The 288,358-nt window shown below is 41.6% G+C and overlaps 2 protein-coding genes, 1 long non-coding RNA gene and 1 pseudogene across 6 annotated transcripts; 2 read left to right on the forward strand and 2 right to left on the reverse strand.

Annotated features, from left to right (window-relative positions):
* Positions 1-28,617: 28,617 nt before the first annotated feature.
* On the reverse strand, positions 28,618-35,671 carry LOC308505160 (MICOS complex subunit MIC26-like; annotated as a pseudogene). Its single transcript has 2 exons — positions 35,249-35,671; positions 28,618-28,810 (listed from the first exon to the last, which is right to left on the reverse strand). The product of its transcript is annotated as an MICOS complex subunit MIC26-like (transcript).
* Positions 35,672-37,339: 1,668 nt separating this feature from the next.
* Positions 37,340-222,829, forward strand: SHC3 (SHC adaptor protein 3). Of its 2 annotated transcripts, XM_081067439.1 has the most exons (14): positions 37,340-37,472; positions 38,592-39,395; positions 80,871-80,941; positions 122,618-122,681; positions 124,939-125,058; positions 128,511-128,564; positions 133,879-133,930; positions 141,169-141,295; positions 157,506-157,656; positions 158,638-158,737; positions 161,763-161,921; positions 165,041-165,336; positions 165,686-165,706; positions 215,282-222,829. In XM_081067439.1, exons 2-14 carry the CDS (start codon positions 38,940-38,942, stop codon positions 215,408-215,410), a joined length of 1,800 nt encoding a protein of 599 aa, XP_080923565.1. In that variant the 5' UTR covers positions 37,340-37,472; positions 38,592-38,939; the 3' UTR covers positions 215,411-222,829. The 2 variants fall into 2 exon arrangements, with proteins under 2 accessions (XP_080923565.1, XP_080923566.1); XM_081067440.1 differs by lacking the exon at positions 165,686-165,706.
* LOC308505360 lies at positions 85,881-110,236 on the forward strand. Its single transcript, XR_013994528.1, has 3 exons — positions 85,881-86,158; positions 88,875-89,001; positions 109,985-110,236. It is a non-coding gene; the product is annotated as an uncharacterized lncRNA (long non-coding RNA).
* On the reverse strand, positions 221,928-235,420 carry S1PR3 (sphingosine-1-phosphate receptor 3). 2 transcript variants are annotated; one of them, XM_081067441.1, is made up of 2 exons: positions 235,211-235,420; positions 221,928-227,075 (listed from the first exon to the last, which is right to left on the reverse strand). In XM_081067441.1, exon 2 carries the CDS (start codon positions 226,933-226,935, stop codon positions 225,799-225,801), a length of 1,137 nt encoding a protein of 378 aa, XP_080923567.1. In that variant the 5' UTR covers positions 226,936-227,075; positions 235,211-235,420; the 3' UTR covers positions 221,928-225,798. The 2 variants fall into 2 exon arrangements, with proteins under 2 accessions (XP_080923567.1, XP_080923568.1); XM_081067442.1 differs by having other exon boundaries at positions 223,554-227,075; positions 234,977-235,420.
* Between the last annotated feature and the right edge of the window lie 52,938 nt (positions 235,421-288,358).

The following is a 288,358-nucleotide window of genomic DNA, read 5'->3' on the forward strand; positions in this document are numbered from 1 at the left end:
ACCCAGTGTGGTGGTTCCTGGACAGTGAGTATCGGGGCAACCAGCACATGCTCCCCATCTCTCCCATGTGGGCTGGGCCAGGATCTACATAAGGTTTTCAATCTCTGTTTTGACTTAGGACAACTACCGTGGTGCGATTGTAAAGGTCCTTCATCATGCAGAGCTCAGAAGCTGAAAAAAAATGAAGTCAGTAAACTTAGGCTACTTCAAGGAATTGTCACTTACAATAATACTCATCCTTAACAAATGAAATATTCAATAACAATTGGCTTGATGGAAGATTCTGGATCCCAATCAGGATTCTGATGAAATGTTACAATCTGTTTGCCAGAATATGATTTTGGAGACATTGAAAGAGGAACCTCAAAAATATTTTGATTTGCTTCATTTGGGGCTTTCTAAATATTTAACGTTTGAAACCTTTCAGATTATTGATGCAAAATGATGTTTGTTTCTGACAACTTATGTTTGATTGTATTTGCCATTTATAAACATTTAACAAAACCAGACCCATGTGCCATGTAGTAGTGTTGGTAATTACTATTATTGTTTTTTCTTATAATTGTAGCATTTAAGTCACAGGAGGATGGTGAGAAGATAATAAAAGGAAGGCTGCTGCAATCTGAAGGGCATAAGAGCTCAGAGGTTATCCTAGGAAGTAGCCACACTTCTCCCTCCCACAGGGAAGACCTCTGACAGTTTCTGCTGAATTCACTGTGAGGATATGGAGGAAAATGGCCCCAAATTAAATCTCCATATTCCAGCTAGCCTGGCAGTGCAGGCTAACAGCATCTCAGATACAGATAACACACTGATGCTCACAGGTCCCCCTTAGCAACAGGGTTGCCATGGGAACACATTGTAGCTCACTGAGAGGAAGCAAGCAAGAGCAGGAGTTTGCAGGAATTTCTCATTGAAATAATTACAGTAGTTCTCAGTGTGCTTAAGAAATGAATGCACCATGACTTTTTTACCCTTAATTTTCTTTTTCAAAGCATGTTTTTGTGGCAGTCTTGCATCCAAAGAGTTTAACTTAAATGCTTACTATTTTAAATCTAAATAATGTTGTATTTTTTTTTTTAATTAATTTTATCGGGGTGACAATTGTTAGTAAATTTACATAGATTTCAGGTGTACAATTCTGTATTACATCGTCTATAAATCCCATTGTGTGATCACCACCCAGAGTCAGTTCTCCTTCCATCACCATATATTTGATCCCCTTTACCCTCATCACCCTAATGTTGTATTTTTAAAAAGCCATCTTTGGGAAGCACTTGGTGATCAATTATTACATCTAGGATACAGAGTGCTATGTGCATTTAAATATTTGTCCAAACATGAAAGTCCCAAGTGCATGGTTATACAAGTGAGAGGCAGAAAGGATATGTGTGAAAGTCAATTTTATAACCGGTGCATTAAAGTTTGATATAATTTTATGTTAATTGAATGACTTTGTGCCATTCATGCTTTTAATATTATTAATAATGAATTTTGGGGGTTTGAATTATATCAGTATTGTAAGGAGCACTGATCTATCTGAGTATCTGATCATTTGGGAAATTCTAGGGCTGCTATGAGAGATTTTGTTTCTGTTTGGGAAACAGTAAGTGCTTCTCTGAATCAGAACTAAAAGAGTAATAAAATGGCATTTAGTAAATTGCCCCTAAAGATTCTTTGTAGTGAACCTGACTTTTATTTTTAAAAGTAGCCTTTTGTTATGGTATACGTGTTTTTGGTAGAACCTTTAGAAATTATATAAAAGCACAAAGACAAATATAAAGATTCCCCACAACTCTCTCTCTGAGAGATAACTCATCATTAAGACTTGGCACCCTTCCTTGAAGTCTTTATTTTTAGGCGTATGCGTTGCTTTTCATTTTAGTGATTGTGGTCAGGACAGTATTTAGGAGACATGCATTCAAAAGCAAAGCAAAAAAGGCTAAGTTCTTGAGGTAAGAAGAAAAAACAAACCACAAACCATGCAGGTTATTCGACATACAGAGAGGTTAACTCTTAACTCGAGAAAGATGGTACTCCGTGGGAAACTAATTAAAGTGCTCAGTACAGAAACACTAGTTTTGAATCAATGCTGGCTGTTAAGTTGACTTCTGGAGGGGATTTTCCAGGGACCCCCCACCACGGCAGGTGGTGGCAGGAATAGCTGCGCCCAGGTTGGCTGGGACAGGCTTCTCTGCTTCACAGCACCTGCTTCTGCACTGAGCTGGGAGCCCCACATGTCTCCGTTCTCCTTTACCGAGTCATCATTTTCATCTATTGCTATTTTCATCTATTTCATCTATTCATCTAAACTTGTTATGTAAACCTTTTTTTGTTTTCTGATAGAAAGTGTATTTAATGCTGAATTTGAACCCCCTGTTATCCATGTAGGTGTAATACAGACAGTTATGCACAATACACATGATCCTATACACATATAAGCAGATTTTAAAAATACTGAACAAAAGCCACAAATGATACAGAATTATCTCTAGATGGTAGATAACTTTTACTCTCTTTATACTGATTTTTTCTAAAAGAAAATTTATTATTTTTATAACAAAAATTTTTTTGTTTTTAAAGTTTATTGGGGTGACAATTGTTAGCAAAGTTACATAGATTTCAGGTGTGCAATTCTGTATTACATCATCTATAAATCACATTGTGTGTTCAGCACCCAGAGTCAGTTCTCCTTCCATCACCATTTCTTAATTATCTCACATTTTAAAACATTTCTTAATTATCTTACATTTATTTATTTACATATTTATTATTTTTTATTTTTCAGTTGCAGTTGACATTCAACATTATTTTATATTAGTTTCAGGTGTATAGCATGGTGGTTAGACATTTATATAATTTATATTGTGATCCCTCCAATAAATCTAGTACCCACCTAGCACCATACATAGTTATTACAATATTACTATCTGTGTTCCCTAGTCTGTACTTTACTTCCTTGTGACTGTTTTGTAACAACCAGTTTGTACTACTTAATCTGTTCACCTTTTTCACCCAGTCACCTAACCCCCACTCCCATCTGACAACCACCTGTTTGTTCTCTGTATCTATAAGTCTGTTTCTGTTTTGTTTGTTCATTTATTTTGTTCTTTAGATTCCACATACATTTTTAAGTATACAATTGAGTACATTCACAATATTATGTACCCATCCCCACCATCCATTTCTCAAATTTTTTTTTTATCATCGCAAACATAGCCTCCAACACATTAAACAAACTTCCCATTTCCCTCTCCCTCAGTGCCTAGCAACCACTATTTCTGTCTATGCATTTGACTACTCTAAAGACCTCTAAAGTGGAATCATACAGCATTTGTCCTTTTGTGACTGGTTTATTTCACTTAGCATAATTCCCTCAAATTAATCCATGTTGCAGCATGTGTCAGAATTTTCTTCTTTTTTAAGGCTAAATACTATTCCATTGTGTGTACATACACATTTTGTTTATTCATTCATGTTGGACGCTTGGGTTGTTTCCAAGTTTTGGTTATTGTGAATAATGCTGCTATGGCTATACAAATATCTTTACAAGTCCCTGCTTTTAATTATTTTGGGTATATCCAGAAGTGGAATTGCTAGATCATGTGGTAATTATATGTTTAATTTTTTGAGGACTCGCCATATTTCCACAGCAGCTATACCATTTTATATTCCCAGCAGCAATTGCGTGAGGGTTCTTTCTAATTTCTCTACATGCTCACCAACCCTTGTTAGTTTCCCTGTTTTTTTTTTTCCCCTTCTTCTTATTGTAGCCATCCTAATGGGTGTGAAGTGGGGGAGGAAATATTTTAAGAGAAGGTGGTAGGAGCTAGGGCAGAGAACCAATTGCCAACAGGACCACGAGATGAAAGTGCTTCCATGTAGGCTGTGGGATCTGCACAACATTGCTGTGGGGAAGGAGGGAATGATGTTGCAGCTGCCAACATTTGCAGAGATGGCCATGTGTGGGGACATCTGCCACAACACATGCTCTGGGTACACACAACACCTCTGTCCTGGAAAGCAAAAGACAGTCCATGTTTCAGAAAGGAGAGCAAGAGTTCAACATTTTTGAGGGACCACTCTTTGGTAGAAATCATCCAATGGGAATAACTTCGGACTTGTGAACAAATGGAGGTAAAGCATTCCCAGAGCAAGACGGGGGTGGCCATGTGGGGAAGACTGGTGACCTGAAGGCTGAGGGTACCACTTCCCAGAGTGGTCTCATTCCTGCCACGCTGCTCTAGCCTGAAGGCCCTGGGGCAGGCTTCTTCTAGTTTTGCCCAATTCACATTTGCAAGGAATTCTGGAAATGGAAGGAGTGCTTTAGCCAGTTCTGTGATTTTTAATATTACTCTCTGTGCCCTGACACTTTTCGTGAAGAAAAGAGCAGAAACTTTACAATCCTCAGTTTAAATTTAAAACTAGGACTATAAACATTAAAATAAATATAGAGAGGGAAATAAAGAGAAAGAAAGAGAGAGCGAGAGAGAGAGAGAGAGAGAGAGAGAGAGAGAGAGAGAGAGAGAGAGAGAGGAAAAATGGAAAAATAATGAAAGAAAGAAAGAAAAAGAGAAAGGAAGAAAGGAAGGAAGGAAGAAAGGAAGGAAGGAAGAGAAAAGAAAGAGGTTGAAATGAAATTTCTAGCATCTATGAGGCACAGGAAATAGGACTAGGGTATGAAGGTGAAAAAAATGCAGGTATTTGTCAGTTGTTTTGTCATTTACAAAGCACTTTGACATTCATCGTTCTCATTATTTTTTAAAAAAGAAGGTTTTGTAGGATTGGAATTATGATTTCTATTTTATGAATAGAGAAAAATAAAGTTTGGTGAAATAAAATGGTGAAGAAACTGTGACAAGCCCACCTGGGAAGTGGTGGGTAGGCCCTGGAATGCTGGTAATGTTTAACAACCAGCTTCTTGGAAAACAAACAAGCAAACAAACCCTGATCAACAGTGTTTGTGATTTCTGTGGTGTCAGTGCTCCACCACGGCCAATTTCAAGCTAGTGATGATTTCACATGAGGCTCACAAAATCCCTGACAATGTAACACTCAGTGCTTGCGAGCTGGTATCAGCTAACTCTAGCCTGACACCACTGTTGGGTAAAGAGCCCAAGTGCATATCCATGTTTCTTTTTGTCTGAATGCTTCCTCACTGCCAGGGGAAATTTATGAGGAATAATCTGCACCTAAGGAAGCAATGGGGAGGTACTTCAGTTGATGGGAAATGCTGCATTAAGTACCACATGGGTTACTGTGTCTTGAGCCTTTGGATGCTAATTCTTACTTACATTCTAAGGTCAGAATTGGTTCATTTCCTTGAGTATTGCTCATAACAGTTTGCCATGTCTACTGGCTTTTAGAGACTGTTGGTTTCTGTCTGCCCAGCTGTATTTCTCAAATTTCTGCAGCACTGGCAGGTGGAGGAGTGGCCTTGGTGAGGTCTTTGTGCAAATTTCCTGTCTGCATTGAGCTGCTGTCTGTCCTTAGTGTTTGGGGTTTAGATTGCGTGGGGAACATGTTGCCAGGGAGACAGGGCTGACGCGAAGGGAGGCAATGGGAGTCCTTCTGCAGAGTCGTGAGCTGGAGCTGGCTGCCAGTCCTGTGACTGCGAGGCCTTCTGCCACACGACACGCAGTGGGAGGTACTGGGGCTGGAGGGGCGAGTGACCACAGTGATTGCGGCAACCCTGTTGCACGATGAGATAGGGCTGCACTGGGTGCTTGACCAGGAAAGGCTCCAATCCCCACCCTTCTCCCCCCACGGAAATGTGTGTCAGTTCTTCAGGGCTTTGACCCTCCAACACCTATTTTGGTATTGTAAAGTCATTCTCAGTTCCACCTCTGCCATTGTAAGGAGAACAGATAGATGGTCAGTCACTACGCATGTACATTTCTAGTTAACCCGAACACAAGGTTTGGCTTCCTGACAGTAGGTTACACACCTGCATGTGTTTCTTTTGAAAAAGTAGTGTTTCAGTCCTCTTCTCTGACACAGCAGAACAGACTGCGTCCCAGAGGCAGGGTGCTGCGGGAACGCGGTGGTCCCTATAAGGCTTGCGGCGAGGTAGTGAAGCTAAGAGAGTCAGGTGGGTTGAGAAAGGTGAGTGCTTTATTCTGCGCTCTCCAGCGAGGTTCGCCGGTCCCCAGACGGGGCCTGTGAAGTCGCGCCCAGGGCTGAGTGAGGGAGGCATGTATGCGATTTTTGGGGTGGGGTTTGGCTGAGTGAGGTGGCAGATGGGCAGGCCCCCCCCCCAGCGCAGATCGGCGCAGCGGCTGCATGCAGAGTTTATCGCAGCAAAGGTCTGCTGCCTCTTTGGGAAACGCCAGGGGCCCCAGTTTCCATCATGAGAGGAGGGGTTTAATTTGGCAGAGGGGTATGACTTGGCTCCTGGCTGCTTTGACCATGCCAGTAGCTGACCTAACAATCCCGAGTTCCTGACCTCGGATTGTTGTTTCCAAGATGCCTAACTTCTCTCTTTTCATTTCCTCATCTGCAAAAGTGCAGACAATACTTCCAATTTTGTTGGGTTTTGTGGAAATTCATGGGCTGCTCCAAATAAAATGCTTCTGTCTCTCACTCCCTGTCACATGGTAAGCATTATAAATGCTGGTCCAAACTCTGACCAAATCACCAGTAGCAGTTGACTTGTGTACACGCTGTAAATATAGAATACCCATGTTTGTCCCCTCCTCATCTTTTGTCAACTTGATCTAGGCCACACATCTCTTTTTCCTCCACCCACCTCTCTAAAGTAGGGATTTCAGTTAATTAAAATCCATTGTTTTTACATCCTTCTACATGATATATGAGGTCTGACAATTAAGTTTGCAAACTCGTCCTAGAAAAAGTGCTACATACCTCATTGCTGAATATCACTATGGTCACCTTCAAAGTACTCCCCTTGGGAAGCTATGCACCGACACCAGCACCTAGTCCACCCTTCAAAGCAATTTGGAACTCTTTTCTGGAATGGACATCAGAGCTGTCGTTGCATTACAGTTGATGTCCTAAATGTCATCAAAATGTCTTCCTTTCAATATTTCCTTTATCTTTGGGTAAAGAAAGAAGTCATTGGGGCCACATCAGGTGAGCAGGGAGGGTGTTCCAATACAGTTATTTGTTTACTGGCCAAAAAACTCCCTCACAGACAGTGCTGTGTGAGCTGGTGCATTGTCGTGATGCAAGAGCCGTGACTTGTTGGTGAAAAGTTCAGGTTGTCTAACTTTTTCACGCAGCCTCTTCAGCACTTCCAAATAGTAAATGTGGTGAACTGTTTGTCCAGTTGGTACAAATTCATAATGAATAATCCTTCTGATATCAAAAAAGGTTAGCAACATCATTGCAACAAGTTCGCAAACTTAATTGCCAGACCTCGTATGCATTTTGAAAACTGAAGGGAAAACTTCCAGTTATAAGATAAACAAGTCCTGGGGATTTAATGTACAACATACTGACTGTTTTTAAACAATACTGTACTGTATATTTGAAACTTGCTAAAAGAGTAGATCTTCAAAGTTCTCATCACAAAAAAAATTTGTAACTGTGTGAGGTGATGGATGTTAACTAACTTATTGTGGTGATCATTTAGAAATATATACATATATTGAATCATGTTGTACCCCTGAAACTTATATAATGTTATATGTCAATTATATCTCAGTACAAAAAATTTAAAAAGGCAGTGATTTAAATTAATTTGGTATGAGAATTTGAGGCTTTCATCACATCACTGGAAATACTTAGAAGCACTCTTGGCTGTACAAATATAATTGTTGTCAATGCAATTGAAAGAAGAGTGTTGCTTTGGACAAAACATCAACTAAACACATCAGAGGTAATTATAATGCAGGCCAAAGCCAAACCCCGCTGTCATCTGAGAGATATGAGCACAAGGGCCCATTCCTGGGACATGAAAGGCCTCTCATTGGTCCGTGGACCTCTCTTAGAAAATGTGGCTTCCAATCAGTGCACAGCGCAGTGGCATTGTTTCAATAAGCCCACGAGGAAAGGTAGTATTCCAGGTTCTGGGGAGGACCGCCACTTGGAAGGGAAGGTATTTCTAGGACAAAATCTGCTTTGCAAGATCTTGGTTAGAAGCAACCAAGAGTTCTAAGAAGTAAAAACAAGTTTCCTGTGGGTCCCTGTTCTTGACCTGGGGCAGGGAGAGGGTGAGGTCACCTGGCACACTGAGCAGGCTGTCTGGAGCCCCCAACTGCATGGGAGGAGGATGGCATGCTTTGCTCTTTAGATATTCACAAAAGTGGGTCCCAGTTAGGGACCCAAGGACAAGCTGAGCAGCCAGCAGCCAGACCGCAGGGCATAGACCTCAGGGCAGATCTGAAGGTGTCTCAGCAGGTTTTGTGAAACTTCACTCCATGCTCTTCATTTAGTTGCTCATTCCCCTACTCTCTCAGTCACATTCTCCATGGTTCAAATTTTTGAGAGTGAGCATCTAATTGGCCGTTGGGCATGGGCACCAGGTGGATTGGTACCTTCTGGTCTAGTCAACTGATGCTGGGTTGAGTTGTGGGATCCCGACTGTCTTTCCAGAGTTGCTCACTGGAGACACCTCAGCTGCTTCTGTTGCCCTTGAGATGAGGTCAAGCTCCTTCACACTGTCCTCAAGGTCCTTCTGTCCCAGTTCACTCCCCACTCAGTGGCTTCATCACACACACCCTCCCTCCAGGGCTGGCTGGGAAATGTGCAAACTCAGAGCAAAGTGAAAATGTGGCAGGCAGGGTGTGACTTAAAGGTACTTTGAAGCTTTTCTCTTTCTTCTGAATTCTCTTTCTCCATTTCTAATAGTGTTTTTTTTTGTATTTTATTTTCTATTAAATGTTCTAAGGGAAAAATTAAAAATTAAATTGTTGTAAATTTTCTCGTTTATCTTTAGATGCAAACATTAGAGCATTTGACTTGTATGCAGAAACACTAAAATGACAGTTTGTGTTTCCTGGTTGGTTCCAGGAGGGTTCTTTGAGCTGGCTGACAGAGAGGGGCACAGAGACTCAGAGAGAGAAGGAAGAGGAGAGGAATCCAGGCTCAAAGCCAGCTCAGGGAGAGCCTCCCAGCTGGGGGCTGCCCACCATGACTTGGGGTGTCCCAGCACTGGCTTGGCCATAGGGCTGCTGGGTTCCTCCTTGCCAGCTTTGGAACAGATGTGCTGTGCTCCAGCCAAGGGGCAGATTTGGGGGAGTGAGCCTATCCCACTCAAATGGGAACACTGTGCCAACTGGTAGTGGATGGGTGGCCCCACCCAGAAGTCTACCTGGATAAGGAGAAGGTGAGAGACTCATCCAGCTAAGACGTGACCTGCTGGCAGCTTACCTGGTCTGCAGTGGTGCAGCCAACCAGAGCTCAGGGAGCTGACAGCCCATCTTGCCCTACCAGAGATGCTGCAGGAATGTTCACCTGTGTCTGGGCCTCTGCTGGGGGTGGAGGGTGGCAGAGGTCACAGTGTGGGGGAATTGGGGTCAGGTAAGACCCTGGCATAGGGGAGGGGAAACAAGCAGTGGAGAACCCTGGGGAGAGAGCAGGAGGTAGGACCATCTGAGCCATCTCCTGAAGTATACTCCACTGTCCCATGGACTTCACGTACAAAACACAGTGTCAAAGATAAAAGAATTTTGAGATAGTGACAGCAGACCAGATCATGAAACCCTAGGCATATGCTACAGATCTGGTCACCGCCCAGCAGACCAACCTGTGTCCTCCTTGTTCCTGCCGCAGGGCCATGATCTCGGCCAATTTGCAGACAGGGCTCTTCTCACCTTGCAGCTGCTGTACGAACGAGCCCACCCTTTACTTGAAGGAAGCTCATCTAGCGTCTCTGCCACCTTCAGGGCTCAGCTAAAATGTTGCTTCTTGTAGGGTCTCCCCTGTATTCTCACTGAACTTTCCTGCTTATCAACATTTTGCCAATCTTGTGTCTTGTATCCCCCCCAGCTTTTTTTTTCTGGAGTATTTTAAAGTAAATCTCACATATGGAGTCAGTTCACTCATAAATACCTCAAAATGAATCTTTACCTGATCAGAATATTTATTTAAAACAAAACCTCCCACACTATTACCACAGCTAGCAAAATTAACAAAAATTCCTTAATATCCCGTCCGTATTCGGATTTCCCCAATTGTCCCAAAGGTGTCTTTTCGGTTGGTTCCAATCAGAGTGACCATGGTGAATTTTGGTGGATGAGGATAATTCCCCCTCATGAGTTGTGTGGTGCCTTTGGGAGCTGAGCCTGTCCGTTTGAACACCCAGGGAATGGGGCTGTCACACGGCTCCACCAGCTTGGCCTGCATCTGAACCACTCTCCCTGCCTGAATGGCTCATTTGGATGCCAAGCCACGATTCACTCTTCCCTCTCTTTTTGGTTAGTGATTGATTAAACCCCCACTTGCTGAACAAGCTCTGTGAGATTATGCAAAACAGCATTCCACAGGTGGAGAATATGGATGTCACGCTTACATTCACATCACTAGTATTTCTGGATCTTATTCAGGACTAAAAAAAGCCTCAGGATGTTCCCATGTTTCCATTGCAGTGTGGGAATGAGGTATCAGAATTGGGTGGAGAGTCTGAATAAAAACCTTCAATGCCAATTAAGTTAGTCTATAGCCCTGAATAGCTTTGCTGTTTTTCAGGGAGATAATGAAATTTTTTCGCTATCTTTTTAAATTATAAAAGTAACACAAAATACAATTGGGAAACAAATTTAGATCACAGTGTTGCTGGCTTATTTCATTGTCTCTTCTTGCTCTGCCAGTGTCCTCAATCAAACACCTGTGAGACCAGCCCTCTCTGTCCCAGCAACTGGAATATTGAGTGCAATTCTAGTGGTGGCACTTCAGGAATGTCACATAGAACCAGGGAAAGTCACAGAAGCACAGGTGAAGCAGTTAGAAAGAGAGGAAGGTGGATTGCTAGCGACAAGCATCTGTTCAGTCTGAAAAGACAAAGGCAGGAGGGGTAGGATCTTGCATATTAAACCACAGAGTGGTGTTGTGGGGACAGAGCCAGGAGTGGAGTTTTCAGGCTCTTGCCCTCACGTGGAAAGGTACTCACTCGGGCAGTAAATGGCCATCAACTGTGATTGGATGGCCATCAGCTGTGGCTAGTTGGCTGTCAGCTGCAACCAGTGAGCCATTGGCCACTAACATAACTGCTGTGGCTACGCTAGCAGAAAGAAATGGGGGCTAGCAAAGCTGGAGTGCGGATTGTGGATTGCAGAGAAGTGGACAGCAGGTTGCAGATAGTGTGGCTCCTGCTTCCTGTGTCTCTAACCCAGCCGCCAGCGAGACTATAGTGGTGTGACTCCTATATCTATGGCTCTGTGGGTGTTCCTTTTTGGCCTCACCATGTCCTGTGTTCTTATGTGGGGAGTGGGAACTGAGACTCTGCATGACACCCTGCTTGACAGGTATGAAAAAGAACCATGGGCAGCTGCTGCTGCTTCTTGAACTGGAGAGACCACTAAAAACTTGACAGGTGTGGGTCCGAAAATAAAGTGAGGAATGTGCTTACCTGGGAGCACACTGAATGCACCGGTTTCTGGGGCAGTTTGAAACTTGTAGGTTCCATTACAGTTGGCATGCCTGTCAGAGATGTGGACGGAACCTGCTGCATTTCTGGGACCTGGTCTTCATCTTTGAGAGCAGGGCCCCCAGCACATATCTCACTGCTTGTCTCACAGGGGCTGTGGGCCTTAGACGGATTGAGGACCCATCATGCCTGAATGGGACCTGACCTTGCAGGGGACAGAACAAGCTTCTTTCACCTACGCTAGTCGTTCTCAATTGAGGGCAGGCAGGCCTGGGAGGTTTTTCAAGAAATCCTCCCTCCTGCTTGCTTCCCAGCCCCAGACAATTCTGCAAAGTCCCCAACCAACCTGCCAACACTTCTCTGAGGCAGACAAGTACTCACTTCTTTTGTACTCTATAATTTCTTGATTCTTAATGATGCCAGAGGCTCCTGGGGATGTCCCGAAGTGGACACAACGTGCAGCAGAAACCAAGTTTGTAGGGACAGAGTCCCAGAGAACAGTTTCCAGGCTCCCGGCCTCACGTGGAAAGGTGCTGGCTCAGGTAGTAGATGGCCATCAACGGTAATCAGATGGCCATCCATTGTAGTTGGTTAGCCATCAGCTGTTACTGATTAGCCATTAGCCACTAATACAACTGCTGTGGCTACGCTGGCAAGGCAGTTGGCAGAGAAGCAGACTGCGGATTGCAGCTAGCGAGTGTGGTTAGCAAGCGGATTGTGGATTGCAGATCATGTTGATCCTACTTCCTGTACCTCCACCGGCTGCCAATGAGACTGGGGTTCAGGAAGACCCCTTGTTGGGGTACTAGCGGATGTTTGCTTTTGTGTCTTGACCAGCTGCCAGCGAGAATATAGTGGTGTGACTCCCCTATCTATGGCTCTGTGGGTGTTCCTTTTTGGCCTCACCATGTCCTGGGTTCTTATGCAGGGAGCGGGAGCAGAGACCCTGCATTACAAAGTTCTTGTCTTTGGGTGAGAAAGAATTCAAGAGCGAGACAAATGTAGGAAAGTGCACACTTGAGAAGAAAGTGAGGGTGAACTCAGAGATCAAGTAGCCCCCAGAAGGTCGTGATTAGGGTTTTTATCTCTGTTCAGGGCAGGAATTTGAAGATGTCACTCTGTCTCCTCCTCTCTACAGAAATCTCCATTTCTCTCCTTTTTGTTCTTATTCTTCTGGAGCTGCCATGGTGGCAGGTGCATGATGGGAGTCACAGTAACTGCAATGTAAATGAGATTATAATGACATTAAAATTAGCTAAAGTTCAGGCCCGGGTCATGGATACTCTCCCTGCCAGATGAAGTTAGTTCTTGTTTATCTCTAGCGGCAGATGTCAGATGTCGGGTGCGAATCCTTGCTTTACTTACTTGAAGGGAGGTGCCTCATTTGGTATCCGGGAGGTGGGATCGATACCCTAGGCTATCTATCCTGCGACATTACCGTTTATTGAGGTACGTTGAGCTAGCAGATACACAGAATTTCCCCTGAGATTGTATGGAGGACCATTCTCTTCTCACTGTGTGTCATTTGCTAACATGCTGCACAGCACGTGATGGGAGCATTAAGAATATTTGTTCCATGAAATAAATGAAACTGTTTTTTAAGAAGACCCTTGGTGTCACAGTGGATAAAATGTACAACTTTGGTGCTTCCTGCCCTTTAAGGAAGCCAAGAATTAAGATGTTATGGAGCTGTAGGTCTCATCAACATTAGGCAAATTTAGCATATGAAATTAGCACTAAGCATGCTTCCAAAAAAGAATCGCATATTTCAAATAAGATTTCTTAAAAATGGAGAGTGTTGGAGAGAGATACCTTTATAATGGAGAAATCTGAGCATGTCTTTAACCTAATGCTTGAACTTAACTTAGAGATAAAAATTAAAGGACACAATGAGATATGGTGAGAAGAACATGAGGTCCATCATGCTGAGTGACGTCGGGGTGAAGGCCATGATATCTGCAATGAGCTTTCAAATGGTTCAAAAATATGTTCAGAGACAAAGGGAGCAATTACATACTTCAGAACGTAAACAATTGTGAATCCAGGTGAAGGCAAGTGGCTTCTTATTAACCTATTCTTTCAGCTCTTCTGCAGGTTTAAAAATGTTCAAAATAGAGACCTGAGGGAAGGGAGATAGAGAATGGTGCGGGAAGAAAGAGGCGCCTGCTACAATGGATGTCCCAGGAGACAGGGCCTCCACTTCCGGTAGAGGCTCCCCGGGGAGCTCTGACTCCCAGAACACACTGAATCTGCAGACCAGAAGTTCCACCTGTTGATGAGACACACCTGTTTTCTCCATCTTGTCACCAATCCCTCATCCCTCCCCAACTGGGTCTTTCTGCTCCCAGTCTCACTTGTCCAGTCTGTTCTCCATCCTACTTCTAAGCTGTGAACATAGTCCCGTGATGAGATGGTTTAATGCATTTTTAGAGGTTCCTGTTTGCTAACCAAAGACCTAGTGCAGACCCTTAGTCCTGCCAGAGGGCACTCCATCCACCAGCCCTGTGCAGCCATGCTGACCACTAGGACTCAAAGTCTAGCTCACATGGGTTGGTGAACCCCAAATCCCCTGACCTTCCTGTTATTCTCTTGAGGCCTCTGCTAGGACTTCCCTCGCCCCACCGGCCCAGCACCACTGCCTCCCTCCCTTCTGGGTCCCCTGTGCTCTATGAAATCCCTATGCATGCACCCAGTGCCCTGCAGCACCCTTACCCATCCTCCTGTCTGTGCCCCAGGGTCCCTGTGTGAGGGCGAGTTGTGTACACACAGCACAGTGCCAGACCTGGACTGCAGAAAGAGACATGGGCAGGGTTGGGATTGGGTCATTTACAGAGAGAACTTCAACTTGCATGTCCACCGGAGTGGGTCCCTAGGCTAGCATGTCCTCTTCCTGCAGAAAAACAGCATAAGTATCCAAGTGCCCGGTGAACTGGGCATTAGGGATAGGCACGTGGCCCATGGCGTCAGCTCAGAAAACATCTCTAGGGAAACAACTCAGGGTCCTGGTTAGGGGTCTCCTGTTGAGATTCACTTAACTAGAATTGCCAGATAAAATACAGAGCACCCGGGTACATTTTAAGTTCATATAAACAACGAATAATTTTTGTGTAATTATGACCCAAATATCGCATGGGATATACTTATACTGAAAAAGATATTCATTGTTTATCTGAGATTCAAATTTAACTGGATGTCCTGTATTTTTTTTCTTTTGAATATGGCAACTCTATATTTAGCCCCTTTCTATTGTTCGTCCACAAAGCTCCTTGTTCTGATGGACACATAGTTGTTTTCTTAAAAATTATTTCTTAAAAATTTAATAACATAAAATTTATAATTTTAACCATTTTAAGTGTACAGTTCAGTAGCATTAAGTACACTCACATTCTTTTATTTATTTTTATTAGTTTCAGGTGTACAAAACAACATAATAATTCGATATTTACACCCCTCACAAAGTGGTAGATCCAACAAGTGTACTACCCATCTTACACCGTACATAGCTATAACGATACTGCTTTCCCGATCCTGTACTTTATATTCTGTGAGTATAAGTATATTTCATTATAGTTGACATTCAATATTATTTTATATTACTTTTAGGTGCACACTGTAGTGATTAGGTATTTATATACATCTAGTACCCATCTGATACTATACATAGTTTTTACAATATTATTGACTATATTTCCCATTCTGTGTTTCACATCTCCATGACTATTTTGTAACTACCAATTTGTACGTGCCTGGCCTGAATCTCTTTCAGGGGCTGTTCCTAACAAGTGGCCATGATTAGCCTGTGCTGCAGACTTTCCTAAAATCTCTCAAAAGTCCACAAACCCCAGATAAGAGGTAGCTGGCATCAGCATGCCCTGTACCCCAAGCCTAGCACTAATGGCCGTCAGCCTCATGTCACAACATGATCACTCCTAGGTGCCTCCAAGCCCAGCACAGGAAGCTACCAACTGCACATCACTTTGTAGCTCCTATAAGGTGGCCCCAGGCTGGACACGGGAAGCAGTTGACCTCAGCCTGCACTGGAGCCCCTCCCAAGAGGCCCCAGAACCAACACACCAGGTGGCTACCCTCAGACCACACCAAAAAACAGCCAATTAGCACCACGATTGACACACCTAAAGGGTGGACTCAACAGGTACCAGAGCCTTGCTAAAGCAAGTCCCACTCCAAGGGGTCAGTCTGTGCACAACAGCTTATCTGCTGTAGTCACAACCAGTCCTCACAGCCAGTCAGCCTGAGGGTCAGTCCCATCCACTGATGTGCCAACAGCAATCAAGGCTCTACAACAAGAGGGCACACACAACCCACACAAGGGACACACCTGGAACACGCAGCTCAGGTGACCAGGGAGACTGTGCCACTGGGCCCTGCAGGACACCTACTACATAAGGCTACTCTGTGAAGACCAGGAGACATTAATACATAGAAACAAATACAGAGAGGCAGCCAAAATGAGGAGACAAAGAAACATGTCCCAAATGAAAGGACAGGTCAAAACTCCAGAATCTACCATATGCAGAATTCAAAACCTGGTTATGAGGATGCTCAATGAACTTAGAGGCAGAATAGATGATCTCAGTGAGAACTTCAACAAAGAGCTCGGAAACATAAAAATGGAGACAGAAAACATAAAAAAGAAGAACCAGTCAGAAATGAAGAATACAATAACTGAAATGAAGAATATATTTGATGGAATTAACATGAATTAAAAGAAATGGGATCAAATCAATGATTTGGAAGACAAAGTAACAGAAAACACCCAATCAGAACAGCAAAAAGAAAAAAGAATCTAAGAAAATGAGGATAGACTAAGGGACCTCTGGGATGACATCAAGCATAACAACATTCACATCATAGGGCAACCAGTAGAAGAATAGAGAGAACAAGGGACTGAGAACCTATTTGAAGAAACAATAACCGAAAACTTCTCTAACCTGGTGAATGGAATAGACATACAATTCCAGGAAGTGTAGAGAGTCCCAAACAAGATGAACCCAGAGAGGGCCACACCAAAACACATCATAATTAAAATGGAAACAGTTGAAGACAAAGAGAGAATTTTAAAAGTAGCAAGAGAAAAGTAGTTACCTACAAGGGAGCTCACACGAGACAGTCAGCTAAAATTCTCAACACAAACTTTGCAGCCCAGAAGGGATTGGCAGGAAATATTCAAAGTGATGAAAGGCAAGGGCCTACAACCAGGATTACTCTAAGGCTGCATAATACTCCATTGTATGTGCAGACCACATTTTGTTTGTCCATTCATCCATTGATGGACACATGGGTTGCTTCTCCCTTTATCCTATTGGAAATATTACTGCTGTGAATGTGGTGTACAAATGTCTTTTCAAGTCCCCGCTTTCAATCCTTTTGGGTATATACCCAGAATTGGAATTGCTGGATCACAGGGTAATTCTATGTTTAAGATTTTGTGGAATCACCGTACATGTACTTATTTCAATAGCAGTTGTACAATTTTATTTTCCTTTCAGCAATCCGTGAGAGGTCCAATTTCTCCACAGTCTCAGCAACACTTGTTGTTTTTTCTATTCCACCATCTTGGATCTTCTCTGTTAATTACTTTAGCATTATTTATTTTTGATAGTAGCCATCCTAATGGATATGAGGTAGTATCTCATTGTGGCTTTAATTTGCATTTCCTTAATGATTAGCGATGCTGAACATCTTTTCATGTGTTCATTGGCCATTTGTGTATCTTCTTTTGGTAAGTGTTTATTGAAGTCCTTTGCCTATTTTTACTTGAGTTTTTTTAAATTGTTGATTTATACACACACACACACACACACACACACACACACACATTATACATTCTAGATATTAACCCCTTAACAGATACATGATTTTCTCTCATTCTGTGGTGGCCCTTACACTTTTTTCGCTGTATCCTTTGATGCACAAAAGTTTTAAATTTAGATGTAGTTTAATTAATCCATTTTTTTCTTTTGTTACCTGTGCTTCTGGTGTTATATCCAAGAAATCATTGCTATATTAGTTTTAGCTTTTATATTTAGGTCTTCGATCAATATTGATTTAATTTTTGAAAATGTTGTAAGGTAAGTATCCAACTTCATTCTTTTTGCATTTCTTTTTCTGAGATTTCATTGCTAGAATATAGTAATGCAATGGACTTTTGTACATTGATTTTGTAGCTAGCAACTTTACTGTATTCGTTGATTGTTTCTAACAGCTTTTTGGTGGAGTCTTTAGGGTTTTCTATATACAGCATCATGTCATCTGCAAAGAGTGATAATTTAACTTCTTCATTCCCAATTTGGATGCCTTTTATTTCTTTCTCTTGCCTGATTCATCTGGCAAGGACTTCCAACACTATATTGAAAAGCAGAGGTGATAAGGGACAGCCCTGTCATGTTCCTGAACATAGAGCAAAGGGCTTCAGTTTTTCACCATTAATTACGAGATTAGCTGAGGGTTGTCATATATGGCCTTTATTATGTTAAGGTATTGTCCTTCTATACCTATTTTATTCAGTATTCATCAGAGATATTGGTCTGTAGTTTTCTTTTTTTATGTTGTCCTTACCAGGTTTTGATATCAGGGTAATGCTGGACTCATAAAATGAGTTAGGGAGTACTGTCTCTTCTTCAATTTTTTGGAAGAGTTTGAGCACGAGTGGTATTAGATCCTGTTTGAAGGTTTGGTAGAATTCACTAGTGAAGCCATCTGGTCCAGGACTTTTGATTTTGGGAAGGTTTTGGAATACTGATGAAAAAATCCTAAACAAAATTCTAGCAAATCGAATACAACAATGCATTAAAAAGATTATTCACCACGACCAAGTGGGGTTCATCTCTGGGGCACAACGATGGTTCAACATCCGCAAATCCATCAATGTGATACATCACATAAACAAAACAAAGGACAAAAATCATAGGATTATATCAATTGATGCAGAAAAAGCATTTGACAAGCTACAATATCCATTTATGATTAAAACACTTAATAAAATAGGTATAGAAGGACAATACCTTAACATAATAAAGGCCATATATGACAAGCCCTCAGCTAATCTCATAATTAATGGTGAAAAACTGAAGCCCTTTGCTCTACGTTCAGGAACACGACAGGGCTGTCCCCTATCACCTCTGCTTTTCAATGTAGTGTTGGAAGTCCTTGCCAGAGCCATCAGGAAAGAGAAAGAAAAAAAAGGTATCTAAATTGGGAATGAAGAAGTTAAATTATCACTCTTTGCAGATGTCATGATGCTATATATAGAAAACCCTAAAGACTCCACCAAAAAGCTATTAGAAACAATAAGCAAATACAGTAAAGTTGCTGGCTACAAAATCAACGTACAAAAGTTATTGCATTCCTGCATAATAACAATGAAATCTCAGAAAAAGAAATACAAAAACAATTCCCTTTGCAATTGCAGCAAAAATAATAAAATACCTAGGAATAAACTTAACCAAGGATGTGAAGGATCTATATGCTGAAAAGTATAAGACATTTTTGAAAGAAATTGAAGAAGACACAAAGAAATGGAAAGACATTCCGTGCTCATGGATTGGAAAAATCAACATAGTTAAAATGGCCATATTACCCAAAGCAATATACAGATTTAATGCAATCCCCATGAAAATCCCAATGGCATTTTTTAAAGAAATAGAACCAAAAATCATCAGATTTGTTTGGAACCACAAAAACACCCCGAATAGCCAAAGCAATCTTAAGAAAAGAGAACAATACTGGAGGTATCACACTGCCTGATTTTAGCTTGTACTACAGGGCTACAATAATCAAAACAGCATGGTATTGGCAGAAAAACAGACACATAGACCAATGGAATGGAATTCAGAACCCAGAAATAAAACCGCATAAATATGGACAGATAATTTTTGACAAAGAAGCTAAAAACATACAATGGAGGAAAGACAGCCTCTTCAATAAATGGTGCTGGGAGAATTGGATAGCCACGTGCAAAAGAATGAAACTGGACTGCTATCTGTCACCATGTACCAAAATTAATTCAAAATGGATCAAAGACTTAAGCATAAGTCCTGACACAATAAACTGCATAGAAGAAAACATAGGTACTAAACTTATGGACCTTGGGTTCAAAAAACATTTTATGAATTTGACTCCAAAGGCAATGGAAGTAAAAGCTAAAATAAATGAATGGGACTATATGAAACTTAAAAGCTTCTGCACAGCAAAAGAAACCATAAATAAAATAAAGAGGCAACCAACTGAATGGGAGAAGATTTTTGCAAACAGTGCCTCCGATAAGGGGCTAATATCGAAAATATACGAGGAACTCATGCAACTCAACAACAAAAAAACAAACAACCCAATTGAAAAATGGGCAGAGGACCTGAAGAGACATTTCTCCAAAGAGGACTTACAAATGGCAAATAGACATATGAAAAAAGGGTCAACATCACTAACCATCAGAGAAATGCAAATGAAACCACAATGAGATATCACCTCTCCCCAGTCAGAATGGCTATCGTGAACAAGACAAATATTAACAAGTGTTGGAGAGGCTGTGGAGAAAAAGGAACCCTTATACACTGTTGGTGGCAATGCAGACTGGTGCAACCATTATGGAAGGCAGTGTGGAGGTTCCTCAAAAAATTATGAATAGAATTACCATAGGACCCATCAATCCGTCTCCTGGGTAGCTACCCCCAAATTTGAAAACATTTATACATAAAGACACGTGTGCTCCAATGTTCATTGCAGCTTTGTTTACGGTGGCCAAGACATGGAAACAACCAAAATGTCCTTCGATAGATGAATGGATAAAGAAGTTGTGGTATATATACACAGTGGAATACTATTCGGCAGTAAGAAAAGATGATATAGGAACATTTGTGACAACATGGATGGATCTTGAGAGTATAATTCTCGGCGAAGTAAGTCAGATAGAAAAAGCCGAGAACCCTATGATTTGTGTGATATGTGGTATATAAACCAAGAACAACAAAAGAACAAGACAAACAAATGAGAAACAAGAACTTATAGACACAGACAATAGTTTAGTTGTTACCAGAGGGTAAGAAGGTTGGGGGGTGGGAGATGAGGGTAAAGGGGATCAAATATATGGTGATGGAAGGAGAACTGACTCTGGGTGGTGAACACACAATGGGATTTGTAGATGATGTTTTACAGAATTGTACACCTGAAATCTATGTAATTTCACTAACAATTGTCACCCCAATAAATTAAAAAAAAATAATTGTTGTCCTAAACTCTCATTTGGAAAATCTGGATTTGAAAAGTTGTTCCTCTGGGCCACACCTCTAAGTAAGTGTGTGATTCAGGGAGAGAAATATAGGCAAAGCTAACCTCTAATCACAACTAAAGAGGATTAAATGGCCACCTACAAGCTGAGGATAGGGAAATGTTCTCGTATAGTATTACAGATTATTACGTTGTTCATGTATTGTTATTCATATATATTATTATAGATTACTATAGTATTACAGATTATTATCAGTCAGTCCTCCATTATCCTCTATCCTTGAAAGGGAGGTCTCAGGCTAAGCTAGAGGCAGTCATACTCCCTCCCAATTCATTCTATTTAAACATAGTATGCTTTGAAGGTTTAATTAAACCTAGAAGGAAAGCCAAATGGACTCAGTAAAGCCTGCAATTCCGAGAAGTTCACACAAAAATGATTCAAGATTTTAAATAAAATTTTAAAAATGGCTTTTTACAGTAGGTCATAGTAGATTAATATTGGGTACTATTTTTCATTAATTGCTGAGGGAATTATTTCTCTCAATGAGTGACTATCATTACATTCGTAGACTCCAACACACTCTCTAGATGGGACTCAGTAACACCACCCTTGACTAAGCTTTAATGTTGAGATCACCCTTAACTTACCTTTAATGTTGAGATGTGCCCTAAGGGAAGTTCTTTTACTGCAAGACTTAATATCATAAGTACAACTCCTTTAGAGAAAACTCAACAGACATACCTCATTTTTAGAACTGGCAATAATTCTCTCTCGCTAAAATTGTAGATCCTTTATTTTGCTAAATATCTACCTCTATTTCACCCCATCCCACCCCAAACAGCTTTGCTGTTATCAAGGTGCAGTGCAGCTGACTTTGTGTAACATTTGTATGAGAAACAAATGATTTTAAGGCCTAGCCTGTAATATCACCTGGAGAATCAGAATGGAAATGGGTTTACACAAGATGATGCCTTCGTTTCTAGTTTGTATAAAAACGTATTTCCAAATATTTTTCTTAAAACAGATTTTTTTCTGGTATAATTTGCATACCATAAAATTCACCCATTTAATAGCTTTTAGTAAATAACTTTTACAATTCAAAAATTTTTAGTAAATTTACAGGATGGTGTCACCATCACCACAATCCAGCTCTGAAACATTCCCATCACCTCCGAAAGTTCCTTTGTGCCCAGTTACAGTCAGTCCTGATCTCCCTCACCCCTTCCCCCGTCCCAGCCCCAGGCATCCACAGATTTGCCTAAGGGAATTATGTTTTCTCCACTCCATGGAATATTATTCAGCTATGAAACATATTTGTGGAGATTATATTATAAAATGAAATATCTCTAAAAATAGATCCTTTAGAGGAAAAGTGAGGAGTATGAAATTGTTTCTATACAAAACTAGACATGCATATGGTCAAGGAATTGACAGCAATACAGAATTCACTACAATTTTTCTAAATGAATTAATTCTTCAGGAAAAGCTATATTTTACAAATGAAATAAAGTTCTTACCCATTTTAATTGAGCAACTATTTCAGCGTGCATAGTCTCCCAACTAAATCCTTAGAGTACAATTCGTTATGGTTCTCTCCCCTTTTCTGAGGTTATCCCCTGGGAATTCTTTTTTTGAAATGAGAACTGTTTTTCCTAGTACTGTTTCCTTCCTGTGTGTCTGTTGTCAGAGTGGATTAAAGCCTTTCCCTTTCTTCTTCATTCCCCACTGAGGCCAACATGCCCAATGGCTTAACCAGAGATAACTTTGTCCTCTTTCTCTGTGTACAACAGGTGATGTCCTGCTGGTCTTCCTCATGCTGAAACTCCCTCTGGTTGCCATGGCAACAGTATGACACGGTAGCAGTTGTGTTATCAATGGCAGGGCTGGAATCAGGACCCCACTTTGTGTGATTGTTTTTGTGGGGTGCTGGAGTCAGGCTGGCCATAGTGTGAATCCCTTCTCTGCTACCCACTAGCCAGCTCACTTTGGAAATTCACTAAGCCTCGGGCCCATTGTCCTGATCTCTAAAGTGGGATAATAGTAAGATCTGGAGGGTAGAGTCCTGAGGGTTGGAAGGGCCCACATGAAGGGCTCGGCACAGGGTCTGGCTCGGTGAGGAGCTGCAAAGAACACAGGACCAGTGGGTCCCATCCCATTGTTCAGGTGCTGAACTGAGTTGCTTGAAATGGAGAGACAATATTGCAGCCTTAGAAATGAAGAAACACTGCAATTGTGAACAGGTTCTGGGGTCTGGGCAGCTTTCCTTGGAGCTGGCCAATGCTCAAGGCCTGCATCTGAGGATGGGAGCCTGGTCTAAGCTCGCAGTCAAAAGGAGCTGTCCTCGGTGCTGAACCAGTGGGCGCATGCACATGAATTTTCAGTCCCCAGGTTTCCCACCGTCGGTGTCCTGTTACAGAGTATTCTTAGGCCACAGAGATTCCTATATCCAGGAGGTGGACACCTGAGGGTCTCTGCAGATAGAACACCTGCCACCGCAGTCTCGGGACCCTTCCCTAGGTCTGGCACTCACCCCTCCCTCCACTGTCAGCTCCACGTGTGGCTCACCTTTCTTCCCTTCCAAACATTGGGTGTTCTCATTCTCTTTTCCCCTACTGTCTGCCCATCCCACCCTTCCCACGTTGTCCTGTGGAAAGAACTCCCTTCCATTCCCAGCCTCCCACCACCCCTCTGGTGAGGCTGCTTCCTCTCCCCATCTATGTCTCAGGCACCATCAGGGACCTCTGCTCCCGTCCCCTTCACTCAGATGTGCGTCCCCGAGGATTCACGCTGCCACCTTGTAGTCACACAACAGCCTAGCCAACTGTCCCCCCGTGTCTTTCCTTAAAGAAAGAAGAGTCTGTGAGACTGTGCCTTTCTGGGACTCTGTTCTATCCTTGTGTTTACACTTTATATCTCTCTGTCTGGTCCCCAAAAGATGGTTTGTAGCCTAATGGGTAAGATATCTCACGGGAGATACAACCTAAGCCAGGCAGAACCGAGTGGGGACCCCCAGTGAGCTGCCTTAGAAAAATGTGGGAAAGGGCCTTGCCTCCCTTTCCCCCTGCCTGGGAAAAGCTGTTGCTGGCTCTGGCTTTTCCGTCGCACCTGTTTGTGAGAGAAGTCATGAGGAAAACAAAAATCAGTCCTTTCCACTTATCTCAATGGAGCTGTTACAATATGGGAGAGTTGACCCTGATAGGGTACATACCTTAATTAAGACATCATGGGACCTTGCGCTTCGGCTGTTTACAGACAAAGGGAGATTGGAATAAACACTTTTCTGCTATGATGTATGAGTCTCACAGACCTTGTAAGAAACAATGTTACTTTCTTGTATTTATATACCTATCAATAAAAACCTTCAGTCAGCCTTACTCTGGGCTCCAGTCTTCTGAGACTGAGAGACCCCTGGCCTCTGAGAGATTTAACTACATTGAGTCTCTGTTTGTTTCTTTCTTAAAAACTTAACCCAAGCCGCCCCTTCTCGCACCCTCACTGCCCCTGTTGTGCGGGATGCGACACCACCTCCCCATGACCTCTGTGCCTGCTTTTGATCCTCCTTCAGGGGCCACTTCCATCTCTGTCCTTCCTCTACCCACAGCCCATTAGCCTGCCTTCTGGCCCTCCCTCCCATGCCTGCATCTCTGAATGAACCCTCCACCTAACAATTCTCTCTCTTCTGGCTTGTATGTAGGCAGATGAAGACTGTTAGAGAGAATCACACCTCTGCCTTCAGGGACACCACAAAGTCATGGTAGGTTCATAATATTGTGCAATGATACTTTCACTCTTGCTCACTTGTCAGCAGTATCCTCTGTTTCTCTCAGCAGTAATTCTAAATGTTCACTCTCGACTCAAAAATCCTTACTTAAATGTACTTTTCAAATCCAGCCTTGCCTCTTCTGTTACAGGGAAAATCAGGAGTAACATCCAAATCAGGCATAAAAACCTTTTGGCTTCTTATCATGGCCACAAACAGATTTATCTGCAGACACATGCACTGTGCTAGCTCTGGCCCACCTCCTCTCACCCTGCTCTGTGCCTCAGAGTCTGCCCCCCCACCCCAGGCTTCCTGGATCTCTGGCCTCCTGTTAGTTTGGCCCATGGGAGGCACCAACAGGAGATCAGAGAGTGGGGAGACAGAGGCTGGGGTATTTCTTCCCCATTCCCTCCCCACCACGGCTTCTACTTCAGTATGTGACTTTATTCCCCCCAAACTACAGCTCCCCCTGGCAGCTCCCTCCCCAAAATTCTAGCTAGAATTCCACTGGCTCCAGAAATTCAATTTTCTTCCTGTTCCTTCTTCCCTAAAGGTGGAATGGTTATGGCTCTTAGGAATGTCTGGCATGTCACCATCCTTTGGACTCCCTTAACCCTGTCTCATTAAGGTCTCTTCCTTGGAACCACCTGTTTCCTACTCAACCACAAATGATCTGCTCCCCAATTTCTCCCTCTCCCCACCATCCGCTCAAGGGCACTAGCTCCACCAACACTTGCGCCTTGAGCCTCCCTTCTTCCTGCATCTCCATTTCTCCCATTCTGTTCTATTCTCTTACTCTAAACACACCCCTAACTCTTCCATCTCCCACTCTGCACTCTCTGCTGTACGTCCAGCTATTGCCCTCTACCTCCCCTTTTCTTTCATTCAGTCTTCTGGAAAGTATGATTGTTTTCCATTTATTTTCTCATTTCTTGTTCAGCACCATCCTGTGACCTAAGTGGTACCCCTCCATTCTCCCTGTGAAGTACCCAGTGATGGGTAATCACCACGTGCAACAGGGATTCTTAGCATGCACTTACTCAGGCTCTCCGAATCAGGTGAGGCTGTGAGTCAGACGGCCCGGTCAGCTCCTAACCCTGGGTGGCTCTGGCATGTTTTGTAATCCTTCTGATCCTCAGTGTCTTTCTTTGCAGAGGAGGATGTAAACTCTATCTCACACCTCATGGGATCCAAAGGAGATGACATTACTTGGCACATGGGGACTCTCAATCAAAGTAGTTACAATTGCCACTACTGCACTTAATAACCATCACTGACTTTCTCTTGAAACCAATGTTTGTGTTCCTCCAAAACTTGTATGCTGAAACCAAATCCTGTTTGGAGATGGGCCTTTGGGAGATGAGTAGGTCACGGAAGTGGAGCCCTCATGATTGGAATCAGTGCCTTATAAAACAGACCCAAGAGAGCGCCCTCTCGTTTTCCACCATGAGAACACAGAGAGAAGGTACCATCTATGAACTAGGAAGTGGGTTCACACCAGACACCAATCTGCTGGAGCCTTGAGCATGGGCTTCCAGCCTCTAGAACTGTGAAAAATAAATGTTTGTTGTTAAAGGTGCCCAGTCTATGGTGTTTTTGCTTTGGTGGCATAAATGGAATAGGACACATGGCATCCATCAAACAGATTTCCATGTGTATTCTCCCAATCCTGACCACTTTTTCTCATGTCCCATCTGGGAAGCCAGGTATTCTTCAGATCCCTTCTTGTTGGTCTTCCTTCCTAAGTTTATACCAGTCTCTGAAGAGTTTGACGTCACCTGCATGCCAATTGTTGCCATGTAGCAGCCTACCCATCTGTCTCCTTGTACCTGCTCCTAAAGAGAGTCTGTGAGACAGATGCTTTCAGGGACTTTGCTTCACATTTGTGCTTGCACCTCATGTCTCCTTGAAGTGGCTGGTCAGCCAGATGATGAGTAAGATTCCCCACGGGGAGCGGGGGGACAACTCAAGCCAGGAGCAGTTGAGTGGGGACAAACAGGAGAATCCACAGGGTTCATAGAGATGGGTACAGACGCCCAGCTAAGGAGAGCCTCTGCCTCTGTGGCTGTATTCCTTCCCACAACCTTCAGGGGAAGAGATTCAATGATGTGCTCTCCATCTATTCATATCCATATAGGTTTTGTCCCTTGGGGAAGTACATACATCCTGAGACTTATGGTTCAACTGCCTGCAGGCAAGGGTGATTGGCTTGAATCAGTTTCCTATTATGGTGTATAGGATTCACAGATCTTGAGATTGACAAGCTTTATCTTCTTTACTTCCTCCACCTAACAAATAAAAGGTAATGGTCGGCCTGATTAGGTGCCCAGCCCAGCCCTTGAGACTGCAGGTTCCTTGGCCCCGCTTAAACTCTATTCATGGCTACTGTCTTTTCTTAACCCTGCACCACCCTCCTCGCTCCCAACAACCCTCATCACGTGGGACACAAAACCAATGACCTTCCAGTTTCAGCCTCCAGCCCTGACTGCTCCTCAGCACTCCACGGAAGTGCCCAGCACGCATACACATTCAGAACCCAGCCCTCACTTTTCCTCCAGCCATCTTTGCTCTTAATTCTTGGGGAAGAGACTCACTCAGCCTCACCTTCCAAATCAGAAGCATAGTCTTTGCTCTGCATACCTCTCCCAGGAGATGCAGAGGACCCTTCCTAGACTCCACAGACCCAGACCACCTGCCCCACTGCTGGGATGTGGTGTGCAGGTGGTCTACACTGCCCATTCCTTTGGGGGTTCTCCACTTGGCTGCAGAACATGTTCCTGGGACCGCAGAGAGAGGGAGGAGTGAGGAGCAAGGGAGAAAGCAGGGGCCCTGCAGGCCCCAGGGGGCATACTCAGGGGCGATCCTTACCAGGCTGGGGCATGTGTAACTTTATACAGCTCCACTTCTTCCTTTGCCCCCATCCTGTGGCCCTCTACTGCCTTCATGGAGGTTGGTTTCTAACAAACATCTTGAACCCCAAACTGTATCTCAGCTCTGTCTCTAAACAAGCCAGCCTGCTCCACTTTCTCTCATCCATCTCTCATCCAGATCATTTTACTTTCTCACTGTATCTTAAACCCATCCCTCCCTTTCTGTCACTCTGCTTTTGCCTTCTTTCAAGATTTCGTCATTTTTCACTTGTACCGTTATCTACTACCCTCTCGAACTCCCCAGAGCTATCCAACATCACTGTCAAAGTGTCCACATAAAATGCAAAACTGACTGTGTCACCCTCTCAAGCCCCTGCAGGCCTGCCCGTGCATTTCAAGGGAGTTATACGTTATTCATGGACCCTCCTGGCCCAGCCCTTTCAGTGGCCTGGCTTCCAAACATTCCCACCAACCCAACAATCTACATGGGATTCCGGGAACCATTGAGTTGGCTCAGCCTTGATCTGTTCCCCACAAAACATCTCCTCCTGAGGATTCCCCTCCTCCACCTGGAAGATCCCAGCAATCCATCAAAACTCCACTGAAGTCACCCCTGACATCCTCAGGTCAAGCTCAGCACACTCCCCTCTGGATAGTTTTGTATCTCACACACATTAAAACATTCGCATAGCATTGTACTAGGTTATAATGTTAATTTTAGATTTTCTGTCTGTCTTGCTAGGAAGAAACCTTCTAGGAGCAAAGCCCTCCCCAGGACCCAGCTCATGGCCCAACCTTAGGAATGCACGGGTAGCCTCTAGAAGTGGGAAAATGACAGGAGGACTCTCCCCAAGGCCTCCAGATGAAATGCAGCCCTGCCCACCAGTGGACTTTTCCCCATGGGACTTTTTTTTTAACTTGGAATTTTAATTGTGTACAAAAATAGCAACATGAGAACAAGGAGTTCTAAGGCTTGTACATTATCTCTAGGTGAAAGGATTTCTGATTAGTCCCCTTGTGGTATAGCATCACCCAAGATAACCAAGAGGCCTAATACAGTTTTTCCTGAAGACGAAAGCCAGTTTATTACATTCAGTACTGACTTCTCTGCCCTTTTTCTGAGGAAATACTGGCTTACTGTATGGCGTTTCAAATGTTTACCTATGACTGATTAAAATGCAGAGCATGGAGTATTCTACTTATTTCCGGGTGAATTCTTCACATTTCCTGGCTTTTGAAAGTTCTTCCACAAAGCTTCTGTGACTATGTGTCCTCGTAGACCCCAGGCATATAATTTCTCCCCACTGACCTGGACAAATATGATGGATTGTTGTGGATAATAAAGAGAGGCAGCTAATTCCATGAAACCAGATGGATAGACCAGTTTTCTTTTTTTTAATTTATTGGGGTGACATTTGTTAGTAAAATTACATAGATTTCAGGTATACAATTCTGTATTACATCATCTATAAATCCCATTGTGTGTTCACCACCCAGAGTCAGTTCTCCTTCCATAACCATATATTTGATCCCCCTTACCCTCATCTCCCACCCCCCTACCCCCTTTACCCTCTGGTAACCACCAAACTACTTAGTGGTCTGTATCTATGAGTTTTTGTTTCTCATTTGTTTGTCTTGTTCTTTTGTTGTTTTTGGTTTATATACCACATATCAGTGAAATCATAGGGTTCTCTACTTTTTCTGTCTGACTTATTTCACTTAGCATAATACTCTCAAGATCCATCCATGTTGTCACAAATGTTCCTATATCATCTTTTCTTACCGCCAAACAGTATTCGATTGTGTATATATACCACAACTTCTTTATCCATTCATCTATCGAAGATTTCATTTGTTTGTTTCCATGTCTTGGCCACCGTAAACAAAGCTGCAATGAACATTGGAGCACACGTGTCTTTATGTATAAATGTTTTCAAATTTTTTGGGTAGATACCCAGGAGAGGGATTGCTGAGTCATATGGTAATTCTATTCATAATTTTTTGAGGAACCTCCACACTGCCTTCCATAACGGCTGCACCAGTCTGTATTCCCACCAACAGTGTATGAGGGTTCCTTTTTTTCCACAGCCTCTCCAACACTGTTTGCTATTTGTCTTATTGATGATAGCCATACTGATTGGGGTGAGGTGAATATCTCATTGTGGTTTTTATTTGTATTTCTCTGATGATTAGTGATTTATTTGCAATTCTCTGATGATTAGTTATGTTGAGCATTTTCTCATATGTCTATTTGCCATTTGTATGTCCTTTTTGGAGAAATGTCTCTTCAGGTCCGCTGCCCATTTTTCAATTGGGTTGTTTGTTTTTTTCTTGTTGTTGAGCTTCATGAGTTCCTCGTATATTTTCGATATTAGCCCCTTATTGGAGTCACTGTTTGCAAAAATATTCTCCCATTCAGTTGGTTGCCTCTTTATTTTATTGATGGTTTCTTTTGCTGTGCAGAAGCTTTTAAGTTTCATATAGTCCCATTTGTTTATTTTAGCTTTTACTTCTATTACCTTTGGAGTCAAATTCATAAAATGCTCTTTGAACCCAAGGTCCACAAGTTTAGTACCTATGTTTTCTTCCATGCAGTTTATTGTGTCAGGTCTTATGCTTAAGTCTTTGATCCATTTTGAATTAATTTTGGTACATGGTGTCTGATAGCAGTCCAGTTTCATTCTTTTGCACGTGGCTATCCAATTCTCCCAGCACCATTTATTGAAGAGGCTGTCTTTCCTCCATTGTATGTTTTTAGCTTCTTTCTCAAAAATTATCTGTCCATCTTTATGTGGTTTTATTTCTGGGTTCTGAATTCCATTCCATTGGTCTATATGTCTGTTTTCCTGCCAATACCATGTTGTTTTGATTATTGTAGCCCTGTAGTACAAGCTAAAATCAGGGAGGGCGATACCTCCAGCTTTGTTCTTTTTTCTTAAGATTGCTTTGGCTGTTTGGGGTCTTTTGTGGTTCCAAACAAATCTGATGATTTTTGGTTCTATTTCTTTAAAAAATGCCATTGGCATTTTCATGGGAATTGCATGAAATCTGTATATTGCTTTGGGTAATATGGCCATTTTAACTATGTTGATTCTTCCAATTCATGAGCACGGAATGTCTTTCCATTTCTTTGTGTCTTCTTCAATTTCTTTCAAAAATGTCTTATACTTTTCAGCATATAGGTGCTTCACATCCTTGGTTAAGTTTATTCCTAGGTATTTTATTCTTTTTGCTGCAATTAAAAAGGGAATTGTTTTTGTATTTCTTTTTCTGAGATTTCATTGTTATTATGTAGGAATGCAATGGACTTTTGTACGTTGATTTTGTAGCCAGCAACTTTACTGTATTCGTTGATTGTTTCTAACAGCTTTTTGGTGGAGTCTTTAGGGTTTTCTATATATAGCATCATGTCATCTTCAAAGAGTGATAATTTAACTTCTTCATTCCCAATTTAGATGCCTTTTATTTCTTTCTCTTGCCTGATTGCTCTGGCAAGGACTTCCAACACTATGTTGAAAGCAGAGGTGATAGGGGACAGTCCTGTAGTGTTCCTGACCGTAGAGCAAAGGGCTTCAGTTTTTCACCATTAATTATGAGATTAGCTGAGGGTTTGTCATATATGGCCTTTATTATGTTAAGGTATTGTACTTCTATACCTATTTTATTAAGTGTTTTAATCATAAATGGATGTTGTATCTTGTCAAATGCTTTTTCTGAATCAATTGATATAATCCTATGATTTTTGTCCTTTATTTTGTTTATGTGATGTATAACATTGACGGATTTGCGGATGTTGAACCATCGTTGTGCCCCGGGGATGAACCCTACTTGGTCGTGGTGAATAATCTTTTTAATGCATTGTTGTATTTGATTTGCTAGAATTTTGTTTAGGATTTTTGCATCAGTATTCATCAGAGATATTGGTCTGTAGTTTTCTTTTTTTGTGTTGTCCTTACCAGGTTTTGGTATCAGGGTAATGTTGGCCTCTAAAATGAGTTAGGGAGTACTGTCTCTTCTTCAATATTTTGGAAGAGTTTGAGCATGATTGGTATTAGATCCTGTTTGAAGGTTTGGTAGAATTCACTAGTGAAGCCATCTGGTCCAGGAGTTTTGCTTTTGGGAAGGTTTTGGATGACTGATCCAATTTCGTTACTGGTGATCGGTCTGTTTAGATTTTCCAGTTCTTCATGGTTCAGCCTTGGAAGTCTATATGTTTCTAAGAACTTGTCCATTTCTTCTAGGTTATTGAATTTGGTGGCATATAGTCCTTCATAGCATTCTTGGATGATTCTTTGTATTTCTGTGGTGTCCGTGATAACTTCTCCTTTTTCATTTCTGATTTTGTTAATTAGTGTCTTCTCTCTTTTTATCTTAGTGAGTCTAGCCAAGGGTTTGTCGATTTTGTAATCTTTTCAAAGAACCAGTTCTTTGTCAAATTAATTTTTTCCATTGTCTTTGTGTTCTCTATTTCATTTAGTTCTGCTCTGATTTTTGTTATTTCCTTTCTTCTGCTGACCTTGGGTTTCACTTGTTCTTCTTTTTCTAGTTCTTTAAGGTGTAACATGAGGTTATTTATTTGGGATTTTTCTTGTTTCTTGAGATAGGGTTGTAATGATATAAATTTCCCTCTTAAAACTGCTTTCGCTGCTTCCCAAAATTTTGGTAGGCTGTATTTTCATTGTCATTTGTTTCTACGTATCTTTTGATCTCTCCTCTAATTTCTTCTTTGACCCAGTCATTCTTTAAAAGTATATTGTGTAATCTCCATGTAGTGTTGTTTTTTCGTGCTTTCTTTTCGCACTTGATATCCAATTTCAAAGCCTTGTGATCAGAGAATATGCTTGGTATGATTTCAATCTTCTTATATTTGCTGAGGCTGATTTTATGTCCCAATAGATGGTCTATTTTTGAGAATGTTCCATGTACCCTTGAAAAGAATGTATAGTCTGATGTTTTAGGATGAAATGCTCTATATATGACAATGATGTCCATTTCATCTAATGTGTCATTTAGGGCTGCTATTTCGTTATTTATTTTCTGTTTGGGTGATCTATCCATAGCTGTCAATTATGTGTTTAAGTCTCCTAGTATAATTGTGTTTTGGTCAATTTCTCCCTTTAGTTCTGTTAGTAGTTGCTTGGTATATTTTGGTGCTCCCTGATTGGGGGCATAAATATTGATGACTGTTATGTCTTCTTGTTGTATAGTCCCCTTTACCATTATGAAATGTCCATCTTTGTCTCTTGTTACCTTTTTCACCCTGAAGTCTGTTTCATCTGATATCATTGTGGCTACACCTGATTTTCTCTTGGGTACCATTTGCTTGGAGTGTCAATTTCCACACTTTCACTTTGAGTCTATGGTTGTCCTTGTAGCTGAGATGTGTCACTTGGAGACAGCATATGGTTGGGGTTAGTTTTTTGATCCAACCTGCTACTCTGTGCCTTTTTATTGATGAGTTCAGTCCATTTTCATTCAGGGTGATTATTGATATGTGAGGATTTGCTGTCATTCTATCTTTAGTTTTCTGGTAAGGCTGTGTCTCCATTGTTTCTTTGCCTTTTTGTTGTTGTCTATTTTGTTGTGTGGTGGTATTCTATGATGTTTCCCTCTGTTTTTTCTTTTATTACAGTATATATTTCAGTCTGGATTTTTTTTGAGAGGTTACCCTTAAGTTTATGTTAAAGAAAGTTTGATATTTAGAGTATTCCATATTGTTCAGCACGCTTACTTTCTCCATTCCCAAATTCCGATTCAGGCCTTTACTCTATCCCTTTTTATGTTGCCACAAATTGTCCCTGTTGATGGTGGTCGAATAGCCTCCTTTAGTATTTCTTGTAGTGCAGATCATGTGTTAGAAAATTCCCTCAGCTTCTGTATGTCTGGAAAGGTCTTTATTCCTCCTTCATATCTAAAGGATATCTTTGCTGGATATATTAGTCTTAGGCTCATAATTTTTCTCTTTCAATAGTTTGAATATTTGGTTCCACTCCCTCTGGGTTTGTAGAGTTTCTGCTGGGAAATCTGATGATAATCTAATGGGCTTTCCTTTGTAGGTTACCGTCTTCTTTTCCCTGGCTGCCTTGAGGATTCTTTCTTTGTCGTTGATTTTAGACAGCTTCAATACAATGTGCCTTGGAGAAGGCCTGTTGGGATTGAGGTAATTAGGTGTTCTATTTGCTTCTTGGATTCGAGGATCCAGTTCTGTCCACAAGTTTGGGAAGTTCTGATCAACAATTTGTTTGAATATATTCTCTGATCCCTTCTCTCTTTCTTCTCCTTCTGGTATGCCCATTATTTTTATATTGCTTTTTCTGATGGAGTCAGAAAGTTCTAGTAGAGTTCTTTCATTTCTTTTAAGTCTCAAGTCTCTTTCTTCTTCCATCTGTGTAATTTCCAGGTTTCTATCTTCGATGTCAGTAATTCTTTCTTCCATCTGATCAACTCTACTACCTAAGCTGGTTATTTCATTCGTAATTTTTCTATTGAGTTTTTAATCTCCAGAAATTCCATTTGGTTCTATTTTAAAATTTCAGTCTCTTTCGTAAAATGCTGATGTTGGTCTTTGATTGCATTTCTGAGTTCATTAAAGTGCCTTTCTGTGTTTTCTTGCATCTCGTTGAGTTTTTTCAGAACTGCAATCTTGAATTCTCTGTCATTTAGTCACATATTTCCATATGTTTATGTTCCTTTTCTGGAGACTTTTCATTTTGTTTCTGAGCTGTCTTGTTGCTTTGGTTATTCATGGCAATTACTGATTTATTATTTCTCTTCCTAGACATCTACAGGAGTGGCGTCTGCAACAGGTTGATAAGAAGCGGTCTTTCTTTTGTTTTCCATTACTTATTGGTAGAATGTTTTATTTTCTCTCTGCCTGCAGCATTTTTTTTCCCTCTCTTACACAGTAGTGCTATGTTTTCTCTGCACTATTCCAGCTTCTCACACAATGGGGTATTCTCTGGGAGACAGGCTTCTCCTCTGGTAACAGTTCTCCTGGGTCATAGGGCGCCACATCCCTGTGGGGATGCGGGGATCTTTTGAAGTTCCAAAGCTCTTTCTGCACCAGATTCAGAGCCTGTATGTTTCAGCAGTTCTGTTTACTCCTGCAGGGATTTGCCCAGGTAGGTGCCGCCATGGGTGGGGTGAGTTGTGAGAGGTGCCCCAGAGCAATGGTGGGAACCACCACCACAGCCTGTCCTGCTTCCACAGCTCCCTCCCCTTTGCCGGAACTAGTTGGGCTGCGAATCTGTGTCTGTGGTCCACAGTTCCCAGAACAGCAAATATTCTGTTCTTTTGATCTGACACTGCTACCGTTCCACTTCTAGCCCGGGGGCAGGGCCAGCCCTTGGAGGGTAGGGAGGTGGGGGCTAGTCTCATTGCCTAAGGCTTCTGCTCTCTGCTCGGCAGTGAGGGCTTATACCACCGTTTTCGGCCCTCTTCCCTCAGTCTTTTATCTGAGGTCTCTGCCGTGAGCGTTGGATTCAGCCGTGTTATATGCTGCCCCGTCAGCCCTGTGGGCCATAAGCGGAGCCCTAGCAGTCCGAGTCCTTCCCTCTCCCGCAGCTGCGGTAGTTCCGGGATGCAGTGAGTTCGGAGCACTGAGCTAGGTCTGCGTCCTGCGCCCGCGCGGCTCCATCTCCGCACTTCTCCCTTCCCTCCTCCCCTGCTTGCGGGATTCTCCCACCTTTAGGTGAATTCAGTAGTGGGCCTCCTTGTCTTGCCTGTCTTCTGTGCAGGGAGTCCTTTGTGGAGTGTTTGTTGTTCGATTAGTTGTAGATTCCAGGGGTACTTTACAGAGGCTCACCTCACACTGCCATTTTGATGACCTTATTTTAGACCGTCGTTTTATGTTTGAACTTTTAGCCAAAAGAAGTCCAACAATGCCAGCAAACCCAATAACACCAAGTCTTGGTGGAAAAAAACAACTAGGAGCTGCATTTTGGAGATATTCATAGCTGTTTAAGCCCTACTAACAATCTTTCCATCTTGGACTCAGTTTGGGAGTGTGTATCCTGACACCAACTTGTACATGGCTGGCAATACTGTCGGAGATGTGAGATGCTTTCTTCAAGTTGAGTCCTTGGCTCCTCCACATATTTAGATTGACCCTCAGGAACAGAGTAGAGTGAAAGCTCATTAACCCACACAGAAGTTTTGTGAGGTGTGTCCTTTTTTCTGTGATGCGTAGACTTTGAAGGTGAGTAGACTCAGGCTGGCCGGCCCAAAGATCTCTGAATTACCTTGAACATGGCGCTGGCAACGGTGGCTCTATCCCATGTGATGTCTGACCTACAGCACGGGAGGCAATAAATTTATGTCATTTGAAACCACTGATTATGAGGTTACAGCAGCAATAGAAAACCAGAACATTTTTATTTTTATCTTTTTATTTATTATTTTTTTAATTTATTGGGGTGACAATTGTTAGTAAAATTACATAGATTTCAGGTGTACAATTCTGTGTTACATTATCTATAAATCCCATTGTGTGTTCACCACCCAGAGTCAGTTCTGCTTCCATCACCATGTATTTGATCCACCTTACGGCATTTTTAAATGAATAGATTTAAAAAGAAAAACCGCAAATCTGGAAAGGCTACCCGGCTGCCTAAATGACCCAGGCTGCCTGGTTTTTTTGAGTCTCAAGGCTGACTTTTAATGATTTCTTTTTCTCTGTTTTCTTCTATGCTGCCAAAGTATGAGATATGTATCTATCATCCATTTCTGGGTTGTCACAGAGATGATAGACACTGGGATAGTGTCTACAATAAGCAGAAACACCCCTCTGAGGCCCTCAGGGTGTTCCTGGGAGGGAGGGGCCATGAGCTCCTGGGCTGGGCTGGAGGCTTCTCTTTTGGTGCTGAGCTGCTTTTGGGGTTTCTGTCTGCCTTTCTTCTACATTCCAAAACGCTGATACCACCTTCTTGATAAGTGAGGTTTCACTGTACTATTGTGCTCTTGGACTATTAATCACCCTCTTTGATCTTTTACATGTAGTCAATTATGTTGCTATTTATATTTTAAAATGGCCAATTTCCCTCCATTTTCCCCAGCACAATGAAAAATAAATCTGTTGGCTAAAGGGTTAACGGTGTAGGTTTGGGTTTTTTTTTTTTTTTTTCTTGTTGTTTTTTCTTTTTGGAGACTTAGACATGCAGGTGCGTTTTTATATGCCTTTCGCAGAAAGAATCCAGGGCGAGGTAACTAGGTTTTGAATGTGCCTTCACTGTACATTCATAATAAATTCTGAACCGAATGGCACATTCATGGTTGTTCCCTGATGTAAATGAATGGCTGAATGAAAATTTGGGGGCACAGCTCACCTTCAAGAGGGCAATTCTGTTCGCAATCTTACCTGACTCACCATTTTTGATTTTTCTTGAAAAACTAGTTTTTCCTCTCTCCACAACAGCGGTCCCTTCCTCCCTGCATCTTTGTATTCAGGCAAGCTTCTCCCCCCCCACCCCCCCACTGCTGTTGGATGAAAGATCCCGCCTTTGATTGAAATGGAACCTTCCACTATTGAGCAGGCCTTTGCTGAATGAGTCATCGGGGAGGTTGCTCATTGGCTGAGGCCCCTGGAACCAGGGGATTGCCTGGCGCCCGCTGCAAAGACCTACTTCATTCACAGAAACGTTGGCTCGCTCGCTAGCCCTTTCATTCACACAAACAGCATTTCATTCACATTTTGCTGTTTTTGTCTGCTTCTAATAAAGATCACGGTTTGGGAATGATAGGTCATTTTCGCTTTAGATTTGCGGGGGTGGGGTGGGGGGTTGATTACCACCCCAATCATCTATGGGGTGTGCATTTGCTGTTGCTATGCAAGCAAGGGGAAGGGAAAAGATGAGAGCCGTGCGCCTGCCCTTTTAGGCCTGCGGCCTTGAGCCGGGAGCCGCTGCTCCCCTGTGTTCCTGTGTCCAGCAGCCGGCCCACCGTGACTGGCACTGGGTACCGTTGCTCCATAGAGCTCAAGGCTGGGTGCCTCATGTGTCACTTGTCTCGTCGTGGGTGTGAGAAGACGCAGGGTGACCTGATAACGTGCCAGAGGTAAATTCATTTGCTTGCCCAGAGGTAGCTGGAAACTTGGACAGGGAGCGTTTCACTGTGTCAGGCAGGCTATTTCAATGTCCAAGGAAGATGAGAAAGACAGCAGAGCCCACGGTGAGAGGGGTCATGGGTTTGAGCCCCGCAGACCTCCTGGGGGCTGCTCAAATGCCCTGCTCTCTGAGAGGGAGGCCTGTGAGGTTCTCTTGCAGCCTGAGTTTGATTCCTGAAAAAAAAAGGGGGCATTTTCCTGCGGATATGATGTGTAAGGACAGCAGCTGCATTTTTTCTTTCCCTTACTGCAGGGCTGCAAGCCACAACCGAAGGGACATTCACATGTATTTGTAGTGTTTCTTAGGCATTTTTCCAGAGCTTGAACACATTCAGTTAGAATAAAGCTTCAAGCACAGACCCTTTTTTGGAATGGATTTCTGGAGCCTGTTGCCATTCATCAAAGAAGCACTCTTCTTCTTCTTCCTCCTTTTTTTTTTTTTGAAAGTAGGTTTTCAACTTAACCCTGGCTGAGAAAGTCTGCTGTAAATTAGCAGGGGAGAGACCTTTACTGGCTCTGTGCAGGAGTTCATATGTAGATTTTTTATTTGTTTGTTTTGGAGGAAATGTATTGCCACAAAGACAATTGTCATGGGCGCTCTGTTAATTTGAAAAGAAATATCCAGGAAAATGGTAATTTATGTTCACCTGGGATTGAATATCCCCTCTCCCTCCATTTTTTTTTTTTTTGCTATGTAACAGTTCCTGCTTGTTTTCCAAATCAGAATTCATGAGGATCTGCTGAAGATCTTATTCTTAAAAAGACTTCGTCACATTTTAACTCTTCGCTGTCAGATACTTACAGGCACACACATGGGCTGATGGGGAAGAGAAAACCCTAGCGTAGAATAATGGGTTTCAGAAAGTTCATCAGATCATCTGAAAAAAAAACTGGATTTACTTCTGGCACAAATGCTGAGGGGGGATGGGAAAGTGCAAAATCAAAGGTTGGAAGGAAATATCTGGGAAGGTAGAAAAAGGAAATTTGAGAATTGATTGGCTCTAGTGTGCCGTTAGTGGGTGTATGTGGTTTTTTTTCTTTTCTTTCTTTTTTTTTTTTTTTTGCTACAGGAAGTGATTTGCAGTGTTCACCGAGCCTTTGTTGAGAAGGGTCTCCTCTCGGAGTGAGTCATGCTTTTGCTGTGAGCAGCTCCAAGCAGCTGGGCGCTCATCAGAGGAAACTATGACTTTTGAAAAGCGAGCGTGCCGCCCTCAGCAGCGGCGTCCGGGGCCGGGGCTACGCGGCCACGGCGGCGCGGGGTGTTAGCGGTGGGCAGCCTGCGCTCCCTGCAGCGCCCCGACCCCGCCGCGGTCCCGGCCGCTGCGTCCACCCCGGGAACAGCTGCTCGCCTGCTATGCGTGGCAGCCCGCGCCCGCACCTGCAGCGCCCGGGCGGATGCGGCGAGCCCACGGAGGGGCATGCTTCCACGCACCAAGTACAACCGTTTCAGGAATGACTCGGTGACATCGGTCGATGACCTTCTGCACAACCTGTCGGTGAGCAGCGGCGACAAGGTCTCGGCGGCGCGCGCGGCCCCGGCGGCGGCCCCCTACCTAGTGTCTGGAGACGCGTTGCGCAAGGCGCCCGACGATGGCCCGGGCAGCTTGGGCCACCTGCTCCACAAGGTGTCCCACCTGAAACTCTCCAGCTCGGGCCTCCGCGGCCTGTCGGCGGCCCGGGAGCGGGCGGGCGCGAGGCTCTCGGGCAGCTGCAGCGCGCCCAGCCTGGCCGCCCCGGACGGCAGCTCGTCCCCCGGCCCCCGCGCCCCGGCCATGCGCGCCGCCAGGAAGGGCCGGCCCGGCGACGAGCCGCCGCCCCGCGCGCCCCCAGCCAGTGAGCAGGTGCTGGGGGCCGGAGTCACCTACGTCGTTAAGGTGGGTGCGGGCCCGGGCAGCCGGGTGGGGAAGCTTGGGTCCGCCACGGGGGGTAGCCTTGGAGGCCAGGAGGTGCGCACTCCTTCGCAGCTAGCTTGCCTGGCACCGCAAACGCTCCGGTTGCGCATCCATTGCGAGAAGGTTTAAAAACGGTGACCTCATTCTGTCTTGGCTTGCCTTGGCTCCACTCCTTTGGCATGCCTTCGCCACTTCGCTTTGCCATGTGTCCGGCCTGTGCTCCTTAGGCTTGGGCCCCTGTCCCTGAGAACTGTACCTCAGGCCTACCTAGGACACACTTGAAAGAACTGGGCAGCCCCTGAGATGAGAAATGCAGGTGGTGCCACTACTTCTGCTGTGTTTGTCCCAGGCAAGGTGGATGGTTTCCTTCTCCCCACAGCAAGAATTTCCAGCTCCTGGTCATGCCGGCCAAATGCTGTCTTGTTTTATGTAAGACAAGCTGTACTTTCTTACCCATCAAGGTTTTCCTTCGTGTCTGCCTTTCACTCCTACCTAAAGGTTTTGGTTTACAGCAGCAGGAGGAGAATTTGGAACTGTTTTTCCTAAGGGACTGTAGTCTTTCATTTAAACATATTGAAGGGGACTGAGCTTGTGTTATCTGGAGCCACAGCCTGGAAAGCAGATTTTTTTCCTCCAATACAAAAAATTATAAAATCACGCCTGATATGGTCAATAAAATTCCTCCCTTAGGCAAGTATTTCGTGATATTTAAGGAACAAATATCGCTTCTCGGCCTTTTGGCTAAGATCATGGGTTGGAACAAATGCCCAGCACTGACCACTGGCCTGCCCCACACTTCTGTTCTGCCTTTAGAGAGCAGGGAGCTATCACAGTGCTGGCTCCACAGCTGGGCAGACGTCCCAGACCAGGAGACGGGGTCAGAGGTGCATTGTTTCAGTCTGGTCACCCCAAGGCATGGCATTTTATTTAAGAAAAACAAGACAAATCTACCCATGGTGTTGTCAATTGAGAAACCTGCAGGATACCGGGTCTGTACATACTGGCTGCAGATTCAGTTTAAAAATTCAACAGATGACATTCTCAGGTAAAATGTTGTATCTGAGTAATTTTGGAATCAGAATATTAAAGGAAACAGTTAACTTTGTGGATTATCTGTATCTAAAAAGTACTGTCAAAGGAATGTAATCATCAGTGGTAAACACTGAGCCGCAAAGGCTGCTTCGTCTTAGCCTCTGAAAATTGACTAATGTATTTCACAAAAGAGATGTAAGTCAGCATAAAATATACACATCTGGTTGAGTTTATTATAAAAGAAAGTGAATATTCTTTTTGTATTCTTTCTTTAATATATATAACTAGGAACCAAAACCAAAAAGACAAAAACCAAACAAAACCACCTGACAACTTTGAGGTTAAACAGTGACATCAGAATATATCACGTCCAGCGTGTTAGTATAATTGCTATAAATATATAAATAAATAAATAAATAAATAAATAAATAAATAAACAAATAAATAAATACCTATGTTTAAAAGAGACAAATCAACCTTGGCACAGCTTTCTATACCTGCCATGTTGAATATAGAGGGTAGTTTTCAAATGGAGGGGGAATTGTCAAACTTTTGCCTTCATTTATTTATTTTTAGTCTCAGGTGTACAAAACCACATAATGAGTAGACATTTACACCCCTCACAAGGTGATAACCCTGCTCCCAGTCTATTATTCCTCAGACATCGTGTATAGCTGTTATAATACCACTGACTATATTCCCTATGCTGTATTTTACATTCATGAATATATATATGTATGTATATTATATATCTATATATAATATATATATATATTATATGTATACGTATATATATAATTATAGTTTACATTCAATATTATTTTACATCAGGTTTAGGTGTACAGTGCCGTGGTCAGGCATCTACTTTTGCCTTTAAAGATTTCCTTAGAAAAAAAAAATCATTCACTTGGCTTAGTGCTTTGCTCTTGCTTTTTGAAGAATGAAGGCAGACATCCAGCCCTCCAGGTCGGTCGTGGCTGAGTAATGATGAACCACTAAAACAAGTCTGCCCTGTTGGGCCATTCTGTTGGTGTAAGATTGTGACACCCAGAAGCATCTACTCATACAGGCATAGCTCTGAGTCGGGTCTTTCCAGGGCCTTCTGGGGCTTGGGGTCACTTTTTCATGCCTCACCTAAAGGGTCGCAGTGAGCTGGGGTGCATAGCATGGCTAGTTAGTGCCTGGTGCCATCGCCTGCTCCATCCTCAGGGGTGAACAATGGAATCATGTGAGCAAAAGCTCAGGCTGTCCCGGAGAAGTTTGGAATCCCACAGAAGACCAGATGCTAAAGGACAATTTCTTGTATGCACACGTTTTATTCACATGATCACATGGCCCTCTGTTGGTGTACATTCACACATCACGCATATTGAGTTTAAAACCATGAACATATTTTCTTGAAAAATCTCAAAACTGAAAAAAACTCTTAATTTAGTCTTTTTGCTGATTTATGGGTAGTTTTATTGGTATTGTTGTTTTTAAAGATCTCTGGTAGATAGAAAGGGGCACTCTTTTAACATCACTGTACATCACTTGTAAAATCTAAAGGCTTAGGGTTTGGGAAAGAACTTACTATTCTTCTATTTGACTTAAATTTATTTCTAAATGAAGGAAAACCCTAAAATGTTTTCCACTCTCCTGGAAAATCATATGCTCTATAATTAGAGGTTTCCCTCCTCATAGAAATATGTACCTATAGACAATATTAGGATACTGCACACAGATTTATTATCCAAAAATATTTCAACTTAATCCAATTACATGAAAGTGGAAACCTTAAAATATAGAAGTCTGGTGGGTTTTGATTATCTAGAAAACATCTAGCTATTTGAACAGAAGGTTGTAATATTAATTAATGATGGATATGAAATTTAAAAATGGACAAATTCCTGAGCAGCTGTAGATTTCAAAGCACAGAGCATGTTTGTTGTCCTTCATGCCATCACTTGAGTCTGTGGCTGATGACAGCTGGAGGTTATGCAAATGAGGAAGGCTGGACCCAGGCAGACTCTAGGTTTGCACTGATGTCCGGAGGCCGCATTGCAACACCTTTGTACCCCTCCAAGTATGCTTGACACTTGGCTTTTTCCTTTGGCGACATGAAAAGAAATGAACAAGAAAATATTTCCTTGATAGACAGAAAAGGAAAATCCAGCAACAACGAACAATGAATATTTTTATTACAATTCCATTTTGAAACATTTTAAATTTGGACCTGAAAAACTGATAGAAATACAAAGATCACGCTGTTGCCCACCTTCAAATTCTACTGCCCAAGAGTCCAAGCTGGTTAGGACACCAAGTGCCCATGGGGGCTGCTGCTGGTCTTTAGCAGGTTCCAAAGGTAATATTCAGGTACACCACACACCACACACAGGCTCACACACACGCACACACACACAGACAACTTGTGATGATTTGAACAGTGGCTATTTTGTTTTCTTGTTAGAAAAGAGTAAATGTCATATTTCCAGAAATACCTGATTATGCCATCCATTTCGTTTATATTCATGTTTAAGAGAAAATAATTCTGAAAGATAAGCTACTTATGAAACTTTAGTCCTATAAAGAGTAACTTCTTGTTCCTCTCCTTCCCCACTGTGTTATCTTTGAGCATATATCATATTTTGGAGGAAGACATGATAAGTATTACTTAAGCAAAGTCCTGGTAATGGAAAACCTGGACACCAGGTACCTGGAAGGAGAGGACCAGTGGCTGCTTTTCTTGGTGAGCTGGCTTTTCTCACGTCTTATTTCTGCATGGCCGGCACGGCACCTCTGGCTGGGATCAGATCAGCCTCTGCTCTTGCTCAGGCAGGTAGTGGCAGCTTAGTGTGTCTGTCTGGCCCTGGAGTCTTTGGCCTTTGGATTCTGGGCTCAGCCTGGCCTTCCTGTTGCATAACTGGTCTGGCAAGTTCCACCACCTTCTAGCGGTGTCCTGTGTTTCTAGCAATGATTCCAGTCTCCTGCGGGGGAAGTGTAGGAAAGAACAATGGAGAAGGAAGAGCTGAGGGGTGGAGCAGGCTCTCACCTTGCTGTTCTGTCACTGATGCCCCAGCAGTGTCGGGATATCTGAAACCTTCAAAGCCAAGGCTTTCTGAGAAAAATGTCAGAGCTCTTTATTATAACACTGCCCACTTTAGTCTTGAAGCTATCCTGGTGTGCCATCTGAATGTGCTGTTTCCTGAAAGTGAAAGCCCCTCAAATGAGACTTTTCTCACTTTCGTCTATTGAATAGGCAGAAAAAGAAGCAAAGATTTCATTCAAACTTTACTTTATCAAATTCCATTCAATCTGATTGTTTGGCAGTCTAGACTACGAACGATGTGTTTAATACTGTTGCTTTTTGCTTTGCAAATATTAAACATTGCTAATGCCACTTGCCCAAATAGAAACCTTCTGTTTAAAAAAATGTAAAAATTACAACATGGTTCTCACTTTGTTGAGGAAGAACTGGCTGTTGAGTTGGTGTTCAGCAGAAATACTACATAACTGGGGCCCCCTGATGTGTTCCCCCAAAGCAGGAGTAAGAGAAAGCTGTCACCTCTTGGGCTAAAGCAATGAAAACATGACTGTTTTTAGTGTTTTTTGTGTAGAAGAGCCAGCCTCCCTCAATGACTGGTCGTCCGTCCTGGGATGGACACAGTATGCACACTTCTGGGATCGCTGGCCATGTCACGTTGGGCCCCGACGAGCCTTTACCTCCTGGGATTTGGCATGTCCGCTCTCACTTCCTTTCCCTCCGGCCTCCATGTGGACGCTCTGAGCTTCCCCAGCAGAGCTGCTGCTGAATCTATGTCCTTGCAGCCCATCCAGCAGGAGGAGAGCTTGCCCCCAGGTGTCCTGGGACGAGGGTGTGTGGGTGAACAGGTATTTGTCCCCAACACTGAATTATTTCTGTAAAGCAGGAATGATGAGAGGAGCAACCTCGGGAGGCTGAGGCCCACGTCAGATGGGCCCTGAGACCCCCAGAAAAACATCCCTTGACTAATTCTGGAAACTGACTGTCCACCTTCTCTTGCTCGCAGCCCTGCATGCTTGCGATGTCACTCACCTGGTTCTTTTGTAAACCTTTCTATATAAAATTTAAACATTTGTTATGGAGAGTTTTCAAACATCCATACAACGTACAAAACATATCAACATAAAACTTGTGAGAATGGTCTAATGAGCCCACAGGCATCAAGCACCCAGCTTCAACAGGTGTCAGCTCATGGGCATTAGTACCACCTTCCCCACCCCTACCTCCTCAAATCGTGCAGGGCTGGCTGGGGCCTTCACCTCAGTGCTTGGACAGAACTCAAGTTTTTGAGGAATAGGGTGAAGATTGGGCCTAATAGTGGTTCCAAATGTGGCAGAGCACATTCAGTGTCATGTGCACTCGAACGTCCCTGCCTTGGATTCTGCGATCCCCAGCAGTGCTATGAGGAGGCTGGTAACCTCTGTGATTCCTCCTTCGGAGGTGATGACACCAGACACCAGGAGCCCAAGATAGGAGCCCAGGTGATGAGTGTGGGAGCCTCCCCTGCTCCAGCTCCACTGGACCACCCCACCTCATGGCCCACGTGTAGCCTCTTGTAGCAACGAGACAACCCTTTTAGAAGTGGGGATTCCCCAAAATTGTTTTTAACATTAGTGTATTAGTCCAGGTTCTCTAGAGAAACAGAACAAATAGGATGTACGTCTATATAGAAATAAATTTGTTATAAGGGATTGACTCAGACGATTCTGGAGGCTGGCAAGTCTCAGGGTCTGCAGCGTGAGTCTGCAGGCTCAAGACCCAGGAACACCCAACGTTTCAGTTTGAATATGAAGGCAGGGAAAAGCATTATCCTAGTTGAAAGGTCATCAATCAGGAAGAATTCTCTTACTTGGGGGAGGATCAGCGTTTTTTTGTTCTATTCAGGCCATCGACTGATTATATGAGGCCCACCCACATTGGGGAGAGCATCTGTTTTACTCAGTGTATTGATTTAACTTACCTAAAACATTCTCATAGAAACACGCAGAATCATGTATGACCACCCATCTGGGCACTCTGTGGTCCAGCCAAGTTGACACATAAAATGAACCATCACAAGTGATGGTTTAACTTTTTAACAAAAGTTAAAAAAACTTTTGAAGTCTTATCTTGAGTGACCACTAGTTGACCCCAAACACTTGTGGAGATTCAGAATCCCTGGAAGAATGGAGATGAGGGATAAGAAGTGAAGAAGTAGCTGGCTTGGAAGAGTCTCAGATTTCCTTAACATTTCTCTGGGCACCAGATGGAGACACATTTAAAAATTCCTCAGACATTCCCTTAGGGTTTGTTTTGGGTGGACAATGAATTAGGGTATGAGACAGATGAACTATGACCCCTGCTCACAAGGAGAGCGGTGAAACAGGTCTTGATGAGACAAGTGTTTGTGACTGCAGTGCGTACTTGCTCGGAGTGGAGGCTCAAATGGCCTCCTGTGTCACACCAAATGTTATCACTGAGGTAGGAGCAAGGTCACTGGTGGGAAATTTAGCCATCGTATGTGTCCATGCTGCAGAATCCCAGCCAGGGACAGAGGACCCAGGAGTGAAACAGATTTTCTAGACCAAGGTGTGTCACCCCTAAAAATGGAAACACCATGCATTTTTTTCCTAATGTAAATAATAATAATAATTTGTAGGTGCAGTTTTCTCAATTTAAGATTTACTCTTATGGATTTTTAAAGAAGTCTTTTTTTCTTTTTTTTAAAGAAATTTTTTGATGTGTGCTTCTATTTGTCAGCCTTGAGCAAATTAGAGAGCAAAGAGCAAGCAAATATCACTAGAAAATGCAAGTAGCCAAGTCTGGGCCCTTTTCAGGAAGCTGGGCTTTGAATGGAAGGTCTTTGGCCACGTGCATAAGTGGACCTGGGCACTGGCCCAGAGGGGCTGCGATGGGGCACCTGAGTCCATCCTGAGCTCACACTCTGAGAAGCTTCTATCTTTTGTCCACGTCCATGTGACTGCCAGCAGCGGGGCGAGTCCCAGGAATGTCAGTCCTCACATGTCTGACCGTTAGCCTTGGTTGCCCCTGGCTCATTCTGCCTACCTCACTCCTCAGGCCCCCTCTAGACCCTCCTTCTGGCCTCTGGGTTGGAGACATGGCTTTTTAAAGAACTGTTGTTTGTGAGGCCGTGGTGGCTGCACTATCTAAAGAACTGAGCTGTGATTTTTTCTTATTACTAATTCTTGTTTCTAATTCTAGATTGTTTGTGAACAGTCTTACCTCTTCATTCATCTACTCATCAATTTATTCCTCCATTTTCTATGCTAATCAGTTATTTCGATGAGTGATTGTTGAGTTTATTGAGTAGGCCTGTGCTAAGAGATGGGGCTATCGAGGTGAATTTAACAGTCATGCGTTCTGCTTTTGTGGTGCCAAGGGGGAGACAGATGAGAGAAAATACTGGAAAACCACATGGTAGGGAGATGCAGAAGTCAAGAATGGTTTCTCTGAGGAAATGATACCAAAATGGAACCCCAAATGATGAGTGGAAATTATCCAGGAAGATAGGTGACTATGTGTGCAAATGTGCTAATGCATTAGTGTGTTGGGGGCCCATTGTAGGAGGAGGATATAGAAACTGAGAGTACCCAGTGTGGCTGGAGTGCACTGAGTCGGGAGGGTGGTGGGCAGGGGGTCCTATGACAAAGGCCAGCACCAGGCAAATGCAGTGGGAAGCCACTGGAGAGTTTCTGAAAAGTAATTCTATCTTCTGTGTAGAAAACAGACTGGAAAAGCAGGAATTAAAGTAGAAACAATTAGGAGAAATTAGGAGGGATGATGCTGGCTTGGACCAGTGTCATGGGCCAAAGGCCAGCGGCTTACGTTGAGCCCAGATTTGTATCTCTTAGTCTCCATGCAACATGGCCACCCACTGTTTCATGGGTCCCTTAAGTGAAGTGTGTCTCCAAGTGAATTCACGACCTTCCCCACCTGCATTCTGTTCCTTAGTGCATGGTGTTACTGTTCACCAACTCCCCAAATTCGAGGCTGCAGAGCCATCCTTGAGTACCTTCTTTCCCTAACCCCATTACATCTGTTCAATCACAAAACTCCCATTTTTACTCAACAGGGTTTCAGATCTTTCTTATTTTGTTTTCCCTTTGTCCTAATTCATGCTTACATCATTTCCTGCTGTGATTATTACGAAAAAACTAACTTCAGATGAATGCTTTGGGAAAGACTCTTTTTAAATTTGATAAAAAGTATGATATAGTTTCGCTGAAATGTCTTAAAGTTTCCCCTCAACTCCCCTTCCAATACATTTAATTTTCTTCCTCTCAGAGACAATCACCATCAACTGTTTGCTATTTATATTTACACACACACACACACACACACACACACACACACACTATTCTTTTTATTCCTTTCTTTTATCTTTTTTTTCTTTCTGTTACACAAAGCAAAGCATTCTACATATATTGCTCTTTCACTTAGTATGGCTTGGAAATCTTTCAAATTAGCACCTATAATTCTGCTCCATTCTTGTTGGTATTTGCTTAATATTCAAATATAAGAATGTGCTAATAGTTGTTTAAACAGTCCCCTATTGTTAGAGATGTAGATAGTTTCCAGTTTCTCACAGTTAAAAAGTAATGAACATTCTTCTACCTGCACCTTTGCACTTGGGCAAATAGTTTTGCCTGTGTGTGCAATAAGTTGTAGCTAATATTAATCCTTTTCTCATTGCTTTGGCAGGACCTAGAGTACAGTGATAATTCTATTGGTGAAGGTCCCTTTCACTCATGGCTGCAGAGTGAGGCCTTCCGTTCTCAACCATGGAGGAGGACCTTCACTGTGATGGACACTTTCACACGTTAAGGAAAACTTCCCACAACCCTAGTTTTCAAAAAAACAAAAAAAACCAAAAACAACAACAAAATATCTGGATTGGTTTTTGAATTTTTTCAAGTTTTTTTCAGCATTGAGTGAAATAAACTTGTATTTTTCACCCTTTTCTTGTTAATGTGGTGAGTCATTTGTCTTTGTAAAATACATGTCTCATCTCCCTAATTCAAAGCTCTCTGTTGCTTGCTTTGCTTGTGGAATTCAATCCAAACTCCTCCTTATGCTATGCAGACTTTTATGGTTTGCCCTTCATCACTTGCACCTCAGCCCCCAATATTCCACTGCAAGAAATAACTTGTTTTTCCCCAAACGAGTTGCCCTTCTGGCCTTAGCTCAAATCTCCCCTTCTGGGCCCCTCTCTTCACCTCATCTTCGCCTAGAATAAAGCTTTGTCAGCTCTCAAGACCCAGCAGCTATCCCCTCCTGTCTCTCTCATGAGGGCAGAGTTAGAGTTCACTCCTCAGGGTCTCCCAGCTCTGTGCATTTGCCTTTCTTTTCATCAGTTCAATCCACACGAAGTGGGAACCTACCAGATGCCTACCACTGGGGCCCCTGAGAACCCGAGATGAATTCAGTTTCCTTGCTTTCAAGAAAATCATTCTGTGGGCTGGGTTACATGTGTGTGATATAGGCCATGAACTATAGGAACGAGGGTCGGCTGTCCTTTCTAAGACTTCCCTGGGCAAAGAGCCTATGACAAACACTTAAGATGTGAAGATGGAGAGATAGAGGAGGCTGTAGGACACTGGTCAGGAGGGTGACCTGTAGGCCGACTTATATATTATTGGTGTTTAAGAACTTAACTCCAAAGAGGCACATTTTGAATTCTGTTCTATTTAAAAGCTCCTTGATAATTGTTCTTTCTGTGAACTGGTGTGCATGAGACTGCCCACCCAAAGTCTTTACAGGCTATTCCATAGAGCAGAAGCATCGTTAGCAGACTCATGAATTCTGGTTTTGTCTGCCCTTTCCCTTTAAAGCTAATTACAGGAGGGTTTTAGTAAGAGAATCAACTTTAGTGAGAGCCATCAATGATCATTATTAAGTTAAAATATTGTGCAGCCGAATTCCACCAGGATGTTTCCAAACAGAAAGCTAAACTCCTGGACACATCCCTATGCCCCCAGCTCTAATTAAAGCACATGGGACTTATGAAAAAGAACTGGGGGAAATGATATATCAGCAAGTATTTTTTTGAGGGCTCTGTTATGTACCTTGTCCTGGCGAAGGTATTGTAGATTGTGAGAGGTGCAGGGTGATTTTCCAAAAGGAACTTGCGATGCAGTTGAGTGGGAAACGTTATTTCATTTTAAAAAGAAAGAAAAACAAGAATATGTTCAACAAGGTGCTAATGACCAGGTGAGAGATCCATAGTGGGCTGGAGTTACCAGGAAAGGCTTCATTGAGGGGTGGGCTTTTTTGGGGGAGGATCCTGAAAGACTGTCTGGATCTGGGTAGGTGGAGAGAGAATGTTCAAGGTAGGAGAATCAGAGTGAGAATTGCTTTGGAGGTGGGCACGGGCATGGCATTTACCCAGTGGCTGGCAAAGACATCCCATCACAGGCCAGCCACAGTTAGAAGGCAGCACAATCAGCTGCTAGTGATCAGTAACATAGGCTGTAGGCTCATAGTGTAAGAACACTCCCTGTTTAATAGAGGGACCAGTCCAGTGCTGGCTCTTGTTATATCGTTCATGATGACCTCTCTCCATCTGGCTGTCTTTTGCAGGACTGATCTCCTTTCTTACCAGGTGACAGTCCCTGAAGGAGCTATGCTTTCCTTAGGCTTCTCCATTCCAAGCTAAACACTTACCACTCTGTCAACAGTCTTGATCTCGTTATTTTCTGGATTCTCTTATTTGTTGCATCTCAGTTTGTAAATTACATGTAAGAGACTGCTCATGTAAAGAATTTGGTGGAATTGCAGTTCTGGCTTCAGTTGGTGTATGTTCTATTTTTAGAGCTTTGTCCTGTCCTAAGAATAATATGGGCCTTAATTCATGGGCTTACACTGCTGTGGCATAAATTCATGTTTGTCTAAAATACAGCTGTTCTTTTTGCCAAGAAAGGATGATGGGGCTTTCTTCATGGCTTGTTCATTATGATCTACATGCAGTGTTACTGATGATTTTTAGAATCACACCTCATTTTATCAAAACGCTCAGTATAGACTCGCCTCTACCGCCCACGGCCTAATGGCCTAGTGTAGGCCTCTCAGCTACTGGGAGTTTCCAACCATCAGCCTCTGTCATCAAAATTCAGAATTGCAATTGAGAAGGCCAGTGGAATTATCCCTGAGAATAATGCTACCCATCAAATGGAGTGAATGTCCCACAGTGGAATTGTGGAATGTGTTCTGGTACATTCACGCCATGCAGTAATATTGAAGCCATTTAAAGCAGTGAATTAGAGTCTTCTTACTATGACTAGAAAAGATTGTCTTTCTTTTTTTTTTTTTACTACAAAGAAAATTTTATTTTATATATCACTAGCCATGAATTTTTGTCATTAGTTATTACATAAATTCTGCCTAGTGCCATTACCAGTGGCATGACCAGTTTATGTCCACAAGTCACTTCCATATTTACAGAATTTTTATGATTTACATAAGTACATCTATCCATGAAGGTTTAGCATTGAACTGATGTTTTGCAGATAGCAAAGGAGGAGAGATATATTTTAAATCACCTTTTCATTTGAGTCACTTTATGTAAAAAACAACAACAAAGCAATAATTTAGACATTCTGAGTCTCTAAAGTAGATTATCCAGTGCACTATAGAAATGGTTACAGAGAGTAAGATTTTCAGAAACAACTTCCATGTCCACATCCTGTTGTAATTTCTGTACCACTTTGTTTTCCATTGCTTTCCTTTGCCTGCAAAAGGGGTCTGGATGAGATAATGTTTTGCTTAACTTTGATGTCCTGAACTTTCTGTAGTTCTTTATTTTTCTTCAACGTGTTTATTATAAATTTAGCTCGGCGTTTCCGTTTGATCTCTTTGATTGTCTTCATTGCATCAATAGTTTTATTCCATAGCTCTCGCTGGTATTTGACAGGTTCATTTTTACTGTTTTCAGATTCAAATAAATCATCCACTGTAGGCTCTTTACCAGCTGCTTTACAGATGCTTTAGCCTACCTGACTTTGTGAGGATTACGTTTCTTTTTAAAGTTTTTATGATACTAGGATTTACGGAATCTGAACAAACATCATGCTGTGCTTGGGGTGTGTGGGCCTCAAACAGAAATGACACTTTTCCATACACATGTTGAAGCTGCGTGGGGACCCACCACTCAAAAGCTGAGCTCGAACAGAAATGACATAGCCCTGGAGAAGATTTTCACATGGTGAGAAGAGCGTGATGCAACATGTGTGTAGTATGAGCCCATCTTTGTAACAGAAACAAGTACAGAAATGCTAGTACATATCCACAATTATAGTCGGAGACATCAACAGTCCACTCTGGGCACTTGATAAGCTATCATGCAGAAAATCAGCAAGGATATCTAAAACTAAGAACATAATCAACCAATAGAATCTAGTAGAAATACGGAGTGCTCCGTGAAACCACAACAGAATAAACATTCTTATCAAGTGCCCATGGAATATCCATTATGATAGACCATATCTTGAGCCATAAAACAAATCTAAACAAATTTAAAACATAATTGACCCTTAAACAACACAAGTTTGAACTGCATGGGTCAATAAATACTATAAATGTATTTCCTTCTCTAGCTTATTTGATTGTAGGAATACAGTATATAATACATAGAACATGCAAAATATGTATAACTGAGTGTTTATGTTATCCATAAATCTTCTGGTCAACACTAGGGTATTAGTTAAATTTTTGGGGAGTCAAAAGGTATACATAAAAAAATTAGAAATCAATAAGGAAAGACAACAGAAAAATCTCCAAACACTTGGAAATTAAACGACATGCCTATAAATATTCCATGGGACAAAAGAGACATTTCAAAGGAATATAATTGAGTGCAAATGAAGCTACAACATACCAAATATATGGGACGCAGCTAGAACCGTGCTGAGAGGGAGATTTATAGCCCCTAATGCTTATACTGGAAGAGACAAAAGTTCTCTGACCAGTAATCTAAGTGTTTATCTCAAGACATTAAAAAACAAAAACAAAAACCAAAAAAACCAACAACAAAACAACCCCAAAATAAACCCAAAGCAAGCAGCAGGAAGGAAATAACAAATATAAAAGCAAACTCAATGACATGAAAAAGAGAAAATCAATAGAAAAAAATGAATAAGATGGAGAAACCCAGCAAGACTGACAAATATAAAAAGAGAGAAGATACAAATCACCAATGGCTAGAATGGAACAGGGGTGATCTTAACAGATCCTGTAGTCGTGACAAGGCTCCTGAGAGAGCCTGGCCCTGTTTTCAGTTGTTTTACTCTAGACCACAGCTGATGGCTGCGTCCTAAGCGCAAGGAGAGTAAGGCAGGGTCTGGACAAAGGTGCTGTGGCACTGAATAGAACGCAAAGCCAGATATCCAGATAGTGTCTGGTCCAATCAATGGAAGCCCAGCATTGAGACTGGGGCCCAAAACCTAGTGGGTCTGCAGGAAAGAAGGCAGCTGGACTGGGAACTTGGCTGTTGGCAGTAAGCCTGGGGTTCAGCTGCAGAAAGGAGCTTAGCTGACCATCAAGGTCCATCTTGTCCAATAATTTATTTATTTATTTTTTTTGGAAGGTGAAGAAAAACCAGTGCCCAAGGGGAGAAAATGCATTTCCTAAGACCAAACAGTTAGCTTAGTGTCAGAGTGGGGACAAGAGTGTAAATGGTGACACATTAGAATAAAAGGGGCAGGTCAGCTTGGCCTTCTTCTCACATTAGCTACAACATGGCGTCAACTGTAATACCAATATGTATCTTTAGAATATTTTTTCCCTCTTTTCCTTTGACTTTGAGTAGTGGTTGTGGCCTATTGCATTGCTGTGATTTTCAGATTAAACGAAACATAGTAGTGTACTTTTAACCAAACCCTAATCCTCCTTCCTCTCTCTGACTCAGCTTCCTCACCGTCATAAATGAGGCAGATGACACATGCCACTGGCTAACATTTACAAAGGCAGCTTAGCTCTTTTGATGAAAGCCTATATGGTATTTATATTAATACAAATTTCTCTGTGGCATAAAAGATTAAGGGAGAATTGTTGCACTCGCTGAGGAAACTTAGACATAGGGTTTGAATGTAATCAAATGGCTGATTTCTTCCCTGCATGGGAGTTGAAAAAAATCTGACAAAGGAAGTAGGACACTGAAAGTGAGTAGTCATCTCTTTCAATGCCCAACCCATTTATTTCCCACAAGTCCATCTTGCAGCATCCTCGCCTCACATCCCTTTGTGTCCCCTGCACTGAACACACATTTCTGGCTTCACTCTCTACAATAGGTACCCTGGGTTTTCTGGACACGGGGACAAATTGACTTAACTCTTAGTCTTCCGCTTCCCAGGGGTGATGCCTGCTGTGTGGAGGTGCATCTGAGCCTCAAGCCCCCTGTCTAAAGTGGGGGTGACTGCAACCGGAAGTGAAGTGAATGAACGTTTGTAGGGAAATTGACATAGCGCCTGGCAGGCGGCAGACACTTACTGAAGTTTCGCTCTTTGCGTCATCCATGGCCCTATTGTTGAATGTAGAGCTCACCTCTCCAAAGTCCCATGAGTCAGGGCCGACCTCCACCTTCCAAGCGGTTGATTAGTCATTTTCTTTATTGGAGAGAAAGTGCATATCACAAGATTGTGACTCCGACTCTGTGTCATAACTCATGTGAGTCCGTTCCACGAGACATGACGGTGCAGTGCCATTCTTGGTGCCACTGAGGTGGACATGACTTTGAGACTGGATGGGATGAATGTCGGAAGTGACTGAGTGCTCTTCTTGTCCCTATTTTTGGTTCTTAGCTTCACAGGTTCTGCAAATTATCTTTGGTGCTGCAGCAGAAACAGCACAGGTGTGTTATGGAGGGTGAGTGACAAAGTAAATACCAGCAACTGGATTTGAAGCTTTTTGGGAAGGAGAAACATAGATGCTGCTAATAGACCTTCTTGGGGGTGTATGGTGTCTATGTGGCAGCAGCTTCCAGTGTCAGTGTCAAAGTTGACAGATATTGATGAAGAGTTTGCCAGAGATGCCCCACAAGCCAATGAAGAGAAGCTGAGATGTCGTAGGGCTTCAAACAACATTTATCGTAAGGCCAATTTCTTCCCTGCATGGGGGTTGAAAAAAATCTGACAAAGGAAGTAGGTGGGTAGATTATAAATTATTTTAATTTTTTTGATGTTTGTATTTTTCAAAGTTTTGTACAACGAGTATGCATTATTTACCAGAAAAAGATGAACATTAAAAATGAAATCACTTCAAGGGCTCTCTTAGAAACAATGACCTTTTATTCTTTTTGTTGAGTACATAGTAGACCATGCAACCGTAAGTGTTCAGCTCAGTGAGCACATACACACATATCACACCCACAAAAACACCTGACCAAGATCTAAAGCATATTCCCAGGCCCTGCTAAGCTTCCTGTGCCCCCACCAGTCAGCACCCTCCCAAGGGTATACACTATTCTGACCTCTGCAACCGTTCATTGATTAGTTTATATCCATGAACTTTCAATGAAAAAGTATTGGCCAAATTAGTGCCATCAAGTATGGCTCCTTCCTCTAATGTGGATGGTAACTTTTCAATAAATTTAAGCCCATTTTTAGAGGAAATTTTATAAATCTATGACTTCAATGACAACATCCTATATAAAGTAGAGTAAGCTAATTAATTGATGAAATCTAGAGTTTTTTCCCCAAGTATATAGAAACACTCATGGCAAACAATGTTAACTTTAGCATCACTAAATCAAGTCCTTTTGAAACTTCAAGTTATTTACTAGCAATACCAGACAGAATTACATATGCCACATTACATATGCTGAAGAATGGATGTGGCCAACTTGAAAATTTTGTGAGAAGGTGCCCTTAAACACAAGCATTTGTGGCGGACTTGCTAAGACTGTTGGGTCACAGCTAACTTTACCAATTCTAAAGGATTGTTCAAACCTAAAAATTCTAGGGCAGAATTTTGCTTGAATTTGAAGTTGCCACAAATTTCCTAAGTTGATGACATTCGAACTCTGTTTGGTAGCATAGTTAGCAGCCTTACATGTGCTCAGGTGCACTGGTCACCATTAGGGATTTGGGTGAAAGAGGTGAAGTTCACAGCTCGCCCTGAGCCTTGCGTTCTCACATGTGGCTGAGTGATGATTCACCAAGTCAGAGATGAGAATGAGGCAGGAATTTGTTTATAGTGTACTTTCAACCCTACATCTTTAACCCTGATTTCCTCAAAAACCATTCATCACATGTGGCCACCTCCCGTGGTAGAAAATGAAGCCATTCAAGTCACTAGGGCTTGGCTCCACTAACAAAATCCTAGAAAGGGAATCATCAACTATTATTGCATATCCAGAGTCTGTGCACAACTTAATGAATATGGAAACTTTCAGTTCATAATGTTTAGCGTTCTTTTATGAAAGCAAAACATGCTAATTGTAGAAAATGTAGAAAATAGAGAAAAGCATAAAGAAGACAATTAAAATCACTTGTAATCACAAACTTCCATGATAACTTCTATTAAAATTTCCATGACTTTTTTCATCTCTTATTTTCATATATGCAAAATTGAGATCAGGCTCAGTGATTCTCCACATCATTAAATAATTTTGGAAGACATGGTTTTTTAATGGTTACATAATATTCTGTCCCATTAGTGTGTTGTAATTTACTTAAACATTTTCCTATTTTGAATATTTAGTCTGTTTCCAATATTTATCATTATAAAAAGTTGAGAATTCATCCATTCATTCATTTATTTATTCAATACATTGCACTGAGTTTATGTGATGTGTCAGGTCCTGTACAATTATGGATACAATTGGGGATAAAAAAGACACAATTGAGGATTAAAAAACAGATATGGTCTCTGCCTTCCTGGAGTTTGCATTCTGGTGAGGAAGTCAGAAACTAAGTGAATAATTAAACAAACTGATTAAATAATTAAAAAATACAACCGTGCCCAGAATAGCCAAAACAATCTTGATAAAGAAGAATAAAGTTAGAGGACTCACACTTTCCAATTTCAAGACAATATGATACCAGCCTAAATATAGACATACTGTGAATGAAAACGGGGCTACTTGGCAGGATTGACTAACTCAATAACTGAAAGCAAGCACACTGGATGTTCTGATCATAAAAATTCCTAACTGAGCAGGTTATAATGGGAAATCATGTCCTAGGTCTATATCACAGATTAATCTTTACCTTGAGCAAGCCCTGTCCACTGCGTTTGTGCATCTAAGATAATATACTTAAGATGTCAGATGATCTCTTCTCCAGACCTCCAGAGATAAGCACCCCAGTATTGGGACAAAATGACCCAAACACTCCTCATTGTTATCTTTTATCCACATACCCCTATAACCTGTGTTATGTTAAATATTAACTGTCCTGTACCCACCAATGTAAAAGAAATATGTGTCTCTCCATTTTGCTTTTTACCCAATCCCAGAGATTTCCCTGCTTTGCTTTCTCCCACCCCCTTAATCTATCACCAATGGATTTCATGCAACCTTCTTTACATCTTCTCCTTTGAGTCTAATGTATAAAATGAGCTGCAAAACTGCCATTCTCTGAAGCACTTTTCTCAGTCTTTTGAGATTTTGCTTTGGGTCTGACACTCAACTCTTGGCTCAGATAAACTCTTTAAACCTTTCTGTACGTTTGGAATTTCTTTCTTTGACAATATAGATGGAATGGAACTGAGATACCAGAAAGAAACCCATGCATTTATGTTCAATTGATTTTTGACAAGAGTGCCAAGACATTCGATGGAGTATTATCTTTCCAACAGATAGTGCTGGGACAACTGAATATCCACATAGAAAAGAATGAAGTTGCACTCCACATTATATATAAAAATTAAGTCAAAATGGATCAAAGACCTAAATGTAAGAGATAAAACCATAAAACTCATAGAAATCACGTAAGGGTAAGTCTTCACTAACTTAGATTAGACAATGGTTTCTTAGAGATGATATCAGAAGAACACACAACCAAAGAAAAATAGATAAGTTGAACTTCACCAAAATGAAAAACTTTGTGTTTCAAAAGACAATCAAGAAAGTGAGAGGACAACTGCACAAAGGGATAAAATATTTGCAAATCATGTGTCTGATAAAAGACTGGCATTCAGAATATAAAGAACTATTACAACTCAACAATAACAAGAAAAATCACTTAATTAAAAAATGAGCAAAGGATTTATTTGAATAGACATTTCTTCAAAAAAAGACATACAGTTGGCCAGTAAAAACACGAATAGATGCTCACATTTTTAGTCACTAGGGTAATGCAAATCAAAACCACGATGAAATATCACATCACACCCATCAGCATAACTACAATAAAAAGACAGATAATAACAAGTGTTGTTGGTGAGGATGTAGCAGAATTGGATCTCATAGGTTGCTGGTAGTGATGTAAAATGCTGCATCTGCTTTGGCAAACTGGTGGTTTTTCAAAATGTTAAACACAGAGTTACCACAAGACCCAGCAATTCCACTCCTATGTGTACACTCAAGAGAACTAGAAATGTATGTTCACACAAAAACTTGTGCGTGAACATTCACAGTAGCATTCTTCATAATAGCCCCCAAATGGAAACAACTCAACTATTCATCAACTGCTGGATGGATAGACAGATGTGATCTATCCACACAATTGAACAATATTCAGCTATAAAAAGGAGTGAAATATTGACACATGCTCCAACATGGACAAACCTGGGAAAACACTGTGCTGAGTGAAAGAAGCCAGACACAAAAGGGCCCATACGATTCCATTTATATAGAATGTCCAGAATTGGCAAGTATGTTGAGACAGGAATCAGGTTGCCAGGAGCTATCTAGGTTTATTTTTCGTGGCGATGAAAATGCTCTGGAATTAAATAGAGGTGATGGTTGCCCAGTATTGTGAATGTACCAAAAAAGTCTGACTCGTACACTTCGAAAGGATGCATTTTTATGGCATGTGAATTATGTCTCAATAAAAAAAAATAATTACAAAAAAGGCAGCCATGTTAACATGAACTAGAGGTAAGTGGGGATTGACTTCTTCAAGGCTGAATGTAAGCAGCACTTGTGCACAGGGAGGAAGAATTTCTAGGTGTTAGGAGCACAGAGTGAAAGGTCTGAGGGAGGGGTGTGTGGAGGGAGCATGCATATTCTTACAACAAAGTAAAAGTAAATGGTATCCTGCAGAGTTGGCAAAGAGGGAGAGGAAAGGCGCTCTCACACATAGTGAATGGGTGTGTAACTTGATACAAGTTTTATCAACAGCCAATTGGAAATAACGGTGCTTATTACAGAACTGTGCTGTGGATGAATAGTGCACGTCCAGAATACAGTATGTGTATTTGCATTAATTATGCACCACATGATGCTGCTTGTTTGAAATCCATGCCGTTTCCTGTATTCCTCACAGTAATCCCATTCTACAGACGGGCAAACAAAGACTCAAAAGGTCCAGTGATTAGCTGACGTTCACACAGGTGGTCAACCATGACACGGGTCTGTAACCTAGGGCTGTGTGAAGTGCAAAGCCTGCTCTTGTCTGATTATCAAGCAGGATGCAGAAACATCTGCAAGTTTTAGAGGGCTTTACCATTTGCCAGCCAGGGAAAGGGACATGTGTTTTTCATGCTTTGAAAAGAACAGAAGACAAAAAAGCGAAATTTGAAGTCAGTTTTTCTCGTTCACTTTTATATCTGAGTGCTTGGCTCATAGAAGCACTAAATAGATGTTGGATTGTGTAATTATGGTCTATTCGGCTTAACAGTGCACATGCCAGTTAACATTTAGCTTTGGAAATTAGGTAGTTCACTCATAGAATAGACATTCATCTTAAAATTATAATTAATCATTGGGATTAATTCACGATGATGTGATTCACTTTGGAGAATGTCGACTTATTGCTCATTTAGGAAATGTACATGTAGCCCCAACTGAAAGTTCCTGTATCCATTTCTGGGTTACTGTTCTAGATGGGGGAAAAATTGGCACCTAGCTAAACTGAGAGAAAATGCTGAAATTTATAGTCTATTTTTTCTTTCTTAAAATTTAAAAACTTTTTATTTTGAAATAATTGCAGACATATTTGCTGTACATATAATGCGCTCTCTCTCTCTCTCTCTCTCTCTTTCTCTCTCTCTCGTTAGCTTCTCTTCCTTTGCTGGAATCAGCCTTTTTTTTTCTTACTGCCCTTTAACTGCAAATACACGTTCTTAGATATTCACTTAGATTAATATAACTAAGAGGAAAGGCCTATTTAACAGCAAAATATCTAATTTACAGAATAATTTCAAGAAAACAGTCAGAGAATGTTCAAGCACACCATATATCACAAACCAGTACAGATTGGTGCTAATAAGTAAAATAAAATGTTAATGAAAAAATTGTGATTCGTGAGATTCCTGCATTATCAGGTGAAATGTTATAAGCTTTCTAGTTCTGATGACTGGAGGCATACGGAAGCATCTTAGCGTTCCTAGCCCTTGGTAAATGCATTCTACAAACATTTCTTTTGTATCCATTACACACGAGGCTTTCGGAATGTGAGGAAGAATAAAGACACAGTTCTGCAGATTCCTCTGGGTGACAAAATGTGTCAACGGGAGCTGGAGGTTGTGCTGGCACAGGGCACTAACTCAACATTTTGGAGAAGAGCTGGGGTGTTAGGGAGTTGACAGCGAGAGAGAGGATGACAATGACAGAGAGCCTTAAAGGCTGACATTTTCTCTATTTTGGCAACATGGGTTTCTTACATTCTCTGTGTCAAGCATTGTGACATGATAAATTGGTGAAAAAAGCATCATGCAAACAGGCTAAGAGGGGACAGAACACAGAAAGTGCTCTCACAAAACGGAGTATTATTACTGGGGCTGAAGGGGCACTTTCTTGCACAGATTTTCCTCCTATCTGAAAGTGGAGTTTTCCTATGCAACCTTGCATAAGTAGTATGTATGTATGTATTTTAAATTGTGGTAAAATGCGCATACCTTAAAATTTACCATTTTCAACCTTTTAAGCGTACAGTTCAGAGGCATTAAGGACATTCACATTGTTGTGTCTAATTTTTTCTTAAGTAATCAAATACTCCTTTCCTACCTCCAGACCTTCTAGAATTTTCTCTTTTGTTTTTCTGACATTCCACCAAGACGTGGGAGATATTTTTGTTCATTCGTTCTTTTGCTCTTGTTTAGCATTTGGTGGACTATCTCAAAGGAGAACTTGGGTCTTCACTTCTGGGAAAGTTTTCTCGATTACCTTTTCTTTGTATTCTTACGTCTGTGTCTTATATCTGATGGGTATTGACATGTTTGGATCCATCTTCCAGTCTCTTACGTTTTCTTTTACTCATCCCACCTGTTTGTACTTTTTGCTGTTACTGTTTAGTGTGGTCAGTTTACCAGTGTCCAGGGATCCGTAAGGTGGCTGATCTACCCATATGACCCTTCTTCTGTTTTCCACTGGAGTTAGGGATTCACTCTTCTGCCACTACTAGGGATCTGAGGGGAAGGGGGAGCCTGCTGGGGCCCTGGAGACAGCTAACATCATCCAGAACTTTTATTATGAGCTGAGTGCTGTTCACAGCTCAGCTCAGATTCAGGCCAGGAAGTCCCAGTCTCAGGCAGACACTTCATTGAGACAAAGGGAGCTTGTTATGTAATTTTAAAACAATTATCAAAGCAAGGAATGCTTACGAACTTTGGAAAATATACAAAGTACAGTTTTAGGCTTTTCAGTATAAGTTGTTATTATGTTTAAAAATTATACAGATGTGTGTGTGTGTGTCAAAAAACAAATCCCCCTTAATTTCACTACACAGAGATAGTCCTGGGCAGCGGTTGATCAAGGTCAATGGGTCTCATGTGAAGCGGTCTGTGTTCAAATAATCCTGGCTCCTCCGGTGACACTGTAAGCTTGCATTCCACCTCTCTAAGGCACTGACTCCCCAGCTGTGGACTCTAACCAGATATCAGCAACAGACCCCACCCAGACCTACTAAGTCAGAAACTCTGGGCAGAGGTGGGGGGAAGAGATGGGATTGTGGGGCATGGAGTGTTGGGGGGCAGCGTTCTGGATTTAACAAGCTCTCCAGGTGCTTCTTGTTTGAGAACCATCACTCTAAGCAGGGTTTGTTTTATTTGCCCTTTAGCTATGCAATTATTTGTAATTTGCAATTTGTAATTTGTATAGGGATACATTCCTATTGTAAAAAATTAACATCATTAGACGTATATAGAGTGACAAAGCAAAAGTCCCTCTTCACCACCATCTGGTATCAGATTCCTTCCCAGTGGTAAGTGCAGTTACCAGCATGGTACCTGTTTTTAACAGACTCCCTCCCCTTTTTTCTGTGCATATACCTGCATATACCTCATATGTATGAGGGTTCCTTTTTCTCCACAGCCAATCCAACACTTGTTACTATTTGTCTTGTTGATGATAGCCATTCTGACTGGGGTGAGGTGATATCTCATTGTGGTTTTCATTTGCATTTCTCTGATGATTAGTGATGTTGAGCATTATTTCATATTTCTATTTGCCATTTGTATGTCCTCTTTGGAGAAATGTCTCTTCAGGTCCTCTGCCCATTTTTCAATTGGGTTGTTTGTTTTTTTGTTGTTGAATTGCATGAGTTCCTTGTATATTTTGGATATTAGCCCCTAATCGGAGGCACTGTTTGCAAAAATCTCCCATTCAGTTGGTTGCCTCTTTATTTTGTCGATGGTTTCTTTTGTTGTGCAGAAGCTTTTAAGTTTCATATAGTCCCATTTATTTATTTTAGCTTTTACTTTCATTGACTTTGGAGTCAAATTCATAAAATGCTCTTTGAACCCAAGGTCCATAAGTTTAGTACCTATATTTTCTTCTATGCATTTTATTGTGTCAGGTCTTATGCTTAAGTCTTTGATCCATTTTGAATTAATTTTTGTACCTGGTGACAGATAGCTGTCCAGTTTCATTCTTTTGCACGTGGCTATCCAATTCTCCCAGCACCATTTATTGAAGAGGCCGTCTTTCCTCTATTGTATGTTTTTAGCTTCTTTGTCAAAAATTATCTGTCAATATTTATGTGGTTTTATTTCTGGGTGCTCAATTCTATTCCATTGGTCTGTGTGTCTGTTTTCCTGCCAATATCATGCTGTTTTGATTATTGTAGCCCTGTAGTACAAGCTAAAATCAGGCAGTGTGATACCTCCAGCTTTGTTCTCTTTTCTTAAGATTGCTTTGGCTATTCGGGGTGTTTTTGTAGTTCCAAACAAATCTGATGATTTTTTGTTCTATTTCTTTAAAAAATGCCATTGGGATTTTAATGGGGATTGCATTAAATCTGTATATTGCTTTGGGTAATATGGCCATTTTAACTATGTTGATTCTTCCAATCCATGAGCACGGAATGTCTTTCCATTTCTTTGTGTCTTCTTCAATTTCTTTCAAAAATGTCTTATACTTTTCAGCATATAGGTCCTTCACACCCTTGGTTAAGTTTATTCCTAGGTATTTTATTCTTTTTGCTACAAATGCAAAGGGAATTGTTTTTTGTATTTCTTTTTCTGAGATTTCATTGTTAGTATATAGGAATGCAATAACTTTTGTACGTTGACTTTGTAGCCAGCAACTTTACTGTATTCGTTGATTGTTTCTAATAGCTTTTTGGTGGAGTCTTTAGGGTTTACTATATATAGCATCATGCCATCTGCAAAGAGTGATAATTTAACTTCTTCATTCCTAATTTGGATGCCTTTTATTTCTTTCTCTTGCCTGATTGCTCTGGCAAGGACTTCCAACACTACCTTGAAAAGCAGAGGTGATAGGGGACAACCCTGTCGTGTTCCTGAATGTAGAGCAAAGAGCCTCAGTTTTTCACCATTAATTATGAGATTAGCTGAGGGCTTGTCATATATGGCCTTTATTATGTTAAGGTATTGTCCTTCTATACCTATTTTATTAAGTGTTTTAATCATAAATGGATGTTGTATCTTGTCAAATGCTTTTTCTGCATCAATTGATATAATCCTATGATTTTTGTCCTTTATTTTGTTTATGTGATGTATCACATTGATGGATTTCCTGAAGTTGAACCATCGTTGTGCTCCAGGGATGAACTCCACTTGGTCGTGATGAATAATCTTTTTAATGCATTGTTGTATTCGATTTGCTAGAATTTTGTTTAGGATTTTTGCCTCAGTATTCATCAGAGATATTGGTCTGTAGTTTCCTTTTTTTTGTGATGTCCTTACCAGGTTTTGGTATCAGGGTAATGCTGGACTCATAAAATGAGTTAGGGAGTACTGTCTCTTCTTCAATTTTTTGGAAGAGTTTGAGCACGAGTGGTATTAGATCCTGTTTGAAGGTTTGGTAGAATTCACTAGTGAAGCCATCTGGTCCAGGACTTTTGCTTTTGGGAAGGTTTTGGATGACTGATTCAATTTCGTTACTGGTGATCGGTCTGTTTAGATTTTCCAGTTCTTCATGGTTCAGCCTTGGAGGGCTATATGTTTCTAAGAACTTGTGCATTTCTTCTAGGTTATTGAATTTGGTGGCATATAGTCCTTCATAGTATTCTTGGATGATTCTTTGTATTTCTGTGGTGTCCGTGATAACTTCCCCTTTTTCATTTCTGATTTTGTTAATTAGTGTCTTCTCTCTTTTTATCTTAGTGAGTCTAGCCAAGGGTTTGTCGATTTTGTTAATCTTTTCAAAGAACCAGCTCTTTGTCACATTAATTATTTCAATTGTCTTTTTGTTCTCTATTTCATTTGGTTCTACTCTGATTTTTGTTATTTCCTTTCTTCTGCTGACCTTGGGTTTCACTTGTTCTTCTTTTTCTAGTTCTTTAAGGTGTAACATGAGCTTATTTATTTGAGATTTTTCTTGTTTCATGGGATAGGCCTGTAATGATATAAATTTCCCTCTTAAAACTGCTTTCGCTGCATCCCAAAAATTTTGGTAGGATGTATTTTCATTGTCATTTGTTTCTACGTATCTTTTGATCTCTCCTCCAATTTGTTTTTTGACCCAGTCGTTCTTTAAAAGTATGTTGTTTAAACTCCATGTAGTTGTGTTTTTTCTTGCTTTCTTTTCACAGTTGATATCTAATTTCAAAGCCTTGTGATCAGAGAATATGTTTGGTATGATTTCAATCTTCTTAAATTTGCTGAGGCTGATTTTATGTCCCAATATATGGTCTATCCTTGAAATTGTTCCATGTACACTCAAAAAGAATGTATAGTCTGATGTTTTAGGATGAAGTGCTTTATATATGATAATTATGTCCATTTTATCTAATGTGTCATTTAGGGCTGCGATTTCGCTATTTATTTTCTGTTTGGATGATCTATCCATAGCTGTCAATGATGTATTTAAGTCCCCCAGTATAATTGAGTTTTGGTCAATTTCTCCCTTTAGGTCTGTTAGTAATTGCTTGGTATATTTTGGTGCTCCCTGATTGGGAGCATAAATATTGATGACTGTTATGTCTTCTTGTTGTATAGTCCCCTTTACCATTATGAAATGTCCATCTTTGTCTCTTGTTATCTTTTTCACCCTGAAGTCTGTTTCATCTGATATCATTGTGGCTACACCTGATTTTCTCTGGGTACCATTTGCTTGGAGTGTCAATTTCCACCCTTTCACTTTGAGTCTATGCTTATCCTTGTAGCTGAGATGTGTCTCTTGGAGACAGCATATAGTTGGGTTTAGTTTTTTGATCCAATCTGCTACTCTGTGCCTTTTTATTGGTGAGTTCAGTCCATTTACATTCTAGGGTTATTATTGATATGTGAGGATTTCCTGTCATTCTATCTTTAGTTTTCTGATAAGGCTGTGTCTCCGTTGTTTCTTTGCCTTTTTGTTGCTGTCTATTATTTCTGTGGTGGTATTCTATGACATTTCCCTCTGTTTCTTCTTTTATTACAATACATATTTCAGTTCTGGATTTTTTTTACGTGGTTACCCTTAAGTTTATGAAAAAGAAAGTTTGATATTTAGAGTATTCCATTTTGTTCAGCACGCTTACTTTCTCCATTCCCAAATTCCGGTTCAGGCCTTTACTCTATCCCTTTTTATGTTGCCACAAACTGTCCCTGTTGATGGTGGTCGAATAGCCTCCTTTAGTGTTCCTTGTAGTGCATGCGTGTATTAGAAAATTCCCTCAACTTCTGTATGTCTGGAAAAGTCTTTATTTCTCCTTCACATCTAAAGGATATCTTTTCTTGATATATTATTCTTGGCTCATAATTTCTCTCTTTCAATAGTTTGAATATTTGGTTCCACTCCCTCCTGGCTTGTAGAGTTTCTGCTGGAAAATCTGGTGATAATCTAATGGGCTTTCCTTTGTAGGTTACCGTCTTCTTTTCCCTGGCTGCCTTGAGGATTCTTTCTTTGTTGTTGATTTTAGACAACTTCAATACAATGTGCCTTGGAAAAGGCCTGTTTGGATTGAGGTAATTAGGTGTTTTATTTGCTTCTTGGATTCGAGGATCCAGTTCTGTCCACAAGTTTGGGAAGTTCTCATCAACAATTTGTTTGAATATATTCTCTGATCCCTTCTCTCTTTCTTCTCCTTCTGGTATGCCATTATTCTTATATTGCTCTTTCTGATAGAGTCAGAAAGTTCTTGTAGAGTTTTTTCCGGTTCTTTTAAGTCTCAAGTCTCTTTCTTCTTCCATCTGTGTAATTTCCAGGTTTGTATCTTGATGTCACTGATTCTTTCTTCCATCTGGTCAACTTTACTACCTAAGCTGGTTATTTCATTCTTAATTTCTTCTATTGAGTTCTTAATCTCCAGAAATTCCATTTGGTTCTTTTTTAAAATTTCAATCTCTTTCATAAAATGCTCATGTTGTTCTTTGATTGCGTTTCTGAGTTCATCAAATTGCTTTTCTGTGTTTTCTTGCATCTCGTTGAGTTTTTTCAGAACTGCAATCTTGAATTCTCTGTCATTTAAGTCACATATTTCCATATCTTTAAGTTCCTTTTCTGGAGACTTTTCACTTTCTTTCTGAGCTGTCTTGTTGCCTTGGTTATTCATGGCAATTACTGATTTACTGTTTCTCTTCCTAGACATCTACAGGAGTGCCTTCTGCAACAGGTTGATAGGAAGAGGTCTTTCTTTTGTTTGCCAATACTTGTTGGTAGAATGTTGTATTTTCTCTCCGACTGCAGCCGTTTTTGTCTTCTCTCACACTGCAGTGCTATGTTTTCTCTGCACTATTCCAGCTTCTCACACAATGGGGATATTCCCTGGGAAACGGTCTTCTCCTCTGTTAACAGTTCGCCTGTGTCATAGGGCGCCACGTCCCTGTGGTGATTTGGACAGCTTTTGAAGTTCCAAAGCTCTTTCTGCACCAGATGCAGAGCCCGTGTGTTTCAGCAGTTCTGTTTACTTTTTCAGGGATCTGCCCAGATAGGTGGGGCCAGGGGCTGGGTGAGTTGTGAGAGGTGGCCCAGTGCAATGGCGGTGACCACCACAGCCGGTCCTGCTTCCACAGCTTTGTCCCCTTTACTGGAACTAGTTTGGCTGCGAATCTGTGTCTTCGGTCCACAGTTCTCAGAACAGCAAATATTCTGTTCTTTTTATATGACACTGCTACTGTTCCGCTTCTAGCACGGGTCAGGTGGGGGTGGGGCGAGCTCTGGGAGGGTAGGGAGGGTGCGGCTAGTCTCAGTGCCTAAGGCTTCCGTTCTCTGCTCAGCAGTGAGGGCTTAAACCACCGTTTTCTGCCTTCTTTCCTCAGTCTTTTCTCCGAGGTTTCTGCTGTGAGCTTTGGGTTCAGCCATGTTATATGCTACCCCCTCAGCCCTGTGGGCCGTAAGCGGAGCCCTAGCAGGCCGAGCTCTTCCCTCTCCCGCAGCTGCGGTAATTCCGGGATGCAGGGAACTCAGAGCACTGAGCTAGGTCTGCGTCCTGTGCCCGCGCTGCTCCGTCTCCGCACTTCTCCCTTCCCTCCTCACCACCTCGAGCGATTCTCCCACCTTTAGGTGAATTCAGTAGTGGACCTCTTCATTTTGTCTGTCTGCTGTGCAGGGAGTCCTTTGTGGAGTTATTGTTGTTCGATTAGTTGTAAATTCCAGGGGAACTTTACAGAGGCTCACCTCAAGCCGCTGTTTTGATGACGTCTCTGAGTGTTGCAATTTAAATAGATTTTTTCTCTCTTCATATATGTATACCTTTTTTGACGCCCACTGTATATAATTTTTTTTCTCATTGGTAATATTACATCCTGTTCTCCAATAATTACATTGTCTTCATAAATATATAATGGTGACATAGTCTATTCAGTGGTTTGATCACACTGATCATATTAAATCACCCAAGGGGCATTTAGTTTGTTTCTTTGTTGTTATAAATACTGTGTTTTCCTGAAAATAAGACCTAGCCAGTCTTGTTTTAGTATAATATAAGACCTGGTCTTGGTCTTATATTAATTTTTGCTCCAAAAGACGCATTAGAGCTGATTGTCTGTCTAGGTCTTTTTTTTCGGGGAAACATGGTAAAAGTTTACTGAGCATTTTTATTCATGACGCTTTTTTAGGAGTGTGGATAATTAGGATCCATGCCTGTGTTGTAATTTCAGAAGTGAAGTTTGTGGAGCAAAAGAACTGTTTTGAACCTCTTTGTATGTTAGCTAAGTTATTTTCTGTGTAGTTATGTACATTTTAAAATGACATTTTATTATAAGAGTAATGCACTTGCTCTTATTGTACTTAATACACAAAAAAGAATTTTAACACTCCTGAAAAGTGTGAAATAAATGTACAAGGCCACTCTCTCCCTCAGGATAGTCCCTGTGGCACCCCCGGTGGTTATTTTGTTCCATTCTTTATTTAATCAGACACACACAAGTGTGAATGTGTTATTGATTCGGCTGAGAAAACATGAGGACAAAGAGGAATTTGTCCAAATTATTATTATTTTAAATGAAAGCTCATATTGTCCTGCCTTTTTTTAAAGCATTCGTACACATAGTTTAATGTAATTTACCCTACTATTTCTCAGGTTCGTGGGATTTCAAGCTATACCCTGTTATTCTTTAAATAAGACCTTTTATGATGGATCCTCATTGTGAAAACTTAGATCTGGCCATGATCCTGAAGAACAAATGCTATCCCCTCAGTGCCCCCAAAGCCCCAAGATGGGGCACCCTTAGACTGTCAGTACTTTGTCAAAGGCACCCTTAGACTGTCAGTACTTTGTCAATGGCCTGAGGGCACAGGGGTACATCTCGCTCCCTGAGAGTGAGGAATGTATTTGGGTATTATTTTTCATTTTACAAAGCCCAGTGACACACTAAGTTACCCAGCAAAGGTTCTGCCCTCGGTCTGGAAGGTCCCCAGCAGCCAGCAAGAGTGGGTTCATTTTGAGGCCTGTAGGTCAGTTCAGGGGTTGGTGAGTGCTCAAGCCTCCTCTAGACTCCTGGCTGCCCCGCATGTGAGTCCTGAATACTGGAAAATTTCCTGTTGTTCTTGGACCAGGGCCCCTCTGTCCCTAATTTCCTGGATGCCATGGTGACCTTCTCCAGTTCTGGCTCCAACAGTGTCCCTCTTCCCCAAGCCCTTTCTTCCTCTGAGACTCCTGGTAGAAGGAAAGATGCGCTGCCTGAGCTGCAAGGACAGTTCTGGTGTCACCCTCAAGGCCACTCTTGCCATGGTCCCCCATGACTCCAGGTCTCCTTGACCTCTGAGATGGCAGCTTGCTGCTCTGCAGGGTGAGGAAGAGCAACAGAGGCTGTGGAGGTTGACACACCTGTGACTAATCTTCCCCCACTAGTTTTTTGGCTTCCTGCCCTTTCCTCTCACTTGCAGCCAGCTCAGACCCAGTTGCAGATAGACATCTTTATCAAGACTCTCTTTACAAAATAATGGCTTTTGTCTTAGTACTATGGCGGATATCACTCTTTTCTTATGCATTGAAGGCACAACATTTTCCCTTTATTTTCTTCTTGCTCTGGATGAATTGAGTTTTCTTTCAAGGTCTTTGTAAGTTGCAGCACTTTTTCTGATGGCTCTGATTTCTTGCCCACACACCCTTATTATTTCTTTGAATTCTTGAACAAGCTAGCTCAGTTTATTCTATCAGTGACATTCTCACTTCTGTTACAGGAACTCTGTCTCCACCTCTAGATGTTTTTGCTTTGAACATTCATCATTCAGGAAGCTAATTTTATTCTGTGCTCTTCAGTTATTATTTTTACAAACAGTGCTGTTTGCCCATATTCTCTGTTTCTCAAAGAAAGCCTTCAGAAACTTGATTGGAATGATTTTATTTTAATATCATGAACTTGGGTTTTCACAAAGTCCATTTGCCAATGTTATGCCATTATTTCCTAAGATTTGGGATGTTTTGATGCCCTAACCAGGGCGTGTGTGTCCAGGACTTATCGCAGGAAACAGGAGGAACCAAAAGCCATAATGTTCTGGGACCCTCAAGGTAATCTAGAACTTGAAGAAACAAAACACAATGAACCATATGCTGTTTTTAGCTAAGTGTGAGCTGTAACTGAGCTCTCAGCATGTGTATGAAAGTGCCCCTAGGGACCTGGAATAAAGTGTGCAAATATTAATAATAATATTACTGGTATCTCAAGCCACATTTCTGCCAGGAGCTGTGTGAGATCCTTTACCGGTGGGTTTTATACTCACTACAAATCCAGGAAGTATATTTTGGGAAAGTAAGGCTCTGGGAGATATGTTATAAAAAATATTAAAAACTAAGGTTATGACTATTAGATGAGGAACCAAGATTTGCTCTTACGTAGCCTGCATACAACACTGATCAGATAAAGAAACTTGGAAAGTAAGGTCAGTCTATAGAGACAAATCTAAGACTTAAGTGGACATCAGAGCCCCTGGAGAACTTGCAGAAGATGTGGGACTTGAATCCCTAACAAACACTTTGAGATCCGCTGCCCCAGATTTACAGATCATGTGGGATGTGCTACATGGTCCCTTCTTCAATTTCCCAGCAATTTGTCTTTCACTCTGGTTTTGGCACATTTCTTTTGCTGCCCTGTGTTATAGCTTTCATAGGCACGACTAGCAACCTGAAAGCACAACAGGAGACCTGTTCGATTTCTCTCTACCTGAGCATCCTAACAGGTGCAGATAGGTGTTTATTATTTGTGACACATATGATGTAGGAGAATTTTACATAGTTAGCAAGCAAGTGCTTGTATTACTAATAACTTACAATTTAAAATACTTAGGTATTTTAAAGTCATTTAAGAGATACTTTTTTTTCCTTTTTCTTTTTTTCCCATTACCAGAATCCTAAAAGGCAAATCACTCAGTATGTTAACAATAAAATATTCACGCTTCAGGTCTAGCATGGATGACCTTTGCGTCTATGGGCCATGCCTGCAAATAGCAAGCCTGGGCACACCATAATTCCAATTGAACTTTAGAAGGTACCTCTAATAGTCACTGAGGGTAAAAATCATCAGGGTTAACTATTCATAAATTTGCCTAACTTCCTCTGGCCAGGAAGGTTTGGGGCCTGGGGAGCATTTATTGTTAAGTGTGCAGCATTAATTGCATTGCATTGCACCTGGCACGTCTGAACAGTATTTCCAGGCAGTTCCAGCAAAATCCTTAGGACTGTGACTCATCGGCCTGGCTAGGATCACACACTCCTCCTTGACTGGTCGCTGAGGTGGGGGGATAGAATTCAATGATGCCCATCGTAGAAGTCGCCTACCTGAGAGGTGTGACTGCTCTCCCTGACCACTGCACTCTCCATTGCATCATCAGAACAAGGTAGCTCTCCAGGGGACCTAGGAGAGTAGTTACAGATGCCTTGTAATTAGAGACATCGGACATCCTTGGTTACTTTGGATCAATACTGCGTTATAGCTTGGAGGTCCAATTTTATTAACCATGTTTTTTTTTAATTTTTTAATTTTTCATTATTTTGTAGTTGTACAAGAAAAAAATGAACACATTCTTGTTATGTAATGTTTAGACAATGCAGTATTCAGTTGAGAGCTAATACCCCTTCCTTATCATTCCTCCTTCCCACTTCTCCTCCCAGCAGCACTTGTTCTATCTTCGTTTCCTCTCTGTTTCCTCATGTCTCCAGGGGGGGACCCAATGAACCATGAATCATGAATCCACACCCGTGGATGGTCCCCATCCCTTGAATCTGAACTGACACTGTGACTTGCTTTAACCAATAAAATATGGAGGAAGGAACAGTGTTTTTGGAGACTTCAAGCTTAAATTATTTAAAAAATGGCTGCGCAGGTGGTTAGAGCTCCATGCTCCTAACTCCGAAGGCTGCCGGTTCGATTCCCACATGGGCCAGTGGGCTCTCAACAACCAAAAAAAAAAAAAAAAAAAAAAATGGCTGCAATTGGAATCATAGTTTGGATGTTTCTTAAGTGTGTAACTATACATGTATTGATAAACATTTGAGGACAGGGTTCAAATTTTCCCTCTATATAGGCAATGAAGTAATGAATATTTTGCACATACAATTTCATACACTTATGCATGGATAAAGCCCTACAAATAACATTACTGGGTCAAAGGGCAAGCATATTTTCTATATCCATAGATATTTCCAAGTAGTCTTATGAAAAGGTTTCACCAAATTATACTACCTGTGAGAACATGTGTCAAGGCCCATTTTCCTGCTTCCTCATCCAGTCTGACCATTCTGGTGGGTGAAAAACTGTGTCTCTTTCTAGTGTTTATTTTAATTTCTCTGATCACTGGTCTCTACAGATGCGTGCTGGCCAATTGTCTTTCTTCCTCTGCGATCTCCTGTTTGTTTCCTTTGCCCATTTTTTTCTACTGAGTTGATGATCTTGCTTACTCTATTGCATTTTTCTTAGTCTTTCACTTGCTTTTTCATGGTATATATGACATTTGTCTTTTCCTACAAAAATTATTAATTTTCATGAGCTCACTATGGACTTTGAATTTTAGGTTTTATCACGGAAATATTATTCTCTATTTTCTTGTAATGCATGTATAATTTTGTTTCTTACCTTTAGCTCCTTAATCCTTTTGGGATTTAATTTAGTGCATGGTGGCATATTGGAGAGGACGTACTGTTCATACAGCCCAGTGTGTATAGCACACACATTACATATCCACACACAAAAGCCATGGGCAGGGCTGTCCTGATACATTCTTTTTCTAATGTATAGCTACTCATACCCTCACATTTATTGACTGGCTCATTGTTTCTTCAGTGATTTCCCCAGATACACATCCTTTTCTTTTGGACCCCACTCCAGTCCCTTGTATCATTTGTCTATTTCTATGTCACTATCACATAACTTTCACTAGCTCCCTTTCATTTTTGGATTCTTCATGAATTTATATTTGTTCTCAAGGATTTTCCTTTATGACATAAACTTTGGAATTAATTTTTTAAATTTTGAGGGGAAAATCCTGTTGGGATTTTCATTGGCATCACAGTGAAATTGTAGATTAATTTGGAGGACAATTGGCATGTTTTTAGTATTAAATCTTTCAATCCAGAAATTGTGGTATGTCTTCCCATATATTCATATTTTCTTTTATTTATTCACCTTTCATTAAAGTTTTCCTTTAGTTTGGTCATGCATATTTCTTGTTAAGTTTATTTAATATTTTTCCTTACTTGTGATTTTAAATGAGATCTTTCCCCCCATTATATCCCAGCGTTCTTTTGCCAGCATTTGTCTGATTAGAATCTGTTTTATCTTCCTGGTTTTGTCTTTGTCAAGTTATTTAACAGACACACACACATGTTTTTAACCAGTATGAAAGACTTTGATCTTTCATTGGCATTTTGACCTACTCATGATTACTTTGATGCCTGACTTGTTTTGACCTATTACTGATATTTTGTTTATATTTTTTTTTGGCTTTCTTTTGTGCATTTTCTGTTTTCCCCTTTCTTTTGCTGCCTGGGCTATTTAGTGTGGAAGTCGATCATTGTATTATTTTTACAGTGGTTCAGTTTTTCTAGACATTTTTTTAATTAAATTTATTGGGGTGACATTGGTTAGTAAAATTATATAGGTTTCAAGTGTACAATTCTATAATACATCATCTATATATTGCATTGTGTGTTCACCACCCAAAATCAATTCTCCTTCGATCACCATATATTTGACCCCCTTTACATTCCTCTACCACCCTCCCACCCCCCTTTCTCTCTGGTACCATTAAACTGTTTTCTTTGTTTGTCTTGTTCCTTTGTCTTGTTCCTTTGCTGCTTTCAGTTTTATATCCTATGTATCAGTGAAGTCATATGGTTCTTGACTTTTTCACTTAGAATGATAATCTCAAGATCCATTTATGTTTTTGCAAATGGCAGTATTTCATCTTTTCTTGTGGCTGCGTAATATTCCATTGTATACATATACCATATCTTCTTTATCCAATCATCTACTGGAGGACACTTCAGTTGTTTCCCTGTCTTGGCCACGGTGAATAATGCTGCATTAAACATAGGAGTACGTATATCTCTACAGATAAATGTTTTCAGATTTTTTGGGTAGAAACCCGGAAGAGGAATTGCTGGGTCATACAGTAATTGTATTCTTAATTTTTTGAGGAACCTCCATACTGTTTTAGATAGTAGCTGTACCAATTTACATTCCTATCAGCAGTGTATGAGAGTTCCTTTTCCCCCACGACTTCTGCAACTCTTGTTATTACTTGTCTTGTTAGCCATTCTAACAGGTGTGAGGTAGTATCTCATTGTGGTTTTGATTTGCATTTCCCTCATAGCTAGTGAAATTGAACATTTTAAAAATATATCTGTTGACTGTACGTCTTCTTGAGAGAAGTGTCTATTCAGGTCCTCTGCCCATTTTTTAATTGAATTGTGTGTTTTTTTGTTCTTGAGTTGTATGAGTTCTTTACACATTTATGAGCTTAGCAATTGTTTGCAATTATCCTCTTCCATTTGGCTGGTTGCCTTTTTGTTTTGTTGATGGTTTCTCTTGCTGTGCAGAAGTTTTTAATTTGCTATAGTCCCATTCATTTATTTTTGCTTTTACTCCCTTTTCTTTTGAGGTCAAATTCATAAATTCCTCTCTGAACACAAGGTCCATAGTACCAAGTTTAGTGCCTGTGCTTTCTTCTGTGCAGTTTGTTGTTTCAGGTCTTATATTTAGGTCTTTGATCCATTTTGAGTTAATTTTGGTGTATGATGACAGCAGTCTAGTTTCATTCTTTTGCTCTTGGCTTTCCAATTTTCCCAGCATCATTTACTGAAGAGGCTTTCTTTTCTCCTTTATGTGTTTTTGGCTCCTTTGTCAGTTTACAACTTTTTACACACATATGTAAACTTACATTGTTTTACTACTCCCTAGCAGTAATCAGCCCTAGACTTACCTCCACAAAATACAATAGCTGTTAGCATACTTCCCTTCTTCTCTCCAGCCTCTGTTTTATATCTGTCCCCTACCATCCATGTTGAGATCTTCTGAGTTTTAATTCTCCATCATTGCAAAAAACAAAACAAAACAAAACAAAAAACATTTATTTTTAGAGTTACACATATTAAGAGCTATCAATAATTCTTAAGGCATAAGGTGTGCTTGTAACACTTGTTAATTCTTTTCTTATCCTTGTTTCTCATAGCTCACACCCTCCCTTTTTTTTTGTATTTATTGTTTTTCTGATATGATTCTTTCAGAAAGTGCCTGTGGGTGGTTAACTTTCTGAGTTCTTGCTTTGCCCTCCCACTAGAAAGATAGTTTGGGTGGAAATAAGATTCTTGGCTCAACACTTATCTTCCTGAGACTTTCAATGATGTTGTCTTTATGTATTTGGTGCTGAAAGAGAACTTCCTTTGTAAGTAATCTGTTTTCTCTTCCAATCTCTCTTGATCCTTTTGTGCTGAAATTAAGCTGCCATGTGTCCAAAAGAATATCTTTTCTCATATTTCTTCTGGGATCCTTGAAAAGATAAACATTTCTGTCTCCCTTTAACACTAAACATTTTATTCTTTTCATTTTTGAATATTTTTTTCCTTTATGTTTTTTCTTTTTCTGGAATTCCTATGAGGCAGATGGAGGAATTTCTGCATCTAAACTCCAAGACTTTGCACTTTCTTATATATTTCAGTCTCTTTGGTGCTGGAAGGTTTTCTGGGCTCCATTGTCTAAGCTTTCATAATTATTCAGTTTTGTATATATCTGGAGCTTATTGATTGAGTTTTCTGTTTGCATCTTAAATCAATTCATTTCCTCTCTGCTAGCAAAAAACAGGTAGACATAGGACGGAAAAATCAAGCTCTTATTCCCAGTGGTTACCATAACTTTAAAAAAATGCCTTGGAATGCATTGAAAAAGAAAAGTATACAATATTCATAATAAATACCACAAAGTCTTATTAAACACAAAAAGTAATATCTGAAATGGAGACAACAAATGTAAGTTCATCTCAAGGTAATTTGAAATTTCAATTGGAATCCAGTTTTTGAGAGGTGGGGGAATTTCACAAAATGATTGTAAAGTTCTTAAGGAAAAATACATACATGAGACACAGGAACTGACAAATGAATTGTGACAGCATAGGGTTCAGGTAATGGTCCCTACAGAAATAGGAATTTATTAATAATACCCCACAAAGTTGCAGAAGACTTGGATGACTCATGAAATCAGTGCTATTGATATAAGTGGTATTCCTTTGGATGCTAAATGATAATTTAAGCCATATCCTATAGACAAATAAATTCCAAATAGATTAAAAAACAATGAAAAACATTAAATAAAACCCTTAAATAAGTTAATACATAGATAAGTAAATAATAAATAAACATTGTTAAAATGCAATTTGGGAGAATATTGTAAGAATCTGGGGATAGGAAGACCTTCTCAAACAAGACAGGCACTCCAAAGCCATGCAGAAAATGATAGATATGTGATCACAGTAATTGCTACAGTATTACTCCAGTAACAATTTGTGTTAGGTAAAATATAGAAACATCAAAAGAAAAATGATTGAATGGGAGGTTAACATCCCTTTAATCTATAAGAAAAAGATGAAAACCTAATAAAAAAGTGGGCCCAAGTTATCTGTCACTTAACAGAAATAGAAGTGAAAATGGCCAATAAACAAGTGAGACAAATTATGTAACTCTATTATATATCAGGAAAATGCCAATTAAAACAAAAAAGAAATACTTTTGCCCCTGATAGCCAAAGATTAAAAAAAATTGATGCTATATAGTATTATGAACAATAGGGAAATAAATTTGCTTAGGCATTGGAGGTGAGAGGACAAATTGCTAGACCCTTGGGAGTGTAATTTAACTCTACAACCTTGGTGGTGGTATTCACATAGCACTGCGAATGTGGTGATGGTTGTGATCGTATACCTCATTGAAGTTGGTCGTGGCCTTCCTGTGACTCCATGACAGCTGTGGTGGTTGTATTCACACAACTCAGTGACAGTAGTGGAGGTGTTGACATAGTTGTGATGGTGGTGGTGGTGGTGGCTACAGAACTCTGAGAAGTTAGTCTCCACATAACTCTGCTCTATTAATCATGGGATTCACATAGTGTTGCATTAATGTTGTTGGTGGTGTTCACATAATTCTGTGATGTTGTCTGTGGTGATATTCACAGGAATCTGTGGCATTGTTTATGGTCATATAACTGCAAAATTGGCTGTGTTATTCAAGTAATTCTGTAAAGTTGTGGTGGTAGTATTCACATGACTATGCAATGAGCATTCATCCAACTCTGCAATGCTGGTCATGTTATTTGTTATTCTGTGAAGTGGGTGCAGATGGTCTTCACATAACCCTGCTGCAGTGGTTGTGGTATTCACATAACTGTGATGACGTGGTGACGATGGTATTCAAATGGTGCTGTGATGATACCGGTTGTGCTATTTACATAACCCTGTGGTGTCAGTTGTGGTAGTCACATAACTGTGGTCATGTTGGTGGTAGTATTTCCATAACCGCATCATTGACTGTCTATCCACTTATTTCTGTGACGTTGGTCACAGGATCACATAGCCCTGTGTTGGTGGTGGTGTTAGCGTGTACATAATCTGTAACTGTGGTAGTTGCATTCACGTGACTTTTTGACATTGTTGCTGGTGTTATTCTCATGAATCTGTGAGGCTGATCATGGAATACACATACCATCATGCTGATGGTATAGGTGGTATTCAAATAACTATGTGGTAAAGGTCATATATTCATATGACCCTGCAATGTTGGAGGTTGTGTTTATAGATGCTGTGAAATTCATCATGGTATAATATTTCTATAACACTGAGATGATTGTTTTTTATGGTATTGGCATAATTGTGCATCACTGGTAGTGCTATTCACATATCTTGACAGTGGTGGTGGTGTAATTCAGATAATGCTATAACTTGGTCATGGCACTGGCACACCTGATATTATGAGTCCAGTGCCAGAACACCAAAATAAAGCAAATATTGCAGTCAAGTGACTCACATGAATTTTTTGGTTTCCCAGTGCATATAAATGTTATGTTTACACTACTTTAGTCTGTTAAGTGTGCAATAGCATATGTTTAAAAAAACATGTAAATACCTTAATTAAAAGGTACATTTTTGGTAAAAAAATACTATCATCTGAGGCTTCAGCAAGTCTTAATCATTTTGCTGGTGGAGGGTCTTGCCTGGATGTTGATGAAAAAGCAATATCTTCTAGACATAATAAAGTGAAGCACAGTAAATCAAGGTATGGCTGTATTTACACAATTCTATGATGAAGGTGGTGTTGGCACTGTGAGGGAGTGGTGGTGGTATTCATGTGAATCTGCAACATTAGTCAGGATGTTATGTAACTTGGCCTTGTTGGGGGTCATGGTATTCACAAAAGTGCAATGGAGATGGAAGTATTTGCATAACTACTATGGTGATCGTGGTATCAACATTTCTTTGTGATGTTGGTGGGGGTATTTTCTTAGATCTGTCGGAATGGTTGTGGTATTCAGATAACTCCATGCAGTGGTTGTGGTATTCTACATAACTGATGGTGTTGGATATACTAATCCTATAACTCTGCAAAGTTGGTGATGTTCTTCATAAAACTCAACGATGGCGGCAGTGGCATTCACGCAACGGGTGTGGTCCCCACATAGCCCTGCAAGGGTGGTCATGGTGTTCGCACAACTGTGAGGTTGTTGGTTTTAGTCACATAGCTCTATAATGTTGGTGGTGATATTCACATGTCTCTTCAGTAGCCCTGATCATACTCCCATAAATATGAGATGGTATTGGTAGTGTATTCAAATGACTCTGCAATGGTGGTTGTGAAGGTATTCACATAATTCTACGATGGTCGTGTGCTTATACTTATATAACTCTTCAACGTGGTGTTGGGATACATAAAATGATGCAACCCTCGTCATGTTATTCACATAACTCTATGGTGATAATTGTGGTATTCACAGAACTCTGTGATGTTGGTGGATTTGGTGTTCACACAGCTCTGCAGCTCTGGTCATGATAGTCACAAAACTATAAGCCTGAATGTGGCATTCAGGTAATTCTGTGATGGTCATGGTGGTATTAATATAACTCCTCTATGATGTTGGTGATCATGGTACTCAAATATCACTGCAGAGTTGCTAGTGGTACTCACACAACTGTGACAGTGTTCACAGTGTGCACATTACTCTGTGCCGGTGGGATTCACATAACTACAACTTTGGTCTTCAATAGCTCCGTGATGGTGGACACAGTATTCAGATAATCTGCAGTGGTTGTTGTCACATTCACATACTGTGATGGTGGTCATGAAGTATTCCCCTAAGTTCATGACGGTGGATGTGAAATTTGCATAACTCTGTAATGGTGGTGGTGATGGTATTCACATATCTCTTAGAGGTAGTGACATTGCTGTGACACAACTCTGCCACTTTGGTCATAGTAATGACTTCACTTTGTAATGTGGCTGATGATGGTATTCACATAACTCTGGGATGTTGTTGTAATGTTCACATAAGGTGTGGGAATCTCATAACTGAAAAGTGGGCTGTGCTCTTCATATATCTTAGAGACAGTGGCAGTAGTGCTCACATAGCCCTGCCATAGTGGTGTGACATTCACACAACTCTGTAATAGCAGTGGTCGGATTTGCGTAACCTGCACTACTGTTCATAGTTTTCATATGACCTGTGACATCATCAAGATATTTACATAATTCTGAAATATCGGTCGTGGTATTCATATAATTCTGCAATGGTAGATGTGGTATTTGCATAAGTCTATGACTTTGGTTGTGGTGGTAGTCACATAGCCCTGCATTGGTCCTGGCATTCACGAGTCTGTGATGTTGGTCGCTGGAATCACATGACTCTGCAGTGTTGGTGGTCATCGAATTCATATATCTCCACAATGCTGGTCATGGTATCTACATAACTGTGATGGTGGTGGTGGCATTTAAATTACTCTGTGATGTGATGCTGGTGGTTTCATGTGACGTGCCAGGCTTGGAGTAAAATTCACATTTTATGGGTTGAGGGACTTAGGCTCAGAGACGTTTAATGTTTTGCTTAAAGGTACATGACAAGCTATGACACAGCCAGTCTCAAATTCAGGTTTTCTGAATAATGCAAATGCAGTCTTTTTTGTACTATACCTTGAAGTCTCTTCCTGCTAAGTCTAAATTTAAAGGCATTGGCATAAAGCATTTGTGCCCTCAAACTCCCCGAGGGCTTTGGAACACAAATATTGTATCACTACTCTTCTAGTTGTTTATTCATAACTTTAGTTATGTCCACACACACATATATACATTTTCATGTGTGAAACTGATAAAAAATTGAACTACAAATGTAGATGTGTAAATTGAACTTCTGAAAATTTGTGTTAAATAATGCAGAAGAGGGCTTTCTGGTAAACCAAAATAAAGCATTGAGGATAATCTGTAGTTTATTCATAGAATCCAAAATATATTTATTAAACATTGAAATTTAATATTGGCAAAAATGTTGGTATTGTAGCATTTTCATTCTTTTTTTATTTTATTTTTTTAAATTCTAAACCGCTAGAAGTCTTGTCGAGGACTAGAAATATGTCGTTGAGATGTTAAGGTCTGGGAAGTGATTACATGGTAGGTACATGTTTAAAGAATCATTGAATTATACATTTACGATTTCAGCATTTTATGGCATATAAGTTACACCTCAACAAGAGTTTTAAATAATGTACTTCTACATAAAATGAAAATACTATAGTTTCACAAAAGTCGAGTGTAGTGCTAATTTAAGCACTCAGGATATTTTATTATGGGTATGAGTTATTGCTTTTATAGAATAGGACAAAGCATCACCATGAGGAGAAAGTTAAATATGATTTAAGAAATGTGTATTGCTTCTAAAAATGCCCTTGATGTTGTTAGGAAGTGTCTCTTCATCTCAGCTCTCAGGGCTCATGATTTACTTTTTTCCCGTTGCAGTACTTGGGGTGCATTGAAGTTCTACGCTCAATGAGGTCTCTTGACTTCAGTACAAGAACGCAGATTACCAGGTAAGCCTTTTAGCAAAATGGACTCCTGTGGTTTCACGTAAGAAAGAAATGATTTTGGACGTTATCAGTCTAGAACCTTTCCAGAGAAAAAGGCTGCCCTTGAGTGCTGGTGACTGGGGACAGGGAATCAGGACCCACTGAGGTTCAAGACTTCCACGTGTTCATCCATATTTGTGACATGTGTCCCTTGACACAGCACCTTGAAGGACACTTCCCCACTTCCACGGGACTTTGTAATTAAGTCGCAGACAGATGGAGTATTTATGTTTTCTCTTTAATAAATGAAACTGTAATACCAGATTGATATTTAATATTTGCTGAACTGTGTTCTTTTTAAAAAGAAAATCAAGACGTCAGCAGAGAACTTCCAATAGTATAAACAGAAAATAAAATGCATAGAATTGGAAGTAGAAATAGTAATGGGAGTAGAAATTTAAAAAGCAGACCAATTCTTTTAAAGTGTCAGTTACTTTGAACAGGTTTATGTCAACTAAATTCATCATCAACTAAATTCTAAATTTCTTGAGGGCTAGTTCTGTATTTAAGAATTGTTTTTATAAAACTCATAGCCTAATACAATTTATACATTTAGAAAAAATGCCAATTTCAAGTCAGCTTGAAGAGGAGAACTGAAAAACTAGGACTGAGTCTGTTAAAAAGCTACATTTCCAACTTACATTGCTTTGGCAGTTGTGGAATAATCTAAATTTTGACCTCAGAAAAATGCCTCATATTTATTTCATTCAAATCACTCTATTGTATATCTTTGGGTTAGTAAGCCAGTCTAAAGATTGAGCTTTAGAAAGCAATTATTGATAGCAATTAACTGCTAAATAATGTACACACCTTAATTCTATGTTTTAAGCACCACAAGATATGTCTTCTTCCTCACTGGAGAAATTCATGTTCAGGAGAGTTGATATTTCTCTTTTCTCTGAAGCTACTCAAAACACACATACATGGTGGGAATGCACCAACATTTGTAATCTACACTAAGGGAATAATCCATCTCCACATGTTCATAGAAAATGGTTTATGAAAATTGTCAAGATCAAAGAATGGTATTTTGCAGTGATAATATTTAAAAGATAAATTCGAAGGTTTACTTAGTCAATCATTCATTCGTCCGGCCCATGAAAAAGCCATGTGCCATGCAGCATCTGTGAAAAGAGCTCTCTGCACGTGCCTGGGAGAATACTGGAACCCATGACACTGTTCACCTTCTCCTGTGTGGTAGTCGTCATTTTTAAAGAGAATCGTCAGCCATTTCTACTGAATTCCCTTTAGAGATATGAGAACTTTTGAGATGATCAAATCGTTTTAACTCTCTTGATACACTGAGCACTTAGTGCTGGTTGAGCATGTGCAGTGTGCTGCCCAACGCGGGCTGTCCTGCTTTGCTGGGTCTTGCAGGTTTGGATAGAAGGATGACTGAGGGGCACGGGAGGGGCACGGACCTCGTCCTGCTCTTGGGGAGAGGTCGTGGGGCGGGGGAGCAAATGAACAATCCCAGTGCTCCATTAGATAAGGACCTTAGCACTCTTTGGGGCAGAACCCAAATGCGTAGATGTGGTAATAACATTGTATGAGAAAGTTGTGGATCAGACATCCAGTCCCATCCCATCTAGATTTCAGCAAAGACACACTATGTAATGCGCAAGGTGGAGTGCCATTTCTGGACACAGGAAACTTGGTGTTGAATTCTGGCTGTATCATAATTGCCTTGGTTTTATTAAGCTTTTGGAAAATTAGGTTTTGTTGTCTCTAGCCTCATTTTTGCCACATGACATGTTTCTTATTTTAGTTAGTAGTTGGAGACCACTCATAGGAAAAAAATTGACAAATCAATGTCAGAAATAAGCCTTTGCATTCAGGAGAAGAATACCCAGCAATGTCTTCTAGATGTGGCATATGGTGGAGCTCTTGAGGCCTCTGTGGTAACTGAGTGTTAAATATGTCTAGGATTAAACTCTACCATGTGGTTTACTTTATATCCTAAAGGCATTCTTGAAGGCTTATAGGGAAATATAATGTTGTGATTAAGTTATATTATACAGGTTCTAGGAAAACCTGTTTCCAAATTTTCTTAGCCATGCCTCTCATAAAAAACAAAACAAAACAAAACAAAACAAAAAAAGCATTTTTATAAACACATAACCAGTCTCTACTCATTTGTTCCACTATTTCAAGTTTTGGATATAAGTGGTTTTTGAATGTTCTGACAGCTGAAACAAGTGTTCTTTTATCGAGCTCATTTTAGTTTTATGCTGGTACTGTGTCAGGTAGACTGTGGTGCTGACAACACCACCACCCATGGATTGCTGATGTTTTACTAGTAGGTAACTTTAAAAATTACCTGGGAGTTTCCATTGTTGTGTGCTTCCTTTCGGTGGTGGGTGTTAAATGCCCTAACACTTTGGGCAGAAGAGCTTGGTGACTTGCTCACACTAATGGGAGCCCACTGGGTGGAGGAGTTGGCCTTTATATGGAGCCCAGCTCTGTCAATTTCTGCCTCAAGTGTTGTTGTGAGAAACAGGACCATTTCTACATCTGATGTCCATAGGACAGGGCCTGGCAAAGAGGAAGACTTGTTAGTGTTTGCTCTGTCTCATTGCCAGAGCTCATATTCAGCACAGTGGGTGCAAGACCCAAGTTTCGAAGAAAAAAGGAGTATCTGTGAGCATGAGAGCAATTGAGGTCATACAGATGGTGGTCTTGGGGTCGCTGTGAAAATCTTCCCAGGGGACAGAAATGCCCTGCAGAAGAAGAAATAGCTTCTGAAGAAAGACATTGCTTTCCAATGTGCCCTTGGTCGCCAAACCAAGCATAGCCTTACCATCGAATGTGTCCCCTGTCCAGTATGGTGTTGGAATGTAGCATAGAATGCCCCCCCACACCCCGTAGATTTGCAATGACATTGCATATTGCAGACTGTCAGAAACCCCACTGCTGAAAACCATGAAACTCTGCTATCCTAGTGTTTCCCAAACTTGCTCCACTGGCTGACAGAATCTGCCATCCTCCCTCCGTACCACCAGCACCACTTCATAGTTCATAAAAATCCCTTGGAAACCACCATTCTCTTGCATAGATTTTATATTATACTGTATAGCCCCTGGGGGGTGTGAGGGAGGGTCTCTGGTTGGTGTTGCCCTAGGTAGATGGGGGCTCCAAGGAGGGAGGACCCAGCTCCCCAGCAGGGAACAGTCAGAGCTCTGCTTTCATCTTAGTTAGGCCATTGGCTTTCCACACAAGGTTACGGTGTTCAACAACGCTGGATACCACTGTCCAGAGACTGGCGTGCCCTGGTCTGAGCCTGACCACCAGACAATCACACCATGCATCTCCCTGAGAAGTGCTGTCACGTGACTCATCTTAACTCGCATGGGCAATGAGTTGAACTGTGTTTCTGATGAAAGGATCCAAGGAAAATCATGCTTTCTGGTCTGACACCTGGACAGCAGCCTGTCAGGATAGGCAACCCCCAATGTGCTTTTGGGCACTGGACCAGTGCAGCCTTACCTTCTGTCCTCTTTCCTTTGATTTCATCATCTGCTCGTTTTTATTTTATTTATTGTGTTAATTTTATCTATTATTGGAAGTAATCTTAAGCTATTTTTAGGACATGGAAGACTATAGTACATACATAATTAAGCCCAGAGCACTCAGTGTGGTTCTCCTTCTCCAAAAGTAAATGCAAACATCTGATGTGTATTTTCAGTTCTAAATGACCCCAGCTGACTTTCTGCACCGCTTGGGTTCATCAGATGACGACCAAGTTTGCTTTCCACTTAGAGTTGTGTAGACAGGTATGCCTCGCCAGGCTGAGTCTTTCCATTTCACTGGCTATACTTCAAGGGTGAGCTCAGCTCTATGTACGAGTATAATACATTGTCCAGGGCCCAACACAAACCCGCTTTTTCCAAACTGCAGAAGAACAATTGAATCTAATTTAGGTATTTTTGGTTTTCTTGTTTTAAAAGTTGTCATAGTTTCAGTGGGCCCTGAAGACCACGGTTTGGCCCAGACCTTTGCCACATGGAAGTGGCCCACCCCCTAGAGTGCTAATTGGCCTGTACATGCCCAAGGGTTCTGCTTCAGAATTGGGATGTTTGGGACATTCTCCAGGAATATGCATAAAATCCCTTTACTTTGAAAACCAAAAATCAAAACCTGTAAAAAGAAAACATTTTTCTTTTGGGAAGGTGTTTCCCTTTACTTCCTCTTCAGCGTTCTGATGGGGTCTCTGGAAACATAGCTGGTGTCACATGTGTGGAAGCTCAGAGCCAATTGGCCGTGTTGTCTCACATGACTACAGCACGTGACAGAATATGAGGGAACACGGGATCAGCCATCAGCCAGTGAGTGGGACTGAGTGTTTTCATGCTGGAATCTTTTCTGTTTGATGTTTCATGCAGGGGACTTTGGTTAGAAGGTAGATGCGTGACCACGTAGTATTGGTTTGACAGTGCTGGGCAGTGCTTGGGTTTGAACAAAATAGCAAGCTTGCCTTTGGTGACGAAGGAGAAAGAGCAGAGGCCAGAGATGTGGCATTCTGAATTGTGGTGCTCGTGATGCCATGAGCACGGTGCTTGGCTCGCAGAGGTGGCCTCCAGCCAACCTGTGAATGGAGGGCTCCCTCTTCAGCCCTAAGGAGGACCAGCCAGATGACCTCAGCATGCATCCCCACACTGCCCACCCTCTCCTCGCCAAGTCGACCTGGAAGTCTTGGTAACTCTTCTCCAGTCTCTTCTGGCTTCCAGCGTTCTATAAATGCTCTCAGAAAAAGTCCAAGGTAAAAATTTTCACCGCACAATCCTTTCGCTCCATCACATCCTGGGCACCCTCATCTGCGTCCATCCGTCCAGCTTTGGTACGTTTCCTCTTGTGTGCATGAAGGTCCTCCCGAGACCACACGCCCTGGTTGGACTTCCTGCAAGAGAGGGGCCGAGCAGGCTGCGTGTGGGCACCCTCCCTCCTCCACCCATGCCACAGCCACCCAGACCTTTTCACCACCTGCCACCAACATGTCCCTGTTACATGGCCATGTCATCACAAGTTCATGGGGGATTGGAGCAGTGCATATGGTATGGTGTGGGGAAGGACCACATTTACTAACACGATATTTGTGTTGTTTATAGAGGCCTTCCCATCCGCAGGATGGCACTCAGGCCGTAAGGTGCTGTGGTGGCAGAAGATGGATGCGCAGAAGGCCAGGTAAGGTGCTGGGCTCCTCAGCCTTGGGGAGAACTGCAAACAGGGCAGGGAATACCATCCTGCCTGGTGGAATGACAGAAACAGCCAGGAAGTGGGGGTCTGGACATCTTCTGTTCAGGTGTGGTGTCACTGTTTCCTTAGAGAACATGGACTCATGGTGCTGCACCCAATGGACAGGACTTTGGTTCTGTCGCTTTCTCCCTTTGAAAGCCCAGAGGAAGTCATTCAGAAGGGCCCTTATTTAAAAATCATCACATCGGTGGTGTTAAGACGTGGGCTTCATACCTGGCATGTGACATAGAGCCCAGGCTGACTTTGTTTGTATGCCTCGGTGCTCCACAGATCTGATCTTTCCAGCTCGACTGCTCCATTATGATATTCCAGAGTTCCTTTTTCACTACAAAACAAACACCTCTAATGTCAATTAAAGTTCAGTGTGCCAGGAAAAAGAGCGAATCTGAAAAAGTCTTCCCTGAGGCTGGTTGACTCTCAGAATTAGAAAGGAGAACAGTGGTATGAACAGTCTGCCTCCCCACCCCACCCCCACGCTTTTGAGCAGTACAGAATGGCTAATCTGTGATCTTAGCCTTACTGGTTCCTTCTAAATTTACTTGTTCTGAACAGTTTCGCAGCCTGAGCCTGCTGCAGCCTTGCACCCCGAGAGGGGTGAGGCCTGGCAGGGAAAGAGTTAGTGTTTTCTCAGTTTAGAATTCTTTTTGAAAACACCAGCTTGCCTACGTGCAAACGCATCTGAGCTTTGGATAAAGTAAGCTGAGCCCTTCCGCTTCACTTTTACATTGTTACTTGGGTTTTAACACCAACCAGAATAGTTTTGCGCCCCTGTGGTGTCTCCTTCATTGTTGTTTACATGCAAGAATGTACTAGATTCAGGGAAGTGTGGATTACAAGTGCCCAGGGGGCCACTGCCTGGGAGAGGGGCCCAGAGTCACAAGGCAGAGGAAAAGGCATTCATTGCAGATGAATAGTACCACAGAAACATTGGAGAGGGTCCCTGGGGCCTGGGTGAGCCTGGGAGGACTTCCTGGGGGAGGGGGCATTTCTCCTAGTGTGGATTTCTCCCCCAACCACACGGCAGACTGAAAGAAACATAAGATTGAGGTAATTATTTCCACTCGAGCTCCACAGGGGCATCTAGAATGTGGGCAGAGTCACTCCTAAAACTCCTTTAGCTGGTGCCACACAAGTTCTTTCTGTCAGACTCTGTGCAGTAATTCCAATGCCTGCTGAAGGGTGGAAGCCTGAGCCAGACATGGCAAAGGAACATATGTGCAGTCTGCACACATTCAAGGTCTGACTCCAGCCAGCTGCCTTCAGGACACAGGGAGGGCTGTGGGGCCTGGAGTCTGCTTTCCCACAGGCCTCACTTCGTGCTCAGACTGCATCTGGAGCCAAGACAAGCAGCAGGGGAGGGGATCACCAGCAGAGGGCCTGGCAGGAGCGGGATCCGCCCTTACGCTGGCTCAGTCCTTGTAGGATGTGCCTAGAGTTCTCCCTTGGAAGGCTGGGGACACTGGTGCGTTTCCCCACTAACTACCTCCCGCTAAGTTAAATTAAATTAAGGATTGTCCCAAGCAGGGACAGAGCTCCACGCTTTTGGGTGCCCTGAGGGGGACTGTGGATGCTGGAGAAGCCTCCATCACAGCAGTGCAAGCCAGACTTGGACCCTGAAAGCAGCATGACCATGTTTTTGGGCACCACCATGAAGTTCAGAGTGGGCTCGGGGCTGCGAGATGACAGCGGGCTGAAGGCACAAAGTACCAAAGTCCTCAGCTCCTGGGCCTGTGTGTCTGAATGAGTTTTCAGTTGAGGCTCCTTTGAACAGCTGACCTGGTCTGGTCTTTGAACAGGGGCTCCTGACCCTCACAGCAGAGCCCCAGCTACATGCGGTGGGACTCCTGACCTCTCAGGCCAGTAAAGGGATCTTTAGGTGCCCGCCCAGCACTACCTCTTACCAGAGAAGGGTGTCCTATTCGCTCTTTCCCTTTCTGGGGTGGGGTTCCTCACCCACAGAATTCAGATGGAGTGCTCTCTTGAGGGCTGCTGAGAGTCTGAAAAAAGACGACCTGTCCTGTCTCATTTGTCCAGGCTGCACCTGGCACATAGTAGGTGTTCAACAAATCTGGATAGGGTTATTGTCATGAATTTAATTTTGCAGTGCACTCTTTACAAATTTTTGTATAGGATAATAGTAATTACTGATTGACATCATTACTAATTATCAATAACAACCAATTTGATCCAGGGTATTCTAGCTGAAAAGAAAAATTGGTTTGATGCAACCAATGGAAGATACTGAAGAGTATAACATATTTGGTAATGTGACATTAATTTTCACTTGAGCCAATAATGTCTTGTAATTCATTGTATGTTCCTGCTTTGCCAAATACATAACATTAGTATTGAATAGTTACTATGTTCCAGGCATTCATTAAGCATGCCATTCACTCATTCAGCAAATATTTGTTGATCGTATACCGTGTCCGGTTGCTGGTTAGACATTAGGGATAAGGTACTAAATAAGAGCTTGCCTTCTATAAACATATAAACACAAACATATACAAAATAAACACAAACATATACAAAAGAAGGACAATAAGGTGAATCATATAAACTCATTTTTGTAGAAAATGATCAAATGTTGGCAATTGCATAGTAATTTCAGTTGGTGATAAGAGCGTATGGGGTCTCTTCTCAGGACCTCTGGGAAACAGGTTGTGTGTGTTTTGGACATGAAGAAACTGAGGACCAGAACGTTTATGCAAACTGTCTGAGACGACAGCAAGGAAGTGGCAAAACTGAGAACTGATCCACAGTCTGTGATCGTAAGTAGCGCTGTGCTGCTGCCTGAGGAAGGGAGTGCGTCCTTCAGGAAGCTGCGGGCACTGGCAAACCCCATGCACACAGGGCAGATGGGCACCACTGGGAGGTGTGACACCCCTGTTCATGACCGAATGCCCCTTCTAACCACAGTGGACTGATGGCCTTGAGCAGGACACAAAGGGCATGAATGCAAATGCAGGGTCTGTATGAGGTGCTTGCTGGCCGGCTGGTGGGGATGAGAAGGGCAGATACGCTGCAGGAAAGTGGTCAGTTGTGGGCAGCATGGGCTCTGCGAGGACTGTGCTGCTCCCATTCTGCTTATTCTGTCCGTCCTGGGAATGCTCACCTGCACTTCAGCAGCTCTTCAGTGAATGTCATCAAAGAGTAGAGGAAAAGTAATAAAAGTGTTCTTAACAACAGTTTTCTTATGAATAGTTTATAGAGAGGACAAGGCCCTCGTACCTCAACCAGCTTGAAGTTAGCAGGGTGGAATAGAATGGGGAGGCAAGGGATGTGATTGGCAAGTGAGAGGATAAACAAGACGAGGAAGGATGGGCCGAGCGGGAGCGGGACGAGATAGGTTGGGCTGGGGTGAGGTGGAGGGGGCTGTGTGGAAAGAACGAGATGCCATCTTTCTCTCCAAGAGGTCCTGGGTAGATCTGTCTTCTTTTTTCTCACCTTAAATATCTGAATAAAGCAGTCTGATTGTCCTTCCCCCCAACCCCACTTGGTAAATACAGACATCGTTCTACCTCCTTGTTTCCCTTTCACTTCAAGCACTGGTTAGCACTATGCCAGGATGGCCCCATCATCATAGTTTTCTGACCAGCTTGTTATGGAGATCAAGTGCAAGCGAAGTGGCTGTCTCTACCATGAACGGTTTATTGACCAAGGACACGAAAACTTCCAACCACGGGGCCTGTTCCTGGGAACCCGAGTGTGGAGATCTTCCTAGTGACAGTCTCCTGGGTACGAGTGGCAGGGTCAACTGGGCGTGAATGGCTGGACGGCACGCCCGTGGCCTGGCATGGGCTTAGGCAGCCTGTTGCCTGCCCAGGTGAGCCTGGATCTGGCAAGACGTGTGGTGAGGAAGGGCAAATGAGTAGGATAAGTTCCGCTGTCACTGAAATGTAGAGAAAGGCGTTACACACAGCACCTAAATCTAGGCAGAGTAAGTCAAGGACTTTGCAGAGTCTTACATGTAAAGCCTCAAGACTGGTTTGCTTGTATATTTGTTTCTTTGGAAACCGTTTAAGCTGGCTCTGTCCCCTGGTGGAACTTTCTGTTTGTTAAAGCAACCTCACTCTTTGAAAGCCAAAGAAGTAGGAAACATGTCGTCCCATGGAGATTCTGCTGCAGTGGGTTGGGGATGGCCTGGGCTGTCCCCAAGGTGACCTTGGTAATATCTCTGGATGATGGTAACAGGAACAGAAGTTCTTGGTCTTTACCATATCACAGCAGAAAGAAAGGACTTCTCACCTAGCCTGGGCTCCACTCTAGCATGAATTCCTTTAAGAACCCAGCAGGCTGGGCAGAAGGGACCACAGAGATGGTTTGTGTTCTATCAGTGCTCTGACCTGGGGCAGGTCCCCAAAGATGTAATGCACACACAGAGATCATCTCCTTCTCTGGAGCAGTGGATCTCAAACTTGGACATACATCAAAATCACTTGGAAAGCTTGTTACAACAGATGGCTAGGCCCCACCCCCGCAATTTGATTCAGTGGGTCTGGGGTGGGGGTGAGAATTTGCATCTCTAACAAGTTTTCAGGGGCTACTAATGCTGCCTGTCCAGGTACCACACTTTGAAAAGCAGAGTTCCAGAGTTCTATTTTTAACTTCAGAACCATTTGCAGCTACCATCTATGAACCACAGCTTTGAAAATGAGTCCATTTATTTTTTTTCAAATGATCCTACTCATCCAAAAATTTTAAAAATCAAGAGCATAGATGACTTGGTGGCTTAGAATGGTTTAAATAGAACCCATAAATGAATATGTGACGTTTATTGCATACTCTTCTTAAGGACCATCTGTCATAGTGTATATTTATAATCCTCCTGCCAGAAGCACATTTGTGTAAAACGTACCTCTCTGATTGCTCCTTTTCTGTCTCATTCTCTGAGTTCACTTACCCCTCAAATATATCATTTCATAAGGATCTCTTTGCCCTTCCAGAGGGCAATCTAGCGTTGCAGGTTCTGGAGTCAGATTATCCGGGCTTCTGCTAGGCTGAATACTTTCCAGTTATGTGACCTTGTGTCAGTAACTTAAGTTCTCCTCGTCTCAGTTGACCCATCTTTAAAATGGGAATCATAATGGTACTTCATTCATAGGGTTGAGAAGTAATAGAGTTAATATTTGAAAAGCACTTAACATGCAGCCTACCACATGAGAGGGCTCAAGACATAGTAGCTAATATCGATACTTCCATTTTTATCATAGCCTCTTCGTGTTGGTAATCTCATTGCTTTCAATAACACTTCCAGGTGTGTGAGTCACAAACCTCTATCTGTATCTTTGTGTCTTCTCTGAAGTCCAGCCCTGTGTTCACAGCAGTTGACTGGACCTGTGTCCTCTTGCAGATGTTCAGCCAGCTGTGAAGTCCTGAGCGACCTATCTCTGCCTTTCTGTTCTGTTTACCGCCCACCATTCTCACCCCATTACCATACTTGGGTCCAACTCACATCTCCTTGTATGTTTGTCGTAATGCGCACATCTTCCAAAGTAGAAACTGCGGAGTCGGTAATATCTCATTCTTCTCCCTTGTCCAATTACCAATGCTTGTTGATTTTCCCTTGGAAACCTCCCGTATAATTTCCCTCCTTTCTTCCAGTCTCTCTTTCCTTCAATTCCCTTTGTATCTCCTAATCGGTTAATATGCCTGAAACATATTACACCCCATTAAGCTTCATTATTTATCTTTTATTTGCAGAATACAATAAAAAATTTTAAATTTATTATCAATAATCTGCTTGACCTGCTTCAGCATACCTTTCCAAATATATTTCTCATATCTCGCCACGATGCTTCCTTTGCACAGTCACATTGGCCTACATAGTACCCCATTCTCAGGGTCTGCTGTCCATGCCTCAAGGCCAAATATGCAGTCACAGAAGTATTTGCTTTTGCCCTAAGCTATAAAACTACTTTGTCTGGATTTCTGGATTGCTTTGCAAGCTTTTACCTCATTGCCCATTGTATTGGACTTTGAAAGACACAGACATTATTTTACCTACTTTAAAATACATGTACTATAAAAAATACTTCATTACTTTATAACCACTAAAAAAACACTGCCTGTTAAAAGATGACACAGTGCTTTCAGATCACTTAGAATCAATTTGTATATATTGGAAAAGCTATTTTGGATTTTTGTAGACACAGATTTATATCATATAACACTTGTACATAGGTTAAAAGGAAAATATAAGCAATATGAAAAAGTCCTAAAATTTCTTCTAATTGAGAGTGAATATAATGAATTATTTCTTGACTCAGAATCATTGCTATGTATGTTTTTCTCTCTCTAAGTTTTGTTGTCCTTTAGGCCATTTCAAGAGCATTGGAAGTCAAAGAAATTGGAATTAAGAAAAGAATAGAAAATATTTGAAACCATTGCTTCTCGGCCTTTTGGCTAAGACCAAGTGAAAATATTTGAAACCAAAATGTGGTTTTTAAAAAGATCACTAAAATTGATAAACTGCTAGTTACACTAATCAAGAAAAGAGAAAGAAAATTCAAATCACCAATAACAAGAACGGAGGAGGGCATATTACTACAGATACTACAGGCTCTGAAAAGATAATTAGGGAATATTTTGAACAATTTTATGGTAACAAATTAGATAAATAAATGGACAAATTCCTTGAAAGATACAACTACCAAAGTGGCTTAAAATAAAAATAGATAATCTGAATAGGCCTATACCTATTAAAGAAATTAAATTCATAATAAAAACAAAAGCAAAACCTTCACATAGAGAAACCTCTAGAGCCACATGGTTCCACTGATGAATTCCACCAAACGTTTAAGAAAGAAATAACACAAATTATCCATAATCTCATCCAGATAATAGGAGGGAACACTTCCTGGTTCATTTTATGAGGCCAGCAGTATCCTGATACCAAAACCAGACAAAGGAATTACAAGAAGAAGAAAAAAAAACACAAACAAACAAAAAACTAAAAACCTTATGAACTTAGACACAAAAACCTAACAATATAGTAGCAAACTGCATCCAACAATATATTAAAAAAGATAATATTATCATATACTGGAGGGGTTATCCAAGGATTGTAAGGTTGGTTCAACATTAAGAAAACCAATCGATGTAATTTCCTATATCAGCAGAATACAAAAGAAGTTATATGAAAATTTCAATAGATCCAGAAAAGCAAAATTTGGCGTATATTCATGATAAAAACTTTCAGCACACTAGTAATAAAAGGAAACTTCCTCAATCCGGTAACAGGACAGCCACAAAAAACCTAACTTGAACATTATAGTTAATGGTGAACAACTGAATACCTTCTCTAATATTAGAAACCAGGCAAGGATGTCCACTTTCACAAGTCTTATTTACCACTGAACTAGCAATCCTAGTGCAGTAAGACAAGAAAAAAATTAAAAATCATATCAATTGGACAGGCAGAAATAGCACTTTATTTGCAGATTACATAATCATCTACATAGAAAATCTTGAAGAATCTAAATAAAAGCTACTAGAACTAATAAGTGAGTTCAGCATGTTTGCAGATTATAATTGATACAAATATCAAGTGTATTTTTATATAATAAAGATCAATTGGAAAATGAAATTTTAAAAGAATTATTTACAATAGCATAAAGACACGAAATACTTAATATTCAATTTAACAAAATATGTGTAAGATTTATATGTGAAAAACTACTAAACTCTGATGAGAGAAATTAAAGATCTAAATAAATGGAGGAACATATTGTGTACATGGATTAAAAAACTCAGTATTGTTAAAATGTCAAATCTTTCCAAATTGATATTTAATACATTTTCAAAGTCCCAGTAGGATTTTTGTGGAAATTGACAAGCTGATTTTTCAATGTATATGGAATAATCAAAGACCTAGAATAGCCAAAACAATTTTGAAAAGCAATACAAAAAGAACTCACACTATAAAGTTATAGTAATCAATATAGTGTGGTGTCAGCATAAGGACATAAGGACAGATGTGTAGAGTCCAGAAACATATCCATACATAATAGTCAATTTATTTTTGACAAAGGTGCCAAGATATCTTAATGGAAAATGGATAGTCTTTTCAATTAATGCTGCTGAGACCATTGAATATCTATATGCAATAAGCAAGAACAACAAGAAATTTCTATCATCTTATACAAAAGTTAGCTTGAAATGGCTCATAGACCTAAATCCAAATGCTAAAACTACATAACTTCTGGAATAAAATGTATGATATAGCCTTTTAATCCTGGGTTAGTGGAAGATTTCTTAGGACACAAAAAACACAAATCACAAAAGAATAAAAAGGACATATTGGCTTCATCAAAATTAAAAAGTTTCTCTTTGAAAGACGTTAAAAGAATGAAAGACAACCACTGACCGGGCAAAAATATTTACAAAACATCTATCTGGTAAAGGACTTGTATCTGGAACATAGAAAGAAATCTATGCAACAAACAAATTTAACAGCAAGTCTTTTCAACAAACCAATTTAAAACATGCAAAAATGATGTGAACGGCACTTCACCAAAGAAGAGATGTGAATGGAAAATAAGCTGAGGAAAAGAAGCTCAGCATCATCAGTTGTTAGGGAAATTCAAATTAAAAGCATGTTGAGATACCACTACACATCGACTAGAATGACAAAAACCTTGACAATCCCAAGGGTTGGCCATAATGTGGAAGAGCAGCTGAAACTCTTAGACGTGGCTGTGAGTATGCAAAATAGTATAGTCACTGTGGAAAACAGTTTGACAATCTCTCATATAAAGTTAGTCACTTACCATATGACCCAGCAATCCCACTTCTTTTATTCAAGAGAAATGAAAACATCACACAACATACGAAACCTTATATATAAATGTTTATAGCAACTTGATTCATAATTGCCTCAAATTGCAAACAACCCAAATACCCATCTCCAAGAGAATGAACAAACCAATTGTGGAACACTACTCATCAATAAAGAGGAACAAAATCTTTGAAAATAAATTTTTTTGTAGTCATCACGCTGTACGTTATTACACTCACATATCTTATTTATCTTGTAACTGGAACTTTGTACTTTTTGACCACCTTCACCCATTGCCCCCACTCTCTAGCAATCACCAATCTATTCTCTGTTTCTATGAGTTTGATATATTTTTTTTTTTTAGATTCCACATATAAGTGATATCACACAGTAGTTGTCTTTCTCTGTCTGACTTATCTCACTTAGCATTATGGCCTCAAGGTCCATTCATGTTATTACAAATAGCAGAATTTCCCTCATTTTTATAATGCTGCAGTGAACTTGGGGATGCAGCTATCTCTTCAACATAGTGATTTAATTTTCTTTGGAAATATACCCAGAAGTGGAATTGCTGGATCATACGATAGTCCTACTTTTAATTTTTTTGATGACTCTCCATCCTGTTTTCCATAGTGGCTCTCCCAGTTTACATTCCCACCAACAGCTCAGGAGGGCTCCCTCTTTTCTCCACATCATCTCCAATACTCATGTCTTATGTTTTTGATGATAGCCATTCTAACAGGTGTGAGGTGATATTCCACTGTGGTTTTGATTTGTATTTCCCTAAAGATCAGTGATGATGAGCACATTTTTATGTACCTGTTGGCCATTTCTATGTCTTTGGGAAAATGTCTATTCAGATCCTCTGACCACTTTTATATTGGATTTGGGTGTTTTTGTTGAGTTGTGTAAGTTCTTTATATATTTTGGAAATTAACCCCTTATCGGATATACTTGTAAGATTTGCAAATGTTTTTTCCCATTCCAGAGGTTGCCTTTTCGTTTTGTTAATGATTTCCTTTGCTGTGCAGAAGGTGTTTAGTTTAGTGTAGTCCCACTTGTTTGCTTTCGATTTTGTTGCCTTTGCTTTTGGTGTCAAACCAAAAAAATCATTGCCAAAACAAATTATCACGGAGTTTAACCTCCCTATTTTTCCTTCTAGGAGTTTGCTGGTCAGGTCATTGTTCCAATCTTGTGCCCATTTTGACTTGATTTTTTGTGCATGGTATGAGATAGGGTCCAGTTTCATTCTTTTACATGTGGCTATCCAGTTATCCTGACGCTATTTATTAAAGAGACTATACTTTTCCTGTTGTATATTCTTGGCTTCCTTGTAATAAATTAATCAAACGTTTTCGGGTGGGTTTATTTCTGTGCTTTATAGTCTGTTCCATTGAATTATGTGTCTATTTTTATGCCTATACCATACTGTGTGGATGACTATAACTTTGTAATATACTCATAGTTTGAAATCAGGAAGTGTTGTGTCTTCAGCTTTGTTCTTCTTTTTCAAGATTGGCTATTTGAGATATTTTCTGGTTCCATACAAATTTTAGGATTTTTTTTTTCTATTTCTGTAAAAAATGCCATTGGAATTTTGAGAGAGACTGCACTGACTCTGCAGATTATTTTGGGTAGTACCCACATTTTAGCAATATTAATTCCTCCAATCCATGAGCATGGAATATATTTCCATTTATTTGTTCCTTTTTCAATTTCTTTCATCAATATCTTGTAATTTTCAATGTACATACCTTTCACCTCCTTGGTTAAATTTATTCCCAGGTATTTTATTGTTTTTTATGAAATTGTAAATGAGATTATTTTTCTTAATTTCTCTTTCTGATAATTCATTCTTAGTGTATAAACACACAACTGATTTTTGTATATTGATTTTGTATCCTGCTATTTTACTGAATTTGTTTATTAGCTCTAACAATTTTTTGGTGGAGTCTTTAGGATTTTCTATATAGAATATATCATCTGCAAATAGATACAGTTTCATTTCTTCTGCCTGATTTGGATGCCTTTTATTTCTTCTTCTTACCTACTCGTTCTGACGAGGACTTCCAGTACTATGGTGAATAACAGTGGTAAGTGTGAGCATTGTTGTCTTTTTCCTGATCTTAGAGGAAAGGTTTTCAGCTTTCACCATTGGATATGATGTTAGCTGTGGGCTTGTCATCTACGTCCTTTATTATGTTGAAGTATGTTCCCTCTATACCCAGTTTGTTGAGAGTTCTTACCATGAATGGATGTTGAATTTTGTCATATGCTTTTTCTGCATCTATTGAGATGATCATATGATTTTTTATCCTTCATTTTGTTAATGTGGTGTATCACACTGATTGATTTGTAGATGTTGAACCATCCTTGCATCCCTGGAATAAATCTCACCTGATTGTGTTGTATGATTCTTTTAATGTATTGTTGAATTCAGTTAGCTAATACCTTCTTGAAGGATTTCTGCATCTATGTTCATCAAAGATATTGACCTGTAATTTTTTTTCATGTCGTGTCCTTGTCAGGTTTTGGTATGAGGGTAATGCTGGCTTCACAGAATGAATTTGGAAGTGTTTCTCTCTCTTCTTTTTTTTGAAAGAATTTGAGAAGTTTTTTTGTTAATTATTCTTTAAATGTTTTGGTAAAATTCATCAGTGAAACCCTCTGGTCCTGGGTTTTTTTTGTGTTGGGAAGTTTTTGATTACTGATTCAATCGCTTTACTAATAATTTGTCTGTTAGACAAAATCTTGGTACATGCGACAGTATGAATGAATCTCAAAAGCACTGTGCTGCGTGAAAGAAACCAGATACAAAAGGCTGCATACTGTATGATTCCATTTATATGACATTCTTGGAAAGGTAAAACTAGAGACAGAGATCAGATCACTGATTGCCAAGTTCTGGAGGCGAGGAGGAGGGGATTGATCACAAAAGGCTTATAGGGAAAACTTTTGGAGACAATAGAGATATTCTATCTCTTGATTTAGTAGTAGTTACATGACTATACATGCTTTTCAAAACTCATAGAATGGAACATCTAAAAAGAGTGTATTTTATGCTATGTGAATTATATCTCAATAATTCTATCCTTTAAAAATGTACTCCACTATTTACTCTGGAATTTTCTTTCAAACTAATGATATTTATTCTGCAAGTTGTGATGCATATTTGCAGGGAATGGCGAGTACATCATGACTGCTGTGTGGCCCACAGCAAATTCAGAAATTTTAAAATCTGAAAAAAATGCGTCTTAGAATCAATTCAAAGTGGTCCCCTCTCTTCTCTAAGGATCTAAGTCTCTAAGATCCTTGATGGCATCATCTGAGACTGGCTTTTCCTAATGCCACAGAAACTTTGATTAATATTTATTGGGTCAGTTAATGCATTTTACCCTAGAGAATTTTCTTAGACCTGAACTACTAGGTGGAAAATTTTGTGCCTTGGAAAACATAGGGAATTTAGAGATAAAAATCAGCAAAATAACTATATTCTGTGGATGAAGATGTATTCTTTTTTTCTGATTATAAAAGCAACATCAAGTAATTAAAAAAAATTTTTAAATGTTTTTCAATTACAGTTGACATTCAATATGATATTAGTTTCAGATGTACAGCATAGTGGTTAGACATTTATCTAACTTTCAAAGTGATCTACCCAATAAGTCTAGTACACCCCTGACACCATTCATCATTATTACAGTATTATTGACTATATTCCATATGCTGTACTTTACATCCCTGTGACTATTTTGTAACTGCCAATTTGTATTTCTTAATCCCTTCAGCTTCTTCACCCAGCCTCCCCACCCCCGTCCTACCTGGCAACCATTAGTTGGTTCTCTTTATCTATAAGACTGTTTTTATTTAGTTTGTTCATTTATTTTGGTTTTTGGATTCCACATATAAGTGAAATGATATGGTATTTGTCTTTCTCTGTCTGACTTATTTCACTTAACATAATACCCTGTAGGTCCATTCATGTTGTCACAAATGGTAAAAATCATTCTTTTTTATGGCTGAGTAATATTCCATTGTGTATATGTACCACATCTTCTTTATCTAATTATCTGTCAATGGACACGTAGGTTGCTTCCATATATTGGTTATTGTAAATAATGCTGCAATGAACATAGGGGTGCACATATCTTTTTGAATTAATGCTTTGGATTTCCTCAGATACGCTGAAGTGGGATTGCTGGGACAAATGGTAGTTGTATTTTGAATGTTTTGAGGAACCTCCATGTTGTTTTCCATAGTGGATGCACTAATTTGCGATCCCACCAATAGTACATAAGGGTTCTATTTTCTCCACATTCTTGCCAGCATTTGTTGTCTGTTGATTTACTGATGGTGGCCATTCTAAGATGTGTGAGGTGATATCTCATTGTGGTTTTAATTTGTATTTCTTTGATGATAAGTGATGTTGAGCATCTTTTTGGATATCTACTGGTGAATTTGAGTGTCCTCTTTGATGAAATGGCTATTCAGGTTTGGCCACCCTCTGTCTTTTGATTAGCTCATTTAATCCATTTACATTTAAAGTAATTATTGATACGTATGCAGTTACTGTCATTTTATTATTCATATTTTGATCTTTTATTTTTTCTTTCTTTTTCTTAAACATGTCCCTTTAACATTTCTTGTAACACTGGTTTGGTGGTGATGAACTCCTTTAGCTTTTTCTTGTCCGGGAAACCAAGTAATTAATGTGTGCTTATTGGTTCTATACTGGAGTGTACAGAAGTGGTATAACCTCCCACCCAAAAACCCAACACCGTTAAATATTTTTAAATACCACATTTAAACTCTCAGATGCACTCTCCTCACATTTGAACATTGCCGAAATATGGATGCATCTTGTATTCAGTCATGTCTTAACCTCTTCCTACCAGGCAGGCAGTAGCTGTCTCTTTGCTGTCATGGCTAATCACATGAATACCTGGTTGTTGTTCATGTCAGCTCAACTAAATGACTTTGATCTGCAATGATCAGTCCACCAACCATTTAAGGTAATATGAGTCCTCATTGTTGGCCAAATCCTCTCCCAACACCTTTTGGAAAGGCCAAGCACTGAAGCTTGCAGAATGGGCTTTGATGGTTTAGAAGAAAATACTGAAATAATAATGGAGCATTCTTTTGAAAAACTGCTGTGTCACCTACATTCTTTTTTTTTTCTTTTTCACCTACATTCTTGATGGCTCAGAGGATGATATTGCATAGAAATACTTAGACACAAACCACTGAATCAAATAGTGATTCGGAAAAAGTGTTGAAACCAGAATGCAAAGAACTGGGAGGAATATTTTAACCTATTTATTTTACTTGCCTATTTCTTTTTATGTATGCAGAAGAGTGATATATAATAAAATTCTATACATTAATAAGTCTAAAAGAGTTCTTTAAAAGTATGAAAGAAAAATTACGTGATAAAGTATTGTTATATTTTAATTGGCTGCATTTTTTCTTTTTTCTGACTTTTCAGTTTATTCTTTCTTTCTTTATTTTTATACGTGTTTTTTCTTTTGTTTTTTAAGTTTCAGGTACACAAAACAATGTAATAGTTAGTCATTTATCATTTATATCCCTCACACAGGGACAACTCCTCTCCCCGCATTCACTATCCCTCTGATATCGCACACAGCTGTTACATTTCCATGTGTTTTTTCTTTAGTTGTCTGACATACAATATGATCTATTTTACAATCAGTTATATCTTAATTTTGACTAAATATAACATTTCCTTCATTTTTTCTATGCATTTTAAAACATTTTAGATGATTCTAAATTAATAGAAAAGGTGTAAGAATAGGACAAATGGTTCCTGCAAGTCTCTAATTTTTTTTTTTTATGAGCCATTTAAGAATACATTGGAGATATTTTGCCTCTTTAACCCTAACTATGTAAGTGTGTATTTCCTAAGGACAATGACATTTCCTTATATATCCACAGCACAGTGAACTTCAACACTGATAGAACACTACTACCTAATTTAGTGAAATCCACGTTTATCAATTGTCCCAATAATGTCCTCCATTGCTATTTTTGCCCAGTCCAGGGCAAAAATCACACATTGAATTTAGTTGTCATGTGTCTTTGGGCTCCTTTAATCTAGAACAGTTCCCTGGCCTTTCTTTGTCTTTCTTGATATTGACATTTATTAAGAGTACACGTGCCAGTTTTTTTTTTGGTGTTTTTTTTTTGTGCAATTTTCCTCAATTCTAATTTGTCTGTTGCTTTCCCGTGATTCTTTCAGGTGATGCATTTCTGGCAGTAAGACATGGAAATCGTTGTGGCCTTCTCAGTGCATGACATCAGGAGATACATGATGTCACTTTGTCTCAATACCGATGATGTCAACTTTGATGACTTAGTTAATGTGCTGTATTTTTCACATACATTGTTGATATAAGTGTTCACTGTACATAAAAGGTTATATTCATCTTTCGTCTCATAGTTTCATAAGCATTTTCTCATCATTAAAAGCTCTTAATATTTATAATTTATTATTGAAAAAGAATGAAGTCTAAAGTCTCTAAATATGAGGGGGATTGAACCAAGCTGTCATGTAAACTTGGGTTTGAATGTCCTTGAGGCTCTTCGTGAGGCATCATGGCCGATGAAGGTGACAAGCCGTCCTCCGATGAGTGCTGTGTGGAGCTTGTGGCTCTGCATACGCACTCAATCAATGTTTGTTGAAATCTTAAGTTTTCAGGAATCCAGGGAAATGACTAAAAATGAAGCATCAGAAGAAGCAAATTGCTGGTAGTGACAGCCCAGAAGGTGTGATTAATGAGACAACCTCCATGCAGAAAAGTGGTATTAAGTACTTTTTCCTTCCTTTCTATCCCGACGGCCTTTTCTAAGAAAATTAGTGCAGCTGTATCTGCTGAGCAGCATGGAAATCACTCACTTTGGAAGACAGGGCTTCCTTTATTTGAGGGATAATTGGTATAATGTCCTTTCTCTTCACATTTTCATTTACTACTTACAACCTGGAAAAATACAAACTTATTGGATAAATTCAAGATTAGCAGCTTATAACTCCTTTTGAAACAAAGGCTTCAAACACTGGGAAGTAAATTCAATGAATCCATTTGTAAGTTTCTGTAATTTAGTTCAATGTACTTTAATACCTAACATACCAGATAATGGTCCGTGCTGAACAGTGAGTCTGACCCTGCCTCATCCCCTGGGGGATATGGTTTGTGGCTGGTGTCCTTCTAAGAGAATGAGCTCTTTTTCACCTGTTGCCTGTTGGTACTCAGGGCCAGTAATGTCTTTGCTCTGGGGCATTCCCTCAGGACCCAGGGTCCCTGCAGTGCCTCTTCTGGTAGACCTTCTAACTCCGCCTTTCCCACTGAGCTGGGAGCACCTGTGCCAGAAGTCTGCTCCATTCTACCTGGTGCAATTTCCTCGGCACTCCTGTGAGGCCCTGCTCACTCTTCCTCATGTTCTGTTCTGTTTCAGCTAGCAACCTTCACTTCCTCAGGCGTGAGTCTAGCAGAACACTCTCACATAGGTGACTGCTGAACACTTTGTCCCACCTCCACGCTCCCCGGGGAGGACAGCTGGCTGTCGGCTCCTGGGGGTCTGGTTTTCAGGCCCTGTGAGGAGGTATCTGTAGTACCAGCAAACCCTCCTTGCTGCCTATGGCCACCAGAGGCCCTGGCTGTCCTTACCTACATTCCTTCTCAACCCCCTGGGGACAGCCAGGTGACATGGAAAATGGGATGGGGCTGTTATCCCTGCAGCGTGCACACCAGGGACTCCCTGAGTGTACACTGAGGGTGGGAGGGGCAGGCACTTCAGCAATTTTCAATTGAGCCCACCTTCCTTGGACATCTTTCTCTTGTGTAAATAGCACATTCATGGATTGTTCCTGGGAGAACACATACAACTGTCACTGCGAGTTGGGTCCCATTTGGGAGACAAAAGTAATCTCTACACGAGGGTTTCTCAGCCTCTCCATTGTTGACATTTGGGGTCAGGTCATGTTTGTTGTGGGGGGCTGTTCTGTTTATGTTAGGATGTTTAGCATCCCCCTTAACTTCTACTCAGTAGATGTTCCCCCCCCCCAACATTGTGACAACCAAAGCTGTCTTCAGACTTTGCCTAATGTCCCATGGGTTAGCACCACTGTTCTACATGCCTTAAAACTGAATCCCATTTCATTATAAAAGGGAAGCCCACTAGAGAAATTCTAGAAAACAAAGTACAAAAACGGGAAGGGGAGGTTTGCCTTAATTTTTCATTTATTTGCAATCACATGTTATGCAAAGTTTTGTGTCCTTCATTTGTTCTTAAATGTAATATTACGTGATCAGGTTCATATATCAACTTAAGTTTATGTTATGTGTGATTATTATCTCGAGCCTCTCCCCTCCAATTTATTCAGTTAGTCTTAAAAGAAATGAACTCAGCCCTTCACACATGGTGAGAGCTAAGTCAGAGCACGGACCTCACTTGGGGTGGGTGGGGTAGGGTTTCTGAGCTTCTTGAACTGAGGACACAAGACCAATGTACTGGTTCTCGGGGAATCGAGAATCATCACCTGCCCACTTATCAGCAGGTACCACTTTTTATGTTTGGCCCAATTCTTGTTTTCATCTCAATATGACTCTGATCTGTATTCAATATCAATGCGTGTAGTAGAATAGAACCTGGTCCTCTGATGTGTATGTGCCTAAATGTATGTTATTTATGACTTCTTAGCTGTGGTTTGTTTACATCGGAGGTGGTATTTTCTGACATGTGGCCACAAAGCCTTTTAATAGCTGCAGAGCACAAGATGTGCTGGAGGACGTCCCACGAGAAGGATATTATCATTAGGTTTAAAGGGCCTTAGCTCAATTATTTATAGCCTCAGACAGGAATTCTATCACGATAGGCATAAATATGCATCAAAAAAATGATGATACATTTGACAGGAAATACTGAAGGTTTAATTATGCCCAGAATAAAGGAAGAGATTGAACTCCTTATGAAGCTCAGTTGGTCGGTCTGTGGTCCCGTGGTTTAGCCTGCAGGTGGGAGACACGCTGTTTTCCTCCAGGCTGCTGTGAAGGCCCTGCGACAGCACACAGCCCTCAGTGTCTGGCCCTGACAGCAGTGGATGGTTCTTCTAAAATTTCTTTTGGCTTCTACCTAATTGATACTTTTTTGTGTAGTAAAACATACATAAACATACATAATTTGCCATTTTGACCATTTTTAAGTGTACAGTTCATTGGGCATTAAGGACATTCACACTATTGTGCAGCCATCACCACCATTCATTTCCAGAACTTTTTCATGTTCCCAAACCGACACTCTGTCCCCATTAAACACTAGCTCCCCATCCCAGCCACTGGCACCCACCATCTACTTTCTGTCTCTATGAATTTGACGACTCCACGTCCCTCATATATGAGGAAACACACAGTATTTGTCCTTGTGTGACTGACTTATTTCACTGAGCGCAATGCCCTCAAGGTTCATCCATATTGTAGCCCATGTCAGAAGTTCCTTCCTTTTTAAGCTGAGTCATATTCTATTGTATGTACACACCACGTTTCATTTATGCATGTATCTGGCCAAAGGACACTGGGTTGTTTCACCTTTTGGCTATTGTAAATAACGCTGCTATGAACATGGGTAAACACATATCTCTTCGAGACCCTGTATTCAATTATTTTGGGTAGTTATGGAATTGCTGGATCACATTGACAATTCTATCTTTAATTTTCTGAGGAACCATCATACCATTTCCCATAGCATCTGTACCACTTTACGTTCCCACCAACAAGGGTTCTAATTTCTCCACATCCTTGCCAACATTTCCTGTTTTTTCATATTAACCATCCTATAATAGCCATGAGTATGATGTGGTATCTCGTAACTTTAACAGTTACGATCATTTGCAGTGACATTATGCCTTCACATGTGAGTTCACATTCGTTCTCCTTGAGGGTGATGGGTATTTGCCTGTGATTCTAATGCCTGGTGGTCCAGTCTGAACTTGTCATCTTTCTTCCAGCACGCAAGACTTGTGCTGCAAACTAGATCTACTCCCAGCTGTGTGACCTCAGACAGGCTACTTAACATCTTTGGTCTTAAGTTCTAACACATAAAATGGGGATCAAAATGATTCCTACTGTATTAGAAGATTAATACCCTTGAAGTCAGAGAACAAGGCCAGACATTCAGCAAACACTCCATAAACATCAACTATGGCTCTTATTATTACTTTTACAGTATTCCTACCTTGGCAGTCATATGGCCAGGTCACCAGTGATTGCTCTTCTGGGAAATGCCTTTTAGGTTCCTTCCTTCCTCCCATCCTACCTCAGTCCTTCCCAGACTTCCTTACCACAGGACTCACACTCACATTAGACCCCTAAGAATTTGTCCAGCAACGCTTCCTCCATCAGTTTGTCCTTTAAAAACACCATATTTCTGTTCCCAAATCACATTCATCATGTTTCTCTCTCACTTCAAATGCTATGATGGTTCCTAATGACATAGTAGATTACATCCCCAGCCTGCTGGCTAGTTTTCTCATTTTAATTGTTATTCTTGTTTCTGTGTTTACAATGAATTTGCTGAGGTGTAACACACCTCTGATGGAGTACACAAGTCTCAAGTATGTAGCTTGCTGGGATTTTACACATGCATATGCTGAGAAGCTATCACCAGAGCAATATCTCCAAACCCCAGAACACCCCTGTGCCCCCCTGAACCAGTGAACCCCCACCCCGTTCTCCAACTTCTCATAAATGTGATGATACAGTGTATCTTGTATCTGCCTTTTTATTTCCCTCATCATTTCATCTGGACCTCCCTTCATGCTGCTGCCTGCCCCACGAGTTTGTTCTTTTTTACTGCTGAGTGGTGCCCAGTGAGTGGAATACTATAAAGCTGCTCCGTACGTTCTTGTGTGTGTCTTTGGGAACGTGCACACACATTCTCCTGGAACGTGTACATGCATTCTTGTGTGTGTCCCTCTCATGTGCATTGATTAGTCAAAGGGTAGGCTATTTTTCTTGTTTGACTAAAAAGTTTTTGTGTGTGACTATCCGTTTTCCCCTAGCTCCACTGAGGTTGGAGTTACATAAATGAAACACACCCATTTTAGGTGTATGGTTTAATAAGTTTTGGCAATTGTATACAGTCACTTAATTGCCACCACAAAGAAGACACAGAACATTTCTATGTCCCCCACCCCCTAATTCCCTTGTCCCTCTTGCAGTCAACAGCCATCCCCAGATCTGCTCTAGGCAACAGCAGTACTTCCTGGAAATAAAAGTTTGCCTTTTCTAGAATTTCACATGAATGGAATCATACGGAACAAGGCCTCGTGTGACTGGCTGCTTTCATTCAGCACATGCTTTGAGGATCACCCATGTTGTTGTGTGTCATCGCTGGTAGGGATGCAAAATGGCACAGCACTTTGGAAAACAGCTGGACAGCTTTTTAAAATAAAGTGAAATGTAAATTTACCAACGCAGAAATAAAAACATGTGCCCACAGTAGGTCAAAATTCATAACAGCATTATTCGTAATAGACCCAAGAAACAATCCAATCATCAACCAATGAGTGAGCAGAGAACAAATTCTGGCATGTATATGCTATAAATGTCACTGAGCAATAAAATGGGATGAATTACTGATGTGTGTGACCACATGGAGTAATTTCTTGTTCTGTTTTTTCTTTTTAAAAATTTAATTAAAACAACAGATGCTTAATAACACAAGGCAAACAATATAGAAGTATAGACAGAAAATATAAAGAAAAAAGTTTCTCCCTGTTCCAATCACACCTACATGGGGAGACGTAACAGGTAACAACATATTTTTTGTATTTGTACACACACACGCACACACACACACACCCCACACTCACCACACACCACACACCACACACACACCACCACACACATGAACTGCGCCACTTTTTGTTAAAAACGGGGATGCTACCACACTCATTACTCCACAATTTGCCTTCTTCATGAACAGATCAGGAGATTTGTTCTGACTGATTTTTTATAGCTGCAAATCTTTACCGCTATATAATTTAGTCAAATATTCCCATTTTTGTTCCGTTTTGCTGGGTAAAGCTATGCTGCAGGAACACAGGGCCTCTGTCCTTGTGTGTGGAGTGATGGAGGGATGAAGGACCGCACTCAGCCCCACACTGAGTGATGTGGCAGAAAGGCAGGCCTCCGGCCTTCTATTGGAGGGTGGGGGAGGGGATTACCGCTTCTGAGCACAAGCTTAGCCCTGGTCGTTTTGATGGCTTTTTGTGGAGAAGTATGCTGCTGGCCTCCTCATTATGGGGCTGCTGCAAGCATGTTTCTGCGGCTCATACTGTTACGAGCAGCTTATGGAAGTGGCCCTTTCTTCCCAACCTTGCAGCAATGGGTCTTAATGTCATTAATTTTTACCAGTTTTACGGTCAAAACAATGTCGTTTTTTTCTCTGAGGTTTTTTCTATACCAGGAAGGTGGCACCTTGTCACATACAAGTATATTTGCTGGCTGGTTTCATTTTTTAATGAATTATCTGTTTATATCACTTGCTCGTTTTTCTACTGGGTTTTTCTTTATTTTTTTTATCAATTTGTGGGAGCTTTTTGCATATTTGATATGTGCTAGAATATTTTGCAATACAATTAACTTTGTTATTAGAGTACTTCTATCCATGGTTTATTTTATGACTTGTCTTGACTATCTCCCTCACTGTAAGATTATACTAATGATTTTCTAATATTTTTATTTACTTTACTTTTAATATGATAACCAACTGTGCCCAAACTGGAATCCTCCGCTGAGTTGGAATGCCACCTCATCATCTATTGAACTCCCTTACATTCTTGGCTCTGTTTCGGGATACTGTTGCAGCCCACTGATATACCTGTTTTCTGTGAGCAGTAACTTACGGTTCTGATCGTGGTGGTGTGGTAGTCATGTTTCTGATCTGGTAGGAGGCATCTCCCTTTGCTGTTCTTTCTTGTTTAAAACATTTTCTTAACAATTTTTGAACTTTCTTTGCTTTCTAACAACATACCACTGAGTGTAAAAAGATCTCATTAGGATTATAATTATAATCAAATTAATGTATTCCTTTAGGGAGAATTTACATTTATAATATTATGTCTTTATATCCGGCGCATGGCGTGAGTTTCCATTCATTCACATCTTGTTTGTGTCCTTCCATATCATTTTACTCTGTCTTCATGCAGGCCGTGTCACTCTTGCCATACTCCGTCCATGGCTTGTACCATTTTGGCCTCGATGTGCATGAGGCTCCCACCATTACTCCCACGGTCTCCCTTCTACGTGCTCACTGTTGTTAGAGGGAAAAGACTCTGGTTTCTCTCTCTATCACCAAACTGTCATGTTAGCTCCCAGTAGTTTTTTTTTTTTTATGTAGCTTCAACAACATATTTTTTCCCAGCGCTCACGGCCCCACCCACGTGAGGTTGGTTCTTGCCTGTTTTCTTGGTTCCCTGCTCTGGGTCACCCCTCCGTCCTCAGTAGCCCTCTGGGCACTTCCTGGACCACACAGGAGGGAGCCTGAGTGGAGCTGCCAAAACTCAGCAGGGAGCTTCCCAAAGGAACAGAGCTCCCCTGTGCTCAGGTGCAGTGATTTCCCCCTCTGACCCAGCACGTCACACAATGTGGGGCTGGATGTGCAGCTTGGTCTTCCTTCTCATGTCATTGCTGAGCCCACTGGCAGCCCTGGCTCTTCTCCTTATCGGTCCTGTTGCCCACAGAGTCTGGGCTGCTGGGCACACGCTCAGCTCCCAGAGAGGGAAGGGCCAGTCCAGGCCGATCCCAGTGCAAGTGCTGGCTTTGTGGTTTGGCAACACGCGGGGCCTTCCCATGCCTCTGGAATGGACAGGGATATGATGTTGCTCACCTGCCTCGTGTCATCTAAGTGACATGCTATGTCTGATGGCCTGCTCCTAACCTCATCAGCACATGTGAGGATCCAACGATGGGCTGGAGCATCTTTTAAAGGCAGAGCAGGGGTGTTGAACATTCTTAGGGGGGTGAAGGCATGGGCTCTGGGGCAGTGCCGGCTGGCTAGCCCCCAGGACCACGTTGCCCCTGTGGTGACGGGACAAGATCTCACAGCTGAGGCTGGCCACCCCTCATTCTTGTGTAACTGTGGCGGTGCCCGTTTCCTTGCTCAGGGGGGACTGATGTCAGTGCGGCCCCTGAGTCACCATGTGCACTGCATGGGTAAGGTCTGGCTTTGGAGCCCAAGGGTCTAATTCAAATATGACTTCATTAACATGGTGTGATTCCGGGAAGAATTAAGTACTTTCTCTGAGCTTAATTTCTTTTCTCTTAGTTTATTTTTTCCCAAACGGAAAAATTATATCTCAGGGGGTTGCTCAGGGAGGTGAGGGAGGTGAAGACGCACAGCAGGGAGCAGCATGACTCCCTCTCAGGGGCTGGGTCACCATGGTGGTGTGTGTGTGTGTATTGTGTGTGAGAGTGTGCATGTGAGTGTGTAAGAGTATGTGTGTGCATGTGAGAGAATATGAGTGTGTGTGTGATAGAACTCCCCTCCTAGAGCTTAGAGTCTTTGTTCTTCGGGAGCCCAGAGACCGGTCTCCTCCTGCACTGCTCCTTAACTCAAGAGTCAGCTTTACACACCGCAACCCCCAGAGAAACTTCTCTGCAGTGACTATAAATGTTTCACTCAGGACATCTCTTGTTCCCACTGGCCCTTTCTCCTCCCTATGTAACCCAGTCAGAGGGACTCTGCTTTCACATTACAGAGAAACAGATAAACATGGACAGAAAGTTGGATGTGAGGACTGAGAAGGGGGCTGTGTGCAAATCAAACAGGTTATCATGAACAGACAAGGGAACTAAGTCCTGCCTAAATAAACACAAGAGCGGCACGTCCCACATGAGGGGCTGTGTTCACAGCACTGACAAACGAGGAAGAATCACCGAGTTTTCTCTCTTGCTTTGCAGATGTCGGCGCACTGAATGGCACTTTCTGCAGGACCTGCGGCCTGCCCCCCTCTGCCCTCCCCCCTTTGGCCTGCTGTCCCCAAATCTGGACTGTCCAGCTCTTCGCCTGGCCCCACACCTCAGTGGGGTCCTCCGCCTGCTCTGCTCCCTCCCACGTCTCCTCCTCCGCACATGTCAGGGTGTCTCCCCGTCTGCCTATTTCCATGGGGCCTGACCATTGTCCCTTTGACCAATGGTATTGTAGCCTTTTGCCTGACGTTAAACATATTTTTGGAAAAACAACCCATTGTGTTCATGTAGTATTTATTTCTAGGAGTTTGTACTTTGGTGTCTTGTAGTCCACATCGCTCATCTTCTAAAGTTAGTTTGTATAATAATCTATGGTTATCTTATTATTAATAAAATGGTGACAGGAAGGACATTTTTTGGACCAGTTAAGTGCAGACCTGGCTCTCTCTCCCCTCTTCTGAATGCCAGGCTCCCAGGTTCCTCCTTGCTGACCCTGGCAGCTGCTCTAAGAGGGGAGCTTGCTGAGGTGGCCCCAGAAGAGGCTGCAAGACCGGCCTCAGCTCTTCCACTTCAGGGTCCCCTAGTGCAGCTCCATGTAAGAGCATATTTGTTCTGATTCGTCTGGCTTTTTGCACTAGGTTCCTCCAATGGGAGGGGCCAGTGCTGGAGAAAATCCCACTGAGGGAAGGTAGTCTTTTACCTCAGGAATCAGGGAAATATGATTGAGCTGCCTTTGGGAAAAGAGCCTCTTGCATTTGCTGTGCTAACTGATGACCATTTAACTGTCCTGTGCTTGACTTTGTCAAATTCTCCTTGATTGGAAAACAGGAAAATTAGTTTTAATTCCAGTTCCACCATTGACTTCCTCAGGGTCTGTGCAACACTTAGCATGTCGGGAGCCACTCAAAACATGTGTCTGTGTGCATGGCTGGCTGCGTGTGTGCAGCACATGAGATCACCCTGGTAGTCTCTTACTGTAATCTCTGGCACATAAGACTAAAAATAAAACTGTTAATACAAATCCAAAAATGGACTCTTCAGTAGCTTCTGCTCACACACGGATCTACTTATTTTCCTATAATTTTCCAGAGACCATATGTTCCTTGGGACCATATGTCTGTAAACGAATGAGATTACGGTCGGTGTGAACGTACTTCATGTCTGGAGCCAGAATTAGCCACCAGGACTTCAGAGTTCTCTCTGTCTCTGACTCTGTCTCTCTCTTTATGTATATAGGTACATATATGCATATGTATATAATCAATTTTAGGATCAGTTCATATGTCTCTGTCAGTTAAAGCTCTTTTTTCAGTTCGGAAGGAAGATGTGTACTTGTCACTTTGATTTGAGTGCTGAGGATGAAACCACGGAGAGTTGTTTTGCGTTTGCCCCTGTGCCAGGCACTATTGTGTCAAGAGGCTTTGTGGATTCATAGGTGATCTCAGTGGAACCTCACAGGCAGCCTCTGCGATGGGTGTGATTGTTAAGCGCCCCCGGCTGAGCTCAGGGGCAGCAGAAGTCACCAGCACCCTCACCACCGCCCTGTGAATGAATCCCCGTGGGCAGGCAGCCAGAGGCTCTCATTAGGGAAGTAAGCGCATGTCTGCTTATTGCCTAGGCTGTGGGTGGAGGCACTCGGCAGCCATTTCTATACCTCTAATGCCCTGGGGGCGGATCAAGCCCCACGTCCTTATTTTAGAAAGTCAACGTGTGTCTTTGGGAGACAGGTTCAGTGCTACCCTCTGTGGGTCTGTGTCCCCAAGGAAGTCTTATGCAAAGTAGGTTTAAACAGCCTGAAGCCCTGCCTCACCTGCTGGTGGGTACTTGACCCTCTCTCCACCCTCATCCTGGCCCAGTGTGAGCTGGGGCTACAGAGCAGTGTCTTGACTGAACAGCATTTTACATCATCATATTCCTTAAATATATGTTTTTAATAGAAGTAGGAAGGTGGGAGGTATTTGGTGTGGTTGGTGATCAAGACCCTCTCAGTTTCGGATTTAGGAAGAAACTGTTGACCAAAATAAGGAGTCCATAATAAGGACATTTTGTAGGACTTTTGTAGCCTGCCATTCCTAAACTGGTGCCAAATTCCTGAGTGGACACTGAATGTTTGATACTCAAATGTCGTTATTTAAAAGGCAGATAGTGGCCTAAGTTTTAGGTTTACATTTTTCGGCTTGGGTTTGTGTAGAGCAAGTCTAAAGTGCTGGGGCACCAGTTAATCTGACTACATAGGAATTTAATCTATGAGTTATGCAAAGAAACAAACACAGATCCAACCCATTTTAATTTTCCCAGTGACACTTTATGTGGTGTGGTTCAGAATCTCTGCTATGCCCACATTGGTGACATAGATGGTAGTTTACCTTTTTTGACCTTATTTATTTAGAAGTCTAGACATGAGTGATTTGGGTGGAGAGAGAAGAGAGCCTGTGCAGTGACCCCTCTCCCTCCACCCACCTCCTTGTGAGTCTTGCTTGTCTGGAAGACACTGCTTTTCCTGGTCAGGAAATAGAGCCCCTAGAAATGGACCATGTTGGAAGTAGAAGAAAACAAGAAGTGACACATATTCATCTCCCTTCCACCCCAGCTCACAAGAGTGTTTCTGTTTAAGAGGATGCTGGCCGAGGGGTCGGCTGAAAGCCTGGTTCTCTTTTTGTTGATTATGGACAAGCTCTGTTTACCTCCACTGTTCCTTTTCTCCTCAGACGTAGCAAACTTAGAATGTGAAGTGTAAGGACAGCGGAGAAATTGAGGAACTTTTCTTTTCCCTAAAGATTTTTAATTAAAACATTTCAGGAATGTTCCCCAACACATTTAATCAGGGAAAGATCATACTCTGTTTTTTCTTTTTTTCCTTTCCCTCTCTTTCCTTAAAACTTAATGGAAACCCATTAGGCCTCCTTTTTTGTATTCTTTAGAGAGGGTCAGTTAGGTTTGGCCATAAGAGGAAACATAGAAGAAGCTCAAGAAGAAACAAGGCATATTATATTCCCAGGTCCTAGAGGCTGGAGGCACAGCACACAGACCACGTGGGGAAGCACCAGGGTGGGCAGGAAGCAGAGCAGAGGAGTAGCGGAAGGTTAGGCCAGAGCCTTTATTGGGATTAGGGCAGGGGAAGGGAGGGCAGGGTGAGCAGTTTAGGACTGGCTAGTTTGAATGATCCCAGGGACTCTGAGCATCAAGGGTGGCCCCCAGTTGCCTGGCACCTGGTCTTGGGATGACGAAGGCAGAGGGATGTTGCCTCCTGGGAAGCACAGGTCAGATAGGGGAGTCCTGGCTCTGCACTGGTTGGTCTGCATACCACATGCATGCTCGCCTGGGCCCTTTGCTATCTCTAAGAATGGGCTAACCCCAGAGAGGTGGTCTCTCCCCAGCTACAAAGGTTTTCTAAGATGTCAAAACATCATGACATACTAAAATAATTACAGCGGCCATGTCTTTGTGCGGCAGAGGGCTATAACAGAGCTGCACTTGACATCCTGCTGCTGCCTGAACCTATTTTTAGCTGCTGCCTTTGAGACCTGCATCTATCCACCCCCAGGATCCTGAAGGGAAAGACTCCACTGGGAAACGTGCCCTCAGTCTCCAGTGCATGAGACAGCACAGGGCAAGGGTAGGCGCGGCCTAGTTTTCTGAGCGCCTGGCTAACCAGGCACCCACATTGGATTAGCTGCCACTTTACAAAGACAAGTGACCATAGAAGACTGAGGGGAGACCAGGTGTTTGGTTCAGGCTTATGTGATTCTGTCAAGACTAGAGCAAAAGGAAGGCTTTGTGCGGAAGACTGCCCTGAGCTTTACAGGCCCTATGGGAAATCCTGTACCCAGTGTTCTTCGCAGGGAGCTTTGCAACGGCCCTTCCCGCCTCCTGCCGCCCAGTCCACATGTCTTATAGTTTATAAATAAATGGAATCAAGTGGCACATACTCTCTAGGGCCTTGTAATTACGATTCGTTCACGCAGTGCATGCTCACAGTCCACTGCTTTTCACTGCTGAGCACCAGTTAACACACTTTGTCCACTCAAGGCAGATTTTGGACATTGTGGCCACTGCTTTCTGGTCCCCACAACCCCCTTCTTGCACAGCTCTCCAGCTCCTGGTGGATTTGCATTAGTGTTGAGGATTTCAAAAGCCTTACATGGTTCTGTAACCGTAAAGACTAAGAGCTCAAGTCCTGTTGTGTGTGACCTTGCTGGGAAACATGTGATGGGCTCCCCAGAGGTCCATAGCTGGAGTTCAGAAAAGAGCACCATCTCTGTGGACCTTCCACTGGGCTTGGCTTTACAGCTGTGGGTTCTGGCATTAGTATCCCATGATCCGGGCTCAGCAGGCTCAGGCACTTGCTGGCTGTGTGATCTTGGGCATGTTGCTTAACTCCTGTGTCTCCATTTCCTTGACTATAAAGCCACCATAAGTAGTCCCACCTTTTAGGGTGTGTGAAGATTAAATAACTTGTGAGCCCATAGAACAAGGCCTGGCACGCTGTCAGCTCTGCGGGGTCCCCTTTTGTTTTGGGGTCAGATTGGCTTACTTCTCCTGTATTCCTGCTTTGCTATGAGGGAGCAGATTTCAGTGGAATTAGGTGGGTTTTTTTTAAAGCCTGTGGTAGTTGATGTTAGAAGATGCATCTCTCCAAAAAGATAAGTGATTTTTAAAATCTGGCAGTGAAGACAGATACACTCAAGGTCTCCCAGGGCCTGTGGATTCCACATTGCTTTGGGGGGCCCTGTTCAGCCCCTCAGTGGCACCGTTTGGCTGGGGGACCCATCCTGATAGCCTGAGAACTTGGCTCATTTATAAAATTGCACCTGCCTGAATTACGGGTGTGCATTTATCTCTTTGATGGGCTAATCAGCATCGTGAAGCAGTCAAGTTGGGAGCAGAAGACTTTGTCTCACCCAATGGCCAGAATTTTAAAGGGGAAAAGAAAATTCAGTGAAAACATTTGTAAGAATAAACTAAGTCCCTGATCTTTTAAAGATGTTTGTGACACCCCCTGTGACCTTGAGCAAACTTTAAAATAAGTTATTTTAACCGTAAGGACTATTAGCTTCAATATTGTCTCAGTTGGCTTTTACTCTTTGGTCTATACATTCTTAGCAATCCCAAGAGTTTACCTTTCATTTTGTGAGAAATTTCTGCATGGTTAAGGATCTCTTTTCTAGTTTCCAACTGGGTTTGTTTATGCGAACTTATAAGATACTATTTTTTTGCATCTGTTTTATAATTATCAACCAATATTTATTTACACCAACTGCGTCTGTATGTCTGGGACATGCTGCAAACTGTTGCCATAATAATGGCATAGGTGACTCTAAAGCCAAACACTTGGGGAACTTTTTGGCATCTCATTGATTTCTCAAGTGGTACACAGACTTCAAAACTCCTGGCTCTGTTTGTGCTTGCAGCATACGTATTGTTAGAAGATATAAGTGGTTTCAACCCATTCTGGTGAAATTATATATTAGAAATCAAGTTTAAAGTATTTTTGATGCCTGAAATTAATATTGAACCCTACATTTGCTGCATGGCTGATTGTACTCGGACACTTTATATTGCTGGTGCCGGAGGAGTGTCATCTATTAGCCTGTGGACAAAACTGGGAAGAAGCCTTTCGCTGTAATGTCCCTCTCTGGATGCTCTGGGCTCCTGCATGTCTTCTCACCCAGGCTGGCAGACTCGTAGCTCCATCCTGCTGGGTGTCAGACATTGGTTTTAGGATGGAGATAATGACCCATTTTTGTGTGTCCTTGGGAAGGGAGAGAAGCTATCCCCGTGACGAGAGTGAGCATCTATGATGCCGCTCAGCGTCACCTGCCACAATGTTAGGCAGGCCTGCAGGTTTTCTTCCCCAAATGGTTCTCTTTTTATTGTCACTTTCATCACCAAAGTCTGGGTTCATCTTCCTGCCTGCTGTTTCTCAGCAATCCAGCACATGGCTGCTAAATTAATGTCCATTCACTTCTATTTCTATCGTATCACCCTACTTAAAAGGCCTCTATGGTTTATCCCTCCTCAACACATCTCTGAATGCTTTTCGGTCCCAAGTCTGAATTCCTAACTCCTCCTCTTTACACATTTGGGCCCAGTCTGTCATTTCCCGGCACATCCATGTTTCCAGAAGGCCACTCCTCACACTCCCTCTGTCGTGTTGCGCTCCCTTCTGGCCCCATATCCAGTTTGCATTTTCTTGTGATAACTCCTTGGTCTCCAGTTCCTTTTGCACTGACGGTGTGTATCTGCCTTCTCATTTCTCTGAACGACAGAATTGCACTCTGAGTAATGATTAATAGCACATGGCGTTCTCTGGCGATGGTCTCCTCCGGACTATTCCACGCATTGCTGGTCTCCTCTGCTACTCTGCAGTTTTCTGGAGAACACAGACTGTCTTGTCTTCTCCATGGTGGTCAGGGCTGAGATGGATTTGGTGTGGGGATGGCACGGGAGCATCAAGGACAGCTCCGAGGTGTGGGGCAGGGGAAATCCTATTTTCTGCCATGGGAAGATGGTGGGGGGAGATGCTTTTGGTGGGGACAATCAAGGCTTGTTTGAAAAGCTCAGTTTGAGAAGACTTTACAACAGTGAAGTGGAGACGCTAATTGGGTGTAGGAATTGTTCATAAAATCCTGGTACTTTCGGAGATGTTAAGCTAGAAACAAAGACAAGTGAGGCAGTTGGAGACAGTGAGACACCTTAGGATGGGAATGGATGGAGATCACCACAGCGTAAGATGAGACTGAGGTCCAGCAAGGCCATGGTTCCAGCAGTCCTGAGGCCTGTGGTGTGAGACCACCCAAGCAGGGCTTGGGAAAACAAGATAGGAGCGGGAATCTATTTTCTTCCTACTTACCCAGTACCCACCTGGAAAGGTACAACAGGATGAGGTTGGGAGTTACGCACAGGATTTCTTTGACGAGGGTCCTGTTCTCTGTGATCCCTAACCCCCAACCCAACTTCAGACATAACGTGCGGTTTCAGGAGATCACGCAGACTTTGACATGTGTCACGGAGTCTGGGAGGCCCAGTAGACCAATGGACTCACACTAGTGAAATCTGAAACAGGAGTGGGTTTGGTCTGGGAGAAATTGCCTCCTGCTGATAGCCAGAAAAAGGTGCTGGGAGTATGGGGCACCCTACGTGAGCCATGAGCCCACTGGACCCACCCCAGAGGGCTTTCTGTTAAAGATTGGGGCCACGTCAGCAGCAAGAGGCTGGAGCTACCCAACAAGTATGGATGCCTGGAAGGGGAAGAGGTGTGAGTAGATAAAGAACAGACACTGTCCATTTTGTAGCACAGGCACCCAGATCTTCCCCAGGGAGGGGTCTTCAAAGAAACCAGGAGAGTGCCTGTGAGAGAAGGAGTCACTGCAAACACCAGCCCTGGCCAGAACACCCAGCGCCAGGGCTAGCCGTACCCCTGCATGAGCCCTGGCTTCTCCCTAGGCACCCACATTCCCAAGAAGGGGTCAGAAGCTACAGCCAGAGCTTGGGAGGCACCTTCCTTTCTTGGCCACCTGGATGTTTTTGTATCAGGCAGGAGGGAGGGAGGAGGCTTTCACCATTATGCTGGACTAGGGCATTTTTGTACTGGAAATGGGAAAATGGATGAGGTTATAAGAGATTGAGGATGTTTTCTTATCTGAAACTGAAAGAACTAGATATGGGACATGCATGCTGCTGTATCCAGGTCATGCAGAGAACAAAGAGGAGGTGGGTGGGACGGAACCCTGTGGCTCCCCACAATTTAGAGACTGAGTCACACAGGAGGCAAGAAACTGACCAAGAACCCAGGAGGTCATAGGATGTCAGAGGAGCATGGGGTCAAGAAACCAAGAAAAGGAAGTATGTCAAGGGAGTGAGGAAAACAGTGGCCCATCGATTTGGTGTCATGGTGCCTATTGGTGATTTTGCAGGAGTAGCTAGTGGGAATAAGAGTCGGATTGAAGGGCATTGAGGGGGAAAGAGAAGGTGAGGGTGCAGAGGGCACCATCAGCTTCACCGTGTTGGTGGTCCATTTTACGGAGGTGCCATAATTTATTGAACTGGCCTCTGTGAGAGACAGTGATTGTTTCTCATCAGTCTATTGGAAACCTTGCTGTAACCCCTGGCAGTCCACACAGCCTTCTGGCCTGTCTGTGAGTGTATCTAGAGGTTGCATGCCAGAAGGTGAACTGCTGCACCAAAGGGACGGTGTGTCTTTCCTTTTGCTGGGATCTGACCAATCTGCCTTCATGGAGGCTGTGCCGAGCTACCTCCTCACCGATGTGGAGTATTTCCCCACAAAGTCCTATCAAGCATAAGTCTTTGGCTGTAAAAATGGAGTTTTAGTATAGGCTTTAATTTGTATACCTAGTATGAGTAAAGCTGAGAATCGTTTCATATTTTTAAGAGTCATTTGTATGTCCCATGGACACTTTTTTCATGCCTTTTGCTCATTTTCCATTGCGTTTTTGACGTTTTCCTTATTGACTTATATTAAGACAATTACCTCTTTGACTGAAATGTTACCTCTTTTTCCAGTGCATACATTTTTGTTTTTATGCTGTTGAATGTGTCAGTATTTTCTTTGATGGTTTCTCGATTTTGTGTAATCCTTCCACTCAAAGATAAAAAACGTCTTCTGAGTTTTCTTTTAGCACTTTTATGGTTTCATTACAAACAAAATAAATCTGTGATCCATCTAGAATTCATTTGCATAAAGCACAAGATAGGAACCCCACTTAATTTTTTCTGGATAGTTGCCCAGGTACTGAAATGCCACTCACTGGGTAAATCCCCCTACTGATATTCGGAACCACATTTATTACTGTAAGGGAGGAAGAACTTTCTTGCTCTGCCACCCTATATCATGTGACTGAAGCCCTGCAAATTAGACAAAAGACAGATTAACAACAGAAAAACAGTTGATTAATATATGCAGCGCGCATATAGCATATAGACAGGAAACTAAATGAAGTGTTTAGAACTTACACTTATATAGGCCATCTTAACCAAAGAGCAATATATCTGTACAGAAGTGACAAGATACAGGAAAAAGACTTTGAGTTTCTAGGTGCAGCACATTCTGGCAAGGCAAATGCACTGGGGAGCAAACGGAAGATGAGGGCTAGTGGCACTATTGGTCCTGCAGATTCCTCTGCTGTGTCTCAGGGCTGATCAGGGTCTAGAGTTGTCTCCAGTGATTAACTTCTGTCCTTCATGGTAGAGAGAGGAGGAGGGACACCTTTATAAATTTATGTCCTGTTTTTAGGCAAACAGAGGAGAGCAGAGAACATTTCTTGTATCTGCTTCGTCTCAATTGCCTTTAACTCAAAATAACCCTTATGCCAAAGTGTCCTATTTGGGGTGACATATTCTGCTACCCTTCACCACCTATCTCTCTTTTTTGTTTGTTCATGAAGTTGATCACAAGTTGCTGTTATATATATTTGCTTGTTGCCCCTCCCCCTACCAGAATACAATCCCATGAGTGCAGAAATCACCTGGATGTCCTTTTTAAAAAGATTGTTTAACCCTGTAAAGTGTGTGTGTGTGTGTGTGTGTGTGTGTGTGTGTGTGTGTGTGTAGACAGCAGGGTGGGCTGCAATGAGATAGATGAATAGGGAGAAAGATGGTGCTGCATGATTTCAAAGGATCCCATTCAAAACTCCTACTCTCCAAAGAAAAGGTTATGAAATATGAAGGATACTGGCTCTAATGATAAAAATTTTAGACAGAATAGGAGAAGATGGTGAACTCATGAAAAAGTGGGGGTTGGCATTTGAGGTTACTTTCAGATAACTGTAGAGGTGCCAAAGATTCCATTTTCCTTTTCACTGAGCTCTGAGGTCATGGGTTGGCTTACCGGAATGAGGTTGCACTGAACAGAATGTTAAGAAACAATCTCTATTATTAAAAACACAGCAAACCTGCTACCTGAGACTCACATTGGGATTAAATGGAATTACATGAAGCTAAATAATTATTGCTAAATAAACAAACTGAAACAGTACTGCTCACCAAAATTCAGGGTGCTAAACAGTAAGGAGGGACAATGAGAACTGTTACATTTAAAATTTGACTTTGATATTCAAGTTACTAATTTCATTCATCTAAACATTGCAGTTGTTAATAGTTATGTCACATTTTTATTTCGAACAGAAACACTGTCAACCTGGTTGAAATGAGAATTCACACACACATGCTATCATATGTGCGTTAGAAACAAATTTATGCCAGTGAGGAAGGGAGAGCATTTTCCCAGAAGTGACAGAGAACTAACAAGCCTGCTGCCCAAGCTGTGTGTGGCCTGACTAGATTAGACCTTTGATGGCGTCTAGCCTATATTGTAGGTTAGACATTTGACATTTTCTTTTTAAAAACTGTCATTCAAGACTGATTTTTCCCCCCTAATCTTCTATGTCAGTGGAAGGGAAAATAAATCTGAGGCTTATTAGGGGTAGCTAAGTAATGACTTACGGGAGACTTTCCACCATAAAATGCTTTCCTAGCCTGCTGAGACCATCATAGATTTAGCTGCTTTGTTCAGGTAAATATATCACTTAATATAACAAACACAGTGCAGAGAGGCATTACACTTTTAAAAAATTAAACATAAAATTTAGATACAGGGGCTCATATAGCTGTTTAAAGAGACAACTTGACCTTCTTCAATAGGGAATTTACTTTTAGAAAGTACTTTGGGTGATAATTTTGATAGAACCACAGTGAGGCTATTATTATAAAATAAATGACTAAGCACAAACATCAAAAACATTTATTTCTTTTAAATAAACTTTTTCTGAGTCATGGTGATTCATAGTCTACAGTTTTCACGGCGTCTGAACTTTTAGAATAGTATTTTTTTCTCTACTCTCTATAATGAATTTAATGGCAGACATAAAGCTTCTCTTAATAGTCTCTTACCTAATTTGACAAGGTCATATTTTTCTTAAAAGCATTGTATTGGGATGATAATTATTTTTCTAGATGATAGAAAATAATTTCAAGAAGTATTCAGCTAAGAAAGCTTGTGGAATATTTCGAAGACCCATTATCTTCTTTATCATTTAGCATGTCTCCAAACCCCTGTTTATTTTTTTCCATGTTCTCTTTCTCCTTGTGGGAGTTGAGAGGTACACCCAGCTCTTTTCTGAGCTCCTGACTTTGGAGCCACATTCAGTGGATCTGCCATCATTTCTCACTGAGGCTGACTCACAAAATTGAGCTTTGTTTGCTCTCAAGTGACTGTCTTAGCCACATCCTCCCCACCTCAGGCCCCAGCCTCCAGCATCTGGACCACATCTGGTCTCACTTTTGCACATTGTCCCCTCTGTTCTGTGCTCTCCTGCCCTGTGCAGACCTGAAGGTCAGACCCTTTGCAACTGGTCTTCCTGTCAGGCCCCCTCAGTACCTAGGACACGCGTTGCCTCCCTCAGAACGGTGCCTGGTACACAGTAGCTGCTCAATGAATGCCAGATCCATGGAACTTCCCTGCACAGGCCCTCATTTCTGTCTCATTTGCAAACCCCTGGAGTTCTTCCCCTTTAACATCCGCTTGATTTTAAGATATTTACTAACTACAGAAGCTGGTGTTAGACAAAAACATTTGAGGATGGAAGTTTTTCTGAAAGGAAAGGTTTATTGGGCCATATTCTAGCCATGAAAAGTACCAAGTCCTGGGGTCTGCAGTCTGAACCAGCAGCAGCATGATAGATGGAGAAAACAAACATGTCCGCAGTCCTGACGATGACAGGCTCTTTTATACGTTATGTTTTGGGGAAAAAAGATGTAAGTTATTTTGAAAGAATTTATATTGGCTACAGATAAAGAGGATGGGAAAAGTCAGGGCGGGAAAATTCTGGGAGAGGTGCAGAGTCTGTCAGGAAGTGGTATTTGTAGCTTCTGGATGGGTTGTGGGCAACAGGCTGGAAATTTCATGTGTAAGCAGGATGAGGTGGCATCTGGTGGTGGGCTGATCTTTCTAGACAAGAGCTGAAATAATTACCAAAGTTGATCCAACGTTTCAACACACAGTCAGGAACGTGAGCAGTCTTTTGCTGAGTTTGGCTCAAGTCCGTTAACTGACTAGCCTCCTACCTGTTTCTCCCATCCTCCTGTCCGCTGAATTTAATTTAGGACATCTGAGAATTTTTCTCTTGTCAGTGGGAATAACACTCAGAGAGATTAACTTCTTTTAATCACATTCTGACTCACTTCAGAAGGATCTTGATCTATAGCAGTACTTATTAAGAGTGGGCCTTGTGCCATGTCCACCACCATGACAGAATATCCAGGGGAGTACATTTCAGGGTACCAAGTCTCTAAAACGGAATTTTAACCAAACATAAAAACAAAACAAGAACAAAAACAATGTGTGGCATTGATACATAGCACACCGTTAGGATACGAGCACGCCCAGAAAGAACCAGGATACTGCCAGTCAGAGTCAAGATGACTTGTTTGTGTTTTGCTTAGTTTTGTATTTAAAGGAGAAATCAGATGACTCCCGAACTGGCAGGTCTAGTTTCTATGCTGGAATACACAGGCAGATATTTTCGCTGGGGACGTGAATCTGTAGAATCTCTGGGTTATGGAATCTTGACTGACATGATAAAATGGCTCTCTTCCTGTCCTCTTAAGGGAGGCCATCAGCCGCGTTTGTGAAGCTGTTCCTGGAGCCAAGGGAGCCTTCAGGAAGAGAAAGGTACTGTCCTCTCAACTCTGCACGTATCTCCCCCTCTACTTCCTCCCTCTTCTGTGGTGACATCTTTAATCTTTAATCTCAGCATCTTTAATCACATACAATTGTTCAATCCCTCCTCCCATGGCCTGGCTCTTGTCACTTTTTTTTTTATTAGGGATGGGGGAACAAAAAGGCATCCCTTAGTTTAAAGGGGGTAACTTGCAGTGGCTCTTGTCACTTTTAAAAACAGAAAGTTTATTACCAGAGGGTAAGTGGGGAGGGGGTGGTAGATGAGGGTAAGGGGGATTAAATATATGGTGATGGAAGGAGAACTGACTCTGGGTGGTGAACACACAACGGGATTTACGGATGATGTAATACAGCATTGTTCACCTGAAATCTATGTAACTTTACTAACATTTGTCACCCCAATAAACTTTAATTTTTTAAAAAAAGAAACAGAAAGTTTAGATTCCCTCGCTCTGTCATGTGGTTGATGAGGACAGTTAGCTGTCACTGCCAACTCAAAGCAGACCTGGTTACTCACCATGGGCCTAAACCTAAAGTTGATGATGACAATAGACATGTAAAAATAGGGCCAGGCATTCTGTTAAGCCTTTAGAATCATTAATTCGCTGCATTCGAACGATTCTCTCAGGTAGACGCACAGCCCCAGTTGTGCGCCTGTAAAAGTTTAACAACTGTCCTTTGGGGGGATCACTGAGAAGCACTAAATGTGTAGTGTGTGTGCTTCCATAGTGTAAGTACTTCCAGCATGGACAATTTCAGGCTCTAACATGATATCTCTAAAATGGATTGTGGAGCTGAGCTCCAGCCCTGACCGCTTGGCTCCAGTGTTGTGTGTTCAATGCCTGACTTGACCTTTTCACCCTGAGGTATTTGAACCAGAAGACAAAAACAAAACTGGATTAAGAGAAAGCTCAGAAAAACTCTTTACTTAATGTCTAGTAAATACAGAATTAAATACCCACCATCAGGACTTTTGTGTGCCTGGACTGAATGTGGGAGAGTATCTCTGAGTCTGTCCTGTGGCTGAGGTTTCAGGGCAGGCTCTGTGCTCGCCTCTGCTGGTCCCAGGGCTCTGGGTCAGTTCTGTCTTCATAGCTTGGGGACATTCATGACCCACAAGGCAACTGACTTTCCGGCAGACAACTTTGGATGAAGGCTTAGATGTGCCAGTCTATGTTCTAGTCAGCCCACAGGGGATATAAAAAGCCAAGCAAACCTCCAGCATCTTGAATACGGGAACTAGGAATGTGTCTGAGAACAGAGACAGGGAACATCCTCTTTCAGAGCCAAGTGGCGCCCAACCAGCAAGTCTTGGGTTACCCTCCTGCTGCTCTGGGTGAGAAGGTAAAAATGATGCTGACTTCTGGGCTCCCCCCAGGTATACTTACTCAGGGCCCAAGCAACTCTATCCTTAATTAGTTCTGACAGGAACTCACAAGCAGTGCCTGCCTGGTTAAGAACTAGTGTTAAATGGCATATTAAAAAGGGTGTGCTCTAATCTGAAGAGAAGTTTGGATGTTTAGCAATGGACAGAGACAAGTGTTGGCAGTGCCCATGCACAGTCCCAGGGAGAACGTGCCTGCTGTAGAACACAGCTTATAAGGTCCCTCTCCTCCATTCCACAGAAATGTGCCAAGGACATTTCTGATGGGCTGATGGATGCCTCAGTTAGAGCCGAACTGAGTCTGTCCATCCTTGTGCTATCTCCAGACCCGCTGAATTCTAACTGGACCACCCATGTGAGCTCTGAACTGGAGGATGTGTTGCCCAAAGCATGTGTGTTCTATTCCTTCAGCAATGAGTGTGCTCATGACCAGCTGGGATTGCCCATAACCCCTGAGCTGGATGGTGTAGTCTGGCCCTGCTAGTATGACTGGGTGTGATGAAACTGGTGTGTGTGTCTGCAAAGCTGCACGCCCTGGCCTGTGGTGCTTTCCCCAGGCCTACAAGTCACCCATGAGATGTATCCCAACATGAGCTGCCTGGGATACTGATGTTTCTGCCTTTCCCTCATCTCAGTGTGTGCGTAGTAGCTGTTTTACAATTCGCATATTGCACATTCTAGAATCGTTGTGTTGGTGTTGGATCCCAACCCTCCTAGCTCATTTCTGGAACAATTTTCTTCATGTGCCTAATGAGAGTGGGAAGGTGGAGGTCTGGGGATGTGGCAAATAGGAACAACATAGAGGCTTCAACAATATGGTCTCCCGTGAATCAAAAGCTAAAATACTGCTGCTTGATTTCACAGCCTCCAAGCAAGATGCTGTCCAGCATCTTGGGCAAGAGCAACCTCCAGTTTGCGGGCATGAGCATCTCCCTGACCATATCCACTGCCAGCCTGAACCTGCGGACGCCGGACTCGAAACAGGTCTGTGGGCTCTCGGGCTGCTGCCCTGTCCAAGGCCCCCCCACAGTGGGTGTGTCATAGGGCTTCCCACTTCCAACTTTGCCAGGTCTGTGTGGAGCACATTTCTGTAAAACTTTCACGAGTGTGCAAACTTTGGCCACTTCTGAGGGTCGCCAACTGGATGATAGATGGACGTGGCTCTCTTTAATTCTGCAACAAATTGCCGTTTTTTGAGGATAATGCATGAAGTCATTGGTTTACTTATGTATGTGCATGTGCAAAAGTCTCCTCTTACTGTCCTTGCTCTTATTTTTTTTATACCATATTCCATTCGTTCTACAGCCCACATTTTATTTTCACATTTTGTCATCTTTCAAATGAATTGCATGTCATGGTTTAATTGACAGTATTTTTTCTTTCTTAGTGGGCCATTATTTTGGATCCTCTCACAGTTGACAGTGTGACAGGGTTGATGTGATGTGGTGTATCTGTGGCATTCCCAGTGAGGAAAGTGTTGGTTGCTGACCATGGCAGCACTGCAATGATGTTCATTGAGGCAAATTCTCGTTAGGATGGTTGGGCTCCTCTACAGTGTCTATTTTTTAGGTTTCCCTGGTGGTTAGTTCCTTCTGCTGGAAAAATGGTTATCTGATATCATTATATGACCTGTGTGGTCATTCCCTAGAAGACCTTATTCCCAAGGCTGTCTTTATTTGACCTGATTCAGAGCTTGCCCAGGGAAAAATGCCTCTTCCCAAGGGATGTTTGTCAAGAACAATTAGAGGTAATTGTTTAACATAATGGTTCAAGTGTGTATTTGAGCAGCTGCCCTGTGTACCAATAGGTAAAAATGCTTGTAACCATAATGTGCCTTCACCTGCTCTGCTCAGCCTGGGCCTTCACTGCTGGCAGAGTGAGTTGGAAATCATATGTACCCATGCTACACAATGGGCAACCCACACACCTTTGGATGACACACTTCCTGACTCTGGCAGTATGTCACCAGGGATGCCCAGGGATACATGTATGTTGCTATACATATTCATAGTTATTGATTTCCAAATTCCCCACGTAAGCAAGCAGCATCCCCACCTGTATTTAGTTCTCTGCCCCACCCTCCACATCTGAGATGTTGAAATAAATTCTAGATCCAGAATTTCTAGAAACAAGAGGGAATGTCTGGGCTTTGTTTTGACATACTGGATGCCACTTGTCATTCCATTCCTTTGTTCTGACTCAAGTGATGGGTGATCCCTTGTCTTTTCTCATTGGCCCTTCTAAGGGATGGGTTAACTTGTCATTTAGGTGGTAGATTAAGAAACTTCAATAGGCTCAACCACTCTCTGGAGCTGCCTCAAGTCTGCAGCTGACTCAAGTTACCCGTAATGGCTAACAGAGGTTGGTCCCCTCAGCTCTGCACTCATATGCCCACACTTATTCTATGTGTCCATTGCACCTTTTATTTCTAGGAATCCTCAAACTGTGGTCCTCAATTCTGTGGGAACTTATCTCTTAATTCCCCTTTTACCTAATTCCCCACTTCAGAAACAGTAGAAAGGATGAGACCACCATGACTGGCCCTCTCCATCCTGGGATTGAAGCTGGTTGGGTGTGTTCAGTTCTCATTGTCCTGCCCTTGGTTTAGGTGGATGGGCATGAGTCAGGGTAGATGCTAGCTTGGACATCATGATCACAGTCTGAGGAAGGTTTGATGGGAGCCAAAGCTCACATCTCTCTGGCTCTCCTGTCTGGCTGAGTTTAGTAAGGCCTTGACTGTAGCAAACTGAGAAGAAGCCAAGTGGACACTCCATTCTCAATACAGAGAGACAGCAGCAACGAAATGCCTGCTCCCATCTGTAAAGCTCTCAAGTAGTAGAAAAAGATGAAACACCCTCAGATAAAAAAAACACATGTTTTCAGTTAATTAGCTTTAATTTCCTTACTGTCCTTTCAATTTCTCTTAGCCAAAGGGATAACACTCAATCACACAATAATGGTTGTACATTGCGTTGAACAAATATAATTTCCATTTTTTTTCTTAAATCTTAGTGTCCACGTTGATTTCCAAACCCCAGTTTTAGAACTGTTTTATAAGTAAAAATTAAAGAAGCAAAAAATTAAATAAGCAAAACTTAATTTTAGATGTCATAGTTTATCATCATTTGGGGGCTGCTCTGTCCTCATTGCTCTCCCAGGAGCCCATTACCCCTGGACAAGGAAGGCAGGATTCCAGAGAACTTCAAATGGCAACTATTTGTTTGGTCTATCTGGGCTTGGGCATAGGCCATGGAGCTGGACTCATGGCTTTTATTTATTTACGGTTGACCCTTGAACAATGCTGGAGCCAGAGGTTCTGACCTCTGCAGTTAAAAATCCATGTATAACTTGATTTCCCAAAAACCTAACTACTATATGCTCAGGTTTTTCTAGATCCTGAGTAGTTTTACAAGTCCTAACAACCGAAGTAGACATTTAAAAGTACCTCCCCCCCCTTTTCTTTTAATCTTACAATTCACTTATAGTTTTGCTTTGAGTTTTATAGGAGCATGGTTGGAAAAATCCCTTGGATGTTAGGATTATGGCTCTGTAAATTCTGACTGTCCATCAGTGAGGGCCTGAGGGGGCTGAGCAAAAATAAACCTGGTTATGTTGGGAAGGAGACAAGAGTGCTGTTTCCACCCCCGGAAATTTACTTCAATGTCGTTTCAGCGTTTTAAAAAAGATAAAAGTAGCATGGAAGACTTATGTCTCTTTTTAAATTTAGGGCAGCTTCTAATTTACTCAGTGTCTACTAAATTCCACTGTACCCTGAAGTTTATAATGCATATGGAAATTTCCCCTTTTAAAATGAACTTGGAATGTCCTTGCTGGTTTTTAAATTGATAAATTACAAGAATGCCAGAGATGGCATTGATTTTGATCTTGGATGCAGGCTTTCCAATTTATGTGCACATGACACAAATGGGATAAAGTGGGGGACAGCCACACTTCCCTCCACTACAGTTATGGGGTCTGTGTGGAAGATCCCAAATGTCTTTGGGAACAGACACTGCACAGTTGAAATGTTTTAATGTGGGGGTGAGACATTTTCCTTCTCAAAGAGGCATGGCTGTTAAGACCTTCTGTGTTCAGTCACAGCTCTGCTGTAGTACTTTGAGCATGCCACTGGGCCCCTCTGGGCCTCAGGCTCCCCATCTGTGAAATGTGGTTACAATAGCCCCTACATCACAAGGCTTCTGTAAAACTTATTAAATAAACTAACTCTGGCAAAGCTGCTAGATGAGCAGCTAACATGTTGTGAAAGTTCATTAAAGGTTATCTATTGTTATTACTTTCATAATTGTTATTTTCATTGAGTACCAATCTTACCATTTGGGGAAACCTTGTTGATGTGTATTGCTTGCCAACAGTTGGTTTTCCAAGACAGGAAGGGTAATAACAATACATCTTGTTTCTTGTTTTGGATTTTGCAGATTATAGCGAATCACCACATGCAGTCCATCTCCTTTGCCTCAGGGGGCGACCCGGTAAGTGCCCTGGACTTTGTTTTCTCTTGCATTTGTGGGGAATTGTTGAGAAGGGGCCCTGCTTCCAATGTGTGCCTCTTGACATAATCAAGAAAGTTTACTATGACACCAACTATTTCTCCCTCTTGATTACATAAGCTCTGCTTGACTATCATTAATTTTCATTTCATTAGCCAAGAGCTGTTAACAATCCTTGAAGCACTGACATTCTTAAAAGGTACGAAACAGCTCACCAGCGTTTCAGAGTTGCCCAGTGTTCTCGTCTCCTGACTGCCTGCCCTGTTTTCTTCTGTTTTTTTTTTTTATTGGACCTCCACTGGGGCCCTCCATTTTTGTATTTTAAGTCTACTCGAAGACTATGGAATTACTTAGTTTGGCTTATTCATAAATATTTGTACTTGACATTTTCCCCTCCAAATTTACACTGTAGTCTTTTAATGGTGTGTTTAACCAACAGGGAAGGAGTTGTGGAGAGAAAGAGATACAGAATAGAGAATAGAATGAGAATATTCTGTTTTTGCATTGCCTCTTTTATGAAGGAGATACAATAACAATGGGATTTGCTCCCACGTTTGGTCAGGAATGCAACAGTTCAATGTCAGGGTTCAGTTTCAGTGTGGTGAGGCAGGACTCAGGGCCACACTCACACATGCTGCTGTTTAATGGCTGTGGACAGTCCAGCCCTTTGAAGAAACCCAGGCAGGAAATCAGTCATGAGGGAAGGAGGTTCAGGGAGAAAATACAAACAGCCCTTTCTAGCAGTGAAGGGGAGAAAAGGCTCCCCCTCAAGCACGTTACCATGTTATTTTTTATTGGTCTGAGTAAAGTTCTTGCCAGTCCAGGGAAACATCTAAAAATTAGGACAACGGAATGAGTTTTCTTTGGAGCCAAATTTACTCAAAAAAATTGTTCTATATCTTGGCAAGATGTCCTTTTGCTGTTAAGTGGTCTTTTTATAATAAAAGAATGGTAGCTTATTGTGGTGTTTTTATTACTGTTGTTGTTTTGTATTATTCAGTCGGTGTAAAAGTAATTGCAGTTTTTGCAATTATTTTTAACCTTTTATACTGCAATTACTTTTGCGCCGACCTAATATTTTGCCAAATTATTAGTAGGTAATGCTCAGATTTTAAGTAAAAGTTTACCAATCCAACGTAGCCTGAGTAATCGGTGCATATATCACTCCTTATCCCGAGGCCTTGTCTATTTCTAGGCCTGGAAGGTAATCTTCTCCATGCCCCATGTTTACCTCACACATCTTTCCTCTCAGCCTCCTTTTACCTGGGTAACCTGATTGTAGAACTGCTGTTGGCACACTGAAAGCCATGTCAAGAGAGTGATTTCCTCTACTGGGCCCAATATATACATTTGCAAAAAGCAGTGCAATCATGGCTGAGTGTCTCAGCTGCAGGAGAGCTGGTAGCCCGCCCTCCCCTCGTCCAGCTGCTGCAGCCCACACACGCATCACCCCAGCATCACTCCTACCAGGAGAGCTCAGCTGCAAGGAGAGGCATGGGCGTCTTCCTGGCTCAGACCCTTGAGCCAAGTGCACCTGCAGGAGAAGATTTGTCCATTCTGAAGATGGTTCTTTGCTCTTAAACTTCTGCTTAATTGTCGAAGGATGGCCAGAGAACCATTTAACCATCTCATTCAGTGGGTTTAACTGGCTTTGGCCCTTTTTCATACTCAGGGTCTTGTTTCCAAGTCTTCTGTGATGGTTTCCTCTTTTTTCTCCCTTCCCTTCCCTTTTTTTCCTTTCCTTTCTTTCTAATCCTTTAATTTTTCTGTGTTTCATTATAAAATGAATGACCTCATTGAGATGTATATTTAGAAAGTGGAAGTCTTACATAATCAAACCCATCATAGGTGCATTTCTGAGTATTATATCTACACATGAATGTACACCTATTCTCTGCCTCTGCTACACCTACACACATATCTACTTATGCCTCTACCTATATCTGTATCTGGCTCTAATTAACTTGCAGTGGCTGTCAACTTGTTTGCCCAGTGTGATGCTTGGAGCCATTATTTCTTAAATTTGAAAGGTGTCCTAGTTTGAAAAATAAAAGGCAGAAATATTGCATACTTGCATTAACAGCTCCTTTCAAGAAGTTGTCTCAAACCTCATCTTCATGATAATATCATGAGTGGAGATGCAGACATCTATAAAATGGGAAGCCAAATACATTGTCCTGTGTTAAAATTATTTGGTTCTCCAGGATGCACACAGGTCTGTGAAGTATTTTCAATTTCCCTACCACCTCTTTAAAAACAAAAAAAGGGAAGCACTCAGTGACCCTTAAAGTAATTCATAACTTTTTATATTCTTTCTGATTTTTTTTGATATAGGAAATGTCACCATACCATGGGATAGGAAGCCTGGTTACTTTCCATTTCTACTTTAACTAATCCAAGTGCATATCACATTGTGCATGAATTCCCTTATCTAATTGGTTTGTAATCATTACAATTGGTAGGTGTTTTAAATAAAACCAACAGTTATAGGTTCTATTCATTGTTCTGCTGCTAAATGTGTATCATTTACTGCTCTGTACCTCAGTTTACCAGGTAAGAAAATGGTATTTTGAAAGTCAAATAAGACAGACTGGAAAACACTGTTAACCCCTACAAAAAAAGGCACACTATAATTATAATCTACTACTACGAGCCATGTTAAAAGACCACCAAAAGAATGCCAGAATAATGGTCAGGCTCAGAACGTCCTGGGAACTAAGAACAACGATGGATAAACACAGAATAGGCACTTGGCAGCCTGATCTTTGAACTTCCTGTGCTCATTATGTGATGTCAAGAACATTGTTTTAAACAGCAATACATTCCCCCACTGTGCCAGAAGAAAACCCAACACTGGCGTCAGAAAATCTATATCCTGGCTTCCATACTGAGTGACAGGGACACCTCACATCTTCCTGGCCCTCCTTCCCTAGCTTTCTCAGACTAGAGTAAGAATTTAAAAAGAAGAGTTTCCTTGTGTATGCCACTAGTATTGACTCAAATTAATTTTGTTACCCAAATATGTACCAAAACAATAAGTGTAGACTCCTTATGTTATACTTTTTATTGAACTGTAAACCCCAATCAAACTTGGAAGTTAAATAAATAGTTAAACCGATAACCTTCAAAGTAACATTAATTAACTGAAATTGATAAAGTTTTGCTGAAACTAAATCTCTGCTCCCAGAGTGACTCTACAGCTGGCCACCATGGTGCATTCAGAATCTTTTGAGGTCAGCACCTCTCTACTGCCGTGGGTACCAGGTGACGCAGTCGTGCCACTAATTTCTTCTATTCAAGCAAACACTTCAGTTGTACATCACGGTGTACAAATGTGACATTAATTTGCTTCTAGTGGGGCAAAGGCATCTAGCCTGGCAGTTCTTTCCTGTCTTTTAAAAACCGGGTACCCATAATGTTGGAAACCCAACTAAAAATCTTGGTACTGAAGTAGCATGCAGAACATGAAGACATCGTGGTCATTCAGGTGGTCCTGAATATGCTATTTTTAAGATTTTCAAGATTATCATGGAAGTGAAAACACAAAATTAAAAGGAAATTCTGGTGACATCTCAAATGTTAGGGAGTACACCTGCCCAACCCTAGGTTCTGTGGATCTCAGTTTAAGAAACAATAGTGCTCCCTAAGGACACTTCTGACAGTAACATCTCCTGAATCCAGGAAGAGGGTCTATGATTACAAGCCACATTCCTTATTTTTGCCAATAGCTTCAGAGTCTGACCAGATCTTCCTTGATGGAAATGACCGGAGGACAGGTAGACTCGTTTGATTGTCGCCCACTCCCTTTGTGAGGTCAGTGTGTGAGTATACCAACAGGCAGTGAACTGAGTGGGAAGAGGAAAGAGGTGGCCAGGCTGCACGCTGGAGAATGATCCTGATAACAGCCTGTTATGTGAAGAGGTGCTGGAAGAGCTCTTCTCCCCCTGCTTGGTCTTACTGTGTCATTGTGAGTTCCAGGGATGACGACCTATGGCATGTGTCTTCACCACTCACCACCCTGCAATGGGTGCTCAATAACCATTGCACTCTCACCCACACGCATGCTCCCCCTTGCCCTCCCCCATTGGAGGGCTTTCCAGGAGCACTATACAGAGAGAAGTCGTTGGCTCCTCTACCCACAGAACATGATAAGGAAGGAACTCACGCACGCCAGAGAATCTTTCAGATGCCGAAAACAGCGAGGCTAATCAATAACCTTGCAGCCCTTTGAAGCAGTAACATTTGGGAAATATCTGAAACAGTGGGATAGATGTTTATGAGTTGCCCTCCACCCCTGAGACTTTTTGAATGTCGAAAATGTTAGCTTTTCAGAGCAGTCTTTTCTGCTTTCAAGAATTAAGAGAATTATTATTCCCTCAGACTGTTTGGAAACTAAAATCCACGTGATTACCTGGTCCACTTCTGAGGCCATAGCACCAATTAGCAGAGCAGACAAGCAAGGCGGCTCATGTTTCACGTGTAAGGATAAAACTTCTAAATCGACCTCAGTTTTCAAACATCTTAAAAGAATTAAAATCACTACTTATGTCCAAGAAGGAAAGAACCATCCTATCTCACCCACCCATGAGGGAAATTTGCTCCCATCCGTTGAACACCCACTGCTGAATTTCTTCTAGACCAGTCATTCTCAACGCGTGGCCCCCAGACCGGCAGCAGCAGCAGTACCTGGAAACTTGTCAAAAATGCATGTTTGGGGGCCTCATGCCAGCCGTGCGGATTGGGCAACCCTGAGGCGGGACTCAGCGATCTGTGTCTTAACAAGCCCTGTGGGGAATGCCGACCCCAGCTCGAGGCTGAGGCCCACTGCTGCGGACAGAGTTCATAGAAGTGATGCTCAGCCTTGGTTCATATTGGAATCATCTGGGAGAGCTTTAACCATTCCTCATGCCCAGGCCTTACACCCAATTCTGTTAAATCAGGTTATCTGGGAGTTGGGACTCTGGTATCTGTTTCTGAAGCCCCTCGGGTGACCGTCATGCTGAGAACAGATGCCCTTCCCATCCCTGCTGCTCAGAGTGTGGCCTGGAGAAGCAGCTTGCCATGTGTGAGCTGGCTGGTGTGGACACAGCACTCAGGCCCTGCCCAGGACCATGAGTCAGAATCAGCATTTCCCAAGATCCCCGGAGATCCCGCCCACGGCTCAGTTTGAGAAATGTCCCCTTGCTGGGCTGTTATCGGTGGCCTTTTGTTCCTGAGCTGGTCTGTGCACTGTGCATCTGACAGTGTTGTCGCTGTGTGTGATTGGTGATGTGGACATCTTATGTTTCTTTCACAGGACACAACAGACTACGTTGCCTATGTAGCCAAGGACCCTGTTAATCGCAGAGGTAAGCAACTCCTGACCCTTGTAGTCTCTCGTTCGAACACAGCCAAGCTTGGCACTAGATGCTGACACAGGTGTTCCTCTCAGCTCAGCCCCCTTTACCCAAATGAGCATGTGTCATGTAGCATTGTTCGCCATAACTGAGACTTGTAGGCAGTTTGGCAGTGCAGCTGATTGGGTTAGGAGACACTGGACATCTGTGAGCTCCAAACACACACCTGTTTCCAGCCGGCTACTGCCTGGTGCGCCTGCGCTGCTCAGGGCAGCTCCCACGCATACTCTGAAATGGCTTCATTACACACGGAAGATGGCAAACCACCGGCCTCCTGCCGGGCTCCAGCTCCCTGTGTGTCCACTGCTCACCAAGTCTCTCCTAGAAGCCGCATGCTACTGCACAGCCCCGAAGGCCCATGTGGAAGTTTAGGTGCTGTCTCCTTCTGCCCCTCAAATTTACACCAGCGGGGAGAGGGGCTCTGAGGCATTTAAGGTCTTTCCATCCTCATGGACCCTTTACTCAGAGACTCTCCCTCCACGGCCACCACCCCATCTCTTGTATCACTTACAAAATCAAAGCCCCACTCACTAGACACTAAGGAGCATGGGTGGGTGGGCTGATTAAGAGTGATCCTGAATACCCTTGTATACCAGGCAGCTACTGGTGCACCACACAACTCCAATTCAGAACTCATTGACAAAGATCACAGTGGGGTTTATAACAATACAAAACAGCACTTCCCTCCACGACCCACTGGTTTCCCTACTCTTCTCACCCTTCGCACCAGGTACCAACTGTTAAATTTTTCTACTTTGCTTTGCAGAACTTTTTCATCCATATACATACACATATGTTTTCTTCTTCTTTTAAAATCTCAATACAAATGAGATCTTAGCATTCTATTTTGTTCCCCCTGCCCAGCACTATATCTTAGACATAGTTTCAAGACAGCCCAGAGAGATCAGGTTACCCAATCCATGATGTAGCTTTACTGAGATCTGTCCGTGGATGTCCAGGGGCCCCCATGTGCAGATTCCTTTGTTCTTCCCCACAGTGTCACATGGCCCAACCTAAAGAGCCGTTTGCATAGGAACAGTGTTAGATGGGTTGTTACATCAGTGGACCTTGCCAATTCCTGTGCAGATTGGCTGTAAAAATTTACATTCCCATGTAGGTGTGTGAGGGTGATTTTCCGTCTGGACCTTTTCCAGCCCTGGGTTAGTAAGCAGTGATTTTCAGGGGCTGCCTTTTCTTTCTTCAAACTGAAGATAACAAGATCTTACAGAGAACGTTAGCTGTTATTCTCCTCCAGCTGCTCTGGAGGTCCCCTACAAGCCATCACCGGGGTGTCTGGGGGGAGGGGGTTCTGTAATACAGATAACATCCTATATTATAATTGTGACATTGTCACTCCTGAACCAGAGGTGGGGTCATTACAAAGTTTTGAAGGTAGATGGGAAGGGGACAGGGATGGTCTTGATGAGTCGAGGACCGTGCCTAAGACCCCTTGCTAACATGCTCTATCTAGCCCACTACTCCTTAAACTTGAAGCAGCTTTTACATCAGCAATATCTACAAATAGCAGTACTTGTCTTGGGTGAGAGGGCAGGCCATGACAACTGAACACAAGCCCATTCTTCCAGTTAGAGGCTGTATTATTGGTTTGCTAGGGCTACTGTACAAATACCACAGGCCAGATGCTTTAAAACAACAGGAATCACTGTTGTTTTCCTGGAAATCTGAGGTCAATGTGCTGGCAGGGCCACACTCATTCTGAAGCCCATAGGGAAGAATCCCTCCTGCCTCTCCCAGCTTCTGATGGTAGACCAGTAATCCTTGGTGTCCTGGGCTTGTGGCTGCCTCACTCCAGTCTTCGGTCTTCACATGGCCTTGTGCCCTGAGTGTGTCTCTGTCTTCGTGTGGACATCTTCTTATAAGGACAGCAGTGATACTGGAGTAGACCCACCATAATCCAGCCTGATCTCATCTTAACTAGTTACATATGCAACAAACCTATTTCCAAGTAAGGTCACATTCTGAGGTAAGAGTCAATACATTTTTTATTGGGGACATAATTCAACCCATAAGAGAGGCTAACCCCTTCAACCATCCTAAGGTCCCACCAAGTTGGGGGGCGGCTGCAGGGGAGGTAGCAGACTGCTCCTCCCCAGGCACAGAATTCCCAGTTTCAGCCCAGGGTTAACAGTTGCTGAAGTTCATTATTTTTGTTCTTTCCAAATTAACTTCAAGCAATTCTAGACTTTTTAATTTTTTTGGATGCATTTAATGACTCCTAAGTCAGTGATTTTCAAAATGAACTGTGCTGTAGAATCACCTGGCTGAACTTTCAAGAATCTCCATGCTCAGGCCTCAGAGAGTATGGCCCAGACAACTGTATTTTTGAAAAGCTCTCCTGGTGATCCTAAGTACAGCCAAGTCTAGGCAATAAAACACCAGACCCTGAAGGAGTTTAGCCCCACGCAAGCTGACTCGGGGCCATGGAAATATACAGGCTACTGTCTTGTTTCAGAGCCACAAACCAGGAGTACCTTCCACTCACAGTGCCTTTCGAAGCCATGGAGGTCAGGGTCCATAGGTCCGGCGGTTGCTGTGCCAGGCTCCCTCTGGGATCTGTTTGTGGTGCCGCATGAGACAAATGCTGACCTGCTCTCTGCTGCTGCTGCTTTGGGGCACCACCAGCACAGGGGCCCCTTGACATACTTGGTCAGCGATGTTCATCCCTTCGCTCCAAAGATCTATCGCCTGCAACAAACTACTGTACATTTAGTGGCTTAATGACCATCATTCTACAGTATCTTTTGATATGATTGTCAGGAATCCAGGCAGGCCTGGGCTGGCCAATTCTCCTGCTTCATGTGGCATCAAAACGGGTCACTGGGTGTCTTTGGATGGTGCCTGACCTGTTCTAGGATGTCCAAGTTGACGTCACTTCCATGCCTCACATCTTGGCAGGGTTAGCTAGAAGGCTAAGCTAGCAGGGTCCTTCTCCCTCTCCATGGAGACTAAGGGTCCCTCCAAGGGGCCCCTCTGTCAGGGTTGTAGAACTTCTTACATGGTAGCTCTGGGCTCCACGATACCTAAGTGGAAGATTCCAGAGCTCTGAAAGGCCAGGTACAACTTCACTTTGGCCATAGTTTACTATCCAAGCAGACACAGCCTGCTCAGCTTCAAGGGGTAGGGAACCAAACTCACCCTATGGCAGGAACTTGCAGGCCTCTTATGCATTACAGCTCCGTGCCCCTCACACAGGCAGGTCCAGCCTCCTGGGATGAAGTGTGTATAGGGAAGGCAGCTCCAGTCATGAACATGACCTTGGAGCATGCTTTGCCTACATCCCATGTGTGTCTACCCCATGATTACCCCTTTCCAATAAGGATCTGGTGGAAGGACTTCTCCCAGTTGCTTCTGTTCTCCTTCTTCCTTCCCTGGGACAGGCAGCAAGTTTAACCTAGTGAGAATGGCCTCTGCCATTCAGGAGTCAGATTAGCAGGAAATTCTGAGAGTGAATGTTCTTATTTGGGCACTTACATGTCTAACTCTCTGTCCAGAAGCCCTGGCTGATGTGCAGGAGTAATTCCTTGGCTGCAGTCACAGCTCCTGAAGATGGACAGGTGTCACATCTGGGTCCCAGAAAATCTTCTGTCTAAATCCTACAGACATGGGTCAAAGCTCCTCACTGTTATCATTTGTCTTTTCCATGATGATTGATGCCTATACATTTTTTGCATGTTTTTTTTTAATTTATCTAGAACTATTTAGAGAGAGAATCTATATTTGTCAGTCTGGTATCAAGAATCTATGGCTTACATAGTAAATCTGGTGAAAGGGCCTCTGACCCAACTCATTAGGTTGTATGGAAACCTCTACCACTGTCTCCAGCAGACAAGGGACACAAATGAGTGAAGTTTTGTGTGGCTGGTGCATTATAGTTGAAAGGCAGGGCCAATAGCCCTGGAAGGTGACTGTTGATGTGTGGAGAGATAAAACTCCCAACAAATCAGGCTTTGCTGGATCCTAACACACCATTTTGTTTTTACTAATTTTCAGTAGTTGGAACTTCCTCTGCTACCCAATGACTCTCATTCCCTACAGTGTTTTGCAGCTGTATATATTAGTTCAGATTGCCCTGTTTGAGTCACAAAAGGAGCTAAAATATGATGCTTTCATTGGGCATACGGCTGCCAGCAGGAGGCATGGACTTTATATGATTTATAATCACAATCTCATCCCTGTTCGGGCACCATCTGGGGCTCCCCAACCTGGCTGTGGAAAATCATACCCTATATGTAGGTGGTGCGGACCCAACAGGAGAGAAGCCTGTGTGTTCAGCCTGAATAGCTCCGAATACATTCTGCTGCTCTTTCCCGGAGATTTCCTGAGTAATGGGAACCTTGGTGAATGTGCTTGCAGGGAAGCCTGCATGTGGGAATGCTGTCTCACACGGGCTTCTCTGATAGCAGATGGTCTTCTCAGCAAGGAATTTAGGGGTCCTATGGTCTTGAGCAGTTGTAGCCCCAGGCGGTGGCTTTCTGTGAGAGGCCTTAACTAATATGAACTCACTGGTGGCAAAGAACACAGCATCTCCTCGGACTTTACATAGTTGGCGAAAGCAATGGTTTACTTGTTTTTTCTTTTTAAACTGGAAGGTTAAATCCATCTATTAACACTGGGTGGGAGATTAGTTTTCGTATGGGTGGACATTTAAGTGGCTCCATACTTGGCCATTGTCAACAGTGATTATACACACGAGCCAGGCCCTGCACTTGAAACGTCCTGTGCCAGACTCTGAATGCCTCCATCTCACCCAGGCCTCTGGCTGAAAGCTGGACTCATGCTCTTACGAGCCTGCCACACATCTGCACTCAGAAGCCTCACGGGCCCCTCACACTTTTCAAGCTACAGATCGATGTCTTTCCTCCCTCCACAAAGCATCTGCCAGTCTCATCACCACACCCACAGGATCTGATGTGAGTTCAGTCCTGCTCTAATCTGTTTCATTCCCCCACTATTCCCTCCCCACTCCAACTCCACAGACCTCTGGCTCTTCCTTGAACATCATACCAGCACCTGCCTCAGGGCCTTTGCCCCTGCTGGGCCCGTACCTACAACATTCTCGCATCAGACCTTCACATGGTTCATTCAGCGACTTCTTTCAGGCTTCCTCTCCGATGTAACTTCTACTACTGCAAAAGGGCCACTTTCTCAGCGAAGGGGTCAATGGGGAACAACCCCATTTTGCAGCTCCTGTGTTTGCTTTGGGCCACATTTTAGGTTTTATAACGTCGTTCTGAGTGTTGATTCTGTACGTGTCTTTCATCTAGTCCCCTTCCTGCTCATGAATGATGCCTCTGGCTCTGTCCTTTCTTTGTGCAGGTAAAACAAGCAACTCTGATGGCCACCTAGCTGAGGGCCTCCTCATTTCTCTCACACACCAAGTCATGCAGGTCAGGGTAGAAAAAGGTGGCTTTGGGCTAAAGGCCATTGCAATACTCTCAGAGAAAATACCAGGCCCGGAGAGACTGGCAGCCCAGGGGCAATTTTGGATTTGGAGTGAATTCCCAGAACACATGAAGAGCGTTTTACGGAAAGGGCCTCACACCAAGCCAGCAGATGCCGTTTTCTCAGTCTATTGAGGACGAGCCAGGTAGCAGAGCCTGGAGTCATCTTAGGCCCACAGGACTCAGCCCTCACCTCCACCCAAAGCTCTGCAGCTTCCAAACGTCCTGGGAACGGACTTAAAGAGGCCCCTTTCCAGGCCTGATGCTCTCTGGCGTGTGGGAGATAAGTGGGCTGTGTGGACCCATCCTACAGCCCCCTCTGCCAAAACCTAATTCTTTCTCCACTACGTTAAAGGTTAGGACACTGCCTTTCTCCTTAGAAGAAAAATAAGATGCGCTTTCTCGACTCATCCATCCCCAGTCTTTATGCTGGTTTTCCAAAGTCCTGGCCTGCCAACTCCCATGGCTAGTGCTGATGCTGGCGGTGAGTGGCTGAAAACACGGGGTAGGTGGGGGAGCCAAGTGTCTATCCCTCACACCAGCCTAGAGGCCTACTTCCTTATTGGCTGGGAAGACACCTCCACTCCTGACTCTTGTCAGTTAACCAGCAGCCCTGCAACTCTAATAGCTGCTCCATATGGGCTTGCTTTGTGCCTACCCAGGTTGATACTTAATAAAACCTAATATCAATAACAAAATATCATTAGTCAATACTAAAAATACAGCTAGGACATAGGTCTCCCTGGACCCAATCTCCTGGCGATACCTCGTGTATCCAAGGATGGTACTACGGTCCAAAGAGCAGTCAAGTCCCACTTGTGTTTCTCCAGCAGAGCTTTTCCCTGTGTCCTCAGCAGTATGCTCCCATCCAGCCTTGGGAAAAAGAAGCTGAGGTCGCCAGACTTGGCATCTGTAGTTGGGTGAGCTCCACTGGCTTTGTGCATAGAGAAGGCAGCAAGCATCGTGATGCAAGAGTCACAAACTGCAGAAGCAGTGATGTCTCTGTCCTTCCTGGGCAGCTTCTCCTCTGAGGAGTCCTCTTTCGGGTGTGTACTGGATTCTCCTGCAGTCAGAGGATAATTTCGTGTCTCTGGTGCCCGAGAACAGCTACTCTTGTAGAAATAAATGCCTCCTCCACACTCCTGGAGGAACCCTTCCTGAAATACAATTACTTCCTAATTGTTGGCAAAAGAAAGGTGGAGTGAGATACATGCATCTGTCATTTTCTCCAGGGAGAATGCCTCTATCCCACTAGTAAAAAGACCATGTCACACTCGTCATGGTAATGTGTGGAGGGGCTGGAGCTCCTCTGCGGGACACCGTAGATGGTCACTTTTATGTAGAGCAGAGGAGGGGACTTTGTTTGTACCCTGTCCCACTTGGCTCTCTTTTCTCTGGAGGTTTCACATGGATCATGTTGCAGCCCCACCACAGGACAGTGTGCCATCCAAGAATGGTGGGTGCCTGCCGCAAAGTGATTAATTTTTAATTTTGGAGAGAATAGGCTATTAAGAAATTCATCCGATGGTGACATTGTACAGCTGGGGGTCCCCAGGGATTAAGCTGCAGGTAGAGCCTCCAAAACATATCATGAAGGACAGATACACCTCCTTGTCCCTCTCTTCTCACCACGGCTGACATGGTTTCACCCTCAAGAAGGTCTATATGGAGGAGCCTGCATAGCTGTAGTGTTTGTCTCTAATGGGCCCATGTCTCTGGCTCCCACAGCTTGTCACATTCTGGAATGCTGTGATGGGCTGGCCCAGGATGTCATTGGCTCCATCGGACAAGCCTTTGAACTCCGGTTTAAGCAATATTTGCAGTGTCCTTCCAAAATCCCCGCTCTCCACGACCGGTGAGTAGCACTACCGTTGGCAGTGGCCTTTCTGCATTTTATCACCTTTCCTCTTACAAACACTTAAAAGGAGAAAAACCACAAACTGCCTCCCCGAGGCATGCCCTGCACAGACACCATTCATCACAGGGTTTCCTAGGCTCAGAAACACCTGATAGTGCTGGGTTGTGGCTGAGGAAACCGGCAGATGGAAGCTGACATACAGTCAATGCTCCGAATATTTAGAAAAACGTTTTCTTGAAACTATAGTGACAGTAGCCAAGCCTACAGAAAAAAGCATTGTAATATGTTTTCATTCTGTTTCCTGTGCAACCATGTGATGTTTCCATATGTCACCTATGTCACATATGTCACATATGTTTATATCATCACAAGTTCTGCACGTCACATTGTCCTCGTCATCCTGATTGGTCCAAGTCCAGAGTCGGAGGCTCCCCTGTAAGGCCCTGTGTCTGGGATACCGGTGTCAGTCCTGTGTTATTGGCCTTTGTAGCTTGGACACTGGATGGCCCACGTGGCCTTGGTCAAGTTCTTCAACAAATCTTGGTCTCAGCAGCTTTCTCTGTAAAATAAGATAAATAATGGCTTCACCTTGACAATCGCTGGGGTTTTTTTTAAAGTCCTAAAATTTATTATTTTTTAAAATTTTTTATCTTTGTTAAGTAGACATTTTGGTTGGAAATTATATACTGAATTGTTAGTGGTACCATATAAAGTACTATACAAAAAAATCCTTTTTTTAAAGTTGACATTCAATATTATATTAGTTTCAGGTGTACATCATAGAGGTTAAACATTTATACAACTTATGAAGTTATCCTGCTGATAAGTCCAGCACCTACTTGTCACCATACATAGCTATTGCAATATTATTAACTATATTCCCCTCCCATTGACTATTTTCTAACTGCCAATTTGTACTTTTTAATCCCTTCATCTTTTTCACCCAGGCCCCCAAAACCTCCTTCCATTTGGCAACCATCAACTTGTTCTCTGTATCTCTGAGTCTGTTTTGTTTGTTTGTTTGTTTTGTTCTTTAGATTCCACATGTAAGTTAGATCATATGGGATTTATCTTTCTCTGTCTGATTTATTTCACTTAGTATAATAATCGTTAGGTCCATCCATGTTGTTGAACATGGCAAGATTTCATTCTTTTTTATGGCAGAGTAACATTCCATTGTATATAATATCACTTCTTCTTTATCCAGTTGTCTATTGATGGGCACTTATGTTGCTTTCATATCTTGGCTATTGTGAATAGTGCTGTAGTAAACATAGGGGTGCATATATTTTTTGGAATTAGTGTTTCAAATTTCTTTGGATAAATACCCAGAAGTGGAATTACTGGATCATATGGTACTATTTTTAATTTTTTAAGGAACCTCCGTACTGTTTCCATAGTGGCTGTACAAATTTGCAATCCCACCAATAGTGCATGAGGGTCCCGTTTTCCCCACATCCTCACCAACGTTTGTTGTTTGTTGATTTATTGATGATAGTCATTCTCACAAATGTGAGGTGATATCTCATTGTGGTTTTAATTTGCATTTCTCTAATAATTAGTGACGTTGAGCATCTTTTCATATGTCTATTGGCCATCTGTATGTCTTCTTTGGAGAAACGTCCATTCAAGTCCTCTGCCAATTTTTTAATTGGATTGTTTCTTTTTTGATGTTAAATTGTATGAATTTTTTATATATTTTGGATATTAACATCTTATTTGACATATCATTGGTGACTATCTTCTCCCATTTAGTAGGTTGTCTTTTCGTTTTATTGATGATTTCCTTTGCTGTGCAAACACTTTTTAGTTTGATGTAGTCCCATTTGTTTGTTTTTTTCCTTTTGTTTCTGTTGCCCAAGAAAACATGTCCAAAAAAATATTACTAAGAGCAATGTCAGAGAGTTTACTATGTTTCCTTCTAGAAGTTTTATGGTTTCAGGTTTTACATTTAAGTCTTTAATACACTTTGAGCTTATTCTTGTATATGGTATCAGAAAGTTGTCTAGGTTCATTTTTGCATATATTTGTCCAGTTTTCCAAACACCATTTATTGAATAGATTGTCTTTATCCCATTGTATATTCTTGCCTCCTTTGTCATAGAATAATTGACCATGTTAATTATTTCTGGATACTCCGTTATTTTCCATTGATCTATATGTGTGTTTTTATGCCAGTACCATGCTGTTTTGATTACTATAGCCCTATATTAGAGTTCAGTATCAGGTAGTGTGATAACTGTAACTTTGTTCTTCTTTCTCAAGATTACTATGACTGGTAGGGGTCTTTTGTGTTTCCATATAAATTTTAGGATTATTTGTTCGAGTTCTGTGAAAAATGCCATTACTATTTTGATAGGGATTGCATTGAATCTATAGATTGCTTTAGGTAGTGTGCACATTTTAACGATGTTAATTCTTCCTATCCATGAACATGGTATATACTTCCATTTATTTGCATATTCTTCAATCTCTTTTACCAATGTTACAACTTTTCAACTATAGGTATTTTACCTCCTTGGTTAAATTTATTTCTAGGTATTTTTTAATGATGCAATTGTAAGTGGGATTGTTTTGTTAATTTCTTTCTGATATTTTGCTTTAGGTGTATAAAAATGCAAACAATTTCTGAATATGAATTTTGTATCCTGCTACTTTACTGAATTCATTTATCAGTTTTAGTAGTTTTTTGGTGGAATCTTTAGAGTTCCTGCTATGTAGTAATACGTCATCTGCAAATAATGACAGTTTTACTTCTTTCTTTCCAATTTGGATGACTTTTATTTTTTTCTTATCTGATTTCCATGGCTAAGACTTCTAATACTATGTTGAATAACAGTGATGAAAGTGGATATCCTTGTTTTTTTCCTGATCTGAAGGAAAACATTTTTAACCTTTCCCCATTAAGTATGACATTACCTGTGGGTTTGTCATATATGGTCTTTTTTATATTGAAGTATGTTCCCTTTATTCCCACTCTTTGCTGAGAGTTTTTATCATAAATGGACGCTGGATTTTGTCAAAAGCTTTTTCTGCATCTGTTAATATGACCACATGATTTTCATCTTTCATTTTATTTATGTGATGTATCATTAATTGATTTGCAGATATTGAACCAATCTTGCATCCCAAGAGTAAATCCCACTTGATCATGATGTATGATCTTCGTAATATATTGCTGAATTCAATTTGCTAATGTTTTGTTGAGAATTTTTGCATCTATGTTTATCAGGGATACCAGACTATAATATTCTTTTTTTGTAATGTCTTTGTCTGGTTTTGGAATCAAGGTAATGACGGCCTCATAAAATGAGCTTGGGAGCCTTCCACCCTCTTCAATTTTTTGGAATAGTGTGACTAGGATAGATGTGAATTCTTTGAATGTTTGGTAAAATTCTCCTGTAAAGCCATTCAGTCCAGGACTTTTGTTTGTTGGAAGTGTCCTGATTACTGATTTGATTTTGATAGTAGTAATCAGTCTTTCCAGATTTTCTGTTTCTCTTGACTCAGTCTTGGAAGATTGTATATTTCTAGGAGTTTATCCATTTCTTCCACATTGTTTAATTTGCTGGTATATAATTGTTCATAGTATTTTCTCATAATCCTTTGTATTTCTGTGGTGTCTGTTGTCAGCTCTCCTCTTTCATTTCTGATTTTATTTTATTTGGCCCTCCCTGATTTTTTCTTGATAAGTGTGGTTAAAGTTGTATCAATTTTGTTTATCTTTTCAAAGAACACGCTCTTAGTTTCATTGATCATTTGTATTGCTTTTTTTTACACTCTATTTTTTTGTTTTTTTTTCAACTCGGATCTTTATTACTTACTTCTTTCTACTCACTTTGGGTCTTGCTTGTTTCTTTCTTTTTCTAGTTTCTTTAGGTGTAAGTTTAAATGATTTATTTGAGTTTTGTTGTTGTTTCTTTTTTTTAATTTCTTTATTTTTATTTTTTTAATATATTGGGGTGACAATTGTTAGTGAAATTACATAGATTTCAGATGTACAATTCTGTATTACATCATCTATAAATCCCACTGTGTGTTCACCACCCAGAGTCAGTTCTCCTTCCATCACCATATATTTGATCCCCCTTACCCTCATCTTCCAACCCCCAACCCCCTTATCCTCTGGTAACTACTAAACCATTGTCTGTGTCTATGAGTTTTTGTTTCTCATTAGTTTGTCTTGTTCTTTTGTTGTTTTTGGTTTATATACCACATATCAGTGAAATCATAGGGTTCTCTGCTTTTTCTTTCTGACGTATTTCGCTTAGCATTATACTCTAAAGATTCATCCATATTGTCACAAATGTTCCTATATCATCTTTTCTTACCGCCAAATAGTATTCCATTGTGTATATATACCACAACTTCTTTATCCATTCATCTATCAAAGGACATTTTGGTTGTTTCCATGTCTTGGCCACCGTAAACAAAGCTGCAATGAACATTGGAGCACACGTGTCTTTATGTATAAATATTTTCAGATTTTTTTGGATAGATACCCAGGAGAGGGATTGCTGGGTCATATGGTAATACTATTTGTAATTTTTTGAGGAACCTCCACACTGCCTTCCATAATGGCTGCACCAGTCTGCATTCCCACCAACAGTGTATGAGGGTTCCTTTTTCTCCACAGCCTCTCCAACACTTGTTGCTATTTGTCTTGTTGATGATAGCCATTCTGACTGGGGTGAGGTGATATCTCATTGTGCTTTTTATTTCCATTTCTCTGATGATTTGTGATGTTGAGCATTTTTCCATATATCTATTTGCCATTTTGTATGTCCTCTTTAGAGAAATGTCTCTTCAGGTCCTCTGCCCATTTTTCAACTGGGTTGTTTGTTTTCTTGTTGTTGAGTTTCATGAGTTCCTTGTAAATTTTGTATGTTAGCCCCTTATCGAAGGCACAGTTTGTAAAAATCTTTTCCCATTCAGTTGGTTGCCTCTTTATTTTGTTGATGGTTTCTTTTGCTGTGCAGAAGCTTTTAAGTTTCATATAGTCCCATTTGTTTATTTTAGCTTTTACTTCCATTGCTTTTGGAGTCAAATTCATAAAATGTTCTTTGAACCCAAGGTCCATAAGTTTAGTACCTATGTTTTCTTCTATGCAGTTTATTGTGTCATGTCTTATGCCTACGTCTTTGATCCATTTTGAATTAATTTTGGTACATGGTGACAGATAGCAGTTCAGTTTCATTATTTTGCACGTGGCTATCCACTTCTGCCAGCACCATTAATTCAAGAGGCTGTCTTTCCTACATTGTATATTTTTAGCTTCTTTGTCAAGAATTATCTGTCCATATTGATGTGATTTTATTTCTGGGTTCTCAATTCTATTCCATTGGTCTATGTGTCTGTTTTTCTGCCAATACCATGCTTTTTTGATTATTGTAGCCCTGTAGTACAAGCTAAAGTCAGGGAGTGTCATACCTCCAGTATTATTCTTTTTTCTTAAGATTGCTTTGGCTATTCGGGGTGTTTTGTGGTTCCAAACAAATCTGATGATTTTTTGTTCTATTTCTTTAAAAAATGCCATTGGGATTTTGATGGGGATTGCATTAAATCTGTATATTATTTTGGGCCATTTTAACTATGTTGATTCTTCCAATCCATGAGCACAGAATGTCTTTCCTTTTCTTTGCGTCTTCTTCAATTTCTTTTAAAAATGTCTTATAGTTTTCAGCATATATGTCTTTCACATCTTTGGTTAAGTTTATTCCTAGATATTTTAATGTTTTTGCTGCAATTGCAAAAGGAATTGTTTTTTGTGTTTCTATTTGTGAGATTTCATTGTTAGTATATAGGAATGCAATGGACTTTTGTACGTTGATTTTGTAGCCAGCAACTTTACTGTATTCGTTGATTGTTTCTAATAGCTTTTAGGTGGAGTCTTTAGGGTTTTCTTTTTTTTTTCTTTTTTATTTATTTATCGGGGTGAAAATTGTTAATGAAATTACATAATATCAGGTGTACAATTCTCTATTAAATCATCTATAAATCCCATTGTGGGGTTTTCTACATATAGCATCATGTCATCTGCAAAGAGTGACAATTTAACTTCTTCATTCCAAATTTGGATGTCTTTTATTTCTTTCTCTTGCCTGATGGCTCTGGCAAGGACTTCCAACACTATGTTGAAAAGCAGTAGTGATAAAGGACAAACCTGTCATGTTCCTGAACATAGAGGAAACGGCTTCAGTTTTTCGCCATTAATTATGAGATTAACAGAAGGCTTGTCAAATATGGCTTTTATCATGTTAAGGTATTTTCCTTCTATACCTATTTTATTAAGTGTTTTAATCATAAATGGATATTGTATCTTGTCAAATGGTTTTTCTGCATCAATTGATATAATCATATGATTTTTGTCTTTTATTTTGTTTATGTGATGTATCACATTGATGGATTTGCGGATGTTGAACCATCGTTGTGCCCCGGGGATGAACTCCACTTGGTCGTGATGAATAATCTTTTTAATGCATTGTTGTATTGGATTTGCTAGAATTTTGTTTAGGATTTTTGCATCTGTATTCATCAAAGATAATGGTCTGTAGTTCTCTTTTTTTGTGTTGTCTCTGCCAGGTTATGGTATCAGGGTAAAGTTGACCTCATAAAAGAGTTAAGGAGTACTGTCTCTTCTTCAATTTTTTGGAATAGTTTAAGCAGGATTGGTATTAGATCCTCTTTGAAGTTTTGGTAGAATGCACTAGTGAAGCCATCTGGTCCTGGACTTTAGCTTTTGGGAAGGTTTTGGATGACTGATTCAGTTTCGTTACTGGTGATCTGTGTATTTAGAATTTCAAATTCTTCATGGTTCAGCCGAGGAAGGCTATATGTTTCTAAGAACTTCTCATTTCTTCTAGGTTATTGAATTTGGTGGCATATAGTCCTTCATAGTATTCTTGCATGATCTTTTGTATTTCTGTGGTGTCCCTGATAACTTCCACTTTTTCATTTCTGATATTGTTAATTAGTGTCTTGTCTCTTTTTGTCTTGGAGAGTCTAGCCAAGGGTTTGTCAATTTTGTAAAGCTTTTCAAAAAACCAGCTCTTTGTCACATTAATATTTTCTATTGTTTTTTTCTTCTGTATTTTATTTAGTTCTGCTCTGATTTTTGTTATTTCATTTCTTCTGCTGACCTTGGGTTTCACTTGTTCTTCTTTTTCTAGTTCTTTGAGTTGTAACATGAGGTTATTTATTTGGGATTTTTCCTGTTTCTTGAGATAGGCCTGTAATGATATAAATTTCCCTCTTAAAACTGCTTTCGCTGAATCCCAAAAATATTGGTAGGGTGTATTTTCATTGTCATTTGTTTCTATGTATCTCTTGATCTCTCCTCTAATTCTTCTTTGACCCAGTCATTCTTTATGTTGTTTAATCTCCATGTATTTCTGTTATTTCCTGCTTTCTTTTTGCAGTGGATATCCAATTTCAAAGCCTTGTGATCAGAGAATATGCTTGGAATGATTTCAATCTTCTTAAATTTGCTGAGGCTGATTTTATGTCCCAATATATGGTTTATCCTTGAGAATGTTCCATGTACACTCGAAAAGAATGTATAGTCTGATGTTTTAAGATGAAGTGCTCTATATATGACAATTATGTCCATTTCATCTAATGTGTCATTTAGGGCTGCTATTTCTTTATTTATTTTCTGTTTTGATGATTTATCCATTGCTGTCAATGATGTATTTAAGTCCCCTAGTATAATTGTGTTTTGGTCAATTTCTCCCTTTAGTTCTGTTAGTAGTTGCTTGGTATTTTTCGGTGATCCCTGATTGGGAGCGTAAATATTGATGACTGTTATGTCTTCTTGTAGTATAGTCCCCTTTACCATTATGAAATGTCCATCTTTGTCTCTTGTTATCTTTTTCACCCTGAAGTCTGTTTCATCTGATATCATGATGGCTACACCTGATTTTCTCTGGGTACCATATGCTTGGAGTGTCATTTTCCATCCTTTTACTTTGAGTCTATGCTTGTCTTTGTAGCTGAGATGTGTCTCTTGGAGACAGCATATGGTTGGGTTTAGTTTTTTGATGTAATCTACTACTCTGTGCCTCTTTATTGGTGAGTCAGTCCATTTACATTTAGGGTGATTATTGATACGTGAGGATATTCTGTCATTCTGTCTTTAGTTTTCTGGTAAGACTGTGTCTCCATTGGTTCTTTGCCATTTTGTTGTTGTCTATTATTTCTGTGTGGTGGTTTTCTATGATGTTTCCCTCTGTTTCTTATTTTATTACAGTACATATTTCAGTTCTGGAATTTTTTTGAGTGGTTACCCTTAAGTTTATGTAAAAGAAAGTTTGATATTTAGAGTATTCCATTTTCTTCAGCACGCTTACTTTCTCCATTCCCATATTCCGATTCAGGCCTTTACTCTCCTCCTTTTTATGTTCTGGTTGCCACAAATTGTCCTTGTTGATGGTGGTCGAATAGCCTCCTTTAGTATTTCTGTAGTTCAGGTCATGCATTAGAAAATTCCCTCAGCTTCTGTATCTCTGGAAAGGTCTTTATCCCTCCTTCATATCTAAAGGATATCTTTGCTGGATATATTATTCTTGCCTCATAATTTCTCTCTTTCAATAGTTTGAATATTTAGTTCCACTCCCTCCTTGCTTGTAAAGTTTCTGCTGAAAAATCTGATGATAATCTAATGGGCTTTTCTTTGTAGGTTACCATCTTCTTTTTCCTGGCTGCATTGAGAATTCTTTCTTTGTCATTGATTTTAGACAGCTTCAATCCAATGTGCCTTGAAGAAGGTCTGTTGGGATTGAGATAATTAGTTGTTCTTTTTGTTTCTTGGATTTGAGGTTCCAGTTCTGTCCACAAATTTGGGAAGTTCTCATCAACAATTTGTTTGAATATATTCTCTGTTCCTGTCTCTCTTATCCTTCTGGTATGCCCATTATTCTTATATTGCTCCTTCTGATAGAGTCAGAAAGTTCTTGTAGAGTTCTTTCATTTCTTTTAAGTCTCAAGTCTCTTTCTTCTTCCATCTGTGTCATTTCCATGTTTCTGTCTTCCATGTCACTGATTCTTTCCTCCATCTGGGCAACTCTACTGCTTAAGCTGGTTATTTCATTCTTAATTTCTTCTATTGAGTTCTTAAAATTCTATTTGGTTCTTTTTTTCACATTTCAATCTCTTTCGTAAAATGCTCATGTTCTTTTATTGAGTTTCTGAGTTCATTAAAGTGCCTTTCTGTGTTTTCTTGCATCTCGTTGAGTTTTTTTCACAACTGCAACCTTGAATTCTCTGTCATTTAAGTGACATATTTCCATATCTTTAAGTTCCTTTTCTGGAGACTTTTCACTTTCTTTCTGAGTTGTCTTGTTGCCTTGGTTATTCATGGCAATTACTGATTTATTATTTCTTTTCCTAGACATCTACAGGAGTGACTTCTGCAACAGGTTGATAGGAAGAGGTCTTTCTTTTGTTTTCCAGTACTTGTTGGTAGAATGTTTTATTTTCTCTCCGACTGCATCCTCTGTTTTCTCTCTAACCCCATAGTGCTATGTTTTCTCTGCAGTATCCCAGCTTCTCATACAATGGGGGGATTCCCTGGGAGATGGTTTTCTCCTCTGTTAACAGTTCGCCTGAGTCATAGGGCGCCACGTCCCTGTGGGGATGCAGAGAGCTTTTGAAGTTCCAAAGCTCTTTCTGCACCAGATTCAGAGCCCGTGTTTTTCAGCAGTTCTGTTTACTCCTGCAGGGATTTTCCCAGATAGGTGGGGCCAGGGGTGGGGTGAGTTGTGAGAGGTGGCCCAGAGCAATGGCAGCGACCACCACCATAGCCGGTCCTGCTTCCACAGTTCCCTCCCCTTTGCCAGAACTAGTTGGCTGCGAATCTGTGTCTGCGGTCCACAGTTCCCAGAGCAGGAAATATTCTGTTCTTTTGATCTGACACTGCTACCTTTCCGCCTCCAGCACCAGGCAGGTGGGGGCAGGATGAGCTCTAGGAGGGTAGGGAGGGTGCGGCTAGTCTCAGTGCCCAAGGCTTCCGCTCTCTGCTGGCAGTGAGGGCTTAAACCACCGTTTTCAGCCTTCTTCCCTCAGTCTTTTCTCCTAGGTCTCTGACGTGAGCATTGGTTTCAGCAGTTTTATATGCTGCCCCCTCAGCCTTGTGTGCCAGAAGTGGAGCCCTAGCAGTAGGAGTTCTTCCCTCTTCTTCAGCTGCGGTAGTTCCGGGATGCAGCAAGCTCGAAGCACTGGCCTAGGTCTGTGTCCTGCTCCCGCAGGGCTCCATCTCCTCACTTCTCCCTTCCCTCCTCCCCTGCCTGCAGGATTCGCCCACCTTTAGGTGAATTCAGCAGTGGGCCTCTTTGTCTTGCCTGTTCGTTGTGCAGGGAGTCCTTTGTGGAGTCATTGTTGTTCGATTAGTTGTAAATTCCAGGGGAGTTTTATAGAGGCTCACCTCACGCCACCATTTTGATGATGTCTCCTGTTGTTGTTTCTTGAATTAGGCTTTTATTGCTGTGAATTTCCTTCGTAGTGCTACTTTTGTTGTGTTCCTTAGATTTTCGGTGATTGTGTTTTCATTTTTATTTGTCTCAAGTTATCTTTTTTATTTCTTCCTTGATCTCATTGTTGAGCCATTCATGATTTAGTAGCATGTTATTTAGACTACATGTGTTTGTGTGTTTTTCAATTTCTTTTTTGTTTTTTTTTGGTAATTAATTCCTAGTTTCAAGCCATTGTGGTCAGAGAAGATGCCTGATATTATTTCTTAAATTTATTGATACTTGTCTAATGGCCTATGATGTCCACATTGGAAAAATGTTCCACATGGACTTGTAAAGAATGTATATACTGTTGCTTGGGTGTTAAATGTTTTAAAAATATCAATTAAATCCAGCTGGTCTAATGTGTCATATAAGGCTGCTGTTTCCTTTTTGGTTTTCTGTGCGGAAGGTTTATTCATTGAAGTCAGTTGGGTGTTAAAGTCCCCTACTGTGACTGTATTACTGTAGATCTCTCCCTTTATGTCATCAATATTTCCTTTTTATATGTAGGTGCTCCTATTTTGGGAACATAAATGTTAACAACTGTTATATTCTCTGGTTGGATTGATTCTTTTATCATTATGAAATGTCCTTTTTTGTCTCTTACTATAATGTTTTTTTTTAAGTCTATTTTGTTTGATACAAGTATTGCTAACCGAGATTTTTTCTTTTTTCATTTCCATTTGCATGAAATATCATTTTCCACCCCTTTACTTTCAGTCTGTGTGTGTTTTTCGATCTGAAATGGGTCTCTTGTAGACATCATATGTATGGGTCTTGTTTACTTATCCATTCAGCTACCCTGTGTCTTTAATTGGAGCATTTACATTTAAAGTAATTTTTGATAGGTATATAGTTACTGTTATTTTATTATTATTCTTTTTCTTTTTTCTTCTTAAAGAAGTCTTCTTAACATTTCTTGTAATAGTGATCTGGTGGTGATGAATTCCTTTAGCTTTTTCTTGTCTGGGAAGGTCTTTATCTGTCCTTTGATTCTAAATAATTTTGCCGGGTTGAGTAATTATAGGTTCTTGCTTTTCATCACTTTGAATATTTTGTGCCAATCCCTTCTGGCCTGCAAAGTTTCTGTTGAGAAATCAATTGACAGTTTTATGGTAGCTCCCTTGTAGGTAACTAAATGTCTTTCTCTTGTTGCTTTTAGCAGACTTTCTTTGTCTTTAATCTTTGGCATTTTAATTGCGATGTGTCTTGGTGTGGTCCTCTTTGGGTTCATCTTGCTTGGGACTCTCTGCACTTCCTGGGCTTGTATATCTCTTTCCTTCCCCAAGTTAGGGAATTTTTCAGTTATTATTTTTTTTAACAGGTTCTCAATCCCTTGCTTTCTCTCTTCTCCTTCTGGTTCCCCTATGATACGAATGTTGTTACATTTAATGTTGTCCCAGATGTCCCTTAATTTATTCTGATTTTTCTATTTTTTTTTCTTTTTGCTGTTCTAGTTGGGTGAACAGCATGGGTGAACATATGGGTGAACCATATCCTTCAAATTGATAATTTGATCCTCCACTTCATCTAATCTGCTGCTGAGCCCTTCTAGTGTATTCTTCATTTCAGTTATTGTGTTCAACTGGTTCTTTTTTATGGTTTCTATGTCTTTTTCTTTTTTAATGCTTACTATCTCTGTGTGAAAATTCTCACTGAGTTCATCTATTCTTACTCAAAGTCCATTGATCATTCTTATAACCAGTGTTTTGAACTCTGTATCTGGTCGATTGCTTGCCTCCATTTTCTTTAATTGTTTTGCTGGATTTTTTTCCTGTTCTTTATTTGGGACGTGTTTCTTTGTCTCCTAATTTTGGCTGTCTCTCTATGTTTGTTTCTATGTATTAGCTATATCTGCTGCATCTTCCAGTCTTGGCAGGGTGGCCTTATGTAGTGGGTGTCTTATGTGGCCCAATGGCACAGTCTCCCTGGTCACCTGAGCTGGGTGTTGCAGGAGTATCCCTTGTGTAGATTGTGTGTACCCTCCTGTTGTAGTTGAGCCTTTATTGCTGTTGACACATCAGTGGGTGAGGTTTACCTTTAGGCTGACTGGCTGTGAGACTGGCCATGACTATAGCCAGCAAGTTGTTGTGTGGTGGCTGAACTCATAGAGTGAGACTTGCTTTATTTTGGCTCTTGTGCCTGCTTAAATTACCCTTTGATTGTGCTACTTGTGGAAGTAATAGGTGGTGCTCTGTTGTCTGAACCCGCCACAAGGTGTGTTGGATTTTGGAGGGACTCCAGGGCAGGCCAAGGTCAACCACTGCCTGTAACCAGCCCAGGGTCACGTGGTAAGAACTACGAAACAGTCTGTGTTTGGTGGCTGCCTGTATTAAACCAGGAGGTGTGTGGGAGAGGCCACACTGCGAACTGAGGCTGGCTGCCACCAATACTGGGGCCATTCAGCAAAAGGCACAGGGCACCTCCAGGCCAGCTGCCATCTGCAGGTTGCCCCTAAGACACACCTTCTGAAAGAGCTTTGTGTAGTATGTGAATTGGGTGGGGTGGCATCTCAGGGAGTCACCAGAATGGAGCAAGTAGTGTTCATCAGGTAAATGCAGGTTCAGATTTAGCACCATTGCCAAGCCTGGGGTCATTCAGCAAGAGGCACAGGGCACACTCAGGCCAGATGCCACCTTCTTGGAGGCTGCAGACCTTTGAGAGTTTTAAAGAGAAAGTGCAGCACATACCAAGGCTGTCCACTTACACCTGAAAGAGCCTCTGGCAGTGTGCAAGTGGGTGGGATGGGTGTCTCAGGGAGTCATCAGGATGTAGTGAGCGGTGTTCAATAAGTTAATGCACATTTATATTTGGCACCAACCTACACTTGCAGGCTCATTGAGGGGAGGGCTCAGTACAGAAAAGATGGGAGAAGGGCTCAACACAGGGACAATGGCAGCTATCCCTCCAGCCTTTGCTCTGACGCCACACATTTCAGTTTCTCCCTGTATATCTCTCGCACCTTTCAAACTGCTGTCCCTTCACTGGGTGTCTGGGGCAAGAGAGTCTGTGCACAGGCTTTTTAAGAGGACGCCTGGGTTTCCAGTAGTCTTCCATCTCACCCAGTCAGACGAAATCCTTGCTGATTTTCACAGCCAGATGTTGTGGGGGTTCCTTTTCCCAGCACTAGTGTTCCTGGCTGGGGAGCCGGGTCTGGGGCTGGGACCCCTTGTTCCACAGTAGGGATCTGTACAATTAATACATCCTCCTGATTCTTAAATACCACATGTGGATGTGGCTCCAGCCCAATTTGTGTCTTCACCCCTCCTACCAGTCTCAACATGGCTTCCTCTTTATATCATTAGTTATAGGATTTCTGTTCAACTAGCCTTCAGATGGTTCTATAAGTTGCTTGTTCTATAATTTGGTTATAATTTTGATGTGGTCATGGGAGGGGGGAGCACAGTATTTACCTACTGTGTCATCTTGATCAGAAACCCAGTTGCTGTTGTTGTTGAGTTAAATAAAATAATAAATGTAAATAGTAATTGTGAGATATTTAGTTCATTATAAAAAAGTATTCAGGGTCTACCCCTGATTTAGCACATAAGAATATTCCACACAGCAAAAAACATTTAAAAGAAATACAAAGCACAGTGATCATTCAATAGTCTGTCCTTGATTGAACTTACATAATGAAAGCCTAATACCATGGTGTTTTCACCATAAATAAAACTTTATTATTTCTCCTAAATTTACTTTCCACAGTTTTTTAAAATAACTTCTGCAGCCACATGCTTTGACTTAGTCATGGAGGCAGTGTCTACCTTTGTCTTCATTATTATGAAGGTTTCTGTCATTCTTCTAACATCTTCACCTTTCTTAAAAGAGACTTTTATTTATTTGTTTTCCTCATTCATTGGAAAAATTTTTTAAAGACATTCATTTTGGAGGTGACTGTGAAGGCCTCACTTTTTCCTAGTTGACAGAAGATACCACAAGCTCATGCAAGCTGTGTGCAATGAGAGTTAGAGTTATAAGTGACAAGGACCCAGATGGTCCTTGGCAGGAGAATGAGTGGACAAACTTTTAAATTTCACATGTAATGGGATCTAGTCATTAAAAAGAATACATTGGTATATATGTATTACCAGAACAAGTCCCAGAATTTTTAAATGGAGTGAAAACAGATATGAAACATTTATGCAATTAGAAAAAACACAAACAATTGTATGTATAGTTTATGGATAAATGCATGTTTATAAAAACATACAGGAATATTATATACCAACTCTAGGATATCAAAGGGCAAGGTGGGTTTTAACTATATTTGTCAAGTGTATTTCCACCCTAACATTTTATGAGGAAATGATTCCAATAAACAAAAAGAATTTTACACTGAAATCTTTATACCCATCATCTAGATTCTACTATTAACATTTTACTGTCAATATCATGTACTATCCAGACAAAATAAATTTGACAAATTTTATTTCTTTAAAAACAGAAAGGAAGCAAATATAGCAAAATGTTCACAATTATTTAATTTTAGTGGCAGATTTGTAGGCATCTTTTATATTAATTATTATGATTTTCTGTACTTTGGAAATGTTATCTAAAAGCCAAATAAATACTATTAAAATAATATGTAAAAAAATCAGTGAGAGAGTTAATTAAACTACCATGCATCTCTTGGAATATACTTAGTAGACAGTCTTTTTATTTCAGTACTTGAATATGTTATCCCACTGCATTCTGGCTTCCATTGTTTCTGATAAGCAACCAGGTGTTAATATTATTGAGGACCCTTGTATATGATGAGTTGCCTCTCTCTTACTGCTTTCAAGATTCTGTCTTTCTCTTTGGCTTTAAATAGTTTGATTATGATGTATCTAGGTGTGAATCCTTTTGAGTTTATCCTACTTGGAGATTGTATTTTTGAGCCTCTTGAATGTGTAAATCAATGATTTTCATCAAATTTGGGGAGTTTGGGGCCACTATTTTTTCAAATGCTGTTTCTGCCCCTTTTAGACTCTCTTCTCCTTCTGGGACTCTATTACGTGTATATTGGTATGCATAATGGGGCCCCAGAGGTCTCTGAGGTTCTATTCATTTTTCTTAATTGGTTTTTTCTTTCTGTTCTTCTGATCAGATAATCTTAATTGGCCTATATTTAAATTCTGTCATTCTTTTTTCTGCCAGCTTAAACCTCCTCTTGAGCCCCTCTAGTGAATAATTTGTTACAAGTATTAGGCTTTTCTAGAATTTCTATTTGGATATTTTGAAATTTCTGTCCCTATATTGATATTTCCTATTTAGAGAGACAAGATTCTTATGTTTAGATTTTTGTACATGTTTTCCTTAAGTTCTTCGAACATATTTAAATTAGCTAATTTAAAGTCTTTGTCTAGTTTGTCCAAAATCTGAATTTCCACAGGGACAATTTCTGTTGATTACTTTTTTCTTGTGTATGAGTCATACATGTTTTCTTTGCACGTCTCATAATTTTTTGCTGAAATTTTAAATAATATAATATGACAATTCTGGAAATCAGGTCTCCCTCCTCAGGATTTATTATTGTTGCTGTTTGTTATGGTTGTTTGTTTTAATAATTTTTCTAAGCTAAATCCATAAACTCTGTATTGTTTGTCACATGGCCATTGACAACTCTGTTTACATCAATTACTAACAGTAGATTTGTTGTTTTTAACTACAAGCTCAACTTTTGGCTAAAGCCCTTGAAAATTCTCTTTTAACAGAATGCAGAGTGTGGATGAGCCATGGACTGAAGAAGAGGGCGATGGGTCCGACCACCCATACTACAACAGCATTCCGGGCAAGAAACCCCCTCCAGGGGGTTTTGTTGATGCTCGACTGAAAGCCAGACCCCCAGCCCCTGACACAGCCCAAGTAAGTTGTATACTTTTTCCTTGCATGGTGGCTAACTAAACTTGATTTCTTCTTTATTTTCTTCAACATTATTTTCAGGTTGGTGTTCTTTCCAGTCTTTGACAGAATAACTCACAAACTTTTCCCTTTGGAATTTCACAAAGCAGACAAATAGAGGAGGCTTTTGTTTTAACATCACGAGGTGTTAGTCAAATACCTTGGAACTATATTGTGATTCCTGAGATATGAGTCTGGGGATTCCCTCTCCATTCTAGGACAGATATCATGATACTACATTTTAACAAGGAAAAGAGAGAGTTCAAGATTTTTTTAAAAACTTGTGTGCTTTGGATTCTTGGAAGAGACAGTGGAAGTAGACCTGCAAATAGTGAGAATTTTATGAGTTTTTCTATTTTAGTCATTTTCCTGATTTTCCCTTCCACTCAAAATTCTAGTGAAGCAATTGCTTTCCAGGGTTAGGGTATCTCTGTTTTGTTATAGGGAGTTTTTTTTTTTTATGTCACCTACCTTATGTGAATGATAATGACACTAATAAAAGTGTCAAAAATAGCACTGAAATCAAGTATCAGTAGCTTTGACCCTGAGAGGGCACTGACTGGGTGGGCTTGCCCAGGTCTGTTAGGTGAGCAGTATGTTCTGACACACAGACACTCTAACTGAAATTTACTTTAAGGCATACTGAGTGACGCACATGCATGCAGAAGAGCTCAATTCACACTCACACTTGAGCGGGGGAGTTGTAGGCGAATGAAACAAGAGGGGAATGTGTAGTTTTGATGAGATGCAGCCTCTTCCTCATACCCACACAAACTTATTTCCCAAATCTTAATGCCAACTGTGAGGCATGAAGGGAAATTGGGGTGTAATTGGGGATGCAAACGACTGGCTGCTGCAGACCCTTCTACTGTACTTTGGCTTTTGGAGATGGAAAAATAAGAAGAGTATAATTGTTTCTCTTTGTACATTTACATGTGTCTATAGTTTGCAGGAAAAGAGCAAACTTATTACCAGGGGAGACACTTAGGAGACCCATTTGGTGAAGACTGGCAGCAAACATCTGTCAGGCAATGTGAAAGGCAAGGTAAGGAGGGCGAGAAATATAAAAATACAAAAGTCATGTGTTACTTTCTGGTCCCCTTTGCCCCTCCCCCATCCTTAAGAAACCACTGATTTGCTTTGTATTTCTATATAGATTAGTTTGCATTTTCTAGAATTTTGTATATGTGTATGCATTCTTTTTTTATCTGACTTCTTCTCATTCAGCAAAATTATTTTCAGATTCACTCCTGTTGCTTGTTCCTTTTTATTGCTGACTAGTATTCCCTTGTATGAATATCCTACCCTGTGTTTACCTGTTGATTGATATTAGTTTCCCATTTGTGGCCATTATAGATAAAGTTGGTATGAACATTTGTGTTAAAACAAAGCAAAAGTAACATCTCCCCAGTGGGTAGTTTGTCTTCTGTGGAGTGGCAGAATAACCCACTGGAAAATTGTGCTGAGAAGGCTGCGGATTTCTGACCAGATCACTGATATAAAAGAAGGGTTTGGGGGAATGCCCACTACCACACATCAGCTGTTTCCTCCCCTGACACCAGGACCAGTTCACGAACCTCAGCACCTACTGTTCTCAAACACCCTGGAGACTTTCTTTTGGCAGGAGGGCTGAGGAATTGACCTCTCTCCAAGGGCAAGTGGGAGTTGGTTGGGAGATTCACACTGTCCCAAAGCTCCCAGAGGAGCTGAGCTCCAGTGGTTCCTAACAAGAACTAGTAGCTTTCCCTTCCTGGGCTCCCCCACCAACTCCCATCTAGGGTCAACTTCAGGAGGAGCAAAGTGACACCTACCCTAGCAGAGATAGTGCCAGGGACACACCCCTCATGGGCCCTGGGTACATTTAGAGGACCTTCCACATCTTATCAAGTCAATGAGCATGCAGCTACATCCCACATTAAAAATAATTCAGGCATGACTAAGAACTACTTGTTAACATAAGTCTCTATTCTCTAGACAGTTATTTCTATATACACACATATGTGTATATATGTACACACACAAGTGTCTGTCTCTGTGTGTGTGTATTTTAAAAGTTTCTTTCAGTTTTAAACTTCTCCCCTCCCCCAAACATTTCCATAACTCTTTCAATAGCTACAGGGCCATGGCTACTAACTCTACAGGGTCTGAAGGAGATAGAGTGACAAATCAATTAAAATCCAATTTATGATTCTATGTATATAAAAATTTAGCCACTTATTGACTTCACGTTAAGGCTTTTCCCTTCATTGTAGCCATTTGTGCTGGGAGTAAGTGGCAGTCATTTTTTAAAATTCCCCCCTTGTGAGAGAATTTCATGTGCTGCCTGCCCCAGCTGAAAAGTGACCTATCTGTGATGGCCTGGTCAGTGGAACACAAGGCCTGGCAGAAGCCACACCTTGCTCTAGAGTAGGATGGAAATAACAAATCAGTCATAACTTTGTCAGACGCACATTTTTACTATTTTCATCTTTTCTCCATAGACATTTAAAATGTAATTATATAACATATGTGTACCTAGGCATATAATAACTGCTAATGACTGAAAAAACACATTATTTACATTAGATATTTACTTCATTGAAAAGTAGGTTAGGCTTATTTTAAAATGAGGTTTTTCTTTTGTATAGTAAAGTTACACTGGCCAGATCAAGAGCAGACAATGTAAGAGATTTATCAGGGCAAAAATGAACTTTATGTAATCTCTGGGCCTGGACCTTGAGACTCATAACTTGCAATGAATTTTAGGTTCTCATTTGGAAGCAATAAATATTTTTTTCCAGTGAACAAATAAGAATGTCCCTTTAATTTGCTAGCAGCTATTCCCCTTAAATGAAAATGAACTCTCAGTGCCACCAGGGAGAGTGTGTGCACCTGTCCCCAGCTCCACACCAGCCATTGTGTGAGTGGCAAAGGACCATCGGCAGGAAAGTTATTCATTGGGCTTTTCATTATCTCCTTTTTAAAATTAGTTTGTAAAATTCTCAGACTGACTTGTTTGTAACACACACACATGTGTACTGCAGATAGCTGCTGCTCAACTGGGACGTGTAACCCAGGAACAGCCTGTGAAACATGGAAGTCAAGTGCAGGAATAGGAGTAGAGACGGCATGACTTTACCAGAGATGCTCCCCCGGGAGGAATTTTAGCGGGACACTTGCATTCTCATGCAAGTGAGAATAGCGCACACAGGCAGACAGTGGTGTGCTGCCCAAAGTCCAACAACGGGCTCTGGGGAAAGTTTTTTAAAAAGCCCTGAGCCAATTCTTGCCTGCTGGATTGAGCTGGCTTCAACACCTCACCTCCCTTCAACTCCTCTGCAGAGACGTGAACGCCGAAAGGCCGTCTTGAGAACATGTCTGTGTAAGTGTGTTAGAGACAGGGATCATAGGAAGAATGGGGTCGTAGTGACACAAGCAGGCCTGATCAGGCAACACCCTTTCCTCTTGTGCCAGCTAGAAAGTGCCATAGAGGCACTGCCTGGGGTGGGGGGCAGCACCTCAATCACACATCCACCCTAGGCATCCTGCACGGAGCCAGGGGCTTCAAGGCCAACTCTGTTTTATAAGGAAAGTGTCTCAGTTCATTAGGTAGTAACCTTCTAAAACAGTGTTCATAGCACAAGCATTACATTGATAGAATAGAGTTAATTTACAAAGCATTTACTTACATTTAAAAGAAAAGCATGCAATTATAATAAGGCTTGTCACTCTTCTACTTGGTTGTTTGATCTTATGACCTTTGTAAGGGGATCAGCAAACCAAGGCATGTTCTGCTCCACTCACGCGGCTGGGGCAGGGCCAGAGTCTTGGTAAGGCCCTAACTGTCATGAGTGTCCACTGTCGTGGACTGGCAGCTCTCATTTTGACATGAAGAAGTGGAACACATTTTAGCCAAAACACAAGAGTGTTGTGACAGGGTCGTAAGAGGAGATTTAACCGATGGGGATCTGCAAGAGTTTTCTTATGGATAGCCGGAAGGACCTTCTATGTGAATGTTGGGTAGCTTAATTATAAATGCATGAACAGCATTACCATGAGGAGAGGAAAGAAGGTTCATTTTCTTCTTGCAGGATCCGAGGACATCTATAGCATGCCGGAAGGGAAAGCTCATGTGGCCCCTATGGGCGAAGCCCCCACCTACGTGAACACCCAACACCTCCCGCCACAGGCCCGGACACCTGTGGGCAGCAGTGCAGAGAACAGCCCAAGGAAGGACCTCTTTGACATGAGTGGGTTTTCATTCGCCTCTGGTTTTCTTCTCTTTTGAGGTTGCTTTCTATACTGCCCTTTATTGGAAATCTGCAATCACCAAATTTTCTTCCGGCTGGGTTTTAATTAATGGTGATGAGTAGCTGCACTTTTCTGGGTTATAATTGGGCTTTTCAAGGCTTTGAATTTGGCCAATGTCTACTTTGGGATTACAACTCTCTCTGTAATCCAGAGACATAGCAATTTCCCTCTCTTTTCAGCATTGACTTTCCTCTTGAAGATCTGCTCATGTATTGAGGCAAACGAAGAAACTGCAGCACACCCCTCTCAGATGCATGCACATGCGTGCCCTTCCTTTCGTTTTTCTCTTATTCTGTCTCTCTCCCCTACTCCTCTCCACTGAGCACCCCGCATGTGTCAAATACCATTCTACTCACTGGGGTCATACAGGAAGAGCAAATAGGCAAAGTCCCGATTCGAGGAGCTTAAATAACCACTATGTATTACCAGGGAGTGACAAGTGCCCTAATAAAAGAAGAGAAGATAAGACAAGAGACAGGAAACTACTTAGCAAACTAGTGGGATGTGTACCATGGACCTTCTATTTGTTGTAAACAATATGAAAATTAAATCATTCATACTGATTCAATGAAAACTGTTGTTAAGGAATTTTGAAAGAGCTTCCCAAGCTCATAAAGAGCTGTATAGCCCAAAATTTCTTTTTCAAATCCCTTGAGAATTTTACAGGCTCAAGAGAGGAGGAAACTAGCATTTAACAAGTTTCTACAAAGTGTTCTACACTTGTTATTTTATTTATTTTTTTGTAACGATCCTATAGGTAAATATTATTATTATAATCATGTGCCACATAACGACAATTCGATTAACTACGGACCACCTATACAATGGTGGTCACATAAAATTATAATGGAGCTGAAAATTCTTGTTGCCTAGTGACATCATTGCCGTCTTAATGTTATACTGGTAGTATAATGCATTACTCATATGTCTGTGGTGATACTGATATAAATAGACTTATGTGTTGCCAGTCATAAGAAAGAACCATCTCCATTTGTATAAGTGCACTCTATGGTGTTCGCACGATGATGAAATCGTTTAACTACTCATTTCTAAGAACATCCCCATCGTTAAGGGACACATGACCGTATTATTATTATTATTATTATTATTATTATCATTATCATTATTATTATTATCACAGAGGAGAAAACAGAGCATCCTAGAGGTTAAGGTACGTTACCACTGGTAAAAGGCAACCTTGCTGGTTCAACATTTGCTGTTCATTGTGTTGTATGTGAGTGAGGACAGGATTGAGTGCTTTTATGACTCAGCGGCAGCACAACAACAAAAGTCTACTTCTCCTCAGCCACTTGGGTTTTCCAGACAATGACCTCCCATTCAGTCAGAAAAATCACTAGAGCCAGAACTGTGGACTCTGGGAGTTTGGAGGCACCTTAAAAAGCATCTAATCCAATCCTTTCACTTAAAATAATGTGGAAACAGCCTAGGAGGTATGAAGTGACTTTCCCAGGATGCAGAGTGAAGGCGTGGCTCTCCAAGCCTCTGCTGCAGTTGTAACGATGTCTTGCAACTGCAGCTTAGCAGTCGTATTTGTGGTCAGACAGTTTTACTGTTTAATTTAGTCAGTTTTCCCATGATTCCTGGATCCAGGGCCTGAGGAGAGTTAGAGTGGCTGATGTTTAAGATGGGAAAAATGAGAATCAGAGCCAGCATTTTCTCATCTATCAATTTCTACTCCTACTTCCTAAACCAGAGAACAGGATACAAAGAGAAGAAAGGCCCCTGGGAGGCTAGTATCTACTGAAAAGTATGGAAAAATAAAGGCAGCACTCTATGTTGTTTGTTTTGAACTACCAGAGATAAATAATGACAATGCTGATGGTGAGGGTAATGGTGGTGGTGATGATGATGATAATGGTATAGAAACAGTATAATACAAATTTTCAAGTATTCCGGGTCATCGGGAAAAAGATAGGATAAAAAAAATCAAATTTTAATCAACAGTTTTAATGTTTTTTTCTCTCCAAATATATAAATGATTTAACAAGTGTCCAACTGACCTTATGTTGGTTTCATTTATTGACCTCACTTCTGCACATCTTCTACTTAGTTTTATTTTACAACATGCGTTGACTATTTATAGGGTAGGAATGATGTCCCAGGAACAATGTTGGGCTTTGGGGATATAGTTGTGTCCTGGAGGAAACTGTACTTGTTCTTGTGGGGCTTGCATTGTAGTGGATTAGCAGTGAGGTCCAAAATAATCATTACAACAACGTACACTTGTGTGGCAATACACCCATTTTCAGCGTGTTTTGTACAATTGCCTTATTTGAAAACTGGACACTGAGGTTTAATTGGATGTGCCTGGGGACTTCTTTGCTGCTGCTATTTGTTGTTGGAGCAGCAGTCTTACCATTCACTGAGGCCCTGTGGCGAGAAGCATGTTCTGAAGGGCCTGTAGTCAATCTCAGTCTCAGACACTCACATAAGAGCCTTTTCCCACAGGGAAACAAGTGAAGGTCAAGGGGATGTACGCTCCTAGCGGGGGCAAGTCACACAACAGGCACTCAATAAATGTCAGTGTTATTCTCTTTTAAAAACTCAGCCAGTACAAAGATTTTGAAATAAACATTTGATGGGTCGGTTTAGATTTTGCACAAAATCAAAACCTGACAACTTGTCTTTTGTGTATTTCCTTTGGTACTGGAAGATTTTTATTCAGAAGAGAACATATTTGTTAAAGAGGCTAGTCAATGTTCTAGAGAAAGTAGATGGTGTGTAACATGCGTGCCTCCTACAGCATGCAAAATTGAAGTCACTCTAACCAGTTAGACAAAGGGTGTGCTTGAATCCTTGGCATACGGCACAACGCCTAGCTGCCTTGGGAAGGCAGACTCATCAGAAGGAGTCACGCCAAGATTTGGGCTTTGCTTCCAAATGCTTGTTACGATGAGCCTTGTTATATTACCAGTCTGTCGTTTATCTCTAGTTCTCCATTCTGATTGAGTTGTCTTTGCATTCCCGTCCCTCACGTTGTACTGTTTATCATTTCTTCTCCCTGGGCTGACCTGTTGCTCGTAAATGCTGTTGGCAGAACCTTTTGAAGATGCTCTCAAGAACCAGTCCATGGGACTTGTGCTGAGCAAGGCAGCCTCCGTGGAGTGCATCAGCCCCATCTCACCCAGAGCCCCGGATGCCAAGATGCTGGAAGAGCTGAAAGCGGAGCCTTGGTACCAAGGCAAGATGAGCAGGAAGGAGGCAGAGGGGCTGCTGAAGAGAGACGGAGACTTTCTGGTCAGGAAGAGCACCACCAACCCAGGCTCCTTTGTTCTCACGGGCATGCACGACGGCCAGGCCAAACACCTGCTGCTCGTGGACCCAGAAGGCACGGTGAGCACAGAGCGACTGCTTTTCCTCCTTTACCCACGTGTGCCTGCTGAAGTCATGGCTGTCATTCCTCCAGAACCCTGAGCCCATGCACAGGGGACTGATGCTTTCAGGCCAGAGCTGGGCTATAGGAATCCACGGTCAGGGCCCTCTGCAAGTTATAAAACTTGGAAAATCACCAGGGCCCAAGCTGAAAGCCTTAATTCTTGTGTCATTTAAAATAAATACAAAAACTGAGAAAGTTTTCCTCCCAAATACGTTCATATTGAACAAAGAAGTGCAGGGCTTCTGGGCTTTTGCTTTTTCTCTCAAATATCTCTAAAAGTTGAATCACAGGGGTTTTTTTTTGCAGGTTACAGAATGGAATGAAACAGTAAGTAAACCCCTATTCATCAGTTTTGTTTTCCCACCCAGAGAAGTAATGCCTCATGACAACTGAGTTTGACAACATAATTGTGTCTGAATAATTCTGTGCATTTGACTGAATATCACGTCTTCCAGTCAACAACTAGATTTCACTTTCCCCTGGCACAGTCCAAGAATTTCCAAGTTTAATAATTGCAGTTATGCAGTTATGTTAACCTAACCATTGAGTAAATTCCAGGATTGTTGTATAAAATCTTTTCTCCCGTGAAAAGAAAGAAGCAGGTGGACTTATCTAAATAGTGATTGAGAACATTGAGGTTTTCAATTGATAAGTAGGGATGAAGGAATAGTCTTCAGCTGCACGTGGGGAACACAATTTAACGTTGTGTGTTTGGGGAGGGGGAAGTGTTACCTGAGATGGGTGTCTAAACAGAGTTAGTGGCCCACACACTTCAGCTCTCTAGACACTGTCTCTGCACCTCCTCTCCCCCTCTCCACCTGGGCAACCACTTCTGTGAATATGATGTACATTCTTCCAAAATACCTCCTTTTGTTGTGTGGATTTTTAAAAATATATTATGTGTTTGTCCATTTGAGAAATTTGCAAACATGATCTTGTTCCACAGATCCCATTTTATTAGGTTGTTGCAAAAGTAATTGTGATTTAAAAGGTTAAAAATAACTGCAAAAACTACAATTACCTTTGCACCAACCTAACATTTCTGTCTTTTCCCCCTCGGTACATATTTGAGGTCTATCAGTGGTGACTTCTGTATACTGAAGAGTTACTTGGGTGGGCTGCCTGGGGACCCCTGCATAAATACACATCACTCTCTGAGCAGTCTCATGAATAAATGATGTGCTGAAGGCACTACAAACCCTTGTGTGTGTTTACCCCTGCACCCAGGGCAGTTTCTCTGCGCATATTCCAGGACTGGAGAGTTTTGGTCAAAGGATAACCTGCACTTCATTTCACTAGGAGTTGCATTTGCTTCCAGAATAGCAGGACTACCTACGTGCACAGCAACAGAGTGTGAGGGCCCCACATCTTCCTCTTCCTTGATATTATCCCTCTAGTTTTGTTCGTCTGGTGGGAATGAGGGGTGCTGTCTCATGGTTTGCTGCTCAGCTCTTTGATTGCACTTCATCCACAGGTTCTTCTTGCACATTTTATGTTCCTGTCTTTCCCCCGTTTTTCTCTTTTGATCTTCTTATTGGGCTTTCTTTTTGATTTTTTAAGCCATAGAATTTCCATATGTACTCTCCCACTTTTTCACCTATCGGATAATTTTATCTCAGGCGTTGTTTATCACATAGAAGCATTTCTTTGGAATGTAGCCGAATCCATCAATTTTTCCCATTACATTTTATGTTTTGAGTTTTAAAAGATTTCCTCACCTACAAATCACATATATAATGTAGTCTTCTATATTTTCTCCTGTTAGCTTTATAGTTTTATCTTTCACATTTGCATTTCAATTCCGACCTAAGTTACATTTAAATATGATTTAAGATAGGGACCCAATATTTTTTACATCTCCATGTAGCGATCCAGTTTTTTGTCACATTTGCCAAATAATTCATTTTTTCTCTGTGGTACTGATGCTTCTATGACTCACCCTGGGTCTGTTTCTGGACAGTCAGTTCTATTTTATTGATCTGGCTGTTTATTCCTTATGTGGGTACCATATTGTGTTAGTCATTATAGTTTTGAAACTGTTTTAATCTCTGATAGTGTGAGTTATTTCTCTTGATTCTTCTTTTTATAAGTTGCCTTAGTTATTCTCAGACCTTCATTCTTCTTTGTTATTTTAGATTCAGTTTACCAAGTCACCAAAAAAGAAAAGGAAAGAAAATGAACATGCTGGGGTTTTGATAGGACTTGCATTGAATTTATAGATTAATTTGGGAAGAGCTGACATTTTTCAATATTAAATCATATTCATAAACATGGCACACAGCTTCACTTATTTAGTTTTTAAGATGTGCTTTGCTAGTATTTTAAAATTCTCTCTAGGAAGCTCTTCTGGTTCTTTTGTTACGTTATTCCCTAAAGTGTCTAGTTTTAGTTCATGTTGTAAGTGGTATGTTATTTTTGGTTACCTTTTCTCAACAGTTGTTGCAGCAGGGATAGGAGTGTGGTGTGATCTCATGCCCATAAATTTTGCTGATTGCAGTATTTTTACTAGAACGGTCATGCCAATGCAAATACTGACAGTTTTGTTCCCTGCCTTCCAATCACTGTCTGTAGTGTTCTTACCCCAGCATGCCTTTGAGCATTGGCCAGGAGAGGGCTCCCATTTCTTGTTACCAGCCTAAAAGGAAATGTTTGAGGCTTTGTTCTATTAAGGTAATATAATATAAACATTTATGCACCCAACATAGGAACACCTAAACATGTAAAGCAAATATTGATGAACATAAAGGGAGAGATCGACAGTAATATAGTTACAGTATGGGACTTTAACACCCTACTGACACCAATAAGCAGATCTTCCAGACAGAAAATCAACAAAGAAACAGTTGCCCTAAATGACACATTAGACCAGCTGGATTTAATTGATATTTATAGAGCATTTCACCCCAAAGCAGGAGAATATACGTTCTTTTCAAGAGCACATGGAATGCTTTCCAAGAGAGACCACTTGTTAGGCCATAAAACAAGTCTCAATAAATTTAGGACCATTGAAATCATATCAAGCGTCTTCTCCAAACACAATGGTATAAAACTAGAAATTAATGATAAGAAAATAACTGAAAAACACATAAACACATATAGGCTAAATAACAGCTACTAAACAACAAGATGAAGGAAGAAATCAAAAGATACCTTAGATGAATGAAAATGAAAACATAATGACCCAAAACCTATACAACATAGTGAAAGCAGTTCCAAAAGGGAAATTCATGGCAATACAAGACCACCTCAAGAAATTAGAAAAAGAATAGCAAACAAAGCTCAAAGTGAGTAAAAAGAAGGAAGTAATAAAAATCAGAGTGAAAATAAACAAAATAAAGTAAAAAAGAAAAAAACTTAAATGAAACCAAGAGTTGGTTCTTTGAAAAGATAAAAAAAAAAATTGATATAACCTTAACCAACTCATCAAGAAAAAAGAGGAACCAAATAAATAAAATCAGAAGTGAAAGAGGAGAACTGACAACTGACACCACAGAAATACAAAAGATCATAGCAAAAACTACTAACAATTGTATGCCAATGAATTGGACAATCTGGAAGAAATGAATAAATTCCTAAAAACATATAATCTTCCAAGACTGAGTCAATAAGAGACAGACTGATTACTGCTAACAAAATTGAATCAGTAATAAAAAAAAAGCAAAAAAAAAAAACTCCTTACAAACGAAAGTCCTGGACTGGATGGTTTAACAGATGAATTTTGCCAAACATTTGAAGAATTAACATCTCTGCTTCTCAGACTGTTCCAAAAAATTGAAGAGGACAGAAGTCTCCCAATCTCATTTTATGAGGTCATCATTACCCTGATTCCAAAAGCAGACAAAGACATTCCAAAAAAAGAAAATTATAGGCTGATATCCCTGATGAACGTACATGCAAAAAACTTCAAAAACTATTAGCAAACTGAATTCAGCAATACATTACAAAGATCATACACCACAATCAAGTGGAATTGATTTATGGGATGCAAGATTGGTTCAACATCTGCAAATCAATTAATGTGAAACACCACATAAACAAAATGAAGGATAAAAACAATACAATCATACCAATAGATGCAGAAAAGGCATTTGACAAAATCCATCATCCGTTTACTATAAAAACCCTCAGCAAAGTGGGACTAAAAGGAACATACTTCAACATAATAAAGGCCATATATGACAAGCACACAGCTCACATTATACTCAATGGTGAAAAGCTAAAAGCATTCTCCTTAAGATCAGGTACAAGACAAGGATGTCCACTTTCATCACTTTTATTCAACATAGTACTGGAAGTTCTAGCCACAGCAATCAGGCAAGAAAAAAATATATATTATAAAAGGTATCCAAATTGGAAAACAAGAAACAAAACTGTCATTATTTGCAGATGACATGGTACTATATATAGTGAACTCTAAAGATTCCACCAAAAAACTACTAGAACTCATAAATGAGCTCAGTAAAGTAGCAGGATACAAAATTGATATTCAGAAATTTGTTGCATTTTTATACACCAATAAAGAACTTTCAGAAAGAGAAATCAATGAAACAATCCATTTACAATTGCATTAAAAATAAATAATTAAAATGCCTAGGAATAAATTTCATAGAGGAGATAAAAGGTCTGTTCTTGGGAAATTATAAGACACTGAAGAAATTAAAGAAGATACAAATGAATGGAAGCATAAACCGTGCTCATGGATAGGAAGAGTTAACATCATTAAAATGTGCATACCCAAAACAATCTATAGGTTCAAGGTCATCCCTATCAAAATACCAATGGCATTTTCCACAGAACTAGAACAAATAATCCTAAAATGTATAAGACCCTAAATAGCAACAGCAATCTTGAAAAGGAAGAACAAAGTTGGAGATATCATGACATCAAATTATACTACAAGGCTAAGTAATCAAAACAGCACAGTACTGCCATAAAAACAGACACATAGATCAATGGAAGAGAGCAGAGAGCCCAGAAATAAACCCATGTCTATATGGTCAATTGATCTATGACAAAGGAGACAACAGGGCAAAGACATGGATTCAATAAATGGTGTTAGGAAAACTGGACAAATACATGCGGAAAAAAAAAAGAACCTAGACCACCTTCTGTTACCATAGACAAGAATAAGCTCAAAATGGATTAAAGACTTAAATACACTACTCGAAACCATAAAACTCCTAGAAAAAAACATAGGCAGTAAACTCGCTGACATTGCTCTTAGTAATATTATTTTTTTGGGATATATCTCCTCAGCAAGAGAAACAAAGAAAAAATAAATGGGACTACATCAAGCTAGAAAGTTTTGCACAGCAAATGAAACCATCAACAAAATGAAAAGATAATCAACCTACTGAATGGAAGAAGACAGTTGCCAATAATCATCAGATAAGGGGATAATACCCAAAATTTATAAAGAACTCATGCAACTTAACACCACAAAAAGCAACAATCCAATTAAAAAAAGGGCAGAGGACCTGAATAGACATTTCTCCAAAGAAGACATATGGATGGGCAATAATCATATGAAAAGATGCTCACTGTCACTAATTATCAGAGAAATGCAAATTAAAACCACGGTGAGATATCACCTCATACCTGCCAGAATGGCCATCATCAATAAATCAACAAGCAACAAGCAATCTGGAAAAGAAAAAAACAAAGTTGGAGGTATCACACTACCTGATATCAAACTACACTACAAAGCTATAGTAATCAAAACAGCATGGTCGTAGCATAAAAAGGGACCCATAGATCTATGGAACAGAACAAAGAGCCCAGAAATAAGTGTTGGTACAAGGATGTGGAGAAAGGGGAACTCTTGTGCACTGTTGGTGGTATTCCAAAATGGTGCGGCCACTATGGAAAACCACATGGAAGTTCCTCCAAAAATTAAAAATAGATCTACTTTATGTCCCAGCAATTCTATTTCTGGATATTTAGCTGAAGAAATCCAAAACACTAATTTGAAAAGATATATGGATTCCTATGTTTATTGCAGCATTATTTATAATAGCCAAGATATGGAAGCAATTGGTACATACATACAATGGAATATTAGTTGGCCATAAGAAAATAATGAAATGTTACCATTTGCAACAACATGGATGGAACTAGAGGGTATTATGCTAAGTGCAATAAGTCAGACTGAGAAAGATAAATACCATATGATCTCATTTATGTATGGAATCTAAAGAACAGAGTAAATGAATAAACAAAGCAGACACAGACTCGTAGATACGAAGAACAAACTGACGGTACCAGGTAGGTGGTGTTTGGAGAGCTGGGTAAAAAGGTGAAGGGATTAAGTAGTTAAAATTGGTAGTTACGAAATAGTCACAGGATATAAAGTACAGCATAGGAATATAGTCAACAATATTGTAATGACTGTGTAGTGCCAGGTGGGTACTATACTAATCGAGGGGACAACTTTGTAAATTATATAAATTTCTAATCATTATGCTGTATACCTGAAACTAATATAAAATAATATAGAATGTCCATGGTAATTGAAAAAAATAAAAGTAATAAAAAAAAAAGGATGATGTAAGCTTTTGGTAGACTGCCCTTATCAGCCTGAGGAATTTATTCATTTGTTCATTCATTTATTCATTCATTCGTTCACTCAACAAATGTGTACTGAATGACTACTAAATCCAGGCATTTTTTTTTTCTGTCACCTGGGATATGTTCTTGAATCAGTTAAAAGGACAATTTCTGCTCTTGTGGAATTTGGAATTCATGCATATTAATTGCCTAATTACTTTTAACATGTGTTGGTATTGAACTTTATCAAATGCTTCTTCCCCATCTTTTGTGATAATACTGTGATTTTTTTCTTAAGTCATTAATGTGGGGAATTACACAGGCAGATGTTTCTGATGCTGTGTCCTGATATGAACCCTGCTAGGTTTTGACATAGGAATCATGAAATGCATCATTGGATTTGGGCATCCAATGTTTTATTTAGTTTTATTTCAATTGCTGTTCATAAGTGAAATCTGTCTTTATTGACTTTTCTTCCGTCACTTGCGTGTGCTTACCTGGTTTGGGTATCCAGATTATAGGGTCATACTCATCTCTTACAATGAGCTAGATTTACTCCAAATCAGAGAAGCCTTCCCTCACCATTTTATCTCAAATTGAATCTCCTGAATAAGCCCTATTTCTTTATACTGATTTATTTTTATCCTAGGGAACTTATCACACACAAGCACTAGTTTTATTTGCTAATTTGTTTATTATTTACTCCACCCACCCCCAGATTATAATCTCCATGAAAGTAGCAGCCTTGTTCATTGTAGTGTCCCCCAACACCTACAATAGTGTCTGGCACATAGTAGGTGTTCAACAAGCATTAGACAAGTGAATGCATAGATCAACCTCAGACTTTTTCAGAAATGGAGAGACCAAGAAGGTGATATGGGGTGCTAATGGTCACGTATTATTGGCAGATACAAACTCACAAATTAGGCTTTCCAGATAGAATCAGTCCAGAGTTCTTTCCATTTGCATAGGCTGTCTGTTAATTTAACTGTTTTTATCTAAAACAGAACAGGAGAGAAAATACCTAAGCAATTCTATGAGAATACAAATATTTCAGTTAAAAATTTTAGGTATTTTAAAAAAATGAAAACGTAAAATTTAGCTATATTCTACCATCTTATAGACCGAAAATTACTAAGTTTTTCACTCAGTACTTATAGAAAAAATGATAATTAAAACAGATTTGTACCACTACTAATATACAGAGGCTACCAAAAAATGTATACACATTTTAAGAAAGGAAAAAACTATTAAAATTGTAACACTCAATGTATACCGATAACAAAAGCTGAATACAAGTCATGTTTGACTTCTACAATTATAAGAGGTGCTCAAAGTGGTTACCATCAGCGTCCAGACACTTCTATGACCGAGAACTACTGCTTGAGCAATGCTGACCAAAGTGTCCACTTGTATACATTTCTTTGGCACCCCGGTATACATTCACAAATTGGTATCAAGATAATGTAGAAGATGGAGAGTGAACGAAGTTATGGTGATATGCTTAAACCAGGTGTCCAAGCCGGCCCAATTCCACATTATGCTCTCTACACAATTTTAATTTTGGAGAAGAATTTTGTAGCACCATTGAGAAAATTTGTGTCACACCTACTAATAACTGTTCTTTTGGGGGGCTTTTTGCTGGACCTGATTATCTAGTTTAATTGATCTTATGGAGGACAGCTTTAGCTAGAAAAGAAAATGGAAACGAAAAACTTAATTAAAAGTGTAATGTTGCTTCCTTGCTGTGAGGACACCAAAATAGACGATGAACACATTCTCTTCAATATTTATTCATCTGATTTTCATGGTAATTGGTTGGTCCCTGACTATAAAGGGGTAAACTTGGCAGAAGAGATAACTCAGAGAAATGATGCAAAACAGCTCTGCGTCTAAATTTATTCCAGAGTAGAACCTATGTGCCTTCCCACTGTGCACTGATTGCTCAAGATGGGGGTGTCCCGGGTCGCTAGAGATGTGGGCAAGGAGAGTGATTGGGGCCGGTTCTGGTCTCCTAGGGAGGTGCTGTAGCCGCTGCCTCTGAGGTGGCAGCTGGAAAGAGGCCGGGCCTGGGTCTGGAGGAGGCACCTCAGAGAGGGAGTGTGGAGCACTTCTTTTTCTTTTCAACATCTTCAGAATCATTTAGTCAGCCCTCTTGGGTCTAAAATTAGTCCCTGAGTCACTTATCATTGATTCATCCCTTTGGCCTTCAAGGGCCAGCAAAGTGGGGTGGGCACTGTGCTTGCATTTAAATAAGCTGCTGCCACACAGTGGTTGGGTGTTGCATGGGCTTCATTATGTGGCCTCAAGTACTGGAGCAGTTGAGAGCACACACTGGGGCTCTGCATTCATAAAACCACAAAACAGCGTCGGTCACCCCACATGCAGCATTTATCAGGTTTTTATTTAATTCTGAAAGTAATTAAGAAAACAAAGTCTCCTGATCCCTCCACTTAACAAAGCCCCAGTGTGTGTGTTTTTTAAGATTTTATTGCGGAAGGGGAACAGTGTGTATTTCCCGGACTTTATTGGGGAACAGCTCTAAGTCAAGTTGTTATCCTTCAATCTTAGTTGTGGAGGGCGCAGCTCAGCTCCAAGTCCAGTAGCTGTTTTCAGTCTTAGTTGCAGAGGGTGCAGTCCACCATCCCATGCGGGAATTGAACTGGCAGCCTTGTTGTTGAGAGATCGTGCGGCTCTAACCAACTGAGCCATCTGCCCCTCTGGCAGCTCAGAGGCAGCGGCAGCTCAGCTCAAGTTTGTTTTCAATCTAGTTACAGAGGGCGCAGCTCACTGGCCCATGTGGGAATTGAACCAGCAACTCTGTTGCTCAGAGCTCGTGCTCTAACCAACTGAGCCATCTGGCCACCCCACCCCACCCCAGTGTTATTTTTAAATTCCCTATGTATCATTCAGTGTAGATTCTGCTGCCATAACAAAGAAGATGGGCATACTCACTGGTTTAACCCAGCAAGCTTCAGTCCCCACTCATCCCAGGATCACATGTGTCAGGCCCCTCTGGTCATTGTGTCACTGAGATGCCAGGCAGTGCCCACCTGCCAGGTCTGCCTTGTCAAAACAGAGGCTCAAGGGAGAGAAAGGGGTGGAAAAGCACACTGGCTCTCGTGGCCTGGCGGGAAGTGCCACAGGGCCCTCCCTGCATGGTCTGTTAGTGCCGCCTGACTGTAAGAGCGGCCGCGACATGGACGGAGGCCCACAGCATGCTCGATGGCTAAGGCTGTCGCAGCAACATGCTTTTAACCTTTATCAGTGCAACACCCGAAAAATGTAAACGAGATATTACAGAAAGGCTTTTAATAAAAAATAATAGCCCCACTCCCGCCCCCGACTCCTGCTCTCTACATTTCAGTTCTGAGAGAAAAGCAAAACCAACAGCTCCTCTCCCAAGTTCTCGCCATAGTGCTTAAATTGCTACTCAATGATTTAATGTTTTAAAGTATCATTTCTTGATGTTCCTTCTGAAAACAAGATTTAGCTCATTTTTGCTACTTCTTTCAATTTTCGACAGTTTTTTGTTTTAGTTTTTCTAGTGGTTGTTTTTGTGCCTTTACATACGTAAAACCTCTCTTGTCCCATCAGTGTTAGCAACAGCTGCTGTCTTGCTCTCCGGCACCCAGCCCCGTGCGGAATGGCTGGCCCTGCTGGTCCTTTGTCTTCTCTCCCTTCTTCCTCCATTCATCTTCCATCAGGAGCACCTTTACTTTTTTTTTTTTAAATACACAAAAATAGAGAAAAAAAATCTAATGAACTCCCACGTACCTATTATTGGCAGCAAAACTTACTGATACCGTTCCAATCCTGATTCATCTGTATCCCATCCCATTAATTTTTTGGAGGATTCCTTGAAAGGATAGCATAAAGAACTTTTTTCTTTGGAATCATGTGCAAGTAACATGCTCAAATGTCACACCAACGCTGAATGCTGCACTATGAGCTTCCTGCAACGGCCTTCTTCTGCACGACCACAGGAGAGGTGTCAGACTCACCACCACCTCACCCTCCCTGGCATTCTCATGTCCCACCAGGTCCCCAAGAATGTCCTTAATCACCAAAGTTCCCAATTCAGGATCGCATGCTGCATTTACTTGTCATGTCACTTTAGTCTCTTCCAACCTGGAACAACAGTTATCATGGGTTTATCTGATGTTTCCTCTTTATTGGGTTTAGGTCAGGCATCCTGGCTGCGCTGTCACAGAAATACTGCTGCATGTGTCACCCACCCTGCTTTGTGGAACTGCTGACTGTTTGTGAGTGTTCGCTTGGATCACTTGGTTCAATAGGTGTCCACTGCAGATGTTCTCCTTTCTCTGCTAATTAATAAATATTTGGGGTGAAGTACTTTCAAACTACCTAAATACCCTCTTCCCAGTCCAACTTTCAATCTATTCACATATTCATTTTTATCAGTGTGGATTCATGATTTCCTGTTTCACTCTGGGTTATAATCAGTTGCTATATTTATTTTGATGCTCCTTCAAGCTGCTTCTGTGACCTTTTGACATCTTATCGTTATTCTTTCAGCACCTCTTCTTTCGGATACAAAACAGTATAATAGGCTTCTTGTCCCCTGGCTTGCTCCTGCAATCAGCCACTTTTCCAAAGGAACCCTGGTCAGGGATTTTTTTACCGGGAAGCCAAGATCTGGGCACCACATGTGCTCATTGCAAGTGGGGTGTTGCCACTCCCAGGCCCTCAAAAAGGACAGAAGTAGTCACACACAGACATATATACATGCATGCACATACATTCACATGCAGACACAGGCACACAGACATTTATTTCTATATCTATTTCTTTATCTATTTGTCTATATTATATGCCATGGGTTCATGACGATTCTTATAGTTCCACTCTGATATCACAGGGTTCATTTTACTTTTCCCCTTTCTCACATTTATCACTCCCTTCTCCAACAATGAGAAACCCAACTTTCGTATCCTTAATATTTTTACCTATTTGACTAACTCTCCTCTATGTAACTCCCCATCACTGCTGCTGCCCTTCCCTCTGTAGAAACCTTTGTCACCCAGGCTGGGATGCAACCATCCCCTGTACGGGCTCTTCCTGGCCCCATCCATGTCTGACCTCCACACTGCCCTCCCCTCTAACACACATGTTCCCCCCTCCTCAGCTCTCACTTCCCAGGCTGGGCTGCCAAGCCTGCTCTCTGGCCTGGATGCCTCTGACACCCTGTGCCAGTGGGCACTGCCCTCACTCTGCCTGCACTCCAGGATCCTATTTTGGGCCATGGTGGCTGCCCAACCCCGCATAGCACAGACATCTATCTTTCTTGGCTGATTGTTCATTCAGGAAGGAAAAGGAATGCAAAAGAAGGGAGTGGAGGAGCTATTCAAAGGACAGCAGGCCCTTGAATAACATTTTGTTATGTTGTTTCATTCTAACGTTGATGAGATGCTGTAGGAATTCATAACTCTTATTTATATCAATCAGCCTATGCTTAAACTGGTTCTGTTATATGTCGTTTCACTTTAAGTCACAGCACCTATCGACGACATTGAGAACTAAGTGCATTTTATAGCATGTCCTGGGCCTCCTGTCATTTCTCCTCTAAGTAATTTAGCATGCATCTCTACCAATAAGGATATTTCAAGAACAACATAATACATTGTTATATCCAACAAAACTAAAAATAATTACTTAACATGCTCAAATTATTCTGATTATCTCAAAGATGTCCTTTTTATAGTACATTTGTTGGAATTGGAATCCAAGCATAGCCCACATTGTGTAGTTTGTTATGTTTCTTAAGACTTATTCTTCTCCAGCTGTCCTGCCATTTCTCCCACATCATCAATTGGTTGGAGGAACTAGATATTCATCTGTAGAATATCCTACATTATGATTTGGATTGTTGCTTCCCTGTGGCATTGTTTAACTTGTTCCCTGCCCCCAATATTTTCTATACACTGGTAGTAATAGAGATTTCAAAGACAGCTTTATTGCGATATAATTTATATATGTATCCATTTGAAGTGTACACTTCAGTGTTTTTTAGTATATTCAGAGATATGTGCACCCATCACCACAGTCAGTTTGGAGTATTTTTATCACCTCGAAAGGAAATTCTGTACCATTTAATTATCACCTCCTTCCCCTCCCATAACTCAGTCCTTAGGAATCATTAATCTATTTTCTGTCTCTATACAGTCTTTTCCTTTCTGGACTTTCATACGAATAGAATCATATAACATGTAGGCTTTTATGACGAACTTGTTTCACTTAGCATAAGGTTTTCAAGGTTCATCCACATTGTGCTGTGTATCAGTACTTCCTTTTTATGGCTAACTAATATTGCACTTATGGACATACCACATTTTATTTATGATTAGTCTATGGATAGATATTTGGCTATTATGAATAATGCTGCTCTAAACATTATGTACAAGTTTCTGTGTGGACATATGTTTTCATTTCTCTTGGATATATACCTGGGAGTGGAATTGTTGCATCATATGGTAACTATATAATTAGTCACTTGAGAAACTGTCAGATGGGGTTTTCTTTCTTTTTTCTTTTAAATTTTATTATTGTGGGAAAATACAGTTCAGTATTATTAAGTATGTTCATATAGTAATGCAATCATCCATCCCCACCATCCATCTCCAGAACTCTTTTCATCTTGCAAAACTGATACTCTATCCCCATCAAACAATAACTCCTGCCTCCCCCCATCCTAATGGAATCCACCGCTTTACTTTCTCACTCTAAATTGGACTACTGTAAGCACCTCATTAGAGTAAAATCATGCAGTGTTTGCCCTTTTGTGACTGGCTTATTTCACTTAGCATAATGTCCTCAAGGTCCATCCATGTTGTAGCATACGAGGTCTGATGATTAAGTTTGCGAACTTGCCACCCTGCACTTACATTAGCAGCACTGTACAAACAGCTCAACAAGGTTTCATAACCTCAGTCTATTAGTGTCTCACAGCTGTGTTCGTGTCAACATGTGGTGGTGTCTTGCTGAGTGGTGTTCATTATTGTTGTGTGTTTTTGTGTGCCGTTGTGCGAATGTGTGAGCTTGTATTAGAGTAATGAACAAACATTAAATTTCTTGTTAAACTTGGCAAGAATGGAAGTGAAATCAGGAACATGTTAGTCCAAGTTTATGGGGTAATGCCATGAAGAAAACGGCAGTGTACAAATGGATTAAACTTTTTTTGAGGGGAGAGAATGTGTCACTGATGAAGAGAGGTCACGGTGGCCTGTAACGAGCAGAACTGATGAAAACATTGCAAAATTTCATCGAATTGTGTGTCAAAATCATTGGCTGACTGTGAGAAGCATAGCAGACCAAGTAAACATAGAGAAACAGTTAGGGAAATCTTAACTGAAAAATCTTGGAATAAGAAAGGTGTCTGAAAAAATGGTCCCAAAGGAGCTCACCGATGAACAAAAGCAAAGGAGAGTAGAAGTTTGCCAAAATTTTTTGGAGAGACAAGACAATGTTTTGGGCCATATTATCACTGGTGATAAAACATGGGTGTACCAATACAACCCTGAAACAAAGTGTCAAAGTGCACCATGGAAGTCAGCCAATTCTCCATGACCAAAAACGTTCCATCAGTCCAAATCAAGGGTCAAAACAATATAGGTAAACTTTTTTGATATTAGAGGGAGTATTCATTATGAATTTGCACCAACTGGACAAACAGTTAACCAAAGTGTTGTAAGGCTGTGATAAAAAGTTAGACAAAAATGACCTGAACTTTTCGCCAACAATTCATGGCTCTTGCATCACGACAATGTACCAGCTCACAGGGCACTGTCTGTGAGGGAGTTTTTAGCCAGTAAACAAGTAACTGTATTGGAACACCCACCCTACTCATCTGATTTGGGCCCCAGTGACTTCTTTCTTTACCTGAAGATAAAGGAAATATTGAAAGGAAGACATTTTGATGGCATTCAGGATATCAAGGGTAATACTACGACAGGTCTGATGGCCATTCCAGGAAAAGAGTTCCAAAATTGCTTTAAGGGTGGACTAGGAGCTGACATCAGTGCATAGCCTCCCAAGGGGAGTACTTCAAAGGGGACCATAGCAGTATTCAGCAATGAGGTCTGTAGAACTTTTTCTAGGATGAATTCACAAACTTAATTTTCATACCTTGTGTGTTAGACTTTCCTTCCTTTTTAAGGCTGAATAATATTCCATATGTATATACCACATTTTGTTTATCCATTCATCAATCAGTGGACACTTGCATCACTTCCACATTTTAGCTATTGTGAAAAATGCAACTGTAAACATGATTGTACAAATAATTCTGAGAGCCTGCTTTCAATTATTCAGGTATAAATTCAGAAGTTGAATTGCTGGATTATATGGTAATTCATTATTAATTTTTTTTTGAGAAACCATAATACAGTTTTCTACAGTGAATGGACCATTTTGCATTCCCACCAACAGTATAAAAGTGTTCCAATTTTTACACATCTTCAACAATGCTTGTTATTTTCTGTTTTTTTTTTTTAAGTAGCCATCCTAATGGGGGTAAGGTAGTATCTCATTATAGTTTTGGTTTGCGTTTCCCTAATGACCCATGATATTGAGCATCTTTCATGTGCTTATTGGCCATCTGTGTCTCCTAAGGAGAAATGTCAGTTAAAAGTTCTTTGCCCATTTTTGAATTGGGTTATTTGTTTTTTATTGTTGAATTTTAGGAGTGCTATAAATATTCTAGATATTAATTCCTTATTAGATACATGATTTACAGATATTTTCCTCCATTTTTTGAGTTGCCTTTTTACTTTGTTGAGAGTGTCTTTTGATGCAGAAAATTTTACAATTTTCATGAAGTTCATTTTGTCTATTTTTTCTTTTGTTGTGTATGCAATTGGTATCGTATCCAAAAAAAACCATTGCAAATTCAATGTCTTGACTTTTGCTTATTATGTTAAGGTCATTTCCTTCTATTCCTAGTTTGTTGAGTGTTTGTGTCATGTAAGGATCAATTAATTACATTGACCAATTTTCATATGTTGAAGCATCCTTGCATTCTGAGACTAAGTCTCACTTGGTAGTGTACAAACTTTTTAATATGCTGCTGAATTTAGATGGTATATTTTTAAATCATGATTTTTATCTCATGATCATAGGGGATATTGGTCTATAGTTTTCTCTTGTAGTATCTTTTTCTGTCTATGGTATCAAGGTAGTGTTGGCCTCATAAAATAAGTCAGGAAATAGTCTGTCCTCTTTGTTTTTTGGGGGGGGGGGGAATTTGAGAAGGACTGGTATGAGTTCTTTAAATGGTTAGTAGAATTCACCAGTGAAGCCATTAAGTCTAGGGCTTTTCTTTGTCAGGAGATTTTTGATTACCGACTCAATCACCTTACTAATTATAGAACTATTCAGATTTTCTATTTCTTTGTGATTTAGTCTTGACAAGCTTTGTGTTTCTAGGAATTTGTCAATTTCATCTGGGTTATCTAATTTGTTTACATAAAATTGTTCATAGTACTCTCTTATAATCCTTTCTATTCCTGTATAATCAGTAGTAATGTCCACACTTCATTTTTTAATTTTAGTAATTTTGAGTCCTCTTTCTTCCCTCCTTCCTTCCTTCCTTCCTTCCTTCCTTCCTTCCTTCCTTCCTTCCTTCCTTCCTTCCTTCCTTCCTTCCTTCCTTCCTTCCTTCCTTCCTTCCTTCCTTCCTTCCTTCCTTCCTTTCTTTCTGTCTATCTAGCTAAAAGTTTCTCAATTTTGTTGATCTTTTTGAAGAACCAACTTTTTGTTTCACTGATTTTCTCTTCTTTTTTTCTATTCTCTATTTCATTTATCTCTGTTCTAGTCTTTATTATTTTCTTCTTTCTGCTAGCTTTGGATTTAGTTTGTCCTTTTTTTCCTAGTTTCTTACGTTGTAAAGATAAGTTGCTGATTTGAGATCTTTCTTATTTTCAAATATAAGTGGTGCAATCAATAAATTTCCCCTGGAAGCTTTTCTTATGTCCTATAAATTTTGCTATCTTATGTTTTCATTCTCATTCATCATTAAATATTTTCTAATTTCCGTTGTGATTTCTTCTTGGTTGCTTAAGAGTTTGTTGTGTAATTTCCACAAATTTGAGGGTGTTTGTTTTCCTTCTATTATTAATGTCTAACTTTATCCTAATGTGGTCAGAAATTACTTTGCATGATATCTGTCTTTTACAATCATTGAAACTTAATTTGTGGCCTAACATATGGTGTATTCTAAAAAATGTCCCACACGCATTTCAGAAAAATGTGTATTCTGTTGTTGTTAGTAGACCTTATGTAGATATTTGTTAGATCTAGTTGCTTAACTGTGTGGTTAAAGTCCTCTAATCCCTTACTTATCATTATTGAGGGTGGGGTATTGAAGTCTCCAACTATTATTGAAAAACTATATATTTCTCCCATAATTCTGTCAAGTTTTCCTTTATATAAGTTGATGGTCTATTATAATATGTGTAAATGTTTATAATTGTTACATCTGTGCAGAAGCTTTTAAGTTTCATATAGTCCCATTCGTTCATTTAGCTTTTACTTCCATTGCCTTTGGAATCAAATTCATAAAATGCTCTTTGAACCCAAGGTCCATAAGTTTAGTACCTATGTTTTCTTCTATGCCGTTTATTGTGTCAAGTCTTATGCTGAAGTTTGATCCATTTTGAATTAATTTTGGTACATGGTGACAGATAGCAGTCCAGTTTCATTCTTTTGCATGTGGCTATCCAATTCTGCCAGTACCATTTATTGAAGAGGCTGTCTTTTCTCCATTGTATGTTTTTAGCTTCTTTGTCAAAAATTATCTGTCCATATTTATGTGGTTTTATTTCTGGGTTCTCAATTCTATTCCATTGGCCTGTGTGTCTGTTTTTCTGCCAATACCATGCTGTTTGGATTATTGTAGCCCTGTAATACAAGCCAAAGTCAGGGAGTGCGATACCTCCAGTATTGTTCTTTTCTCTTAAGAATGCTTTGGCTATTCGGGGTGTTTTGTGGTTCCAAACAAATCTAATGATTTCTTGTTCTATTTCTTCAAAAAATGCCATTGGGATTTTGATGGGGATTGCATTAAATCTGTATATTGCTTTGGGTAATATGGCCATTTTAACTATGTTGATTCTTCCAATCCATGAGCACGGAATGTCTTTCCATTTCTTTGTGTCTTCTTCAATTTCTTTCAAAAATGTCTTATACTTTTCAGCATATAGGTCCTTCACATCCTTGGTTAACTTTATTCCTAGGTATTTTATTATGTTTCCTACAATTGCAAACGGAATTGATTTTTGTATTTCTTTTTGTGAGATTTCATTGTTAGTATATAGGAATGCAATGGACTTTTGTACGTTGATTTTGTAGCCAGCAACTTTACTGTATTAGTTGATTGTTTCTAACAGCTTTTTGGTGGAGTCTTTAGGGTTTTCTATATATAGCATCACGTCATCTGCAAAGAGTGATAATTCAACTTCTTCATTCCCAATTTGGATGCCTTTTATTTCTTTCTCTTGCCTGATTGCTCTGGCAAGGACTACCAACACTATGTTGAAAAGCAGAGGTGATAGGGGACAGCCCTGTCGTGTTCTTGAACATAGAGCAAAGGGCTTCAGTTTTTCACCATTAATTATGTGATTAGCTGAGGGCTTGTCATATATGGCCTTTATTATGTTAAGGTATTTTCCTTCTATACCTGTTTTATTAAGTGTTTTAATCATAAATGGATGTTGTATATTGTCAAATGCTTTTTCTGCATCAATTGATGTAATCATATGATTTTTATCTTTTATTTTGTTTATGTGATGTATCACATTGATGGATTTGCGGATGTTGAACCATCCTTGTGCCCCGGGGATGAACCCCACTTGATCATGATGAATAATCTTTTTAATGCATTGTTGTATTCGATTTGCTAGAATTTTGTTTAGGATTTTTGCATCAGTATTCATCAGAGATATTGGTCTGTAGTTTTCTCTTTTTGTGTTGTCCTTACCAGGTTTTGGTATCAGGGTAACGTTGGCCTCATAAAATGAGATAGGGAGTATTGACTCTTCTTCAATTTTTCGGAAGAGTTTGAGCAGGATTTGTATTAGATCCTGTTTGAAGGTTTGGTAGAATTCACTAGTGAAGCCATCTGGTTTAGGAGTTTTGCTTTTGGGAAGGTTTTGGATGACTGATTCAATTTCCTTACTGGTGATCGGTCTGTTTAGATTTTCCAGTACTTCATGGTTCAGCCTTGGAAGGCTATATGTTTCTAAGAACTTGTCCAATTTTTCTAGGTTATTGAATTTGGTGGCATATAGTCCTTCATAGTATTCTTGAATGATCCTTTGTATTTATGTGGTGTCCGTGATAACTTCCGCTTTTTCATTTCTGATTTTGTTAATCAGTGTCTTCTCTCTTTTTATCTTAGTGAGTCTAGCCAAGGGTTTGTCGATTTTGTTAATCTTTTCAAATAACCAGCTCTTTGTCACATTAAGTTTTTCTATTGTCTTTTTATTCTCTATTTCATTCAGTTCTGCTCTGATTTTTGTTATTTCCTTTCTTCTGCTGACCTTGGGTTTCACTTGTTCTTCTTTTCCTAGTTCTTTAAGTTGTAATATGAGGTTATTTATTTGGGATTTTTCTTGTTTCTTGAGATAGGCCTGTAATGATATAAATTTCCTTCTTAAAACTGCTTTCACTGCATCCCAAAAATTTTGGTAGGATGTATTTTCATTGTCATTTGTTTCTATGTATCTTTTGATCTCTCCTCTAATTTCTTCTTTGACCCAGTCGTTCTTTAAAAGTATGTTGTTGTATTGTATTTGTGTTTTTTCCTGCTTTCTTTTTGCAGTTGATATCCAATTTAAAAGCCTTGTGATCAGAGAATATGCTTGGTATGAGTTCAGTCTTCTTAAATTTGCTGAGGCTGATTTTGTGTCCCAATATGTGGTCTATCCTTGAGAATGTTCCATGTACACTCAAAAAGAATGTATAGTCTGATGTTTTAGGATGAAGTGCTCTATATATGTCAATGATGTCCATTTCATCTAATGTGTCATTTAGGGCTGCTATTTCGTGATTTATTTTCTGTTTGGATGATCTATCCATAGCTGTCAATGATGTATTTAAGTCCCCTAGTGTAATTGTGTTTTGGTCAATTTCTCCCTTTAGTTCTGTTAGTAGTTTCTTGGTATATTTTGGTGCTCCCTGATTGGGGGCATAAATATTGATGACTGTTATGTCTTCTTGTTGTATAGTCCCCTTTACCATTATGAAATGTCCATCTTTGTCTCTTGTTATCTTTTTCACCCTGAAGTCTGTTTCATCTGATATCATTATGGCTACGCCTGATTTTCTCTGAGTACCATTTGCTTGGAGTGTCAATTTCCACCCTTTCACTTTGAGTCTATGCTTATCCTTGTAGCTGAGATGTGTCTCTTGGAGACAGCATATGGTTGGGTTTAGTTTTTTATCCAATCTGCTACTCTGTGCCTTTTTATTGGTGAGTTCAGTCCATTTACATTTAGGGTGACTATTGATACGTGAGGATTTCCTGTCATTTTATCTTTAGTTTTCTGGTAAGACTGTCTGTCCATTGTTTCTTTGCCATTTTGTTGTTGTGTATTATTTCTGTGTGGTGGTTTTCTATGATGTTTCCCTCTGTTTCTTATTTTATTACAGTATATATTTCAGTTCTGGATGTTTTTTGAGTGGTTACCCTTATGTTTATGTAAAAGAAACTTTTATATTTAGAGTATTCCATTTTCTTCAGCACGCTTACTTTCTCCATTCCCATATTCCGGTTCAGGCCTTTACTCTCCCACTTTTTATGTTTCGGTTGCCACAAATTGTCCCTGTTGATGGTGGTCGAATAGCCTCCTTTAGTATTTCTTGTAGTGCAGGTCGTGTATTAGAAAATTCCCTCAGATTCTGTATATCTGCAAATGTCTTTATTCCTTTTTCATATCTAAAGGATATCTTTGCTGGATATATTATTCCTGGCTCATAATTTCTGTCTTTCAATAGTTTGAATATTTGGTTCCACTCCCTCCTGGCTTGTAGAGTTTCTGCTGAAAAATCTGATGATAATCTAATGAGCTTTCCTTTGTAGGTTACTGTCTTCTTTTCCCTGGCTCCCTGAGGATTCTTTCTTTGTCATTGATTTTTGACAGCTTCAATACAATGTGCCTTGGAGAAGGCCCATTGGGATTGAGGTTTTAGGTGTTCTATTTGCTTCTTGGATTCAAGGATCCAGTTCTGTCCACAAGTTTCAGAAGTTCTCATGAGCAATTTGTTTGAATATATTCTGTTCCCTTCTCTCTTTCTTCTCCTTCTGGTATGCCCATTATTCTTATATTGCTCTTTCTGATAGAGTCAGAAAGTTCTTGTAGAGTTTTTTCATTTCTTTTAAATCTCAAGTCTTTTTCTTCTCCATCTTTGTAATTTCCAGGTTTCTATCTTCAATGTCACTGATTCTTTCTTCCATATGGTCAACTCTACTACCTAAGCTGGTTATTTCATTCTTAATTTCTTCTATTGATATCTTAATCTCCAGAAATTCCATTTGGTCCTTTTTTAAAATTTCAATGTCTTTCATAAAATGCACATGTTCTTCGATTGCGTTTCTGAGTTCATTAGATTGCCTTTCTGTGTTTTCTTGCAACTCGTTGAGTTTTTTCAGAACTGCAATCTTGAATTCTGTCATTTAAGTCACATATTTCCATATCTTTAAGTTCCTTTTCTGGAGAACTTTTCACTTTCTTTCTGAGCTTTCTTGTTGCCTTGGTTATTCATGGCAATGACTCATTTATTATTTCTCTTCCTAGACATCTACAGGAGTGGTTTTTGCAACAGGTTGATAGGAAGAGGTCTTTTTTTTGTTTTCCAATACTTGTTTGTAGAATGTTTTATTTTCTTTCCGACTGCATCCTTTTTTTCCCCTCTGTCACACAGTAGTGCTATTTTTCTCTGCACTATTCCACCTTCTCACACAATGGCGGGATTCCCTGGGAAATGGGCTTCTCCTCTGTTAACAGTTCGCCTGAGTCATAGGGCGCCACACCCTCTGGGGATGAGGAGAGCTTTTGAAGTTCCAAAGCTCTTTCTGCACCAGATTCAAAGCTCGTGTATTTCAGCAGTTCTGTTTACTCCTGCAAGGATCCTCCCAGATAGGTGGGGTCAGGGGCAGGGTGAATTATGAGAGGTGGCCCAGAGCAATGGCAGCGACCACCACCACAGCCGGTCCTGCTTCCACAGCTCCCTCCCCTTTGCCGGAACTAGTTGGGCTGGGAATCTGTGTCTGGGGTCCACAGTTCTCAGAACAGCAAATTTTCTGTTCTTTTGATCTGACAGTGCTACTGTTCAGCTTCTAGCACCGGGCAGGTGGGGCAGGGTGAGCTCTGGGAGGGTAGGGAGTGGGCGGCAGTCTCAGTGCCTAAGGCTTCCATTCTCTGCTCAGCAGTGAGGGCTTAAACCACCGTTTTCAGCCTTCTTCCCTCAGTCTTTTCTCCGAGGTCTCTGCCGTGAATGTTGGTTTCAGCCATGTTATATGCTGCCCCCTCAGCCCTGCGGCCATAAGCGGAGCCCTAGCAGTCCGAGTTCTTCTTTCTTTCGCAGCTGCGGTAGTTGCGGCATGCAGCGAGCTGGGAGCACTGAGCTGGGTCTGCGTCCTGTACCAATGCGTCTCCGTCTCCGCACTTCTCCCTTCCCTCTTCCCCCGCTCGCGCGATTCTCCCACCTTTAGGTGAATTCAGTAGTGGGCCTGTTCGTTTTTCCTGTCTGCTGTTCAGGGAGTCCTTTGTGGAGTGTTTGTTGTTCGATTAGTTGTAAATTCCATGGGTGCTTTACAGAGGCTCACCTCAGGCTGCCATTTTGATGACCAAAACAAATAATCTTGTAATCTCTTGTAATCTTGTAAACTCTTGATTTAAAGTCTATTTTGTCTGACATTGGTAGAGCTATCTCACTGTCTTTTGGTTACTATTTGCTAGGAATACATTTTTCCATCCTTTCACTTTCAACATGTTTGTATCTTTGGATCTAAAATGAGTCTCGTGTAGACAGCATATAATTGAATCATTTATTATTATTTTTGTACCCATTCTGAAAATCTTTGCCTTTTGATTGGAGAGCTTAATCCATTTACATTTAAAGTAGTTACTGATGAAAAGGGACTTGTCATTTTGCTATTTGTTTTCTATATACCCTATAGCTCTTTTGTCTCTCATTTCTTGCATTTCTGCATCGTTTTGTCTTTAGTTGATTTTTTTGTGTGTGTGTGTGAAACATCTTAATTCCCTTCTATGTATATTCTATGGCTATTTTCTTTGTGGTTACCACGGCAATTACATTTGACAGTCTAAAATTATAATATTGTAATTTGAATTTATGCAATCTTAACTTCAGTGATATACGAAATCTCCACTTCTTTATAGCTCCATCCCCATTCCTTTCATAATCGTTGTTGCCAAATTACATCCTTATACACTGTGTGTCCAAACACATAAACTAATATTTTTAATGCATTTGTCCCTTAAATTACGTAGAAAACAAAATTTGGAGTTACAAACCAAATATACAATAATAATAGATTTCTTAATTGCCCATGTATTTGCTTCTACTGTGATCTTTATTTCTTCATACATAACTTCATACAAAGTTACTTTCTAGTGTCATTTTCTTTCAACCTGCAGGACTCCCTTTAGCATTTCTTGTTGGGCAAGTCTTGTGGAAATGAACACCCTCAGCCTGTTTACCTAGGAATGCCTTAATTTTTACTTCAGTTTTAAAGGACAGTTTTGTCAGATATAAGATTCTTAGTTGGCACATTTTTTCTTTCAGCATTTTAAACGTATCAATTCACTACCTTCTGGCCTCCAAAGTTTCTGATGAGAAATCTGTTGATATTCTTATTGAGAGTCTCTTCTATATAACAAGTCTCTTCTTTCTTACTTCTTTCAAGATTCTCTCTTTGTCTTTGTCTTTTGACAGTTTGATTATAATGTGTCATGGTGTGGGTGTCTTTGTGTTCATACTTCTTGAAGCTCATTGAGTTTCTTGGATGTTTATATTCACGTCTTTCATAAAATTTGGAAAATTTCTGTCATTAGTTCTTCAAATATTCTGTCTTCCCATTTCTCTCACTCTTCTTCTTCTAGGACACTCACAGTGTGTATGTAGGTCTGCTTAATGGTATCCCATAGGTCCTGTAGGCTCTGTTCACTTTTCTTCAATCTTTTTTCTTTCTGTTACTCAGACTCAATAATTTCAATTGTCCTATCTTCAAGTTCTCTGACTTTTTATTCTGTCTGCTTAAATATGCCTTTGAATTTCTCTAGTAAAGTTTTCATTTCAGTTATTGAAATTTTCAGCTCCAAAATTTCTTTATTTTATTTTATTTTATTTTATTTTATTTTATTTTATTTTATTTATTTTTTTTTGATTTTTTTAAAATTAATTTATTTATTTATTAGTTTCAGGTGTACAAAACAAGGTAATACTTAGACGTTCATCATTTACATCCCTCATACTGTGAACCCCCCTCCCCCCATCCACTATCCCTCCGACCTCACACTGAACCATCACATTATATATATAAAATTATAGTTGGCATTCATTAATGTTTAGCTTCTGGTGTACAAAATTTCATTTTGGTTTCTATTTAGGATTTCTAAGTAGATTGTATTGATGTTTCCATTTTGTTCATACATCATTTGCTTGACTTTCTCCATATCTTTGTTCTTTGAACATCTTTAAGACAGTTGTTTTAGAGTCTTTATCAATTAGATATTCCACCGGGTCCTTTCAGAGACAGTTTCTGCCGTTGTTGTTGTTTTTTTTTCTTTGAATGGAACATACTTTCCTGTTTTTTTGTATGTATGCCTTGTGATTTTTTCCTTTGAAAAATAAACATTTGAATCTAATATCTAATTTGACCCCGAAAATAAGATTCTCTCCATTGGCCAGAGATATCTTTTATGTTTTGATTTGTTTTTCTTAATTTCTGTAGGCTATGATTGTACTGAGGCTCAGACTGGGGTATAAAGTTAAGGTCTTTTAAGGTATTTTCTGAGTTTACATCTTTCTCTGGGCCTACATTGTGATTTTCTAATTTCCCTCATATTTACATTTCCCTTTGACTGTCTTAGTCTCTAATGTCTGGCTACCAATACTGGGAAAAGAAATTAATGAAATGGAGGAAAAGAAAAGACACTGGCCCCTTCAATTCCCTTAAAGTCACTTCAACCAGAGAGATGAGGCTTGCAAAAATTGGGGGAGGTACAACAACAATAGACACTACCTCTTTGGTTGCACTTCTGTGATCAGAATCAGCAATCAGTGATCAGAACACAGATCCCCAATATTTGGAAGACAGGGCCCTTTATACCCAACCTGGCTCGTGCAAACTGTGTGCCAGCTGTCCAGGAGCACATGCACAACTGCCTGCCACAGGGCTGGGAAATGGGTGATAAGCAGCCACTGCCACGCTAGACCAAAATTAACCTCAATTTACCACTTAAGTCTTCCTCTGGAAGTTGCAAGCATTCAGTAGACTCTGAGTCTACTAGTGTAAGATAGTTACATTAGAAAGATTCTGCCAGTGTAATTGCTGTCTGGGTGGAGAGATAGATACCTAGCTTCCTAGTCTGCCATCATCCCAATATCCCCTTTGTACATTTTTTAATTGGGTTATTTATCTTTTGTTATTGAGTTGTAAGAGTTCTTTATATACTGTAGATACAAGTCCCTTATTAGACGTATGATTTGTAAATATTTTCTCCCATTCTGTGGGTTATTGTTTTACTTTTTCAGTGGTGTCCTTTGAAGCATAAAAATTTTTAATTTTGATGAAATTCAATTTATTTATTTTTTCTTTTGTTGTTCATACTTAAGAATTCTTTGTGAAATATATGAAGATTTCCGTGTTTCTTTGGAGAGTTTTATAGCCTTAGCTCTTATGTTTAGGTATTTGATCCATTTTGTATATATGGAGTATGGAAATGGTTCAACTATTATTTTACATGAGTATATACAGTGTTCCCAGCATCATTTATGAAAACACTTTTCTTTTCCCCATTAAATGGGTTTGACATTGTTGTTGCAAATTAATTGACCATATACATATGGATGGATGTATTTCTGTACTCTCAGTTCTATTCCATTGATCTTAATGTCTATAGTTGTGTCAGTACCACACTATTTTGATTACTGCTGTTTTGTAGTAAGTTTTGCAGTAAGAGTGAGCCAACTTTGTTCTTTTTTAGGATTGTTTTGGACATTCAAGGCGCTTTGCAGTTTCATATGAATTTTAGAATTAGCCTGTCAATTTCCACAAAGAAGTCAGACGGGAATTTTATAGGGATTGTGTTGAATATGTAGATCACCTGGTGATTGGGGGGTAGTATTGCCATCTTAACAAAGTTAAGTCTTCTAATCCATAAATATGAGATGTTTTTCCATTTGCTTAGATGTTTAATTTCCTTCAACAATTTTTTTATAGTTTTTAGAATATAAGTTTTGCACTTCTTATGTTAAATTTATTTCTAAATATTTTATTTTTGGATGCTCTTATAAATGGAATTGTTTTCTTAATTTCATTCCCATACTGTTCATTGCAAGTGAATATAAATGCAATAGACTTTTGTATATTAATCTTGTATCCTGCAAATTTGCTGAACTCATTAATTCTAATAGTTTTTTAGTGGATTTCTTAGAGTTTTCAATATATAAGATCATTACATCTGTGAATAGAGAAAGTTTTACTTCTCCTTTCAAATCTGGGTGCCTTTTATTTCTTTTTATTAACTAATTGTCCTGGCTAGATACCAAGTACAATGTTGAATAGAAGTAGCAAAAATGGGCATTTTTATCTTATTGATCCTAAGGAAAAACATTCAGTCTCTCACCGTTAAGTATGATGGGGTTTTTCATGGGTGTCATTTATCAGGTTAAGAAAAGTTCCTTCTGCTCCTAGTTTCCTGCATCTTATTAATATGAAAGGGTGTTGAATTTTGTCAATTTTTTATGTGCTTATTAAAACAATTATTTTATTCTATTGACATGTTGTATTACATTAATTGATTTTCAGATGTCTAACCTACCTTGTATTCCTGGGAAAAATTCCAGTTGGTTATGATATATCCTTCTTTTTATATGTTGCTAGACTTGTTTTGCTAGTATATTTTGTTGAGGACTTTTGTGTCTAGATTCATAAGAGATATTAGTCTACAGTTTTCTTCTTTTGTGGTTTCTTTGCCTGGCTTTGGTATCAGGGTAATACTGACCTCATAGAAGAGTTTGGAAGCATCAAAGAGTTTGGAAGCTCTCTCTCCTCTTCTATTATTTTTTAAAAACTTTCGGAACAATTTGTGTTAATTCTTTAAATATTTAGTGGAATTGAGCAGTGAAGTCATTTGGTCCTGGACCTTTTTTTATGGGTAGTCTTCCCCTGTCCCCGCCCCAACTCCCCCGCCCTTTGGTCAATATAACTAAAGGTTTGTCAATTGTGTTGATCTTTTCAAAGAACTAGCTTTTAGTTTTATTAATTTTTTCTATTGTTTTTTCCATTCTCTATTTTGTTTAGCTCTGCTCCAATCTTTATTATTTTCTTTCTTCTACTTGTTTTAGGTTTATTTTGCTCCTCTTTTCTCAGTGTCTTAAGGTGGGAGATTAGGTTATTGATTTAAGATCTTTCCTTTCTCTTAAAACAGCTATAAATTTCTTAGTTTTAGATGCACCCATAAGTTTTGTCTGTTATGTTTTTATTTTCTTTCATTTAAAATATTTTCTTCTCATTTCTTTGCCCCATTGGTTATGTAGGAGTTTGTTGTTTAATTTCCACATACTTGCAAAATTTTTTTCCTGCTGTTGATACTCAGTTTCATTCCATTTTGATCAGAGAATATAATTTGTATTAGTATTAGCATTTTAAATTTATTTGGTTTGTTTTATGGACTAGCATATGATCTGTCCTGGTGAATGGTCAATGCGCACTTAAGAAGAATGTATATTCTGATGTTGGGTGGAGTGTTCTGTAGATGTTTGTTAGGTTTGTAGTGTTGATCAAGTCTTCTATTTCTTTATTAATTTTCTGTCTAGTTGTTCTATTATTAAAAGTGGAATACTTAAGTCTCTAAATACTGTTGAATTATTTATCCCTTGATTTTGGTCAGTTTTGCTTGCTGTATTTTGGTATTATGTTTATAATTGTTATATCATTAATCCTGATGGATTGACCTTTTATCTGATGAAATGTCCCTCTTTATCTCTAGTAGCTTTTTTTTGGCTTGTTTTGGAGTCTATCTCTTGGTCTTTGCATAACTTGCTTGTGGTTGTTATTTGCATGATACATCTTTTTCCATCCTTTACTTTCAATTTATCTGTGTCTTCGAACCTAACGTGTGTCTCCTCTAGACAGAATATAGTTAGATGAGGTTTTGTCTACTCTGGTAATCTATGCCTTTTGATTGAATTGTTTAATTTATTTACATTTAATGTTATTATTGATATATTTGGATTTACATCTGCCATTTTACTTTTTGTTTTCTATATGACTCGTGTCTTTTTTGTTCCTCTGTTCCTTATTTACTGCTTTATTTTGCATTAAATGAATATTTTATAATGTAGTATTTCAATTACTTTAATAATTTATTCACTATATATTTTGAGATTTTTATTTTTAGTTGTTGCTCTAGGTTTACCATATACATATGAACTTATCAGAATTAGCCTCAGATTTATACTATCTTATTTCCTGTGATATGCAGAAATGTTATTCCTATATAACTCTATTCCCTCCCAACCCTTCTTATGGTATTATTGCTACACATATTGCATATTTTAATGTTACAAACCCAACAATACATTGTTATAATTATTACTTTGTCCTCTGAAATTATTTCCTTACCCCAGTGTAACTTGGCTTTTACCTATCTCCTTGGTGCTGATATTGGCAAATATGTTATACATATATTACATTTCTATTTAGTCATAACATTATATTACAATTTTATATATATATGTATATGTATATATATACGTAAATTTATACACTGCTTTTAATGTTAATCTTGAAGTTTCTAATGGCTTTCTTAAGAGCAGAGACCTACGTTTCCTCACAATGTCATTACTATTATCTAGTTCATTCCATCTATTTTTGACACACATGTGAAGACAGTCTTACTTCCTGTTTCAATGTAGACTAATAGAGTTCTGGAGCAAATCCATCACTCCAGGGTATATTTTGATTGTACTCCTGGGTGAGTTTCAGCCTGTTATGTATACTGTAACTTCTTTCTTGGTTTTCATTCAATTTTCATTAGAGTGCTTCTCAAGTGCCTTCCCCAGAACAGGTTCATAGCCATGAACTTTCTTATCCCTGAATGTCTGGAAATGTATTTTGAAGTCACTTTTGATTCACAGTATGGTTAGTTGTAGTACAACTGGTCTGATTCTTGATTTTTTGTGGGTTACTTCCCCACACCCCTACAGAAATTTTACATTATTTTTTCTTTCTCTTCTGCAATGACAAGGTCATGAATCCAGGGACTAGATAAGTCATTTCAATCTGAAAATTTTGGGTTTTCTTAAGTCAGAGCAATTTTCTTACATTATTTCTTAGATAATTTTTGCCTCTCATATTCTTTTCCCTTGGAACACCTGATTGAGGAGATAAGTCTTTTGGACTTACCTTCTGTCTCCTCTTTTCTGCAAGTTTCTAGCTCTTTAAAAATTTGCTCTATGTTTTAGAAGTTTTCTTTGACTATCTTCCAAACTTTATGTGTGATGTATAAACTATACATATAATTTTACGAATTGTATATTTAATTTCTAAAATGAAATTTACTGTTCCTTTGTTGTTTTATTTTTCATTTTCGTCCTTGTTAATGGATCAAGCATCTTTTTTTTCCCTTTTCCCAGATAATTTTATTAGAAAATCAGAAGCCAAGGAAATAAAATGCAGAGAACTGAACAGTCTCTTTCCTGTCCCTGGTAGGAATAGAGCCACAGGACACATGGTTGTCATTTTGGGTTATAAAAGGCCTCCCTGCATGTGGGAATGTACATGGACAAGCAATGAGCTGAACACCACAGCCTTGTGTTGTATGAGAACCTTGCCCCCGGAAGAATAGCAAGTAGCAGGGTGCACTGGTGAGGCTAATCCCTACTCACTTGGCCTCTCCGTGAGAAACGGATAGTGTTCTACAGCCTCATAGGTCCAGACATTGCACTGAAAGTCCTGGCAAGGCTAGGTGGAGACAGTGGACTTAATGTGAATCAAGCATCTTTTAGACTTTTTGATGTTATTAATGTGAGTTGTTTAAAATTTTTTGTCTGTTTTCCAAATTATCTTTTGGGATCAGGTATTTTGGTGTTTATCCCAGTTCTTTCTCTTCATAACATCAGTGTTCTTACTATGCCCAGTAGATTTTCTCAGATATATAAAAGCAAGAGGCTGGATTGATTCTCCTTGGGTGGGCCTCTTCTGCTGTAATACCCATAGTTCTCTTTCTCTCTGTCTTCCCCAGAATTAGCATCAAAGACTGACTGAGAGTATGTGTGTGTGATGGGCCATGGAGTGGGGAGAGGATGGAGGGGATAAGGCCTTGGGGTGGGGGTGAGCTGTTGTCTCACAGACCAGAGGACTGTAGGTTGAAAAGGGACAGAGGCTTGGACTTTTAGGCTGGGTGCCTCCCAAGAGCACTTCACTTGGGGTCACCATCACTCTCCTGCAGCCTAATTTTCCCCAAGCAACTTGTTTAATTTCTTGGGATAAACATTCTGTGGCTTCTCTCCTGATATGCTAGTTGGCTGTAAGGTGGCAGCGAAGGAGGTGGTGGTGGAGCTGCTTGTTCGGTCACTCTGCAACAGTCTTCCAGGAGGTGGAACTGCTCTCCCTCCCACTATTGCTGGGATCCCTCTCCTCGGCTGTAGGATTCACCCCCCCTTCCAGTACATTTTAGGCTGCCTTTCTCCTTGCTCTTTTATTTCATTAGGCTCTTGTCTTTTCTGCTAGCCCATAATGAGCTGAGGTGACCATATCCTCTGGCAGTTTGCCTCCTTCTCTTTTGTTTTAGGAATCTATTCCTCTGCTTAGTCATTTCACTGGGGTTGGGGGAGGTAGATAGGATAATACTTATATTCAGCTTCACATTTTAAATTATAATTCCTTTACTCATGCTTTTCCTATAAAAATAGAATCATTTGGGCCGGCCCGGTGGCTCAGGCGGTTAGAGCTCCATGCTCCTAACTCTGAAGGCTGCTGGTTCAATTCCCACATGGGCCAGTGGGCTCTCAACCACAAGGTTGCTGGTTCAACTCCTCCAGTCCCGCAAGGGATGGTGGGCTCCGCCCCCTGCAACCAAGATTAAACATGGCACCTTGAGCTGAGCTGCCTCCCCGATTGCTCAGTAGCTTGGAGCACAGGCTCTCAACCACAAGGTTGCCAGTTCAATTCCTCGAGTCCCACCAGGAATGGTGGGCAATGCCCCCTGCAAGTAGAAACAGCAACTGGACCTGGAGCTGAGCTGCACCCTCCATAACTAAGATTGAAAAGACAACAACTTGACTTGGAAAAAAGGTCTGGAAGTACACACTGCTCCCCAATAAAGTCCTGTTCCCCTTCCCCAATAAAAAAAAAAAAAAGTTAAAAAAATAGAATCATTTAATTATATAAAATATCAGCTGTCCACCCAGCTCTATTTTCTATGAAGGGTTGCAAAATTAAAGAAGTAAAAACACATAGGTATATTTTAGCATCCTTTTCACTTGATAAATTGGTAAGGAACTCCCCACTCTTATCTGTGAACACACCAACGGCCAGAACTGGTGGGTCTTGCTCAGGGGAGCTTGGAGCTAATGTATCCCATGATTTTTGTGCACTTCTCTGGCATGGCTCTGAAGAGACCCTGATTACTGCACATTTCCTGTGAATTTCCTTTTTGGTCACATGGTCAGCCTTCCACTTTGTTTTCATTTCTATTGTCAGAAATAAGACTTTGCTGAGTCTTGGACAAGCTTGGAGATGACTAAGGGGTGCTCAGTACCTTAGAACTGGGAGAGGAAGGGAAGTTAAACCCAGAAGGACCAGGGCCAGGGAGCCACCAGTGTCCTCCTCAATCCGGACGTGGCTCACCAGCTCAGTGCACAAGCAGGCTAACAAGGGAAGGAGGAGGCAATCCAGGAAACCAGCCATGAGGAGATTCAAGGTCAGGCTCACTATTTGGTTGGAAAATGAGTGCTCACGTAGGGTAAGACATTGATTGGAGGAATGTAAGCTATTGGTGTACAAGTTTCCAAGCCCGAGTCTTGGCATTGCCCTCCATGGGCTGGCATGGGCTTGGCCCTGTGGCTGTTGTTCCTAGGAAGGACCTGGGTCTGGCCTTACTTTCAAATCTAGGAAAGGCCAGGCAACATGGCTGAGGTGGGCTACGTCCTATCTGCGTTAGGCTCTATTGAGGCACAAGCCTTTGGGGGTTGGAGTCTCCCGGTGCATCAAGCTGAATCCAAGACAGTAGCAGCAACTCTGTGTATGCAATCTGTTCCAGGCAAGCCAGAGTTTTAATCAGAAGACGTCTCTGTTTGATGGCTTTGCTTGTTCCAGTGTGACACCTTGAAAGGGGCCAGGCATAATAATTTTGTCATTGGTTGAGCATAATCTTTAATGCATAGTCTTTAAATGATATTTCTATCTGCCTCCAGGGCCACTTCACTTAAACATTCCCTTGGCAACTCAAGCCTACCCCACCTCAAGTGGAAGGTATCATCCCATCATCCCTACCTCCTCACCCCACCTGCCTCCTGGATCCCTCCCCACCACTTACCCGGTCACCATCACCTCCCCCTCATGCTCCACATTCAGTGACTGACCACATGCCTAAATATCTATGCAAACACCATTTCTCCCCCACCCACCTGGGCGGTCAGTGCCTACCCTCCACCCCCACTGCCAATTCATGCCACTCTCTGCTTCAAATCTCTCCTGGATGTCCAGTTTTTCTCCAGGGTAAGTTTAAACTGCTCATTGCAAAAAACAGAAACAGTAAACATTTACTGCACACTTAATAGGGGCTGGGCCCTTACTGGGGGCCAGGCACTGTGTTAACTATTCCGTGCATACCAGTCATTCACTCCTGAGGAGAATCTTATGAAGTAGAACTATGTGAGCGCCATTTTACAGGGAAAAGGAGTCTCAGAGAGGTCAGTAACTTGCCCTGAGGGACACTGTTAGGAGGTGGTAGGTGGGGATGTGAACCCAGGAGCACAAAACTGCCTTCTTGTCAGTGCCCTAGCTGCTTCTCACTGGTGTCAGGGGCAAGGCAGACAGGACTGAGCAAAGTGTGCAGGGTACTGCTTGTGCACGGAGCTGGTGAGCAGAGAAAGGGAGTCTTGGCGCCCCCCAGGTGGTCTCCATCTTCGTGGAGCTGAGAGGCTGCTGTTTTTGTCTGGATACTGGGCAGGCACTGTCACCTCCCAGACCAACAGAGCTTTGGACGGCTCTTTTGGCCCAGAGGTTCTCAGAGTGCACCCCGCCCCACCCCACCCCTGGTCCAGCAGCATCAGCATCACCTGGAATCTGCTAGAAATGCAAATTCTCAGACCTGCTGAGTCAGAACCTTGGGGAGGGGGAGGCGGGTGTCTGGCAGTCTGTGCTTCTGCAAGCCCCCAGGAGGGTCCAAGGCTGCTCACGTTGAGAACCGTGGTCCAGTGAACACAACCTTGTAAACACGGGGATGGGTAGGTTAGGTAACTCTTCAGCAACTAGCAGCAGAGACAGGATTTGAACCCAAGATTCATGATTTCTCGGCCAGTGGTATTTCCCAACCACATCAGAATCTTTTGATTCTGTTCTGCTTTGCACAGCCACTTAAATACAAAAGTGGATAATCTAGGAGCATCTGTGAATAAATTTTGAAAAATTAACTTCTGAATTTCTGAAAGGGAGATAAGAATAGATAGCAAAAGGAAAAATAACCAAGAAGGATTTCCACCTCCCCCACACCACTCCAGATTTCTGGAGGTTGTGGCAGAGAATAGACAAAGTGAGACTGTTACAACCCCCTGGTGCAATTGAAAAATCAGAATACATTTTGTATTTGTCATTTACTTTAATTTCCAAGCACTTTTGAGCTGTTTCTCAGGCTCCCGAGTATTCCTTTTTTTTAAATGTATTCAGGTGTACAAAACAGTGTAATAGTTAGACATTTATCATTTATATCCCTCACACAATGATAACCCCCCTGCCCCGATCCACTACCCCTCTGATATCGCACACATCCATTACATTTCCACTGTCTCTATTCCTATTGCTGTACTCCACTTCTTGTAACTATATATATTGTTATATATATATAATCATTATATATATAATTATATATTAAATACATATATAATTATATATATATAATTAGTTGACGTTCATTATTGTTCAGCTTCAGCTTCCGGTGTACAGTGCAGTGATCAGGCATCTACATCATCCCTGAGGTGGTCTCTCTAATGAGACAAGTGTCCCTCGGATACCCTACAAAATCTTTACAACATTATTGATTACATTCCCCAAATTGATTTTCAAAACCCTGAGGCCATCTTGTGGTTACCGACTGTTTTCTAATCCCCTCACCTTCCCCCTTATCCCCACCCTCTATCCCATCTAACAACCCTCAGTTTTTCCTCTGTCTCTGAGACTGTTTCTGATTAGTTCATTCATTTATTCTTTTCTTTAGATTCCACTTATAAGTGAGATCATATGGTATTTGTGTTTCTCAGTCTGACTTATTTCACTTAACATAATGTTCTCTAGGTCCATCCATGTTGTTGCAAATGGTAAGATTTCTTTTTTTTCTTTATGGCTGCGTAATACTCCATTATATAAATGTACCACAGTTTCTTTCTTTTTTTTTTTTTTTATAATTGAGTACAGTGTTCCAAATTTATTACTTAGTACAGAACATAGCAGGTACTAAATTGAACTGAAGAATAAAACTAAAGGAGGTATCATAGGAAAATCAAGTGGAATCTTGTAAAAGTAAAGACTCTGCCTTTCATATAAATTGTTTAGTAGACGGCATTTGACGAGGACTGTGGAAGAAAACGGCAAAGCCTTTTTACTTTAAACATGGTTGCATTCACTGACATGCTTCAACCTGGTGGTAAATCAGCTTGGAAATCTTTCACATAAAGAGATGTCACTATAAATTAGCTTTTACATTTTATCTTAAGTAGTATCATCATAAAATATATATATATTTTATTTATTTATTAGTTTCAGGTGTACAAGACAAGGTAATACTTAGACGTTCATCATTTATATCCCTCACACTGTGAACCCTCCTCCTCCCATCCACTATCCCTCCGACCTCACACTGAACCATCACATTATATATATAAAATTATAGTTGGCATTCTTTAATGTTTAGCTTCTGGTGTACAATGCCATGATCAGGTATCCACAGTATCCCTGAGGTGGTCTCCCAAATAGGACGCATGTCCATCGGATACCCAACAAAATCTTTACAACATTATTGAATACCTTCCCCAAATTAATTTTCAAAAAAACCCTGAGGCCATCTTGTGGTTACCAGCTGCTTCCAAATCCCTTCACCTTTCCCCTTATCCCCAACCCCCTCCCACACACCCATCTAACCACTCTCGGTTTTTTCTCTGCGTCCCCAAAACTGTCTCTGATTAGTTCATTCGCATAGTCTTTTCTTTAGATTCCATATATAAGTGAGATCATATGGTACTTGTCTTTCTCTTTCTGACTTATTTCACTTAACATAATGTTCTCTAGATCCATCCATGTTGCTGCAAATGATAAGATTTCTTTCTTCTTTATGGCTGCGCAATACTCCATTGTATAAATGTACCACAGCTTCTTAATCCAGGCATCTACCGACGGGCATTTCGGTTGTTTCCATGTCTTGGCTATTGTGTAAAGTGCTGCAATAAACATAGGAGTGCATACAGATTTTTGAATTGGAGTTTTGGATTTCTCTGGATAGATACCTAGGAGTGGAATTGCTGGGTCATAGGGTAGTTCCATTTTCAGATTCCTGAGATACCTCCATACTGTTTTCCATAGCGTCTGCACCAATCTGCAATCCCACCAACAGTGCACTAGTGTTCCCTTTTCTCCACATCCGCGCCGGCACTTGTTGTTTGTTGATTTCTAAAGAGGACATGCAGATGGCAGACATATGACAAACTGTTCAACCTCACTAATTATTACAGAAATGCAAATAAAAACCCCAATTAGATGCCACCTCATCCCAGGTATTCTTTACCCCCCGTCAGACCAGCCCTTACAGATGCTAGGAGCAATATTCCTTCCTACTGAGCTTGTCTTCTCACTTTTACTTTTGGGATCTGACTTTGTTCTACTTTTAGACTCTTTATGCAATGATTACGAATATTGCCAGCAACTCAAACGTACCTTAATGGTAAGCCTTAACCTGCTGGCCTCTGAGTTTGTTCCAGGCTCCTGCCCCTGAGTTCAATCAGTTCTCCTGCTTAGATCAGAGTGAGCATCTGAACTTCCGGGATTAACTGCTCTCCCAAAGTGAAGAAAGCCAGTGGCTGCCCTCTCACCTACAGAGGGTAAGACCAGAATGGGCCAACTCTATCCAAGCCATCAGTGCCTGAAAAACCCTCTAGGCCCACAGATGACGGGCCAGGCCATACAGTAAGCTGTGAGTGAAGGTAGCATTCCCTGTTGTGTGGTCCAGGCCCAGGTGGGCAGTAGGGCAGAAGAGACCCATAGCATCTTCTTCCAGGCTTTTGAAACTCTGGGGGAGAAGGTCAAAGTGCTGAGCAGTGCCTGAAGCTTTGAGGTTCGTGGCTGAATTCAGCCGGGGATGAGCCTTCTGTAAAGTCATGGCCCAGCTGCCAGTAAGGCGGTGGATCAGGGGCAGAAGTCCCGGCTGAGGAGGAGACCAAGATCTGCTCAAATTGCTGGAGGACCTCCTGACGTCCATCATTGTCTTTGTGCCTTCATTCAATACAAATTTGTTCAATAGAAATTATGGTGCCAGTTCAGTCACTATCGTCTCTAGCCTTGGGCAGGTGATGTGACCCCTTGTCTTGCTAACAAGTGACAGGGATGGTCGCGTAGTGCAGCTTCTCGCAGCCCTTGGAGCAAGGTGGGGACCCTGGTGTGTCCTGGGCTGGCCTCCTTCAGCCTGAGCTGTGCATTATGGGGCTTTAGTTCTAGGGTTGTTCCATGGCTAAGAAAATGTTTGGGGAAAGCAATGCCACACAATCCTGAAAGAACCTTCCAGATCTTATTTCAAATTCCTGACGCTGTGTTCTGCTGGCCACCAGGGGGCGTGGGAGGCACATACTTCCACCCTGTCCAGGGGATGGTACATAGCGGATGAGCACCCGGCTTCCCCTGGGCCTAGAGTCCCAGCCAGGCCTGCAGGAGAGCCACTGCTCATGCTGTGGCTGTTTGCTCTGTGTTCATGGATTTTTACAAAGGTATCAGGTTAGCTTGGATGGATGAATTTGTCCTCCCTGGGTGGTTGTCCTGGGCACGGGCCTCTTGCTCCATGAGTGCATTTAGGGTGGACTCTGGTCACAGAGGACGCTACTGAAGCATACAGCTTTGGGGAAATACTGAGTGTGGTGGTTCCAGCCTTTCTCCCTTAGCAGCTGAATTAGAACTTTCTCCATTTCTCTGAGCAGTGACTTGTCTTGGAGGCCTCACAGAGGTGGGCACATAGGACCAGCTGGCCTCAGAGAGGGTTTCCGCGCTGAGAGTGCTCCATTTGGAGACACTACGTTCTATCCAGCTGCAGAGCTCCTAAAAGGCCATCTTAAAGGTGGATTTGTTGCTTATTACACTTTCCAGATGATTTGGACAAAAAGTTACAAACTCTCCCCTGCCAGAAGATTGGAGTTCTGAAGGGCTGATCCAGCTGCCCTTTGTCTGGGAGGAAATTGAGGCTTACATGGGATGCGTCTGTGTGTGGTCCAAGCAGGCCTTCAGCTCAGTTCTCCTTTCCTCTGCTCCCTGGATAACTGGGCCCCTGGACCCCCTCCAAACCTGACCACATCCTCGTGATGCTCATGTGCACAACTTCCTTTTTCCACTGCTGGGCACTCTCAGGGCTCAGTAGGGTAGAGAACCCAGACTGTGAAGCAAAACCCAGGCACCCGATGTCCCTTCTGACAGATGTCTGTGCTAGACTTTGTCAACCTTGATGGAAGAAACATCCAAAATTGATCGGAGGGGAAGTAGGGTGTGGGGAACTCAACGACTTACTTGGTTCCTCTTGTGCGCTTCAAACCTCAAATCTGTACTTTTTGCTCCAAAACTGACATCCTGAGGCTGACTGGCCACCTCCCACCCCTATCCCCACCATCCCCTGTGGACACTGCTGACCACACATCCTCCAAAACCAAGTGCATTTCCGTCCCCACCTGGAGAAGAGATACACTTTCATTAAGCTGCTGTGGGACCTTGGGGATCTCTGCCTTAAAAAGGTAACACATTTTTAGCAATAATGGTTTACAAAAATCAAACCAAAATAGAAATTCCTTACTATGAACATTTCCAGAGACCCCAAAATGGCCTTGTTTGAAGATCAGGAGATGTTGCCTTCTCACCTTTGTGAAATTTTACCCCATCTCCCCAGCTGCTTCCCCTGAAAGCCTCATCCCACCCAACACTATCAATTTGAATAGTTAGTCTATTATTTTTTAAAAGTAGACTTCATTTTTTTTTTTTTTACCAAAGTTTTACATTCACAGTAAAATTTAGAGGAAGGTACAGAGATTTCCCCCATAGCCCCTGCTTCCACTCATGCACAGCTTCTGCCACTATCACCACCCCCACCAGAGGGTACCTTTGTTACATATGATGAACCTACACTGATACGTCATCATCACCCAGAATCCATAGTTTACATTAGGATCACTCTTGGTGTTGGACATTCTGTGCGTTTGGAAAAATGTATAATGACATGAAGCCACCATCATTGTATTGTACAAAATAGTTTCACGGCCGTAAGAATTATCCTCTGTGCTCGCCTGTTCTTACACTTACCCTGGAAACCACTGATCTTTTACTTCTCCATAGTTTTGCCTTTTCCAGAATGTTCTATAATTGGAATCATACAGGAAAATCAAACTTTTCAGGCTGGCTTATTTCACTTAGTAATGTGCATTTAAGTTTCCTCCATGCTTTTCATGGCTTCATAGCTCATTTATTTTTAGCACTGAATAACATTCCAATATGTGGATGGACTGCAGTTTACTTGTCCATTCACCTACTGAAGGACATCTTTGTTGCTTCCAAGTTTTGGCAATTATGACTGAAGCTGCTGTAAACATCTGTGTGCATGTTTTTATGAGGATGTAAATTTTAAATTCCTTTGGGTAAACAGCAAGGAGCACAATTACTACATCATATGATAAGAGTATATTTAGTTTTGTATAAAACCACCAAAACTGTCTTCTAAAGTGGCTGCACCATTTTGCATTCCCACCAGCAATGAATAAGAGTTCCTTTTGCTCCATATCCTCACTACATAGCGTTTGTGTTGGCAGTGTGTAGTGGTATCTCATTGCTTTACTTTGCATTTACCTAATGACACATCATGTGGAGCACCTTTTCATATACTTATTTGCTATCTTTGTATCTTCCTTGATGAGTCGTCTGTTAAGGTCTTTGCCGCCCTCCCTTTTTTTTTTTTTTAAATCTGGTTGTTTTTCTTATTGTTGGTTCTAAGAATTCTTTGTTTTTTTGGATAACAGTTCTTTACCAAATGTGTCCTTTGCAGATATTTTCTCCGAGTCTGTGGCTTGTCTTTTCATTTTCTTGACTGGGTCATTTACAGAGCAGATTTTTTTTTATTTTAATGAAGTCCAGCCTATTAATTATTTTATAGATTATGTCCTTGATGTCGTAGAAATCTAGATTTTTTCCTATGTTATCTTGCAGAAGTTTGATAGTTTTGCATTTTATATTTAGGTCTATCATCTATTTTGAGTTATTTTTTGTGAAGAGTGTAAGGTCTCTGTCTATATTCTTTTTTCTTTTCCCTTCCTTCCTTCCTTCCTTCCTTCCTTCCTTCCTTCCTTCCTTCCTTCCTTCCTTCCTTCCTTCCTTCCTTCCTTCCTTCCTTCCTTCCTTCCTTCCTTCCTTCCTTCCTTTTTTTTTTGTGTGCAGTTGTTCTAGCACCAAGAAAAAACAACCTTTCCTTCATTGTATTGTCTTTGCTCCTTTGTCAAAGATCAGTTGACTATATTTATGAGGGGCTATTTCTGGGCTCTATATTTTGTTTCATTGATCTATTCATCTGTTCTTTTCCCAATACTACCTTGTCTTGATTACTGTGGCTTTATTAAGTCTTAATGGCAGGTAGTATCAGTCCTCCAACTTTGTTCTTCTCCTTCAATACTAAAGTGGTTACTATGGGTCTTTACCTCTCCGTATAAACTTTAGAATCATTTTGTCAATACACACAAAATAACTTGCTGAGATTTTTATTGGGATTGCATAGAATCTATAGATCAATTTTGGAAGAACTGACATCTTGACAATATTGAGTCTTTCTATGCATATCTCTCCACTTACTTATTCTTTGATTTTTCATCAGAATTTTTTGATTGTCCTCATATAATTGTTCATATATTTTGTTAGATTTATATCTAAGTATTTCATTTTGGAGGTACTAATATAAAGGGTATTATGTTTTTAATTTCAAATTCCACTTGTTCATTGATCATATATAGGAAAGTAATTGACTTTTATGTATTAACCTTGGATCCTACAACCTTGCTACAATCACATATTAGTACTAAGAGATTTTTTTGTCAATTCTTTTGGATATTCTTTATAGTCACATAACCTGTGAACAAAGATAGTTTTATTTCTTCATTCTCAATCAGCATACCTTTCATTTCTTTTTCTTCTCTTACTGCATTAGCTAGGAATTCCAATTTGATGTTGAAAACAAGTAGCAAGATGGGACGTCTTGCCTTGTTTCATATCATTATTTATTTATTTATTTATTTATTTATTTATTTATTTATTTATTTATTCATTTATTATATTTCTTGGGGTGACAATTGTTAGTAAAATACATAGATTTCAGGTGTACAATTCAGCATTACATCATCTATAAATCCCATTGTGTGTTCACCACCCAAAGTCAGTTCTCCTTCCATCACCAAATATTTCATCCCCCTTACCCTCATCTCCCTCCCCCCAAACCTCTTACCCTCTGGTAACCAAAACTATTGTCTGCGTCTATGAGTTTTTGTTTCTCATTTGTTTGTCTTGTTATTTTGTTGTTTTGGGTTTACATACCACATATCAGTGAAATCGTATTGTTCTCTGCTTTTTCTGTCTGACTTATTTCGCTTAGCATTATACTCTCAAGATCCATCCATGTTGTCACAAATGTTCCTATATCATCTTTTCTTACTGCCGAATAGTATTCCATAGTGTATATATACCACAACTTCTTTATCCATTCACCTATCGAAGGACATTTTGGGTGTTTCCATGTCTTGGCCACCGTAAACAAAGCTGCAATGAACATTGGAGCGCACATGTCTTTATGGATAAATGTTATCAGATTTTTGGGGTAGATACCCAGGAGAGGGATTGCTGGGTCATATGGTAATTCTATTTGTAATTTTTTGAGGAACCTCCACACTGCCTTCCATAGTGGCTGCACCAGTCTGCATTCCCACCAACAGTGTATGAGGGTTCCTTTTTCTCCACAGCCTCTCCAACACTTGTTACTATTTGTCTTGTTCATGATAGCCATTCTGACTTGGGTGAGGTGATATCTCATTGTGGTTTTTATTTGCATTTCTCTCATGGTTAGTGATGTTGACCATTTTTTATATGTCTATTTGTCATTTGTATGTTCTCTTTGGAGAAATGTCTCTTCAGGTCCTCTGCCCATTTTTCAATTGGGTTGTTTGTTTTTTTGTTGTAGAGTTTCATGAGTTCCTTGTATATTTTGGATATTAGCCCATTATCGAAGGCACTGTTTGCAAAAATCTTCTCCCATTCAGTCAGTTGCCTCTTTATTTTGTCGATGGTTTCTTTTGTTGTGCAGAAGCTTTTAAGTTTCATATAGTCCCATTCGTTTATTTTAGCTTTTACTTCCCTTGCCTTCGGAGTCAAATTCATAAAATGCTCTTTGAACCCAAGGTCCATAAGTTTAGTTCCTATGTTTTCTTCTATGCAGTTTATTGTTTCAGGTCTTCTGCTTAAGTCTTTGATCCATTTTGAATTAATTTTGGTACATGGTGACAGATAGAAGTCCAGTTTCATTCTTTTATACGTGGCTATCTAATTCTCCCAGCACCATTTATTGAAGAAGCTGTCTTTACTCCAATGTGTGTTTTTTACTTCTTTGACAAAAATTGTCTGTACATATTTATGTGGTTTTATTTCTGGGTTCTCAATTCTATTCCATTGGTCTATGTGTCTGTTTTTCTGCCAATACCATGCTGTTTTGATTTTTGTAGCCCTGCAGTACAAGCTAAAGTCAGGGAGTGCGATACCTCCAGTATTGCTCTTTTTTCTTAAGATTGCTTTGGCTATTTGGGGTCTTTTGTGGTTCCAGACAAATCTGATGATTTTTTTGTTCTATTTCTTTAAAAAATGCCATTGGGATTTTGATGGGGATTGCATTATATCTGTATATGGCTTTGGGTAATATGGCCATTTTAACTATGTTGATTCTTCCAATCGATGAGCATAGAATATCTTCCCATTTCTTTGTGTCTTCTTCAATTTCTTTTAAAAATGTCTTATCGTTTTCAGCATATAAGTCTTTCACATCCTTGGTTAAGTTTATTCCTAGGTATTTTATTCTTTTTCTGCAATTGCAAAAGGAATTGTTTTTTGTATTTCTTTTTCTGAGATTTCATTCTTAGTATATAGGAATGCAATGGACTTTCGTACATTGATTTTGTAGCCAGCAACTTTACTGTACTCGTTGATTGTTTCTAACAGCTTTTGGTGGAGTCTTTAGGGTTTTCTATGTATAGCATCATGTCATCTACAAAGGGTGACAATTTAACTTCTTCATTCCCAATTTGGATGCCTTATATTTCTTTCTCTTGCCTGATCGCTCTGGCAAGGACTACCAACACTATGTTGAAAAGCAAAGGTGATAGGGGACAGCCCTGTCGTGTTTCTGAAGTTAGAGCAAAGGGCTTCAGTTTTTCACCATTAATTATGAGATTAGCTGAGGGTTTGTCATATATGGCATTTATTATGTTAAGGTATTTTCCTTCTATACCTATTTTATTAATTGTTTTAATCATAAATGGATGTTGTATCTTGTCAAATGCTTTTTCTCATCAGTTGATATGATCATATGATTTTTGTCCTTTATTTTGTTTATGTGATGTATCACATTGATGGATTTGCGGATGTTGAACCATCCTTGTGCCCCGGGGATGAACCCCACTTGGTCATGATGAATAATCTTTCTAATGCATTGTTGTATTCGATTTGCTAGATTTTGTTTAGAATTTTTGCATCAGTATTCATCAAAGATATTGGTCTGTAGTTTTCTTTTTTTGTGTTGTCCTTACCAGGTTTTGGTATTAGGGTAATGTTGGCCTCTAAAACGAGTTAGGGAGTACTGTCTCTTCTTCAATTTTTTGGAAGAGTTTGAGCAGGATTGGTATGAGATCCTGTTTGAAGGTTTGGTAGAATTCACTAGTGAAGCCATCTGGTCCCGGACTTTTGCTTTTGGGAAGGTTTTGGATGACTGATTCAATTTTGTTACTGGTGATCGGTCTGTTTAGATTTTTCAGTTTTTCATGGTTCAGCCTAGGATGGCTATATGTTTCTAAGAACTTGTCGTTTTCTTCTAGGTTATTGAATTTGATGGCATATTGTCCTTCATAGTATTCTTGGATTATCCTTTGTATTTCTGTGTCGTCCGTGATAACTTCCCCTTTTTCATTTCTGATTCTGTTAATTAGTGTCTTCTATCTTTTTATCTTGGTGAGTCTAGCCAAGGGTTTGTCAATTTTGTTAATCTTTCAAAGAACCAGCTCTTTTTCACATTAATTTTTTCTATTGTCTTTTTGTTCTCTATTTCGTTTAGCTCTGCTCTGATTTTTGTTATTTCCTTTCTTCTGCTGACCTTGGGTTTCATTTGTTCTTCTTTTTCTAGTTCTTTAAGTTGTAACATGAAGTTATTTATTTGGGATTTTTCTTGTTTCTTGAGATAGACCTGTAATGATATAAATTTCCCTCTTAAAACAGCTTTTGCTGCATCCCCAAAATTTTGGTAGGATGTATTTTCATTGTTATTTGTTTCTATGTATCTTTTGATCTCTTCCCTAATTTATTCTTTGACCTGGTAATTCTTTAAAAGTATGTTGTTTAATCTCCTTGTATTTGTGTTATTTCCTGCTTTCTTTTTGCAGTTGATATCTAATTTCAAAGCCTTGTGATCAGAGAATATGCTTGGTATGATTTCAATCTTCTTAAATTCGCTGAGGCTGATTTTATGACCTAATATGTGGTCTATCCTTGAGAATGTTCCATGTACACTAGAAAAAAATGTATAGTCTGATGTTTTAGGATGATGTGCTCTGTATATGACAATTATGTCCATTTCATCTAATGTGTCATTTAGGGCTGCTATTTCGTTATTTATTTTCTGTTTGGATGATCTATACATAGCTGTCAATGATGTATTTAAGTCTCCTAGTATAATTGTGTTTTGGTCAATTTCTCCCTTTAGTTGTGTTAGTAGTTGCTTGATATATTGCGGTGCTCCCTGATTGGGGGCATAAATATTGATGACTGTTATGTCTTCTTGTTGTATAGTCCCCTTTACCATTATGAAATGTCCATCTTTGTCTCTTGTTACCTTTTTCACCCTGAAGTCTGTTTCATCTGATATCAATATAGCTACACCTGATTTTCTCTGGATACCATTTGCTTGGAGTGTCAATTTCCACACTTGCACTTTGAGTCTGTGCTTGTCCTTGTAGCTGAGATGTGTCTCTTGGAGACAACATATGGGTGATTTAGTTTTTTGATCCAATCTACTACTCTGTGCCTTTTTATTGGTGAGTTCATTTACATTTAGTTTTATTGGTGAGTCCATTTACATTTAGGGTGATTATTGATATGTGAGGATTTCCTAGTTTTCTGGTAAGACTGTGTCTCCATTGTTTCTTTGCCTTTTTGTTGTTGTCTATTATTTCTGTGTGGTGGTATTCTAAGATGTTTCCCTTTGTTTCTTCTTTTATTACAGTACATATTTCAGTTCTGGATTTTTTTTTTGAGTGGTTACCCTTAAGTTTATGTAAAAGAAAGTTTGATATTTAGAGTATTCCATTTTCTTCAGCACGCTTACTTTCTCCATTCCCATATTCCGGTTCAGGCCTTTACTCTCCCCCTTTTTATGTTTTGGTTGCCACAAATTGTCCCTGTTGATGGTGGTCGAATAGCCTCCTGTAGTATTTCTTGTAGTGCAGTTGTGTATTAGAAAATTCCCTCAGCTTTTGTATGTCTGGAAAGGTCTTTATTCCTCCTTCATATCTAAAGGATATCTTTGCTGGATATATTATTCTTGGCTCATAATTTCTCTCTTTCAATAGTTTGAATATTTGGTTCCACTCCCTCCTGGCTTGTAGAGTTTCTGCTGAAAAATCTGATGATAATCTAATAGGCTTTCCTTTGTAGATTACCGTCTTCTTTTCCCTGGCTGCATTGAGAATTCTTTCTTCGTCATTGATTTCAGACAGCTTCATTACAATGTGCCTTGGAGAAGGCCTGTTGGGATTGAGGTAATTAGGTGTTCTATTTGCTTCTTGGATTAGAAGATTCAGTTCTTTCCACAAGTTTGGGAAGTTCTCATCGACGATTTGTTTGAATATATTCTCTGTTCCCTTGTCTCTTTCTTCTCCTTGGTATGCCCGTTATTCTTACGTTGCTCTTTCTGATGCAGTCAGAAAGTTGTTGTAGAGTTCTTTCATTTCTTTTAAGTCTCAAGTCTCTTTCTTCTTCCATCTGTGTAATTTCCAGGTTTCTATCTTCGATGTCACTGATTCTTTTCTCCATCTGGTCAACTCTACTACCTAAGCTGGCTATTTCATTCTTAATTTCTTCTATTGAGTTCTGAATCTCCAGAAATTCCATTTGGTTCCTTTTTAAAATTTCAATCTCTTTCGTAAAATGTTCATGTTGTTCTTTGATTGTGTTTCTGAGTTCATTAAACTGCCTTTCCGTGTTTTCTTGCATCTCATTGAGTTTTTTCAGAACTGCAATCTTGAATTATCTGTCATTTAAGTCACATATTTCCATATCTTTAAGTTCCTTTCTGGAGAGTTTTCACTTTCTTTCTGAGCTGTTGTTGCCTTGGTTATTCATGGCAATTACTGATTTATTATTTCTCTTCCTAGACATCTACAGGAGTGGTTTCTGCAACAGGTTGATAGGAAGAGTTCTTTCTTTTGTTTTCCAGTACTTGTTGGTAGAATGTTTTATTTTCTCTCCAACTTCAGCCTTTTTTTTTCTCTCTCACCCTGTAGTGTTATGTTTTCTCGGCACTATTCTAGCTTCTCACATGAGGGGATTCCTTGGGAGACAGGCTTCTCGTGTGTTAATAGTTCACCTGGGTATCGGTGAGAGCTTTTGAAGTTCCCAAGCTCTTTCTGCACCAGATTCAGAGCCCGTGTGTTTAAGCAGTTCTGTTTACTCCTGATGGGATCTGTCCAGATAGGTGGGAACAGGAGTCGGGTGAGTTGTGAGAGGTGGCCCAGAACAATGGCGGCACCCACCACCACAGCCAGTCCTGCTGCCACAGCTCTCTCCCCTTTGCCGGAATTAGTTTGGCTGCGAATGTTTTTCTGCTGTCCACAGTTCTCAGAACAGCAAACATTCTGTTCTTTGATCTGACACTGCTACTGTTCCACTTCTAGCACCGGGCGGGGGGGTGGGGGGTGGGGCGGGGCGAGCTCTGGGAGGATTGGGAGGGGGCGGTTAGTCTCAGTGCCTAAGGCTTCTGTTCTCTGTTAGGCAGTGAGGGCTGAAACCACTGTTTTCAGCCTTCTTCCCTCAGTCTTCTCTCCGAGGTCTCTGCCATGAGCATGGTGTTCAGCTGTGTGTTATGCTCTCTTCTCAGCCCTGTGGGCCATAAACGAAGCCCTAGCATTCCGAGTTCTTCCCTCTTCCACAATTGTGGTCGTTCCAGGATGCAGCGAGCTTGGAGCACTGAACTAGGTCTGCATCTCTGCACTTATATCTTCCCTCCTCCCCCGCTCGGCAATTCGCCCACCTTTAGGTGAATTCAGTAGTGGACCTCTTCATCTTGCCTTTCTGCTGTGCAGGGAGTTTTTCATGGAGTTGGAGTTGTTTGATTAGTTGTAAATTCCAGGGGAGATTTACAGAGGCTCACCTCACGCCGCCATTTTGATGACCTAATTCCGCCTTGTTTCAGATCTTAGTGGGAAAGCTTCAAGTTTCTCATCAAGCAGGATGCTAGCAGTAGAATATTGTAGACATCCTTAATCAAGTGGGGGAATTCCCCTCTATTCCCAGTTCGTTGACAGTTTTTATCATGAATTAATATTGAATTTTATCACATACTTTTTCTGTATCTATTGACATGATCATGTGATTTTTTTTTTGGTCTTTAGTCTGTTGATGTGATGGACTACATCAATTTTCAAATGTTGAACTACTCTCACATATTCAGGATAAAGCTATTTGGTCATGTATAATTCTTTGTATAATTGGATTCAATTTGCTAATATTTTCTTGACGGTTTTTGCATTTACATTCATAAGAGATGTTGCCCTACAGTTTTCTTTTCTTATTTATGTCTGCTTTTGATATTGGGTAATATTGGCCTCACAGAATGAGTTAGGAAGTATTCCTGCTTATATCTTTTAAATGAGATTGTAGAGACTTGGTACATTTTCTTATTTAAATGTTTGGTAGAATTCACCAGTGAAGCAATCTGGTCCTAGTGTTTTCTGTGTTAGAGAATTATTGATTATTGATACAATGTCTTTAATAGATATGGGCTTATTCAGATTGTCTATTTCTTCTTGTCAGAATTTGGCAGATTGTTTTTTTCAAGGAAGTGGTCCATTTATTTGGAGTTATCAAATTTGTGGGCATAGAGTTGTTTATAATCCTTTATTATACTTTTAATGTCCATAAGATCTATAGTGATGACCTTTTATTCATTTCTGATATTAGTAATTTGTGTCCTCTCTTTTTTTTTTCTTTGTTTGGCCTGGTTAGAGGCTTATTGATTTTATTTATCTTTTCAAAGAACTAGCTTTAGGGATCATTGATTTTTTTTCTATTGAGTTCCCATTTCAATTTTATTGATTTCTGCTCTAATTTTTATTATTTCGTTCCTTCTACTTATTTTGGAGTTAATTTGCTCTCCTTTTAATTTCCTAGGGTAGAAGCTTAGATTATTGATTTCATATCTTTCTTCTTTTCCAATATTTGCATGTTTTAGTCTAGTCTCCTATAGACTGACCAGAACAAAGGATTTTATCTTTAGGTTTATTTCCTTTTTACTACGCAGAGCCTCACAGAGTTGTCTGAAGTAACATTCCATGTGTCATAGCTATAGCAGAATTCTTTCAGATATCTGGAGAAGTTTTTCCTAGGTTTGTCTGGGTTGCTGGGTATTTTAATCAGCTATTGGCATTTCCAGCACATGGCTGGTGGGTCCATACAGTAAGTTCTATGGGCTGCAAATTCTCTGGGCAGAAGCCAGACCTGAGTTGCAATGGGTATTTATGGGAATGAAGTGAACTGGCCTATTTCTTTAGGCAGTAAAAATATATGACTTCTTCTGTGTGCCTTTGTTTATGTGTGTGTTTATTTTGGCCAGTCTATATACTCCCAGAACACTGATCAGTGGTCCTCAGTTTGGGTAGCATGTTGGAATCATGGAAAAAGCATAAAATACACTGGTACCTGGGCCCCATCTTGAGCTCCTGATGGAGTATGTCTGGGTGTGGGGTTACTAAAGCTCTTCAGGTGATTCTAACATGAGCTCAGGTTGAGACCACTGACCCACACGCTTTCCTGTCATAAAACCTCCTTCACCTACCCCTACTGTCCTAAACTTAAATGAGTGTTAATCATTAAGAAGTAGGAATAAGGAGTTAATGTCAAGGCAAGCTTAGTGCCCCAGCTTCTAAGGAGGAAACCTGCCTGCATTATCCAGGAGGTCTTTCTGGGTTGTGAATTCTAAGGAGCTCCAGGAGGATTAAACAACCTCAATGGAAAAATGTCAGAAAGTCTTATAAAAAGTTTCCTTTCTGAATGTGTCCTTCAGATTACATCCTTACTGAGGCTTAATGCCCAAGAGTCAGGGGACCTTGTGGCCTGGGAGGTCTCTTCCTCTCTGGTGATCGGGGGGAAGAGGGGCCCATCTCAGAATTGGATCCATCCTAATTTTAAAGTTTGTGCTGTTGCCTTTGGCCACTAACTGGTAGAGGCCAGAACAGATAGCCTGGTAGGAATTTTTGATATGCACACCTGGAGCATAGATTTGGGGTGGAAGTGAGATCTGGGGCTGATGGAGAGGGAGAGACAAAAATGGTTACAGTAGGGAAGGGGAAGAATTTGGGGAAATGACAATATTAGGACAAGTAAGTGAGTAGAAGAATAGACATGCCCTTGTAGTCCCTGAGGGAGGGATGGGAGAGCTGGTTGCCCCAAAGTAGGGATGGCTTCCAACAAGGAGGCTGGAAAGAGAGGTCTGTGCATCCCAGACCCATCATGAAGGTCATCCAAGGGCTTGGAAGGTGAACAGCTGTAGCAAGGTGCTTGCTCCCTGTCCCACTTCCCACTACCTCTCAAAGGAGCAGGCCCCAGGGAGCTGTGTTCAGAGCACGCTGGGAGATTGCCCCTGGCCAAGCCTCATACTGCCTTCTTCAAATATGGTCTACACGAGGAGTGTGCTGGTTCATTGGGGGTGGGGTAGGGAGGGAGGGTGCCTCCAGAGACTGCCAGTGGGAGGGCCTGCGGGTAGGAGGGGCATGGGAGCCTGTAGACCCCAGTGGATAGTGCAGGACAGCTAGACAGAGGTTTCTGGGATGGATCCTATGAGGGCAGGAGGGAAACAGGAGAGAGCAGGGGAGCCCATCATGGCCCCTGGTTGCTAAAGGTGGGGGAGGCTGTGGTTAAGTCCTGGCGGTGGACAGATGAGCAGACTGAATTGACTGTCCAGCAACAATGACCAGGGACTTTACAGACACCATCTCTGAAAGCATGGGGAGCTCCCAGGTCCCCAGGAAATGCCTCTCCAGTTCAGATGGTCTGGCCGACACTAAGCAAGACGTGTTCCCTTTTTTTGCCTGTGGATCATGCTAACCTTCCCTCTGTGTCCCTCACAGATCCGGACGAAAGACAGGATCTTTGACAGCATCAGCCATCTCATCAACCACCATCTGGAGAACAGCCTGCCCATTGTCTCCGCTGGGAGTGAGCTCTGCCTCCAGCAGCCAGTGGAGAGGAACCCGTGACTGGCCAGCCACCCTGTCTTGACACTATACCAGTTGTCAAGAGGACTCGGTTCTTCCTAGTAGATGGGTACCGGGCTACAGGAACTTGGGGAGTTGCCCGCAGGCTCAGGGCCTCGTTCCAAAGCCCCAGGAGGAAGGCTTCTGTAAAGTGCAGGTTTCATAAACTTGTTCCTATTTCTCATGTGCATAGTAAAGGTGTACAGACCTATACATCCTATACAAATGATCCCCTTATATTTCTATTTTTTAAGACTAAGACAGATGTAAGACTAATGTTCTGTGCTGTATGTTTCTAATGGAAAGAAAAAGTTTGACTGTAGTTGTCTGGGCGAAAATGTAATTCAACTGACCCATTCCACTGGGAAGGTCCACCAGGAAGGTGTTACCTGCAGTTTATCTAATAAGCACAACATGGGGAGTAGAGGCAAGCAGGAGGATCAGTAATAGACATGGGATTGTAACAGAATCGGGCAAGATGCTACCCAAAGTGCTCCAGTAAAGCACTGGGGTATGCTGGTTCTGATGACTGTCCCTCCTTTTCCAAGACGCCTCCTAGGCTGTCTGCACCACACCTGTATGCACAGTGCGTCCAGCACCAGATGCCTCCTGCAGTTGCACTAAGGAATAAATGTCATTCCAGCTGTTTCAGGTCGCGCTGAGCATAGGAATGCTGTCCTGTTGACCCCAGTTGTCCAGGGGCACTTGGGGATTCGTTTTACTGCCAAATATGGCACAAAATAAGCCTCACTAATGAAGATCTTGACTGGCAAATGCTTTCCTTGTTTTCATCCGTATAATGACAAAATGATAAGTGTGGAGGGGTAGTTGGGGTAAAGTCTTGGTTTGTATGTCTTTCTGGCCGTCTGGTTGATTCCAGGCTGCTGTGGTAGCTGCAGGTAAAACTGCCCCTCACCCCTAGATTCAGTAGAGAAAGAAGCATGTGCACAGCTGTGCTGAAGACAGTGCGAGCTTGTGCACTCGGAGTTTTGTCCTGGAGACACTGGCATCAGCCATTCCTCTGGGTCGATGTTTGCCTAAAGCTGGGGAGTTTTGAGAATCAATTTCAGGTTCTGCTTCTAGAACAAATGGTGGTTGTTTCTACAGCAGGTTTCCCAGTCGCTCCATGAAAAGGGTATGTGTGTCACGCAGTGCTGAGTCTTGGCTCCTTCCTTTGAGATAAAACACTGTGATTTCCTACTGGGTCATTTAGTGTTGGGAAGTTGACAATGTTTGTGACTTTTAAAATATATCTGGGTTGAGATTATCTTGTGATTTAACAGATGTTGTCCTCTCAAAGATAGAAGGATCCATTTGTGTGTTTGGTACTTTCCCACCAGTGCTGCAAGGTTGGTTTCTGTCCCAGCGACATCCCACAGCATACACGCCCCTTTGACCAATACAACAAATAGATGCTCTGCACACGCTTAGAGCTGGGTAGTAATAGCTTTGATGCCTCAGGAACGAGGAGTTAAGAATATAATTTTAAAATTCTGATGAGTACCAATTTTACAAAGTTCTAATGCTAAGTGTGAGACCCCATTTCTACTTTTGTCGGGGCTGGCCAGGATGGGAGGGTGGGATAGCGCTGATGGGCAAGAATGGGCTGGGGCAGGTCCACCGCTTCGTATGTAGCCTTCTTTGGAGTTTTTGCTCTTTGAGCATCCACTGAATTCAAGTTGACAGTGGCTTCAATCTTCTAGAATGTTCTGCCATGGTTTGGAACGGATATAGACCATCCTGCTGCTTCCTGGAGTGGTAGTGGTTTCAGGTGCAGTGCGGATGCCCTGCTCCACGTTATCTAGAAGCAGTGGGGGCAGATTGTGGATTCAGCGTAGCAGCTGTCTCCACCTCTTGCCCTTTGACAAGGCAGACTTTGCGGTGGCTGCAAGAACTGCCCCACGCTCCGTCTCCTGGAGATTTGCAGCGCATAAACGTCTGACCTCTGTGAGGAAGCATGAAGCTTCTCTATATGTGGGTGTGCACACATATAAAAACAGATAAAATGGCTTTTCTTTCCACAGTCTTGCATGCCCGATTTGTAAGGCCAAAATACTAATGCTGAAGGGGAAAGGGCAGGTAGGAAATGAGAGTTACGAACCGTGAGCACCTGAACATTTGACCCGCTCTAGTTTTCCTGCTGTGGAAGTAGGACATGTGATCTGCGTCGGAGTAGCTCTCAGCTCTGTAGTCAGTGTTTCCCTCAATGGTGATGAACAATATATATCACGTTTTCTGCATGAGAATCAATTTAGGACATTAAAGGCATTGGGGGGAATCAAATTTTGTTTCAATATTAATTCAAAATATGCATTTTTAAGCTCAGATTGTAAGATTGCTTGCAGTGGAACAGAGCCAATGGGAAACATTGGCACTTTGTAGCCACTGGAGCATATTCGAGATATGGCAGACGGCAGCGATTTTCTTATCTTTGTTCCCTCCATCTGTGAATCCTGTTAGAGCAAACACAAGTCATCTCATCTCTTCTTTCAAGCTCAACGTCATAGGCACTACTGTGAGCCTCACCCACTGATGGGGAAACTGAGGCTCAGAGGCCACATAGTTGGCAGGCAGCAAAGCTGTTCCACTTATTCTTTGTTTCCCGAGCTCTGCTGAGCTTGGAGCTCACGATTTGCTGGCAGATGTGACAGGGCCTCCTCCCTGCCCAGATTGGGGCCCTCCTCCTGCAGTTTCTCAGGCTGTCTCCGCCTGGGCAGGACCAGGCTCCTGAAACGCAGATGCAGGCAGAGCAGCCCAAGCTGTGCGCTCCAGGGCCTCGACTCCCAGGGAATGAGTGCTACTGCATGCAGAGACCCTGGGTCCATGGAATGTTCCATAGCTGCTGCCGCTCACGGGCCCCCAGCCACTCGACCCAGGCCTCCGTGTCAGTGGTGAGCCAGACGGGTCCTGTAGTCCTAACATGGCCCAGCTTGTGGAGTGGCCCTGGAGCCCCCGCTACCTCCTCTCCCACCGCACTGTCCTTTATGAGCGAGCTGTGCTTCAGATGACATTCTGGTCCTGCTGAGAGCCTGTGGGGCTCCTATGAGGCCACTCATCCCTCGATTAAGTCAACTTGATGCTTGACCACCAAGGAGACCCTGAACAGCTCAGTGGACGGTCTGATAAAAAAGGCATGAGACAATTCCCAGTCTATCCTGCGCTTAAGCTACCACTTCTGGCCTTTTGTAATTTGAGAGGCTAAAGCATGGGTCCCCACTCAGCCTTGACCTGTGTTTCATTTGAGCAACTATTCTGTTTCAGGTTGTGTCAGGTACTGGGGTAGACAGACAAACACCCAATTGGAGCACATAGGGTGTCCTGAGGGTCTCCTAGTGGAAAAGGGCGCCACTGTCCAACGAGGACAGAAAGTGACACCATGTGTGGAGGAAAAGGCCTGTAGAAGGAAGGGCATGCCTGGAAGAGGGGGTGTAGCACTTTGTGTGGCCCCCACAAGAGCCCCCAGGCTCAGGGACACTTGTCGGCTCGTGTTTCTTGACTCCATGCCTATCCTGGGCTTCTAAAGACACCGTCACTCCTGAAGTGGAGCTTTCCCTTCAGGTGGGGCCAGATGCTTGGATGGCTCCTTTAGATAAATCATGCTTCAAAACTAATGTCCCTGTCCTTATTTCCCTGAATCGGTCACCACATGGAGGCCAGTCCCACGTCTCCTTGGCTCACAGACTCCCTGGGCAGCACAGGCAGCAGTGGACACCTCCGTCCAACCTCGGCTCTGGCACACACAAAGCCTCGTGGCCTCCCATGGCTCACCGCCTGTACCACAGGGCTGTGCCGTCCCTGTCGTGAGGACTGTGGGGCGGTGAATACGTGCAAACACGAAGGACAGCTGTTTCCTTGGACGCTTCACACAAAAGTGTGCATCATTTTTCTCTTGCTGGCCGAATGTGTATGGATGCCATGGATGCCTTCTTGTGAATGGTGAACTGCCCGACTGGAAATGGGAAGGAGAATTATGGAAAGACTACAAATAGATAATTGGAGGATGCAGACAAACCTTGGCCTTGGGTTTCAGAATTGTCCTCTGGTTCTGTAGTGAAACTTTAAAAATTGATCCTGAGAAAGAAAAGTAGAAAAACTACTTACGGGAATGTGTTGCAAACCTGGGACTGTCGCTGCTTCCCAGAGGACAATGAGCAAAGGAGCATCATGGGACAGTGTAGCTGGAAGGACCTGTTTTTCTGTGAGGAAACTAGAGCCAGGTGCCTTGCTGAAGGTCGTCAGTGGCTGAATCTAGGACAGAGTGCAGGACTTATTAGGGTCCCTATGGGCTTGAGCGTAAAGCTCACCCCAATGGAAATGGCAAGTTCTTCCTTCCTTGGGTTTACATTTATCCATCTTTTTTCCAAAATGCACAAAGGCGTGAGTCATTCACATGGAGGAAGAGGATGTGTTTCTGTTCCTCTGTATAGTTTGGGGTCTTTCAGAAGCAGACCCTGAGAAAGGATCTGCATGTATGTGGGGAAGGGAAGGAAGCTGCTGGGGAGAACACGATCAGGTAAATCGCCAGGATTCAGATAGTTATGTCACTGGGGACTGCAGGAGTCAGGGCTGAACACACCTCAGAGCTGACCCACCAGGGCAGGGAAGAGCTGGGCATTTACACAGCCAGCCCAGCATTGAAGGCTGTCCTGGTTGGCACTGCGTACCCTTGTACACACCCTTCAAGCCGGGGAGTCCTCGGGCAGAGAGAGGCCTTCACACTAAGCAGGCTTGGGGTGGAAGGCAGGCATCAGAGCCAATAGGGACCCTCATCACAGTTCCTGACTGGTGAGTTTGGATGGGTCCCAGGAATTTGTCTTTCTAATAAATTGTGAGCAATGCTGGTGGGCAGTTTAGACTTTGAGAAGCACCATCAGTTATGAGCTCTTACATGTCTCTTATCGATGGCTGCCCTCCTCTATATTCTCATGCCACTTCTTGTCACAGATCCCAGGTCCACGCCGTGAGTTTAAAAGTGGAGGATTAATAAGCATTTATAACTCTACACAGTCATTGCTGGAAGATAAAATGCCATCTGCCAGCCACAATTTATTTATAATGGGGTTTATACATATTTATAAGTTTGCAAGCAACATAATGCACAGTTTTTAAACTGGCACATTTTATAGCAGCCAGAAAAATTGCAACTTTATACCAAGACTTGTGAATGTCAGTCTCATATGTATATACGCACACACATGCGCCTGCATTGATGACAACAGATGTGCGTCTCTCTGCATGTGTGCACATGATGGTTGGCTGTGCGATTGGTACCTCGGGACACTTCCCTGGTTTTGGTATTTTAACTAACAAGGACAACTAGAAGGCTAAATAAGTGTTAAGAGTTTGGGAACTGGTGTGTCCTGGCATCCACAGACAACTGGAGGGCCACAGGGATCCACTGTGGGAAATGACAGAGGGACACGAGGGAAAAGAGGCCAGCGGGGGAAGACACGGAAAGGAGAGGACGGGAGGGTGGAGGAGGTGAAAAGAGGGAGATGCTCATTAGTCCAGACTTAGGTCCCGTGTTCCTCCAGCAGTGTGCAGTGTCTGTGGAAGGCCAGTGAGGAAGGACGAAAAGGGTCCAGCGTGGCAGGCTGTCCCCATCAAAGTGTGCTAAGGGGTGTGGGGGGTGAGCGTTGTCATTTCTGGTGTAGCTGCATATGTGGCACCGCTCGTCAGTGTTTCTAATCAGCCTCTTGGCCTCATCTGTAGACTAGTTCACACTTGGCAGGCACAGCGCTGGGTTCCTGGGATAGGGAAGTGAATGCGGGTTCTGCCTGCCTGCGAGTGTAATCCAGTAGGAAGTACAAACACGCAGGGTGTTGGCATGACAAGCGTGACGGTGTTGTAGCCAAGTTCAGTAGGACCTGTGGAGACCGAAGGTCCTGAGTTCGAGCAGTCTGAAGACTTTGCAAACTGGAGGGCAGATGGGACGGGAGTGTTAGTGCAGACAGACAGGGCATGAAGGCCCAGGAGGAGGCAGGACACGTATGTGCAGACACAGTGCCTGGTGTTACCAGGGATGCTGGAGGTGGAGGTGAGGCTGTTCTCATCACTTCTTTCCTCCTTCCTTGTGCTCACAGGTGCCCTGAACAAATGAATCCCTTAAGCCCCAAACACACAGGACTCCCTCGAGGGGGCTGGAAGAGCCATTCTCAAGCGAAAAATGAAACCTCAGAGTTCAAGTTTCCATTTTGTTGTGTCACCTTGAAATGCTGTAGGTAGAAACATTTGCACGTGGGAGCGCACTCTGGGGTCCTGAGGTTTGAGGTAATTCATTCACATTCACCTGGGATATTTCACCACCAAATCAAGTGACAATTAAGAAAATAGAAATTAATGGGCAAATCCTTCCTTAAACATGGAATTACCTTGGAAACAACTATGTGTCAATTGCAAATGGAATGTTCTCTGTTCATTTGACCTTTGAATATAGCTTGTCCTGGAATATTGTAAAATTAAGTATGTGATGTTATTTGTATTCAGATTTGAACAAGAATTAAACATTTGATCTTTAAATCCAAGAATTAGGAGAGAACTCCATATAAATTTAATGTGTAATAATAAGGTATTTATTACTTTTTAAAAAAGCATTTGGATGACCAATTATACACGTTGATAAATAATCATTTGAAAATTTTGTGTTTGGTTTTCCATTAACTTTTTTGAAACAAAAAAAGAATTACTGTCAAGGTCTCTGTCTGGGTTTATTGCCAATTTACCACTTTCTATTTTGATATTGTAACAGAATGGGCCTTTGGACATCCCCGAGGAATGGAATACAAAACTGATTTCAAGTTTTCTAATCTCTGCTCTATAAACAATGGGAACACCTAAGTTATTTGGCCAACATTTGGGAGATTTGACAATAATACAGGTGAAGAGAATTGGTTTAAATTCCCTCCTCACCTTCAGTGAATCCACTTTACTCCTTCAGGAAATGATGTGGTTTCCAACTGAGAGCCCTGGATGAGGCACCTGGCACGTGGGTTTCTAGGGTAACCAAGGGAAGGAGCTGCTTGGTGTCCCCAAGTGTCATCACTCTGGCCCAGGAAGGAGGTTGTCACCCACGTAGGCAGTGCTGCACTTCTTATCATTGGTTATCAGAAAATGTGCCTTCATTTTCAGAGCAGTGATATGTGCATTTATGATTATGTAGCAAACCCTTTGATATTTGACTTAGATACTAAAACATTTGGGTGTTGAGATTTTGCACTCATAGATACAATTTAAAAGCATGGACTTGGTAACTTAATTAGAAGTTTTCTATAAAATACACCTTGCTACATTTCTGTGAAAAGCTCTTTACCAGTGCAGAATAACCATGGGTCAGGGGTTGAAATAACAGCCGTTTTCTAAATCATCCATTGTTTAAATGACTGTCAATGTTAAGTCTGTGGGCAATAAAGAATATTACGAAAAGTCTTTCTGTTGGACTGTGGATCTTGTATTGCCTCAAAACAGAGGATGTGCGGTTGAAACCTTTCCAGAGAAAGCAGATAGTCAGTTATTCCCAGGAGATGTCTTGAAGCACAATCATAGCAAAGCCCTGCCTGCTGGCCAACGGTGTGGAATGAAAATGGCAGCTGGGCAGAAGCATTCCTGAGGAGACTTACGTGAATTTGTACCCAGCGGGCCCTGGGCAGAATCACAGGTGGCATAAGGTTTGATCTTCATTACTGTCACCACCAGACTAGTTAGGCCTCTTTCTCTTTAGAACACAGGTCAGACACAGACACACACACACGCATGCGCCAAAACTACAGTTTGTAAAGGAGAAAGCTGGGGGACGGACCTGTTCTGACCTCTTCTCTCCTGCTGCAAATGGAGCAGAACCAAAAATCCCATCTGTGTTGGCCCTACCTGGACTGCCATGACTCCCTCAATCTTTTCCCTGTCTACTAACCTTCCTCAAAACAGTGTGACCTATCAAACTTGGTGAAATAGCCCTGATACACCTTGCTTCACTCAACACCACATATGCCAGTGGGAAAGTGTAGGGTGGAAAGGTTATCAGGGTTCTCAGAGTGGTTTGATTCCTGGAAAAACACTGGTACCAGGTGAGAGGCCAGGCTGCCATCCGGTACACGACCCGGGGTGGCCCCGGTGAACACAGACCCCACGTGGACTTCCAACAATGGTTTATGCAAAGACTTTCAATTTTATTTTTTAAAAAATATACATGGGACATAGTTAAGGTTACTACCTGAATGAGATCTAAAGCGCAGCTTCTCAATGGCTTTGAAATACTCAGCTGCTAAATGATCTCCAGCTAGCTAGTTACGAATGTACATAAACGGTGGTATTAAAGTTGATTAGTTTTTGAACGTATCAAATGAATGCAATTACTTTTCTGGTGTGTTTTTCATTCATATCGCTTGAAAGTTTTGGATTATCTCAAACGAAAGTTGGGGTTATGGTACAAAGTGTTATTAATACTAGCGCCAGCGATCTCGGGCCCCCAAGCAACTCAGAACTGTGATATCAACTTTTAAAATCATGTCATGACTGAAGTGAGGTGCAATATCCAGTATTTTGGCGCTCTGATGCATTCTTTTTCTTAACCCAGTACCTCAATGCTTAACTTTTTTAGAAATGCCTTTGGTTTTCTCATATTATTTGATAAAAGAATAACTTCCTTTTCAGTGATGTAAAGAAGGCAACAAAAAATGCCACTGATGAACGTCTCCTTACAATTAGGATTTATCTCATCAGTAACAAAAATGAGGAAAATCTTTGGTTAGTACACGGAGATCCCCCAGGTCCCATGGAAACGTCCCTCAATTCTGAACTTGCATCAGATAAACAGGAGTCAATCTCTCTTCGAAAAAGTTAATGTGTTAAGACTACTCTCTCAGTCTTTACTCAGGTGACATTCTCAGTGAACCTAAAAACTTCAGGGGGTTCACATGTGAGGTTTCCCCAAGTAAGAATCCTTTCAAAGGTTGTTTGTTTTGTTTTTACAAATAACTCAACATGTCCACTGTGCTTTGGGGGCCTCTACAGATGTGTGTGTTCCTTTTTATCAGTTTGTATTTATGTAGAATCCTTGGGGAAGAGCATACACAAAAACGCCTTTGGAGTAATTCCTTTATAAGGTAAACAGAACGATACAAGGTTGACCTATGTTGAAAAATAAGATTACAGTATTATTACATTTCTTTGAAGAATGCACAAACTGCCAGATCACGTTTCCTCTCTTGACAATTAAACTGTTCTAATGTGACTGTCAGGTTCGTCTTTTCAAAAGCTGTGAGACTGCTGATGGCCCCAGTTCCTCGGCTATTGCAACACGGCGGTTACTGACTTGGTGCCTTTCTGACATAGAATCAAATTTAACATACGATCAACGTGCTGTCTTGTAAACCTCTCCTAATTCAATAGAAATTTCCATTAAACTGCTTCTGGCAACTTGGAAAGGTAAAACAGGCCGGGTGTCTGTCCCTGCTTCTCTCAGGAGGCTTCATTTCTTAGTTGGTCTAGAGAACAGCATCCTGGAAGACCGTGGCTAACTTTTCTGTGATTTGGGGAAACCCCTGAACACTCATGTAATTTGGCCTTTGGATGTGCTTAAAACTGTGCAGGGACACATGACAAGGAAGAAGTGGGGACCCCTTGGGGGACCTGCACGCACAGAACTTGCTCATTCTAGCCATGAACATTTAGACATTGACCTGCTCCCAGGCCTGTCTCAGGATTATTTGGGGTTTGACCCACACATCTGGGACCAGACTTAGACAAGGCTTTTTTGGGAATTTTGGCATTTAGAACCTCCTTAACTCAAGACTTCACGTCAGTCTCAGGAGAGTGGGACTGGCATGTCCACTTAGTTCCCAGCCATATCCTCTAGCTGGTGATTCAGTTGGATGATGCGTGTACTACTTGTTACATAACTGTGCCGTATACTGCAGCTCACGCACGTGCCCATGGCAGACCTCTGAAACACAAGAGCAGTGCAGCACAGAAATGGGATACACAGCACCCACTGTCACCACATTCTGTGTAGTGTAGTTACCCAAACATCGTCACAGTGTCCTGGGAAACACTGTATATTGTGTGGCCCATGACTTTCCCTCCCCAGGAATACTGGAGAGTGGCCGGTGGGATTCAGAGGAAGGCAGCAACGATATCAGCAGCTTGGTGCATTTGGAAGGCTCTGGAGCCTGAAATAACAAGGCATGCTGTCTACACTGAAATGGGTTGGTGAGTCCTTGGGTCCCAGGCCTATGAGACGGCCACATGAGGCAGGCTCCTGGCAAAACAGATTTCCTGCGTCTCAGCTCTGGCAAAGCCTCACAGTGAGACATGCAACAAATGAGCATGTAGCCGCTGGGCTGGGAGCCGCTCCCTCCAGAGAGATGTAAGGATGCCTGCTCCTGGAGGCTGGGCCCTCACTTGCAGAGAATGCCATTTTGCAAGGTTTTGTTTCTGGCGGTGATGCAGGGCGTGGTGACCATCTGGGGAATGTCTCCCTTGCCCTTTGGTGAGGGGCTGCTATTGTTACTGCCACTGGATTTGCTTCTGCTTGGATCCAAAGCGGGCTGGGTGGGCAAGGAGCGGGTGCCCTTGGCCCTGACCAGGCAGCTGCAGACCAGCCGAAAGAAGGCTCGTCGCATCTCCTTGCTGGCCAGGGTGTAGATGACGGGGTTCATGGCGGAGTTGAGCACAGCCAGCACGATGAACCACTGGGCTCTGAACAGGATGGCACACTCCTTCACTCTGCAGGCCACGTCGACAAGGAAGAGGATGAACAGTGGGGACCAGCAGGCAATGAACACGCTGACCACAATCACCACGGTCCGCAGCAGGGCCATGGACCGCTCCGAGTTGTGGGGGCTGGCCACCCTGCGGCTGCTGGACTTCACCAGGCAGTAGATGCGCGCATACAGGATCACGATGGTGACCAGGATGGCCGTGAAGATGCTAATGCAGAAGGCAATGTACTTCTTGGAATAGAGGGGCAGGATGGTGGAGCAGTCGGGCAGGTTGTGCAGGCAGTTCCAGCCCAGGATGGGCAAGGCACCCAGGGAGAAGGCAATGAGCCAGCACATCCCGATCAGAAGGAAGACGCGGTGCTTCTTGTTGGCGTCGTATGGCCTCATTTTGATCATGGTCAAGTGCCGCTCAATAGCGATGGCCAGTAAGCTACAGGTGGATGCCCCAAGGGCCACGAACATGCTGCCCTCCCGCAGAAACCAGACCGTCGGAGACAGGCTCAGTGTCTTCTTGCCTGACATCAGAATGTTGACCTTGTAGGCAATGCCAGCCAGCAGGTCGCACAGAGCCAGGTTGCCGATGAAAAAGTACATGCGATTGTGAAATTTATTGTTTTTCCATATGGCAATGAGAACCATCAGGTTCTCCAGGACGATGAAGCTGCAGATGACCAAGAATAGCACAGTGGTGAGAGTGCTGCCCTCAGGGGATTCTCTCAGCCGGCCCTCCAGCTTGCCCACGTAGTTGTAATGTTTGTGCAGAGTCTCATTCTCAGCGAAGGGTCTGGGATATGATGAGTGGACCCTGGCCATCACTTGGAATTCACAGGCAGTCAGCTCCAAATCCACCAGAGGGCGCCCTGGGAACGTCCATTTCCAGGGAAAACAAAGACCTGCTCAAGCTTTAGTAATGATCTGGGCCAGACCCTGGCTGGGGTGTTGAGAAGTGGCTCCTGCGAAAAGATAAAGGAGGGGTGCCCAGTGATAAGGTCATACCACCAAAGAAGCAAGGGTGGCAGCAAAGCTGGAGAAAGGCACCAAAAATGCTGAAGCATTTGGATGGCTGGTTTTTACTGGCTCAGAGAGGGCCTCTCAACACAGGCCAAGTTCCTAAGTGATTGAGGAGGACCTGGGAAGTGATTTGGTGTCTGCAGTTGCCAGGAGGGAAGTTCAGTGCAGGACCACCAAGGTCATTCACTCCTATAAAGATGATGCACAGACCCAAATAAAACTTCCATCGGGAAATCTCAAGTTATTTAGGAATGCTAACCGTTAATCCTCATCTACCACACGGGAGTTGGGGAACCATGACTCTCAGTTACCAAAAGCAACTAAGGAATATCTCAGGTCAAAATAATAGGATGGACTCCGGAAGGTACCCACCAGATTTCTGAGAGCTTCCTGGTGAATTTTGGAGTGATATCATAGGACACATCCACACGTCCCAGATGGCCTCCCCTGGCACCAGGTCCAGGGACAGAAATTAGATCCAGATGGCCCATAGGTCTGCCCAGCAGAGAGTCCTGAGACTGGACCACGCAATTACAGAAGAACAGTGTAAGGACACACACGGTCCCCGGTGGCCACTTCCCTAGTGAGCAGCTGAGCATGGAGCTAGGGGAGGAAGGAATACAAACCTATAAAAGTGGACTCCCCTTCCAATGAGGTGAAAGGAAGAAACAGAAAGCAAGGACAAGCACGTGGGCTTTGAGTTTGGCTTAAAACCCAGAGGCCTAAATATCTGCTGTAACTGACTAAACCCCCAAAACTGAATCAGTGCCACTAAGCCAGAACAAACAACTAACTTGCGAGCACTAGTGAGACAGTGAAGGCAGTGAGCCCAGAAGCCAGGCCCTGGACGGCCTTGAATTTTAACCCTTCCCCCACTGGGCCCTGGACACGCCCCAGTCCACTTGTGGCCTCCTGTGATAACCACAGTGAAGCCGACCCAACGACCAAAGTAGAAAGGGCTATCAGTGAACTGACTTTAGATTTAAATTACTCAAATATTTCAATATCTAATTAAAATCAAATGAAGTTAAAACAGTCCATTGTGTGTATCCAGTGAAGCTTTTTTTTGGTACTTTTTAATCTTTAAGCCACAACTCTAAATTTGGATCAGAGGCAAATGGACCACTCTTCAATGATATGGAGTGTGACGAGATCTGAAGGCCTCCTCCACCAACTGAGCTCAATCCCAAGTATGAATTGAGGCCCAGACAGGCGTAAGTCCCTAGAAGGACTGAGGGGTCAGCTTGGGCAGCTGTTCTGAGGCAGAAGCAGAGGAGACCCCAACCAGGATCGCCCACCCATGGACGCTTCCAGGCAACTTCTCTCCTGCCCCTCAGGCACAGGTCCTAGGGCTCTGCGGACGCTGTCAAGCCCTCCCCCCTTTCATTAGTCTGGGGGACCTGGGTCCTCTGAGACTGGGTAGAAGTGGCCCCTCTGCTGCTTCTCAGAGATTTCTTTTCTTTCCAGTGTCTAGAACATTCAATGTGCTGCTTGTTCTGGAAACCCCGTGGGCCGGGCATCTGAGCTGACGTCTGTGCTCTGCCTGGAACTGCCCCTGACCTTTCCCTGGCCCCTGCATGACAGCTGTCGGAGGCCGCAGAGGACATGGGGGTCAGCTTGAACACCACGTGTGGCAGAAATCTCTTCTAACTTCAGAAGGGAACAGAATAGCAGGCCGGTTCTGAGGCTGTGCTAACAATGAAGGACCTGAGGGGGCAGCTACCGAGGTCTCCGCCATTGCTGGTCAGCCCTGGGCCTACCTCCCTGACCACAGCCCACCTAAGCCCAGGGGTACCTTGCTGCCTCGGGCAGAAGGCAAGGCTGCCCCCAGTGCCTGCATACACCTGGACTGAAGCCAGGAAGGACCAACAGGCTTGTCTGCTTTTTCTGCCACGGGCAACAAGGACAGGTCACCTCGGTGGGCAGTTTTCCCATTAGCCCCCTCCCCCAGTTTTATATAAATCTCATCAGTCTCTCAGGCCTCAGTCAAATTCTACCTGTTCTGTGACATTTTCTAGAATCAGGCCAGCCTACAGTGACTTTTCTCTGAGGTAGCACACCACTTTTTAAAACCAATTGCAAGCTGTGTTTTTAAGACTAGAAGACACATCAGCAGCCGACACTACCTGAGCCCTTTGCCTGAAGCACCTGACCTAATCCTCACTGACAGCAGGAAGTTCGCAGCGTCTCTCACAGTGCCTGGAACACAGACAGGTGCCCCACAAATGTGCACGCTCTTTATCACTGCTTCTCTATGCATTCTTTATCTGTGAACGGTGAATGGGGAATCCACACCCCACCCTGCTGGACACCACGCCCAGGAGAACTAGGCCCCCAGTTCTCTTCCCACCACTTCCCATCCCAGGGCATGACCACTGAGCGAGTACTCAGCGTCACTCAGCGTTCTCCACGTAGAGGGTGCCGCCAAAGACACCACCAAGTGTCCACCTTGGTGGACAAGACACCACCTTGCTCATGGAAAAGGCCCAGCACAAGGGCAGAGAAGGTGACGCAGATGTCGCTTCACCGAGCGGCATAAGGAAGCAGTGTCCTGAGAGCACTCCTTCCCACACAGCTGGCCCAAGTGCCCTCCTGCACCCCCCACACCAGGCCACCCGCTGCCATGTCTAAACACCACCATGCCTGTTTACTTCAAAATTTCTTTCGGACGTCTGCTCCCCCACCAGGGATTTCTGTCCCAGGAACAGATAAGGGTATGTATGTGGTTAACATGAGGCGTTATAATGGCTGTCTTAGCACCAGAGTCGTCTGAATGATAATAATAAGTGAATAACATGAATTGTACATGAATTCACACCCACGAGGGAAAAGGGGCTTCAGGCATTTGCACTGGAAAGGTTTTTGAAACCAAGGTACATCTCAAGCTGATCTTCTGTGCCTCAGTTTCCCCCATGATAACTGCATGTCATTTTATGTATCTCATGGCTCCCTCTGGATGTCTGAAACCCCTTTGACTGTGCCATGAAGTACAGATAGAAGGGACATGAGCCCCTTTAAAACTGCTGGATGTGGACTTTTCCAGGACAAAAGGGCAGACTGACATCTTTATCGTTTCCCCCCTGCATATCCGTAGTTTTGATAAAATTGAGCAGAGAGGAAAAACAACAAAATAAAAAGCAATCAATAAAAACTAATAACTAGCAATAAAGTAACCATAGTAAAAACAGTATAAAATGTGCCAGAGACCTATCAAAGCCAAGAATCCTGAGGGTGAACATCTTTTCCCATTAATGCTTGATTTATAATTTCCCTTAATTAAATATTCATTGTTCAAAAGGAGCATATTTTTTCAGAACTTTTTTGTTGTTGTTGTTAAATGTAAATCTCCACATTTTGCATAACTAGAAGACATTCAGTTGTCTTTGGAATCTAAAGGCCTATTTTCTTTGGATGATCAACATTAGAAAGTAGAACCATCCTGAGAGTAAAGTGCTGGCTACATGCTAGGCTGGTTTTGGATGTGTCTGAACATTTCTGTGTTCAGTCAAAAGCATCTCACTGGAAGCCAGCTGTCTCACCCCACAGAGAAGGGTTCCAACCCCAAACCATGAGGCCAGCCCCTCACAACCCCTCGCACCCTTTCTAGTCCCTGCTCACTCCCAGATGGGACCACTGTCTGGGCTTCTCATCCCGTAGTATAGCCTGATTCTGACCTTCACGTGAATGGAGCCCTGCAGTACACAGTTGTGCCTGGGTCTTCCAACGTGATGCTCCTGCCCATCATGCGTGTGGATGCCGGGGATCCCGTCTTATTGCTCCCACTGTGTGGGCAGATGCACTGTTCTTTGTTTGTGGACAGGGGGTGGTCTCCCAGTGTGCTTACCCTAAGTAGCGTGCTAGGACTAGTGTGGGTGTACTTGTGTGAGCACATGCCTGCATGTCCGTGGACCACTGATTTCCGAGCATGCTGTGTTGGCATCTAGGTTTGGCTCTGATGCTGAGAGCCCCTGCAGAGGCTTACAGGGCTCGGCCAGCATCCTGAAAATCACTGCCTGTGCAGAGAAATCCCCCACCACCACCACCACCAGGGGCGAGATTTACACATTACAAATGCTTAGATTTTGTTTTATTTTAAAAGATTAGTGTCTGGGGTTGGCAGTGACACTGTACACATTTGATCACTGCTTAAATTCCACCTGAATACTTGAAGCCCATTCCTAAGAAATGTGTGCCGGCTAGTCTTGTACATTCTCAGAAAGCTGGACATGTTATAATACATACATAAGCACTCAGGATAGACACACTCTTGCTTGTTGGCAGTGGTCTTCCAACAAATCCAAATTCTGACGGTGCTACACTCTTGAGAAGGCCTGGTATATGTCCATCTGCAGAGCTCAGGCCCCGCATAACCCTCCCCTCCCCGCATCTCATGTAAAGGAGGTCCACTGCTGCCTACTCCCCTTAGATCTACTCAACAGAGCCCGTTACCTAAGGGTTCTCACGTTATCCTCCTAAGCTGGGATCTGTAAGTCCACCTCAAGGCGTTTAAACACCAACACTTTTCCTTTTTAGGAGATAGAATAAAATGCCTTCTAGAAGGTAGTTCTGAGGTATGTTACCCCAGCTTAGACCCTGTCAAGCTGGGGTCTTTCCCTTCCCTCCATTCCAAGAAGGCATAACCGCAGGAAGTGGGGGAGGGGCGGGCCCTGGCTGGCCGATGGATTCCAGATGTGCTTTCTACACTGGTGATTCACTTTCTCTACACATGTCAATTTGAAAAATAAACAAACTATAAAAAGGAAAAGAAAAAAGTAAAGGAAAACACTTCCATAAAGTCCGGGGTCTCTCTCTCCCTCTCCAATGGCAAAAAAGAAAAGCACAATAGGATAATGAGAAATTTCTCCTGCTCCAGTGTAGAATGCAATATTTTTAAAAGGCATCTTTTCCCAGGGAAATTGCTTAGATCATCCTCCAAACTGAATTAAAACATCAAGCATTTGACATCAAGCAAAATTTCTTGAAAAGCAGGATTTTTTTTCTTTCATTTAAAAGAACTTAGAAAGGAAATAATGAGTTGGCCATTTCACGGCCCCAGCAAAATTCCTTTGCTAATGAGTATTTTCCCTCTCTGCGGATTTATTTGGTGACTCTTCTCTGCTTTCAGAGACAGTTCACAGCAAGAGGCTGACACACACGCAGCCTCGCATGCATGCACTTTGTTCTAGGTCAGTAATGGAGCTCCCTGTGAGAGAACTGCAGATGAACCAGGTGAGGATTTCACATGTGAGTACACACGCCCTTGGGCACCCAGGTTTGTCCATAAAAAGGCAATTGCTTCTGATGCAAGGGGTCTTATCTTCTTTGCTTCTCAACCAAGCTTTTCAAATTTTCTCTTCCCTGACTGCTTTAAGTAAGGGTACAGGTTTAAATTCCTACCAATTGACAAAGGACCAATAAGTGTGTGTGTGGAACTGAACTCCTCCAGGCAGGTAAAAGCATATGTAAATAAGAGGTGTCCTGTCCAGGAAGTCCTAACTATGGGGTTCCTCTCATCCTGACCCAAAGCAGTGCTCTCACTCAATGACATGGCATGTGACATACATTGCACCTTGTAGTTACCACGTGGTCCCCCCATTTGCTTTCTAAATGTACACAGGAGGAAACTGAGGCTGGGGGTGGTCACGGTCCTTAGTGGCACAGTTTGGAAGAGACTGCACTGTGCTGGGTGTCTGTGCCCGGTACACCCCTTTAGTAGTAAGCTCTTCTGGAGGTGACGACCTTTCCACATGTTGTTCACCTTGATGGTGACAAGAGCATCCCCAACATGCTGTAGAGCCGAATAGCCTCCAGTACGACGCTAGCCAAGTCCTAGAACGGGGGCTTCACTGAAACACGTGGAAGACTCTGATGCCAGGGAAATGGAGTGGCAGCATTAAGGCCAGAGAGCCCTGTTGGCTCACCAGGACTTCCACTCAGCTCACAGTGCCAATCGGATGCCAGTCCACTCACTGGGCCTTCCACGTTCTCCACCGAGCACACTTGTCACCGATTTGACCCGACTGGCCTATTGCCTAGGCTCTTACAGACACAGCTTCAATCCCCCGAAAATAGAAAGATAACAAAATAAAAGGCAACTCTATGCTCAGTAGTTGTAATAATAATAACTGACATGTATTACTAACTGACATTAGTTAGGATTTCACTCAATATATCAAATTATCTCCAAAAGATTATAGAAAATCTCTTAAGGCAATTAATTACTTCAACAGAAAATGCATGGCAAAGAAATGATATGAAATAACTCTAAAACTGATCAGAAAGGAAATCGGCGCCAGCAGCCCGCGGGCCGCCTGAAGATGCCTCACCAGCTGTGTCAGCCACAAGTAATAGTCACAATTTCTGGCAGAAAAAATGGGACTCTACAAGACGGCAACTCCAAATATTTCAAGATCAAGGCATGCTCAAGTTCTCTTTTTTTTTTTTTTGCTATAAAAAAAATGCTATATGCATATGCTATAGGTACTGAAGCATCTTCAGGAGATGGAAGAGATACCATGGAATTAAAAATGCGACATCACTTCCAGAGAAAGGAAAATCAGTCCCTGAATTTGCAGAAATAAAGCCATTAGGTTGAAATGTAAGGCTCCTTCTACAGGAAACATGAGTTTCTACTATCCACATTTGGTTGAAAATTAGGAGTTGTGCACTTAAAAGGAAATTCACAAATATAAAGGGGAAAGCAGCATTTTCAAAGATGCAAACCGCATGAGAAATCATTGGACCTGTATCTCAGGGGAGGCTCTTAAGGGCTGACTTAAACATTTTAGATCTCTGGTGTCAGGTGACAAGAGTCACTGGACTAGCAAGCCCAATGTAAACATTCGCTGACAGAGAAAACCCAGTGTGTGGCTCTTCCATGGCAACAAAATTTATCATACTGGCATTGAGCTCTGCATCAATTAAGTGAGAAATCGTACTGATCCAGACACTGGCACAACTCGAGAAACACAATCACCCCCCCCCCCCTCCGCCACCAACACCAGCCACTGGCATGGCCATCCTCATTAATCACATACCCACAGAAACTAATCCTGCCCTGGTACTTTCTAGGAATTATATTTTTCTTAATAATGCCTGCAAGATTTTCATTTCATCAATGAAGAAAATAATGCTGAAAAGATAAACTATGAACACGTGATTAGATACAATGTCTGCAACCTCTGATGTCTAGAGGAGAAATTCCTAATTCTGGAAGTACTCAGAGCTCCAGCTGGGGGAGGTACTAGTATGTGCAGGGGGGATTTCCCATTTTTGAAATAATCTTACAGAAGAGCCTTCAATTCATGCTGCTACCCTTTCTTCATCCTCAAAACGAAGTGTGTTCTCTTTAAAAATCTAACAAGAAGCCTCTCCCTTACATCTAAATATAAGAACACCACAAAGAAATATGTCATTGGGAGTGTCCAATGCCAGAGAAAAAGAGGGAGACAGATGAGGGGTGAGGTGAGACCAACAATTTGCAGATAGGTGCTTAAAAGTGGCGAAGCGAGCAGGCTCCCTGCCTCAAGCCAGAGAAGGACTTGTCCTGCCCCTTGTCCAGGTTTTATCTCCATTATGAATGCAGACACTCATTTTCCGTGGGCACCTCCTTACGGCACCCGGACTTGATCTCCCAGCCCCAGATTCTGACAGCCTGATTGCCTTGTGTGAGAAATATAAAGAAAAATTGAATTTTTGTGCCGAATGTGCCTTAAACGATTTTCCCAGGAGAATGACAGCAACCACACATTCCCAGAGTCGCCAGGTCCTCATTCTGGGAGGGCATCTAACTTTTTAATTGTCCAAGTTAAACCACGGATGGAAGTTCTCCGTGAAGACTCACCTCTCTTCCATTCAGGATACTGAGAGGCAGCTGGGTTTAAATGCTCCACTTATGTTAAAAGGGAAGCACCCCCTCCCCCTGCCGCGCGGCTGGGTCACCAGAATGTCTGTCCTGGGGGAGGCGGTGATCTGATGTGGTGCGCTCGTGCCACGGTTCCGCTGGAATTTCGGGAGAAAAGTGGTCCCGGCTGTCCCCATCCACCCTGGCGTCCGCGTCCCGGCCCCGCCGACTCACCTCCGTGTGGGAAGGGCGCTTGGGTCACCGGCATGCTGGAGCCTGTCCTCCGCGTAGATGCGAAGCGGGCTGGGACGCCGGAGAGTCTTGGGGGCTCGCTTGGGCTCGTCCTGCCTCCGCGTTCAGCTCCGGGTACCTGTCGGGTGTCCCCGGGCGCCGCTCGCTCAGCCTCTGGCCGCGCGAGTCAGGGCACAAACTTTTCCGGCGGCCTGGGGGGCGGCGCTCGCTCTCCGCCCCTCCGCCTCTCCGCCTCCGGGCCGCCCGTTCACACAGCCCTGCCCCCTCCCCCGCCCCCATCTCTACCTCCCCGCGCCGCGCTCCCAACGTCCCCGCCCCCACCTCCCAGCCAGCCGGCGCCGCGCCCCCGTCTCCCCGCGCCGGGTCTCCATCTCCCCATCCCTGCGCCGCCCGCAACCCTTTCGCCCCGCTCCCGGCCCTCAGCCTCGCCCTCAGCCTTCGACCCCCCACTCCGCGTCTCTGGCCCTCGGCAGCCCACCTCTTGGCTCCCTGCGCGCCCCCCGCAGCGCCGCTCCGCTCCTACCCCAGGTCGGTCGGGAGGCCGTGCGCGGGTCGGGCGAGCTCCAGAGGCCGGCCTGGGACCCCGGGACCCAGCGGGGACGGGGCTGGGGCGGGGCTGGGCTGGGCACGCTGAAGGCGGGAGTTTGGGCAGATTATTACTACTGCGGTCTTTATTGTCATTGTGATCAGGATCATTCCGTTTGAAACGGACCGCACCCGGCTTGCAGGGTAGCGCCCAGCAGACCGCCTCGCGTCCCTCCCTCTCCGAGCTCCCCGTGCAGAGCCCGGCGCCCCGGGGCGCACGCGATCCGGACCTCCAACTCCACCCTGGGCTGGAGAACCGCACAACCCGCAAACCTGCGGCGAACGATCTCAGCGACACCTCTGCCCCGCTCACAGATTCGCCCCTTTTATGATTAAATAATATGCGCCATGCTAAGCACTTCTGAAAGAAGAATCCCCAGGAAGGCGATTATCAAACCATCTATTGGAACGGAAAGGGAAGGCCCTGGAGTGAGTGAACACTAGAACTCCGAGAGGAGGAAGAAAGGAGGAGGAAAAGGAGAGAGGCAAGAAGAAGGAAACCGGAGGCCCGTTATCCGAAGCAAGGTTGTACATTGCTGAGCAGACAAGATTGGAGCCTCAGGTGGGGAATCTTGGGGAAGGTCACCCTCAGATACCTGTCCCTGATGTGCCCTATTGTCTCCAGAGGAGGAGCCGGGGCAGCCTTCCCCTAGAGCTGGGAGCAAATACTTAGAATGGGTTTGAGCCCTGATGGGCACCTGTTATATAATGGCAACAGAGTACAGGCTGCCCACTTCTGCTGGCCTTCTCTGTTGTTCGCAGTTGAGAAACCCAAGCCCTGGAAGCATTGAGAGAAGGGGGCGGGCACTGCACAGCTCAATGGAGGGCAGGTGCTTTCTGTCCCTGTTTCTGCTTAATCCAATCTGCCTGTGCTGCTGTGAGCCCCCTCAGCATCTGGTCTTCCAAATTCTGAGTATCGTGTGCTCTGAGAAGCCATTTCTGTCCCAAATTGTAAGTGCAAGCAAATATGCCTCCATTCTCCACTCGGACAGCAAGTTAAGAAAAGGAGAAGGAGGGCCTGTGCTTCTTGGGCCACTTGCCATCACCAGGGCAACAAGAGCATACTAGCTAATATGTCTACACACTGCAGAAACCCTGAAAAACAGTAGGGCTTCTTACTGTAGGTGTCCCAAGGGAGACACAGGATTTGACATACACTTGCATTCCTGAAACTCCTCTTTCGACAAGGCTCCTTTCCCCCAAAGATTCCCAGTTCTGGGCATCTCTCCCCACACACAGTCCAGTCCCCTCACTGACCCAGTGCCCCACCTCTGCTCACTACCTGCTCCCTGGCCTTAAAGCTCAGACACTGGACCCTGATGGGGCTGGGTGGGGGGCAGCCTCCATGCTTCCACACAGCCCCAGAGGCCATGTTCTTTCACTACTTCGCAGGAGAAAACCATCCCTCCCTAAGAGTCTGTGAATGAAAGTCTCCTCTGCACCCCTGGTTGACAGGGAAAACTCTTTACAGATGAATACCAACTCATAAATGTAAATGGGATGGGAGAATTAGCAAATTCCCATCCTGCAGCCCACAAAGAAAAATTGAGTTGGAAAAGGTGATTTAATGCACCCAGAGGTGGAAGTGTAGAGAAATGGTTAGCCACACAGTGCCAACTGGAGAAGGAAAACATTTTTCATTTTCAATGGAGGCACCTGGTTACTGGCACCTTAACAAGCTCAAGCTCAGTGTCACTCATACTGGATCAAATTGTTAGCATGTGATGGTGCAGAATAGCACGGATGCTCTGTTCTTGCTAAAAATGCTTAATTTGAATCAAAGGATTCAAAGGAGCCTGCGTTTCCAGTTTACGGGACGGAGAAAGGATAGAGCAACAAGGTAAATGACACCAAGGAGAAACAACGAGATGAGTCCCGAGGACAGGCAGGCATTCTGTAGTCAGTTGGCCTGGTCTCCTCAAGAAAAGTCAGTGTCAGAAAAAGGATGGGAACGGTTCGAGTACAAAACAGCTAAAAAGACGCAACATGCCTAACAATAAGCATGGACCCTGATAGATTCTTGGGTCAACTGACCAGCATGAAGGACAATTTGGAGGATGTTTCAATGTGATGAAGTATTGAATGACATTATAGAATTATTGTTAATACTTTAGGTGTAATAATAGTGCAATGCTTCTCTAGGAGAATGGCCTTATTTTTAGGACACTCCTGCTGAACTATTAAAGAGTGAAATGTGTTGATGTCCAAAACTTATTTTTAAATGATTCAGCAAAAACAATATATATACATAAAGCTGATACGACAAAATGTTAGTAATTATTGGATCTAGGTGGTAGATATGAAGGGGCAGTTGGTACAATGTGTTCCGCTTCTCTATATGTTTGAAAATTTTCCATAGTAAAATCGGAGAAAAATAAAATGTCAGGTACTAAATAATTTTAAATTTTCTCCACTTCTGGGCTCGGTTTATCAAATCAAATCTAGGCTTGTGGGAATAAAATAAAAAGATTGTATGATTTATATTTGTATACTATTGAAAACCACATGCCCCACACTTGAATATCATTGGAACAAATATATTGCATACTTATTTGTAATTTTAAAAAAGGAAATATGTTCGTTTTCCAAACACATTAGTGCCTGTGCCTGGCAAGCAGGTGCAGCATGGTTAGAGGACATCCAGCTGCAAACCTCTAACTCGCAGGGAAATGTTTCCCAGGAGAGCCGAGGCATTGCAGGAGGGGACTGCAGGAGCCGAGTAGCTGGGGAGAGCAGACCTTTGTGCCTATAAATGCAGCTCCTTTCTACCTCTCCTCCTCTTTCCCAGCCTCTGCCTCCTGGATCCCAGGGTGATTCTCCCAGTCCCTAGGTCAGAATTAATGCTCACTGTGCCTATTCTTTTCACATTTCATATTTTGTAAGGGTGTTTATAATATTCAGACACCTAACGAGTGTGTGTGTTCATGTAAGTGTGTAACTGTGTGTATGTGGAAAAGTGTATGCATGTGCATACATGTGTGTTTATGTGCACATGTGTATGTGCATGTGTGTGTGTGTACACACGCGTGCATGCACTGCAGGACTGTACTCCTGTGAGGGTGGTGATGTATGCAACCCTCCATGGAAGCTGAGCACGTGGACCCTGTGGTATAATACAAAATACGTGTTTGGTCTTCTGTTCCTAGTTCGTGGCCCACACTCCTGAAATCCTTGAATTTATTGTCTTTTGTATAAATAACGAGACGACTGGTCAGGGGGCAGATAGCATCGAGATTGGGGCCGATCCACAGAGGAACTAACCATGTGATTACAGGGTTGGAACTTCCAGTTCTACCTCCAGGAGGGGAGAGGGGCTGGAGATGGAGTTACTTACCACGGGCTAATGATTTCATCAATGATGCCTACATGATGAAACCACCCGAGAAACCCCGAAGCAATGAGGTTTGTAGAGATTCCAGGTTGGTGAACGCATCTGTGAGCTGGAGGGTGACACACCCAGAGAAGGCATGGAAGCTTTGTGCCCCACTTCCCCATACCTTGCCTTATACATCTCTTCCACTTGACTGTTCCAGAATTGTACCGTTTATACTAAACCAGTAACATAAGTAAAGTGTTTCCTTGGGTTCTGTGAGTTCTTCTAGAGAATGACCAAACCTGAGGAGGGGGTGGGAACCTCTGAGTCACCAGGCAGAAAATCCAGTAGAAGCAGATAGCCTGGGGAGGTGGAGAGATGTTGGTGTGTTTGAGCAGGCTTGTGTGTTTTCAGAAGAGGCCTGCCTGCTCTGAAAGCAAGAGGAGGAAGAATGGGGCTGGAAGACACTTGGCTGGGGTGAAGCGCTCCTGATTCTCTCCATTGTTTTGTAGGAGGAGAGTTCTCTGAGGGCTTGGGGTGATGCCTGCATCTGAATCCCACAAACCAGGTAGCTCAGTCTTCAGCAGCCCTGATGATTTGAGTCAAAGCAGCCCCCAAAATTGCCTGCCTTGCCGAATGCCACACCTGGGAAACTGTGGTGGGGGCCGGCTTGTTGGAGCAGTGCTCTATTTACAGAAGACTGTTTATACACACCATCCTTGGTGTAATTCAACACAAATGCCTCAGTGATGTTTATCCAACCACTCACATAGCAGCAGTGGACGCGTGGGTATGTGCAAACCTGCCTGCACTCTGCTTGGACCGGTTCTGTGTGCTCCTCCCCTGCCCTTGGCTTTTTGAACAAGTGTCTGCAACGTTGTTGAATAACTTCCTTTTTCTTGGCTGCAGAAGGGTTCCTGTGGGGGTGGGCGTGGAGATGAACATAACAGTAATTGTGGATTTCCTCACTCCTCCCATATCAAAGGCCTGTGGGTTTTAAGCAGAAAGGACTGAAGGAGTTTTGATAGGGACAGAAAGTGCAAATATCAGCCCTGACCTGGTGCTTACTCTTGCAAGGTACTAGGTCACGACCTTCATCACACAGCATGACCTTCACAACAACTCTGTGAGATCAATACTAATATCCCATTTTTCAGATGAGGAAACCAAGGCACAGAGCTAATTAGACATTTGCCCAAAGTCACACAGCTGGTAAGTGGCAGAGTTGGAAAGCTTTGTCCATTTAGAGTATGTTGATCTATTTCAGCTCTTTGGAGGTTACAACCGTCCTGAAAGACACTGGTCTGAACTTTATGTGCAGATGATTAATATGGGGGTGCCTGAGGAGAGGCACAGGGGCTTACTTCCGTGACCTCACTTGGTTGGAGCCTGAGGGCAGAAAGGGGAGGAGGATGGATGCCATCCACTCAACCTCACTCTTGCCAGTCCTACATCTGCTCTCAGTTCTGGACCGTGTGTGGCTGGTTTGGGGGAGCTGGATGGATCCCTCCCAGATCCCTTATGGACACCCGCTGCTCAGTCTGTGAAGACAGCTAGCCCAGGCTGGAATGCTACAGTAGGAAGAAGTGTGGGGAATCTTGCTTCCACCATCATTCTTAATTAATAAAGAAACTGTTGAACTTCTGAGTTTTGGCATTTATATCTGCAAGATGGTACCTTGTACCATATTCAATGGGTACAGTATTAACTATCTGGGCATTTAAATGGATCATATAAATTCTACGTGTGAAAATATTTTTCTTTCACATTACTTTCACTGAAACCATGCACAAGCTTTTCTTCTTGATTAAAAAAGATTTAGAAAGCTGAGTTTAGAAAAGTTTAGAAAAGGGAAAAGGGAAAATGTCTCAAATCAATAATCTAAGTTCTTGCCTCAGGGAATGAGTAAAAGAAGAGCAAAGTAAACCCAAAGCAAGTAGAAGGAAGGATACAGGAAACATAAGAGCAGAAAATAATTAAATTAAAGCAGAAAAATAATCAGTGAAATAAAAGGTAGTTCTTTGAAAGATCAATAAATTAACAAACCTCTAGCAAGACTAACAAAAAAAAGGGAGAAGACAGAAATTACCAGTATAAGGAATGAAACAGAAGCTATCACTACACACCCTTAAGACATTAGAACTGTAATAATGAAAAAGTTGGATCAACTCCACACACATACATTTGACAACTGATATAACAGACCAGTCCTTGAAAAGCACAAACTATCACAATCATTTCAACATGAAATTAATCATTTGAATGAGAAGTGGAATTCATAATTTATGAGTTCTCAAAAAAGAAATCTTCAGACTCAGATGGTTTCACTGGAAAATTCTACCAAGCCACATAAAAAAGAATTAATACCAATACTCTTTCAGAAAATAGAAATGCTTCCCAAATCATTTTATAAAGCCAGTATTATCCATATACCAAAACCAGGCAAAGACCGTACAAAAAAAGAAGACTACAGACCCATGTTTCTCATAAATATAAACACATAAATTCTTAACAAAACATTAACAAGTAGAATTCAACAATATATGAAAATAATTATTACCAAGACCCAATTAGGTTTATTCCAGGAATGGAATGCTGGTTTAATATTCATAAATCAAGTAATATAATCCATAATACTAATAGCCTAAAAAAAGAAAAACTATATAATCATATCAATTGATGCAATAAAAGTATTTGACAAAATGAATATCCATTTATGATAAAATTATCAGAAAACTTGGAATAGAGTGGACCTTCTTCAACTTGATAAATAGCACCTGCAAGAAACCTATGGCTAACATACTACTTGATGGTGAAACAGTTAATGCTTTCCCCTAAATTCGAGAACAAGACAAAGATGCCCACTTTTACCACTTCTATTCAACACAGTACTGGAAATCCTACCTAGTTCAATAAAGAAAAGAAAGGAAGTGGAAGGCATGTAGATCAGAAAGGAAGAAATAAAACTGCTCCTATTTACAGATGGCATGATGGTCTTCATAAAAATTCTAAGGAATTTCTAAAAGAACAAACAAATAAAAACTCTTAGAACAAATAAAAAAAGGTTGCAAGATACAAGATCAACATACAAAAATCAACTGTATTTCTATATATTAGGAATGGACATACGGAAACTAAAATTAAAAATACAATATAAATTAGAATCACTGAAAAAAGAAATTCTTAGGCATAAACCTAATAAAATACACACAGAACTTGCATGCTGAAAACTACAAAGTGCTGAAAAGAGAAATCAAAGATCTAAATAAATGGAGAGACATACAGTGTTCATGGGTTGGAAGACTCAAGATAAAACAGTGGTCAATTCTCCAAAATTGATATGCAAGTTGAACACAATACATAACAAAATCCCAGCAGATTTTTGTAGAAATAGACAAAATTATTCTAAAATTTATATGGAAAAGTAAAGGAACCAGAATCACCAAAACAATTCTAAAAACAAAAAAATAAAATGGGAGGAAGCACTTTACGAGGTTTCAGGACTTATTATATAGCTACATTAACCAAGACTATGTGGTATTGGCAGAAGAAGAGACACATGATCAACGGAACAGAATAGAGAACCAAGACATAGCCCCACACGGGTATTGTTAATTGATATTTGACAGAGGTGCAAAAGCAATCTAATGAAGGAATGATTGTCTTTTTAACAAATGGTGCTAGACCAATTGGATATCCATAAGCAAAAATGGGCCTTGACATAAACCTCACACCTTATACAAAAGCTAATTCAAAGTGAACCGGAGATTTAAATGTAAAGTGTAAAACTATAAAATATTTAGACGATAACATAGGAGAAGTTATTTGGGTCCTGGGGCTTGTTATGTCCTCGACATGACAGCAAAGCATGATCCATAAAAGAAAAAGATTGATAAATTGGACCTCATCAATATTAATACTTTTGCTCTGCAGAAGACCCTGTGAAGAGGGTAAAAAGACCAACTGTACACTGGAAGAAAATATTTGCAAACTATATATCTGACAAAGGACTCATATCTAGAGTATATAAAGACCTTTCAAAACTCAAAATTAAAAAAAAATTAAATAGAAAATGTGCAAAGGTATGAAGAGGAGTATGAATGAAAAAGAGGCACATGACTAGTCATTAAGAAAATGCAAATTAAGGCCACAATACCTATGAAGGCTACATACCTATGAGAACAGCTAAAATAAGCAAACAAAAAAAACAGAGTTCCAAGACCAAATGCTGGTGAGGGTGGGGAGAAATAGGATCACTTTAGTGGGAGTGTAATATGGCATAAGCACACTGGGAAACAGTTTGACAGTTTCCTAAAAAATTAAACATATAACATCATGGGACTTAGCAATCACACTGCTGAGCATTCATCCCAGTGGAATCAAGGCTCTAGCCACAATTGTTCACAGAAGCTTTACTTGTAATAGACAAAAACTGGAAATACCCAAAACATTCCTCAATGGGTGAATTGTTCAACTGGCACATCTATACCATAGAAGTTTACTCAGCAATAAAAAGGAATCAACTATTGATGCATGCTGAGGGAAACAAGCCTGTCTCTAAAGGTCACAGACTGTATGACTCCATTTATACATGATACTATAAATGGACATGGATAACATATTAGTGGTGGCCAGGGGTTAGGTATTGGGAGGTGGGTGTAGAGATAAAACAGTATCATGAAAGAGATCTTTGTGGTGATGAAATAGACTGGGTAATAAAAATATAAGAACACATTTCGTACCTATAGGGAAAATATCGCATCAATAAAACAAGAACAGAATCTAAGAAAAAGAAATAATCAGAGGAATAACCTGGGGATGGGGTTGGGGAAGAGATACTTCTATAACAGCTAAAAAAATTTTTAAATGCATCGGATGGGGTTGTAAGATAAAATTTAAAATAATAATAATAATCACCCAATAATTAGAGTAAAACGACAAAGAGAGGATAAATAGGGGATAAAAGAGAATACAGTTATAAAATAAATCTAGGGAATTGAACATTCAAAATGAGAACAGAGAAGACCAACGACACAAACCCACCTGTCTTCCCTCCCCGACTCTATTGCTTGTTTCTCTATTCCAAACAACAGGGAAATAAAATGATACTATGTCCCTCAGCCCCCAGTGTGTGAAGGCATTGGATCCTTGCTTCTGGACTCTAAGTAATAACATCAACCAGAGGTCCCCAGGCTCCTAGCTTTGTGGGCTGCCATAGCCTTAGGATATTGCAACTGTCAGAATAAAGCAGAGGAGAATCATATAGCAGAGCAAAAATCTTGCCAGCAAGGGCAGCCTGCTGCCTGAAACTCCACAGGTAATCAAGAATCTACACCAATTTGACTCATGATGAGTAGAGTAAGTTCCATTCCATAAAAGCCATGAAGAATGTTCCAGGGCCTCATGGACTATTGTGCTCACATAGGCACTTAAAGATAAATAAAAGGGACAGAAATTTATGATTTTAAATTTGGAGGCTCAGGTTAAGCCAGAGGAGAATTAGATAAACCAGGAAAATACACTCCAACTGTGAACTACGGTTTCTAAAAAGCTGAGTCCAGGCAGTAAGGGAATTGAGAACAGCAAGAAGGCAGGGTCAGGCTTCATGCTGGTGGAGAAATGGCCAGCAGACTGGCTTTGAGCACTTCTTCCTGGGCTCTGAGATCCTGCAACTCCGTGGCCAGCTTCCCCAGTTAGTGTGGGATTCCAGGACTTGCTGGCTCAAGGGTTTTTAGTTCTATGAGCCCTATTGCATTGTCCAGAAAAAGCATATCTCAGAAAAAAATCAAGCAAATAAATAAACAAACCATTCCCTATTGAGACTACAAGCTCCAGGAGTAGCAAGTCCGTGGGACTTCTAGGTGGGGTTTTTCTGGCCCCTCCCCATTCTTCATGACAGAGGATGACTTTTTTCTTTCTCACTGGGGGTCTACATCCAGTACTTGTGTATGGTCATTAGAATACATTTACCCTTCAATTTTCCCGTTGGGAAAGAGGCATCGCATGTTGAATCTTTCAGCAGAAAAAAAATGGACTTCCTGATTTTTAATTATTTAAAATTTTAACTTTTTGTTTTGAAATAATTATAGATTCATAGGAATCTCCAAGGTTGGTATGGAGAAGTCCCATGGACCCTTCACCCAGTTCCCCTGATAGTTACATCTTACTTATAGTATAGTACCCAAATGCATTGTGGGTATTTGCAGTGTGTGTGTGTGTGTGTGTGTGTGTGTGTGTGTGCAGTTCTGTGTCGTTTTATCACTTGTGTGGGCTCTTGTGATCACCACTTCGCTGTACTGTAAGAGCAGGTGGGAGGGGGATCTGGGCTTCAGGCCGCTTGGATTCTCCTGTATCAGCTCAGCTCCTTAGACCCTAAGGCTCTCTGGGGTTCCCGGGGTCAACACCTTCTCTGCAAGTCCAAGTTGTAGCTTTTTCCACCTTGTTAAGTGAGGCAGGTACCACCCCATCATCCAGATTTCCTCTCCCAAACATTTGCTAAAGTGTCTCTTTCCCTGAGGTCTCCAGACCATTCCTCTTTGTCCCTTGATCTCCTAATCTTGCAAATTTATTGCCACTGTAGTGGGGTTTCAGGAGGGAAAGAAGGGAAATGTGGTCAATGCATGTATCCAACTGGAGAGCACAGTGACACTCAAACACAGGGAAATCATTCTCATTTTAAACAATAACAACAACAAAACCATCCCTCCATCAATATTTTCCTCCATCCCATGCTGCCATCTTTCCTTTCCTTCCTAAAAAGTTGCTATTTCCTCTTTCTCTCCTCAGTTCACTCCATTTAGCTTGAATCCATTGCTCCAACCAAAACAACTCTTGCTAAGATACCCAAGAACCTCCCTGCTGTGAAGCCCAGTATCCTTTTTCTTTCACTGTGGCCGACTGTCAGTTTTGACCACACCTTTCTGGCATTCCTTTCCTGAGCCATCTATTTCTTTTCCTCTCTGATGATCCCTCACAGAGAGGGATCCTTCTTTGAAGGTAACTCTGGCTTTCAAGAAGCTAACCTTTGGCTTTCCTCACAGCTGAATCTAGGGCATTCTCATGTTTAATTTCCATAATGGTCATACACAACTTAACTTCCCCTAATTCTCCTAAAGGATCTTTTCAAAATGCAAATGTGATGATATCTTTCACCACTTGCTGGCTCCCCAGCTCCTGGGTAGAGTCCATAGTCTTTCATGGTCTAATGTTGTGCCTATTCTGGCTCCGGCTCACCTCCTGCCAAGTCCCACTCTATGCTCTCTCAGTTCTCTCCTCTTCACATGTGGTGACCTCTTCCTGCCATGCTGTCACCTCCCACAGGCCTGTGCACATGTTGTTTCCACCAGTTGAGTGTTTGCCTCCATCCTTATCTCAATACATCCTGCCTACACCTTGGCTTCCTTGACGCTCCTCGTCTGCTCTGTGTTGCCTCCTGGCCATTGAATGGAAAATGCACCCCTAACTGCCCTTCCCCTCACTCCTACCTGGAACCTATCTCTGCCTCCAGATCCTGAGCTCCATCACTGAGAGGGTTTGGATCTTAGGGCATTTGAGGAACACGTCCTCTGGGTTTTCGTACCGTTTAAGCTAGTTCCAACATAGAGTGGAGGGTGTTCTCTCTTCCTGTGGAGCTGAAACAAAATTTACAGTCACTCTTCCAGCCTGCTTTGAAGTATGCAGTTCCTTACTTTTTTTTTTCTATCGAGGGGGATGTGGAATTTCTATTTTTTCCAAAATTTTCCAGGAAGTGATAGTTTTGTTTTTTCAATTCACATAATTAAAATGCACATGGAAAGACAGTGGATGTTCACGTTGTGGGGAGTATTTGGGATCTCACACTGGCTGTTGCAACCGCTCCCATACTGAGAAGCCCTGGGAAGTGCCCCACACAGGCACTTGGAGACTTGGGAGCCCCTGGGAATCCTGAGGCCCCACAACTGGACCTGCCGCTTACCTGGGGGTGAAGCCCCAGAGGTGTCCAGATGTGCAGAGGATTGGTTTAATTTGCAGCTTTCCAGGGTCAAAAGGGTTTTATTCACCAAATTAAAATGTTTGACAGTTGATTGCTTAGTATAAGTGGGCAGGAGAGAAATCAACTCTTGGAACCAACACTCTTGGAAAATAGCTGGCCCCTTTGGATGGATTCCAAACTCTGAAGACAGAAGATGCAGAGGCTCAGCAATTCTGTGGTTCTGAAGCACCAGCGTGATCCTGAGAGAAGCGTGGAGTGCCCATGTGTGTATGTGTGTGTCTGCATGTGTTTATGTGTGTCTGTGTCTGCCCCTGTGTGTGTCTGCATATGTGCCTGGCATGTGTGGGGCAGAGGTCCCAGGTCCAGACAATGCTGTCCTTCGAAGGCTGAGTTTGTTGCCCTACTAAGGTCCTTGCTTAGTAGTTGTCTCTGATGCCTGGTGGGTCTCACAATGATGTTTGAATGTTTTATGGCCGTTACCACTTTGGTCTCTAATATTTTCACCTCATTTTCTATTAAGTGTGTTGAAAGGCCACTTAAGATGAAACCTGTTATTTTCTCCCCACTCTCAATCTTATTTGATTGGGACTACAATGAAGCAAAGTACTTTCTGTGTTGACCTAGAAGTTTTAAATACTCCTGCTGGCATTTATGTCACTCCCACCCATGTGTGTAGGGCAGGAACCACACCATGCACTTACACATTGAAGATTAGGCCCACTCATGACTGAACAGCACAGGTTTATGCCCTCATCCCTTTTACCTGCTGGGTTAAAACTGTCTCAGACATTTCTTTGATAAGGTAAACAATGGCTAAGAATTCATAAATTTCTTTAAGTAAATGCTCAGAAATATACATCATTGTCACATAATCATATCCATCTTATTGAGTTCAATGATTCATGCTGAATAACACCTGTTAAAATGACAAGTTGAATTTCCAAAATGTTAAGCAATAAATTCCCAGCAGCTGAAGTCCACACTGGTAAATTTTCAGGGTGATTTTCCTGGGTACCATCTTCTGATGGTCAGAACTTAGACAGCAGCCTCAGCTGAGGGGTCTACTGCGTGAAGGGACCTCATTTTCCCATTAACCTCCGCGGTGCAGACCTTTCTTATGTCCTGAGACAACGTTCTGCTATACCCCAGCTGTCAATGATGTGCTCACTGGCATGACCAACCCCTGGGAATTTGAGGGTGAAAATGAGAACAGCTTGAGCAGTTATAAGCAATTGGCAACTTTAAACCTTTTTATCATGTAGCCTGCAGGGAAGTTTTCTTGTTAAAACGTTCGCCTTCCTCAATCTGCAATCTTCGCCCATTTGAATTGCTATGATGTCTATTCTCTGTTTTCCCTGAACAAATACAACATGAAGCTGGAGCTTGTTAACTTTGCCATCAAGCTGAAAGGGAGAGGGTGGGGAAGGATGGGTGGCTGGAGGGGTGGACATGTGAGAGATGGAGGGATGCATGATCAGGCAGGTAGGGTAAGTGAAAGGTAGGATCTAGGTGGTACGCACATGAGTGTTCACTGCAAAATTATTTCGGCTTTTCTGTTTATTTGATAAATTTCACAACAAAATATGGAGGGGTGGGGAGTGGGGCAGAGGAAGGTGGGATGATGGCTCAAAATCTTTTAAATGCCTTGGACTTTGATTTTCTTCCCTAGCTACTTAACATGGAGCTGACCTCCAGCCAAGGAGCCAGCTGGTGTCCACGAGAACACTCGCCACATTAACCAGAGCTGCTGCTTTTCAGTCCCGTAGTTGTGGGTGCGACTCTTTTCAATTAGATGTCATTCCTCTTTAGCAGGGATCAAACTCCAGGCCTTTTCTCTTCCCAGCTATCTGGATCAATCCTGAGCACAGAGTGCATTTTCAAGTATTTTTTTAAAAGTGGATTGGCGAATCGGCTGTCACAGGGCATGTTTTAATATGTTGGCAAAGCAAGCAGGGTCAGCAGAAATAAAGTAACTCATCTCTTTGTCAGCCACTTGGATGTTGCAGGCATTCAGCTCCTTCCTTATGAAACAAGTATTTCTTGAGGGTTACCAGGCGTCAGGCTCTGAGCAAGGAGATCACTTCTTTTCAGGAGTTTGTAGGAAAAGGGTGATGGTTACAGTGTGATGAGAACGCTGTTGAGGAGAGGTCTGCTCAGGAGTCCTCCAACCCATGTGTCATACGGGGTGGCATGCAAAGTCTCTGGTCCCATTCCCCACATAAGAATGCAGGACATGGTGAGGCCAAAAAGGAACACCTATGGAGCCATAAGTAGGGGAGTCAAACCACTATATTTTCGCTGGCGGCTGGGTTGGAGACCCAGGAAGCAGGAGCCACACGATCCTCAACCTGCTGTCCGCTTCTCTGCCTGCCAACCTCACTTGTTAACTGCAATCCTACGCTCTGCAATCTGCAATCCACACTCCGCTCTTGCTAGCCCAGCCACCATCTTCTTGCTAGCCCCATTTTTTCTGCTAGCGTAGCCACAGCAGTTATATTAGTGGCCAGTGGCTCACTGGTTACAGCTGACGGCCAATTAGCCACAGCTGATGGCCATCCAATCACAGCTGATGGCCACTTACTACCTGAGCCAGCACCTTTCCACGTGAGGCCGAGAACCTGGAAACTGCACTCCTGGCTCTGTCCCCATACCATGTATGCTGGGGAAGTTCAGCTAGACGCCCACTCAAGAGGCCTCTTGCAGCTCCCTCCCGCAGCTGCTCCTGAGAGGCCCAGCCTCTGAGGTCCAGAGGGCTGAGGAGTCAATGCCTGGGATCACCCTTCACCAAGGATTAGCATCTTCCTTTCTCCATGGGAGACAATGCCGAAGGGGTCTCCCTAGCCTCGGGAGGGCCGCCCACAGGACTGAGCCCCAGCTGCCCACTGCACCTCACCCCTTCATTGGCCTTCACTCCCCTCCCTAGGTAAGTGATTCCTGCAATCATCTCCAAATGAAGTATTGAAACCAACTTTGTCTCTGCATCTGCACTGGGAGGGACTCAAACTAAGATACAAATGATAACAGCTTGGAGACAGGTGGGGTCAGATGTCGGGCTCCATCCAGCCGGCAGGGTGGTGTAGGGTGGGTGGGGAGGTGGGGTAGGGGGAGAAAGGCTTGCAGTGCATGGAACAGATGTGATGCATGGAGACATGAGAAAGCACAGTATGCTTGAGAGACCTTCTTAATTGGATTATTAAAAAAGAAATCAATTATTTTTAAAAGTGTGTTAAAGCAGGGTTTCTTATCCTCGGCACTACTGACAATTTTCACCAGATAATTCTTTCTTGTGGGACTTGTCCTGGGCTCGGATAAATACTAAGCAGCATCCCTGGCTTCCACCTATTAGATGCCAGTGGCCTCCCTTCCTCTCATTCATGACAACCAAAATGCAGTGAGAATCCCTGATGTAGAGCTTCTGAAGGAATTACAAAATAACATAATTCCAGAACACCCCTAAAGGTGTGATGGTCTTATCAGGGCTGTGATCGTGCTGGTCCAGACGCCCACCCCATTGTCACGGTGGCTCTGCACTCCCCGGGAATGTGTCCCAATCCCTGGCTGGGCTCTGACCCCACAGACCCAGGGCTGCAAATTTGCCAGTTGCAGGAAAGGTGAGCTGAGCACACTGAGGCATCTCCGAAAGCAGCTGTCCCGAGCCCCACCCACTTCCGGGACTAGTTTTGGAAGTGCTGGGCCTGGGCATGGGCCTGGGCCTCCCTGGGCAGCAGGCCTTTGGGCAGCCGTGAGGCCACACCAGTGAGCTTCCACATGGGTTGGGCCAGGCTCTGGGAAGGGTGATCCTGTGGGGACCCTGGTGGCTTCTAGACAGCCTCCGAGGAGAGTTCAGGCACAGGCCCAGAGAGGGCTATGTTGGAAACTTGCTGGAGAGCTTCGCGCTCTCGCCCCCAACCTGGTGCAGATCCGAATCCAGCCCGCCCCAGTCCGCAGGGGCAGTTAGATGTTTCCACTAGAAGGTGGTGCTCCCTGGTTAGCAGGCCTCTACAAATAGTCTGTCAGGATTCTCGGAGGGTGCACTGCATACACAGAGATGTGAGATACGGGGAGAACACTGTCCCTTCCCTGGAGTTGTCAGATTCAGGATGGAGGATGAGGCCGGCAGACCTGCCCCCTCGCCCGGCGGCCCAGCTCTCCTGAGCAGTCCTCTGCTCTGTCTCTGGCAGAGCTTTGCCGAGCCTTCCTGCGTCCCACTCCCACCCCTTTGGTCTAAGAAGCCGTTCTCAGTGCGGCAGTGAATGTGCTGGCTGAATGGGTGGAGGGCCCTGGTACGGAGCCTTAGGGAGGCGGACAGGATGTGTCCCTGCTCTGCAGCCTGTTGGTCCTCAAAGACAAGGCTTACTCTGGCTGAGTCTCAAATCTCCGTGTGCCCAACGCGAATGGGGAGGTTAAGTGCAGGTTCTGGGGCTCTGGCTCCAAAATTTGGGACTTGGTGGTCTCAGGAAGCAGATTTTCATTTTTATTTCAAACAAACATCCCCGGGTGGTCCATAGGCAATGCTCTGGGAAAAAAAAAAACATCTTGACTTCTTCTGTGGCGAGAAAAGAATGGGTGTTTAATTTGTGGGATTTCAATCACAAGCTGGATGAGGGACTGCAGCAATCTCTCTGTAGCCTGGGAGAGCATGATGTCTGAGGAGAGGGCATATTAAGGCACTGACACTTAGATAGATGCTGGCCCTGAGGTACACCGAGCACAGGACATTCCTGGGACATGCCATCTCCCCACCACGGCAGCCTCCAGCGCCAGTTAGCAGGTCACAACAGAAGGCGGTTGTGGCTGAGATGAGAGTCAGCCATCATTCCTTAGCATCCCGCTGATCACAGCTTTGGGAACAGAGTTCTCTAGGGGCTGTTCAATTGACAAGATCTAAAAATTGTCCTGGGAGAAGGACAGAAATGTGTGCAAGTCCACCTTCTAACCCAGATTCCTTGCCTGTGACGCCAGAAAGCTGGGTGGGACGAGGAGGGGCTCACCTGAGACCTCCGGCTCCTTCTACAAAAGGCTGGCATTAATAATCCGATCTTTTCTTGGGTGGCTCTCCTTTAGATACTGGGTAAAGTTGATGATGAAATGGTCCTACCAATCAGCATGCGTGATGGTTCACCCAACTCTCAATCCAGGAGAAAAACAAATGCTGCTGGTCCTAAATCCAATCCCTGAAAACCCCTGTCTTCTTGGGATAGATTTTTAAGGATCTGTGGTACTCCTAATCAGCTGAGGACTAGCTAGGAAAAGTCCTTAATTTATGAGGAATTATTTTTTTTGAATAACTACAGCTAATTCTCATGATATTTGCCATCCCTGACCAGGAGGACTCATCATTTTACCTCTCCACTGTGGTCTTTACCTGACAAAAAAATACTTCTACGTGTTCTATGACCATCATAAGAGTTCAAATTCAGTATGTTGACATTTAGCGAACTATGAGATCCTTTTGGCCATGGCTCTTCCTTTTTATCACCATCCACCTCTCCCCATTCTTAAAAACAATGGGGATAAAAATACAAGTGATCCAAGTGCTACATCACTGAATTTCTTAAGCCTCAAATGGGACTTGTCTCACTGGTGCTTGCTTTCTTGCAAGCAAATAATAGAGGAGTATTTATTTTCCTGAGCTTTAAATCCATGAAGCTTCTGATCATTTTAAACTGATAATGACAGTGAGTACTTTTAAGTGAAATTGAAAAAAAAAAGATTTTGTCTTGTTTGCCTCTGAGATGTGTTTGTACAAGAATGTTTCACAAATGTGTTGATTGTGAAACACTCATAATGGAATTGTGTAAACAAGTTTCCATGGTCCCAGGGGATTATGACTGTGCAGAAAGCAGTGAGGGTGAGAGGGAGCCAGCCTAGCCCAGTCCCAGGGACACCAGGAGCCACACAGACCACAGGCTGTCTCTTGAACAAAGTCTGAGGTAATAGCGGCGGGGGTGGGGGCGGGCTCTAACGAGTGAGGAAGGAGAAGCAGCAGCTGCTGAGATTGGCTGGAAAGATGTCACTGGCATTTTGGGACAGAGAGGCAGAATGCTTCTAGGAACAAGAGGCTTTGTTCTCCTAGGCTTTTACCAAAGTTTCAAAAGGATCTTTGACCTGGCAGAGGTACACATCATGGCAGTAGGGGGAGTGGTTTTGGTCCAGGGTGTTGTCATGCAGGGTCTCTGGTCCCGCACCTCACATAGAAACACAGGACATGGTGAGGCCAAAAAGGAACACCCACGGAGCCATAGATAGGGGAGTCATACCACTATAGTCTCGCCGGCAGCTGGGTTGGAGACACAGGAAGCAGGAGCCACACGATCCGCAACCCGCCGTCCACTTCTCTCTGCCAACCAACCTCACTTGCTGGCTGCAATTCGCCCTGCTAACTGCAATCCATACTCCACCACACCACTACACCACCACACTACACCACACTTTGCTAGGTTAGCAGCAGCAGTTATAGCAGTGGCTAATGGCTAACCGGTAACAGCAGATGTCCAACTAGTCACAGCGGATGACCATCTACTACCTCAGCCAGCACCTTTCTATGTGAGGCCGAGAGCCTGGAAACTGCTTTCTGGGGCTCTGTCCCCACAGGTGTGAAGATAAGATTGTAGGGCTTGCAGGAGGCCAGTGGAGTGTAAAAACAGCCCCACCAGGTTCAGGTGACGTTATGACTCTGTGAAGGTTCTCAGCTTCCAGATGAGCCACTAAGCTGGTGATCAGAAGGAGCTTCTTCAGAATGGGCCAGTTAGCTACTGAAACCATTTTCCAGGTGTCTTGGAACTAACAGGCAGGTACTAATTTAGACAGGTCACTTCCCTCTCAAGTTTGCACATCTGTAAAATCAGTCTGGACTCTCCCTTCGAAACATTGTGAAGACAGATTGGGTAAATCCTAAAAGAAAGATGAGCTCTTTAGGCAGATGGCTTAAGTTTGGAAGAGTATTAGAAGGTGCAGTCACTTTTTGGGGGGCAGGAGGCAAAATAACCCTTTCAATAGTAAGCATTTGAGTATGAGCACATTCGCTGAACAAAGTGCTGGAGAGTTGGTCAGGCACATCTGGAATATGAACAGTTGACTTGATTTCTCTTGGGGAATTCATATGTACATTTAAAAATTTATGGCACATTTTTATGACTTTGGGCTTGCAAATACCAGATACAAGACTCCTGTTCATCTGTCATCTGTACAAATTTTGGGGACCCTGGTCTCCAGGCAACGGATGGAAATACCAGTCTTCCAAGCACGTGGCTGTTGGCTGGTGGAGCCAGCGAGGGACCCCATGGCCTGGTGGGGACAGTCTGGCATGCAGTGGAAGCAGCTGGAAGTACAGAATACATGGTTCTATTCTGGGAACATCTGCTCTGCCTTTGAGCTTTGCCTATCAGATGGGAGTGGGTGGGCATTCTTGAGTAGCTGGGTCTTAAAATAAACCGTGCTTGAGTCTCCAGGGCCTTATTCCAGATGTCAAACAAGGTGGGAAAAACGTCTTTGGGAAGTGGCGCTCAGTCTTGGTTGCTGAATGAGGGATGGGTCCTACAATGATGTGTTCTGGTTGCGCAGACACTGGTTCCATGGACGTTTCCCCACAGAATGTGCACACACAGCAAACATGCTGCCTTGGCACCCATGGCATCTATTCTGGTTTCTAACTTAGTTTGCTTTCTATACCCCCACAGGTGCTTCTTTGATGGGGATGCTAATATTTTTTTGTTTAATTCTGTGTTTCCCTTTTAGTACTTGAAAGCGTCAGTGCCTCAGACCTGTTCTGGAAACCATAACCGGTCCCTTCCACACCCACCCCACATAGGAGACCGGACCCCAGATAGAACAACACAGCAGTGGATGTCTTTGTAGCTAAACACCCGAAGGTGCATGTCTACGTGATTTGTCTCCTTTGGATAAATTCCTAAATGGCAGTGGAATGGCTGAGTCAGACGATGTTACATTCTTAGTAACTACATGAGGTACTGGCCTTTCACTTTGGTGAAAGGGCCCCAGCTGGTCTCTGTTGCCTGAAATTCCCCCTCTAACAGTTTATTCTATTCAGTTGGCTCTCCGGTGACATTTACAACCCTTGTTAAGGAAAAAAAAATGCATCCAAAGGCTGCCACTTTGGGCTGATTAGGGTCCTCATTCTGTCTCCTCAGCGGGAGGTAGGACTTAGGGCTGGAGAGAAGGGAACATTTTGTGAGTATGTCACATGTCCCAGGCCTTTTATTACTGCTGTTTTCTCGGTAGCGTCTCCTCCTTCCGGACTTGACGGTCTACCTTCTTGTTTTAATTTTTTTGTGTGTGATGATTTTTATTTTACAGAAGAATAAAAAATAATACAGAGAATTGTCATCTTCACCCAGTTTCTCTAACAACGAAATCTTATGTAACCACGGGACATTTGTCAAAACCAAAAAATTAGGATTAGTGCTACGCTATTTAAAGTCCAGGCTGTCACCTGTTTTCCCACTGATGTCCTGTTTCCGCTCCAGAATCCTATCCAGGATTCCACACTGTATTTATCGTATGACTTCTTACTCCCCTAGAGCTCACAGCAGTTTTCAGTCTTTGCTTATTTTCATGACTTGGATGGTTTTAATCAGCACCAGTCCGGTATTACCGTGTTTCCCTGAAAATAAGACCTCACCAGAAAATAAGCCCTAGCATGATTTTTCAGGATGACTCCCCTTGACTATAAGCCATAATGCATCTTTTGGAGCAAAACTTACTGTAAGACCCGGTCTTGTTTGGGGGAAACACGGTATACAGAATGTCCTCCAGCTTGTGTTTGATGCTTTCTCGTGGTTACTCTTGGGTTATGGATTTTTGAGAGAATATCACCGAGGTGAGCATCCTCATCACCGCATAACAAGAGGCACAGCTATCAGATGGCCCCCCTGGTGCTGGCAACCTGCATCTCCCGGGAAAGGTGGGGTCTCTGTAAAGGTTCTGTTTTTCTCTTCCTCTTTCTCTGTTTTTTCTCTTAAGTTAGAAGCTGGTCACTACATCTAGCTCACACTCAAGGGGAAGGGGAGTAACATCTCCGTCCTAAAGGTGGATCATGAATGTGTGGACAAATGTTAAAACCACCATGGCAATTAATAAACATTTTGTGGTAGATACTTTGAGGCTATGCCAATATGCCGCACTTTTGTAAAGTCTCCCCCACTAATTTTAGCATCATCAACGGACCTCGCTGGCAGCAATTATTATTGTGGTGTTCTCCTGATGATTTTTCTCTTTTTCTTAGTTCTTCTACATTCTTGATTTAGAATTCTTGAAGGAAGATTTGCCCTGTTTCCCCATTTATTTATTTTTCAATCATTTATTTATACTAGTGTGTACTCACAGATATTTATTTTCTTCTCTGGGTCACAGTCTAATATTTTCCTTATTCATTTTGTTGCTCACTTTGTTACAGCTTTGGCCATTGGGAGTTTTTTCAGGTTGGATCTGGGTGTTCTTTCAGAAAGCCCCGAACTTGATCTCTTTACCTTCTATTTCTAAGTATTTTCTTATTTCTGGCACAATGAGCTGTTCCCAACTCATCTTGTATTTTCCCCGCCTCTGTCCTGGAATCAAACATTTCTCTGGGGAGTTGTGGTTCCAGTGTTTGAAAATTGGCATTTAGAAACAGAGATAAAGGATTTGGATTTGCTTGTTACTCCTGGAGTGTCACTGCTTCGAGACCATCGTGGTGGACAGGGCTGGTGACCGTGTGTGTGCATGCCAACCCTGTATGCACACAGACCTACATTCATGGGAATCTATGTTAAAACAAACATGGGTTCATACTGATGTTTTCAGCTTTATTCCATCATCAGTTGACTGATTTTGTACTTAGATTTAGATGAAGGAATTTTTTTTTATTAGTTTTAGGTGTACAAAACAATGTAATAGTTAGACATTTACACCCCTCACACAGGGGTCTACTACTTCTGACATCATATACAGCTGTTACAATTCCATTGACTTTGTTTCCTGTGCTGTACTCCACGTCCTGTGACTACACACACACACACACACACACACACACACACACACACACACACATTTGATTATAGTTGATATTCAAAATTATTCAGCTTCAGCTTCAGGTGTACAGCACAGGGGTCAGGCATCTACACTGTTCATGAATGGCCTCCCTAATAAGACAAGTGCCCGTCTGACACCCTACCAAATCTTTACAACATTATTGATAATGTTCCCCGAACTGTCTTTCACATACCTGTGGCACTATTGTGATTACTAATTTGTACTTTTTAATCCCTTTACCATGTCCCCTATTCCCACCCCTTCCCATCCAGCAACCATCAGTTTTTTTCTCTATATTTCTGAGACTGTCTCTGTTTTGTTTGCTCGTTTGTTCTGTCCTTTAGATTCTGCATATAAGTGAGACCATATGGTGTTTGTCTTTCTCTGTCTGACTTATTTCACTTAGCATAATGTTCTATAGGTCCATCCATGTTGTTGCAAGTGATAAGATTTAATTCTTCTTTATGGCTGCGTAATACTCCATTGTATAAATGTACCACAGTTTCTTAGTCCAGTCATCTACCCATGGGCATTTCAGTTGTTTCCACGTCTTGGCTATTGTGTACAGTGCTGCAATAAACATAGGGGTGCACATATTTTTTCGAATTAGTATTTTGGGTTTCTTTGGATAGATACCTAGGGGTGGAATTGCTGGATCATAAGGTAGTTTCATTTTCAATTTTGTGAGATACCTCCATACTGATTTCCATAGTGGCCGCACCAATCTGCAATCTCACCAAGAGTGCACAAGCGTTCCCTTTTCTCCACATCCGTGCTAGCTCTTGTTGTTTGTTGATTTATTGATAAGAGCCATTTTGACTGGAGTGAGGTGGTATCTCATTGTGGTTTTAATTTGCATTTCTCTATGATTAGTGATGTTGAACATTTTTTCATTTGTCTGTTGGCCATCTGTAGAAAAATGTGGCCTCTTTAGAGAAATGTGTCTCCATATCCTCTGCCCATTTTTTAAAGGAATTTTTAAAAAATACAATTTTTAATGTGTTATTAATGTTTCTCACCGACCTTTTGTTTCTGACTTAGTTTCCTAATGTCCAGAAAGGAGCAAACCACCACAAAGAGTCACGTATGTCTTGATAAGCAGCTGGGATGAGACTTAGATCATCAACTCAGGTGGGTAAGGCACATCCATGTCTTCATTTTTCTTGACATTTGACTCTCAGTCTTATGCTCCCAGCCTGTGGAGATTTGGATCTCAGGAAGTCATGGAATCTCCTGTTCTCCCAGATGGTACCCACTGCAGGAGGTCTAGACGACGGAAGGGGTCTCGAAGCCAAAATCCATCCTGGTGGCGGCCGGTGTCCTCACTGTCTTAGCTGGTCATGGTGAACCGGGGGCTCTCTGTCCCCACCCGCCAAGTGAGAAACAGGAACTGTAGCCAAGCTGAGAGCCACAGTGGTTGGCGGCTGTCCCTCTTTGGTCTCCCCTCTCCTCTGGTTCCCTTCTTTCTACTCCCAATCCTTTCCCCCATTTCTATCTACCTGGTTGTCCACAAAGACTCTTAGGACAGTGTCTTTAATAGACTCAGGACTTAGGAAAACAAAGGCCAGCAAAGGGAGACTCTTGCTGGCACCTCTGCTTTGGGCCATACACAAACGTCTCCTGGGGCCAGTCTGTCTAGCTTCACAGAAAGGGACAGTGAGAAACACAGGTAGGGAAGAAAAAGGCAAATTATGTCAATACTCTACTTCCATCAGAGCTCTGTCACAGATTTTGCTGGTGTACCCAGGTTTGCTCATTTCTCTTATGTTACAGAGGAATGACCGTGAATACCTATGTCTGGTTTTTGTCCCCTGTATGGCTGATCTTCCAGCTATTCTGGTGACCTGTTCATTGGTCTCAATAATAAAGAAAGTTCAATTTTTGTGTCTGTTGTTTTAGCATTTATTTTCTAGCCTCCTACACATCTAAATTTTGTGAAAATGTTTTTAAGCTTATGTTCTTCTCTTGGTCTTTCACATTGCCCTAGCATAGCCTTTCATAAGTAAACTTTTGTTGCTTCATTTGTTTAAAATGCAGCTGATTTGCTTGCAAACATTTTATGGGGAGAAATTCACTGTTAATTTCTGCTAGAAGACTTAATCTAGCTGAGCTAGTATAGGGGAGGAAAATGAGGTTGGATACAAAGAAAAGACTCTTGTATAAATAGCTCTGGTATCTCTTTGGAGGCTTTAAGCTGCAAATAACAGAGGACCCAAATCACAGACCAGAAACAATAGGGGTGGGGTTCAGGTAGCAGCTGATTCAAAAGCTCTGTGATGGCACCGGAAACCCAGAACACCAGATGTGGGCTTCCTTCTATACCTTATTCTTGATAATATTTTCTAAATGTATGGGTCCTTAGGAAAAATAATGTTAGAAAAAAAGCTTGATGCTCTTCATCTTATTTTTTCTGTAGCTCTTTGGACTTTGAACAAATTCCACATTAAACAAAATTCTCCCACCAACTGGGAACACTCTTGCTAGCATCTTGGATCACTCCAGTGTCTGTGAACAGCCAGTGCTCAAAGTAAATGTGTTCTTCTCTTCCAACAACCTTCACCCACCCTACTTGGTACCTATACCACATGGTCATCTTGTCATTTTCTGAAGCCATCCCCTTCCAACTCTCTGAGCATAACCAAAGCCCTTTGCTTCCTCCTGTCTGGGAAGGGTTCTCTGACTTCCTGGTCCATTGAGCCCCTGCCCAAGCTTTCACTGCCTTCTCTTATAACCCAGTTCCCCTAGTGCACTATTTCACCTCCTTTCAACACCTCCCAATTCCTCGTCTTCTTGTCCCTATGCTACTGCTGTCCTACTGGGATCCAGACAGTCACCTTCTTTTTTTCTCCCCAAGACTTCATCCTGTAGATCAGTACACCCACAGCTTTATGGCCTCTCACTGAAGTTGGGCCCTCAGAGCTGATAGCTCTATGGTTTGTCCTCTCTCTTGGTCCCCACACATGCTGTTCCCAGCATCACCTTGCCTCATGCCAGATGTCCTAGTCATGCCCCTCTCAGGAGATGCCTGACCTGTGCACAGAGGAAGTTGGGGTGATGCCTCCCACTGCACTACCAAAATATTTTTTGTACAAAATGTGTTCACTTTATTACTCCACAAAATATGATAAAATTTCCACACTATAAGAAAGGCTATTTTTAAAGAAAGCATTTAAAATCCCCTCACATTCACCAACAAGTAAATAAAAACTAAAATGACACATTTTCTTGGTGGAGAAAAACTCCTGGAACAAAGCATTGCCTAAAATTATCATTTTCTAAGTGTGGTAATGCCTAACTTACCTGGAAAATGGTTAAGGAATAAGATGAGTATGTGTTTTAAGATAATAGCAACTTTTGCTTATTTCTTCAACAGCTATATTTACTATTGTGAAATTTGTGTTGATCAATCCTTGACTCTTAATGAATTATTTACATGCCTAAGCTGTATATTGTTTCATTTGGTTTACTTTTGCACTTTATAAGAGGATACCATATTGTATCTCAACTCCCAGGACTCGCATTTTATATGTTGAACACAATTTTATTACTGGCATCCACGCTGTTGGGCAGAACAATTTTATTACTGGCATCCACGCTGTTGGGCAGAACTGTTGCTGAGTCATTTAGACAGCTCTGTTCCATTTTGAATAGACAACAACATATTCTTCTACTCTTCCATTGATGGACTTTTCCATTGTTTCGGAGTCTTGGCTGACATGGGCATTTTTGTGCAGGGGCTCTGGGGCACCTACACTGAGGTTATCCTGGATACACACTTAGGAATGGAGTTTCTGCATCATATAGTTATTCAAGTTAAGAGACAATGGTCAGTTCACTTCCAAAGTGGTCGCTTTGATTTGCAACCCCAGGATGGTGTTCAAGGACCTGATGATCCACAGCCTTCCCCACTGTTAGCATTCCCAAGCTCCTCACTTTTTTGCCAACCAAATGTGAATATGTTGACATCACATTGGGGTCTTAATTTGCATTTTATAAGTGACAACCTCTAATTATCTGACAGCAACTGGGTGTCCAACAATTCAATTCCATCCAATTCTGGAATTATGGGCAGGATGGCAGAGTAGGTAAACATTGTGCTTGCCTCTTCTCATGACCACATCAAAATTACAACTAACTACAGAACAACCATCACTGAGAATCTCCTGAAGTCTAGCTGAACAGAAATCCTATAATGAAAGATATAAACCACGTCAAGAAGGTGGGGAGGCATAACCCCAACTTCCTCTGTAGGATGGACACGATATGGAACAGGCTGGTCCCACACCCAGGTATGGCAGTTAAAAAACGGGAGGGTTATCTCGACTAAAGATGTCCCCTCTGAAGAGACAGGAAGCTCCACACCAAGCTCCCCAGCCCATGAGTCCAGTGCCAGGAAGAGAACTCCCATAACTCTGGCTGTGAAAACTAGCAGAAATTGTGGCTTAGAGAGACAGAAGTTTGCTGGAGTCCCATGCACTACTATTAAAGGACCTGTGCACAGACTTACTCACTGACAGACTCACTCGGTCTGAGCTCCAGCACTGGCGTAGCAGCTCAAAAGTTTCCAGGAACATACGAGGAGGAATTGAATTATCTGGCTTCAGAGTGAAAGATGAAGGGGCAGCTTTCTCCCTGACAGAAATTCTGGCAGAATCCATTGCTCCTTTGTTGAGTCCTCCCCACCACTCAGCATGCAGACATAGCGGGCACCATATCTATCTCCATAAACCTAGCTAATACCATTCACCCCACTTTGATGATACCCTGAGACTCTGCCTCACCCAATTTGCAGGCCCACCCAATTTACTTCCAGTGGCTTGTTCATACAAACGGCCTGTCTTGGCTCAGGCTGCAGACTTTCCGAAAATCTTTCAAAGGTTCACAAAAACCAAACAAGCAGCCTCTGGTCTTGATGCTCCCTGTACTTCTTGCAGCCCCAAGCCTAGCATTAGTGGTAGCTGGCCTTGGTTTGAGGCTTGGCCTCTCTCTGGCACTTCCAAGCCCAATGTAAATGACAGTCATCTGTGGATTGTTTTGTGGCTCATGCCAGGTGGCCCTGGGCAAAGCAGAGGCAGTGGCTGACTTTGGCCTGCAGAACCTTCCAGAAGGTTCCAGGACTGGCACCCATGGTGCCTGGCTTTAGATCCAGCTAGAGTACCACCCAGCTGCCTCCACAGAAGACATACCAAAAGTGCAGACTGACTGGGCAGGCACTAGAGCCCTGGTAAAGTAAATTCTGCTCTGTAGGGTGAGCTCCTGCACAATAGTTCTTCTACTGTGGTTATGGTAAGTCCTTACAGACAATCAGATGGAAGGCCAATCCCTCCCATTGACATACAAATAGCAAGCAAGGCTCAACTACAGCAGGAGGACATACAAAACCCACACAAGGGACACACCCGGAGCACCGGCTCAGGTGACCAGGGAGACTGCACCTACTACATAAGACCACTCTACTAAGATCAGGAGACATAGTAGATCCACCTAATAAATGGAAACAAATAGGAAAGGAGCCAAAATGAGGAGACAAAGAAACATGTCCCAAATAAAAGAACAGAACAAAGCTCAAGAAAAAGAACTAACCAAAATTGAGGCGAGCAATCTACCACATGCAGAGTTCAAAACCTGCTTATAAGGATGCTTAGTGATCTCAAGAACTTCAACAAAGAAATATAAAACATAAAAACAGAGATAGGAAACCTAAAAATGAGCCAATTAGGAATGAAGAATACATTAATTGAAATGCAGAATACATTACAGGGAATCAACAGTAGATTAAATGAAGCAGAGCATCAATTTGGAAGATTAGGTAGCAGAAAACACCCAATCAGAACCACAAACAGAAAAAAGAATCCAAAAAAAATGAGAATAGTTTAAGGGGATTCTGGGACAACATCAAGCATATCAACATTGGCAACATAGGGGTACCAGAATGAGAAGAGAGAGGGAAAAGAATAGAAAACCTATTTGAAGAAATAATGACTGAAATCTTCCCTAACTTGGTGAAAGAAATAGACATACAAACCTAGGAAATGCAGAGTCCCAAATAAGATGAACCCAAAGAGTCCCACACCAAGACACACCGTAATTTAAAATGTCAAAGGTTAAAGACAAAGAAAAATATCTTAAAAGCAGCAAGAGAAAAGCAGTTAGTTACCTACAAGGGGGCTACCAGAAGACTTAGCTGATTTCTCAACAGAAAGTCTACATGCCAGAAGGTATTGGCACAAAATATTCAAAGTGATGAAAAGCAAGGACCTACAACCAAGATTACTCTACTCGGCAATGCTATCATTTAGAATCAAAGCACAGATAAAGAGAAAGACAAATACCATATGATCTCACTTATATGTGGAATCTAAAGAACAGAATAAATGAGCAAACAAAACAGAAATACACTCAGAGATATAGAAAAAAATCTGTTGATTGCTAAATGGGAGGGGGCGGGAATGGGGGAAAAGGTGAAGGGATTCGAAAGAGCAAATTAGTAGATACAATATAGTCATGCAGATATGAAATACAGAGTGGGGAATGTAATCAATAGTGTTGTAAAGATTATGTAAGGGGGTCGGATGGGCACTGGACTTAATAAGAGATCACTTCATAGACTGGAGATGCCTGACCAATGTGCTGTACAACTGACGCTGAAGTAGAATAATACTTTATGTCAACTGTAAATATATATGCTCCTATATGTAGTCACAGGAGGTGGAGTATAGCATAAGGAAGATAGTCAATGTTATTGTAACAGTCATATAAGATGTCAGAGGGGTAGTAGCTTGGGGATGGGGGGTTATCACTTTTTGAGTGGTGTAAATGCCTAAGTATGATGTTGCTTTGTACACCTGAAACTAACAAAAAAAAAACAAAGAAAAAGGTATTTTATGATTAAACATGTTTGGGTGAAAAAAAAAACAAACTTCCCAGACAAGAAAAAGTTAAAGGAGGTCATCACCAAATCAGCATTACAAGAAATGTTAAAGGCACTTCTTTAAGAAGAAGAAGAAAAAGAGATAAAAAATGTGAATAATAAAATAGCAATAACTACATAGGAACTATCAACAATTACTTTGAATATAAATGGATGAAATCCTCCAATCAAAAGACATAGGGTGGCTGAAGTAGGTAAGAAAACAAGACCCTTACACATATGCTGCCTACAAGAGGCTCACTTCAGATTGAAAGACACACACAAACTGAAGGCAAAGAGATGGAAAAGAAATTCATGAAAATGGAAACAAAGAAAAAAACTGAGGTAGCAATACTTATACCAGACAAAATAGACTTTAAAATAAAGCCTATAACAAGAGACAAAGTAGGACTCAGTAATCTCACTTTTAGGTATTTATCTGAAGAAACCCAAAACACTATTTCGAAGGGACGTGGGCATCCATGTGTTCGTTGCAGCACTGTTTACGATGGCCAAGGCGTGGAGGCTGCCTGGGTGTCCACCACTGGGTGAATGAATATATATAATGGAATATTACTCAGTCATAAAAAAGAATGAAATCTTGCCATCTGCAACAACATGGATGGGCCTAGCGGGTATTGTGCTAACTAGAGTAAATCAGACAGAGAAAGACAATTGCCATATGATTTCACTTATATGAGAAATCTAAAGAACAAAATAAATGAACAAACAAAACAGAAACAAAGTCATAGGTACAGAGGACATTTTGATAGTCGCAAAATGGGAGGGGGTTTGGGGGAAATGGGTGAAAAAGGGGAAGAGATTAAGAAGTACAAATTGGTATTTACAAAATAGTTAGGGGATGTAAAGTATAGCATAAGGAATATAGCAATAATATTGTATAGCTATGTATGGTATCAGATGGGTACTAGGTTTATAGGGGTGATCACTTTGTAAGTTATATAAATGTCTAATCATTATGTTGAACACCTGAAACTAATATAATATTGTATGTATGTCAATTATAATTGAAAAATTTTTTAAAAAATTTAAAAATTCCACTCAATCCTGACATTGTCTACCCAGAGTTAGCAAAGACCCCCACAGGTTAAGGGCTTAGTTCCATATGATTGTCCCCATAGCCACAATGGGGTACACAGGCCGTCCATAATTTGCCCAGTCAACTGCCAATTTGAGGGCTCCCACAAACCATTCAGTTTGATAATTTGTTAGAACGACTCACAGAACTCAGGAAAATAGTTTACTTACTGGTTTATTGTAAAAGATACCAATGAACAGTCAAATGGAAGAGACATAGAGCAAGGTGTGGAGGGGCATTGGAGGTTTCACGCCCACTCCAAGCACCTTAGCCTCCTAGCACCTCTATGTGTTCACCAACCCAGAAGCTCCTGGAACTGCATTGCTTAGGCTTTTTTTTTTTTCTTAAATCGAGGTTTCATTACATAAGCATGATTGACTAAATCATTTGTCATTGGTGATTGAATTGAATCTCCAGCCCCTCTCCCCTCCTCAGGAGTCGGGGAGTGGGGCTAAAAGTTCCAACCCTCTAACCAGGTCTGGGTCTTTCTGGTGACTAGTCCCATTCTGACTGACACTCCCACCCCGAGTCATCTCATTAGCACACACTCGAGACATTCTTATCACCCTGGAGGTTCCAAGGGTTTCAGGAGCTGTGCGCCTGAAACTAGACACGAAGACCAAATATAGTTTTTAATTATACCACAGACAATAACTTTCATATGCTTACTGACTATAATTTTGAAATGTCTCTTAACTTATTTTGCCGTTTTCCTACAAGATTGTCATTTGGTCAAATTGTCTTCATTCTCATTTTTACCCTTTCATGTTGGAGATTTTATAAAATACTTTCCAATTCTACTTGTTTTTAACTCTTATCATTGAATCTTTATTTATTAATAACCACACAAGCATTAAATAATTGTTTCCCCAAAATGTTTTAGTTACTTCCTTCCTCTCCCCAACCACCAATATGAAACCTTCAAAACATTACCTCTCTCCTCAGTTTATCCTATTCCCCCCAAATCCCAGTTTGCTAAAAGTTTAAAACTTGTAATTCTAGGCCATCGTCATATTTTAAATTATAGCATGTCTCTTCATTTTATTTCGTTTTATTTTTATTTAATTTTTTAAGGAGAAAGGGCACAGCTCGCAGTGGCCCATGTGGGGATCAAACCGGCAACCTTGGTGTTATTAGCACCATGCTCTAACCAACTGAGTTAACCGTCCACCCATCTCATCATTTTAAATCATCCTCAGTTCCTGTATGCCCCCACTCAGCCACATCATCACCGTCACTGCTATGGACCTAGTAAATCCAATGCACTCTGTCCATGCACACCCTGCTTGTTCTTCTGCTCCCCCTTCCTTGGTTTGAGATCTATCATCCTTCATTTGGACTGCTTCCTTCTGAATTTTCTTCAGGAAGGCCACATGGTCCATCACACTGGCCCTATCAGCCTTTGCTGGACATAGGGGAAGAAGCAGCGGTTTTTATGTGTTTGATGGGAGGTGGGAAGGAGGCTGTTTTCTCCCGTCCTTGTGAACAGAGAGCCTTCAGTTCCAACAGGCATCTGCTCCAGGCCTCCAGAAGGTCTGCAGCAGCATGAAGTTTCCTGGAAGACTGCCCTGAGCAGGGTCAGTTTTTCTTGGTAGTATCCATATGGAAAAGCACACAGCCAGTCTTCACACCAGGGTTCCGGGCAGGGAACTGGCCCGTCTGCAGCCCCCAGACACAAGGGGAGGCAGCCCAGGCCCTGCTGTTTCCCCAGAGTAGGAGTTGGGAGGAAGAGGGGAACATACTGTACTCAAGTTCTCACCCGGGTGGCATTTCCAAGAAGCTCAACTAGGAAATAGAAATGACCATCATTTTCGGTGGTAACAATTGTGTTATGATCTGCCTTCCTGAAGAGGACAACATGGGCAGAGCTGGGTCACAGGTACGGGGGGAGCCAGGGTTCCCATGTGGCCCAGAGTCAGGGTGTACTTCTGGGAAACCGAGGCCTTACAGGATGGGCTCCACTTTCACCTGGAAATCCCACCTCGTGCTAATGCAGAATTGTCCCGGAGATGAAGTCACTAGCGGTTTGGTTGCCCCACTCTGCTGGCTGTGGGGCTTTCTCCTAGGAGGGAAATCGCCTCTGTTTTCTGGGTTTAGCCTCAGCCCAGCTCCCTGAGGCCGTGGCTGGAAGGGGAAGGTGAAGAGAGTGTGGTGCCCGTGTGACCATGGTCTCATATGGCTGGAATAACAGATAAAAACAGTTCTTCTCTTTTGATTATAAACATTATATACATTCACCATAAAAACTGGAAACTACAGAGAAGTACAAGAAAAATTAAAATCACCAATTGCCCAGCTACCCAAAATTTAGGCTGACATGTTTAAAAATTTTTTTCCTGTGAAATTTGCTAAAATATGGGAAGCTGTGGAGCCTGTGGCTTCACTTGCATTTGAATTCTGTCTCTATAGCTGTTAACCTTACATAGCTTTCTTAATCCTACTGATTCTAATAGTCTTGATATATCAAATGGGAATAAATATATCTTGTATGAATTTCCTCGGGTTGCTATAACAACATACCGCAAAATGGATGGCTTAAAACAACAGAACTTTATTCTCTTACAATTCTGGATGCCAGAAGCTTTAAATCAAAGTGTTGTCAGGGCCTTAATCCCTCTTAAGGCAGTAGAGAGGCTCTTTCTTGCCTCTTCTAGTTTCTGGATATTGCTGGCAATCCCTGGCATTCCTTGGCTTGTAAACACACCACACCAATCTCTACCTCTGCCTTCACATAGCCTTTCCCTATATGTCTGTGTCCAAATTCCCCTTCTTTTATAAGGACACCAGTTATTGGATTTAGGACAGCCTTAATCCAATATGGGCTCATCTTAATTTGATTACATCTGCAAAGACCTTATTTCCAAAAGATCACATTCATAGATACCAGGTGGACATGAAGTTTTGGGGACACTTTTCAATCCCGTAGATACCTCTCTTACAGAGTTGTTGCAAGGAAGAAATGAGATGATGTTTCTAAAGCACTTACCACTGTACGTGGCAGGGCACACAGTAGCAGGCCCTAAATCTACAGAAGGTGCCAAAAAAAAGTATACACATTTTAAGAAAGGAAAACTGTATTAAAATTGTAATACTCAATATATACCAATAACAAAAGATGAATACAAGTCATGTTTGACTTCTGCAATGACAAGAGGTGCTCAAAGTGGTTACCATCAATGTAATTTTAATGCAGGTTTTTCCTTTCTTAAAATGTGTATACATTTTTTGGCACCCTCTGTACATGTGTGTGTGTGTATATATATATATATATATATATATATATATATATATATATATAGAGAGAGAGAGAGAGAGAGAGAGAGAGAGAGATACCATATCATATGTGTGTATGTCTTAGTGTGTGTGCATACATACAATGTCTATGTATGCAACATATCAGAAGATATAATGTACTGTCTGTGTGTTTGTATGTGTGTACAATACATATGTATAAAATCTGTAGGGAGCTACCATATATTGTATAGTATAAATTAGGGTTATATGACACAAAGTCTCTGTCTACTTGTCAGTGTAACTGGTTTCTTTTTTTCCTTATGCCATTAAAACATGACATGAAACATCAGAAACATGATCTTCAATGACTGTGTTCCACCATCTGGATGCGTGATCATTTGTTTAAGTTATACTCCCCTCCTGTCTGACAGCTAACCAGTTCTGACTCTTCACAATTCCCCTGCTTCTGTGGTGAACCTCCTATGCAAAGCCCTGCACAGCCCCAATTGGAAGTGCGTTTCTGCCCCTGACTCTCCCAGGAAGGTTGGCAGTGAGCCCTGAGCTTCTGTGCCCTGTGTGGGCCTCTGATTCTGTTTTCTTCCATCCTCTGTGATGTCTGCTACACCTGAAGTTCCAGATGCATATGACGTCTCCAGAGTAAGCTGATTTCCTCCTTGGGTGGACAGCTGCAAGTCATGGGTCTGCCTGTTGGCACATGACAGTTCCTGGAAATAAGTTTGCATGAATCTTTTCCAGTAGTTGGCTTACTAGAAGAAGTCAATTTTCCTTCTACAAATGTAACCTGTTTTTTCTAAAATAAGACACAGGAATCCAATCATGGCTAGGTACAATTTACCAATAATCCCAAATAGGATGATTAAAAGAAAAATACCACCTAGCGACTTGCTAAGAACTTTTAATTAAATGTAACTACTATCTAGCCCAGGGGTGTCCAAACTGCGGCCCGAGGGCCAACTGCGGCTCGCAATCCATTGTTAATTGGCCCACAGCAAATTCCAAAAATATATTTAGTTTACTTAAATAAACCAGGTGAAACAATATGTACTTCACCTCGAGTGAGCGGCACGGCTGTTTGTGTATTTTACCGCAAATGGCCCTTGGTGAAAACCATTGAAAAAAGTTTGGACACCCCTGATCTAGCCTCTGTTAAAGTTACATATGCATTTAATGTCTTGGGTTAAGCAGTTACTTCATCCTGAGTATTTGTTCTTGGTCATAAACTGAGGATAAGTTACTCTGAGAAGAAGTGCTTCAGGTCAAAGTTGGGCCGTGACATCCCCCAACCCTCCTGTGCCCTGGAAAGGAGGAAAGAGAGAGACCTGCAGCTCCCTGAGGTCCCTGCTGCACCTGTGCTCCATCCCCGTCCCTAGTAGCTTACCAGGAAAAGGGAGAGGTCTCCAGGGGTGCAAGCCTCAGCAGCCCTGCTCCTGGGTGGTAGCCCAGATAGGAGAAATCTTCCAAAGAGGCTTTTTTTTTTAAACAATTTTCTGCAGCTGCTTTTCCATTGTCACTAGAATGGCAACCAGAACACAAAACACACTTGCATTAGTTTTCTATTGCCATGTAACAAATTACCACCGTTAATGGCTTTTTTAAAAAAGCCTAGAAGACTTCTGGAATGACTAAGGACTTCCATGTACCCTTGCTCCAGCAAAACCATAATTTCAACCGGTGAAACTATTTGTTACAAAGACAACAATCATTTAAAGACTCTGGAAGTTGTCCTAAGACCATAGAGCAAATGATGAAACATTCATTTAAGAAAATCTACTAAACTTCATAAAGAAGAGTGAGAGGCTGTGGCATTTGAGCCATGATCTGCTCCATTAACCCTCCACCCCCAACAGCTCCATGGGACCGAAGCTCCACCCCAGGCATGTGCAGCCAAGATTCAGAGGTCCCTCTCCCCTAGATCTTAGTCTGTGGTTACTATGGACTCATCTTAGAATGAGCAGGTTGTGGAATTTCTCGTCTTCCACCTCGATGCTGCAAAAGTTCTGTTTCAGGCAGGCACCAACAGAAGACCAGGTCTCTTTCCCCGCATGCATCCCCCACTCACAAAGAGGACGTTCTACTCCAGGTGTGACAGGCTGAGTGTACAGGGATCCCAATCATCCCCTGCCCAGCTCATTTTCGGGGTGGAAGTGCAGGAGAAAATCACAAGGGGTATTAGGAAAAATCTTTGAAATGAATGAAAATGAAGACATAACGTATTAAAAGTTATGGGATGCAGCCAAAGTTAGGCTTAGCGGGACATTTATGGCTATAAATGTCTATGTTAAAAAAGAACAATAATCTCTAATAAATGTCCTAATGGTCCCCCTTAAGACACTGGAAAAAGAAGAGCAAACTAAACCTAAAGTGAACAAAAGGAAAGAAATAATAAAGACTAGAGTAGAACTTAATGAAACAGAGAAAAGTAAAACAATAAAGAAAATCAATGGAACTAAAGGTGGTTTTTGGAAAAAAAAATCAACAAAATTGACAAACCTTTACCTACACTGATCAAGAAACGAAGAGAGAAGACATAACCTTATAAAAATAAAAAAGGATTAGAAAAGATGATTATAAATTTTGTGTCAGCAAATTAGTTAACTTAGATAAAATGGACAAATTCCTAGAAAGATACAAATTATTGAAATTGACTCTAGAAATATAGAATATCTGAAAAACCTTAAACAAGTAAAAAGGTCAGATTAGTTGTGGCGGGCCAGCCGCCACGAGTCGAACGGTACCTGGGAGGAGGAGTGGAAATGAAAGAAAGAGGCACACACAAATGATGATGCGGCCGGTCTCCAGTGATAGTGGAGCGCTTTGTTTAATTATCTTCACCAATATATACCCTATGGGTACGTGCAGTTTAACAATCACATGTGTGCATTACCTCACAGAAAGTAAATTTTCAACTTTTACAAAGAAACTACAAAATCTCTACAAAACTCCCCAAAGTAATTAACAAGACAAAGTCTACCAATCATCCTGATAGCCATCAGTTATCTGTATCCCGGAAAACCGGCCACTCCCACCTCATTTCTCAGCAGCTCGCAAGCCCCCTGGAGGGACAAGCAGAACAATGTCTTAGGACTTGAAACAAGTTAATCATGAACTAAGCCAGGCCGCAAGTTTCCAGAGAAACAAGAAATTATGGCTCCCCACAATTAGTAATTTAAAAACTACCCAGAAAGAAAAGCCCATGCACAGATAGCTTCACTGGTGAATTCTGCCAAACATTAATAAAGAATTAATATTAATTCTTCACAAATTTATCCAAATAATAGAAGAGGGAATACTTCTAACTGCTCTATGAGACTAGATACCAACAGCAAAGACACCAAAGCAAAAACCAGATCACTATCCCAAATGAATATAGATGTAGAAATCCTCAACAAAACAAATTAAGTCCAGCAACATAAAAATAGTATTATACACCATGACCAAATAGGATTGATCTCAGTAATGCAAGTTTGGTTTAATCATCCAAGAATCAAATAGCGTAATGCAATGTGTATTGGAATAAAAACCAGAAAACATGTGATCGTATCAATAGATTTAGAAAAATCACTTAATAAAACACCAAAACCCTTTTATAATAAAACCACTCAAGAAACAAGAAGTAGAAGTGACATTCCTAAATCTGGTAAGGGACATTTATGAAAAACACAGCTTACATCATCTTAATGGTGAAAATCTGAATGTTTTCCCTTGAAGATCAGGGATGTATTCCTTTGACACATTTATTCAACCTTGAACTGGAAGTTCTAGCCAAGACAATTGGGCAAGTAGATAAAATAAAAGGCATCCAGATTGGAGAAGAGGTAAAACTATATACACAGATGGCATGACATTATAGATATAAAAATCTTAAGGAATAGACCATAAAAATGTACCATTAGAACTAATAAATGAGTTCAGCCAAGTCTCAGAAAATAAGATCAATATACAAAAAGCAATTGTATTTCTACATACTTGCAATGAATGTTTAAAAAAAGAAATTAAACAATTCAATTTTCAATAGTATCAAAAAGAATAAGATATTTCAGAATAAATTTAGCAAAAAGACGTACAAAACTTTTACATTGAGGACTATAAAACATTGTTGAAGGTAATTAAAGTAGATCTAAATAAATGGAAAGACATTCCATGTTCACGGTTTATAAGAGTGAATGTTGTTAAGATTGCGATACTGCCCCAAATCACCTACCAATTCATTGGGAAGAGCTACTCTCTTCCTTTCCTCATTAAGCTCTTACTGTCAACATTTTAACCCTCCAAATAAGGTAGGTTAGTTTTAAGAGTTACATCACAACCCCTCCCCGAGAGCTAATTAAGGAGTTTTAGAATTTTAAGCAGTGTGGAGTGAAGGTACCTGCTGAGAGACTAGCGCATTTAAGTTTTTAATAGCTGTGAGGAAAACAAGAACACATGAAAGCATGTCCCGTTGTGCACTCCAGTAAAATCTCTCCGTTGCCTTTTAAAGGCTCCTTGTAATTAATTTAGAAAAGTTTTTATGTGAGTTATTTCATGTTTATGAAGACATGAAATGGTGGTGTTAGTTTCGGGAGAATTATAGAAATCTTCATTCTGGGCTTTTCTCACATCAAATGCTGACACACAACAGTGCTGTGGCATGTCTTTCTCTGTCCTGACCCACAGTCCATGACGCTTTCTATATTCACTTCTTCTCTGCTCCCGCACACATACCCGTACACACTCCTGTACACGCTCTCTGTAAACACTCCCTGCACATGCCCTTAACCACCCTGTGCATACACCTTTCTCCAAGGAGACACAAGTGAATCACACACGCGCTGAATCAGCAGTTTTTCAATCTAAACCCGCTTGATGTTTCTTTCTACGAGTGAGCTTATGAAATTCACAATTTTAGGATTCGCAGGTGCTATGGGTTTAACCTCTGCCCATTAGATCAGTGTTTGGCAGGAGTGAGAACTAAAAGAAATGGCCCTCTGAACCTCTTGTCCCAGTGCCTCCTGCTGGACAGGAAATAGACCCTGGGCCAGGGAGACTGCTCCCCTCTGAGGATGCTGGCAGGGGCAGCTTCTCTCACTCCTGGGGGCCGTCTGGCCCATGTTTGCGCTGTCCACAGCAGGGTCTTTCCTCCGCAGCTGAGGGAAGATTCTGGGAAAGGACTTGGGATTGGTTTCAGATGTGTCCAGGAATAATACTCTCACTTGGAGGTCATAGCTCTTTGTCAAGGGCCCCGTGGGGTGCAAGGGACATCTGGGCAGCAGAAGGGGTTCATGTTGCTGGGGAGTTTTTGCTGAAGGAGCAACTCCTCTTGGTCACCACTTGCCTCCAGCCAAAAAGAAAGCTGACTTGTCGGGGTGCATGGGAAACAGGGAAGGGGAACGTGTGGAGTGGTCTGTGTGCCAGGACATGGGCATTGGTCAGGTAGGGAGGTATGGAATGTGGAACTTGCTAAACAAATAATCTCGTCTTCATGGAAAAGACATGAGATGGGGATGGAGCCCATTAGCTGGCTGACCTCTCCCCACCAAAAGAATGGGGTTTTCAGGTTTGAGATCCAGATGGAGGAAGGGCTAGAGGATATCTGTAGTCTCAGGATGAATCCTTTACCTGAGTTGCTGAAGCCACCTCCCGGTCTCCCAGGATGCCCTGCTGAGGGGATGCCTCTCCCACAGAACGCACTGCTCAACCCCCCAGACAGATCCCACAGAAACGTCTCTAAGCCACGTTCTGCCAGAGGCAACTGGAGGTTATTGATCTTACGTGTTTTAAAGGATTCTATTACTCATGATATTATTGACATTGACAAGAATTGGCTTAAACTTGGAATAAAAATAAAACCTGAGTCGATGGAGGTCTGCACATGGTTTATCCACTGTTTGAAGGCTAGCTGTTGGTGCTGGATGGGGGGAGGGGGGTTCACAGTATGAGGGATATAAATGATGAACGTCTAAGTATTACCTTGTTTTGTACACCTGAAACTAATAAATAAATAATTTAAAAAAAAAAAAAAAGAAAGGACTGGAAAGGATGTTTCTGGTTCATTTATTTACCCAGAACCCGTGACAGCCCTGCTCTCTGGGGTCATGGAACTTCTGGGCTTGGGTCCTGGGGTCTGAACTAGAGTCCCCGTGGCATTTATTGGCTCTGGTTCCTTGGGAAGGAGCTCACAATAGCTTGGGATTTGAGTTCTCCCATAAGTGAGGTCATCTGTGTGTTTTTTGTAAACTCAAATACTCTCACACTCAAAACTCTGTGGAGTACCCCCCGAAGCAGCCCATCAGCTGTGGGGGGACTCTGTCAGCACACCTGGCTGTGCTATGTCAGAGGGGCAGGAAAATGTGTCACCCGAAGAGGATTTTCCAGAAACACAAGCCTGCTGCCCCGCAAGCTTATAACTCAGCCCTGACCCACTCGAGTGAGTCCGACCTGCTCATCTCACCAATAACAGGGTGAAGGACCCGTGAAACTGCTCAATTGTCCAAGCTGGTTGGAGGCAGCTGGTTAGCGGCAGAGCTGGCTGGAGCCTGGGTGCAGGTGCTCATTCTCCTACCACACTTCATAGTCACCCTCTCTAGTTTTTGCTTTCTGAGCCAAAGGGAAGCACGCATCCCCACTAAGGGACCAACATCAGCCTTCTCAATGGTGTTACCAGGGTGGCAATGAATGAGACGTCTTTCTGGATTTTGGAGCTGCCTGGAAGGCAGTGAATGCCAGCCTGGAGCTCAGGCTTGGGGTCAGCCTTCTGCCCTGCAGCTCCCGCTGGCCTGTCCTGGGCAAGCGGCTGACATACTCTGTGACTGTCCACACAGAAAGCATGAGCTGTGCTTACTCCTCCTCATTTCTGATAGCCATTTTCTTTCCGGTGAATCGAGCAGGTGGCTTCTGGCTCTGACTGGGCTTTCAGTGCAGCCTAAGTGCAGAGCTGATGTGAGCGGCCCACGTGGATGGTAATTGACTGAGCTCCACATGGGCGCTTCAGTGTGAGAAGCCTTAAAGAAGTGGGATTCGGTCTTTCAGAGACTGACCCAGTCTGGCTCCTGGCAAGAGTTAGCCTGCTTTGGAAAGGCAGTGTAATCGCGCTGGCCACAAAGCTTCCCTCTCTGATCTCACATGTGCAGGTGACACTGGTTCTCAGAGGGTGGCTTCTGCAGCTCCCCACCCACTGTGAGCACAGTGAAGCCACTACCCCCGAGTCAGCAGCCTGGGAGCCAGCATTCTACCCTGGGACAAACCTGGACACACGTGATTAACCCCTCACGGCCAACAAACAGAACAGTAAGAAAAACACAAGCAGAGAGGCAGAGCCTGGCCTTTTGTTTGTGGTTAATGAGAACTGTTCAGCGATCTAGGATTATGCTGACATTCCTAAGGATGAAGAAACCTGTTCTCTGCAAATAACTGAGGAGGGAAAAATAGAAAGGAGTGAAATGTCTTAGGAGAAGTGAAAAGGAACGTGCCTGCTTTGAAGTTCTGTGTTCATAAGTGAGAAGCAGTAACGCATTTAAAAACACCCAGAAACATGTAGAAGAAAGCTAGCTTAATCAACCAGAATCTCATAGATGGCATTCCCTTTTTCATACTGTGTGCTATGAAGCTGAGAGGAATCGAATGTGAAAGCCACCCTGAAGACAAAGGAGCAGAACTCAAAACTGCCCCAGTCTCCACATGTGGCAGCTCTAGTCAGCAGTAACATGCCACAGGGACAGTCCTGTCACAAAACACTTCCAGACTGGAAACCCCACAATATCTAATGTCCTGAAGTCTTGTCACCATACTACAGTATGTCTGTGTTATAATTCAGTGAGGGGGATCACACAACTTGACAAAAAAAGAAAGAACTCATCCTGCTCTGAATTTTAATAACTAGTGTTTCGTCAGAACGAGTAAAAATCAAAGTTAAAATTCAAGGAAAAGGAAAACATGGGAAACCACGAGGACAAAAAAAGGATCTGAAAGTTAGAGAAAATTCACACCATGAAGCAAAGCCCACAGAAAAAAAAGAAAAGAGGGAATAACAAAAGAAAATGGAAACGTGCTGAGAGACAGGGAGATCCTTTTAGCATAGTTAAAAATTGAAAAAAAAAAGCTGTTTTCATTTGGGAGATTATCTGGACATTGAGATTGGAAGCATTTATGACCTTGAGGTATCATGTGGACATACAAAAAAAAAAAATCAATGAGCCACATTTAAACATGTTTACTTGAAATAAAAATGTTAGTTTTCAGTTCTTCTATTGGGCAAATAAATTTGGGGATTCTCAGAGAGTTCCATTTTATGATCTTAGGTATAAGACTGGAAAAAAACCTATGTTATTGCATTTAGTGGATCAGATTCAATTGGTCAGAGGATTGAGGTTTTAATTAATTTTAAAATTTTCCAGGTAAAATGTGGCGAAATAGGTGTGAGACAGATAAAAAGCAGGTGCAGAGGTGTCTGGTCCATGAGCCCCACAAGTTTCTGAAGATGAAAACAAACCCTTTGCTGCCTCGTGAGCTAGGAAACTGCTGGACTCTTGCCTGTGAATTTTCTAGGCTATGAAATTGCATGTAAACCTCAAAGGTGTACCACACAGATGTTTGCCATCCAACGGTCATTTTTATAGCCTCACAGCCAAGTCAGTGCTTGTGGAACATATGTTCTCAGGCAGCAGCAGAGAAAGAAGGGGTCTGGTTGTGCAAAGGGTCTCAGCAGAGCTGCACACGGCGCAGATCTTCTCCAGAGGTCTTTCAGTGCTTGCATCGTGCAATGTCTCCGGCTGCCTCTGACCCCACCTTCCTGGGTGTTAGGGGCTGAAGTGTGGCTCTTCCCCACAACTCACGTGCTGGGTCCTGATCCTCAGTGTTTCAGAATGTGTACTTAGGTATCACAGAGGAGCTACCCAAGGACTGCTCACTGGGGCCACCAGTTCATACTCTCCACCTTTGTGTCCCATTGGGTGGATGCAGGGCAGGGACTGGCCACTGACCCCGTCAGGGAGGGAGGGGCTACCAGTGAGCAACCTGACATGCTTTATGTTTCAATCCCAGCCTCTGCCTCCAAGTGCGAGGGTTTCAAAGTCTCCTTTTCCAGTCTGTTGTTTGGAAGTTGGGCCTTACCTTTTTTAAGGCATGGTTGTACGGGTGGCTAATTTCCTTGGCTGGACCACATTCACCATCATTTTGCTGATCCAACTCTGCCATTTCCTCTACATGGTGTGGGCTGGTCAGAAGCTAGCCACCTCTTATAAGACTGTTCACACGAGGAGAGGATTCTGTGGTTCCCTATGTGGGGACGGCAGGCAGCAGAGTTCATCTTCCCACAGTAGGCGCCCTTCCTCCCCCCTCGCTCGCCTCCCCCACAATGTTCACTGGTTCCTGCGGGCTGGGGTACAGGCAAGCATGGACTTGAAGTCAGCCTTTGCCTCTCCTTCCCCAGCGCCTTTGAACCTCCCTCTCCATGTCTAAGTGGAGGGGAAAGAGCAAGAAAATACGGGCAGAGCCCCAGCCCTCCTCCCAGGCCTTCTCTTGGGAGGATTATCCCAGAGAAGGGGGTGGGGTGGGGCTGCTGAGGAAGACCATGAGGAGGGTCAGCCCTCCAGCCAACTGTCCTCCAGACTCTTGGGGTTTTATTCCCCAGAGCCAGTGGCAAGGGAATGTGGTTTCCCCTGTGCTGAGCTTGGCTCTGTCCAAATACCTCAAATTGTGCTTAAAACTTGGCATCACTGTGAACGTTAATTGCCCAATAGAGTCAAAGTGTGAATTTCCAAGTCTTTGGAAATTATTTCATGAAATTTATTAACATCAATTATTTAAAGTTTCTCTAAGGTGTGAAAATTATTGAACACCAAAGGTTCACCTCAAGTTTTTACATTAAAATCAATTATATACATATATATATGCAAAAAAGCAGAATATACCTAGTAATGCGTATATACCTATGTGCACGGTAACACCCCCCATCCACACCACATGCGCATGCACACGCACACACACATATATAGTTAGCAGAGCTTATGGTAGAAATGAGATATTTTTTCTTAGCTACATTAGATAATTTTTCCACAAAGCATATACATATAATATATATATATATATACACATATATATATGTGTATATATATATAAATATATATATCTCCTGCCTTTTCATTTTAAATAAACAATAATCTCTATGACCTTTGGGCAAAATTCTACTTGCAGAACAAAGGCAGGGACCACACCCCTTGGCTGGCTGAATATCTACCACAGGAACCTGAAAGAACTTTGCCACTTGCAGGGCGACCTGTGGCCAACTCCAGAATTCCCTATCCAAGGGAATCATGATATCTGCCTCAAAAAGGATATTAGATGGTAAAGTGTAAACTACTTTTAGGTAAGCAAAACTTCAGGAAGTAGATTATCCTGAAACCGCCAGCTTAACCCACTTGGAGGCAAGATGTAAACTCATGCTTGCTTTTCCTGCAGGCCTGTCACTGAATAGAACAGGAGATGGGTTTCTCACTGCTTTTGCTTGGGAGACCAAAATTCAAATCCCATTCTGCTAATGAGTGGCATGGTGTGTCTTTACCTTTTTAAAATTTTTTCCTGAATAGGACCATACAAGAGATTTCATTGAATGGCTGGGACTGGTTTCAAGAGCTGAGGCTTTGGTGGGTTCAGAGTGTAAAAGAGGAAATGTGGTCCTTTCATGACGCTTTCTGCTGGCCATACACCTCAGGCACAGAGCTCGGCCTCTCCTGCACACCCGTCCCCTTCTGACTACATGCAGACCTTTCTCTGTCCCCTGGCAGGTAGAGTGGACCCCTGACAGAGACATTGGTGGAGGGCTCGTAGCCTCAGGAATCTTCCAAATTTGCCCTGTCCCATCCACCTCCTCTGCCATGTTGGGCTATGAGGCTGGCAGAGTGGGGACTGGCCCTGACTAGCTAAAGAAGCCCCAGAGGAAAGAGAAACAAACATTTCTCTTGTTGAAACCACTGTTTTCTCTCTCTCTCTCTCTCTCTGTGTGTGTGTGTGTGTGTGTGTGTGTGTGTGTGTGTGTGTGTGTTCCTTGACAACAGGCCATAGGGGAAGTGGCTGGTGGGTTTCTGTCATGCACAGCCAAACGACATTAAATGCTTCAACAGCCAACTGATCTGAGCATGGGTTATTACTAAATTATATCATTTAAACACAAATTTTCCCCTTGTGGAAAATCTCCTGGGCCATTCCACCTGGTCTCATTTCCTCTCAAGGTGTGTTTGTGACTGCGTCATTCTCACCAGAGTCTTTGCCAAAGTATGAGAAGAGAAAGGAGAATGACTCTCAGTGGTTGGGTTGGTTCAGTTTCTATTGCAGTTGCTATTTGATTTTTCATAAAAGGCTTGGGGAGAGGAAGATATGGGCAAGAATTCGATTTCTGAACTGTCAATGTGGTTTCAACTCTAAACCGGTGTAAAAACTATGTGGTTGAAAAGATGTTTTTTAAAATGTCCATTTTAAGCACACAAGTATAGATAGAATGGTATAAAGCAATCCCATGGGCCCCAAACACAGCTTCAATGATTATCCACATTTGTAATGTTGTTTCATTTATGCAGTGGTACTCTGAGTGTGAATCCCAGTGTTATGTTAGAAATGGGAATTCTAGGCTACTAGCCTGAAGGGGTGGGAAGCTCTGGCAGCCAGCAGTCTCTGTTGAATGCCCCTCCAGGCGATCATGGTGCTTGCCAAAGTTTGAGAACCATGCGTGTATGCTCTGGGTTTTTTGGTTTGTTTGTGTTTGTTGAAGCTTTTTAAAGCAAATAATGGACTGCATATATCTTTTCTGCTAGATCCTTCCATATACATCTTTAAACCAAAACACTTATTCTTTAATGTAACAGATACGACATTATCACCTCTAATCGTTATAATCATATTCTGAACCCAGCTGTTGTTGTAATGACCAGCACATAGTTCAACTTCCTTGATTATCTCTAAATGCCTTTTTACCTTTGGCTTTTAAAATCCAGATCTAAATAAGGGCTACACATTGCTTTAGCTTGTTAGGTCACTTCATTTTGTTTTATTCTAAAAACATCTCTCCTCTTTTTATTCATCTGTTTATTTATTTTTGTTTGGAGGAAACATGTCATTTGTTTTATAGAACATCCCATGTGTTCAGGCTTTTAAATTTCCGTGCTTCTGTGTCCACAGCTATGCTTTTAAATTTCTCTGCTCCCAAATATTTCTGTGAAAGTGTAGCAGATTATTATGGCCCTTTGTGAAGTTCAGGCAATAAGCCAGGTCATGATCCCCCCTGGCTCTCTGCCTGGCAGGTGACCCTTCTAGTTTAAATGACACGATGACCAGTATCATGTCTTCACCTGCCAAAAGTTCAGGTAGGAAGTATGCTGGTGGGGAGACTGATACAGGAGCGGGGTGCCTGGTACATATTAGGTGCTCTCTTACTGATGCTTGAATAAATAAGTGAAACAAAAGGACAAGGCATTCATGCCCTCAGGTCCCAGAGGCAGCACCTCAGACAGTTTCTCATGCCGCTCCCCAGCAAACACAACCAGGTGTGAAACCCAGAAACTCCTTCCAGGTAATAACTCAGCAGGTATAGCTCAGAGGAAAGGAGGCTACCCTCCTGGTTTGTTCTACTGTTCTGTGTCCCTGCCAAGGCCTGCCTGATCAAAAAGAGGTGAAGCAAGAGGACTCTTATTTATTGCTGGTGAGAATCCAAAATGGAAGGCAGTTTGGTGGTTTCTTACAAAACTAAACCACTGTTACCATCGGCTCCAGCAATTGCACTCCTTGTTATTTACCCAAAGCAGCTGAAAATTTACATCCACACAGAAACCGGCCCATAAATGTTTACAGCAACTTTGTTTAGGATCATCAAAACTTGGAAGCAACCAAGGTTCCCTTCAATAGATGAATGGATAAATAAACTGTGGTACATCCAGATAATGGAATATTATTCAGTGCTAAAAAGAAATGAACTATTAAACCATGAAAAGACATGAAGGAAACTTAAATGCATATAACTAAGTGAAAGAAGCCAATCTGAAATAGCTACATACTGTATGATTCCAAATCTATGACATTCTGGAAAAGGTAAAACTATGGAGACAATGGAGGTGAGTGGCTGCTAAGGGTTGAAGGTGTGTGTCTGCGGGGGGGTAAATAGGTGGAGCACAGAGGACTTTTAGGGCAGTGACACTACTCTGTGTGACACAAATAATAGTGGATGCATGTCATTATACATTTGCCCCACCCATAGAATGTCCAACACCAAGAATGAAACTTAAGGTAAACTATGGATTCTAGGTGATACTGACGTATCATTGTAGGTTCATTAATTGTAACAAACGTTCTACTCTGGTGGGCGATATTGACAGTTGGGGAGACTGTGGGTGTGTGGGGACAGGCGTATATGGGAAATCTGTGTTCCTTCCCCTCAGTTTTGCTGTAAATCTAAAACTGCTCTAATACAATGTCTATTTTTTTGAAAAAGGAATTGCAAACGATTCCTGGGAACGGGAGGTCCTTCTGTACCTGCAAAACTTTCTTTGGTGGAAACAAGGAAGCACCTAGTTCTTCAGCTGTGGTGCCACAGGGACTGGCCACCTCGGTGACGGTAATGCTTGCTGTGGTAGCACAGCCCCTGTGCTCTCACCCGCCACCAGCTAGGAGGGGCCGCTCCATTCTCTGCGGACATGTGGGTCTGTAAGGGTTCTCAAGGCCTTTTCTTTTTTTCTTAGGCAACATTTCTGCATTTCATATTTATTTCACAACAGTGTCTTGTTTGTCAGGTTGTTATGAACAGAAACAAAACAGTAGGTATTAAAATGTCTTTAGATCTTCAGAAGAAAGCCACCCTATAAATCCAAGTCATTATTCCTAATGAAACGATTTTGACTTTTGTCTCCTATTCGTCTACCTCATCAAATTAAAAAAAGAAAAAATCTCCATTTTTTCCCTCACCGCCTCTTACCCACACTTCTCTCTTCCCACCTCCTCTAGAGAAAATAAAAATCTGGGGTCGGTTATTTATAAGACAGTGTCTGTATTTGCTCTAATAGGATCTCAAAGCATCACCTCATTTTAAACGACTTTGTACCTTCCCAGATAGAAATAAATGAGGACTGAAACCTGGTATTCCACTTTCCGTTTTCCTTAGATTTAAGCACTATGGCACTCTCAGTTCTGTTAACAGCATGAATTTTCTATATTGGATCTCTCAACACATTTGGAACATTTCCCAAAAAAACTGAACCAGGTTTTTCTATCTAACTATTGCTATTTTACAATTTTTAACCAGTCTTGCTCTGGAGAAATTTCTAGCATTTCAGGATATATTGTGGAAGATGAAGCACTGCCACCTTGGGAATTGAAGCTATGAGGTCTGGGGTCTACTGGGAATGCTCAGAGACCCACCTGACAACCTGCCCAAGTGACAAGTCCTGGGTTCTGCATTCCATGTGGCTCAGCTCAGGCTGAGCTCCCTTGATCAGCACCCAGGGGCTCCTTTCATCGAAGAGGAGTGCCTGAGCTCACTTTTACCAGAGGGGGATATTTTGAAAGTGTTGCAGTTGCCATGTGTTTTACTTCCAAACAGAGAGGCCGACAGAGCTGGAAGGCATGAGGTGTGTTTTCTGGGCAGACCAGTTTGCTAGGTAAAATGGGGATAATAGCACCTTCCTTTTGAACTTGGCTAGTGAACATCAGGAGCATTAGGGGTGGGTGGAGTCTGAGACGATCCCTGCAATACGATTTCTCTGCCAGGAACAGAATGGCTGAAAGCATACACAATCTCACCATCCAGATGGTTATTCCCAGTTAGACCAGGGTCACACTCTGAAACTGGGCTCTTTGGACTACTTTGGGGAAAGTGAGCTTTAAGGTGCTGGGTCTTGACATGTTCACAACTTTCCCTCAGTTTTATCAGCAACTCCCAACAGAACTTCCTCCCGTTCTAGAAGTTCTTTGAATCTTGATAAGCCACAAGCCTCTCATTTCCCTTGCAATATTTATGACACCTGATGTGAACTTCTAAAAAAAGTTCTTTTGAAACTGTGAACTTTTCAATGTTTTTATTACTTTCTCTTTTCCTTAAATTTAAGATCATTCTTTTCTGTTTCTCCTTTGTTTATGTCAATCTTATAAAGCTTGCAAGTATCTATCAAACGTTCAAGGCCCCAGGTTAGTTTGGTGGCCTAATGACTCCTTTCAATCCTACATTCCCACCATCTTTTTACTTGTAAGTAAAACAATGTTTTTATTTTGAAATGGAAATTTATCACCACTTGTAACACTGTACCAGGCTACAAAAAGCAAACCAAAGTCATCTTTTTTAGTATGGTTATTCAACTGTTGCAATGACATGCAATGAAAAAGCTATTATTTGTCCATCAAGTTGCTTTTGAAACTTGTCAAAATCAGTTGTGCGTATACTGTGGCCATATTTCTGAACTATCTGTTCATTCCATTAATTCTTTTGGTCTATATCTTGTACAAATTTACACTGTCTTGATTACTCATTATAATTTGGAAATCAGATAGTATTAGGTTTCCAAATTTATTCTTATTTTTAAATGTTTTGGCTATTGTAGGTATTTTGCATTTCTGTATGAATTTTAGATTTAATTATCAAATTTTTTAAAAGACTGCTGGAATTTCAATTGGAATTGCACTAATTCTATAGATCAATTTGTGGCAAATTGACATCTTAATAATATTGAGTCTTTCAACCCATGGACATAGTATATTTATTCGTCTATTTAGGTCTTCTTTAATTTTTCTCAATAATGTTTTGTAGTTTTCAGTGTACAGTTCTTTCACTTCTTTTGTAAAAATAACCCTTAAACATTTCATATTTTATGCTAATGCAAATGCCATTATTAAATTTTCCATTTCCAATTGTTTGATGTGAGTGCGTAGAAATACAATTGATTTCTGTATATTGATATTGTACTCTAAACTCATTTGCTAGTTCTATTAGCTTTTTTGTAGATTCCATCAGACTTATACATAGATTATCATGTCATATGCAAATAAAGACAATTTTACTCTTTTCTTCTCAATGTGAATGCTTTTCATTTCTTTTTCTTGACTGTTGATATTGGCTGGAAACTAGTACAATGTTGAATGGAAGTGTATTGTTTTTGATCTCAGAAGAAAAGCATCCATTTTTTACCAGTAAGTAGCATGTCATCTGTGCATTTTTGGTAGCTGCCTATCTAGTCTTTGTTTCATAATGGTTTTCATCTTGAGTATATGTTGGATTTTTGTCAAATGCATTTTCTGTGTGTATTGAGGTGATGATATAATTTTCTTTTTCAGTTTGTTAATATAGTGAATAACATTGCTTAATTTCTGAAAGTTAAACCAACCTTGCATTCTTGGGATAAAACTCACTTAGACAAAGTGTCTGTTGTCTTTGATTGTCAGATTAACTAAAATTTGGTTAAGAATTTTTACATCTATATCTATGAGGGATATTGGTCGGTACTATCATTTCTTTAATATCTTGTCTGGTTTTTGAGTCAGCATAACGCTGGTCTCAGAATGAGCTGGTAAAAATTGCTTCCTTTTTAATTTGCTGGAAAAATATTTGTAGATTTGTAATTTTTTCATCATTAAATTTTTCATAGAATATGCCATCAAAGCTACCCAGGAGTGAAGTTTTTTCATGTGTTTTTTTTTTGAAAAGATTTTTAATTACAAATTAAATGTTAATTTTGGGTTATTCAGTTTATCTATGTCTTCTTGTGTCTTTCAAAGACTGCCCTTTTCATCTAGTTGTCAAATTAATTGGCATTAAATTGTTCATAATATTCCCCTATTGTCCTATAATTATCTTTTGATTCTGATATGATAGCACTTTTATCAATCCTAGTTTTGATAATTTGTAATTTCTCTTTTTTTCTTGATAAATCTAACTTCATGTCTATCAATCTTATACATCTTCTTAAAGAAACAGTTTTTGATGTTATTGATTTTTTCTTTTGTTTTTCTGCTTCCCACCTCATTATTTTCCACTCTGACTTTTATTACATCCTTTCTTCTATTTACTTTGGGTTTAATTACTCTTTTTTTTCTGTTCTTAATGTGTAAGCTGAGATTTTAAGTTTGAGACATATTTTCTAATATTGGTGTTTAGTATTCCATATTTCTCCCTAAATGCTCTAGTGACATCTTACAAATTTTGTTTTATTGTGTTTCTATTTTCATTAAGTTCAAAATATTGTCTAATTTGCTTTCTTCTCTGAGCCATGGCTTATTCATTAACAACAGTACGTGTGTTGTTATAGTTTCCACATGTTTGAAGGATTTTCCAGATTTTTTTGTTACTGATTTTAAATTTAATTCCATTGTGAGTAAAGCACAAATTTTGCATGTCTTGGAACATTGTACATTTTTTGAGACGTTTTTATGGGCCAAAATTATGGTGATGGAAGGAGAACTGACTCAGTGGTGAACACACAATGCAATATATAGATGATGTAATACAGAATTGCACACTTAAAATCTATGTAATTTTACTAACCAATGTCACCCCAATAAATTTAATAACAATTTTTAAAAATCTATATATACCAACCTAATTATAAATGAAAATTGAAAAATACAAAACTGTATGGGGTTATCCTATTTATCTTAAAATAGATATAGCTACTTCGTTATCTACTATAGGAGAAATATTCTGAAAGAGGTCTAAAACACCTTTGAGGCATGTGACTGTGGAATTGAATTAAGAAACAGGAACTTCCATATTCTTTACTACAATCTCTTTACTTTAAAATTTTTTACTTTGATTTTGGGTTTTATAACAAAAAAATTTGACCTATCTTAGTAAATGTTATGTGTACACTTGAAAATGATATATATTATGCTATTGTTGCATGGAGTGTCCCATAAATATTAGTTAGGTCAAGTTAGGTAATAGTGTTGTTGAAATGTTCTATATCCTCACTGAGTTTTTGTCTACCTGTTCTATCAGTTATTGAGAGAAGGTTACTGAATTCTCTAACCATAACTGTAAATTTATATATATTTTCCTTGCAGTTATATCAGTTTCTGCTTCAATTATTTTGATTTTCTGTTATTAGATGATATTTAAGATTATTATATCCTCTTGATGAATTAACCCCTTTGTCATTATGAAATCTCTTTCTCTGTGTCTGCTATATGCCATTGATTTGGCTCTCACTCCTGGCGACTCTATGCTTGAGTGATGTCCACAATATTCTGCTCTCAACAGCCCTACTCCTCTCCCATAGACTCATGCTGATGGCTTCTTATGCAGTTAATTCATCTCGTATGAGGTCTTCCTCTTTTCTGGCTGCCTTCTATTTTTTCCAGCATTATTTTCTTTTCCGAAGAATTCTGACTTGTCATGATGTGCCTGAAGTACGAGGGCTTCAAGTTTTTTTGTTTGGTTGATGTTTTCCTTCAATGATGTTTCAGGCTTATTTTGCTCTAGGACCAACATGTTCATCCTTTTGGTGGTCCAAGGTACCTACAGAATTCTCCTACAACATCATATTTCAAATAAATCCAATACTTCAAAAATATCAACCTGGTCATTTTTTTCTTTATCTCTGGTTATTTCCTTTGTTTAAAATCTACTTTGGTACTAATATATTCACCTCCAGCTTTATTTGACAGCTTTATTAACATGGTATATCTTTCTGCATTACTTTACTTTTAATTTATGTGTTTTTACATTTACCATGCATTTCCTATGGGCAGTATATAGTTGGGTCTCGCTCCTTCATCCAATCTGATAAACTCTACGTTTCAATTGGAGTATTCAGACCATTTGCGTTTAGCGTGATTATTGATATGGATGTCCCCTGTGTTTTTTTTTTTTCTTTTCTGTTTTTAAAAGGTATTTTGGATTAATTTATTAATTTGGATTATAATTCAATAATTATAAGTAATTATTAGGATTGATGTTTTTGTTTTATTTCATTTGTTGGCTTTATTAGCTATAGCTTCTTTTGTTATTCTAGTGGCTACTTTAAATTTTTGTACACATCTTTTACTTATTAGAGACTAGTTTAGTGCTATTATACCACTTCACATATTGTATGAGAACCTAACAAACGTATACTTCTATTTTTCTCATCCTTAACTTTGTTCTATTATTGTCATCCATTCTACATAATTAATTATGTAATTAATAAACCACATAGAACATTGTTATTTTTGTTTAAATAGTTAATTATCTTTTAAATATACTTAAATAATAAGAATAAAACCTTATATTTTTACCCTTATGGTTATCAATTCTGGCACTTTTCATTCTGTTGTATACATCCATATTTCCCTCTAGTATCATGGTTCATCTGCCAATAGGACATGATTTACCATTTCTTGTAATACAGGTCTGCTGTGTAATGTTATGTGTACACTTGAAAATGATATATATATATATATACATATACATATACATATATATATATGTGTCATTTAAAGCTTCTATATGTCTGAAAATGTCTTTATTTTGCCTTACTTTTTTTTTTAAAATTAATTTTATTGGGGTGACAATTGTTAGTAAATTTACATAGATTTCAGGTGTACAATTCTGTATTACATCGTCTATAAATCCCATTGTGTGTTCACCACCCAGAGTCAGTTCTCCTTCTATCACCATATATTTGATTCCCTTTACCCTCGTCACCCACCCCCCACCCCCTTACCCTCTGGTAACCACTAAATTATTGTCTGTGTCTATGAGTTTTTGTTTCTCATTTGTTTGTCTTGTTCTGTTTGGTTTATATACCACATATCAGTGAAATCATAGGGTTCTCTGCTTTTTCTGTCTGACTTATTTCACTTAGCATTATTCTCTCGAGATCCATCCATGTTGTCACAAATGCTCCTATATCATCTTTCCTTAGCGCCGAATAGTATTCCATTGTGTATATGTACCACAACTTCTTTATCCATTCATCTATCAAAGGACATTTTGGTTGTTTCCATGTCTTGGCCACCGTAAACAAAGCTGCAATGAACATTGGCGT

The sequence above is a fragment of the Rhinolophus hipposideros genome (genome assembly GCF_964194185.1).
Source record: "Rhinolophus hipposideros genome assembly, chromosome: 11".
NCBI lineage: Eukaryota > Metazoa > Chordata > Mammalia > Chiroptera > Rhinolophidae > Rhinolophus > Rhinolophus hipposideros.

Excerpts from the sequence above, each read along its gene's own strand:
- SHC3 (XM_081067439.1), top strand. The coding sequence starts at position 38,940 with ATGCTTCCACGCACCAAGTACAACCGTTTCAGGAATGACTCGGTGACA. Across the intron at positions 128,565-133,878 it reads TTGCCTCAGGGGGCGACCCG|GACACAACAGACTACGTTGC; the intron begins GTAAGTGCCCTG and ends TTTCTTTCACAG. Across the intron at positions 161,922-165,040 it reads GAAGGACCTCTTTGACATGA|AACCTTTTGAAGATGCTCTC; the intron begins GTGGGTTTTCAT and ends TGCTGTTGGCAG.
- S1PR3 (XM_081067441.1), bottom strand. The coding sequence starts at position 226,935 with ATGGCCAGGGTCCACTCATCATATCCCAGACCCTTCGCTGAGAATGAG.